Source organism: Dendrobates tinctorius, unplaced genomic scaffold (genome assembly GCF_039654945.1).
Source record: "Dendrobates tinctorius isolate UK_male_01 unplaced genomic scaffold, ASM3965494v1 ptg000115l, whole genome shotgun sequence".
NCBI lineage: Eukaryota > Metazoa > Chordata > Amphibia > Anura > Dendrobatidae > Dendrobates > Dendrobates tinctorius.
This window is the reverse complement of record NW_027361783.1, coordinates 22,633,864-22,922,221: the sequence shown is the minus strand read 5'-3', so window position 1 is coordinate 22,922,221 and position 288,358 is coordinate 22,633,864. Positions and strand designations below refer to the sequence as shown.

The 288,358-nt window shown below is 44.3% G+C and overlaps 3 protein-coding genes across 14 annotated transcripts in view; 2 read left to right on the top strand and 1 right to left on the bottom strand.

The window, feature by feature from the left end:
- LDLRAD4 (low density lipoprotein receptor class A domain containing 4) overlaps positions 1-17,671 on the top strand; it is a 333,357-nt gene extending 315,686 nt beyond the window's left edge. For all 8 annotated transcript variants that reach the window (XM_073590035.1, XM_073590041.1, XM_073590037.1 and 5 more), the window contains one exon: positions 11,794-17,671. In XM_073590035.1, the coding sequence (XP_073446136.1) occupies positions 11,794-12,330 (537 nt within the window). In that variant the 3' untranslated portion in view covers positions 12,331-17,671. The remainder of the gene's footprint in view (positions 1-11,793) is intronic.
- Positions 17,672-75,149: 57,478 nt separating this feature from the next.
- FAM210A (family with sequence similarity 210 member A) lies at positions 75,150-115,092 on the bottom strand. 3 transcript variants are annotated; one of them, XM_073590033.1, is made up of 5 exons: positions 114,974-115,092; positions 106,199-106,309; positions 103,582-104,016; positions 89,247-89,358; positions 75,150-76,915 (listed from the first exon to the last, which is right to left on the bottom strand). In XM_073590033.1, the coding sequence occupies exons 3-5, from the start codon at positions 104,001-104,003 to the stop codon at positions 76,649-76,651; spliced, it is 801 nt and encodes a 266-aa protein (XP_073446134.1). In that variant the 5' UTR covers positions 104,004-104,016; positions 106,199-106,309; positions 114,974-115,092; the 3' UTR covers positions 75,150-76,648. The 3 variants fall into 3 exon arrangements, with proteins under 3 accessions (XP_073446134.1, XP_073446132.1, XP_073446133.1); XM_073590031.1 differs by lacking the exon at positions 114,974-115,092 and adding an exon at positions 114,732-114,885; XM_073590032.1 differs by lacking the exon at positions 114,974-115,092 and adding an exon at positions 114,671-114,859.
- On the top strand, positions 115,025-188,570 carry RNMT (RNA guanine-7 methyltransferase). 3 transcript variants are annotated; one of them, XM_073590029.1, is made up of 11 exons: positions 115,025-115,157; positions 125,314-125,411; positions 129,538-129,673; positions 146,734-146,859; positions 154,252-154,364; positions 157,075-157,256; positions 168,010-168,174; positions 169,871-169,988; positions 183,278-183,379; positions 183,461-183,494; positions 188,012-188,570. In XM_073590029.1, the coding sequence occupies exons 2-11, from the start codon at positions 125,337-125,339 to the stop codon at positions 188,047-188,049; spliced, it is 1,089 nt and encodes a 362-aa protein (XP_073446130.1). In that variant the 5' UTR covers positions 115,025-115,157; positions 125,314-125,336; the 3' UTR covers positions 188,050-188,570. The 3 variants fall into 3 exon arrangements, with proteins under 3 accessions (XP_073446130.1, XP_073446129.1, XP_073446131.1); XM_073590028.1 differs by having other exon boundaries at positions 115,109-115,233; XM_073590030.1 differs by lacking the exon at positions 115,025-115,157 and adding an exon at positions 115,341-115,468.
- Positions 188,571-288,358: the final 99,788 nt, after the last annotated feature.

The following is a 288,358-nucleotide window of genomic DNA, read 5'->3' as shown; positions in this document are numbered from 1 at the left end:
TAGGGTCAGGCTTGTGGTTTAGGGTCAGGCTTGTGGTTAGGGTCAGGCTTGTGGTTAGGGTCAGGCTTGTGGTTAGGGTCAGGCTTGTGGTTAGGGTCAGGCTTGTGGTTAGGGTCAGGCTTGTGGTTAGGGTCAGGCTTGTGGTTAGGGTCAGGCATGTGGTTAGGGTTGGGATTAGGGTTAGGGATGTGGTTAGGGTTGGGATTAGGGTTAGGGATGTGGTTAGAATTGAGGGGTTTCCACTGTTTAGGCACATCAGGGGGTCTCCAAACGCGACATGGTGCAACCATTGATTCCAGCCAATTTTGCATTCAAAAAGTCAAACGGTGCTCCCTCCCTTCCAAGCCCCGACGTGTGCACAAACAGTGGTTTACCCCAACATATTGAGTATCAGCGTACTCAGGAAAAATTGCACAACAACTCTGGGGGTCCAATTTCTCCTGTTACCCTTGGGAAAATAAAAAATTGGGGGCTAAATTATTTTTGTGGAAAAAAAAATGATTTAGGCTGGTTTCACATTTGCGTTTTTTTCGCGGTATTTTAGCGCTAAATAGCGCATGCGTTTTTTTTCCTATACTTTGCATTGGATGCGCTTATGTGCGCATACACATTCGTTTGTACGCGTTTTTCCGCGCATGCGTTTTTTTGCGGTATGCGCTCGGGCGCACAAAATGCAACCTGTTGCATTTTTTGTGCGTCCGACTTGCCTCAAAAAAACGCATGCGCGCGCAATGCGTTTTTTTACAGCAAGACACCCATTATAAGTCTATGGTGAGCATATGTGCGCATTGGCATGCTTATGTATGCGTTTTTTTGCACATGCGTTTTTTTTTTTACCATTAGTTTAGACAATGGAATTTAGGGGTTTGGGTTAAAGTTAGGGTTAGTTAAGGGGGGTTAGGGTCAGGATCAGGGTATGGTTTGGTTAAGGGTCAGGGTTAGGATCAGGGTATGGTTTGGTTAAGGGTCAGGGTTAGGATCAGGGTATGGTTTAGTTAAGGGTTAGGGTCAGGGTTAGGGTATGGTTTGGTTAAGGGTCAGGGTATGGTTTGGTTAAGGGTTAGGGTCAGGGTCAAGGTTAGGGTTAGGATCAGGGTATGGTTTGGTTAAGGGTTAGGGTCAGGGTTAGGGTATGGTTTGGTTAAGGGTCAGGGTTAGGGTATGGTTTGGTTAAGGGTTAGGGTTAGTAAAGTCATGGTTTGGGTTAGTGTGAGGGGCCACCTAATGTTTGGAAAAACGCAAACGCGGTAAAAACGCACTAAAAACGCATACAAACGCATAAAAACGCTGCGTTTTTTTCATGCATGCTCATAAAAATGCTTGAAAAAAACGCAGCAGTTGTATGCTTTTGTACGCGTTTTTTTGCGGGAAAAACGCGCTGCAAAAAAAAGCAAGTGTGAAACTAGCCTTATTTTCACGTCTCTGCGTTAAACTTCTGTGAAGCACTTGGGGGTTCAAAGTGCTCACCAGACATCTAGATAAGTCCTTGGAAGGTCTAGTTTCCAAAATGGGGTCACTTGTGGGGGGTTTCTACTGTTTAGGCACATCAGGGGCTCTGCAAACGTAACGAAGACCGCAGACCATTCCATCAAAGTCTGCATTTCAAAACGTCACTACTTCCATTCCGAGCCCTTACGTATGCCCAAACAATGGTCCCCCCCCCCCATATAAGGGGTAGCAGCGTACTCAGGGCAAACTGTACAACAACTTTTGGGGTCCAATTTCTCCTGTTACCCTTGTGATAATAAAAATTTGCGAGCTAAAAAAATCATTTTTTGAGGAAAAGATTTGTTTTCACAGCTTTGCGTTAAAACTTCTGTGAAGCACTTGGGGGTTCAAAATGCTCACCACACATCTAGATAAGTTCCTTGGGGGGGGTCTAGTTTCCAAATGGGGTCACTTGTGGGGGGGGGGGGGTTCCACAGTTTAGGTACATCAGGGGCTCTGCAAATGTAACATGATGCCCGCAGACCATTCCATCAAAGTCAGCATTTCATAATGTTACTACTTTCCTTCCGAGCCCCGTCGTGTACCCAGACAGTGGTCCCCCCCACATATGGGGTAACGGCGTACTCAGGACAAACTGGACAACAACTTTTGGCGTCCGATTTATCCTGTTACCCTTGTGAAAAAAAAATTGCTGGCTAAAAATCATTTTTATTTTTTTTTGAGGGGGAAAAAAAAATATTTATTTTCACGGCTCTGCGTTATAAACGTGTGTGAAGCACTTTGGGGTTCAAAGTGCTCACTATGCATCTTGTTAAGTTCCTTAGGGGGTCTAGTTTCCAAAATGGGGTCATTTGTGGGGGAGCTCCAATGTTTAGGCACACAGGGGCTCTCCAAACACGACATGGTGTCCGCTAACGATTAGAGGTAATTTCTCTAGTCACCTTCCACGACAGCTACATCGGAGGATGTCTTCCCTGCCCTAATAGGGGACAGGAACAGGAAGAGGTTAAATATCCCTCCCCTTCCTGCAACCACCAGTGTTTTCCTGTCCCCTATGGGGCATGAAGAGGTCTACGATGGTGCTGCCGTGGCCGACGATCGGGAGCACCCCACGCCCAGTATCAGCTGGGATACCTGTCAGATGCCGGGCAGCCGAGGTCGGGGGCCTTGCTCTCCTCCTCCGATGGCTGCTCCCGTCTCTGCCTGCATGGTGGGACTCGGGACTCTCCCGCCTCTCCTGCGCCTCCGTTGGGGGTAAATCGAGGCGGTGATGTGCACGCCGGGTTCCTCCAGATAGCTCCCCGACTTCCTCCTCCTCCTTGCTGCCAGTTCCCGGGGGTTCACGCTGGCCAGGGGTGGCGTTCCTCCACTTTGGGCGATACTGGGCTTTCCACTGAGGCGCACGTCGCTTAGGGGCGCGTGTCACTTCCGGTCTGTCCCTATGTGTTCCACGGTGGAGCGTATGTGCGCGCCGGGGGGTGCGTTACTCCTGGGACCGGCGGTCACATTCTGGGGCGTCCTCATGTGGTTCCCCCCCATTGGGCCAAAGGGAGGAGGAGGTGCACAAACAACGCTGGACCCTCGATCTTTCAAGGTCTGGGTGAGGAGATCACCAGGTAAGACCTGTCTGGCACTGACTGTAGACGGCATGTACGGTGACAAGCCCTCTCTCTCTGTTTCTGCAGAGCCCAGCATACCCCCTCCTACTGTAAGTAGCAGGCGTCGGCCCTAGCTATCCAGCATTTTTTACTAAAATGGCGTAGCATACCTCTCTCTAATATGGGGAGAAAAGGTCTCTGACCCTATGACAACCAGCCACAAGTGTAAAATGTGTGCTGCCTGACTCCCTCGACAGACAGGTGAAACTCTGCCCGTCCTGTACAGAGAGGTCTGAGCAGCCCTCTCTCCTGGATAGCATCAAATCCCTCATAATACAGGAGGTTCACTCATCCATGGCTCCCTTCTGCCAGACCGCCTCCCTCTAGGAGGAGGAAGAAAGCTCTGATAGAATCAGACTCAGACGAAATTCCGTCCTCGGATTCAGAGGACGCTCGGGAGATTGAGGGTTCCTCTTCCACGTCCACCCCTAAAACCAGGGAACAAGAAATATCACTTGGTTCCGGGAATGTGGGTGAGCTAATCAGTATGGTTAAGAGCACCATAGGGGTGGAGGAGGAAGAAGTTAAATACACGGTACAGGACGAGATGTTGGGCTGAAGCCCAAAGGAGGTGTCCTGTACATGAGAACGTACAGAATCTGATCCTCCATAAAAGGAGGTCTCCATATATAAAAATGAGGGCTCCTCCCAGCTCAAAGATCCAATGGATCGAGGGGAAAAAAAAAAAAATATATATATATAATATAAATTTGAGCTCTTATCAAGGAAGTCCTGGGACACCTCTACAAATCTGCTAGAAAGCGAATATGGCTTTCACATGCCCTGTCAGTGTGATTACGCACAGACTCAGGACACCTTAGGGGGAAGGATACCTGACGCCCTACCCATACTTCAGAAAGCAACGAGGTTCCTAGCCGATGCTTCCGCTGGCGGTCGCTAACAACTTGGGACCAGGCCGGGACCAGGAAGACCAGCCTATAATTCGCAGGTCTCGGGTAATTCTTTAATGCACCAGCTCTTCTAGGCTGAGCATGACTGCTCTCACCAGGTTCGGGTAGCCGCAAAAGCGGCCGTCCTTTCTAGCTCCTCTAGAGGAGTGCCCTGGTTAAAATCCTAAGGGAGGCCACTTATCTCCAAATGGTGCGACATCCTGGACACAGCTTCGGACAAAAGCATCTCTTCCGAAACATAGAAATCCTAGGAGACAGATTTTTCGTCCCTCCCGTGACCAACCTCTGTCAGCAGCTAATCTAAGCTGAATTTGCATGCCCTCATCAGATCACAGCCGCTAAGCAGCTTGAGGCTGAGCCAGTACCGGCATGAGAGACTGGCTGAGATTCCCTGGTCCTGTTGACATACTCAGGAAGAGTATAGGGAGACAAGGGCAGGAGCATCCTTGTCCCTAACCATCAACAGACCCCAGTTAAGCAGTGACGCCCGGTTGGGGGTCGTCTCTCGCTCTTTTTTTTTTTTTTTTTTTTTTTTTTACCCGCTGGCAGTCCATCTCCACAAATCAGTGGGTCCATTGTACCATATGAGATGGACTAAAAAAAAAAAAAAAAAAAAATTGGATTCAAGAGTCCTTAGGGGTAATGCTTAGGGGTAACCTCCCTACAGCCTCCACTCCTTCAGGGCTCCTTACCAAAGATCTGCTCCGGTAGAACGTGAGTGTGCCAAAGCGGGAGAAGGACACGGCCATTATGCACGTCCCTTCCTGGTGAGGAAGCCATCAGAGAAGAACCGAATCATCATAAACCTGAAGCCATTAAACGAATCGGTCCGATACAGGCAATTCAAAATGGAGTCAATCAGGGGCAGTCCAGCTCATCGGACTGAGCTCGGTAATGGCAACGGTAGAGCTGAAGGGTGCATATTACCATGTGCCAATCCATCCGACCATGTATCTCTCCAAGATCATGGCGGAAGCAGTGATTTTCATCCGGCGCCAGGGGATAGGCATTATCCCATATCTGGACGACTTCCTCTTCTCTCTACCATCTATCTCATGTCAGAAGATGGACGTAGGAAAGACCCGGGGATATTAAGATCCCTGGGTTGGATACCGAACCTGGTCTATCCCTCCACGAGAGGGAAGCTTCTGGGAGTTTTCTGACTCAAGGGGAAAGACATCCATCCTACCTAAGGTTTGTCAGGTCGACCTTGTCCACCAAGGACCTAGTTCAGGATTAGTAGCAGGCACTGACCCTCAGGGTCAATGTATGTTCTAGGATCTCAGACCACATGCACCCAGGTGGTTTCTTGGGGCTCAGGCCCACAAAGCCACGTGCTTTTATATTCCAGGATCCGCCTGGCCTACGTGGCTACAAAGTCCATTGTCCTGAAGGATTCCCCCTCCCTGGTCAGGTTAAACCGGCCCTGAGGTGGTGGTTGAACTACCGAAATCTTCAGAAGGGAGTCAGCCGGATTCAGCTTCCCCTGAAAACACTCCGCTCAGATGCCAGCCAACAAGGCGGGGGCGCAGTAGTAGAGAGATCCGATTTTCAGGGGCGATGGCTGCCGAGCATCAGCACCAGTTCCTCAAATCTGAGAGAACTGAGGGCGGTAGGAAAAGCGCTAAAAGACGTCATCACTAATCCAAAATCATCACGTCTGCACCTACTCGGACAACATGACCACAGTGGCCTATCTCCAGCCAAGGGGGTACGAAGTACGCCAGCCTGAAAGTAATAGCAACAAGGATCTTCTCCTGGTCAGTGCGTCTGAAGGGATCAGACAACACCCAGGCAGATTTCCTCAGTCGAGAAGACGTTCAACCGGAGGAGTGGCGCCTGGACCATGCGGTATTCGTGTCCCTAGCTTCCAGATGGGGTGGAGGTGGACCTAGCCGCCAACAGGCAAAATGCGAAGACTGGTATTTGTCTCCCTCAACCACATGGACGGAGTGCAAGGAATAGGTGCCCTTCACCCAATGGTGGGATTCCAACCTCGCATATACCTGCCCACCCACACCGATGCGGGCAAAAAACATCTCAGGAAATCCAGACGGACAGAGTTCCCACAATACTAATCGCCCCGCGGTGACTCGGAAGAAGTGGTACAGTGCCCTACCTACCATGGCCCAGGAAGGTCCTGGCTTCTGCCCAAAAAAGGGCGACCTCCTTCACCAAGGTCCTCTGCTACACCCAGACGTAGGCAAAGGGAACCTGGCAGCATGGTTGAGGCCGAATTCCTAAGAGCCAAATAGTTCTCGGATAGGGTAATCCAAACCCTTCAGGAAAGCCAAAAACCAATAACCAAGGCCATCTATGCCAAGGTCTGGGAAAGGTTTACGCCCTGGTGCTCTCCAGGCACCCCTGATCCCTTCCATCTCAGTGCAGCACAGACCCTAGATTTTTACAAAAGGTCTGGAACAGAGTCTTATCCCCAGCACTAAAGGTATAAATATCAGCTCTTAGCACATTTTTTTGATCTTGACCTGGCCAGCCACCGCTGGAACCTATGGTTTATGGCTTCGGCAGCCGGGATTCATCCTATACTCCGCAGTCAGGGGCCTCCATGGGAACTCAACAACGTGCTCAAACCTAAGATCCATTTGAGCCTCTAGATTCCTTGACCATGGAAACCTAACCCTTTAACCGTCCTGTTAGTCGCAATTACTGAGGCTAGACGTATAGAAGAATTTCAGGCCCTGTCAATTCAAGAAGCTTACCTTGCAATCATTACAGATATTATCTTGAGATTAGATCATGCCTGTCTTCTCAAAATTCCTTCTCAAAAGGAATCAGGGCATTGTACTGTCCTCATTCGGCCCAAGCTCTTCCAACCCTAAGGAAGAGACCTTCCACACTCTCTCGACATTTGCAGAGTGGTCCTGTCTACTGACAATAGAGTGAAGCCCAGCGGATTCACCAGAATTTATTCATCCAGTTCTCAGGACGAAATAAGGCAAGAAGAGTCAAAGAACACGATCACGAATTGGATCACACAATCTATCTGCCTGACTTACGCATCACAGAAGCTGGCTCCACCCGCCTCACTGAGGCACATTCTACCCATGCAATAGCAACGTCATGAGCAAAAAAAATGGGAATGCTTCGTCAGAGCAGATATGCAGAACCTCCCCTGGTCGTCCATCCACACGTTCACCAGGCGTTACAGGCTAAATTTCAATGGGGATTTAACATTTGGCAGACGAGTGCTGCAGGCCGTGATTCCCCCCCTAAAGAAATTGGCTGTTGGTATTACTCCGATGTAGCTGTCGTGGAAGGTGACTAGAGAAAATAGAATTAGACTTACCGGTAATTCGGTTTCTAGGAACCTTCCACGACAGCACTAATTTCCCTCCCTATCTGATATTCTTATTGGATGATTCCTGCACTTTGGTGGTAACTATTCATACTGGTGTCCAGGAAAACACTGGTGGTTGCAGGAAGGGGAGGGATATTTAACCTGTTCCTGTCCCCTATTAGGGCGGGGTAGACATCCTCCGATGTAGCTGTCGTGGAAGGTTCCTATAAACCGAATTACCGGTAAGTCTAATTCTATTTTTCATTTCAAAAAGTCAAATGGCGCTCCTTCCCTTCTGAGCCCTGCCGTGCGCCCAAACAGTGGTTCCCACCACATATGGGGTAGCAGCATACTCAGGACAAACTGGACAACAACTTTTGTGGTCCAATTTCTCCTGTTAGCCATGTGAAAATAAAAAATAGCGTGCTAAAAAATCATTTTTGAGGAAAAAAATATATTTATTTTCACTGCTCTATTTTATAAACTTTTGTGAAGCACTTGGGGGTTCAAAGTGCTCACTACACATCTAGATAAGTTCCATAAGGGGTCTAGTTTCCAAAATCGTGTCACTTGTGCGGGTTTTTCACTGTTTAGGCACTCGGGGGCTCTCCAAATGCGACATGGTGTCCGATAACGATTGGAGCTAAACAGTAGTTTATGACCACATATAAGGTATTGGTGTACTCAGGAGAAATTGCCCAACAATTTTAGGATGCATTTTATCCTGTTGTCCATGTGAAAATGAAAAAACTGAGGCTAAAAGGAAATTTTTGTGAAAAAAAAGTACTTTACTTTTTTTACGGATCAATTTGTGAAGCACCTGGGGGTTCAAAGAGATCATTATGCATCTAGATAAGTTCCTTAGGGGGTCTAGTTTCCAAAATGGGGTCATTTGTGGGGGAGCTCCATTGTTTAGGCACACAGGGGCTCTCCAAACGCGACATGGCAACCGCTAATATTCCAGCATATTTTCCATTCAAAAAGTCAAATGGTGCTTCTTCCCTTCTGAGCCCTGCCGTGCACCCAAACAGTGGTTTATGACCACATATGAGGAATCGGTGTAGTCAGCAGAAATTGCCCAACAAATTTTAGGATCCATTTTATCCTGTTGCCCATGTAAAAAATGAAAAAATTGATGCTAAAAGAAAATTTTTTTGGGAAAAATTAAAATGTCCTTTTTTTCTTTCCACGTTGCTCTAGTTGCTGTGAAACACCTGAAGGGTTAATAATCTTCTTGAATGTCGTTTTGAGTAGCTTGAGGAGTGCAGTTTTTAGAATGGTGTCACTTTTGGGTATTTTCTGCCATATAGACCCCTCAAAGTGACTTCAAATGTGAGGTGGTCCCTAAAAAAAAATGGTTTTGTAAGTTTTGTTGTAAAAATGAGAAATCACTGGTCAACTTTTAACCGTTATAACTTCCTAATAAAAAAAAATTTGTGTCAAATTTTGCTGATGTAGACATGTGGGAAATGTTGGTTATTAACTATTTTGTGTCACATAACTCTCTAGTTTAACAGAATAAAAATTAAAAATGTGAAAATTGCGAAATTTTGTAAATTTTCGCCAAATTTCTGATTTTTTTTTCACAAATAAACGCAAAAATTATCGACCTAAATTTGCCGCTAACATGAAGCCCAATATGTCACGAAAAAACATTCTCACAATCGCTAGGATCCGTTGAAGCATTCCTGAATTATTACCTTATAAAGGGACACTGGTCAGAATTGCAAAAAATGGCCAGGTCATTAAGGTCAAAATAGGCTTGGTCATGAAGGGGTTAATATCTTGTAGATGGTCAACCTTTATTATTTTTTACTGACCCTGCTATGACCGTAATAGCCTTAGAAATGCAATGTGTAAACTAAATCTTATACATGCGCTCATAAAGTATGTGCCCACGACCAGGAATTGATGCCGTTTTGACGCTGCTTATTTATGCAAAGTAAAAAAAATGCAGCAGCCAGATGTTGTAGCATAGTGGATGGCATTTCTAGAAATCCCATGTCCACTATGAGTGTAAGTGCACCCGCGAAGAGTGACATGCGGTGCAGGTTTAGGAGCTGCAGCATGTCCATTTATGTTGTGGAGGTGTTAGTCTCCGCAACAGAAGTTTCCACAATAGAATGCATTGGATGCGGTAAATCTGCACGTTCGGTGAACACATGCGGATCTACCTGCGTGATTAGAACGCAGTGAAAATACGCTGCATCCAGAGTGCTGCTACTTCCTGATCTTGGGAACAGCAATACAGAAAACTCAGCTGCTCATGTCACACAGGAATAATCAGTGTGTGAGCTACCAGTCTTGTCAGGAAGGTTGTGCCGTCACCATTGCCGCTGATCTTTACATACACCTCTCAACATTGAAATTGCAACAAGAGGGTAAAGTCATGAAATTAGTAAAATCTCAGGATGGATAGTTGTGTTCATATGCAAATGATAAAAAAAGAAACGCCATTTTAGGAACATCTGAAATAATTTAGTATCATGTTTGAGCACACAACATGGCTAATATCAGTGAGGTCATTAATGGTTGTTAGAGGAATGTTCTTTCGTGCTGAATGCACCAGTGATACTCGAGATGAGCGTGATGAGAGTAGTTGGATGACTCTGCAGGCTGTGGTAGCGCGTTTGGGCCCTGCAGTCTGCTCACAGTTGTACGAGCAACATGCGTCCCAGTGATTTTGTGTGCTCCTTGCACACTCCCTTTCCATTGTGAAGGCCTCTTCGTGAGATTATCCACGTGATTTCCAGACTAATCTTTGGCCATCATTGCACTGAAAACAAATGCAGGACTTATCACTGAAGGGAATTGATGTCTATTCCAGCCTCCATTGCTATCTAGCTTTTGCTGCACGATATTCTGTGAGAGCAGTGGCTTGGGGTTGCTGGAACACCTGTAGCTGGACATCTGGGCCATAGTTTGATGTTGTGCAGATGCCTTTGGTTAGTTTGTGTACACACTGAGACTTGATATTTGAAGTCTAATTTCACTTGCAGTACAGAATTGTTCACTACGTGCCATTCTTCAAATCTGACAAGACCACATGGTCCGTTCCATGAAGAGTCCTTCACAAGGAAACATCACACCAGTCCTACACCTGGGATTATACTGTGGGGTGGCTTCATGTTGGTAGTATTTCTGGGATCTACCTCCATGGCCCAAATGTGCCTTGTTGGTCTGCAACTCTTCCAGACTTCTCCCTTTGAGCACTTTGAAAGATGCCATGTGTTACAAAGGAGATGCCAGCAGAAGATCTTAATCGATTATCTGCATGCCCAAGTGCATTCAGCATGGCAGAACATTTCTGTCTGTAATGCTTTTAAATGAATGGTGCTGAATTTATTATTATTTATTTATATAGCACCATTAATTCCATGGTGCTGTACATAAGAAGGGGGGTTAGGCCTCTTTCACACTTCAGTTTTTTACAATCAGTCACAATCCACCAGGTTTTGAAAAAAACGGATCCTCAATTTTCTTTGGAGGATCCGTTTTTTCCCCATTGACTTGCATTAATGGCGGATTGTGACGGATTGCTGTCCGTTGCATCCGTTTTTTTTGAGGATCCGCCAAAAGTTGCTGTCCATCACCATCCTCAAAGATTTCAAAACGGAGCTTGCAACGTTTTTTCCTCTGGCGGATCCTCCAGACACTTTTTTAACCCAAAATTCTTTCTGGGTGCTGGACAAAAGGAAAAAAAAATTCTCTCTGTCTGTCTCTCTGTCTGTCTCTCTGTCTGTCTCTCTGTCTGTCTCTCTGTCTGTCTCTCTGTCTGTCTCTCTGTCTGTCTCTCTGTCTGTCTCTCTGTCTGTCTCTCTGTCTGTCTCTCTGTCTGTCTCTCTCCTTCCCGGCCAGCAGTTCCTTTATATTTCCTCATTTTCAGGATCCGTCTGAAAACGGATCCTGTGCCATCCGTTCACATCAGTTGAGAACGGATCCGCTTGTCTGACTTTTTGGCGGATTTGAACTGATGCAAAAAAAAACTGAAGTGTGAAAGAGGCCTTGCATACAAAGTTATAGATATCGTTAACAGTAAACAAATTTACAATGACAGACTGGTACAGAGGGGAGAGGACCCTGCCCTTGCGGACTTACATTCTACAGGATAGTGGGGAAGAGACAGAAGGTCGGGGGTGCAGCAGCTCTGGTGGTTTTGAGGCGGCGGCTCGGGCGGTGGTGAGGCGTTGGAGATGTTTTGAAAACGGTTTCCATTTTTTCATCATTTGCACATAATTAACATGTCTGTCCATGCTGTGATTACCATAATTCCACAACTTTTTCTTCATATTGCTATTTTAATGTGTGAATAAATGTCTCAAAGATGGGGCCATTGCTTACAGAAGTAAAACTTTGGGCTGTTGCCATTTTTATATTCGCACCAGATTTTCCCCTCCTTAGTTTGTATTCGACTGCAGAGAGATCTGAAATTCTTAATCAATAAATCATTGAATGTTATTTGTAATCTCCTTTCTAGATCATGTATGCAGCAAGGTCAAGAGACAGATTCACTGCTCCTTCCTTTATGCAGCGAGATCGTTTCAGCCGCTTCCAGCCGACATATCCTTACATCCAGCATGAGATTGACCTTCCACCTACGATTTCCCTTTCTGATGGCGAGGAGCCTCCACCTTACCAAGGTCCATGCACTCTCCAGCTGCGGGACCCAGAGCAGCAGATGGAACTGAACAGAGAATCTGTCAGGGCGCCTCCAAACAGGACCATTTTTGATAGTGACTTAATAGATATATCCATGTACAATGGGGGCCCGTGCCCACCTAGCAGCAACTCTGGCATCAGTGCAACCAACTATAGCAGCAGCGGAAGAATGGAAGGACCACCCCCAACCTACAGTGAAGTTATGGGACATTACCCAGGCTCAACATATTTCCAACACCAGCAAAATAACTCCTCTGCCCAGTCTCAGACAGGTCGTAGACTTCAACAGTCTGATCAAGAGAGCACAATAGTCCCAGTCAGCGGAAAAGACAGGCAGGCAGGGAACCTTGTCTGAAGGACGTAGCCAGGCGCTGTCCGGGGGACGTCCAGAGCTCCAGTGCAAGGGGCTGTTCAAGTGGTTCACTCAAGTTAAGCCAAATGCACATATTTAATGTATGCATATTCTGATAGTCAGAGGATGGCATGCAATCTTATACTATTACACATGTTCTTTCTGTTTTCCCCATAACATTATCTTCAGGAAACCTTTTTTTTTATCATATTTCAGTTTATTTAAACCTTGCAGAAAGGTGGCACAGAACTCAAGCTTCACCGAGCCTTTTGTATACTGACATAGAACCAAGTAAGTGTTTATCAAGAAATGCTCTGGTTATTCGGCAGATGGCCAGTGCTTATAATGTGTAGGGGCAGCGCTAATTCTTGTATGTAAATCAATAACCCCTTTGTGCGTGCCAATGTGTACAGTGAACTGACAGAGTGAATGAGACGGATGCTGAGTTTTGTTTTTAAGAGAAAAAGTTGCACTAATTGTTCAGATTATTTTATGAGGGAAACGCATTGACATTTTTTGTCATACAGTATTTTTTTACTTGTGAGGACTCCCAGCAGCAGAGACCAGCCAGGGTTTCATACTCAATAGTTTGCTAGATGCACGGTTCTTCTCTAGTAAACTCGGAATGAGCAACTTTCTAATCCGTTCACTGACCGTTTTTACTGTCCGTAGTGTCAGTGTGCAGATTTTTGGGTTATGACATTCCTACACATTTCTGTGTTTTACCACAATTATGCTACTCATGACCACTGCTGGTGACGAGGATCAATATACGATGTCTTGTTCCGACTCTAAAAGGGATTTTATGACTAGGTGTATATGCATCATTTTTACAACCAGTAGACTAATGCAGGAGAGCCTGGGAAGGTCCTGAACGATATACATATGGCAGATATAGCTAGATGCTGTGCCAAAGCCACCCAGATAATCAGCCAGGTTGTTGGATTTTAACATCTGTTTTTAAATGAATTTTTAACTTTGTGAGAATCTTAAGTCTCTTCTGCCAGGTAACATTCAGCAGCTATTCATTTGTACACTGTGGAGGCCACAAACTAGGCAAAAAAAATGTGGCTGTGTACCCTGTAAAAGTGTGTGGTACAATAGAGACCCTGCCAAGACAGACTTAATGTGTCCATATTAGAATAACTATATTCAAACCTGATAATTTTGGCAATACCGGCCAACTATCTGTGTATAAGGATGTCCTGTTTTTACTCCCGATGTCAGATGCTTGTGGAAAAAAGGATTTGGCATGTTGGCGCTCAACAGGTCTGATCCTTTATCACAAGAGATGATCTGCCACCAGAGCTGTATGGAGCGATTTTTATTCCACTTTATCCTGTTGAAAACACATCCACTTGGCCAAGTGTGTACTTGTGGTTAAAAGTAATGACTGTCCTAACAGCTGTCTAGAGTATAGCCCTCTTCACAAAAAACTAGATTAGCCTCTTGGTGTATGGAAATGGATCATATCTACACCATGTACAGAACAAAACTCTTTTAAAGAGTGATAATATCCACGACATTGTGAAAGAATATTACCAGGAAAGTGAGTGGAAATTCTAAAGCATTTTCCTTCCTAACATTTGTATGTTCACAACAGTTTTGTGTTGGGTGGAGATCCATTCTGCAGAACTGGTAGAAATGTAGTGGGAAAGCTGATTAATCTGTGTAGGAAAACCGCGAATCTGCAGAGTCTGAAGTCGCTATAATGACATATTTCCTACTGTATGGAACAAAACTCAAAAAATTAGAAAACCATAAGGCCTAAGGGGTGGATCACGACACAATTATCCTTCGTCCTTCATAGGAAGGCCTTTGTATAGAAAATTGGATGGTGGCCATTCTGTATTTAGTTGATGCCCATGTTCAGTGTTGATTTTACTACTTTATCTATGGACACGGCTTGTTAATATGTAGCTAGAGATTGGTATGAGTCATGTGTCTAGCATAAAGGACATTACATGGCACGGAAACTAACAGCTGGGTGCCGTGCTGACAGGTTTGTTGCTGAGCTCTAGGAGCATGACGCCCATTCAGATGTATGGAAGTGATCTTCGGTCTGCAGGTGAATATCAGTTGTATGTGTTCTTGTACGATGGGACATGTCACATTAATGAATAGATCAAGCACACTTTTAGGTCTACAATGCTCCCAATTCTAAATGACCACTGATCCAAAACCTTATTGATTTGGGGGATTTAATGACAAGAAATTACTTGATGTGTCAGAAGCGCTGTTACTTAAATTACTCTCTTCAACATGGCTTCTAGAGAAGAATAAGAAAAAATGGACCAGCTGACCCCTGCTCCTGGTGTCCTGAGGCACGGAACTGCGAGGGACCACTTGTGAGTGAAGAAAGGAAGGAAAGGTTCCAGCTTAAGGAATTACAAAATCTATTGAATTTAAATTATTCCTTCATGAGGGTAGACACAGCATAGCTTTGCCTGCCCTCATGATGGAATCCAAAGGGAATTTGTCACCTCATTTTTGGCCTATAAGCTGCGGCCACCGCCATCAGGGGCTTATCTACAGCATTCTGTAATGCTGTAGATAAGCCCCCGATGTAATCTGAAAGACAAGAAAAACAAGTAAATTATACTCACCGGGGGTCAGGTGCAGTGGGTGTCGAGGTCTGGTCCGGTGCCTCCCATCTTCTAGAGATGACGTGCTCCTCCTTACTTCTGCCACGGCTCCTCCGCAGGTGTACTTTCTCTGCCCTGTTGAAGGCAGAGTTAAGTACTGCAGTACTCAACAGGGCAGAGAAAGTACGCCTGCGCAGGAGCCGCGGCAGAAGTAAGGAAGAGGACGTCATTGTATGAAGATGGGAGGCGCAGGACCGCACCGCCACATCCATCGGACCGGATCCCCGGGTGAGTAATAATCTAACTTGTTTTTCTTCTCTTTCAGGTTACATCGGGGGCTTATCTACAGCATTACAGAATACTGTAGATAAGCCCCTGATGGCTGTGGCCGCATCTTCTAGGCCAAAAATGGGGTGACAGATTCCCTTTAAGTAAATTTTGCAACTCCTGAAGCTAAAACTTTTCCTTCCTTTCCTTGTGCACATGTTGGAGAGCCCTATAACATTGCCTACTGCTTTTATATAGAATAGCTGGTTGGGAAAGATTCCTGTATACCACATGGACGTGAGGGCATTAGTGATACATGAATAATGCTCATATTGAATGGAATTGTCCCTGCGTTACTACTTAAGGGTTATGAAATCCTGTTATCTGTATCATATAGGTTTCCTCACATGAGAACAATGGCTAATAGATGTACATGGGCAATCCTGACACCTAAGGCTTTGTGTACTAGTATAGCTATAGTAGACTTTCAGAAACTGCAACCAAATGTATATTATTCCCAACGATGCTCCCAGTAATCCTGATAATCTCCACAGCACTGCAACATGACCATCAAGCACATAATGCCTGTGCGATACATACAAAGTAACTATAGAGGTGTCTGATGCGGCCCCTTCTCTTCAGGTCTTAAGGTTATAAAATATTCAGATATAACTTGACTAGCTACAGATGGGAGACACCAAATGCCTGTACTGGAGATGGAGATTTGTTGAATTTTCCATTATATGTGAGGACATATACATCCTAAATGCATACCGTTAAAATAAATCACGGACGCTGCGGCTGCCTGAAGGTAGGTTACCATAAGCAGCAGTCTGCATTCTGATGTATTAAATTCTCCTACCCACACTTTAAACTATTTTCTGTCCATCTCAATAGGCAATTCTTCACTCTTGTAGACTAAACGCTGCTCTTAGTACATTTTAATAATGAAGTCTGGTTTACCAGCACATCCAGGCTAAAATCAGAAAATCAAGACAGCATGGTGAAACGAGATGTAATTACTCTGCCTATGACTCTTAAAATCAAAGTTACTTATACAGTGTTATGACAGATGTGCAGTAAGATCTATTGTACGTTTCTATTTCATTAAATACATTATCCCAAGAAAAAGATCCCCCCTTATTAAAAAAAAAAAAAAAAAAGCTGATCTCCTTGCCATCTACCACTGGAGGGGTGGATATTCCTGTGCTGACACACTACCTTTTTAAAATGAGGCGGTGTAACAAAAACCCTATATATATATATATATATATATATATATATATATATATATATATATATATATATATATATATATATATATATATATATATTCCAGTAGATCTGAAATATACGCAGGACTGTGGTCCGGGGGCCACATTGGTAGCCCGCCAACCAGAGCACTGCAGACTTCCTGCTCGTGACCTCGCCACTGCCTCTTGTGGTTAGTAGGCAGTCACGACATTCAGGCGCATTGATGCTGCGGCAGGCTACTAATTATAGAATATAGAATCCAGCATATTTTAAGTTGTTTTTTTTTTTTTCATTCATTTCTATTCTAATAACCATTTCACTGTGACAAGCCGATCAGCCCTGCATAAAACAATGAATGGAGGGACTGCAATATATACAAACCGCTATGCTACAACAGTTCACCACGTGTCATTGCTGTGTTTGCTAAGCAGGAAAAAAAAAAACCCTGATTGCTGAATTCGATATATAGCAATGTAAAAAAAATGAAACAAAGTGTAAATGTGTGGTCATCATGTTGGCTCCAATGTTTGCTCCATGTTACTGCTGCTGTATTACCTGCCATTGTTAGCGTTCATATGAGTGTGTGACCTAAACACCAGATTGCAGCCAGCGTCGTGTATCGCTCGCCGCTTTCTGGTCACCTCCGCTTTTGCTGTGCCTCAATTGTAACGGTGCTTATTTCCACTTCATCTTTTCGTAAGTCTTATATTTTTTTTTTTTTTTACTTTTCAACTGTATATAACTTGAATATTATGCACATATCCTACCCAATGGGTAGAACAGAAAACAAATATTCATTGTTAATACTGTAATATAATGTATAGTTGATATGGAATTTAACAAAAATGGCATAGAATTTGTGAATGCCTAACATGTCTAGTCCTTTTTTGTAAGAAGATTTGCAAATGAATGCAGAATACAGATGACAGAAATCTATGTATTTTATTTTCCTATGAAATATCAATATATCACATATGGAGAAAAAAAGAACAAATCTACGTTTTTAAGTAACCTGTTTCTATTGTTGGTGTGAATGTTTTTTGTCTGAGTGTCCCCTTCCACTTTTAAGGTCGTTGCTTGTTACGCTCTTGTTGTGTTGGACCAGTATTATTCTTGCACCATGTTCAAGAAATACTTTTTAATTTATCTTTTGCCGGCCTAGTATTCATGAGAAAACCAGATGACCTGATATATGTCGCATATGAATAAAGCACTGTATCACTGCAGTATTTTCCATGCTTTCTGTAGCTTTATTGCATTGTATTTTCTCTTCATGCCACTTCTGTGCTGATGGGTGTTTGAGCGCATGGAGCGCGGAATATCAGCTCAGCTCCTGATGCTACATAACTTTCTCTGTGGTTCTCTCGACTAGACTAGTCTGAATTTTTATCTAAGTAATTAAATATTTCTGGGTCAAAAGCCATTAACACTTAAAAACTACCACTTATTTTTTGGTTATGGTTTTTGGAATGAGAACAGGTTCTCATCCTGCAGAGTCCTCGTTTTCCCAGTTAGAGGGTTTTGCCTCCAGTGCCAAGGATTAAAGTGATAAAAATGATCATTTCAGCTAATGGTGGGTTCTGATGGACAATAATGTACAGATTATCAATATAATCGTATACCCCAGTATTTAGAGACTCTCAGCTTAAGCCCTTTATGGACACCATCCTGTATTCTTTCTACAAAATACATCTAAATCTGAAACATCATTTCCAATAACTAGAATCAGTCTAAAATATGAGCTTCTACTTCAGAGTCCACGTACAGCTGTATTGGAGGTCTGCTTTTTTTAATTTAAGTTTCCTCATCATAAGGGTCACAAAAATGTCTAATTGACTTCTGAACCTTAGTCCTTTGTTTTTGTAGAGGTGGATTCAGGCGCTCTAATATTGTGATACAGTAAGCGAGTGACCACTAAACTCAACTGCTATGTCAGGCACACTGCCCAATGCTTAGGAATCAGATGAAATAAAAGGGAATTTGGCCAATATCTACTGTTGGAACTGGATTATGTGGATTGTGTAATAAACCAGGAGTGCCAGAATCTGCCTTCAAAGAAATACAGATTTCACAAAGTCCAGACCATTAGTAATTACCCAAAACAGACAATCCATCGCTATAATCAGTCACTTTAGGGCTACAGATTTGACAATCTTATTATTCTTGGGGATTGAAGCCACAGATACTACTCTAATGGTGTCTTGAGTGCAATATGGAGAACATTACCTAGCAATTAATCAGTTTATAAAACTTTTAGATAAACAGGTGCATTTGTGAAATTGTCTCAAAGTTTCTATAAAGCCTCATGCACACGGTTGTCTTCTGGATCCTTCTCACATGGATCACAAATATGGCACTCAGTCTGTAGGCCCTTACTGTACCTAATTGTGCCTCCTAATTCACTGTCTTCACAGAATCATAAGGAAAATATTTCTATGCCAGACCTTATTTAGGCTTCTGTTGGAGTAGTAGGGCATACGCATCATAAACCTATTGTCGAGACCCTATGGGCATATCTCAGACAGACTACTGACATTAATAATCTGTATGCTTCAACTACCAAAGAGGTTTCTTAGATCTTGCCGCCACTGAGTAGTGCATTAATTTCCCATAACTGATAATGGACAGGAATTTAGTCCCACAATTTTCCAACATTCCTCTTTTGAGTTACTAACGGAACATAATAGTAATAGGGTCAGTTTTTTTTGCACATCCTATGTTTAGCTTTATCCATAGATCAAACGGTGTATGGGTCAGCATAACATTACAACATCTATGCTCTATTGCTTTCAGACCTACATCTAGGAATCACTGCTGAGTGCTGACCACGCCATTTACTGTATCCTGAAAACAATTGTACATTAGCCATAAGATTAGATCTAGGCCGTATGGCATTTAAGGAAATAATGATCTTAAAGGGAATCTGTCACTGTTTCTTTGGTCTATCAGCTGCCAGCATAGACATCAGGGGCTTATCTACAGCATTCTGTAATGCTGTAGATAAGCCCCCGATGTAACCTGAAAGATAAGAAAAACACGTTAGATTATACTCACCGGGGGGGCGGTCCGGTCCGGCGCCTCCCCATCTTCATGCGATGCCTTCCTCGTCTTCGCTTCCTGTAGTGACTCTGGCGCAGGTGCATTGCTCTGCCCTGTTGAGGGCAGAGCATAATACTGCAGTGCGCAGGTGCCAGACCTCTCCCGATGCCTGCGCACTGCAGGACTCTGCTCTCAACAGGGCAGAGCAGTGCGCCGGAGCCACTATGGGAAGGGAAGAAGAGGACGTCATCGCATGAAGATGGGAGGGACCGGACTGCAACACCCATCGGACTGGACCGCCCCCTCCAATGAGTGTAATCTAACGTGTTTTTCTTATTTTTCAGGTTTCATCGGGGGCTTATCTACAGCATTACAGAATGCTGTAGATAAGCCACTGATGACAATGCCGGCAGCTGATAGACAGATTCCCTTTAAGTGGTCCATGTAGACAACTGTATAGGCGAGGTCCAAGCAGGGCTGTGGAGTCGGTAAGCCAAACCTGCGACTCCGACTCCTCAGTTTCCCTTACTCCGACTCCACGACTCCGACTCCCACACATATTGCTTATATTTAAGTGAAAAATTTATTGTAGTACAATGTGAACCTCAGACATTTTAATCATTTTTATGATCCAATAATCAAGATATTTAGACAGAACAGAATATATATTGGTGTACTACCCGGTTTTCATTCTTTTTGGTACAGATACGATATGGATAGACAGATATGGATAAATGGATAGAGCAGATTTCTAATCTGCTTTTGCTATTGAAAACATTATCTATGAGCTCAAAAATCTTTCAGGTGATGCAGTTTTTTAAAAAGATGATCAGCTTTTGCAGCTGAAAAACGTATCCTCAAAAAACACAGGAAAAACGCTGTGTGTGAATGTAGCCTTAGATCAGGAATAGAACAGCCATTTATAGGACATTTCATAACTTTCCCAAACTCCTATGAAAAAATATTCAGCACATCCTGCATTGAATTACTGTACCCAATTTATTATATATTTTAGGAGTCGGAGTCGGTCCATTTTATACCGACTCCAACTCCGACTCCACCAAAATGAGCACCGACTCCACAGCCCTGGGTCCAAGACTTAATTTTAAGGAAGTTATGTTGCAGTAGCAGGTAGCCCGCCATTGTCCATCTGCATATTTATTGGAAAGCGTGTACAAGCCCAGTGTAATTAGAGTGAATGCGAGAGTAGACGAGTTGCACCATATTCAATAGTACCTTTCCGTAGCACTTACTAGAAGCACTTGACATTATATATGTGGCACTTGAGATTCTATCTCCAGTTAGCAATTTCCATACATTAATATTAATCTCTAGTCCTTTATCGCTGATTTAGGATTAAAAAAAAATTCCTCCCTTTAGACATCATCATGCTACCGATATTACCTAGTGATTGAAATCTTTGCCAGGTAATCTGGTTGTAATCATCGTCCGATTGGTTTAATTACTACAGATACATCTGATAGAACAGATATCAGCTGTAGGTTTCATTTGCCAAATGTTAATCCCATGCCTTGTATAAAAGCTGATAAATTCCTTGAAGTGGCTATAAAATAAGGAAGCAAACAAGGTAATGACTTCCATTAGTGATGTGGAAGCTCCTACGGGTTTAGACCTGTAATAAAACTTCATCTTCCTTGTACAATGTTTTTCCTCAGGGATCGGCTTTTGGTATCATTAATTGCCTTCATTACAGTTATGTCTATTTGATATTAATTAACACAATCTCTTCCTCCTGTTAATGAAGCTCTGTCTTTGCAGACAAAATGGCTTCTAGCTTATCTTTGAGTCAGTATAGTGTGTTTTAGGATGTGACTCAAAGGGGCTATGTTCAAACCAAGTACAGGCTCCATGGCATGGCCAGGTTTTTCCCCATATAACCTTCGGTCTCCACCTTTCAGCCCTGTTACAGTATTCTGGAATGCTGTATCTAAGTTTCTAAGCCGCCCTGCAAAAAAAATAAATAAATAAATCTTATACTTCCCTACGGGGACGGTCCAGTCCTATGGGTGTTGCTGGTCTAGGTTAGGTGCAGCCTCTTTTCTCGCTATCGCTGTCCTCCTCTGCATCTTGCGCTGCTGGGATTCGTGGCTTCTGACCCGGGACTGGATGGTAAGTTTGAGTTATACAGTGGGAGCCACCTTGCTCTCCGTACACTTGCATGGAGCGAGGCTATGCACACTGGCTAGGGGTATGTATAACTCGATGTGTGGATGATGATGGAGGAGTCATCCATGAAGCAGAGTAGGCCTGTGATCGCAAGAGAAAAGGCACCAGACTTAGACCAGCGACTCCCATTGGATCAGACTGCCACGTAGGTGAGTATTTTATAAAAGATCTGTTTATTTTATAGAGAGGCCTGGAGACTTGTATATAGCATTCCAGAACACTGTAAAAGTTTGGGCACCACTGGTTATTGTGAACAGTATAGCCCTTTGAGAGATCATTTCATCTTCAACTTGCTTAAATTAAAGATGACGCCGTTCCTTTGTACACCTCATCAGAGAATGTTCATTCATCACTAATCCTTATCCATTTATAGAAGCCATCCTCTTCACACCAATTTGATGAAATTTAATTGAATGATTGATCCACCCCCATGCTTAATGATTGGGGAGATGTTCTTTCCTGAAATTCTGTGCCCCCTTTTTCTCCACACAACTTTTTGCCAACTTTTTGCCTCCAATTATCAAAGGTTTATTTTAACCTCACCTGTCCACAGGACTTGTTTCCAAAACACATGCTTGTTTAGATGGTCTTTTGCATGCTTCTAATGCTGAATTATGGTGAGGATGCAGGATAGGTTTTCTTCTGATGACTTTTCCATGAAGGCCATAGTTATGCAGGTGTCTCTGTACAGTAGAATGATGTACCACAACTCCAGAGTCTGCTAAATCTTTCTGATGGTCTTTTGCAGTCAAGCGGGAGAGTTCTTATTTGCCTCTCTAGCAATCCTACGAGCAGCTTTTGCTGAAATTTTGCTTTGTCTTCCAGACTTTATCTCGACTTCCTCTGTTCCTGTTAACTGCCGTTTCTTCATTTCAAACTGAGGAAAGGGCAACTTGAAAATGCTTTGCTATCTTCCTACAGTCTTCTGCTTTGTCGGTCTCCGCCATTTTTAGAGTGCTAGGCAGCTGTTTAGAAGAACCCATGGCTGCTGTTTTTTGGCGCAAGGTTAGCGGAGGCTGAGATTGTATAAAGCTGGGAAATTTGCTTCATCTGGCCTTCCCTAACGATGGTAAGCAAGCAATAACCCTTACAGGCTAAGGGCTGAAACCTTGTCAATCATCTGAGCACATTACTCTCCAAGGGTGTCCAAAATTTTGTGTTGACCCATTTTCCTTTTTGTAACTTTTAAAATGTAAAACATTTTTATATATTTTTGCCTAAAATGCAAGGAAATGTCATCTTTAACTTTAGGCCTTTTTGAAATCCATTCATCTACTTGCTTCACTGTTCACAATTTACGTGCCTCACTGTATGGGGAAAAACCTGGTGACAGAGGGAAAATAAGCAGGTGGGAATGGATCCCATCTCCTCCCTTCTTTGGCACTATGAAGGCTGGGCTGCGCAGACTGTCCCTTTCTTATATGCATTCTTGACATTTATGGTTTAAGTGGACAAAAAAACCCAAATTAAAAAATTAATATTGCATTTTACTGAATTGTTTAATATAGGACCCACTTTTTAACCTTGGTTTTCCGTGTTTCCTGAAGTGACTAGAGGGGGAAAAAAATGACATCTTTATCTTCCACGCCCCAATCTGCTACAGGCAGAATAAACTTTAAACTGTTACTGGAAGCGTTGGAGCTGTAAGAATAAAACCTAATTTTCTCCTTGTAGCCATGCTTCTTTCTAGTAGCACAGCAAAACGTGGGAAAAATGCTATTTACTGCCAGATTACCACTACATCAGGTAGGTAAAAACCTCCAAAAACATCATTTAAGTCAAATCTATTTACAGCTCTACATGTACATGACACTATTCCCCATAATTGTATGTAACCGCTCCTGAAAAGGGAATGATGCCACTGAAAACCCCTTACTGGATAGTACGTCCAATGGCAGTATCCCCGCTTTGATGTGGGCTCCGTCGGTGAGCCCGCATCACAGCCGGGACATGTCAGCTGTTTTGAACAGCTGACGTGCCCGCAATTAACTATTTAAAAGTCGCTGTCAAACTCTGACAGCAGCATTTAACTCACGCTTCCAGCCATTGGACTGGAAATACGCTCACCGCCGACCCCTGTCACTTGATCGGGGGGTCATCGGTTCGTCGGCATAACAACCAGAGGTCTCCTTGAGGCCTCTATGGTTGATGCCGGATTGCTATGAGCGCCCCCCTGTGGTCGGCGCTCATAGCAATGCAGTAATTCTGCTAAATAGAGGCGATCGGAGTATTGCCTCTATGTAGCAGAGCCGATCAAGTTGTGGCAGCTTCTAGCCTCCCAGGGAGGCTATTGAAGCATGCCAAAACTTACGAAAAATTGTTATACATTTTTTTTTTTTTTTTTTACTTTTTTTTATTTTTAAAAATTTAAATCACCCCCCCTTTTGCCCCATTCAAAATAAAACCATAAAAAAATCACATAGATCGGGCGATACCAAATATGTATCAGTAAAACAAGGATTTAACCTGATCGCTAAACAACGTAGCGAGAAAAATCGTAGCGCCAGAATTTTTTTTTTTTTTTTGGTCGCTGCGGCATTGCATTAAAATGCAGTAGCGGGCAATCAAAAGAACTTATTTGCACAAAAGGGGTATCATTAAAAATGTCAGCTCGGCACACAAAAAATAAGCCCTCACCCAACCCGAGAGCATGAAAAATGGAGACGCTACGGGTATCGGAAAATGGCGCAATTTTTTTTTTTTTTAGCAAACTAAGTAATTTTTTTTCAACACTTAGATAAAAAAAAGAACCTAGATATGTTTGTCTATGAACTCACGATGACCTGGAGATTCATAATGGCAGGTCAGTTTTAGCATTTAGTGACCAAAACAAAAAAACAAGTGTGGGATTGCACTTTTTTTTTTTTTTTTGGCAATTTCACTGCACTTGGAATTTTTTTCCCGTTTTCGAGTACATGACATGCTAATGTCGTTCAAAAGTACAACTCGTCCCGCAAAAAATAAGCCCTCACATGGCCATATTGACGTTATGGCTGTGGAAAGAGGGGGAGCAAAGAACGCAAAACCGAAAAAAGCTCTGGTCACGAAGGGGTTAAAAAGATTGGCTTGAATAGTGTAAATAACATTCTAACCAGTATCCTACTGGATCAAGACTAACCTTTCATGCAGGTTGATTTATCTGATGGCCAGTGACACAGATATCTTTAATATTTACCAGATGAATTATACTCCATGAATTAGTGAAGTGTTGAAAAGTTGATTTCCTTTGTTCCCTCTTCTGGGATGTGGTTTTGGTAAGAAAACCGATCCATTGAATCTGAAACCAGTCTTGCCTACAGCTTTTATGATCACAAGATACAGAATCTTTATTACCTGGGTTCTGTTAATTAACATTAGTGTGTTTCCATCAAACGTCCTGGTATTTTTGTGACAAATATCAGAATCTTTACAGACTGCCATCAGAGTCAATAGGATTTACAAAATAGCTGGCATAGAAATCATGGCTCTGTTAATAATGGATCTGTTTACAGTCGCAACCTGGTTTCCAACACTTAACATGGAGACCACCTTTCATCTGTCATTGGTGATACCTTGCATGGTTGGTGGCACAAACTGTTGGTATCAAATTTTCCCTGTCTACTGCCATGACGGACTTAGTTATTAAATGTAGTAATTTGTTTCCGTATATTCAATTATCGCTTAATAGAAAAATGTAATTTTTATTTTTCAATGAAATCTGGTCCAAGTGCCATTTTGAAATAAAGGTTTTATGATCGTTCCTCATTCCATTGTGGTCATACTACAGTGATAAAACAATAAAATATTAAAATTGTCTCCAGTGTGTTTTTACATTTTAAAGCAAATCATTTGATAAAATCTGGGGTCACAATGACATCTGTATTTCTTATGCCAACCGTCCCAATATTCATAAGACAATCCTGCAAACTGGATCGTGAAAGGTGTGGGTCTTTAGCAAGCACTGTCCCAAAGTATTGGTCTTTGTCTTCTTACAGTGGATCTTAAATTTTATAATTTTTGCAATTTGAAATATTGGTAAGAAGTTTCTTTTTAAAGGTGGACAAAATTAAGTGAAAATAGAGCTTAAAAGTATAAAGTTTAAAGGTTACTAAAAATACACTGCGCAACAAATTTCAGGGAAATTCTTGTCCCCTGAGAAAATTGTGTTGTATCTTATAGATTTTGATATGCTGAACATGAATGTGCTCCAAAAGTCTGTATCACGTAAGGTTTTTAAGAAACTGTTTATAGTCTACATTATGACATCGGAGATACTACATACATGTGCCTCGATGTCAGTAGCAAAAGCAATTCAAAAGAGTTTTGCAGACTACTTTCATTTATAATCCGTGTCAGATGCTTCTTGAATAAGATTCCAGCAATAGTCAGCCAACATTGACTCCTCTTTCCAGCGTATTACGGTGGAGTGAAGAGGCAGAGGAAAATGGGGACAGGCGCAGAGATCCTCACTGTGCAGGCGCCAGATTCCCAGCCCCGCAGTGTGAATACATCATAACACACTGCAAGCCTGCATCTGGGGCCTCCGCTACACGCAGGTGTGATATCCTTACATCATCACGTGATGTAAGTTCCCGGGCAGCGCGCACAGCGCATGCCCGAGAGATGCTTGCAGAGCGTAGGCGCTGGTCACGTAACGAGGAACAAAGGCGGTGCACTTAGGCAAGAGGAGGATGATAAACAGCTGCGAGGCGGTTGAGATGGGGAGAAAATATACCTTCATGATGCAATAGAGGTATGGTGGGCAATTTATAATAGTATTTCAGCGTTCCTAGGGATAATAAACATAAGGCTAGTTTCACACTAGCGTATGGAGGAACTGCAGTGGGCTGCGGACTTCCTCCTCGAAGCTCCATCCACGGCTGCACCTCCTCAGTCAGCTCCGGCATGCGGCCTGTGTACCCTATCTTTAGCATTAGGTACACAGGCTGTGCCGATGTATGCAGATGCCTCCGCATGCATCGTTTTGACAGTGCGGCGACCAGCACCGATCGCAGCGTGTTGCATTTTGGTGCGGTGGCCGCACTGTCGAAACGACGCATGCGGAGTCATCCGCATACATCAGAATGGCCTGCATACCTAATGCTAAAGATAGGGTACGCAGGCCGCATGGAGGCGGAGATGACCGGAGGAGGTGCAGCCGTGGGCGGAGCTTCACGGAGGAAGTCTGCATCCCTCCGCAGCTCCTCCATATGCAAGTGTGAAACTAGCCTAAGAGCCACCTTCACAGAATGCAGCCTTAGTGCTGCTGAACGTGGCTCTTTTACTTTAATAGGCCATGGGGGGGGGGGGGGGTGACAGGTTCCCTTTAACATTCTTCTGTCCAGCAACTAGGTTTTCATAGTGGCCAGTCCATTATAAAATAGTGCATTTCTCGTGCACGACTGTCCCACTCGCAAATAAAATAATACTTTGTATATCCAAGCTGCAGTTCAAGAAGAAGTGCAACAACTTTTAGATCACCACATATGTTCCAGTTATAATTTCTATTAATGTGGGTCAACAGTAACTCCATATTATCATACGTACAGCATGTCCTATATGCATAGAAGGATAGATATTTCTGTTGTGTAGTAAAACAGCCTTCAGACAACTTAAAACTGACGAGTCAATGAACAGTCACTATTCCTTCGGGTCATGATCGCATCCAAGAGCACCAAACAATTCCAAGACATCGTTGCAAAGGGTTAAACTGTCGGCATGGTTGAAAAATTGATTGTCTTCTTGACTGCGAAAAACAGCAACTCTTGTTCCTGGTAATAAGAGATTATGTTCTTGTAGCCTTGATCCCAATAATTCTGCCTGCCTCTTTGACCATTTCAAATCTCTGACCAAGTCACTCAGATCAGCTTGACTGAACAGATGTGGATTAGATGTAGAAGGGCTCATACTTGCGAGAGACTCTCATGATTCTCGTTCAAGTCTCTCGTATGAAGACCCGGCACTGCCGCCGGCACTCGGACCGGAGCGTGCAGCTACATATATTTCTATGTAGCCGCATGCTCCGGTCCAAGTGCTGGGTTTTCATACGAGAGACTTGCACGAGAATCATGCGAGTCTCTCGCAAGTGAGTATGAGCCCAAAGGCTCAAAGTTTGGGTCCTCAGCAGTTTCATTTTCCACTGTCATTGATAGTTCATCTTTGTCGTCCTCCATTGTCCATACTTTGGGCAGCTTTGGAACACGAAGACTTTCATCGTGTGGCACTGGTCTTATGGTTGAAGGACGATTAAGATATTCTATTGATTTCTTGTTCTTTTCTGAATATCCTGTTACATTTGTAAGGCAGAAGTAGAAATCTGTTAGATGATCTCTGCTCTCTCTATATCATTTGGGGCAGCAAACTGCATTGAAGTTCGTGATCCATTCAGCCATGCTCTAAGTATGTCAGTATTGTCTTTTGATTCCTCCCCTGCTCTGGAGATGTGGTAAGCTCCGTACACGATCAGCCAAATGATTCACTGCTCTTGCGCGGAATTCGCATAATAAGTGCTTGCATATATGTAGATCAGCAATTTATTTCAGTGGAAAATTCAGAGTATACTGTTTCAGAAAAAGTTCATATGAGTTTTTAGAATTATAACAGAATATTATGTTTCATATCATTTCTCAAAAACATTACGTGATAGGAAAAATCTGAAGTCATTTCTGAAATCGGCATGAAAAAAACTGAACACTCAAAATTGTCCAAGGGACAAAACCTTGATAACACAGTGATATCAAAGTAGAATGAAGGGTTATTCCTAAAGCCATAAGTTATTTATTATAGCGCCATTTTTTTTTCCATGTCACCTTAAATGTAAGTTACCCACCATCTTTTAGGGATAGGCACAACTTACTGCTTGCAGGAACCTTCAGTGATGAATATCCATGCTCTCCTTTCCCTTATTGTGTTATGGGAGAAGATGTTGAGCATGTGCACCTTGCCTACCTAGCCTAGTACAGTGCTTGGATTTCTCTGGAAGTTCCATTGACAGTTATAGGAGTAGAGGCTAAGTGAACGCACCACCAACACTCCAAGACTGGCAGCAAGGCTATGCTAGAGAGAACACTGTATGCTCCAGTGCCCAGACCTCCAGTCATAAGCAAGACATGGATAGGGGATAAATTGTAACTTGGGGAAAAGCCCTTCAATGTAACTGTTTTGTCCCTCAGGGTTGATAAAAGCATGTATTAGGCTACGTGCACACGCTGCGGTTCTGCAGCGGTTTTGGCCGCTGCGGACCCGCAGCAGTTTTAGCTGCGGTGTACAGTACCATTCAAATGAATGGTAACCAAAAACCGCTGTGTAGACGGTGCGGATTTACCTGCGCGGTTTTCCTGCGGTTTTGAAACCGCAGAAAGAATTGACATGTCAATTCTTTCTGCGGAATCCGCAGCGGTTTCCTATCTCCACCATTGTGGAGATGGTGAAACCGCAGGTCTTTTGACCTGCGGTTTTATCTGCGTTTTTTGCAAAATCCACGCTGATGAATCCGCAGCGGATTCCGCAACGTCTGCACACACCCTAAGGGGCACATTTTTCCTGTATCCTCCAGTGAAAAACATGATTAGTGTTGAAAACGCTAAGGCTATATGCACACGGTGCGGATTCTGCTGCGGATCTGCAGCGTTTCAGGCTCTGCGGGTCTGCAGCAGATTTAGGTGCGTTGTACAGTACCATTGTTTTCAATGGTAAACTGGAAAACGCTGGGCACATGCTGCAGATTTTTCCGCGGGTTAAAATCCGCAGCATGTCATTTCTTTGTGCGGATTCCGCTGCGGTTTCACACCTTGTCCATTGTAGAGGTGTGAAACCGCAGGGCTAAAGCGCAGGCTAATCAGCAGGCAAACCGCAGGACTTTTGACCTGAGAATTTACCTGCGGATTTTTCCAAATCTGCGTGGAAAATTCCACAGGACAAAAATCTACATGTGCACATAGCCTAAGGTTGTTTCATGTCAACCTGGGAGACAGCTTGCTGCTGGAGAAGATACCTGATCAGGCTCTTGTCTACCAGTTGAAACCTTCTTTTGCTGGTGGGTCTGAGCTTTGAGCAAAAGGAGGCTTTTCAGGCCCTTGCAAAAAAATGGAGCAGGATTATTTTATCCATAGCTAGTTCCAGTGTGGTTCTTGGTGTAAAACCTAGAACACAAAAAAGCCACCGATCTGTCACACATGGTGTCAGCATGCATAGACTGTTATAAATAACGTGTGTGGGGGTAACTAAGGTTAGTTAAGTAATTGGTAATGGTTTTCTGAACTTTGTAGTTCAATGGATTCATTTAAAGTAGATCGGATCAGCTCTCCAAATGCTTAGGCCACGTTCACACCTTCAGTATTTGAAATTTTTACCTCAGTACCTTTAAGCCAAAACCAGGAGTAGGTGATAAATACAGAAGTGGTGACGGGCTTCTATTAGACTTTTCCTCTGATTGTTCCACTCCTGGTTTTGGCTTACAGATACTGAGATAAAAACCTCACCAAATATTCAATGTGCGGACATGTCTGAAGACGAACAGTTTTACTTGTCGTCATTCCACAGGGCTTTACAGACATCATCAATTTCCTCCACGGGGCTCACAATCTAAATTTGCTGTCAGTGTGACTGTTAATCTGATAGTATATAAAATATTCCACCATATTTCCAGTGTACACTACAGACTGATCAGTGAACGGGACTAGATTTCTGTTCTCATTGGTTTTTTTTCCTGTATGTAGTTGCCTAGCAACAATAACTGGGCTTCTAATGGACCAAGAGACCCCACTGGTGGTAATAGAAGATTAGTCACTCGGAAACTTCCACCTCAGTTGTTTTTCTCCATGTGCCGTTAACCGTGTAACTACTGAGATGACTAATATACTATTGCTGAATAAATGTGTTTATTCTAGAATCCCAGAGAGAAGATGGGTTAGGTTTATTGAATGTGGACTCCCATATCCCGCTGCATTTTTAAGTATTTGACACTTTGGACCTAATACTTAAGAGAACACTGCTTTAGTGGAAAGGTGCCTTGTTTTTGGGGAGGTTTACTTCCGGACAGGTAATGTGCATCACATGGGAAGCCGAAGAATGGATCGGCCCACTCAACATACAGCAGGTGTCGGCTGCATAGTACAGCTGGCATCTCCCTCCAACATGAGCAGTCAGGGCTAGCTCTAATGGCTGCTATTTAACCCCTTATATGCTATTGACAATAGTATTTGAGGCGTGCAGTCCAGCTACAGTGCTATTTTGGGCGCCAATCATGACCCACGATAAAATATCTGTGCTTATGGGATGCCATGGCCTTACTGAATCTTTCTAGTATCATAGTTGTCTTGTAGTATGTTTAAAAAAAAAAAAAAAAAAGCGATAAAATTATCATTTTAGTTCCCTTAGGGGAGCTGAACCTAAGAAAAAGGTTTTAAACATTGGTCACTCCTTTTCTGATATTAATACTTTCGTATATCTGCATCTCTAAAAGTAGCTTCTGTCAAAATAAAAGTAATTTAATCTGTAAACACTAAGGCTACTTTCACACATCAGGTTTTCGGCGTCAGGCGCGATCCGGCGTCGTGCCGGAATGCCGGATCCGGCAAATGTTTTGTAAAACCTGATGTGCCGGATCCAGTTTTCTGCCGGATCCGTCTTGTTCTTGACAGACAAAACCGGATCCGTCTCATCCGGTTCATCCGTTTTTTTATCCGTTTTTCGACGGATTACGCCGGATCCGGTTTTTAAAATTGACCCTTGTGGCCTTCCGAACGGGATTGGCTACTGGAAAACTATATATAGCGTGTTCCTACAGCCCTTCTTTGACAGGTTGGAGAGGAGCAAGTTACTGGCGAAGATGGATGTTGTGATTGGAAATATTTTGAAGAATTTGGCGGATTTTACAGCGGAGGCGAATCGTTTGAGGGTGATTGTTCTGGAGAAGGAGAGAGCGAGACAGCAGCGCATCAGGCATCGTAGCCGACGTTTGTGGATCCACCCCATCACAGCCAAGAGAATGACGCGTGTGGTCTATTCTACACTCTGCATGGACCTTCGACGAAACCCGGAGAAATTTTTTGGATATGTTAGGATGAAAATGGAGAATTTTGATTACTTGGTGGAGTGCATTGCACACCTCATAAGAAAAGCGGACACCTATTGCCGCTTCTCTGTTTCACCCGCAGAGCGTCTGATGGTGACTTTAAGGTAAGCCACATTTATTGGATATGCTCGCATCAGAGCACACTTTCACTGCAATCTTGTTGGTGGTAGTTTGTATCTCCAAGTGTTATAGCTGAGTTTTGGTATGTAATGCTGTGATTTTACACTAATTGATTGTTTTTTAATTCCCCACAGATTTCTTGCAACTGGAGAATCCCTTTCGTCACTGCATTTCCAGTACAGACTCGGGATTTCCACCATATCTGGAATAGTGAAGTACACATGCCGTGCACTGTGGGACTCCTTAGCTGAAGAGTTTTTACCAGAGCCCACAACAGAGAGGTGGATTGAAATTTCTGAAAAGTTTCAACAAATATGTCAGTTTCCCAACTGCTTGGGCGCTGTGGACGGGAAACATATCCGCATTGTAAAGCCAGCCGGATCGGGATCGGAATATTTCAATTACAAGAAATATTTTTCAATTGTCCTCATGGCCATCGCTGACGCGGAATACAAATTTATTGCTGTGGATATTGGGGCCTATGGCCGCTCCAATGACTCTCAAGTTTTCAAACTGTCTGCCATGGGGCGTAAACTGTATGGAAACACCTTCCAGTTCCCACCCCCTAGACCGCTGCCGCAAACATCTGGTCCACCTATGCCATTTGTCTGTGTAGGGGATGAAGCCTTCCAGCTGTCAGAACACCTTTTGAAACCGTACGGTAGCAGAGGATTGTCAAGAACAAAACGCATTTTTAATTACCGCCTCACAAGAGCAAGAAGAATGGTTGAATGTACCTTTGGTATTCTGACAGCCAAATGGCGGGTCCTATTGACTGCGATCAACCTCAAGACAGAAACTGTGGACGAGGTGATCAAAGCTTGCGTGGTCCTGCACAATTTTGTTATCTGCAAGGAACCCATTTCCATTGAGGACACCTCTGAAGAAACCACCTTGCAAGATTACCATGACATTACCACTAGAAGTTCTGTGACGGTTTCAGTAATGAGGGACAATTTTGCTATATACTTTGTCACCTCAAGGCAGAGTACACTGGCAGGATGACAGAGTGTGAAAGATTTGTGCCCTTAACCAAAATTGTGTACCAACAGTATATACCTTTGCCAACCAAAGTTGGCTATCTTGTCATGGTCTTACTATTTTTAGCTTTAGGCCACAGGTGTGTACCTGGTTGTGTTTTATGCAAAGTATTTCACCTTTTAACAAAAGTTGTGTACATTGTTAGGAAATCACCAACAATAAACACAACTTTTTAGGTGAAATACTTTGCTTCAAACACAACCAGGAACACAACTGTGGCAAAAAGCTAAAATTTACCCACAGTTATATACCTAGTTTTGAATACCATTTTACCTTTTAAATACCCTGTATTTAACCTTTTTCGCCGCAGAAAGAAATGACAGACAACCAGTGTAAAATAATTTAACTTTTATTGAAAAATGTTTTTTTTAGTAAACTTTTTTTAAATTTTAATAAACTTTTTTAATAAAGCTTTGAAACCATAAAACTGGTCATTTTTATTTAAATACACACATTATAAATCTGTGTAGTGTGGGGTGGAAATACTGCTGGAGGGGCTGCGGGACACTTCGACACTGGGAGTGTGGAGAGAGGACTGGTATCGTGGTGGGGAAGGAACAGTTAGAGGTGAAGGTGTGGAAAAAACTACAGAATGGGTGGACATGTGGGAGGCAGAAGAGGTGGTGGGTGGTGGAGTGGAGGGTTGGGCAGGGACTGTAGGAGCAGATGATGTTGATGGCAAGTTGTATGGGGAAGGAGTTTGGTACGGGGCAGGTTGCTGGAAGTGGGGAGTTGTCTGGTACTGGGGAGGTTGCTGGTACTGGGGAGGTTGCTGGTGCTGGGGAGGTTGCTGGTACTGGGGAGGTGGATGGTATGTAATAGGAGGGGGAGGATGGAAAGTGGCTGGAGGGGGTGTAGATGTAATAGGAGGGGGAGGATGGAAAGTGGCTGGAGGGGGTGCAGGTGGAGGAACTACTGTGGTGGGAGGAGGAGGTTGGGGAGGTAACTTGCTGGAGAGCAGCGTGGCATGAATGCATTACATGCATCTGCTGGGCAGGAGAGAGCGTTTCCATGCGCTCCACAACAGACCTGAAAAAGGTGTGGTTTGGCGAAGATCTTGCTTCTGAATGCATGGTTTGCAGAAGTGTCTTCACCTCCAGAATGCTGGAGTTGATCTGCTGATAGCCTGCGGAGATTTGCTCTGACAAGACTTTTAGACAGTTCTGGAAAGATGCATTCAGATGCAAGAACTCTGGCGCATAAGTCTTTTCCTGACCCCTCTGCCGCTGCCGCCCAGTACCCGCAGGTGTACTAGAGGTGGCAGGGGCAGAAGGGTGGGGTAAAGGGAAAGCGATCTCCTCACCAGCAGCTTCATGTAATGTAGTCGGCCACGATGCTCCTGTGCTGGTGGATGGGACAGATGGGTCGAATGTGTGGGAAGGCTGGGAAGGTGCACATGTACCGGGGCGGTCGAAGTGTCCCTCGGTGCCGGTCTCCTCTGGGATCGCCTCAGAAGGGTTCAATCGTGCAGGCTCCCGAGTGCTGCTCACCGTACTGTGGAATAAAGAGAAAAAAAAACAATTAAAATAGTGACATGGTATGGCCCTGGCTGAAAAAAAAAATTTACATCTAAACATTTTTTTGTCACATGTGGTGAGTAATATTTACCTTCTGGTGACCATTGTATCGCGGAGGAACGACAGGGCTTGGGCGTACTTGTACTTGCTCCTGCGTCCTCCAGATCCACTCGGGGCCCGCATCTCTTTATTGAACTCCTTCTTGAAACGATCCCTCACAGACCGCCACCGCTTCACAATTCTCTCCCCTGAAACGAGAAAGGACAAAGTGGTTAGTATACAACATCAGTGTTTCCCAAACTCCAGTCCTCATGGTCCCCAGGGGTCATGTTTTCAGGATTTCCATAGTAAAATCAGCGTTGCTGTAGCCGACGACCCTGGGAGGCACTGCGAGGACCTCTTGGCCGACCACCAGATTGGGAAGACTAGAGAAGAAAACAAAAAATGTTAGGTCTTTGGATGTTGGCATTTGTTTGCTGTGTGTGGTCTGCAGAACATTGATTTCTATGTGTTGTGTGTAGTGTGATGTTGTGTTTCTGCGTTTGATGCCAAAAACTTACCAATTGTGAGCCCACTCCAGGTGTCTGTCCACCCCTTCCTTCTTCTTCTGGGAGCTCCTCTTCATCTTGTGATTCCTGTTTTGAAATAAAAGGCAATGAATAGACATATATTACAGAGATGATGGATTTTGGAAATAAAAACTTACCGTCACTGACGATGCGAGGGAGGGCTCCCAGAAGAAGATGTGCTGTCCTGTTCATGGCCAGACTCCATGGCTGTGGGTATTGCTGCTGCTGTTGCTGCTGCCAGTGCTGCCATTTCTGCTGCTGCATCTCTTGGGCGGCTGTTGAATAAAGAGAAACAAAGGGCCAATCAATATCTTGATATTCCATGGCCCTAGTTTGGAGGAATGGGGGATTTGATAATTACCGTCTCTCATCTGCTGCTGGCCTCCCCTCCTCAGCATGTTCCATTTGCTGCTCCATTTGGGGTGGTGGTGGTGCTGATGGTGCTGCAGTGGTCTCCTGCCTTCTCCTGCGCTTGGTTGCTTTCTTGGGTGGCATGTTGGGTGTGGCTGTGGGTCCCACTGTCTTGCTTTTATATATGTCTTGTGGGCAGAGCTACTGAGCATGCTCAGACCAAAAAAAACGGATCCGGCCACCGGATCCGGCTTTCGCCGGATCAGGCGCATCGCGGCGCTCATAGGCTTTCATTGTATGAAAAAGCCGGACACGCCGGATCCGGCGTGTCCGGCTTTTTCGCCGGAGACAAAAAACGGTACAGTAGCCGTTTTTTCCAGACGCCGGATCGCGTCACATTGCCGGATCCGGCGAAAATCGGATGAAACGCATGGCCATCCGGCTCGATCCGGCTCTAATGCAAGTCAATGGGGGGGAAACCGGATCCGGCATTGCATTTCGCCGGATCCGGTTTCTGTCAAAAGCGCACGGATCGCGCCTGACGGCGAAAACCTGATGTGTGAAAGAGGCCTAAAGCAAAAAAAAAAAAAAAATCTGAATGCCAGCATTGCTGTTTTTAGAAGTACCACACAAAAAAAAACAAAACAAAAAAACAATGAAATGTGATTAATTGTTTTACCGCTAAATGTTTAGAATAAAAACTACAGCTTGTACCCTGGGGAAAATAAGATTCAAACATACAATGCCTTCAACAACAAAAAAAAATGTATGGTTTTTGGAATATGATGACACAGGTGTGTGTGTGTACAAGCTTTATAAAATGGCTAATCTTAGGCTGCATTAATAAATTTACACCAGTTTGATAAACATGAGGCCACTTCATTAAACTGGCATTTCATATGCCAATCTTAATTAAATGCATCTTACTCCTGCACACCCACCATTTAAGCCTGGCATACACCACTTAATGAATTAGGTGCATCTTATCAATTATGGGCTCTAAAGTGGCATAATGTTTGAAGAATTTGCCGGTCAGGTATTGCCACGTCCAATCCTTTCCATGCTTCAGCTATGTTGCAGGTTTGCAAGAGACTGGCGTGAAAACCCCACAAATCTACTGAAAACACTTTAATGAATCTAGGCCATAGTGAACTGCTGGTGTTATATAAAGTAGGTAAGAAGTACATAGCGTTCTTTTAAACCTTTTTTGGCTACTAACCTGAAGCTATTAATTATTTTATGCTAATGATGATAATCCACATTCCTCTGCCTCTAATAGTCTCTGTGTTCCCTTTTTGAGTCTTCAAGGGGTTGGCTATCTGACTAATTTTAGAAATACACTACTCACAAACGTATAGATTTGGCTTTCGCATGAAATTTATGGGAAACACAAGTTCACGCTACAGTGAGATTTTATTATTATTATGCATTTATATAGCGCCATTTATTCCATGGCGCTTTACATGTGAAAAGGGGAAATATAGACAAGTATGATAAACATGTGTAAGACAAGGGACACACAAGTACATAAGGAGAGGGGACCCTGCCCGCGAGGGCTCACAGTCTACAGGAATGGGTGAGGATGCAGTAGGAGAGGGTAGAGCAGGTCGTGCGGTGGTTCAGTAGACTGAGGATCATTGCAGGCTGTAGGCTTGTCGGAACAGGTGGGTCTTCAGATTCTTCTTGAAGGTTTCCGTTGATGGTGAGAGTCTGATGTGTTGTGGCAGAGAGATTTATCATGAAAGTAGGGTATTTCACCCCTTTCCGACATTGGGCGTATATTTACGCCGATGTCGGACTCCCTCCCTTTGATGTGGGCTCCGGCGGTGAGCCCACATCTTTCCCGGGACATGTCAGCTGTTTTGAACAGCTGACATGTTGTCACGATCCATTTCTTGGATCTGTGTCTGATCTGGATTTCCTCATATAAACTTTTTCCCTTTCTGGTGGCCATCGGGGGTTAATGTCAGTTTTTTCCCCCGGTGGCCACTGGTGTTACTACAACTTTAGTTAGTCTGCTGCTCAGTTCCCCCCCCAGTGGCCGTTGGTGTTACTGCATTGTGATTACCTATGCAGATGGGTGCCACTCCCACTTCCCTTTATAAGGCCACCTGGTGCTGCAGATCACTGTTGGTGATACACTTGCTTTTGGGAGACCAACCAAGCTGGAGTTCAGGAGCTGGCAGAGTTCTGTGGTGATTCAGTTGTATGCTGTTTTCAAGTGGCTAACTCTGTTGTCCAGGAGCATTGCAGCAGAGCAAGCTAAGTTTCGTTTTTGATTTTACCCTGTCTGTTGGAGCTTTTCTTTGGTTTTGGGTGCAGTACACTTTGTTCCCTGTCTCACCTCCTGGGGAGGGGGTTGGGGGTTTAGCTCAGGGCTAAACAGGAGATAGGGAGAGGTCGGGGACTTGGGCCTCACTACCATTAAGTGTACCCCCAAGTTAAGGAGAGTCAGGACTCCCTCTTAGCCTTAAGGGCAGTTCAGGGGCCCTGCTATGCCCTCAATAGCGTGATCCACCCGCGGCTATTAGCCAGTTAAATGCCGCTGCCAAACGCTGACAGCAGCATTTAACAACTGTTTCGGGCAATCGCACCGGAAATACACCAGTGACCCGCGTCATGTGATCGCGGGTCACCTGTGTGTCGGCATGACAACAGGAGGTCTCCTCCTCTATGGTTGTCAGTGCCGAATTGCTGTGAGCGCCACCCGGTGGTCGTTGCTCATAGCAAGTCAGCAATTCTTCTACATAGAGGCGATCTGACCATCGCCTCTATGTAGCAGAGCCGATCGGGTTGTGCCAGCATCTAGTCTCCTATGGAGACTATTGAAGCATGGCAAAAGTAAAAAAAAAAAATGTTAAAAATATTTTAAAAATTAGTTCAAATTACCCCCCCTTTCATCCATTCAAAATAAAACAACAAAAATAAAATCAAACATACACAGATTTGGTATCGCCGCGTTCAGAATCGCCTGATCTATCAATGCAAAAAAAAAGGATTAACCTGATCGCTGAACAGCGTTTTGAGAAAAAAAGTCAAAAGGCCAGAATCACGTTTTTTTTTTTGTCACCTCGACATTGCATTAAAATGCAATAACGGGTGATCAAAAGAACTTATCTGCACAAAAGGGGTATCATTAGAATGCCAGCTCGGCACGCAAAAAATAAGCTCTCACCCAACCCGAGAGCACAAAAAATAGAGACGCTACGAGTATCAGAAAATGGCGCAATTTTTTTTTTAGCCAACTTTGGAATTTTTTTTCACCACTTACATAAAAAAGAACCTAGACATGTTTGGTGTCTATGAACTCGTAATGACCTGGAGAATCATAATGGCAGGTCAGTTTAAACATTTAATGAACCTAGTAAAAAAAAAAGAAAAGCCAAACAAAAAACAAGAGTGGGATTGCACTTTTTTTTTGCAATTTCACCGCACTTGGAATTTTTTTCCCTATTTTCTAGTACATGACATGGTAAAACCAATGGTGTTTTTCAAGAGTACAACTCATCCCGCAAAAAACAAGCCTTCACTTGGTCATATTGCCAGAAAAAATAAAGTTATGGCTCTGAGAAGGAGGGGAGCAAAAAATGAAAATGCAAAACCGAAAAAAAGCTCCGGGGGTTAAAGGGATTCTGTCACCCTTTTTTTTTGGCTTGCAGCTGCCGGTATAGACATCAGGAGCCTTATCTACAGCATTCTGTAATGCTGTAGATAAGCCTCCGTTGTAACCTGAAAGATAAGAAAAACGAGTTAGATTATACTCACCGGAGTGGGCAGTCCGGTCTGGTGGGTGTTGTGGTCTGGTCCGATGCCTCCCTTCTTCATGCGATGACGTCCTCTTCTCCCATCCTGTAATGTCTGCGGCGCAAGCACACTGCTCTGCCCTGTTGAGGGCAGAGCAGAATTCTGCAGTGCACAGGCGCCGGACCTCTCCCGACGCCTGCGCACTGCAGGACTCTGCTCTGCCCTCAACAGGGCAGAGCAGTGCGCTTGTGCCACACCCATTACAGGATGGGAGAAGAGGATGTCATTGCGTGAAGAAGGGAGGCGTCGGACCGGACTGCAACACCCACCAGACCGGACCACCCACCACGGTGAGTATAATATAACGTGTTTTTCTTATCTTTCAGGTTACATCGGAGGCTTATCTACAACATTACAGAATGCTGTAGATAAGCCCCTAGTGTCTATGCCGGCAGCTGCAAGCCAAAAAAAAAGGGTGACAGATTCCCTTTAAGTAGAGGCATGCAATGATTTCCTCATCTCAAACAATTTATTGAAACAAAAGCCTACGGTCGTGGATATACCCCAACAAAATATGTCAGTGTCAATAACTTGTCACATGGCCTTGAGCGTCAATTGCAGCTTGACAATGATGTCTCATGCTTTTCACAAGTTGAGTGCTAATGCTTGGCATCCCACTCTTCTTCAAGGGCGGCCCTCAGGTCATTGAGTCTGTCGTACAGAGTTACGAGTCTCTAAACGGCGACTCAGCTCATCTCATAGGTTTTCTATGGGACTCAGGTTTGGAGAAAGTGCAGGCCACTTCATTTGAGGTACCCCAGTCTCCAGCAGCCGTTCCCTAATGATGCGACATCCATGAGCTAGAACATGTTAATCCATAAAGATTAAATTGGGCCTGTGTTGTTCGTGTAGAGGCACAATGACTAGATTAATGTTATTCAAGAAGTTGGGTTCTTGTTACTGTACAGTAGTTTTGAAAATAATAGCAGTGTGTTCAAAAACGTAAGAGAATCACAAAATCTTTATACTAGTTATTTCCATGCATTGGGAACATTGCACACTGTTTTCTAATTCAAAACATGAAGAGAAATGTATATAATTTCAAATTACTTTACAGAAAATAACAGAAAATTAGCATTGGGCTGTTCTAAAAAAAAAATAGCGTTCACATTCGTCTTTACAAAATCAAAATATGTACTTTTTTTGTGGAATTAGTATTCCTGTGAATTAATATCTAGTTGTATACCCATAGGTTTTTAGAACTGCTTCACATCTATGTTGAATAGGTGCCAGAAGTTGGTTGACTATCAACTGTAATTCCAGCACAGGTGCTTGGACTACATCCCACAATTTTTTGGCATTTGTTGGCTTTGCCTCAGAAACGGCACCCCATAAGTGTTCTATTAGATTAAGGTCCAGAGATAGGACTCGCCACTCCATAACCTCAATTTTGTTGGACTGGAACCAAGAGTTTGCTTGTTTACTGGTGTGTTTAGGGTCATTGTCTTGTTAAAACACCCATTTCAAGGGCATATCCTCAAGTATTATATATGCAAACTGGTTCATGATCCCTGGTATGCCCATCTAATGATGCTCGCACCACCATGCTTCACTGTTTTCAGAGTGTACTGTGGCTTGAAGACAGTCACAGGTAACTTGAGACTGTCTTTCATCATCCTGGATCTGATCATTGTCTGAGCCTTTGCCATTCTGGCTATTCTTCCATTCATTCTTATGGTAGCCTTCCATTTTCTCCCACATCTCTCTGGTTTGGCTTTCCAGATAAAAGCATGGGAGATAATTTTAGCTGAACAGCCTATCATTGTCTGCACTTCTTTATAAGTTTTACCCTCTTCAATCAACTTTTTAATCAAAGTACGCGGTTCTTCTAAACAATATCTCAAACGGCCCCTATTTCTCAAGCTCTCAAGGAGAAATGCATGTACAACATGTCCTGGTTTCACCCTTAAATAAGGGCCACCTGACTTACACCTGTTTCCTCACAGAATGATTGACCGCACTAATTGAACTCCACATTGCTATGATTTTGAACCCCCCCCCTTTGAATTAATTATTCTAATACACAGACTCAGAAACAAGCAGGTCATGAATGTGGAATCTGGTGGTTTTCTTAGAATCTACTGCACCAACTGTTAAATTGTTTGACATGTGGTAATATAATTTATACCAAAAACAGTGATTTGGTTAGTTGTATTGGACTGCTATTTTGAACATTACTTTAGCATTCACAGAGTGTAGGGCAGTTCTGTGTTAGGTAGACACACCTGCCCACACTGTAAGACCACCACCAAAGGCTCGTCTGGTGACAACAGTGCTGATGCATAGTGCTCTCCTTAACGTATCAAACATCATTGGTATTCATAATTTTTGCTCAGCATGAATCAACTTTCATCAGGGAACAGCACTGGGGCCCACTGGCCCTCGTCTAGCACAAATGCTCTCTGGCCCATGCAAAACAATGGTGGTATGATCAGGTGCCCTTGCATGTCGTTTAGCATGCAGTCCACTCTGATGTAAACGGTTGTAAATGGTCTGACGTGACACTGGGGTGCCTCTCACCTCCCTTACATGTGCCTGAAGTTGTGTGGCATTAATCACCACATCAGTGTGGGATGTGGCCAAATTGCATCCATTTCTACCTTTCTGTGACTCTTCCAGTCTATCTGTACCTCTGTCGCAACTTGCTGATGACACTCGGTGGCCACTTCAGTCTGAGAACATCCTGCTTGAAGCCTTTGCAATTGTGAGATACTGTTGATCAATTGTTAGATGTTGTCTTGTTCTCATGATGTCAAAATGTGAACAGCATGATGAGGACTGTTTAATACCAATTCTAATTGAACGCTGAAACTTATTTGTGCAATTCATGGATCAAATACCTGTTGCGAATATTGCCTCCTTATTAGAAAACAGCAATTTGTGCAAAATGTACTGAAACATTGATCAATTGGACGTGTGCATTCAAAAGTTTACAGACGGTCACATGAAATTCTCCTGAAAAGGTAAGAGTGCATTTTAGGATCATCCTCAAGTTTCACCTGAAAGCCAGATATCCATAACTTTTTGTGAGTAGTGTATGCAGTCAGATCGCACAAAAATAGCGAAGATAATATTATAACCAGATCTGCACTGATTGTTCTCCATTGTAAAGTGCAATCCTCTGGTTTACTATTTACTGGTCTAATTCAATTTATGGGATATGTGCCTGACCACTAAGTGGGAATGTCCTCTGCAAATGCTTAAAGTAAAAGCGTGGTCTATCACTAGACAATATATTACAGATCTAATTTACCGACCGCATATTCAGGATCTTCCTTTCCGCATCTAAGAGAGCACTAAAGTAATTGGAGTCTGACAAGCAACATGTGTTAGACTATAAATTGTGCAGTAAAAAATTATGTCCAACATAATAAATTACAATTTTCAATTTATTGTCCATTTAATCTAAACTTTTTAAATCAGCGGTGAATTACAGCTACCATGGGCCCTGGGTGTTGTTCAGACCATAGACACCCACTCCACATACTTGTTTCAAGCCCAATCACTGTCCTGGAAACTATTGTTTAACGTCCATTCAGGATCACTTATGATACAAAGCGGGAATCGTACACAAAGTAATTGCACTAAAACAGCCAGAACGTGCCACTATATGAGAATATACTGGAAAGAGCTCACTTTATCTCTTGTCAAGGTCATAATTGTACCATTAAGACTAAATACCTCCTCGCAGGCCTCTTTGCATCTTCAGACCTAATACTAAAGACACCATTAGCATTCTTCACCTATTGTTTCGTGTTTTAAGTAAATGTTTTATGATTATATAATTTCATTTTTTTATTGTAATAGTAAAATGATTAAGAAAATGTAAAGAAAATGGACCAAATTGAAAGTATCTTGAAACTACCTTGAGTTCTCACAAAAAAAATCTCTTTAAGAAGACCATACTTATCTAGACCAGAATTCCTGTAACAGATATTCAATTCCATCGTGTTCTTTGAGAAGACCACTTCTGTAGTATTTTTTTTTTTTTTTTTACAGTGAACTAACAATCTGCTTCAAAATAAAAAAAAAAGCTTCAAATACTCAAAGTATGCATCCTACTCATTTCAATGGAAAACATACCGACACGGCACATGGTGAGGCTTCTTTACATTTACCAATTGCAAGTCATCTGCTCTTTCATGCCTCGGCTGCCTGACAAAAATTTACCCAATGCTGTGGCTAATGGACCGAAGATTATGGAGATAATCTTTCCACCTACCTGCAGATTCACGCGGCCATTGGTTTTGGCCTTGTAGCTTCAGCATGAAAATTCGATGTACACATCAGTGTTTCGCGGTGCATATTTGGACCATGTTGCATGGACCAGCCGTGTATCTCCCTACCGAAGCTCAAAAGCCTGTCTGATTCGGGTCAGGAGACACCCCCACCCCCCCAAGCCAATCCGACGTCACAGGGCTACTGCAGATAATGAAAACTGGATGTCTGAATCCAGCGATGGCCTCCTCCAGCCACATTAACTCTTTATCTTTTTGCTTTACATAAACTAGAGAGATGCCACATGGAAGCGTATAGAGGCGCGGATTCTATCCATGATCCACTATTTAGGCAACTAGTAGGGAAAAATAAAAGATGCCACCTTTCCCTGAGCCTAACCTTATTAAGCAATGTGAAGGCATCTTGTATGTGTTAACCTAGAACTGTCATGGGTTGGTTATTGCTTACTTTTTGGCATATTTCACCATTCGTTAAAAGAAAAATGCATATTAATGTACTGAGCCTGGTGAGTTGTTCTGAAGAGTTCCCAAGGTCAAGCCATAAATCACATTGCCTTTGTCAACCTGTATCTTTTGCCTCCATGTCTAAAAAAAATAATAATGATTATGAGCTCTGAAGAGAGAAGAAATCTGTCTGGCCCCAGCTCATGAGTCCCGATAGCTCCAGCTCTTATTAGGAGCTCCACATCCCCAGCTCTCCCAAGACTCGTGCTTCATGTGTTTCTAATGAGACTTTGTTCTGCTAAAATTCATTACACATCTCTCATTATCGTTATGTCTGAGCGCACCATTTTACATTTTAATTAAAATGCACATTTTAAAACAGCCAAGTTGAATGTATTCCAGTCTTTTTCATAGTGTTTGCTTCCGCAGCATGATTTTATTAACAAAAGATTTTGCTGTTCCTCAGCTCCCACATGGCTTGAATGATAAATAATAGAATTTATGGGGAATTTCCAAGAATTGCTCTCTGATTACTAACCTGTTGCTTCTACTTGCAGCCTAACTAGAGGCTAATAATGTCTTGCCTCTATGGAGATGCAGTGTAGGCAGGTCAGAGCAATTATTTCCAGAGTCCAGATTACATAATGGGATATTTAACATTTATTAGAAACCTCACTGAAATCGTTTCTTATCTCGGAGCAATGGTTTACAATGCTAGATACGTGGCCTTCTTATAAAATCTGGACCAAGAAAGCAACAGTATACAGAGCTTTTACTATATAATGGTAAGACTAATATAACGAGTGACGTCTTCTATAAGAGTTTTGTCATTGAGAATGCAATGGGCGTCAGGCATCAAAACTGACCTATCAAAAAAAGTGGCACAAGGCTGAATAATAATTTTACTTATATAGCGCCAACATATTCTGCAGCACTGTACAATTAATCGGGGAGAAGTACAGAAAATAAAGACATCACGTGGTAACACGTGGTTCACCAGTTACAGGAGGAGTGTAGGTCCGGCTTACAATCTATAAGGAAATAGGGGGGACACAGTAGGTAGATAGTGCTGTCATGTACGGTCCAGCGCTCATTATAAATAAATAAGGGTTTTTATATTAACCTGCATGATCTGGTCATCGGCCAGTATCTAAGTGTAGTTACTAAGTACTATTCGGTGGATGGAGGATGTGGACACAGATGAATAGGATGGACCTGATCCTGAGGAAAATTTAGAAATCTGAAACATGAGAGAGTTCATTAGTGAAGTGAGGCAATAGGCTTGTCTAAATAGATGTGTTTTTAAAACATGCTTAGAAAGATGGGGGCTAGGGATTAATTGGATTTTCCGGGGTAATGCATTCCAGAAAATTGGTGCAGCACGAGAGACTTGGAGACGGAGGTGGGAGGTTCAGATAAGGAGCAGGCGCCCTAGGGGTCCTCACCACCCACTTTTAAGATGATTCCCTGCTACATAAATATTGGTAGACTTGGAAACTTAGGACATTAGGAGTGTAGTGGTCCTATTAATTAAGGAATTAAAACTTGCAGAAAATAATTACTCCCGACAACGAATATATATTTTTTTATGATGGGAACCACAATAGTTATTAGACTGCCCATTCACATGAATGGGCTAGTTGCATAAATTTCTGTAACAAATCTGCCGCTTGTGATTATACCTGTAATTGGACAGTGTATAGTGGGGTTGTTTAGTCTTAAGGTCCCGTCACACCTAGCGACGCTATAACGATCCCGACAGCGATACGACACGACAGGGATCGTTGCCGCATCGCTATGTGGTCGCTATTGAGATGTCAGACAGCCCAATCTACCCAACGACGGAGCAACGATCTAGCGTGTCATAGCGACCTTTGTAACGCTGTCGGTGGTCGTTGGGACCCTGTCACATTGCATGTTCCATTGACGGTTCACACCTCGATGAGGGATGTACTGTGTGACGCTGTATTTACACAGGCGTGGATTGCGCTGCCTTTCTCACGCCCTCTCAGCTCTGAATGGTGGACGCTACCGCGTCCTGATTGGCCGTGCATTTAAAAGAAGGTGACATACTAGCGCTCCATTTCATTAAAAAAAATACCTACCATTAACTGGCTAGAGAAGCAACGAAGATGGAAAAGCAGATGATCCAAAATGGAGTCGCAGCCGTTGGACAAAAACAGGATCTCAACTTGGACACACCCGGGTCAGGAACAAAGAACTGAAGCGCTACTTTGTTAGCTTCTTTTAAAAGGAAGCCCGCCAATCAGGACGCTGTAGTGACCACCAATCGGAGCCGAGGTAGGCGTGGAAACGGGAACGCTAATCCCCGCCTTGCTTCTGAGTCGCTAACGAGGTCGTTAGGCTAGGTGTCAAACGTGACGATACAAGCGACTCAGCGGGACATGAGCTACCAAAGAAATGTCCAGACATTTCAGGCACGATCAGCGATACCCGGCAGGGGGGCTGGTCGCTGGTCACTGTCACACACAGCGATCTCGCTGGTAAGATCACTATAACGTCACAGTCCTAGTGACTCAGCAGCGATCTCGCTTAGTGTGACAGGGCCTTTAGATCTGGCAGTGCATAGCAGTATTATAGGATATTATGCAGCTCTATAGTATGGTTAGTTAGGTGTTTGGTATTCATTGTGATGGCTTGCACTATTCATTTAGTATTGTATGGTTGTAATAGGAAATCTATTACCGTATATACTCGAATATAAGTCGAGATTTTCAGCCAAAAAAATTGGGCTGAAAGTCCCCCTCTCGTCTTATATTCGAGTCATATACACCGGGGGGTCAGAGGGGGAGCGGGGGTGTCAGGTCATACTTACCCGTCCTGACGCTGTGTCTTGAGCCCCCAGCTTCTCCGCGCTCTCTCTTCCTGCCTTCAGCCGTCACGTGGTGCCGCTCATTAAAACTCATGAATATGCGCATAGTCATGAGTTTTAATGAGCGGCAGCACGTGACCGCTGACGGCAGGGAGAGAGAGCGCGGAGAAGCTGGGGGCTCAAGACACAGCATCAGGACGGGTAAGTATAGCGATACTCACCTGTCCTGCGTCCATGGCTGCTTGCTGCTGTCTGTCATCGGTCAGTGACTTCAGACAGCAGAGGGCGCGGTGACGTGGTTAGTGCGCGCCGCGCCCCCTGCAGTCTGAACATCACTGACTGATGACGTGGCAGATATCAGTGAGCAGCCATGGACGCAGGACACGTGAGTATCTGACACCTAGCGACGGAGAGGTGAGTATGTCATTTTTTTATTTTTACATGCAGCAGCAGCGGCAGCACATGGGGGAATAATCTATGGAGCTTCTTATGGGGGCAGCATATGGGGGGCATAATCTAAGGAGCTTCTTATGGGGGCAGCATATGGGGGCATAATCTAAGGAGCTTCTTATGGGGGCAGCATATGGGGGAATAATCTATGGAGCATTTCCCACCCTAGACTTATACTCGAGTCAATAAGTTCTCCCAGTTTTTTGTGGCAAAATTAGGGGGGTCGACTTATACTCGGATCGACTTATACTCGAGTATATACGGTATTTATAGTTTTTGTTGGATAATAATTTTTTTCCAATGTACCTTCCCCGTGGCAGGACTGTGAATGATGCTGGGTGATGCATGCACAGGTCGCAGGCCGGTCTGAATTCAAGATATATCTAAAGAAGATCTATCACCAGAATTTATGACGCAAATTGCATACATTATTAAATAGATCTCTCAGATCTGATTAGGGTCATATGCTTATCTTGAAACTTCATGTCAGAATAGCTGTATAATCATTTTCCTGCCCGACTTTAAAATTAGCATTTTATGAGTCGAGATTTATCTGGACTCATACAAAGCAAAACTTAATCAAATTGTACAACCATTCTAATACTGATTTTAGTTCAAAACAAGTACACTGGCCTCATCAGGTCTAAGAGATCTGTTATTAATGTACACAGTTTGTATCATAAAATCTGGTGCCACAACTAATTTTAAACAGCAACACAATGGACGCAGTGAAAGTTATAGGTGTTAAATAGGATCTGCCACTAGATTTCACAAAGCAATGTGCATTAATTATTAAATACACTCCTAAACATTGAAATTGCAACGGCAAAATAATAAAGTGGCGGAATTCTGAAAATCACAAGATCAATACATAGTAACATAGTTATTAAGGTTGAAGGGAGACTTTAAGTCCATCTAGTTCAACCCATATCCTGTCCTAACTTGCCCTAACATGTTGATCCAGAGGAAGGCAAAAAAAACCCATGTGGCAAACAGTAAGCTTCACATTGGGGAAAAAAATTCCTTCCCGACTCCACATACGGCAATCAGACTAGCTCCCTGGATCAACGCAATATTAAGGAAACTAGTGTATATACCCTGTAATATTATACTTTTCAAGAAAGGCATCCAGTCCCTTCTTAAATTTTAGTAGGGAATCACTCATTACAGCATCATATGGCAGAGAGTTCCATAGTCTCACTGCTCTTACAGTAAAGAATCCGCGTCTGTGAGTATGCTTAAACCTTCTTTCCTCCAGACGTAGAGGATGCCCCCTTGTCCCCGTCACAGGTCTAAGAGTAAAAAGATCATTAGAAAGCTCTTGGTATTGTCCCCGAATATATTTATACATTGTAATAAGATCACCCTTAAGCCTTCGATTCTCCAAACTAAATAACCCCAAGTGTAATAACCTGTCTTGGTATTGCAGACCCCCTAGTTCCCTAATAACCTTGGTCGCTCTTCTCTGCACCCGCTCCAGTTCAACTATGTCTTTCTTATACACCGGAGACCAGAACTGTACACAGTATTCTAAGTGTGGTCGCACTAGTGACTTATATAGAGGTAAAATTATGTTCTCCTCATGAGCATCTATGCCTCTTTAAAAGCATCCCATTATTTTATTTGCCTTTGCAGCAGCTGCCTGACACTGGCCGCTAAATGTGAGTTTGTTGTCCAACCATACACCCAGGTCTTTTTCAGTGACTGTTTTGCCCAGTGTTTTACAATTAAGCACATAATTATACATCTTGTTCGTTCTACCCAAGTGCATGACCTTACATTTATCCCCATTAAAGCTCATTTGCCATTTATCAGCCCAAGCTTCTAGATTACATAAATCCTCCTGTAATATAAAATTGTCCTCCTCTGTATTGATTACCCTGCAGAGTTTAGTGTCATCTGCAAATATTGAAATTCTACTCTCTATGCCCCCTACAAGGTCATTAATAAATATGTTAAAAAGAAGCGGGCCCAAAACTGACCCCTGTGGTACCCCACTACTAACCATGACCCAGTCCGAGTGTGCTCCATTAATAGCCACCCTTTGTTTCCTATCCCTGAGCCAGCTCTTAACCCACCTACACATATTTTCCCCTATCCCCATTGTTCTCATTTTATGTATCAACCTTTTGTGTGGCACCGTATCAAAAGCTTTTGAAAAGTCCATGTACACCACGTCCACTGCATTCCCTTGGTCCAGTCCGGAACTTACCTCTTCATAAAAGCTTATCAGATTAGTCTGACAGGAACGGTCCCTTGTAAACCCATGTTGATATTGGGTCATGAGGTTATTTTTCTCCAGATTCTCCAGTACAGTATCTCTTAGAAAACCCTCCAGGATTTTACCCACAGTTGAGGTTAAACTCACTTGCCTATAATTTCCAAGTTCAGTTTTTGTCCCCTTTTTGAATATTGGCACCACATTTGCTATACGCCAGTCCTGTGGTACAGACCCTGTTATTATGGAATCTTTAAAGATTAAAAATAATGGTCTATCTAGGACTGTGCTTAATTCCTGCAGTACTCGGGGGTGTATCCCATCCGGGCCCGGGGATTTGTCAATTTTAGTGATTTTTAGACGCCGCCGTACTTCCTGCTGGGTTAAGCAGGTGACATTTAACGGAGAATTTTTATCCCTGATCACATTATCCGTCATGGGATTTTCTTGTGTAAATACTGTTGAAAAAAAGTCATTTAGCATATTGGCTTTTTCCTCATCCTCATCCACCATTTCACCCAGACTATTTTTAAGGGGGCCAACACTATCATTTTTTAGTTTCTTACTATTTATGTAGTTAAAGAATATTTTGGGATTATTTTTACTTTCTCTGGCAATGAGTCTCTCTGTCTTTGCTGTCTTGATTTGCTTTTTACAGAATTTATTTAATCTTCTGTATTTAGTTAATGCCTCATCACTACCTACTTGCTTTAATTCTCTAAATGCTTTATTTTTATTTCTTATTGCGCCCCTTACAGCTCTATTTAGCCATAGTGGTCTCCTCCTATTTCTAGCATGTTTATTCCCATACGGTATATATTGTGCACAGGTCCTATTCAGGATGCTAATAAACGTCTCCCATTTTCTTTGTGTATTTTTATGTCTCAGGATATCGTCCCAGTTAATTGCACCAAGATCATCTCTCATCCGTTGGAAATTTGCCTTCCTGAAGTTTAGTGTCCTTGTAACCCCTCTACTACACTTCTTATTAAAGGATATATGAAAACTTATTAATTTGTGGTCACTATTACCCAAGTGACCCCCAACCCTTACATTTGATATGCGGTCTGGCCTGTGGGTTATTATTAGGTCTAGCAGTGCCCCCCCTCTTGTTGGGTCCTGAACCAGTTGTGAAAGGTAATTGTCTCTCATAGTAGTCAAAAACCTATTACCTTTGCTGGAACTGCAGGTTTCGGTTCCCCAATGTATTTCAGGGTAGTTGAAGTCCCCCATAATAATGACTTCTCCTTGAGTCGCAGCTTCATCTATTTGCTTTATGAGGATATTCTCTGTTGCTGCCATTATTTTTGGAGACTTATAACAAACCCCTATCAGTAATTTATTATTTTTCCCCCCTCCCCTTATCTCTACGCACAGGGACTCTACATTTTCCTTAGATTCATATATATTATCACGAAGGATGGGTTTTAAGGATGATTTTACATATAAACACACACCTCCCCCTCGCTTATTTGTTCGGTCATTTCTGAACAGACTATAGCCCTGTAAATTAACCGCCCAGTCGTGGCTCTCGTCCAGCCATGTCTCAGATATCCCCACCATGTCATAATTATGTTCCAACAACATTAACTCCAATTTCTCCATTTTGTTGGCAAGGCTTCTGTCATTAGTATACATGCACTTTATGTATCTCTCTGTACCTCTATTCTTTCTTAAATTATTAACTGTTCTAACCCCACCCCCCATGCCACGACCACCCCCAATGTCATTATTTGTGCCCAGGTCTCTATCTGCACTGTTTTCCCCTCCTATAAAAGGAATACCCCCCCCCCCCCGTCCCTAGTTTAAACACTCCTCCAACCTTCTAGCCATTTTCTCCCCCAGCACAGCTGCACCCTCCCCATTGAGGTGCAGCCCATCCCTAGCGTAGAACCTGTAGCCAACTGAGAAGTCGGCCCAGTTCTGCAGGAACCCAAACCCCTCCTTCCTACATCAATTCCTGAGCCACTTATTAACCTCCCTAATCTCCCGTTGCCTCTCTGGCGCAGCACGTGGTACAGGAAGTATTTCCGAAAATACCACCTTGGAGGTCCTTGCTTTAAGCTTACAGCCTAATTCCCTGAAATCATCTTTAAGGACTTTCCACCTACCTCTAACTTTGTCATTTGTGCCAATGTGCACCATGACTGCTGGATCCTCACCAGCCCCTCCCAGTAATCTGTCAACCCGATCAGCGATGTGTCGGACTCGAGCGCCAGGTAGGCAGCACGCCGTTCAACGATCCCTGTCTTTGTGACAGATTGCCCTATCTGTTCCCCTAATAATTGAGTCTCCCACTACAAGAACCTGTCTGGCCTGCCCTGCTCTCCTATTTCCCCCCTTACTGGAGCAGACACTCCTCCGGCTTTCAGAGGACGTGCCTTGCTGCAGCAGTGCTACTCCTGCACTAACACTCCCCTCATCTGCCAACTTAGCAAACTTATTGGGGTGTGCCAGATCAGGACTAGCCTCCCTGGTGCTCTTCCCTGTACCCTGCCTTCTAACTGTCACACAGCTAGCTGCTTCATTGTCCTGCTGCTCCAACCTAGCATCCCCCCCCTCATCTATCCCATTGAGCGTCTGCTCAGTGAGCAGAAGACTCCGTTCCATATTGTCTATGGATCTCAGTGTTGCCAGCTGCACATTTAGATCCAGTATCTGGGCTTCCAAATGCACAACGTGCTCACACCTTGCACAGCAGTATGCACCCTCGACCAGCTGTTCAAGGATTTCATAGACATGTAAGATATGCAAAGTGATGAAAAAAACTGAGCATGTTGATTTCTTCTGTATTCAGTACAAATGCCAGGTGCAGAAATACATAAACTTACACACCTAGTCTGCTATTAAAGAGGTCATAAATGGGTGTCTGAGGAATATCTGCCATACTTAGTGTACTTGGTCAAATCATCAAGATCCACACCTGGCAGCTCCTTTTCCAATTACCAACCAATGACTTCCCAAATATGCCCCCTGTTGACACTTTGGACTCACACCAGTCAACGTACAAAAAAATATTGATCTTCACCAAGAATGAGGATCATGGTAAAAAAATTGCTATTGCACAGTAATCATGGAAAGCTATGAATTTTTTACATTGCTGAAATCTGATATTTATGATTGTCATGTTGACGTGGAGCCATCCAATGTGACATTTGATACAAAGTTCTGCTCTGTTGTTGTTAGTGAGATGTCCATTGATGCGGATAGGGAGGAGGTGCGCAAGTGTTGCCTAGTGAGAAGTTGTAACCTAAGAACACTGGGCCTGCTTGCCGTTGTGCAACGCTGCCATTCGAAACATTGTAAGAAAGACTGTGTGCACTACCTGAGAGGGTGCCCTAGTAGGATCCCACACCATATATTATATAATGAAAAACTAGGCACTCAACTTAGAGAGATGCTTTTGGTGATTTTTAATGCAGCCCAAAATAAAACGTTTCGGCCATATCTGGCCTTTGTCAATTACTACATAAAGAGAAAATAAATTCAAATAAATATGACACCATTATTACAGTCATAATGGATATAACAAAATGAAGCATATACAAACAATGAGTATCCAAGTAGGTCATATGAATATTTTTGGACAATATAATATCCGCTGGAGGGTCAACATACAATGCTCAATATACATGGTGACATGGTAGCCACCATAGAAAAATAAATTCATAATAAAATATGTTCAAAGAATAAAGAGAAAACTTATTAAAGACATACCAGACAGTTTTAAAAGTGTTGTGGATTCATGGGAATCCTGTTTATTTAAGGCAAGACAAGTCTCTATAAAGGATAGACAAGTCTGATTAACCTAATGTTAAGGCAGTGAATAGATTAAGAGGTGAAAAAAGACAGGTGCCTACCGGTTTATGTCAATTTGTAGTCTTGGTGGTACTGTTGCATAAACCCCACGGATTAGTAGTCCTAGTAGGGTAAATATACAATAAAGCCAATTAGCTTCCAAGCGTCTAATAGTGAAACTAAAAGATATTGGTGGGCAGTGGAACTTACCGAGTGCTTCAGTGTGTCAGCATGCCTGTGTCAGACGTGGTATACCACCGCTTGTCTATTTCTAAAGAGGGCAGTGGGAGGCACGTAAGAAGCCAGGGGGCGGGAGTAACTGCCAACGTATAGCCTATCAGTGGTGTGAGGAAGAGGAAGTCCAGGCAGGGCGTGCTGTGTAATGTGTGCCGAGCCTCGCATCTCCTGCGTTCCAGTGGCTGTGAAGGAGGAGGTGATGTAACCGGAAGTGCGCGTCTGTTTGCGTTCCAGCGGCCATATTTATTGCGTTCCACTGAGAATCTAGCCAAAGACCAATTCAAGGAGCTTAATGAGTACCAAACTATTGTTTATAAAAAATGACATAGTGAAGGTGAGGTTCTGTGAGGAACTAGAGCAGGGGTGGGGAACCTCAGGCCCCAGGGCCATTTACGGCCCTCGATGACCTTTTATCAGGCCCCCGAGCAGATTCTCAGGGACCGCATTCTTGGGCAGGGAGCTGTATTTTGATTGTCACAATCTCATTAATTTCTTCTTCCTCTGTTAGCACACACACGCAGTGTTCACTACTGATCACCGAAGGGCATGCAATGAAACACTAAGTCATGAAACCAGTGCCAGAGTCAATATGTACTTTGTGGGCGGAGTTTGTACGGCCCCTGAAGGATGGTATAAATATCCAAATGGCCCTTGGCAGAAAAAAGATTCCCCACCCCTGAACTAGTGAGAGGTAGGAGGCGATCAGAATCAATATAGCCAGCTCTAAAAGTAAAGGATAAGAAAATTAGTGATGATAATAAAATCACATAGCATATTATATTACAGTAATTTGGTATTAATAAACTGGAGCCTAAATTATGGAAATTGGAAAAATAGTAATAGTTGTCAGCAAAATTATGATCATAGTATACAAGCTAAACCAATTAGATAAATGAGCCCAAGTCATAGTCATAGTAAAATACTTGTCCTCTGGCAACATAGAAAAAAATTAACACACATGAGATGCCTGCAAACAGGGCTCACCACAACAACCATAGTCAATGCAGCATCACCAGCTGACTGCAGAAGAAGCAGATCTATTTCAGAAGTTCTTTTTAGCTCTGCTCTTGATCACAAAAAAACAGCACACTCTTCCTTTGATGATATCACCTCCCCATCACCTCAATCCGGTTTCTATGTCTTGTCCACTACGCAGACAACATCCTCATCCTCCTCTCTGAGTTGGCTGACAGTGTGGTAAAAGTCTTGGTCTCTTTGCCCCCTCCAGATTTCCACCTCTAGAATCAATTTGAAGTTGTGAAATTTCTTCCTTCGCTTCCAGAGTGCTGTGGTTTAGGGAATTAAGAGTCAGAACAGATAAAGGTGTAACTGAAAGAATGAAAAGTCCACAATGTATAAGATAACTGTTATGGTGGCAGAGAAGGACAATGCAGAACACTGACTCAAACTGACAGTGTCACCATTGGTGCTAACATCACATCATCCTGCTAAGATTGACACAAGTGATGCGCCAAATATTTCAGAATGTCCTGTGCTTTTTCTCCACTAATACAATTGCCAGAGGTGAAGGAGTACATTTGTGATGTGCAATGGCTGGTGCCAATTATAGTGCTGTTTGCGGCTCCAACACTCTTCACTATTGTATGATATTTTTTTCTCTTACATTTGCCTGTCCATTGCCATTACTATCTTTTCTTTTATCATGATTTTTTTTTTAACCAAACTATAACTTTTTCCACTATTTTCAACACCAGATGGTTTCAGTTTCCCAAGACGGACTAATAAAAAATGCTAGAGACAAACTCAAAAAGCTAGCAAAGGCAGCAGGCCACAGTGTTGGTGTCACATATGCAGGTGTCAAATTTGAACAGTCATTCTTTCCTTCCAAACAAGGGCTAAGCAAGAAATGGTAGGTAGGTAGACATCTGAAGAACGAGACATGGCAGCAGGCTGCAGTACTGGTTTGGTGTGTACAGGTTGTAAGGAGGTGGCGGGTACCTTCCACTGCCTCCCCTCTCTCCTTTGCCTCGTGTGGTTTGTCATCTATGTACTAATGGGTGTTGTCTTGCAATGCTTTCTATGTGTATTAATGCAATGTGTGATGTCCCTTTTATTCTGTGTCCTTGTATTGTGTAAACTGCACTGAATGTGTTATTCTGAGCTTAGGGACAGAAGATAGTTAAGTTAAATAAGAGGGGTGGGTCAGCAGCCTCCAAAGGGACAGGAAGTCCCTGTTCTCAGTCAGTGCATGGGCAGGCTTGCCCATGGCAGGACGTTCTCCTCTGCTAGGAGCATGCCATAGCCCTGGAAGAGAACAAATCTAAAGGACTGCCGGGCAACAGTAACGGGCATTAAAGACTTTGTAGGTGCCCACCTATGGACTTTTGGCTCCGGAGAGCCGAGTGGGAGCTGCTGTCTCTGGTGCAGCCGTTGTTAAAGGAAGAGCATCCTTGAATAGGGACAGCTCGGGAATTATTACCGTCTGTACTTCTTCTTTATTAAACAAGTTGCCACTGTTGGGCTCTAAAAACTGTGACTTAGGACTGGGACTAGAACTGTCTTCATGCACAAGGGGGCCGGGGTGCTCACCGACTGTGACCTAGTGAATTTGCCCATGACTACCACCCCGTGCCACCTTGTTACACAGGCATCAAATTTAACTACCAAACAGATTTGCAATACACACAGTCACAATTAAATGTTTGGATTTGTCTTGCTATTTTTTTAAACAATTTTGCATGCCTTCCCAAAAAATACTGAACAAGAAATGCAAGGTAGATGTTAAAAAAGCCACAAACTAGGTGCAAAAAAAATATTTACATACACATACTTTCTGAGCTAAATAGTTGCACTTTATGGTCTGAATTTTCATTAATTCTCTCTTAAATTGTTTTTTAACACAATTATTTCCCACTTCACAGACATGGTTGTACAAGAAATGCAAAAGCTGAGCAAAATTCCTTGTAAACAGCACAATTTCTCTGACAGATAGATACTGAGTTTAGTTTTTTTTTTATCTTTAAAGAGAATCAATCTGCAGATTTTTGCTATGCAATCTGCAGAGTGAGGTAGGGCTAGAAATACTAATTTCGATCATTTTTTTGATTGAAAATATAATTTATTGCAATCATTCCTCAAGAAGTAGCAATGTACTTTGTCACAACACAGTACATAAACTATTCTACATTAATCGTACAAAGCATAAGAATATAATGTACCGTATAGGTAAACCTACATTGCACTCCTACGCTATACAAACACTCTGAAAAGAAAAGCAAAGTCCAACAACAAAATATAAAAAGCCGCTAAAGGGAAATGGGTGATGGGAAGGAGGGGATAGGAAGGTAGAAATACCAGGCCTGAAGCTTTATTGAAAGACAACAAACATGGAGGGTTTAATTCTCATCGTAGACATTCAGGCCATCCAATATGAAATAATCTCTGAGCAGGCTGGTGATCAACCTGGAGAAGTCCTGGATAGACATGTTCATCTCATATCTGATTTAAAGCTGTGGGTATTGTTGTTTTATTAACCCCTGTAATGTTGCAAGAATGACTCTGTCTAGTGATAGCGGCTCCCTGAATATATATCTGCGGCAACACACTGTCCAATAGAGCACACTAGAGAATTTCAGGGACATGCGTCCCCTGGGATGCCGACCTCCGCTGACAGTCAGAGTTGCAGCACAGGATTGATATAGGGTCTATCGGGTACATATATGCTATATCCTAATGATATGTTTACACGGTTGCAAATTTTGTATTTTATTTGTTGTTTGTCAGTGTATGTCTTTTTAATGTGATTTAATGAAGTTTCCATATGTTTCCCTACTGATTGAGTCCTTACAACACAAATTTTCTTCAATTAATAAGATTTTAACCTTGCAGCCAATCAGTGGCCTCTTCACTCTCCCTTCCTTCGGACAAATACAGTTGTGTGAAAAAGTGTTTGCGCCCTTCCTGATTTCCTTTTTTTTTTGCATGTTTGTCACACTTACCGTAAATGTTTGAAATGACCAAACATATTTAAATATTACACAAAGATAACACCAGTAAACACAAAATAATGCACTTTTTAAATGAAGGTCTTTATTATTAAAGGGAACCTGTCACCCCCTCCAGGCGTTTTTAAGTAAAAGAGCCACCTTGTGCAGCTCTAATGCTGCATTCTGTCAATGTGGCTCTTTTATTTAGCGTCCCTTCCACTGCCGAAATAATCATTTTTAAAATTGGTCAGACATATCTGAAGTTTGTCAGGGGGCAGGTCTTTCCCCCTCTGACAGAGACACCTCACATACGTCAGTCATGTCCTGCTTTTGAATTTGGCGCCGCCTCCTCAGGGTTAATTTCTTTAAATAAAAGAGCCACCTTGACAGAATGCAGTATTAGTGCTGCACAAGGTGGCTCTTTTACTTAAAAACGCCTGGAGGGGATGACAGGTTCCCTTTAAGGGAAAAAGAAATCCAAACTGACAAAGTGATTTCCCCACAAAGCTAATAACTGGTTGGGCCACCCTTACCAGCAACAGCTTTAATCAAGCATTTACGATAACTGGCAATGAATCTTTTACAACACACAACAAGAATTTGGGCTCACTAATCTTCGCAGAATTGTTGTAATTCAGTCCCATTGAAAGGTTTCTAATCATTAACCGTTTTTTAAGGTCATGCCACAGCATCTCAATCGGATTAAGGTCAGGACTTTGACTAGGCCACCAAAGTCTTATAGGGCACTCCAAAGTCATAATTTTCTTTTTCTTAAGCCATTGAGATGAGGACTTGCTTGTATGTTTTGGATCATTATCCTGCTGCGCAACCTAAGTGCGCTTCAGCTTGAGGTCACAAACATATGGCCAGACATTCTTCTTCAGGAGTTTTTGGTAGATAGCAGAATTCATAGTTCCATTTACCACAGCAAATCTTCCAGGTCCTGAAGCAGCCCCAGACCATCACACTATCACCACCATATTTTACTGTTGGTATAATGTTCCTTTTCTGAAATGTTGTGTTACTTCTAGGCCAGTTGTGACATACACCATACAAAAACTTCAACTTTTGTCTCATTAGTCCATGGAGTATTCTCCCAACAGTCTTGGGGATCATTAAAATGTTCTCTGGCAAAACTGAGACTAGCCTTTAGGTTTGTATTGCTCAGCAGTTGTTTTCGTCTTGGAACTCTAGCATGCAGCCATTTTTGCCCAGTCTTTTTCTTATCGTGTAGTCAAAAACACTGACCTTAACTGAGGCAAATGAGGCCTGCAGTTCTTTGAATGTTGCGGTGTGGTCTTTTGTGACCTCTTGGATGAGTTGTCGCTGTACTCTTGAGGTCATTTTGGTAATCTGGTCACTCCTGGGAAGGTTCACCACTGTTCCATATTTTCACCATTTGTGAATAATGTCTCTCGCTGTGATTCGCTGTAGTCGCAAAGCTTTAGAAGTGGCTTTATAATTTTTTCCTGACTGATAGATCTCAATTACTTTGTTTCTTGTTTGTTCCAGAATTTGTTTGGATTGTGGCATGATGTCTAGCTTTTGAGGAGCTTTTTGTCTTCTTCACTTTATCAGGCAGGTCCTATTTAAATGATTTCTTGATTGAGAACAGGTGTGACAGAAATTAGGCCTGTATGTAGCTAGGAAATTTTAACTCAGCTTCCCAAAGATGTGATAAACCACAGATAATTTTATGTTTTAAGTGGGGTTGGGGGGTAATCACTTTTTCACACAGGGCCCTGTAGGTTTGAATTTCTTTCTCCCTTTAATAATAAATACCTTCATTTAAAAACTGCATTTTGTGTTTACCTGTGTTATCTTTGTCTAATATTTAAATATGTTTTGTGATATGAAACATTTAAGTGTGACAAACATGTAAAAGAATAGGAAATCAGGAAGGGGGCAAACACTTTTTCACACAACTGTGTGACACCCGGAATAGTTGAGTGCTGCTGCTGCTCTCTAGCTTCCTCTGTATGTCAGTTAGATGTAAATAAAAGAGTTGATGGCAAGTTATAGAGCATGAGAGTCACAACATTCTTTTAACTGTTAGACTGATATGTGTATCAAACGTCGTTTTAAAATTGTTTTACACATCCATAGTAATAATAAGGACAGGAGGCAATGGATATGAGTAAAGAAAGAAAGAAAGAAAGAAAGAACCAAAACGTGAAAACAGCTTAAATGCACAGAGAGGAAATAAATACTTGTGGTAAGTCTGCTTCTGGGGTGGGTGCCAGAATACTTTTTTATCTATACATTTCCCCCTTTAATACAGTATTGGCAAAAATTTAAGAGGTAGTCAGAAACTAAAACTAATTTTACTCCTACATGCCTATTTAATGTCATAAGCTAATCTCTTTTGTAATATACTTTAATTAAAAATTCCCTACCGTTCCCTCACTGCTCTTCTTACAACGCGCACTGAAAGTGCACTCACTTGCCAGCTCTTTACTTCAGATCAGAGCCGGTGTGCAAGCACACTGTCACTGCGCATATTGGACACTGACAAGAATCTACTGAGCATACTTCGGAATTGATAATTGACTCATGCTCAGTAGAGCAGGTACTAGCCCAGCCTTTGAATCGGAGGTCATTGATGATGCTTCTGCCTCCTTCCTGAAACAAAGTGTCATCAGTGACGTGTTTCAGGAGCTTGGCTATTCCCTGTGCTACTGAGCATGTCAGTTGTAATTTCTGACAAATGTTCAGTAGTGATGAGCGAGCGTGCTTGGATAAGGTGTTATCCAATCACGCTTGTGTCCTAATTGAGTATTTTTCGTATGATCGAAAAAAAAATGCTCGAGCCACCGCAACTCCAGGTCTCGCATCTGTTCAGCAGCCGCTGTTAGGGATTGCCTAACAAATTTGTGTTGCGGTTGTTGGACAAGACATGCAGCATTGGCAACTCAAGCATTTTTTTCCAGCATGCCCAAGACACTCGATTAGGGCACAAGCATGCTCGGATATCACTGTAACCGAGCATGCTCGCTAATCACTAATGCTCAGCAGATTCTTGTCACTATGCAATATGCACAGTGACAATGCGCTCACTCTCTTCCACCTATACTGCCTCATCCACCTCTTCCTCCACTTGGACCTACACCTCAGGGTTCTTGATAGCTTGTTTGTTTTGATAAATCTAGGTTGTTTTAAGTCATTTCTATAAAAATAAATAAAATAATTTGCGCTGATTACCGTTCATGTGCTGGATATAAATTGGAAGATGCTAGAGGTACCAAAGATATATACAATGCTTACATGAAAATAATTATATGAAAATATTATTAGCGTCTATGCATCATTAAAAATTGGAGTGAGAGAAGCAGGGCTTTTACCTGAAGATGCTTGTTGAAGTTCTGGTCTGTAAAGTGATATAGTGCGTATGCTGTAGATAGTCCTATAAAGCTGTTCCAAAAAACGTGAGCCAAGTACAATAATTATTGATATAGGCAGCCGTGGCTTCAGCTGTTTTCTTGAGAGAGGTAGAAGCGCTGTCCCGGCCAGTGACAGGTGCTTGGAAGCAGTGTCCGGCGGTACTCGTGCAGGCGTGTGAATGCTTGCAGGACTTTCAGGACCAGCGTAACGTCTTCAGTCACAAGACACTAGTAGTCATGTGGCATAATCCGGCTGAATGCGGCAAGCATACAGTTCCATAAAAAATCTAAAAAGAAATAAATACATTTTGCATTACTCCTCCCTTACCTCTTCTACCCATACCACCACATCCACCTCTTCCGCCACTTGGACTTCCTGGTTATAGATTACTAGTAGTGATGAGCTCAAGCGCTAATTGAGCATCTTTGGCGTGCTCTAAAACTATATTTGAGTCCCTGCGACTGCATGTCTCATGGCTGCTTGACAGCCGCAAATCATGCAGGGATTACCTAACAAACAGGCAATCCCTGCATGTGTTTGGTTGTCGAAAAGCAACAAGCCATGCAACGTAGTTTTAGAGCATGCCAAAGATGCTCTATTAGCACTCGAGCAAGTTGGGATAACACCTTATCTGAGCACGCTCGCTCATCACTAATTGCTAGTTTTAGTTTTATAAATTCAAGGTTGTTTTAAGTTAGTTCCACAAAAAAAAAAAGCATCGATGAAAAATAAAAAATCAGAAAAAAATACCAAAAAAACAGTGTTGGATTACTCTATTTTATTTATTTATTTTACTCTCTTATATACAGACATTAATTCCACAGCGCTTTACAGAATTATCGGCAATACAAAACCCTTGCAGATGTTGTCCTTGGTTGGATTTAAGCCTAGGACCCCAATGCTGTAAAGCTTCTTATTTATTTCTGCTCTGCTTTGCCTAGGGACAGAACTCAGCTGTAGTGAGGGACAGTATTAGGTTTTGTGGGTGCACAGTTTTCCAAAAACTGTCTCTATGTGCACTCTGCACCCGTGTCTGTAATAGTACCGTGCATCAGGGCCGGCGTCAGCACCGAATGGGCCCTGGCGAGACGGGGGGGGCCCACTTGGCACCTGAGTAAGGCTTTTTTTTTTTCATAAGTCTGGGGTCGGCCCCCCAATTTGGCGTCACGAACAGGATTACGGAGCCCGGTACCCCCGGGTCCTGTGTGCCATAGACTGTGTTTGTGTAGAAGACTGTGTGTGAAATTGGCGCCAATTGCCGCCATTGCTGCGCTGCTTGGCGCGCACGGGAAGAAAAAGGGGCAGGCCTTCATGGGCGGAGCCTGCCACAGAGCGTGAAGAAGTGAAGTGCCGCACGAGAAGAGGAGGAGCTGAGGCCTACAGCCCGGAGCATCGGCCATGACTAACGTTAACTAGGGGGAGGAAGAGAATGTCCGCGCTGCACGACAATGCAGCGGCGGACGCCGTTGCCAACCCCGCAGCGCCGCAAGGAGGTGCGCCCACCGCAGCGGTCCCCCTAATGCCGCTGTCTATGCCCTATATACCAGGAGCGGCCTGGCTACCACAGTACTCGGGTGAGTCACATACCCTGAGTGAATTTAAAGAGAGAATGTGCAGTTTGTTTAAAGTCTACCCTCTGTCTGAGAGCCAGAAAGTGAATATCCTGATTGGACAGCTAACAGGTGCAGCGCAGAGAGAAGTGAAAGCCTGGCAGGACACTGATAAAGAGACTGTTGCAAAGATCCTGGCCAAGCTGAGAGGCACCTTTGACACTAGCACTGCAGCTGAAATCAAGATGAGGATCTTTGGCTGTAAACAGAAGGCGCAGGACAGTATAAGGGACTATGCTCTCAACCTGCAGGAGGCGCTGCGAGCAGTTAAGCAAGTTGATCCTGACAGTGTGAAGGAGGAAGATAAACTGTTAAAGGAGCAGTTCATTGAAGGACTTCTATCCAGTATGCACAGAGGGCAGTTGCGCATCATAACCCTGCAAAACCCTGACCTGGACTTTGCTGATTTTAAGGGCAGGGCGATTCGAGTCCTGCAGGAATCAACTGACAGCCGTCCAGTGCCCCCTAGACGCCCAGCGATCACCTACCATCAGGAAGCAACATCTTTTCTTTCCATCCCTGTAGAGGCTGATGCACAGACTCTGGATAAAGATCCAACTGAGGAGCTGCGTCTTCAGTTCCAGGAGTTGACCAAAGGGATGGCTGCACTTACCAAAACCGTGCAGTCCCTGCAGGTGTCCTCCAAGGAAAAGATCCAGTTTGCTTCCAGTCCAGAGGATGTCCCGTGGCTCCGGAGGAGGAGAGCCCTGCCACTTCGAGGGATGAACAACGATCGCTATGACCAGGACGGACGTCCCATCTGTCGTTGCTGCTACAAGGCCGGTCATCTTGCAAGATTTTGTCCTTTAAACGAGCAACCCCTGGGGCAGAGGGCCAACCCCCAGGAGTAGGACCACAAGGCCCAAGGAACTGGGGAGCCAAGTATGTGGGAGGGAGACCGATCCTTCCTGTGGTGATTGAAGGCATCCCCATGAACGCTTTGCCGTACATTCTTTACAAGAGGTATTGGGCTGATTCAGAATTTAACCGTGGCCCAACTGATGAACTGACAGTAGTTGCCAGTAATGGTCAGTCTTTGCCGCAGATAGGATGTAAAGAGATTACTGTTAAAGTGGGTCGGGTAGAGCTAAAGTCTCAAGGTCTGATAGTTGTTGATATTGATCTACGTGAATGTAATCCCATGATGACTCTTGGTACAAATGTAATTGAAAACTGTCTGTCCGAGATTATTGTCTTGTTGCAACAGGTGGCTGAGACTGCTGGTTACAGTGAACAACGAGTCCCGCAGAAGGAGATCAGAGCCCTGATGCAAAGACAACAGGTAGAACTCTCTGGCGGAGAAATTGGCAGTGTCAGAGTGAGTGATCCCTTCCCCATTGCAATACCCCCCAGATGTGAAATGTTGGTTTGGTGTCGGGCAGCTTTAGGTCTTAGAGGGAGAGATTACCAGGCATTGGTAGAACCAGTATACTCCGATAGCAGGCCCACTGTCCTGACAGCCAGAGGGGTGGTTGATGTACGAAAGGGGAGAGTACCTGTACGCCTTTTGAATTGTGGGGAGGAGGAGGCCACGATACCTCGGTACGCCACAGTTGCTAAGCTGCTCACTGTCAGTAACAACTCTTTGCAGGCAGCAGAGCCCTTGGTCTCATCCGATCAGGTGGAGGACAATGGCTCTGTGAAGCAGATGGAGGAGTGGTGCCAGCAACTGCAGGTGGGAACTGACTCTACGCCCTCCTACCAGAAAAATGGGGTTTACAGAGTGACACGAGTATGAGCAGGTATTCAGCAAACACCCACTAGATTTTGGGCAGGCAAAAGGGGTTCAACATCATATCCTCACTGGAGACCATCCACCCATAAATGAGAGGTACCGACCTATACCCCCAACACAATACCAATGTGCTAAGAGTATGTTGAGGGAGATGAAGGAAGCAGGCGTTATCAGAGACAGTTGTAGCCCATGGGCAGCTCTCATAGTTTTTGTAAAGAAAAAGGATGGTACCATGAGAATGAGTGTTGATTACAGGAAAATTAACAGCATTACACATAAAGACGCCTACCCACTACCTAGAACTGAGGAATCATTAGCTGCACTTAAAACTGCTAACTACTTTTCCACCTTAGATCTCACTAGTGGGTATTGGCAGGTTCCTGTGGCAGAGGCAGACAAGGAGAAAACAGCATTTACCACTCCAATGGGTCTCTGTGAGTTCAATTATATGCCATTCGGGCTCTGCACAGCCCCAGGAACATTTCAACGGCTGATGGAGTGCTGCCTGGGACACAATAACTTTGAGACGGTCCTGTTGTACCTGGGTGATGTCATTGTTTTCTCCAAAACCTATGAAGATCATCTGGAACACCTGGCTGAAGTGTTTGAAGCTTTGTCCAATTTTGGCCTGAAGGTGAAGCCCTCCAAGTGCCACCTCCTGAAGCCCAAGGTGCAGTACCTCGGTCATGTGGTCAGTGCAGAAGGTGTGGCATCAGATCCTGATAAGGTCACAGTCATCCGGGACTGGCCGAAGCCCAGCAACCTTCATGAAGTACGCCAATTCCTTGGACTGGTAGGCTACTACCGAAAATTCATGAAAGGCTTTACTGAAATAGCCACCCCTATGCAAAATCTTCTGGTGGGGCAGTCCAAGAAGACCAAACAGAAAAATTCCACCTTTGAATGGACTGAAGAGTTGGAAAGGTCCTTCACCAGATTGAAGATGGCTCTCACAGGAGATGAAGTTCTGGCCTACCCAGATTATGACAAACCCTTTGTGCTGTACACTGATGCCAGCAACGTGGGACTAGGAGCAGTACTGTCGCAGGTACAGAATGGGAAAGAAAGAGTGATCTCCTACGCCAGCAGGAAGCTGCGCCCCACTGAAAGTAACCCTGACATCTACAGTTCTTTCAAGCTGGAATTCCTTGCCATAGTCTGAGCTGTCACCGAAAGGTTCAAACATTACCTAACCTCCGCCAAGTTCACTATCTTCACAGACAACAACCCGTTGACGCACTTGGACACTGCAAAACTAGGTGCACTGGAACAGCGATGGATGGCTCGGCTATCTAACTATGAGTTTACCATCAAGTACCGGGCAGGGCACAAGAATGCCAATGCTGATGCGCTGTCCAGAATGCCTAACCTACCAGATGCAGGAGAAGACCCTGAGGCTCTTGAAGAAATAGTTACCTCCCTTCCACCGGCCACTTGCGGCCCAGCGTGCTCAAGGAGTGAGAAACAGACGGTCTGGCTTGAAGGAGGTCACCCTGAATCCATTGCCCCATCATGACTGGGCAGAAACGCAAGATAGTGACCCTGCAGTCCGCCTGGTGAAGGAGCTACTGTCACAAGCTGACTCACGCCCAGAGTCGGATGCTCCTGAAGAATCCCAGCAGTTGTGGAAGGAGAGAGGCCGGCTGTTCATCTATGAAGGAAAACTGTGTCGGAGGAGTATCAATGCCCGTACTCATGAGCTGGTCTGGCAGGTGGTAGTCCCAAAGAGAGAGGCATCAATGGTCCTAGAGGCATACCACAATGGAGCTGGACACTTCGGATGGAAGAAGTTGGAAGCATTGCTCCGGGAGAGGTTCTACTGGGCTGGTATGAGGAAAGCCATTGAGAGGTGGTGCCGGGAATGTGAACAATGTAACCTGTGCAGAAAGGATCGAAACAGCCAGAGAGCTCCTCTACAGCCAATCTTCACCAAACAGCCCCTTGAGTTGGTAGCCCTGGACCATGTGAAGCTGGTTCCAAGCCGGTCAGGCTACATTTATGCTCTTACCATTGTGTACCACTACTCAAGATTCCTGGTAGTTGTGCCTGTCAAAGATCAGACAGCCAGGACAGCAGCCAGAGCATTCCAACAGCACTTTTGTAGACCACATGGATATCCTGAAAGAGTGCTTACAGATCAAGGTCCAGCTTTCGAGGCAGAAGTGTTCCAGGAATTCTGTAACTTGTATGATTGTAAGAAGATCCGGACAACACCACCCACAGACCAATGGCATGTGTGAGAAGATGAACCAGGTAGTGATTGACCTACTGAAGACTTTGCCCTTGGAGGAGAGGAATCTGTGGCCAGAGAAGTTGCCAGATCTGGTGGACCTCTACAACCATATTCCAGTGAATTCCACCAACTGTACCCCAGCCTTCTTAATGAGAGCAAGACCTGGTAAACTGCCTATTGATTTGGACATGGGAGTCCTTACGCCCGAAGTAACGTCACCAGATGCTGACTGGGATACAGAAAGACAACAACAGTACAGAAGAGTTCAAGAATGCATGAAAAAGTCTAGCCCAGGAAAGACAAAAGCAGGAAAAGCTTTACAACCAAAATGCACCTGCCGTTCCTTTGTCGCCAGGAGAACAAGTCTTAAAAAGGACACAAATTGGATGATCAATGGGAAGCTGAACCTTATACCATTCTGCCCTCAAACTTTGATAATACCAAGGTATGCCTTATTAGCAAAGATGGAGGAGAAACCTCAGCAACAATATCAAGAGATCACCTGAAACTATGTCCTGACCTGCTGAAGGAAAGAGTGGAAGAACCGGATAACATCCAACCCATAGAGGAAGAGGAGAAGGTCAGCACAATATTTGGGGAATTTCCTGCAAATTGGACTAAAGTAAATGATGCTATAGTGGTGCCGGTGTTGACATTTCCCCAATTGGTAGCACAGGAAGACGTGACTCAAGGAAATCCTGAGGATCAGGAAAATCAGGCAGCAGATGCCACACCAGCAGTGGAGCCAGAGAACCCTCGCCATGCCAGTGGTGAACCTGTTATGCCCCTGGTGAGTCTAAGAGTTCACAGACAATCTAGGATCCCTGTGCCATGCAGAACCCCCAGTAGTGTATCCAGTACATTAGTCACTACACCAGTATTACGCAGGTCTACCCGCATTACACAAGGGATACCACCCATCAGATATCGTATATAGATAAATGTAAATGTTGAAATTGTATGTGTATATATGTAACTGTTTTTCAAATTTTGTGCCTACAGGTAACCTGTAAGAGTTTCCTTTGGATTTGCCAGTTTTGTTTTATGGACATTGTACCACAGGACTTGTGTGGTCAAAAACTTTCCTGTATATAGTTCACCATTTGCCCAGGAATGGACCATGGACTTTGATGCTTGGACTTATCATCATAGGACCATTTTTGAAGCTCTTGGTTTTTGTAACTTTTTCATTTTTTTAACTCGTGTACAATTATTATTGTTTAACTGTTTATATGTTTCATGTTTCTGTTCATCCCAGGAGTGCTGACTTGCACTAGGGGGAGTGTGGCACCCCAGGGGTATGGTCGACACAGTGGCTTTGCCTTCCTCCAGGGGAGGGTAATGCCAGGCTTGGAGGCAATGATGGGTCTCTCTCGCAGTCAATCTATGCATGCAACACAGTTCCACTCCAGGCCAGCAGGGGGAACTCTGAACCGGGATTAAGGGGAGGAGTGTTCTTTGAGGGTCAAGAGGAAGGGGTGGTTAGTTAGTTAGTCTGCGGAGGGTGAAGTGTGCAGACGTGTGGAAGGAGCGCTGAGATAGAGCGGAGAGGACGAGCTCATCTCTGGAGAGAGCGCTTGAACTGGAGCCTGGTCTCCACGGTTGTATGGATACTAACGGTCCTGCAACAGACACCAGAGGAGTAGGAGGCTGTAAATGCCCTACTCCCATCTAAGACTTGAGGGCACAACAGCAGCTTGATAGTGAACTGGGACTCAGGAGAGAGGAGTCCCCGAGATAGGCTACAGCTGTCTGCCGTGCAAGTGAGGTTCTTGGGAACATCTGTCCGGAGGAACTCCAGTGTAATTCAGTACTGGGAGTACTTCATTCGAATAAGCGCTAGTAAGGAGACTGCACAACCCATCTGCTGAGAGAGAATCCCTGAATTGCTTCCAGGCTAGCCTGCTCCAGTACCATCTGCAATCAGGACCCTGGACTGCAGTTACCAAGTAAAGGTACAGAAATTGCACCCCGCTGTGTCTTGTCTGCTTCCTACCTTTCCGGCACCGCTACATCCCCGTGCCAACCACATCTACACTGCCCTGGGACTACAGCTTCACCTGTGGGGAGCTTTTACATCTTTGCTGTGCCATACCACCAGTCCCAGCGGATCTGCATGCAGCGTCGGCTTAACACCTCCCTTGTCGAGCACCACAGGTGGCGTCACGAAGTATTCATTCTAACTACATTTCACATTCACAACTTCCCCTATTACTTGGGCGCCCAGGGCCACGGTCCGGGTCACCGCTGCTGTGACACATCCCACTGATACCGGCCCGGTACCGAGTACCCCACAGCCCTGGGAGGGCGACCCATAAGCACCCTGCACACCCGGTCAAGTGCCACAGCCCTGAGCAGGTAGGGGGGTCCACTGGCCGTCAGGGACACCGGCATGCTATGGGCGCCTGGTGCCTGTGCCAATGTCGGAGCCCACGAAAGGGCCCCCTGCTTGCTCAGGGACTCGGCACTTGCGATACTTACCTCTCCTCGCTCTACCTCAGCGGCATCTTCCACATCTCCTGACTGCAACGTTCAGGTCAGAGGGCGCAATAACGTCAAGTTTGTACACCCTCTGCCTGAACACTCACAGTGCAGACAGCTGGAAGATGGAGTCCAGACCAGAGCAGGGGAAAGCGAGAAGAGATGGGGACCATCATATATGTGGCCCACTATACACTGGAGCATCATATATGAGGCCCATTATACATTGTATGGAGAAATATATGGGACTCATTATACTCTAAGGGGCCCATCCTATACTGTATGGCATATTATATTGGGCCTATTATATATGGGGCAATATATGGGGCTCATTATTTATGGAGCATTATATAGGGACCATTATACAGTTTGGAGCAATATATGGGGCTCATTATACTGCATGGAGCATTATATGGGGTCCATTATTCTTTATGTTCATTATTATATTAAAAGGAATCTGTCACCTATTTTTAGCTCTTTCAGCTGCTGGCACCGACATCAGGGGCTTATCCACAGCATTCTGTAATGCTGTAGGTAAGCCCCCAATGTAACCTGAAAGAGAAGAAAAATTAGTAATATTATACTCACCCGGGGGCGGTCCAGGTCCGGTCTTGGTCCGATGGGTGTCGCGGTCCGGTCCGGCGTCTGATGATGGCAGAGCAGAGTCCTGCAGTGCGCAGGCACCGGACTTCTCTGACCTTTCCCGATGCCTGCGCACTGCAGAACTCTGCCCTCAACAGGGCACAGCAGTGCGCCTGCGCCAGAGCCGCGATGGGAAGCACAAAGAAGAGGATGTCACCACTAGAAGATAAGAGGCGCTGGACCCCAACACCCATCGGACCAAAACCGGACCCGGACCACCCCTGGGTGAGTATAATATAATTTGTTTTTCTTCTCTTTCAGGTTACATCTGGGGCTTATCTACAGCATTACAGAATTTAATGGTTGTCCGTTGCATCCGTTTCTTGACAGATCCGTCATCATTTTGGCGTCTGCTGTCTGTAAAGGACATTGTAATGTTTTTTGTCTGCGTTGAAAAGGCGGATCGCGACGGATCCATCGCTGTCCGCCATGTGCTATAATGGACGCCTATGGGCGGCGGATCCGTTGCAAACTGTCAAATGATGGAATCCGCCAACGGTTTCCGCTTTTTTAAACTGAGTATGCCTGAAAGAACTTCCATTCATTTAACCCCAAAAGCCGTTCTGGCACCAAAAAAAATCTATTTCTCTCTCTTCTGTTCCTTTAAATTTCCAAACACCAGCTGATGCGACGGATCCATCAGAAAACGGATCTGGTGCATCAGTTGTTTGCAATCTGCAACGGATCCGTTTTTTTCACACTTTAACGGATTTTGACTGACGTCAAAATACTGAAGTGTGAAAGAGGCCTACTCCAACCATTTTATAGCCATTTTATAGCACTGAAGTTCGACTTTTTAAAAAGTCCGTCCAAACCTGGTGAACCCGAAAATCCACAGGTTCGCTCATCACGATTTATAGGTGAAGAAATCCTTTAAATTACAGTCAGACAATTTTTAACTTCATAATATTTAAATTGTGGATGATACAAAAGTATCTGCTGAATAGGGTTCAGGGACCTATAATCAATAGATTGTTTTCTGTGAATTTTCCCTGCGATTTAGTGATTTACACAGAAGAAAGAACTGCTTAATATTCGGATGGATCCGTTACAAATCCAGATGAGGAATGATCCTATAAATATTATTTGTACATGCCACACCAGGATCAATGGGGTTCCATCATAATAATGGAAATCAGTACTTTTTCTGTCTATATTTAGATTTGCTGAATTGAATGGTTACTAACAGGCTTATTAGTTGTCTTATTACCATTAGTTTATAGCAGAGCGGAGTTTAGATCAATGGCAAAAAAACAAAAGTTTAAATTAATCAAATTAACAAAAGGTAGGATTTTGAAAAGACTAGCAAATGTAGTCTCATCAGCCTAGAGAACCGTCATCCCAGCTATTGCCACATAAAATGATTAAGTTCGTACCCAGTAGGTCCCATCCATTCCATTTTGGAATGAGTCATTCCAGCACGTCTAGTCTTTGGCTTGGGTCCAACCTATTTTGATACATGTCTTGAACTAGTCAACCCCAGGTTCAAATGCAACTGTTCAGATAAATTCCTTCTTCAACTGAATGAGCTCTGCTATTGGAAGTGAAGTGGGATGTGGGCTAGAAACACGCCGAAGGGTATTATTCACTGTCTTCAATCTATGAAAGCTGGAGACAATTCATCCCTCAGGGGGGATACCAGTGTGGAGGTCCAAGAATGCGGAGAAATGAATGATGTCACTCCATGTAATGACACTTGGTATTTGTACCTCGGCTCTGTGTCGTTGTGGCCATTGCTTCCCTTGCAGGGTTGTCTGGATGATAATTGGAGTAAGATGTTGCTTTTACTTACAAGTCCCTATTTTAATGTGGGTTGGATAATTTTAGAAAGGTTTGTAAGGAGATGAGCAGAAAACTACAGAAGGTATCATACAGTGAGGCATCATCACTACTTACAGCTTCCCTTATGGCCTGTACTGTTAACTGTTGTATTTTATGTGTGTGTACATTCTGTGCATATAACTTCTAATTATCGTGGACAGGATAACAAAAAACCAGGAGAAACCGGCCAATATAGCTGTCATAGATGTACAGGTCAGCAACGAGGAAGCCGGGGACATGCAATGGTGGAGGAATGGTGTGCTGAGCTTCTTGGCCACAAGAATTGTGCACCGAGCGCCGTGATTATCGTGTTTGATTAAAGGGGTTGTCCACTACTCAAACAACACATTCTGAATCCGTATGTTTGCCCCTTATAAAATAACCCATATACTCACCTCTGGTGCCGGTACTGTTTCAGTGCCGTCGGCTCTGGCTGTCCCAGGGATCGCGTTACATTATATATCACGCAGTGCCTTAAGTCAATAAGCACTGACTTCACCCTCCTTGCCTTCAGACAGCTCTCACTTCCTCCGGACGCACGTGATACATCCGAAGGCGGGAGGGTGAAGCCAGCACTTATTGGCTACAGGGATCATGTGATATAAAATGCCAAGTGATTCCCGGGAGAGCCAGTGCCGATGGCACTGAAACGGCGCTAGCACGGAGGTGAGTATAAGTGTTAATATTTTACTGGAGACAAACATACAGATTGTCAAGGAGTTGTCCAAGGAGTGGGCAACCCCTTGAAACTTCAGTTTCTGCAGAACCGTGGCAGAGCAATTATTATAGGGGCAGATTCATCGTAGCTCACACAATACCAGTCTTGTTGGAGTAGAAGGTGCACCCTACCTAATGAATTTGGTGCCTCTTCTGAGTGGCGTGTGCTCCATCATAAATCCTATTCCAGTCAGGGACTAGAGTAGCATTTCTGGTGTACAAAATGCCAGCATTGATTAATTTGACAAGTGGGCATAACCATGCTCCAGTCCCACATTAGCACCTTCCATTTCTGCAGAACTAATTCAAACTTGTGTGAAAATTCTAAAAATGTTGCTCATCCAGGAGTTACCCAGTAATTTTGCAAATTTTCAACGATTTTTCAATTTTCTGGCGTAGGGGCTAATTCATCAAAGCTTCTATGTGCTTAGTTTATACGGTCAGTTTGGGCTGACAGACTCCCTAAAATACACCTCCAGCTTTTCACTAACATAGCTGGTCCAGGTATAGAACTGGTTAATAAATAATCAATGGCCACTTGGCTAGACTGATGATGGGGAGAGCTCTAAAGTTTATGCAGTCTTCTGTTGAACATTAAATTCAGCCATGTCAGAGAAAACTGGTAAACCAGTCTAGTTATGCAGCAAAAGGTTACAGAAGATAGATGATAGCATTAATAGGCAGATTCATCTGGGTTGGTGGCTGCTAGCATTATAATGGTGACCAATTTGGTTGTCATCTGAGTAAATTCAGCCATTTTTAGATATATCTGTTCAAGAGGCTGTCCCACCTACAAAGTACATTGTAATCAATAGATTTTGGAATATTAATAATTTCCACAATTGGATTTGTTCACATTTTTCTTGTGCTGAGAATCTTATGTGTACTGTGTAATGGCTGTGTCTGACCGTACAGGAACATGGTCTGATTATACCACAGCTTCAGTTGAAGATGTAAAAAAAAAAAAGTATACAGACAGGACAGTATGGGATTGCAGCTGATTTTTTAATTTTCACAAGCTTAACAGGAGAAATTGCACCAATTTGTTGTGCAATTTCTCCTGAGTACGCAGATACCCCATAAGTGGTGGAAAACTACTGTTTGTGTGCACAGCGGGGCTCAGAAAGGAAGGAGTGACGTTTAGGAATACTATGTTTGGAAAGCTCTTGGTGTGCTTAACCCCTTAATGACCGTCAATACATCTTTTAACTGACCTGAGATATTAGAATAGCATCCCTACAGAGGCGACAATCCAGCAGCTGTCGGCTGTCCACTATAGCTGACAACTTGCTGCATCAGCCATGATCAGTGTTGTCACCGTCCATATCCGTTTAAAACATTAGATGCTGCAGTCAATAGTGACTACATCATATAAATGGTTAAAAGAGTGTGGCTTCGCCCTCTTTATCCCCATCGGCATCCTGAGATCATGATTGTATGGTCCTGATGTTTGCCATGGCAATTCATTAGCAAATAGCGGCCTTAGAGTCTGCTGACTACAATGACCTGTTCAGAAGTCAGCGACATTTAGGTGGCAAAAATCAACTTTTTCATTCCTATCATGCCACTTTGTATTATTTCTTGAAAAGCACCTGAAGGGTTATTAAACTACCCGACAGCAAAGTTCAGTACGTCAGGAGATGCGGTTTTTAAAATTGTATCACTTTTGGGGCTTTTCCAATATATAGGACCCCTAAAGTCACTTCAAACCTGGATTGGTCCCTAAAAAAATAATTTTGCAAGTTTCCATGAAAAAATGAAAAATTGCTGCTACATTTTTAAACCTCCTAAAATGCTAACAAAAAAAAATACGATTTTACAAAAGGTGCTGATGTAGAACAGACATGTGGGAATTATTATTTACTAAGGTTTTGCTATGGTATGACTATCTGACTTAAAGGAATAAATTATTCAAAGTTTGAAAATTGCTATTTTTTTACATTTGTCAAATTTCTGATTTTTTTTTTATAAATAAACACAAAGCATATCAACTTAAATTTACCATTATCATAAAGTATAATGTGTCACAAAAAAAAAAAATCTCAAAATCACTGGAATTTATTGAAGCAATCCAGAGTTATTATCACAAAGTGACACTGGTCAGATTTTTAAAATTTGGCTGTGTTACTAAGGGGTTAAACAGTGGACTTCCCCCCACAAGTGACCCCATTTTGGAAATTAGACCCCTCAAGTAATTTATCTGTGTGGCGAGCACCTTGAATCCCCAGGTGCTTCACATAGTTTTACAATGTTTATTTGTGAAACTGGTAAAAAAGGAAAAAAAAATCCCACATAACTTTTGTTTTACCTCCAATTTTATTAATTTTCACAAGGATAGCAGGAGGAAATGGGGAACGGATTAAAGTGCCTGGAACGGTGCAGGCACTGCTCCTGGACTGAGTGCCGGGAATCAGCTGGCGATCGCAAAATCACCTGGAAATACAGAGTATGTCCAAGGTTGGTAAGGGGTTAAGTGACATATCACTGGAATCAGTGTCTCTGCCCTTCCGTCATGTTACTCTCAAATGAGATAGCAAAATACCTGGTGACACATTCCTTCTTAAAGGACACCTCTCCTCCCACCAGCCTCCTACTCTTATTTACCAATTAATATAAAGAAGTCTGTACAGAGAAAGTTCAACCTACATCTTACAGCTGTTAGATGTCTGTGGTTAGGGAAAGCGCATTGCTGCTGGAGGGGGATATAGGAAGAGAGACACAGAGATAACGTTGCTGCTTTCTAGTTAGAATCTGTCCTCACTGTAGTGCTGGATTCACAACTACATTGCTTAGTACTGAACTATCCTCTGTGTGCGGTGTATAGGAAACATGAATAGTAGCTTGTCTTTACCCATACTGGAGCTAAGATCAGGAAAAAAAATACTTAGAAATGGACCATGCAGAACGGAAAAGTTCTAAAATTGCAGGATACAAAGCATGGTGGTTAGAAATATCATACAAATTGTTCTGAAAAGTTTTTCAAAAGTTTAGTTATTGTAAAAATCTATATAATAAATTGGTGTGTGTGTGTGTGTGTGGGGGGGGGTCATTATAAACTAAATATAGTCCAAAAAGCAATGGCAAAATATTATATTATTTTGCCCATCAAGAGTAACAACTGTGTGCAAAATAAATGCTTCTTTGTGGTCACAAGGTACAAGTAGTCAGCAGAAAATCTGGAGAAAAGAGACTTCATCATGATTGACAAGATTCTGCTAGAAACCAACAGAAGACGAGGACACGGAGGAAGACTTGTTAGTGCTATAGAAATTTAATTAACAAAATGATGGTAAATAATAAGAATTTCTTAGAATCAGATCCAGCATTACAGACTGAAAACTAAGAGGACATGTAAACACCACATTCCTGAGGGTAAATGCACACTCCGCATATTTCCTGCATATGTTCAGCATACTATGTACCGTTATTAGCCAATTAAATGATATTTACAAAATTTGGAAATCTTCAGCCTGGAAATTGTCATATAATGAGTTTTCATTCTTTTGGCTGTTTTCATCGTGGATTTCAACCTTTCCAAAACAAACCCACATCACAATTCACATGTTACACAAAGCTTTATATCCTGTGGCAAGATTCATAGCAGATATCCAGATGAAAAATTCACCCCGTGTGCAAGTACCAAGTGAAATTACATAGGGTCATTACTCCCTGGGGGGAAGAATATGTGATGATTTTACCAAGCACCTGATTTACTGAATGGAGAAAAGCCAGAGAGCTGGTTATATGGCCATATTAACCATATTGCTTCATACAACCGGCTCGCGGGCACTTCTTATCATTAGTTTCCAATATTGCATCACAATAAGGATGCAATAACCTATAAAAGTTATGACCATATACTTCATAATACAAATAACTTTCTGGTCCAGTTTATTGGGCCACAAGTCTTTCTTATCGTCATATTCCCAGAATGGATAACATGACAAAAAGTGGGTAAATGAGACATCTTATACTGTATCCTACTAGTAGACCTGTCTGGGCCAGGATCAGTTACTGCAACCACGTAGTATAAATAATCCTATAGAGTAATCCTAATCCCATCCTTTTTGTCGTTCTATGGAACATTAATTGTGAATCACTGGCTGCCACCCAGCAGATCTTGTTTTCAGACGGAGAGGCCCGTGGCATTCATCGGGTCGGTGGGTGATGCTGTGTTGCATGATTCCAAAAAACACCGATATGGGGAGAGTCTGATGCACGACAGGTCATTTGCCTACGATTACTTCTGAGAGCTGTGTGCTCTCTCGCGGCACTGATGAGTCCTAGTTGAACCCCAAAATATTAGACAGAGTACAGAAAGTCAAGATCCACATTCCTCGTGGGGATTGACAAAGAATCTCTTAGCAGTTTCTAAATAGCAAGTGATCCACTTGCCAGAATTGAATAGACTAACAGGAAGCTTGCTGTTAGTCTAGTCTCTAAGCAGTTTCACCTGCGGAGTTATTACAACTTGCTGCAGAATGAGACATTAAACATTTCTATTGGATTTCAGTGACAAGCTTCTAGTATGACACCTAACTGTACACATATCTAAGGATGCGACGATAATGGGAAAAGCTGGAGACACGTGTAATGTGTACGATTTCTGCGTCTAAGTGCTCAAAACTAAACAAGTGCAACAATGGACAGAGGACGACAACGTCCGACAGCAAAACGGCTAAAAACAATTGCCGTATTCTGTGCACAACAACAAGAAGAGTCCGCCACGCTGACGATATGAAATCATCTCATTCATTCTTCTTCCGAAAAGTGAGGGAATCTTTGGTTTCTTGTAGCTTTTCAGAGATCCTGTCTTTTGTTTCCTCCATCTTTTCGCTGATCATGTCTCTGGTTTCTTCCATTTTCCCACTAAGACGTTCCTTTGTCTCCTCCATTTTGTCCTGTATATAGTCCTTTACCAATGGTGGCGTGGACAAGTAGCCATATCTCCGCAGATATTTAACACTAATGGAAGTCCCGCCTAATGTTACAGTATATCGGACTGGAGTCGCAATCTGAAGAAATCAAAAAGAAAGAATATATCAGTGTTGTTTCTGCACTTCCACCCACATCGGTAATGATCGCACAACCCAACCAATACAGTATTCCTCTCACACTGAGCAGAAAACTATTCAAAGGAATGAATGGAAAAAAAGGCAGAAAGAGCAACACAAGTCGCCATACTGCAGAAAGTGGAGATGTGAATGGTGCGCTAGAATGACTCCGCACCCATGTCATGCTCATTGTCTCCTTACATTCTGGAATGAAAACAAAACAGAAAATAAAAGACATTGATTTCTATGGAGTCATTCAGGGGAAAAAAGAAAAAAGATGATAAGAATGCCGTGTGTGCGATTAACACAACGCTCAATGCCAATCTTCCTACTAATGTCGCACAACACTTATCTATTAGGATGAGGTTGAAACATACAGTGGTATTGACTGAATAATAGCAGATAGATGGGCCATGTATGGAACAAGAGCACGCTCAGATGGCCATGCCTACTGGTCAATGCCGGGCTGCTCTATATGGGGGTTAAAGGCTTAAAAGACACCTCCAATGAAAGTGATGTGAAATGTATAGTTTTCTATTTCAGACCATAAACAATTGTTGGTCTTTTCCTCAAAAAGGTCAGAAAAAATACATACTGATCCCTTAAAAGGGTTTTCACCCTTCCAACCTTTTTTTTCCTTTTATTAAGTTTGTAATGACAGTGCTAAAAATGCCGCAATAAAATCTCATTACTTCCCCCAGATCCAGCGCTGTATCTCCTACACAGGCAGCAGTGACATCGTTTCAACAGTGCTGCTGCCAATCACCTGCCCAGCGGCTCATGCTGCCTACAATGTCAGCGCCCCCCAGTGGTTGCCACAACGAATCCTCGCAGAGCACAATACACGCGGCGGAAGGATTCACAAGTCTGCAGTCACACACCGACTGCAGACTTCTCATTTTGGACCATCCAACCCCTTTTGATGTATTTTTTTTTCTATTTTAGTGGTAGAAAAAAAAATCTGAACTTCATAAAAAAAAAAAAAAAAAAAAAGGTTTATGCAACCAACTTGTGAATCGCATATTTTTTTTTAAATTTTTTCCATCAACGCTGATAACTTTTTTTGCATTCTTATAGGAGTGGTGCTTGAGACTGAAATACAGCAATTTTGCTGTTTTTTTTTTTCTTTTCCGTGTTTAACGTATGGCTTACATAAATTTTATGTTTGGACAGACTGGACATTTATGGATATGATGATAAACATGCCTCTTGTTTTGTTTTTTTTTTTTAAACTGGGAAAAGGTAGTGGGGGGCGATTTAAAACATTTGTTTCTTTCGTTTGTTTAACTTTTTGTATCCACTTAGGGACCCCCATTGGATTGCCTTTATTGCGGGATATACAGTGGTGCTGGAAATTTTGTGAACCCTTCAGAACTGTCCATATTTCTGCACAAATTTGACCTAATACTATATCAGATTTTCACACACAAGTGCTAGGAGTAGATTTGCGGTGTAGTGTACCCAGAAACATCACAGGGGAAATCTTTTACCAGCTTCTTACACCACGGCTCTGTTCTTGTACATACGGATCCATTTTTTATATACTAGGCAGGGTACAGCAGGAATAGGTCATGGCTAGATCTAATAGTGATCTTACTGCAGCGGACATGTCAGTCACAAAGATTGCCTGTGAAATGCAGACAAGAATCCTATATTGCTTTCATGACAGTAAAACCAACTCTATGGCAAGGATGAAGTTGACATATTCCATTCATTAAGGATTCTGGAGCTTCATTTGACATATACATGCTTCTAGTCCCTTTGCCACAATGGTCTAATTATCAAGATATCCGAGTATCTAGTGGGAAGCCAAGGGAAAAATAATCACATCCTCTGTCAGAAAACTCAAAGCAGGATGTTAGTCAGAGGAAGCTTAACAGATACGTATTGTGACAGATTAAATGTGATGTATTCAGTGGCAAGATAACCATCATTAACACACAATAGCACATGTAATAAAGAAATAATATTCTAGTACAGTGGTTTCCAACATTTTCAGCCCCATGAGCCATAAAAACAGCCTGAAGAACACTTACATGTCCAATGGCATAATGACGTGAGTACGCTTTTATTTCATAGGCACTGCATATATACATTGACAAGGCAGACTGCATTGGGCTGCCAATGTCACTTACCAGGAGCAACATAACTAGGGAAGAAGAAAAGCGCAACAGGGTGTCATCCAAAATAACTAGGTGTTCAAATTGCAGGAAAAAAATACAGATTGTTAATTTACTGTCAGGTGACTGACAGGTGTGGGCCTGAAACAGCTGGTTAAAAGAGGGGAAGGGTACATCCAACATGAGTGGGAAAAAGTGAGGTTGTGGTGGAAGGGGTAATAGACTTGGTGTTTGAGGCGTATGTGGGGTAGGTGGTAATATAACTGAAAGCTATACTTAAGAAACACTAGCTCGTCCTATCCAAAGACAACTTGTGTTACTGGACAGGCTACTGGACTACATTTGGCAGCCGCACAGCGGTACGCCTTGTAGATGAGGGCCAGAGAGAGTTTGTGCTCCAGTGCAAACGTTGCATCAAGTGGCCTCTCCTCCTCTTCCACCACCTTAACATCACACACTGTACAAATCCTTAGAAGTATTACCCCATTTACCCTAGTTTCCCCATGCGCCACAACTCCAACTGCCCAACTGACCCAGAGTACAAATAGTATAATTGCGTACCACGAATGCATGGGACAGGGCTTGAATCAGCATCTTTAGCTTAAACATTAATCAGTAACAGGTGGATGAGTGAAAGGTGTAGGCCTGGTGCTCTGAGAGCCCTGTCAAATTCAGGTAACACAGATGAAGGAGACCCAATTTGAAGTTCAAACATTTCCAAAAATTAGGGGCAGACACTACTAAAGTGGCATAAATTTCTCCTCTATGAGCACCAGGCCTACACCTGTCACTCATTCACCTGTTACTGATCAATGTTTAAGCTAGAAATGCTGGTCCAAGCCCTGCCCCGTGCTGCACAATTATACTATTTGTACTCTGGGTCAATTGATGCCACATTTCCTGGTGTCTGCCCTTATTTTGAGCTGTTTTGGTACGTCCCCCCCCAAAGGTGTTGTGTACGCATTTGGTTTTGCCTCCCAATGAATTCGACGCGGTTCAGGTGTTCGATGATCCGTTTGGCGAACATCTGGCCGTTCGCTTAACCGTGAAAGGTTTGCTCATCTGTAGTCAACAATTAAAAAAATGGAGTGCTGAGTAACTGTATGATGGCCCCACAGGCCTCCCACACACAGTAAGATGGCCCCACAGGCCTCCCACACACAGTAAGATGGCCCCACAGGCCTCCCACACACAGTAAGATGGCCCCACAGGCCTCCCACACACAGTAAGATGGCCCCACAGGCCTCCCACACACAGTAAGATGGCCCCACAGGCCTCCCACACACAGTAAGATGGCCCCACAGGCCTCCCACACACAGTAAAATGGCCCCACAGGCCTCCCACACACAGTAAGATGGCCCCACAGGCCTCCCACACACAGTAAGATGGCCCCACAGGCCTCCCACACACAGTAAGATGGCCCCACAGGCCTCCCACACACAGTAAGATGGCCCCACAGGCCTCCCACACACAGTAAGATGGCCCCACAGGCCTCCCACACACAGTAAGATGGCCCCACAGGCCTCCCACACACAGTAAGATGGCCCCACAGGCCTCCCACACACAGTAAGATGGCCCCACAGGCCTCCCACACACAGTAAGATGGCCCCACAGGCCTCCCACACACAGTAAGATGGCCCCACAGGCCTCCCACACACAGTAAGATGGCCCCACAGGCCTCCCACACACAGTAAGATGGCCCCACAGGCCTCCCACACACAGTAAGATGGCCCCACAGGCCTCCCACACACAGTAAGATGGCCCCACAGGCTTCCCACACACAGTAAGATGGCCCCACAGGCCTCCCACACACAGTAAGATGGCCCCACAGGCTTCCCACACACAGTAAGATGGCCCCACAGGCCTCCCACACACAGTAAGATGGCCCCACAGGCCTCCCACACACAGTAAGATGGCCCCACAGGCCTCCCACACACAGTAAGATGGCCCCACAGGCTTCCCACACACAGTAAGATGGCCCCACAGGCCTCCCACACACAGTAAGATGGCCCCACAGGCCTCCCACACACAGTAAGATGGCCCCACAGGCCTCCCACACACAGTAAGATGGCCCCACAGGCCTCCCACACACAGTAAGATGGCCCCACAGGCCTCCCACACACAGTAAGATGGCCCCACAGGCCTCCCACACACAGTAAGATGGCCCCACAGGCTTCCCACACACAGTAAGATGGCCCCACAGGCTTCCCACACACAGTAAGATGGCCCCACAGGCCTCCCACACACAGTAAGATGGCCCCACAGGCTTCCCACACACAGTAAGATGGCCCCACAGGCCTCCCACACACGCACAATAGGATACCCCCACAAGTACAGACCAACAATGAAAAAAAGAGATACGTCATCGGGATTGCTGTGCCGAGACTCGAACAAAGGTCAAAGGCTGTCCGTTCCACCACTTTTGAGGTTGAGACACTGGGCAGGAGGGTTGTCAGGCTCTTCTGACTCATGGGTGACACACAGTCTTTTGGTTGTCCTAGTCTGTTGGCAAATTTTCCCATGTTGCAATAGGGCAACAATATTTCAAGAAAGTGGCGCTTCAACTGAAAAGTAAGTCAATCTCGTGAACATATTAAAATCATGTCCAATTTTTTTTTTTTTTTTTTTTTACAGTTTTGTGAGGGGAAATGGTTGCTTTAGCATGCCTTGTATATATTTGCATTCCTCTGTGTGGTCTTTGATCTGTGGGCAGCAGCTTAAGGCAAGTGCTTAGTTGGCAAGTGCAGGCTAGTATTGACAACTTGATGTTGGCAATCAGGTAGCAGAGAACATGTCTTCTGCAAGAAGCAGAGAAAGCCCTCTGTCCAACATCCACTTACACATGAGGCAGGAGATTTCCACTATTACTGAAAAGAAGCTCAGCTAACCCAGCGTCGATGATGGAACCTAGCATGGGAAGGACTGACTTTGGTATAAATTAAGGCTTAAAAGGTTGTCTGGTTAAAGGGTATTCATTTTAGGATTATCACCTACCACATAATTGGTAATTGAGTAAAGTAAAGTAGGAAGAACCAATTCTATTAGTCGCTGCCCATTGTTCAAGCTTATCTAGATCCTTCTGAGTCTTTTCACGGTCTTCTCTGGTGTTAGCTACCATATTTCCCTGATCCACCCAGTCAGTGATTCCATCATAGAAGGAAATTAGATTAGTCTGGCATGACTTGTTTGCTATAAACCCATGATGGCTATGCTTAATTACTGTATTCTTATCCAAGTACTTACATACATGCTGTTTAATAATTTGTTCAAAGATCTTGCCTAGTATAGAAGTAAGGCTCACTGGCCTGTAATTTACTAGCTCCATCTTTCTTTTTTTGAAGATAGGGACACCATTTGCCCTTCTCCAATCTTCTGGGACTTCTGCTGTTCTTCAGGATTTTTCAAAAACTCTGGCTAGTCCTGCAATTTCGACTTCAACAGTGGGTACGGAAAGTATTCAGACCCCTTTAAGTTTTTCACTCTGTTTCATTGCAGCCATTTGGTAAAATCAAAAAAGTTCATTTTTTTCTCACCGTACACGCTGCACCACATCTTAACTGAATAAAACAGAAATGTATACCTGCCACAATTCTGTCTCTGAGCTCCTTGGCCAGTTCCTTTGACCTTATGATTCTCATTTGGTCTGACATGCACTGTGAGGTCTTATATAGAGAGGTGTGTGCCTTTGCAAATTAAGTCCTATCAGTTTAATTAAACACTGCTGAACTCCAATGAAGGAGTAGAACCATCTCAAGGATGATCACAAGGAAATGGACAGCATGTGACTTAAATATGAGTATGAACAAAGGGTCTGAATATTTATGACCATGTGATATTTCAGTTTTTCTTTTTTAATACATTTGCAAAAAAAAAAAAAAAATCTACATTTCTGTTTTTTTTTTCCAGTCAAGATGGGGTGCAGAGTGTATATTAATGAGACAAAAATGAACTTTTTTTGAATTTACCAAATGGCTGCAATGAAACAAAGAGTGAAAAATTTAAAGGGATCTGAATACTTTCCGTACCCACTGTAACTCTTTCAGTACCCTAGGATATAATACATCTATAGGCCAGGAGATTTTAACTCATGTAAATTAGCTAAGTGTTGTCTTAACATCTCCCTGTTTACGGATGGAGTGGATTCTTTTAATCTTTCGATGGCACCATGAAGATCTGTTGATGTTACAATTGCTTTCTTAAGGCCCTTTTACATTTAGCGATGCACCAGCGATCCAACCAGCGATCCGACCCGGTCAGGATCGCTGTTGCATCGCTAAATGATCGCTAGTGAGCTTTCATACAGAAAGATCTCACAGCGATGCAGCAGCGACGCAGCGCACGATACTTACCATTCACACACAGCGATCCTGCGTCCTCCCGCCCGCCTCCACGCGTCGCTGGACGTCACAGCAGGAAGCCCAGCAGGAAGCGCCCGACGAGAAATGGAGCCGGACATTCTCGCGCGATCAGCGATGGACAGCGGGGGAGCCGGTCGTTGGTAAGTATCACACATAGCGATATCACTAGCAATATCGCTATAACGTCACAAAACCAGTGACGTTTTAGCGATATTGCTAGCGATATCGCTTAGTGTAAAACCCCCTTTAGAGAACACAGATACAAAGTAGGAATGTAAAAAAGTTCAGCTTTTTCAACAACATTTTTGACCACTTCACTGTTTTCATCCCGTAAAAATCCTATAGCATCTTTGACTTTTCTTTTGACATACCTCCAAAATCCTTTTTTACTGGTTTTGGTCTTCCTTGCAAGTCATCAGACCCCAGCCAGTCCCCATACTTGGCTCCTCACTATATAGACCCTATACCTGTGGCCTCCAGAGAAAGGTGGACATTCCAGCAGCATCTCGCTGTACTCCCTATTTCATGCCAGAATCCTCCACTGCTCTCTGGTAATAAGTCTAGCCAGGGCTGTGGAGTCAAAGTCAAGTCAATTTTGGTGGAGATGGTATAAAATGGACCGACTTGGGCTCCTAGAATCTAATATATAAAGCTGAATGTGTGTGTGTAGGTTTGTATGTATGTATGTATGTATGTATGTATGTGTGTATGTCCGGGATTGGTATCTGCACCGTCGCAGCTACAGCCACAAAATTTGGCACAGTCACACGTCTGGACCCCGAGAGCTTCATAGGCTATGCTGTGGGGCGAAATTTTAACCCCGTGCGTTCCAATTCACCAAACAATTTGGCCTATTATTCTTATCATTTCTATGGTGTTATCCTTCTGTAAAGCTGGAAATAACACAATTTATTACCGTGCCAACACAGACCACCCTCTGACACAGACTGCAGGGGGAGCCCAGTATCACACAGGATAGGATTAGATACACGGCTCAGCAGTCAATATCACACAGGAGAGGATTAGACACATGGCTCAGCAGTCACTATCACACAGGATAGGATTAGATACACAGCTCAGCAGTCAGTATCACACAGGATAGGAATAGATACACGGCTCAGCAGACAATATCACACAGAATAGTATTAGATACATGGCTCAGCAGACAGTATCACAGAATAGGATTAGATACACGGCTCAGCAGTCAGTATCACACAGGATAGGATTAGATACACGGCTGAGCAGTCAGTAACACAGGATAGGATTAGATAAACGGCTGAGCAGTCAGTAACACACAGGATAGGATTAGGTACAAGGCTCAGCAGTCAGTATCACACAGGATAGGGTTAGATACACGGCTCAGCAGACGGTATCACACAGGATAGGATTAGATACACAGCTCAGTAGTCAGTATCACACAGGATAGGAATAGATACACGGCTGAGCAGTCAGTAACACGATAGGATTAGATACACAGCTCAGCAGAATGTATCACACAGGAGAGGATTAGGTACACGGCTCAGCAGTCAGTATCACACAGGATAGGATTAGATACATGGCTCAGCAGTCAGTAACACATGATAGGATTAGATACACAGCTCAGCAGAAAGTATCACACAGGAGAGGATTAGGTACACAGCTCAGCAGACATTATCACACAGGATAGGGTTAGATACACAGCTCAGAAACAGGATGTGCCAAAGGAGAGGACATTTTCATTCCAAGAATTCCACTCATTCCATCTGAATTGTTTTTTTGATTTTAAACGCCTCCAGTTTCCAGTTCAACAGCTATTTGCAATGTCCATTAACAATGCTCAGGGACAGTCCTTGAAAGTAGTAGGGATTGATTTGCAATCTCCATGCTTTTCTCATGGTCAACTTTACGTGGTCTGTTCAAGAGTTGGAACTGCCAAAAATCTGTTCATCTTTGCACCAAAAGGAAAAACCAAAAGTCTTGAATGAGTTGAAAATAAAATACTATCAATACTTGGGTAATCGTTTAGTTAATTTGTGTTGCAAATCTGTAGTGTTGAATATATGATGTGAAATGTTTTTATGTGCAATGTAATCATTATAATTTGCTATAACTAACCACAGTTGGTTACTATGCCCAGACAACGCCGGGCTCTTCAGCTAGTATATAATAAATTGGATACTGTAGTACAATGCTGGATGTGCTGCAAATGTTTTCAGAAGAATTTGGGAAAGTTATGAAATGTCCTATGCATGCCTGTTTAGTTCCTGATCTAAGGATCTCGGCTTTTAGTGGAGATGAATCTGTGCTGCACTTTATGTACATGCTCAGTAGTGAGGCAAAGCTGTGGGGTCGGGAGTCAGGGAAATTGAGGAATCGGAGGTTTGGCTTACCAACTCCATGGCCCTGGTGCTAGTGTTACTACCCTGATTGCTTGTATAAGCTCAAGATTTTCCTGCACTGACTCCTTCGCAGCATATTTCCCAAACAGGGAACAGCCTTCCCTTGGACTAATAATACTGCAAATTTCTTCATATATGTATGTATATATAAATATAAAATAAACACTCTTTTGGGCCATAAAACTGATGCTCGTTCATTGATAAATTCCTCTCTAGGCATTTTACTCAAACTATGCAGCATTTTATTGAAAATGTACTGTAGTCTCACTCTGCCATCTTCCCGCCTTGCCTTGATTGACATATCTCTCACTGTATCCAAATAGAGAGAAGCCTGACTTTCAAACTGAATTGCTGGGGAAAAATATAGTTATCTGTAAGAGGGGAGCCTTTTGGAATTTTATGCTGCCCATGCTTTTGAAATGTTCCCCATTGTCTCAAAGTAATGTCAGTAAGTTTAAAAAAATAGTCAATTTTTTAATCAACAGTACACATAAGTAACTTTTCAATATATCTTATAAATCAGCTTTTTTTCTCCACCATGACTAAACTTTCATTCTCAAAATTTTGAATTCACAAGTAAAATGTGTCTTCAGCGAGCACAGAATTTCCCATTACTTAGATAGGAGATGGCAGTTGGTGACCATAAAGTTCTATGGAGGACTATAATGGTCATGTTCGTAGAACCTGCAGTGGAATGTCTGTCTGCCTCTAGTTCCTCTCTCTTTATAGAACTTTATGAGAACTAACTCTCTCAACAATAGGAAAATTTGAATTGAGAGTTAAACAGGAGTCAAGGAAGGGAAAGAAGCAGATTGCTCTGAAAAAGATTACAACGTTGCTTATTTTCATTTGTACTATAAATTTCAGAAATCAAAACAATGATTATACTTTGAAATTAGCCCCTAGTCTTACTGTGTTTCAGCAATGTGCCTGAGGCTTCCATCTGTATTCCCCTAAAAACAAGATTCAGATGAGCCTGTGATGGGGCCATAGAATACAATGACACCGAGTTCACTTGAACTCTTTGTTTTCTCTTTGAACATGTCCGTTTGTTCGGACAGGCACAGAAACATAGCAGACTACCTTTCTGTGCCCTTCTGAACAAACAGACAAGTTCAGATTAAAATCAAAAGTAGTCTATGGCACAGTTGGCAATTCGTCCAAATCCTGCTTTTAGGAGAATTCCGATAACCCTGGGCTTACTGCAGAAGCACAGTGTGAACCAGACCGCAGACACATACCACTGATTAACCAGACAGGCCAGTACATGGCACTTCTGTATGCTACGGCCCATAATTAATAACTAATCTTCATTTTCAGCACTTTTACTTTTGCACAGGACACACGGTGGATGTACCAACATTAAGCACTGCAGGGTAAGCAGCTTTGATCAAGCTGAAAAGCCTGCTTAACAGTCTAGACATGAGGGAAAGCATGCTGGAACCCGCAGATCGCGGAGCTGCGAGCAGATACAGAAATTACTCAGTTCCAGACTAGTCCCGTGTCCCAGATTAGAATCACACCTGCAAGCCGAACTCAGGGATCTGGCAAAAGTGTGAGAGGAAATCCTTATTCCCTGCCAGATGGAAAGTAAGTGTCTCGTAAGAAGTGAACACAGGGTCTCTCTCTACAGCGAGACAGCAGCAAGCTGAAAGCATTGCCACCCCAATATGCAGGCTGGGTACTGACTATATAGGACATCACGGGGACTAATGGGACTCTTTTGGTGATGTCCTGCTCATACAACTGGAGTCTACGTAGGAAATGAAAAGCCATGACTAATATTAGAGAAGACTGCAGTCAGTGGCACCTCCATTGTGGATGTTTATTGGGAAACTGATAAACTGTAAATGTTCATTAGAGGGGTTGGCCATTACTTGGACACCCCTTATCAATCTGAAGGTTTCCCTCTTATAAAATAACACCACCTTTGGATGTATCACATACATTCGAAGGACATTAGAGCTGCAGCCGCTCTCACCTGCTCCGGTTGGATACGATTTGTCCCAAGGCGGGGAGAGGAATGGCCACAGGGATGTCATGACGTAACAATATCGCGCCATTCCCAGGAGACGCAGTGCTGACACAGCTGGAACAGCACCGGCGGGGACTATAGGTGTTACTACCTTATAAGGAGGAAACATACGGATTGAGAAGGGGTGTCCAAGTAATGGACAACCCCTTTAATGTTAGCTTGGCACTACAGTAACCGGCTGTAATAAGAAAGCCCCCACAGAAAGTGGTCAATTCTTTAGCGCCACTGAACGGAAAATGAAGCATTAACAAATTCATTAAAAAGGAGTTTTCTAGGAACGATTTTTTTTTTTAAATTCATAAGCTCCCACTGAATCAAAATAATTAGGAGATTACTGCCCATCCTCTGCTCCGGTGCTTGCTCTTTACCGCCTCCTCCGGTCTTTGGAGACAGGCTGCTGCAGTGGTGCCATGACAACAGCGCTGCTGAGCACAGTGATTAGCTGCAGCGCTGTTGTCATGGAATCATTGCTGGCGTTGATCAACAAAGACCTGAATCGGTGGTAAAGACCGAGCACTGGAGCAGGTAAGGGTCAGTAAATCTCACTTTATTTCTACTGCACAGTGGGAACCTAAAAAGTAAAAAGTTTCATTCTTGGAAAACCCCTGTAAAGCAGAATTGTGTTGTCTGTGTAAGGTGATGATATTCCGACAGCCAATCACAGGCGAGAGTGATAGATTTGAATGCATCCCCTGCTTTGTGCTCAGTTTGAAAATGTCTTGGATAACCCCTTTAAGGATGTGCTATAAACAAGTTTCCAAATCAGACATCTTGTTTACGCCCAATGATAAAGCCTCTACATCCATTTCTAGCTGGTGTACAATGTTTAGGTTGGTCCCTACATGCCACTCTGCTTCCCAATGATGCAACCAGAGGGAATTTTCTCTAAAAGCATGCGTCAACGTCAAAGATTTGTGAGAATCAAAAAAAAAAAAAAAAAAAAAAAAAAAGACAATGAAGACAGACCCCTTACTACACCCCCACCAGCCCCGACTCATCACCATGACTCCTCTACCACCGGGCTGTCAAACTTGCCAGTGTTATAATGAGCAGGCAATAATGTGGCTTTGTTATAGAAATATAGCCCGACAAAAAGGGGATTTAGTATGTACTGGCCACGGCGCAGAATGACTGAGGGGCATACTGAGATAATTGATGGCAAGTTAGCATTAATCCGAACTTTGATTGTGGAGGGGAATGAATACGGGTCACAGACAAGCAAGCCAGTGACTGAAGGTGGTCTGTGCGTCCAGAGGTCCCAGGCATTGCTACACATTCCTCCATATGACGGCTTTATTAGTTTGTCATGTCAGGTAATGGGGCAGAGTCTAATGCTGGAAACTGACCACCCGAGCATGCAACAGAACTCGCTGACCACCCCGTGTACCCGGAAATCCCTACCTTATACAAGGCGTACGCTGTCAGGACATTTCCGCTCTCAGAATTCTTAAGAATGTTCACTATACTTTCAGGCAATCCAACCCACTCCAGGAAAGGAACCACATTGATTCCCCTATTCGGAAAAAAAAAAAAAATAATAAAAAATATTAAGCCAAATAATAATAGTAAAATAAATAAATGAATGACCTTAATCTTGTACAATGTATGGCAATACACATCAGTTGTGTGGTTCTGCACATCAGAACTATACTACAGTCAGATGGAGTCCTGCAGACGGAAGCTGAACCGGGTAGAAGAGCGTTACTTATGGGCAAAGATCTCCCTCTGCTGGCTCTTAGGATTCATGGCTGGTGAGGACATTAAGCCGCAAGGAAATTCCAAGTCTATGACTGTATATCATAATCCCACAATACAATTACTGTGCATGGAAAAAAATGCTAAATATTGGTTAGTAAAAGTCAGTACTGTAAGCCCTATCCTATGTATCCGCAGAATTACAGTAGACTGGAATTACACAGTGCTCCGCTACCCACAGATAGATGGGAGTTTACTCCTGTTTAAAAAACAAAAAAAGTTGTATCTAAAGTTACACACAGTGACATGACTTTATAAAGGACTGATGACATGCTATAAATGTCATTTTTACCTCTTGAATCTGGAGAGATTTTTACTTTGTTCTTGTAAGTCTCAATTACTGTATCTGCCCCCTCTTTCCTATATTAAGTCTAGGTTGACAACTAGATGTAGTCATCAAGAAAACATCAATAAAGTTAAAGAACACGCCCACTTGGCTAAGAAGAGGGATCCATATATTAGCAATGGAGATATGCAGGAAGAAAAGCAAAACATGGCCAAATTCAGGAGAACTGCGGTATCTACACAAAAAAAATGGCAACAACAAGTGTGGTTACAAAGAAATAAGAATTAAAGCACAATTCCAGATTCGGGCCAGGTCCACACGAGCACTTCTGACGGTCTGGATACATACCGCCACGCTCAGACTGTCCTGCAATTACAACTGCACGTGTTTACGACTTTGTAAGATGGGTCGGAAATCCGCGGTCAGTAGGGGCATTGTGGGTCTATTGCAGGCTATAAAATACACTTCTGTGTACTCGGCCTAAAAGGTCAGCACAAAACAAGCCCTAAAGGAGCGTGAACATTAAGAACAGGCTAAGGATAAAACAAATTACCAGAAAAAAATAGATAATTTGCACGAACAAGAAAACGTTAATCTGAAGCCCAACTCCTATAAATGGTAAAGGAGGCATTCTGGACAGTCTGTAGAAGTGATGGTCACTTGGGAAAATTTACATTTTCCTCCTTAAGCATGTCATGTAGTTTTGACTCAGGTTTGTACCCCCTCCCATCTCAGTTCTCCTGAACCATCTTGAAAGCTTCAGTTTTCATGAATCAGCTAAGAAGATTGTATCCCGGTAAGGAGAAATAAGGCGACCGAGAGTGCAGCGAGACCCGGAGAGTGTGAAGAGCGGTGATGTCACTGAACACTGGATCCTGGAGAAGACAGCGGTAGGTGAGTGGGTGTGAGTAACATACACTGATTTAGGGAAATACAAGGATCATAGGAGGGCTTCCTTAAGAGTCTATGGATAAAAAATTGAGTTACCTGCTTTAATGAAAAAGGTGGTGCGAAAAAAGAAAATGGGACGCAACCAAGATGACACGCGAGAAGAAAACCTATTGAAAAGACATGTATGATCAGCTGATGTTCATGGTGAAATCAGAAGAAATAATTGACGGGAAGCTTTGCAAGTGTACATGAAAATTAGATCTAGTGAGGTCCTTTCACGTGTGCTTAAAGGGTCTTCTGACTTTTAGGATTGCTACTTCCATTAGGTGGCACTAGAGTTCTAGTCCTCTTCCTCTCTGAAGAGACGATTTGCATAATTTGCTTAAAGGGTTGTTACACTACTTTGCTATGGATCACCTATCAGATCTACCACCAATCGGCTGTTCACAGTGCTGCATGTAAGCAATTGAGAAACTGAACAGCACAGTTCCATCAACTCTATAGTGCCCGCTACTCGGTACTGCACATCCATCCCTATGCATTTATTTTAAGAAGGATTTTAGTAATAGTTTCTTTTAAAAATTGCAAACATTTTGAAGAAAAGAAGAGAAGCTTCTTCTGGCTCTCAACAGTGAATATGCAGTTGATAGCGCTGGCCGGATACAAGCATTTGTGGAGCTGAACAGCACAGTGTCATTATATTCAGCAGCCAGAGCCGGGTACTGCAGGTCCACCTCCAATTCAGCTGGATCTGAGTAGCTATGGAGCTGATCAGCACAGTGTCATTATATTCAGCAGCCGAAGCCAAGTACTGCAGGTCCGCTCTAATTCAGCTGGATCTAAATAGTTATGGAGCTGATCAGCACAGTGCCATTATAGTCAGCAGCCGAAGCCAAGTACTGCAGGTCCGCTCTAATTCAGCTGGATCTAAATAGTTATGGAGCTGATCAGCACAGTGCCATTATATTCCGCAGCCGGAGCCAAGTACTGCAGGTCCGCTCTAATTCAGCTGGATCTAAATAGTTATGGAGCTGATCAGCACAGTGCCATTATAGTCAGCAGCCGAAGCCAAGTACTGCAGGTCCGCTCTAATTCAGCTGGATCTAAATAGTTATGGAGCTGATCAGCACAGTGCCATTATAGTCAGCAGCCGAAGCCAAGTATTGCAGGTCCGCTCTAATTCAGCTGGATCTAAATAGTTATGGAGCTGATCAGCACAGTGCCATTATATTCCGCAGCCGGAGCCGGGTACTGCAGGTCCGCTCTAATTCAGCTGGATCTAAATAGTTATGGAGCTGATCAGCACAGTGCCATTATATTCCGCAGCCGGAGCTGGGTACTGCAGGTCCGCTCCAGTTCAGCTGGATGTAAGTAGTTGCGGAGCTGATCAGCACAGTGCCATTATAGTCAGCAGCCGGAGCTGGGTACTGCAGGTCCGCACCAATTCAGCTGGATGTAAGAAGTTGTGGAGCTGAATAGCACAGCTCTGTTAACTGTTTGGTGGCCACTAAACCAGTGACAGAGCCATGCTATTCAGCTCCGCAAACACATCAAACTACCACCAGCGCTGGGTGTCACCTCACCCCTCAAACTAGCACTGATGCTTTTTCTCAAGGATCGATCACTAATATCAGAGCATTGGAACAACGCTTTAACAGTAGATTCTCCAACAAATTACTAAATTTGTTGACCACGTTGCTCCTTCAATCTGCTGAAGCCACGTGACCAAACACCATATCTGGAAGTTGCGGCAGTTTGTGGTGAAATGTAAGCGGTTTTACTAAACAGTAATTGGCTGCACAGAAAAAAATAAAATAAAAAAAGTAATGCAATTCGGGTACTTTCACACATCACTTTAGATGCAGTTTTTGACACCAATGTCTGGAGTGGATTGTAAAAGGGAGTGGAAATAGCAAAAGATTTACTATTTGAAAAAAATCAAGTAAAGCGGCAAAGGTAAAAGCGAAATAAAACTCCCCAAACCCGGCGAGTGGAAACAAAGCGAGATCCACATTGTCAGGACACAACACAATCCGCTGTCTGAGGAAAAGACCTGATATTTTAATAGCTGGGATATATAATGCAAAGGAGGACGCTAAGTTTAGACTGACATTTGCGATCAGTAGCAGCTAGAAAGGGCAATAATGCCAGCTGGTTGAGGGGTAACGAAAACAAACACTAGCACTATAATATGCGCTGATGTCAAGCACTCGGCTCTCCAGCTGCAGACGGGCTATGTGGAGGCAGCGGATGAGGGGCGCACACACGAAACTGGAGTCTAAAGCAGAAACAGATGTGGGAACAGACACAAACTGTCTCCAACATGGTACATTAAGTCATTTTCAGTGCAGAAACATAAGTGAAGAGTATAAGCAGCTACACATGGGCTAAAGCTCAGCACAGTGTTTGACCGCAGGATCTCCAGGCCCCTGTACTCCCCTCTCCCCTATGAAACACACACGGCCCACAGCCTGCAGTGAGCTGTCGGCACAGGACAGGGATCTGCATTGTTGATATGCTTAGCTCACAGAAGATTAGTCTTGTCTAGACTGGTTACATTGTAGCAAATCCTCACCCGTCTGAACTATAAGTTATGTACAAGCTTTCCGCCTCTGGGTGTAAGCAAACGGAAGAGAAAGAAATGGTGAAGAATGAAAACTGTTCACCTTATTTATCAAAAATGTGTAACATGGACCACAGGTACGTGAATGCTCATCTGCCCAACGACAGCATGCACGCTCAGCAAAGCCTCCATGTTTATGTCAAAGGGAAGACAGGAATAAGAGGGGAGTGCATTGATTTCATTATTGTTTCCGACAAATTATTGGACTTGTTGAAATCCAACATGCCTAACCCCCTTTTCCACTGCATCGCCATGCACTGCGCTTGGTCACAGCTTATATTTTACGACAGTTCACGGCAGTGTAAACATAAAAAAATGTTATGGGATTAAAAGTGGAAAAAAAAATAGCTTTTTGTGGATTATCCTCCATGAAATAAGCTGCATTTACACTAAAAGATAATTGCGAACAAGTGATCTTAAAAACGCTCATTTTATTATTGGAAACAAGCTGCCAATCACCAGATGAACAAGCAAAACGCTCATTCATCTGGTGAAATAATCTTTTGAGCAGAGCAAATGATCATCATTCTCAGCAGTGCATGATCCTGTGTAATCAGGAATCACACTGTAGATAAATATGGCAGCCTATAGGCACTGAGCAATCTACTGTGCATCGTTTACTGCAGTCTGCCCATGTGAAGCTTTACCCAACGGTAGTTGTTTAGTGCCACTGCTCAGTCTGTGTAAACAGGCCCATAGAAAGGATTGGCAAGTCCTATGTGGCTATGCATGGAGCGGGCTCAGGAGCTGAGCAAACACCATACCCACCTTCTGCCTTTAACAGCAGAGATCAGTTCTCCAATTGCGGCTTTTACATCATTGACAGAGGAATACATTAGCCACCGTTCAAGGGATATTGGAGTCACATCCATCATCACCCCTGTCAACACAATTGCAAGGTGACAATGCTTTACCATGCAGAAGGCCTCCACTGCTACACTCTTTGTACTCCTGTGAAGACCAGGCAAAGGCTGCGCTTCATAGGAGACATTGATTTTAGCCATATACTGCAATATATGGAAATACCATCAGACAGTCACAGGTTCAAGTCCCCTAAGGCCGGTTTCACATTAGCGCATTTTCAGCGCGCGCACGGCCGGGGGTAGCTCCGCCCCCGAGCCGGCTCTCTGCCCGGCGTGCCCGCCCCTTGCTTGTAGCGCCGCCTACTAGCGGACAGCGGCGCCTGCGATCGGCGCACCCTATCTTTAGCATAGGGTGCGCAGATCGTGCGCAGGCCGTGCGCTAGTTGCGCTTTGACCTGCGCTGCGCACTTTTGACGGTGCGCCGTGCGCGCCAAAATCCGAAAAGTTTGATTTTGGCGCGCACGGCGCACCGTCAAAAGTGCGCAGCGCAGGTCAAAGCGCAACTAGCGCACGGCCTGCGCACGATCTGCGCACCCTATGCTAAAGATAGGGTGCGCCGATCGCAGGCGCCGCTGTCCGCTAGTAGGCGGCGCTACAAGCAAGGGGCGGGCACGCCGGGCAGAGAGCCGGCTCGGGGGCGGAGCTACCCCCGGCCGTGCGCGCGCTGAAAAAGCGCTAATGTGAAACCGGCCTAACACAACTAAAAAAACAAAAAACAGTTTCTAGAAATATAAATAGGATATAAAAAAAACAAAAAAACAATTAGAACCCACACATTTTCCTCTTTTAAAGTGAGAGAATTATGATTTTTCTCATCAATGCAAACCCCCTCCCCCTAAAAAAACCCAAAACAAAGTCATATGTACCCCAACATAGTAACACTAAAACTCCTAGCTCAATAAGGAGAATTCAAGCCCTTACACAGCTCTATGATAGATCAAAAATGTTATGGGATACAAAGTTTTTTTTCTGCAGCATTTCTTTTAAGGTGTTCTAATGTGAAACTATAGATCAGAGTACAGCAATTAATTTTTCCAAGGGGACACATATACAGTACTGTGAGGGTTGGGCAGGATACACTTAATTCTGCTCATTATGTTAATTTTGTTCATTATTAATGGATAAAAATTAAGTCTATTGACTAGCTGTTACTGTTAATACAAGTAGGGCTTACTGTAACATTCTGTACCTGTAACAGCTAATCAAAACCATATAATTTTCTGATTTTTATAACGTTTGTAAATTATACTCCTCAACCATTGTACTTTGACCAATGGCTCCTCCACAGTGGTCACACACAGTATGAAGTCCCCACACAGCTCCTCAAACAGTATTGTCTCTTCATATAGTATGTCACCAGACCCCTCTACACTGTATAATGTTCCCACCAAGTCCTCCTACACAGTATAATATCCCCACAATATCCCTACACAGTATGATGTCCTGACAACTCCCCACGCAGAATGATGTCCTAACACAGCCCCCTTGCATAGTATGACGTCCCCACACAGACCTCTACATAATATGATGTCCCCACAAAGCCCCTATACAGTATTATATCCCCACAAAGCATAATGTCCCCACACAGCATGATGCCCCAAAAAAGCCCCTTTCGCCATCATGATGTCCCCACACAGAATAACATCCTCCTCACACAGCCCGCCTACAAGAGAGGACGTCCCCACAGAGTCATGTCCCCACCTAGGCCCCTTGCACAGCACCATGTCCCCACCCAGGCCCCTTGTTCAGCACCATGTCCCCACCCAGGCCCCTTGCGCAGCATCATGTCCCCACCCAGGCCCCTTGTGCAGCACCAAGTCCCCACACAACCCCCTGGACAGTTTCCCTAAGTGTACTATCAATAAAAAAATAAAAATAAAGCTACTCACCATTCCCTGGCTGCTCTGGCCCCGTAGTGCTGGACGCCACTGTATCCAAATGAACAGCCAAAAATCTGCATATGGTCTGACCCACACTTTGTCCAGATCTGAGTTGGAAGAGGTAGGACCCATTCCTATCATATACTCATGGCATATACTGAACATATGTAACATGGGTATATCACTTTAAGAAGATAGTAGAAACTGTCCTTGAATAATTTTAGTGACTAGACAATAAGGACCTTTGCAGGACTCCGTACCACATACCGTATATACTCGTGTATAAGCCGACCCCCTAATTTTGCCACAAAAAACTGGGAAAACTTATTGACTCTAGTATAAGCCTAGGGTAGAAAATGCAGCAGCTACTGGTAAATTTAAAAAATAAAAATAGATACCAATAAAAGTAAAATTAATTGAGACATTAGTAGGTTAAATGTTTTTGAATATCTATATTGAATCAGGAGCCATACAGCCATAATGTTCCATACAGTTCATGATAGCCCCATAAGATGTTCCATACAAAATACACCCTATATAATGCTGCACAAAGGTTAATAATGGCCCCATAAGATGCTCCATAGAATAATATGCCCCATATGCTGCTCCATAAAGGTAAAGGCCCCATAAGATGTTCCATAGATTATGCCCCCATAAGATGCTCCATAGATTATTCCCCCATATGCTGCCCCCGTAAGATGCTCCATAGATTATTTCCCCATAAGATGCTCCATAGATTATTCCCCCATATGCTGCCCCCATAAGATGCTCCATAGATTATTCCCCTATATGCTGCCCGCATAAGTATCACGCTTACCCTTATCTGCAGGATGGTAGCGTGACCGGTTAGCGGTCCCGGCGTAGGAACACGGACCACGGGGCTGTCAGCAGCATAGGCTGGAATATCGCAGGACCTGTGGAGGGGGCAGAGCGCTTGCAGAAGCACTCAGAAGCTGTAGGACCTAGCACCACGTGACCTGTGACGTCAGAGGGGGTGGAGCTTATCGCAGGGACGCTGAAGTGACAGGCAGAGGGCTCAGAAAGCCAGGAGTTTACACAGTAGCGATGGTCGGGCAAGCCAGAAGTCATACACAGGAGAATCAATGCGGTACAGAGTCAGGCAGAACAAGAATGGTCAGGGAAGCAGGAGGTCAGGCACGGGTCAGGCTGCACGGTACAAAATCAGAAAGTCAGAGAGTAGTCTTGGGAAGCCAAAGATCAGAAACACGGGTCGGGCTGCACGGTACAAAATCAGAAAGCCAAGAGACAGAAACCAAAATCCAGACCAGGTCATACACACAACAAACACAGAAAACAGGCGAGAGGCACTTAGCAAAGGCAGGGTCGGACACACTCAGGTATGAAGTATAAACGACAGGGAAGGTTGCTCGCCTGTGGCCATAAATACCCTCCCTGAGACCGAAGAGAGGCTCCAAGCATTAACCCTTCGCTTGTCAGACCAAAATTCCAGATACCATGACATTTAACCCTTTGCTTGTCAGACCAAAATTCCAGATACCATGACAGTACCCCCCCCTCAACGGGGGGCCTCCGGACCCCCAGGTCTTCCTGGGTATCGAGCATGATATGCCCTGACCAGACGATCTGCGTGTACTGATCTGGCCGGTACCCAGGACCGATCCTCCGGGCCATACCCTTTCCAATGGACGGGGTACTGCAAAGAGCCACGAACCCATCGAGATTGCACAATTTTTTGCACCTCGAACTCCATGTGGCCGTCCACCGATATCGGCGGTGGTAGAGGAGTACGTTCCTCTCTTACTGAACCTACAGGCTTAAGCAAAGACCTATGAAAAACGTTGTGAACCATCAGGGAGGATGGGAGACGTAGCCGATAAGTTAACGGATTAATCACCTCCGTTATGACGTAGGGACCAATAAATTTGGGACCCAACTTTGCTGATGGCAATTTTAACGTTATATTCCGTGTTGAGAGCCACACCTTGTCCCCACACTGCAAGTCCTGACCCGGACCCCTCTTTCTATCAGCAAAACGTTTGTACCTTCCCTGAGCCTTTTCAATACTTGCGCGAACCCTTGACCATAACCCACTGATCTGCCTAACCGAATCCTCTACCCCTGGACAATTTGAGTCCAACCGCGAAAACTCACCAAAATGAGGGTTCAATCCAAGATTAACAAAAAAAGGTGACCTACTGGTGGACTGGTTAATTCGGTTATTAAAGGCGAACTCCGCCAATGGTAATGCATCACACCAGTCGTCTTGCAGTGTTGAAGTCAAACATCGAAGGATTTGTTCCAAAGACTGGTTGGTGCGCTCCGTTTGGCCATGACTCTCCGGGTGGTAGGCTGAGGAAAAAGACAAACATATCCCCAACTTCCTACAGAACGCTCGCCAAAATTTCGCCCCCTATCCGAAACGATATTGATAGGTACCCCATGGAGACGAATGATTTGGGAAAGGAAGTGTTTAGAAAGGACCTCGGCAGACGGTGGTTTCGACATGGGTATGAAATGTGCCATTTTTGAAAACCTATCTACTACTACCCAAATGACGGGATTACCCTTGGAGGGGGGGGGGGGGGGGGGGGGGGGAGGTTGGTAATGAAATCCATGGACAAATGGGTCCATGGTCTTTCTGGAATTGGCAGCGGTACCAATTCCCCGGCTGGCCGGCAATGAGAGCTCTTAGAACGGGCGCACACCCCACAGGCCATGACATATCCCTTAATTTCTGAACACATTGATGGCCACCAAAACATTCTCTTTACTGCCTCACAAGTGGCCGTAATACCTGGGTGGGCCCCCAACTTAGAATCGTGAAACTCTCATAAGAGCTTGGACCGTAAGACCTGTGGTACAAACAATTTATTAGGCGGCTTGGCCCTTGGAGCTAAAGATTGAGCCCCCACAATCTCCCGCTCCAACTTTGACGAAAGCTCGGCTATCACCACACCGGGTCGAAGAATGGACGAGGGAGGATCGGGGGCAGAAAGAGGTTCGAAACTTCGTGACAATGCATCCACCTTCACGTTCTTAGAACCAGGCCGGAAAGTTATGGAGAACTGGAACCGGGAAAAAAAAAAAAAAGAGTGACCACCGAGCCTGTCTGGGAGTCAACCTCTTTGCTGTGTTAATGTACTCCAAATTTTTATGGTCAGTGATAACCGTAATTGGATGTTCTGCCCCCTCCAAAAAATGCCTCCATTCTTCAAACGCTAGTTTTATAGCCAAGAGCTCTCTGTTCCCCACATCATAATTTCTCTCTGCCGGAGAGAACTTCTTGGAAAAAAAAAGCACAGGGTCTGAGATTAGTTAATGTAGCCGAACCTTGAGACAAAACAGCCCCCACCCCCACTTCGGACGCATCCACCTCTACCACAAACAGCTGTGACGGATTAGGCTGCACCAGAACTGGCGCGGACATAAAGCAATTCTTCAGACTCACAAAAGCTTGTTTGGCCGGAAGGGACCAATTTTTTGTATCGGCCCCCTTACATGTGAGATCGGTAATAGGTTTCACTATCTGAGAAAAACCCTTGATAAACCTCCGATAATAATTTGCAAACCCTAGAAAACGCTGCAGGCCCTTCAGGTCCTGGGGTTGGACCCAATCCGCAATGGCCTGCACCTTTTTGGGATCCATACGAAACCCCTGTGGGGAAATGATCAGCCCTAGAAAAGTTAACTCCTGCACAAAAAAGGTACACTTTTCTAATTTAACAAACAATTGGTTCTCTGAGTCTCTGGAGAACAATCTTAACATGAGATAGGTGAGACTGCTCGTCTGTGGAGAAAACCAAGATATCATCTAAATAAATGACAACAAAGCGGCCAATCAGGTCCGCAAAAATCACATTAATAAAATTCTGAAAAACGGCTGGTGCGTTGGCGAGACCGAACGGCATCACCAGATTCTCAAACAACCCTTCAGTAGTTAGAAATGCCGTTTTCCATTCATCCCCCTCTTTAATCCTGATAAGATTATAAGCCCCCCTAAGGTCTAGTTTGGAGAACCATTTTGCTCCCGAGAGCTGATTGCACAGATCGGGAATCAGCGGTAAGGGATAAGCATTTTTAACAGTGATTTTATTGAGTTCCCGGAAGTCGAGGCAGGGACGCAGGCCACCATCTTTCTTTTTAACAAAAAAGAACCCCGCTGCTATTGGAGAGACCGACGGTCTGATATGCCCTTTACGGAGACTTTCCTTTATATACTCTTTCATTGCCAAGCGTTCAGGCCCAGACAAATTAAACAGACGGGCTTTGGGTAATTTGGCCCCTGGGACTAAATCAATGTTACAATCAAAAGGCCTATGTGGGGGTAATGCCTCGGCCTCGCTTTCGAAGAACACATCCTCGAAGTCTTTCAGGCACTCCGGAATGCCCTCCAGACACACAGAAGATTCCAAGACAGTATTTGCAGGGGAAACACAACACACAGCTTTATAGGAACAGTCATCACATTTCAGACCCCATTTAACAATTACCCCCCTTTCCCAGTCAATTACCGGGTTGTGCCGCTGAAGCCACGGCATACCCAACACCAGCCCTTCAGGTAGATTATCCATAATGAAACATTTCATCTCCTCCGCATGAGAGGAGCCAACTTGTAACACAAAGGTATTGGTGGCATAACGAATCCCCGAACGGGTGAGAGGGGAGGAGTCAATTGCCACAATTTTCAACGGGGTCTCTAACCTGACTGTCCCTATCTTGGCCCTGGAGACGGTGCTGGCACTGACCAGGTTTAGAGAGGATCCGCAGTCAACCAAAGCTGTGGAAAAAAAACGACATTTGTCTACCAGCAGTTCAACATCAAGCAACAGCTTGGGGCATGAGGAAAAAGGTACCTGCGGGTCTGGGCAGCCTCCTCGATCACTACCCAGACCTAGTAGTTTCCCGACGGCTGGGAAGACGAGGGACAGGATGGACAGTCTCTCCTCCAATGTCCTGCTTCTCCACAATAAAAGCACAGCTGTTTATCGCGCCGGCGTCTCCTCTCTTTCTCTCTGATGGATGTGGCACCAATCTCCATGGGGATTGCACTGGCCCCAACTTCCTTGCTCCCAGTGAATAGAGGGGACTCAGATTGCATCACCCCTCTGGCCCTTAGCCGTCGATCCATCCGAACTGCCTGTGTCATGGCATCTTCCAGGGTATCAGGAGGCGGATGCAGAGCTAGGGTGTCCTGGAGGCGTTCTGCTAAGCCCCTACGGAATAGACCGCGGAGAGCCGCATCGTCCCAGGTGACTTCTGCTGCCCACCGCCGAAACTCAGAACAATACCACTCTGCAGAGTGCCAACCCTGACGTGCGCTCATCACCATGTCTTCCGCCAGGCGTACTCTATCAGGCTCATCATAGATACGGCCCAAGGCCTCAAAAAACGCATCCACAGTCATACGTTCTGGTGCTGTGGTTGCTAGCGAAAATGCCCAGGCTTGTGGGGCACCTCGCAACAGGGAGATAACTACCCCCACCCTCTGAAATTCTCCCCCGGATGAGCGAGGTCTCAGGGAGAAAAATAATTTACACCCCTCCCGGAACGCTCTGAACTCCTTTTTGTCTCCAGAAAAGGAGTCAGGCAGTTTAACCGGGGATTCAGGGGACGTAAGGGATACATCCCTACTCTCCGAAGACATAGCCCCTTGCATAGTATTAACCAGCTGCTGCTGGGTATGAGCCATACTGCGCTGTTCAACACTCATCTTTTGGAACATTTGAGAGAGCTGCTTCACTTGCTCTGACAATGCCTGCATCGGGTCCATGACTGCAGCAGACCCACCACACACTCACACACAGGTAGTAACAGAAGGATGAGTGGGGGGGGGGGGGAGAAAAGTAATAAGGTCGTTTATAATATCACGCTTACCCTTATCTGCAGGAGGGTAGCGTGACCGGTCAGCGGTCCCGGCGTAGGACCTGTGGAGGGGGCGGAGCGCTTGCAGAAGCACTCAGAAGCTGTAGGACCTAGCACCACGTGAACTGTGACGTCAGAGGGGGCGGAGCTTATCGCAGGGACGCTGAAGTGACAGGCAGAAGGCTCAGAAAGCCAGGAGTTTACACAGTAGCGATGGTCGGGCAAGCCAGAAGTCATACACAGGAGAATCAATGCGGTACAGAGTCAGGCAGAACAAGAATGGTCAGGGAAGCAGGAGGTCAGGCACGGGTCAGGCTGCACGGTACAAAATCAGAGAGTCAGAGAGTAGTCTTGGGAAGCCAAAGATCAGAAACACAGGTCGGGCTGCACGGTACAAAATCAGAAAGCCAAGAGACAGAAACCAAAATCCAGACCAGGTCATACACACAACAAACACAGAAAACAGGCGAGAGGCACTTAGCAAAGGCAGGGTCGGACACACTCAGGTATGAAGTATAAACGACAGAGAAGGTTGCTCGCCTGTGGCCATAAATACCCTCCCTGAGACCGAAGAGAGGCTCCAAGCATTAACCCTTCGCTTGTCAGACCAAAATTCCAGATACCATGACATTTAACCCTTTGCTTGTTAGACCAAAATTCCAGATACCATGACAATAAGATGCTCCATAGATCATTCCCCCATATGCTGCCCCCAAAAGATGCTCCATACATTATTCCCCTATATGCTGCCCCCATAAGATGCTCCATACATTATGCCCCCATGTGCTGCCGCTGCATTTAAAAATGAAAAAAATGACATACTCACCTCTCCGTTACTGCTGGCACCTGAGATATTCACCTGTCCCCCAGTCCATCGCTGCTTGCTGCTATCGGGCACGTCATCTGTCAGTGACGTTCAGACTGCAGGGGGCGCGCCGCGCACTAACCGCGTCACCGTGCCCTCTGCTGTCTGAACGTCACTAACAGATGACGTGCCAGACAGCAGCAAGCAGCGATGGACCCGGACAGGTGAGTATCGCTATACTCACCAGTCCTGGCGCTGTCTTTTCAGCCCCCAGCTTCTCCGTGATCTCCCTTCCTGCCTTCAGCGGTCACGTGGTACCGCTCATTAAGACCCATGAATATGCGCATATTCATGAGTTTAATGAGCGGTACCATGTAACCGCTGAAGGAAGGAAGGGAGATTGCGGAGAAGCTGGGGGCTGAAGAGACAGTGCCAGGACGGGTAAGTATCACCTGACACCCCCGCCCGGGCCGCCCCCCTGGTGTTTATGACTCGAATATAAGCCAAGAGGGGGACTTTCAGCCCAAAAAAATGGGCTGAAAATCTTGGCTTATATTCGAGTATATAATGAAATACTGAATGTAAACAAATTAAAAAAAAACAAAAAAAAAAACCATCTTTGGGCATGCCTACAAGAACCGGCTGAAATGTGCAAGCAATCCTGCAGAAAACCACCCTGTTATAAAACATATTACTGTGGTTTTCAAATTGACGGTCAGTGCTGCAGAATTTTGCAGATAACTGGCAGTTGTACCCATACAGCCGTACCCTTTCCCTGTAGATACTTACTTCACGGCAGCATAGTAAAATGTTCCCAGCCACACACTGGATGTCAGCACATGGACCGTCACCATCACTTTCCCATACTGCTTGAAAGTCTTTTTAAACCTCTGTACTAGGCCAATGGACTTGTCTTGTAAAGGATCGGTGTCCTCTATAGGGACCGGAGCATCGGCTGCAGAGCTTGTCTCTTTAATCTTCTCGGAGTTACTGGTATGAAGAGAAGGGATCTGGTGGTCTCCTTTGTCTTGTGATGAATTGTGTCTAGGGGCTGAATGAAACCATTGGTTTTGTCCATGAAACATTAAGACCTGGCCTCCCATCCTGGGAGAGAAGAGGCATGTTTGTGGTCTATGTGCTCTTAATGTTATAGTGGAAATGGAAATTATCCTGGAATTGCATCTCAAATACAAAGTCCTCAGTAGATGCATGATGACATCAAGCCTATGAGCAAAGGAGAAAAAAAGTCACCATAATGTACAAATATTAGCAGGCATGTGCGGCTTCCATAGAAAAGAGGTGTAGAAAGTAGTATTTACCACCCATGACTAAACACTGAGAATGTCACCCACCTAAAAACTCCTGTGCAACAGGTGTTATAACAAGCAGGTCATGTGTCAGCTAAATAAAAGTAACATTCATATTACATAGGGTTTAAATCCTACCTGGCTGCCTTACTGGAGCAGCAGCTACTGAGAGAAAATGAACGCATATCCTCCATGTAGCTGATCGCTTCCAATCATTGGGGCAGAGCAGGGAGCAGTTACAGTCACTGCTCACTATAGTGAGTGCAACTCTAATGTTCTGTGCACATGCACGAGAGCGCACTGCAGATCAAGTGGTCAAAGAGGGGGAGTGGTTACAAGGTGCTTACTGTGTAATGAAGGGTACTGTACCTTTTTCCTGCACAGCACTGATGGCAGGAAGGGAGCGGCTACAGGGAGGATATATGGTCATTTTCTCCTTGTAGCCGCTGCTCCAGTAAAGCAGGATTTTAACACTATTTACCTGTAGATTAAACCTATAACTGCAGAGAAGTAGCATTTCTGCACATGACAAGTTCCGTTTAAATACCACAGTCTAGTGTTTTTCTTTTAGTGGATCCAAACTATATATAAAAAAATACCATGAAACCATTTCTTGTTCTTCTCTTTCTTGAACATGTTTTTGATCTTGGCTTCAGAGGGCCAGATCGTTAGGTACTTCCACTGCTGATGAATGATTGCCCTTCCTTCAGTTACTCTATTGCTCCGCCATGATTGTGCTTGTCGATGCCGTACAATGGAAAGTCTCTTCCAGTAAAAGCACGATTGTGGTCTAATGTCAGAGTGCAATAAGTACATGATTGTGCTGCTAAAAATCCTTCAGCCCATGAATGGTGGCACAAATCACAGTAAGGGCTTAAGCACGCCTATTAGAAAGCACTTACAGATATAGACCCATGCGGTACCTCTACGTGCATCCAATATCATACAGTAGAAACGGACATTTTTTTCTCACTAACTATAGACACCATGGAGAGGCCTATGCTGCAGAACAGGCTCCGTGCATATAGCCCTAGTGCTGTATACATCAGGGCTTAAATATTACATCCTACCCAGATCTGCACAGTAACTACCATATTGTATTACACCTGTGCAGACCCATTACAAATAATTATCCTTAATTATGAAGTTACAAATGGAGACAAGGTGTATAAATGATTGGCTCTGCAGTGAGTGGCAGCACTTAGTTTGAATAGTCAGTCATCCTGTGTTGATAGAGTCCCTTTAAAAGAAGTTCCGAATGGCTGAACATATGCAAAATAAGTCATTATTACATTTCAATGCATATGTGCATACTTTTTGGTGCTTCCTTGCAGAATCCACCTGAAAAAGCTGTTGTGTGCACATACCCTAAGGCTTCCCTCACATACGTGAAGGATTTACCGTATATACTCGCGTATAAGCTGAGATTTTCAGCCCATTTTTTTGGGCTGAAAGTCTCCCCCCCCCCCTCGGCTTATACGCGAGTCATATACTGGGGGTCGGTGGGTGTCAGATCATACCGAACCCCCCCTGGCATGGTCTCTGCAGCCTCCCCACTTCTCCCACGGTCTCAGGCACCCTCCTTCAGCGGTCACGTGGTACCGCTCATTAAAGTCATGAATATGGTCATATTCATGACTTTAATGAGCGGTACCACGTGACCGCTGAAGGAAGGAATAGCTGCTGGAGACCACGCCAGTAGGGGCTGCAGAGACCGCACCAGGAGGGGGTAAGTATATGCGATATTCACCTGTCCCCGGTCCAACGCTGCGGCCGCTCTGTCCGTGTCCTCTGGCTGTGATGTTCAGGTCACAGTTTCCATTGTGCCAGACATAACGTTTGTGCACCCATAGTCATTGGCTCACAATTCAGCATGTTCAGCTGAAAGTAACCTACCCAGGATCTGAAATTGGGTAATGGTGCCGAAAAATCTCTCTTTAACTCTGCTCATGGTACAACAGTTTGTCAAGCAGTTAAGAAAACGCTGCCACTACTCAAAACACTCCCATATCATGGAACGAGGAAACGGTAGCATTGCTTTATGAAACATTGTATTCGGTTAGGATACAAGCAATTGGTGCGTGGACAGCAATTCTTACCTTATCTGACGATATATAAAAAATAGCCAGTAAAGGGAAATAGAGACCACAATGTGCTGTCATAAACTTGCTGAACATGTGACCATCATACTGTGCAATCAAGAACGATTTCTGCAAAAAAAACATAAAACCAAATAAGCTTAGTATAAAAAATGTTAATAAAAACTTTTACTACATTTTGAGTATTAAAATGATAACACGGTTCAAGCCTTAAAGAGATGGAGAAATGAAGACAGGCTGTGTTTGTCTCACTCTTCTGCAAAAAAACTAAAAAAAAAAACAAAAACAAAAAAAACAAAACCTAAAAAACAAAGACCATACACGCACAGCAATAGGACCAATGTTATTCAATGGGGCAGAGGAGACTAGCAATTTTTTTTCACGTGTAAAAAAAAAAAAAAAAAAAAAAAAAAAAAAAAAATATATAGATTTGCAGCATTCACTAGTTTCTGCTGTAAATCAGATGCAAGTGGCCTATTCAAGTCAATGGGAGCCATGCAGAGACAGCGTAGCATACATTTTTTACATACACATTGCAATTCTGTTACATAGCAAACTGTAGAGTGATTAATAGCTTCTGGTGGAAAAAAAGGGTTGTATAGGCACTGCACATGGATAATAAGTGAACAAACAAAATCGTTAGTTTTCTGGAAGAAACGTTCAATTCTTTATATGCTTGTGTGAAAGTGGTCTTAAGAGCAGCTCCCTCTGGTGGCCGCAGCCAGTACGTGCATTGCATAGCAGACATTTTTTTTTAATGGCTGCTGCTTCGCTCAATGATATCAGCAAATCTCTCAGGGTGTGAGAGATCTGAATTGATCAGCTCATCAATAACCCAGTTTCCATATAGAAAACAGTTGTCTTCATGAGACAATCCTATAAAAGAGAAATTCCGCACTAAAGATAGAAAAGGCTATACTCACACGTTGCAGGTTTTTGGTACAGTAATGAATATTTACCTCCCCCTCACCCAATTTCAGTGCTATAACAGTTAAATAAGTGCCCTGGGAACAAGGCTTACAATAGACACTGGGAAAGAACTGAAATACAAAAAAGACACACGACCCCAAGATCAAAGGCAGCCACGTGTTGTAGGATTTCTGTATTTTATTAGAAACTTAATGACCAGTCCAGCAGATTAAATCCAGGATCTATACTGGTACAAGGCCCACTCTGAGATGTAGGTGATTCACGTCTGATCTTTTCAGTTTCCCTCTACAATGGTCCAAACTCCCTGAACACGCGAACAGAAAATCCCTTAAAAAACTAGTTTTTTTCAATATACGGAAAAACAAAACACACCAATGCCCGTGTATAAATTTAAACAGAATAAAAAAAAAAAAAAAAATGCATATATATCTTTTTACGTCATTTATTTCCCTTCGTATGATCGGTGCTTTTCACAATTTCAGCTCCCTGGACACCATCTATTATATAAAGCTCAATGTGGGTATGTCTGTCTGTCTGTCCGGGATTGGCATCCGCACCGTCGCAGCTACAGCCACAAAATTTAGCACAGTCACACGTCTGGACCCCGAGAGTGTCCTAGGCTATGTTGTGAGGCGAAATTTTAACCCCGCGCGTTCCAATTCACCAAACAATTTTGCCACTATCTACATAATGGGGTTAAAAAAGTGTGTGTATCAAGCCCCGCCCCTCATTATGATATCATAATGGTTGCCATGGCGACGCTGATGTCATCGTAGGTTACAAGCCCCGCCGCTCATTATGATGTCATAATGGTTGACTATGGGATGGAGGATGTGTGATGGGTATATGGGCATGGGACTATGGGATGGAGGATGTGTGATGGGTATATGGGCATGGGACTATGGGATGGAGGATGTGTGATGGGTATATGGGCCCTCGACTATGGGATGGAGGATATGTGTGATGGGTATATGGGCACGGGCCTATGGGATCGTAGATATGTATGATGGGTATATGGGCATGGGACTATGGGATGGCGGATATGTATGATGGGTATATGGGCATGGGACTATGAGATGAAGGATGTGTGATGGGTATATGGTCACTCGACTATGGGATGGCGAATATGTATGATGGGTATATGGGCATGGGACTATGGGATGGAGAATATGTATGATGGGTATATATATATGGGCATGGGACTATGGGATGGAGGATGTGTGATGGGTATATGGGCATGGGACTATGGGATGGAGGATGTGTGATGGGTATATGGGCATGGGACTATGGGATGGAGGATGTGTGATGGGTATATGGGCCCTCGACTATGGGATGGAGGATATGTGTGATGGGTATATGGGCACAGGCCTATGGGATCGTAGATATGTATGATGGGTATATGGGCATGGGACTATGGGATGGAGGATAATTATAATTTGTTATAACTAACCACAGTTAGTTACTATGCCCAGGCAGTGCCGGGCTCTTCAGCTAGTACAGAATAAATGGTGGAGCAATGTCACACGTCTGCCATGGAGGGAATAAAGGTCCCGACACTCAGTGGTGACACAGACTTATTCCATTGCCAGTAGGAACACACTGAGCTCCAGGAACTGCGGGTCTGCACTGTGTTACTATAGAGCAGGTTGGATGAGAATCAGTGTCGGGTGGAGATGTCAACGGCAACATTGCCTCTGGGGTCCACTGTTCAGCCGCATGCAAATATTCCCAACACAAGTTTACCGCTACTTCTGTAGAAGAATATTCTGGCTAGTTTGATGAATAAATGACTGCTTATTTCAAGTAATTACAATTCTCTTCGGGTGTTTTTGTTACATCTGTAAATATGTTGTGTGCAAACATAGGAAGTTTGGCTCCGGAGCGGCAAGATCCCATACTGCACCTACGGCAATATACGCCAGCCAGCACGCCTCTGACGTCTTATGGGGGCACTGCGAGGTCTGTCACATTCATACTTGTTAGAAAACATGTGGCATGGTCCTTGGTACGCAGATGACAGAACAGTGCTTCTAGGGAAGATCTCTGATATGGTGACACCTGGTGGTCCTATGCATTCAGTGCACAGAGCCTCGGCTCCGCTATGTTATCACTGTACAGAAAGGGCCTCACTGTGTAACTAAGCAGATGTGTGATCCTATAGTGCAGTCACACTCGTGGCCTTCAGCTTCACAATCTGATGGGGAATGTTCTCTTTACAACCAGGACAACATAGGATGGATTCACAGATTGCAGATATGGGGCGTATTTCCCGAAAGCTGCACCAGTAAGGATCCTGTTTCACTTAGCAATGCACCAGCGATCCCGACAATGATACGACCTGGTCAGGATCGCTGGTGCATCGCTAAATGGTCGCTAGTGAGCTGTCAAACAGATCTACTCAGCATCGATCCAGCGATCCTCGGCGGTCGTTGGTACCTTGTCACACAGCGGCTATTCAGACGACTCCCGTCTGTGTCCCTGAGTTCTGCGTCGCCGGCGAGGTCGCTCGTCGGGTCAGACACAGCGATGCGTGCTGGCCAGCGGGACACCGACGACGAAAAAATGGCCCAGGACATTCCAGCACAATCAGCGATATCCAGCGGGAGGGCCAGTCGCTGCTGCGTGTCACATGTAGCGAGGTCGCTGTTGCATCACAAAATCGGTGACGCTTCAGCGATCTCGCTATGTGAGAAGGGGGCTTAAGGTGAGGAAGACTCTAAAAATCTGATCTAGACATTGCAGGTATTTAACACCAATCAACGGCCCCGCAGTGTAGATTATAAAGTCTGCCCCACGTTAATTCTGGGTGTGAAAATCATTCATCCTCAGTAGCTCCAAGGTGACATTTTCAAACACAATTCACAATAAAATCCCTGTGTACCATGTGCAGATTTGGCTGCGGAAATGCTGCACACAGTGGAGCGCCACATGAAGGCCACAACGTGTGCACTGACCATTAGGCTAAGTTCGCACGTGGCGTTTTTGCAGCTTTTCTTATGCAAATTTTCAGCTGCTATTCACAGTACCAGCAGTCTGAGATTTCAGAAATCTTATGCACACAGCTTGGCTTTTGTATCATCAAGATTTTGTGCTTTGTTTTTTTTTTTTTTCTGCACACTGGATCATGCCACTTCTTTCAGCGTTTTTCACCCATTGAAATTAATGTACGATGAAAAAAAAACGCAGTTATCAGGTTTTACTGCGTTTTTTGTGCCAAAACCTGATTCTATACAAAAAGGATTTGGTTTTCAACACTAAACTTTATCAGCATGCACAAGAAAAATCAATCTAGCATGCCAAAACCGAAGCAAAAAGATGCAAGTAACACAAGGGAAAACATGCTTTTTCTCTGCAGCTTCTTTCAAGAGATCAGGTTTTTCTGCAGAAAAGAAAAAAAAAAAAAAAGCCAACTAGTGTGAACCTACCCTAAAGTGTACGGAAATCCAGGAAGATCGTGTAGTAGAATTTCAGTTTTTGTTGCAATTTCCACTGCAGAAATGCAGCAGATTTTGGTTAGGTTCACAAGTTGCGTTTTTTTCCCTGCAGGCAAAACCTGCTCTCCTGGCAGTAAAGAAGCAGCTTACGAAAAACAGGTTTTGTTCCATTTTATTCAGGATCCCAAAGTTCAGCTTTGTTTCCACCACAAAAGCATGAACACAGGTCACCAATGCAAGACGTACAGCTCTGTCAAAAATTAAGAGACCACTACTAACAACGTGTCTTCAAATTTCCAAGCACTAAATTTTGTATTTATTTTCAGAAAATGAGAAATGGTCAAAATAACAAAAAAATGCAGTGCTTGTAGACCTCAAATAATGCTAAGAAAACAAGTTCATAATCATTTAGAAACAACAATACTAATGTTTTAACTCAGGAAGAGTTCAGAAATCAATATTTTGTGGAATAACCATGATTTTTAATCACAGCTTTCACGTGTCTTGGCATGCTTTCCACAAGCCTTTCACACTGCTTTTGGGTGACCTTATGCCACTCCTGGTACAGAAATGTAAGCAATTCTTCTTTGTTTGATGGCTTGTGACTATCCATCATCCTCTTGATTACATTCCAGAGGTTTTTAATGGGGTTCAGATCTGGAAATTGGGCTGGCCATGACAGGGAATTTGATGTGGTGGTCCTTCATCCACACATTGGTTGACCTAGCTGTATGGAATGGTGCATTGTCCTGCTGGAAATAAACAGAGTTGGGGAACATTTCCTGCGCAGAAGGAATCAACCGTTTTTCCAGGATAACCTTGTATGCAGCTTGATTCATACGTCCTTCGCAAAGAATAACTTGCCTAATTCCAGCCTTGCTGAAGAATCCCTAGATCATCACCGATCCTCCACCAAATTTCACAGTGGGTGCAAGACATTGTGGCTTGTACGCCTCTCCAGGTCTCTGTCTAACCATTAGACGACCATGTTTTGGGCAAAGCTGAAAATTAGACTCATCAGAGAAGATGACCTTACTCCAGTCCTTTATGGTCCAATCCTTATGGTCTTTGGCAAACTTCAGCCTGGCTCTCCTTTGCTTCTCATTGATGAAAGGTTTTTTTCTAGCTTTAGATGACTTGAGCCCTGCCTCTAGGAACCTCTTACGAACTGATCTTGCAGCGCACTTCTCCCCAGCTACCATTTGCCGTTCATTTCGTAGGTCACTTGATGTCATCCTGCGGTTCCTGAGTGACATTCGAATAAGATGACGGTCATCCTGGTCAGTGGTGAGTCGCCCTCTGCCGGTCTGTAGCTTTGTTGTTCCCAATATCTGCTGCTTGACCTTGTTGTAATGGACTGCCGTCTTAGAAATTTTAAAGGATGGAAGCAACATGACGCTCACTGTAACGCCTCTGCTAGTAAAGTCAAAATTGAGCCCATCTTTTCCTCATTCAAAACTTTTCAACTCCTTTGGCATGGTTAAAAGTTACTTTTTCATTCCTATTACTTTTGGGAAATTACTTGCACTTGTTTTTCCATCCAGCTTGTCCTATTGCAAGAGGATTGTGACACCACAGCAGGGTTTTTTATACTTTCCTTCATTAAATAAGATTTGGTTCAGGTGATCACCTAATCAGAAGCACAGTAAGTAGAATGATGTGTACTCTGGTTGGAATTCAACTGACAATGGAATGGAATGGCTGTCAGACGTGTAGAGAAGCTGATTTTTATAAAACTAGGCAGTTTTCTTCAGCACATTTTAAAAAGAAACGAGCACGCAGGTTTCTAAGGCAGGGTTTCCCAACTCCAGTCCTCAAGGCACACCAACAGATCATGTTTTCAGGATTTCCTTAGTATTGCTCAGGTGATAATTGCTTCACCTGTGCAATACAAAGGAAATCCTGAAAACATGATCTGTTGGTGTGCCTTGAGGACTGGAGTTGGGAAACCCTGTTCTAAGGTACACATCGGGTAACTAAGTGACGCACGCCGCTTAGTAACCCGATATTTACCTTAGAGACCAGCGTCCTTACTGGTGCTGATCGCTGGTGAAGCTGCCTGTTTGGCAGCTCACCAGCGATCATGTAGCGATGCACCAGCGATCCTGACAAGGTCGTATCGTTGTCGGGATCGCTGGTCCATCTTTATGTGTGACGGGGCCTTAAGACATGGACAGAGCATTGAGTTTGTAGGATACTGATTACTTTCACACTTTGGTCAGCCCTTGAGTTGATCAGGTATCGTTCAGTATCACACCTTGGTCAGACAATGTTTACTTTACACAAATCACTAATTTAATTAAACTGCACTAATCCTAACTGCCATATTCTCAGGTGATGACACAAGACATTATGGTTTACACTTGGGAAAAATCACTAAACTAAATGGGTTTCACATACTGCTGTACTTTTTTTTTTTTTAACTAAAAATGCAGCATTTTTTATACAATTCACCATACAGTGCGAGAGATATGAGAGTCTTAATTTAGTACTTATTTTCATGATCTTTACAAGGGGGCAGTGATCGCAGGGTAATTATGCAGAGCAGTCTAAAGACATACCCCACAAAACCATGAGAGCAACACCCCATAGTAAAAAAACAAAGGCTCACATCTCTGGAACACATTCAGGTGAAATGGATGGTGGCGCAGAGACCCGCCGGATCGCTGCACTGCAATAAAAGCCGTCAGCCAATCAGTGGCCAGCTGCAGATGTTGGCTTACCAATGAAGTCATGCAATGCCCGTTCCAACTACAGAAGAGGACGCCATGCAGTGTGAAAGCGGAGGAAGATCAGTAGAATAATTTGTTTTTTTTAAAATGTGCTGAAGAAAACAGAAGGGGTCCAGGATGGGGACATAATACCAGAAAGGTTTCCAGTATGGGGACGTAATACCAGAAAGGGGTCCAGGATGGGGGAGATTATTACAAGGAGCCAGGAGGGGGCTACATGGGGGGGTGAACACGTCCTTATAGAATCTAGAACGCTACAACGGCACATATATCTGACCAACATGCAGGCGGGGGACCCAGGTCCAAGTTTTGCACAGGGGCCCATCGTACTCTAGTTACAACACTGCAAATGGCGGATTAAAAAAAAACAAAAAAACCCACGGAATATTCAGGGGAGCAGCAGGAATAAAATAAGAGCAGGGCAGTGACACTTTTGACCAGGTGACAGGTCCTCTGTCAGTACATTTCTACAATACAAACTTTGCACAAGGGCGATGAGTGCGATCTGTGCCAGGTGGCCATCCCAGGTCTGGCATCACTCTCACCACATACTTCCTATGTAAGAAGGAACAAATGCCTTCATACTTCTGATTTATGGGGATGTAGCTGGGTGTGTGACGGAAAAAAAGGGCAATGACACATTCTTCAGAGCCAAAGGTCCTCCATACAAGGCCGGGCACTGAGGAGCCATGCACAGGATTTCATTCAGCCTTGTCAGCTGAGCTCCCTGCATTACTCATAATCATAGGCCAGAGGAGCTACTGCCGGAGGGTCTACTTCCAGGGGCCACAAGGGCTACTACTGGAGGGGCTACTGCTAGGGGCAGGAGGGGCTAGTGGCAGAGGGGCCACTGCCAGAAGGGCCACTGCCAGGAGCCAGAGGGGCTAGTGGCAGAGAGGCTACTGCCAGAGGAGCTGTCAGAGGGTCTACTGCTAGGGGCAGGAGGGGCTAGTGGCAGAGGGGCTACTGCTAGGGGCAGGAGGGGCTAGTGGCAGAGGGGCTACTGCTAGGGGCAGGAGGGGCTAGTGGCAGAGGGGCTACTGCTAGGGGCAGGAGGGGCTAGTGGCAGAGGGGCTACTGCTAGGGGCAGGAGGGGCTAGTGGCAGAGGGGCTACTGCTAGGGGCAGGAGGGGCTACTGGCAGAGGGGCTACTGCTAGGGGCAGGAGGGGCTACTGGCAGAGGGGCTACTGGCAGAGGGGCTACTGGCAGAGGGGCTACTGGCAGAGGGGCTACTGGCAGAGGTGCTACTCTGCCAGAGACTGGAAGTAATCATATGTAGGAAACTTTTCCAAGTCTGACACTGCCAGTGATAGGAGCACGCCATGCAATGCGCCTGACCCCTGGCATGTCGCTATGTACTGCCCCCACATGTCACCTCAAGGGTATGAAGGAGGGCCGGCCCAGGGCCCTGCCAGTGAACGGAGCTCTGCCGGTACCTGCACCCGTCCTCGGCTGCTCTACTGCTCTCATTCAGCGGCTGCAAATGACAAGAATGTCCCCAGTTTCCAGGTTGAGCCCGTGCACCGCGCTCGATCCAGACCCGCCCACTCAGCCACTGCCAGCAGAGGAAGGTCTGCGCATGCGCGAGCAGGGGAGATTGCTAGCTATTGCGTTGGTTGAAGATTCATTGTTGTGAGATGTCACGCTAAAGCCAACCCTTTACCAGTAGTAACGTTACCAGAGAATGGAGCCCAAGAAATCATGTTGGTTATTCGGGTTTTGATGTAGAATTTGGAACTTGAAATGTTACAGGGTGTAATGTCTCCTCCGAGCCGCTGGTGGCGCTGTCGTTCTCTCTCTGTCTCAGGATATCCCGGATACTTTGCGCCGCGGGCAGGAGTTGTTCACAGCAGTGACTTCCGGTGAGCGCTGTGTGTCTGTGTTGTTGATGTAGCGGCATTGTCTGCAGCTTTTCCCCGTAGCTGCTGCTAGTCTCAGGTGAGTGAGTGGAGCGGTGTGCTGGCGGCTTATATAGGCCGGTGTCCACAGCTGGAGGGCACAAGAGCGGGCACAGCCAGAAGAGGCGCCTGTGGGGTCCAATAACAGTACCGCCCGCTCGGGATGTACATGTGGCCCCTTTACCTCATGGGCCCCAGTGTGGCTGCGCAGGTTACACCAGTGGTCTGCCCGCCTCTATCAGGGGAGCTGTAGGTGCTGCAGGCGCCCTCCACAGGTAATAACTACAAAATCCGAGAAATCATTTGCATCCGCAGAGATGGTGAATCAGCAGTGGTCAAGCATCTGCCCTCCGCTCCGGCCGGTGGTGGGGGTCCCAGCAGTCAGACCCCAGCAATCAGCACGTGATCCCTTTGGCATTCATAGAGTTAAAACTATAAATGATTTCTCAGATCCGCATGTCCGATCGCACGTTATGTGAGATACTGCCCCCGCACAGAGGTCTGGCAGCAGCTTCTCCCCTATGGAGGTCCAGAGACAGGCCAGTCTGGTGTGGCTCCAGCTGGTTTCTTCATGACCCAGGTGATCGTCAGGTCTCCGGTGTACATGGGGGAGAGACCTGTCCGTCATCTCTAGTGCTGGTAGAAGCGCCCAGGACATAAATGGATTAGCCTGGTGTCTCCCTATGGTCCCCAACTGAATCTTAAAGGTACTGTCACACTTAGCGATGTACCAGCGATCCCGACCAGCGATGTGACGCTGTCAGGATCGCTGGTGCATTGCTAGGTGGTCACTAGTGAGCTGCCACACAGGCAGATCTCACCAGCGACATCGCTGGGGACGGGGGTCGCTACTTAAGGCCCTTTTACATTTAGCGATGCACCAGCGATCCGACCCGGTCAGGATCTCTGGAGCATCGCTAAATGATCGCTAGTGAGCTTTCACAAAGAAAGATCTCGCAGCGATGCAGCAGCGACGCAGCGCATGATACTCACCTTTCACACACAGCGATCCTGACGTCCTCCCGCCCGCCTCCACACGTCGCTCGTCGGCGCCAGCAGGAAGCCCAGCAGGAAGCTGACGACGAGAAATGGAGCCGCCCGATCGGCGACGGACAGCGGGGGAGCGGTCCGAGGTAAGTATCACACATAGCGATATTGCTAGTGATATCGCTATAATGTCACAAAATCGGTGACGTTATAGCGATATCACTATGTGTAAAACCCCCTTTACTGTCACACCAGGCGATCCTGCGTCCTGCCGCCCGGCTCCACGCGTCGCTCGTCGTCACAGCAGGAACCTGACGACGAGAAACAGTCCTGGATGTTCTCGCGCGATCAGCGATAAGCAGCGGGTTGTAGGTAAGTATCACACACAGCGATATCGCTAGCAATATCGCTATAACGTCACAAGTTATAGCGATATTGCTAGCGATATCGCTTAGTGTGACAGTACCTTAAAGCTCTATTTTCTCTGAAGATGTACTGGACTGTAAGCACGCAGCCAGGCTCTGATTCATGCTGCTTGTGGTTCAGGCTGCATGCATCTTGACAGATTCCCATTTAAAGCTCAGCCAAACATACACATATGTGAGGATCAAAACAATTGTGGGGGGAATGTGCTAAGGTGTCTGACCACCTCTAGTCAAATGCTATTGAAAAAGAGGAATTCATATTCTCAGATTTGTGGTCCCGTTTTTCACTACATGAGATATATATTCACACTTGTTATTTCACTGTCGATGTATCAAGTTCATTTTCAGTATAAATATTGTGATTGATGACAATCACTGTAAGGATCAGTTCACACCTGCATTTAGAATTCCCTTTGTCGCTTCTATTGTAATAGCAGTTAAACACAATTCATGTGGAAAACTGTTCCATATCACAGTGGATCAAGGCTGAAGCTGACGAGCCCCCCTGACTATAAGTGGGCCGCCCTGTTTCTGTTTTCTCTATTTTTGAACTGAAAGTTCTGCACACTGCACATTTCCTTACTTTAAAAAAAAAATATTACTGTCAGTTTGTCCTTCTGCTTTCCAGGAAAAAGAAATGCTAAAACATCAGTTAATGTCGCAGCTTTGTCTTCCTCCACACAAGGGTCCTCTGCAGTAGCAAAAACAGAGTTTTTAGTAGCAAACTTCGTTCCGAAAATGTAATGGATTTATAGCTAATTTCAACCTGAAATTAGCTGCAGCATAAATCGCCATGCGATCCACATTGTCAGTTGGAATATGCAGCCATTAGATTGACGACAACCAGTCCATAATGCTGCTTCTGTAATACGCTGCATAAAATGTGATGGAAAATCGGCAGCTCATTCACGGTGTGGTGGCCATAAAAGGGAGGGGCAATTTCCCTGAGAATTTGCCATTAGTGCAATAGATGGTGTAGACCATCGAGTCGAATCACAGCTTTTAGAAAAGGATTTCCATGCATTCCAGCATTGGTTTTTACATTACTACTTTTTGTCCACTATAAAGTGGTCAGAAAATCTTTGTCGTATCGTAACAGCATCCAAATACTGGTGGGCAGCTCAGTCGCTGTTCACATCTGGACAATGGTTTCCATTATTGCCAGAAACCACAATAATGTGTGAATCTACCTCATGGTGAACAATAGAAGAATATGGACCACTTTAGCTTCAGCCTCCAAACAAGATCTGCACAGCATGTATCTGGGAGCCATGGGCTAAGTTCCGTGTCCGCAGTGATCAGCACACACCCCAGTGTTATCCTATGTGCTTTTTTTAACATAGACTACTTTCCACACAGACATTGGATCCAAGTGTTAAAATATCTCACCTTGTCTGCACTTAGCCTTATGCTGTATTTGGATTGAATCCCAATTAAATGGGTGTTTCATAGAATCATAGAATCGTAGAGTTGGAAGGGACCTCCTGGGCCATCTGGTCCAACCCCCTGCTCAAAGCAGGATTCGCTAAATCATCCCAGTCAGATGTCTGTCCAGCCTCTGTTTGAAGACTTCCATTGAAGGAGAACTCACCACTTCTCGTGGCAGCCTGTTCCACTCATTGATCACTCTAACTGTCAAAAAGTTTTTTCTAATATCTAATCTGTGTCTCCTCCCATTCAGTTTCATCCCATTGCTTCTAGTCTTTCCTTGTGCAAATGAGAATAAAGTTGATCCTTCTACAATGTGACAGCCCTTTAGATATTTGTAGACAGCAATTAAGTCTCCTCTCAGTCTTCTCTTTTGCAAACTAAACATTCCCAAATCCTGCAACCTTTCCTCATAAGACAGGGTTTGCAGACCGGTCACCATTCTGGTCGCTCTTTTCTGAACTTGCTCCAGTTTGTTGATGTCTTTTTTAAAATGTGGTGCCCAAAACTGGACACAATATTCCAGATGAGGTCTGACCAAAGAGGAGTAGAGGGAAATAATGACTTCACGTGATCTAGACTGTATGCTTCTGTTAATACATCCTAGAACTGCATTTGCCTTTTTTGCTGCTGCATCACACTGTTGACTCATATTCAGTCTGTGATCTATTAGTATACCCAAGTCTTTTTCACATGTGCTGTCACTTAGCCCTATTCCTCCCATTCTATATATGCTTTTTTCATTTTTATTGCCCAGATGTAGTACTTTGCATTTCTCCCTGTTAAAAACCATTCTGTTAGTTACTGCCCACTTCTCCAGTTTATTTAAATCTTTTTGAATCCTCTCTCTCTCTTCTCTAGTATTAGCTATCCCTCCTAGCTTTGTGTCATCAGCAAATTTAATCAGTTTACCCTCAATTCCTTCATCTAAATCGTTGATAAAGATGTTGAACAATACAGGGCCCAGGACAGAGCCCTGTGGTACCCCACTTGAGACATTCTTCCAACTGGATGTGCAGCCATTTACGACCACTCTTTGGGTCCGATCACTAAGCCAGCTATGAATCCACCTAACAGTTGCCTTGTCCATTCCATACTTAGTCATTTTTTCAATAAGGATTGTATGAGAGACTTTGTCAAATGCTTTGCTGAAGTCAAGATATACTATATCTACAGCATTTCCTTGATCCACCCAATCAGTGATACCGTCATAGAAGGAAATTAAGTTAGTCTGACATGACTTATTAGTTACAAACCCATGCTGACTCTGTTTGATCACTTCATTCTTATCCAGGTATTGACTTAAATGTTGTTTAATAATTTGTTCAAAGATCTTTCCTGGTATAGAAGTCAGACTCACCGGCCTATAGTTGCCTGGGTCCACCTTCTTCCCCTTTTTGAAGATAGGAACAACATTTGCTCTTCTCCAGTCTTCTGGCACTTCTCCTGTTCTCCAAGAATTTTCAAAGATTATGGAGAGTGGTTCAGAAATTTCTTCTGCTATCTCCTTCAGTACTCTGGGGTGTAATTCATCTGGACCTGGAGACTTGAATTCATTTAGGTTAGCTAAGTGTTTCCTCACTATATTTCTGTTTATAGATATCCTGGATTCTTCTATTCCCTTAATAGGACAGTGAATAACAGTTGGTGTTACATTTCCTTTCTGAGAGAAAACAGATGCAAAATAGGAATTTAAAAGTTCAGCCTTCTCAACATCCTGTCTTACCATTTCATCATTTTCATCCTGTAAAAATCCTATAGCATCTTTGACTTTTCTTTTACTTTTGACATATCCCCAAAATCCTTTATTATTGCTTTTGACATCTCTTGCAAGCCTCAATTCATTTTCAGCTTTAGCTAATCTGATTTGTGCCCTGCAGATTCTGCAGACAGCATTATATTCTTCTTTAGATATGCCTCCCTCTTTCCATTTTATAAACATTTTTTTCTTCCTTTTTAGCATGTGCTTAAGTTCTGTGTTCACCCATCCTGGTTTCCTTAAATGCTTCCTATTCTTCCCTCTTTTCGTAATTGTTAACAACTGTGCTTTGAGAATTTCATTTTTCAAGATTTCCCATCCTTCCTGGACATTTTTGTCTTTAAGGATATCCAGCCATTGGATCCCTCCAATTCTCTTTCTGAATCCCTTAAAATCTGCCTTTCTGAAATCTAACCTTGACGTCTGAGTCTTCACAGGTCTTCCGCCTCTAGTTATCCAAAATTCTAAAATAGCATGGTCGCTACCTCCTAGGGTTCCAGCCACTTTTACCTCCTCAACCATTTCCTCCCTGTTTATAAGGATTAGATCCAAGGTAGCAGTTCCCCTTGTTTTCTCCCCTACCTTTTGGAAGATAAAGTTGTCAGCAAGAGAGGATAAGAATTTCCTTGACCTGTTAGTTTTGCCTGAGAGAGATTCCCAACAAATGTCTGGATAGTTGAAATCTCCCATGACAACTATGTCATATTTTTTGGAGAACTTGGCCATTTGATGCATAAAGAGTTCATCCATATCTTCAGCTTGCACAGGCGGCCTGTAGTAAATGCCTACAATGGTGTCCTTTCCATTGTTCTGTCCTTGTATTCTTACCCAAACAGTTTCCACAGAACTCCCAGTCTCTGAAGCTTCAATCTCTGTGCAGATATACGCGTTTCTAACATACAATGCAACACCCCCTCCTCGTTTATCAAGTCTGTTTCTTGCAAATAAGTTGTATCCTTCTAGTCTTGTATTCCAATCATGTGTATTGTCCCACCAAGTTTCAGTGATTCCAATGACATCATATTTCTTTTCCTGTGTTAGTAGTTCCAATTCTCCTTGTTTGTTGCCCATGCTTTGTGCATTAGTATAGAAACATTTTAGTTTGTGATTGGTTTCTCTTTCTCCAATATTTTTATTAATTAGATTCTTTCGTCTTTGTTCTTCCTTTCCACTTCTATTAGCAGAGTTCTCAATAGCATTTGTCAGGTGTATGGCTTTTTCTGGTCTTTTGCTTCCCTTCCCATGTTGTTCTAGTTTAAAGCTCTCCTTACAAGTGTAGCAAGGCGACTTCCAAATACTTGCTTTCCAGTCTTCGTAAGGTGCACCCCATCTCTAGCAAGTAGTCCATCGTATAAGTAGTTCACTCCGTGATCCAGAAATCCAAATCGTTGCTGACGGCACCATCGACGTAGCCAGTTGTTCACCTGCAGAATCTTATTCCACCTCCTTGTTCCATGGCCATCCACTGGGAGGATGGAAGAGAAGACCACCTGCGCTCCCAGTTCTTTCACTTTCTTGCCTAAGTCTTCAAAGTCTCTGCAGATGGTTTCCAGGTCATTTCTTGCGGTGTCATTTGTCCCCACATGTAGTAGCAGGAATGGGTAGTCATCTGTAGGTCTGAAGAGTCCTGATATCCTGTCAGACACATCTTTAATTTTTGCACCTGGAAGACAGCACATTTCTCTTGAAGTTATATCCGGTCTGCAGATAGCGGCCTCTGTTCCTCTCAACAGGGAATCCCCCATGACCACCACTCTCCGTTTCTTCTTCACAACATTTTTCTTTCTCCATCCAGGAGGACTCTGAAGGCGTACAAGGTTGCTGTTTGTTGGCAAAGTCTTATCCTGATGTATTTCTTCATCATTTTCCTGCGTGAGAGCCTGGTACTGGTTTCTGAGCAGTATGGGTGCTGACTGCCTCCTGATCCTCCTGCTTCTCTGGGTCACATGTCTCCATTCCTCTGTTTCTTCAGGTGCACTTCGAATTTCTTCTCTTTCTGTAACATGAAGAGATAATTCTGCTCTGTCCAAGAACTCTTCACCTTCCTTAATGATCTTCAACGTAGCCAACCTCTCTTCGAGATTTTGCAACTTTTCCTCCAACAGGGACACAAGCTTGCATTTGTGGCATGTGAAGTTTGGCTTTTCCACTGGTAAGTCTGTGAACATGTAGCAAGAAATGCAGCTCACCAAATGGCTCCTGGCCTCCTGGTTTCTTTCCTCTTTTTGTAAAAAAAAAAAAAAAAAAAGTTGTAAACTGTGAGTAATGAATTGGTTAGACCACAAGTCTCATTCACATGCGGATTTTAACAGTGGATTTCTTTTGCAAATAATTGTACCACCTCTAAGGATTATAGGAGAAAATTGTTCATCTTGGAATGCTTATTTCCAGCTGTGCGGAGTAAAGCCTCTGTTCTATAAGGCTTCAGTCACACTATCAATATTTGTAAGCCAAAATCAGTAGTGGGTGATAAATACAAAAGTGGTGACGTGTTTCTATTAGATTTTTCCTCTGGTTGTTCCTCTCCTGGTTTTGGCTTATAAATACTGACCAAATACTGAACGTGTGCACGTGGCCTAACCCAGCCTTCATAGCTTAGAAATACTTATTTCTTAGTTTTCCATATTTATACAAATAGTGTTATTAGTGTATATTGAAAAGTTGAAGGGCTTTCTCAGGGCTTTGGGAGTTTTCCTGACATATGGTTAGAAACATAAGATGGAGCATCTTAGCTGGAGTTGCATGGGATCTGAAAGGTAAGGTATGGTCGTATCTCGTTGCTTTCTTTGAAATCTCAGGCCACAAGGCTGTTATCCCTCTTCAGCATTCCCCAGGCCATCAGCATGGCTGTAATAAAAATAATGGAAACAGCTGGTACTCACCCTCCTCAGTGCCCGTGCGTCCCCACCACTTCCAAGTGATTGCTTGCTGACAGTCTCCGGGGCAGCGGCACAGATGCAGTTCTGGACCTTGGGAGTGTGAGGGCCAGCTGTTTCTGTTTAACAGAGGCCCGTCGATGGGAGAGCCCCCTTCAGGAATCTTCTAACCTCTCTGCTTGCTGATTTGAATGGGGGATGTATATCCAAAGACTGTGTGTCATTACTACAATAATTGCCAGTAAAAGTAAATTAGACAATAAATTGATATGCAAAAACACACAGTGCTCAAATGATTAAACATAAAATGAAGCATCTTGACAATGGTCTAAATTGAAGGGAAATTGTCTTTAGGATTTTTTGCCTCAATCTAATGACATGTATGTACCGGTGCTTTCATGGTGGTAAATTCCGTATCTTGATTGTAGAAAGCAGTTTTTGCCGTTTTTGAGAAATCCAGTATTGAAATTGTATGCAAATGAGCTCAAAGTGGCTCAGGGTGGGAAATTGCACTTGCAGCTCTCTTGTCCTCCCTACATATTCCACATCTACCGCATCCCTCCTGTGTCTGACTGACAGGTTAGGGGAAACACTTCACTGAAACAAGAGGGATCTGTCAGTTAGAGGCAGGTGGTGGATGGAGAGTAGTTGGGGAGGACAGGAGAGCTGCTAGTGCAGTTTGCCACCCAGAAGCACTTGCAGCTCATTTGCAAATAACTAAACCCTGGATTTCTCAGTAACAGCAAAACGGATTTCTGCAATTAAGATGTGTAATAAATCAGCATGAATGCGCCTGTACATACATGTCACATCAGTTTGAGGTATAAAATTCTCATGACAGGTTCCCTTTTAGTCTCCTTCCGTTTTATGTACTTTACCTATGCAGATCTATGTGCCTCCATGGTTAGGCTGAGTTCACACGTGGCGTTTTTTTCGCGTTTCCGCGGCGGTTTTAACCGCGCGATTTTGCCACGAAAACGCAAAAAATAAGCATCCCATGCATTCCTATGGGATTCCGCAATGCTGTGCTAATGCTGCGGTTTTTACCGCGGCGGAATCGCTTCGCGGTAAAAACCGCAGCATGCTCATTAATTTGCGGAATCGCGGCGATCCCGCACCCATAGGAATGCATTGTTCCGCTTATTTCCCGCATGTGGCTGTGCACACCATGCGGAAAGTAAGTAGAACAATTGCGGATGGTACCCATGGTCTGGAGGAGAGAAGACTGTCCTCCGGGCTTTGGGTACCATATCCCTGTAAAAAATAGAATTTAAAATAAAAAATATTGTTATTCTCACCCTCCGACGTCCCGCGCAGCCTTCCCGCTTCTCTTCACGCTCTCGTTCCCAGTAGTCCTTTGCGAAAATGCTCGCGATGACGTCCCTTCTCGCGGGATCGCGAAGTCTCGCGGTCATTCGCGCGACGTCATCGCGAATTACCGCGAGACGTCGTGATCCCGCGAGAACTGACGTCATCGCGGGCATTTTCGCAAAGGATTACTGGGAACGGATGCGCGGGACGTCGGAGGGTGAGAATAACACCGTTTTTTTTTTTTTTTTTTTTTACATTCTATCTTTTACTACTGAGGCCGCATAGGCGGCCTCAGTAGTAAAAAGTTGGTCACACTCGTCAAACACTATGTTTGACAAGTCTGACCAATCTGTCAATCAGTTTTCCAAGCGATGCTACTGATCGCTTGGAGAACGCTAGCATTTTGCAAGCTAATTACGCTTGCAAAATGCTAGTTTTTCCGCGGGAAAATCGCGGGAATTTAAAATGCGATTTTCCCGCGGACTGGAATTCCGGAATTCTCGCGGTAATTTCTGCGAGAGTTCCGGTACGTGTGCACTTAGCCTTACTGACTACAATTCTGTAGGAATTCGGTTTCTATATTGTCTCCCTTCTGTCCAGTATTTCCTTCTTAGTTACATTTAATTGGTTAGCATGTTTGACTTTAGGGTCAGGTTATATTGGTGTTGTCAGTTCAGTAGTATGTTACTATAGTAGTACATCGGTCTGTTTACAAGCTGTACACATGAAATTGTACGATCCAAACCATTTCCAAAGTTATATTTTTGAACAAAGAAAAATGTTTCCAAAATTTCACTTGTCTATTTCACATATACGTGTACGCTTAGGCCTCAATTCACCATTTGTGCTTTTCTTGAAGGCACATTTTTTGTGGCGTTTGCTGCTTTTTGCTCAAAATTCTTCAAAATTTCTACGCGGTTCACAAATTTTGTGCAAGTCAAAAATGGTTTCTGCATGTCCCAAAAAAACTAGCACAAAAACTTCTGATGCATAAAACAATCACTCCAGAGTGGGACTGGAGTACTTTTGGGCGAAGAAGTTGCTGCTATTTAAAAGCTGTATTTGATGAATCAGTGTAAAAAATCTGGAAAAGCCACATTGATGTAAAAATCTGAACATTAATTAAAGGACAAAGGATAACTATAAAAAAAATTGCAAATCATAGTCATTATCTGAGAGTTATTCATGCCAATCTGGCCCTTAGTGTTGACAGGTATAGATCAAATCCGTTCTGTAGCTTTTCCCAGGTTGAAATTCTGTGAGATGACTATAGATTCCTTACATCATGTTTTACCTGCAGAATAAAATTAGTGTGTTTCTTGTTTGTTTTTCAGCTGTGAGGGTCCAGTCACGTGAAATGGATTCTGAAAGTGTACCAGTGTCCTCGCAGAAGAGGAAGTCTGATGCTTTGGATCAGCCGTCAAAGAGAATTGTATGCATCTACTTTTATCTGTGAGAAAAGGTTATTGATATTGGACAATCCCTTTAATTTAACATCTTCATACCCCGAGAAGCAATCTGATTGCCTCTGATCCTGCGGTTGCTAATAGCGGACGTATATACACTCATGTTGCATTATACAATATGCATCTTTTTATGTGCATTTTGGATAGCTTTTTTGCTTGCGTTTATCACTTATTCACTGGGATGGATGAAAAGTGCTGTAAAAATGCTGAAAGAATTAACATGCTGCCTTTTGGCAAAATTGCTGCAGAGCTCCAACTCCATATGTGAAACATGCCGCTTGTGCATGAGATTTTGTAAATCTCATTGGTTATGCTGGTACTGTAAAATACTGCATACTTTATGCTCCAAATGTGCTGCGTTAAAGAGAATGTGTCACCAGGTTTTTCCCATCTCATCTAAGAGCAGCATAATATAGGAAAAGAGACTCTGATTCCAACTATGTATCTTTTAGTTTGCTGGGTGCAGTTGTGACACAACATCAGGTTTTTAGATTTTGTAGCATTCTGACAGCTTCCCCCGCCCACACCACAGCTCTCTATGTCCATGGTCTATTGACAGTGAGCTGCTTATCACTTGATGGGGTGGTGTCGGACCACTTGGGATGAGGCAACTAGTCTGGGCAGTGATAATCTGGTTATTAAAACATTCATTGTAAGGAAAGAACAGCACACAGCATAATAAATGATATGTCCATGAAATCTGTGCCTCATCCCCACCTCGTGCTGTCCTCAGATTACTTTGCAAAAACCTGCTGACAGATTCCCTTCAAATAAGCATGAAAAATGCATTGTCTGAACATATCCCAAGGGAATCTTGACATGCAGCATTTTTGCTGCAGATTTTTCTGCACAAAAAAATTAGTGTGGGTCGGAAAAGTGCAGTGTACAATACATGCGTATTTACATGTTTTTTATTGTTTTTTTTTTTTGCCCCATCCATTTGAATGGGTGAAAAACTGTAAAAAAAAAAAAACATGCACTGGAATTTAAAGAAAACACCTATCAGCTGAAAGGATGCAAGAAAAGAGAGCCCTATAAACTACATATACTCTGCTGGCCTGGTACTATAAAATGCAGCATGTTTTACGCACAAAAAATGCATGGACAAACCACTACAAAAATGCTTTGTGTTAACATACCCTTACTTGTGGAAGTGGATTCTCTGTGATATACATTAACCCCTTACCGACCGCTGACAGGATAGTACGTCACCGGTCGGTATCCCCTGCTTTGATGTGGGCTCCGGCGGTGATCCCACCTCAAAGCCACAATATGTCAGCTGTTATAAACAGCTGACGTGCCCGCAATAGGCGCGGGCAGAATCTCAATTTGCCCGTGCCTATTAACCAGTTATATCCCACAGTCAAATGCTGACAGCGGGCATTTAACTAGTATTTCCGGTGTCTGGCCGGAAATGAGCACATCGCTGAGGGTGGTTTCACATTAGCGCTTTTTAAGCGCACGCACGGCCGGGGGTAGCTCCGCCCCCTAGCCGGCTCTCTGCCCGGCGTGCCCGCCCCTTGCTTGTAGCGCCGCCTCCTAGCGCACAGCGGCGCCTGCGATCGGCGCACCCTATCTTTAGCATAGGGTGCGCAGATCGTGCGCAGGCCGTGCGCTAGTTGCGCTTTGACCTGCGCTGCGCACTTTTGACGGTGCGCCGTGCGCGCCAAAATCAAACTTTTCGGATTTTGGCGCGCACGGCGCACCGTCAAAAGTGCGCAGCGCAGGTCAAAGCGCAACTAGCGCACGGCCTGCGCACGATCTGCGCACCCTATGCTAAAGATAGGGTGCGCCGATCGCAGGCGCCGCTGTGCGCTAGGAGGCGGCGCTACAAGCAAGGGGCGGGCACGCCGGGCAGAGAGCCGGCTCGGAGGCGGAGCTACCCCCGGCCGTGCGTGCGCTTAAAAAGCGCTAATGTGAAACCACCCTAACTCCCGTCACGTGATCGGTGGTCAGCGACGCGTTGCCTTGACAACCAGAGGTCTCATAGAGACCTCCATGGTTGTTGCCGGCAGAATGCTATGAGCGCCAGCCGGTGGTCGGCGCTCATAGCGATGCTCTATTTCTGCTACATATAGGTGATCTGAGCATCGCCTATATGTAGCAGGGCCGATCAAGTACGGCATGCTTCTAGCCTCCTATGGAGGCTATTGAAGCGTGCCAAGAGTTTTAAAAAAAAAAAAAAAGTGTTTAAAAATAAAAAAAACATAAGTTTAAATCACCCCCCCTTTCACCCCAATCAAAATAAAACAATAACAAAAATCACACCTACACATATTTGGTATCTCCACGTTCAGAATCACCCGATCTATCAATTAAAAAAAAGGATTAACCCGATCGCTAAACGGCGTAGCGAGATAATGATTAAAAGCGGCAGAATTACGGTTTTTTTCTTGTTCTCCCCGACATTGCATTAAAGTGCAATAACGGGTGATCAAAAGAACGTATCTGCACAAAAGTGGTATCATTGAAAACATCAGCGCGGCACGCAAAAAATAAGCACTCACCCAGCCCAAGATCACGAAAATTGGAGACTCTAGGGATCTTGGAATATTGCGCATTTTTTTTTTTTCTTAAGCAAACTTTGGAATTTTTTTCACCACTTACATAAAAAAGAACCTAGACATGTTTGGTGTCTGTGAGCTCGTAATGATATGGAGAATCATAATGGGAGGCCAGTTTTAGCATTTAGTGAACCTAGCAGAAATGCCAAACAAAAAACAAGTGTGAGATTGCACTTTTTTTTGCAATTTCACTGCACTTGGAATTTTTTTTTCCTGTTTTCGAGTACACAACATGGTAAAACCAGTGTGTCGTTCAAAAGTACAACTTTTTTTGTCCCGCAAAAAATAAGCCCTCACATGGCCATATTGATGAAAAAATAAAAAAGTTATGGGTCTGGAAAGAAGGGGAGCAAAAATGAAAAATTGAAAAAAGCTCCAGTCATTAAGGGGTTAAACATCATGGTTCCACGTGTCAGCAGATAGGCCGGCATTTACAGAATTGGTGCCAACCTGTGGTTGGTGCTTATGTACATCTGTGTATATACCCGATCAATCTGGGCTACTGTGTGGATGTACTTGTAGTTTGGTGGGTTTTTGAATGTTTTTTTTTCTGTAAAACTTAGTTACCATGTTAAGTAAAATAAAATCTTTCTGATTATTCTTTAGTCTCTTCCTGCAAAAGGATTTATAATGACCTCTAGCCACATAATAGTACATCCAGTGCTGTTAGAAATTTAGCCGTCTGCAACAGCTATGATTAACATTGGATGATCTCAGCCTTTTAAGCGCTATTTTGCTGTGGCTTATGTCTACCAAGTTATTTAAGGTATTTGGCCAATGGAGGGGGCTCCTTCTGTCCGCCTATGATGCTATCACAGAGTGCCCATGGGTTCCCCCACTAACTAGAATCCTGATTAAATAGATTGTAACCTTGACAGTAAATAATGTTTTGAACTGCTTCAAGTCCTCTATTCAGGCGAGATGTAAAAATATGATCAATAAAAAATGTGGGTTTCCAGGATTAAGATTTTTTCATTCACCTGTTGGTGAGGTGGGAGTGTGAAACTCAGCACTGTTCTTGCTCTAGCCGTGGCCAGAAGTAAGTAGTCAACTAGACCGAAACATCACAGCTCTATTATTTGTGTAGTGGCTGTTCACCCTAATAGAAGGTGGTCCTGAGCTGGCAGATGAGGTCCTGTTGGCCGGCAAGAGTAAAATGTCAAAAGTTTGGCTAAAGAAAAGTCGTCTTCTTGATTATTTTGATCTCTGCAGTGGTTATCATTCTTACATTGTAGAAAACACTGTATGGTCCAAAATAGCATATATAATCAGTAGGGACCTATTAGTGTAAAAAACTGTATGGTAGTGGTCCGATATCCTGCTGCTATGTTTGAAAATACACTAAGGTATACCGCTGTTAAAAGTGCCACATTTTATTTTTTTTCTTTTTCCCATGATGGCAGACTTGATAAAGCCTTAGTAATATAATTATGTAAACTGTTTTGGTATGATTTTAGCTTTATATTTATCTCGTTACCGTTTTTTTTTTCTTCTTTTTTTTTTTTTTTTTTTTCTCTTCTGTGCACAGCGAACATCAGAAGGTCACAGCTCAGCAGTAGCTGCACACTACAATGAACTCCAGGAGTGTGGATTAAAGCAGCGCAACCAGTCCCGAATCGTTCATCTAAGGAACTTCAACAACTGGATGAAAAGTGCTCTGATAGGTGGTTTATATGTAGAATTTATATGTAAAATTTAGTGTCATCCGGCAGACTTTTTAACATATTTGTAATGTATCCTGAAAACTGGGCACTCATCTTTTTTTTAAATGATTTTTGCCTAGTTTAAAACCATGCATCTTTTTTTTTTCTGGTTGGCAAAGAAATCACTTAAATGGTTACTCGCACAATGTCAATATTTTTTTTTTCTTTTACAAAGCAGTGTCTGCAATGTTTAGACAAATCCCAACATATACAAGTGCTTCTCACTACATTAGAATATCATGAAAAGTTAATTTATTTCAGTTATTCAATACAAAAAGTGAAACTCATATATTATAGAGTCATTACAAACAGAGTGGTTTATTTCTTTTATTGTTGATGATTATGGCTTACAGCCAATGAAAACCCAAAAGTCATTATCTCAGTAAATTAGAAAACTTTAGAACACCAACTTGAAAAATGATTTTTAAAATCCGAAATGATGGCCTACTGAAATGTATGTTCAGTAAATGCAGTCAATACTTGGTTTTGGCTCCTTTTGCATCAATTACTGCATCAGTGTGGCATGGAGGTGATCAGCCAGTGGCACTGCTGAGGTGTTATAGATTCCCAGGTTGCTTTGATAGCAGCGTTCAGCTCGTCTGCATTGTCGGTTCTGGTGTCTCGTTTTCCTCTTGACAGTACCCCATAGATTCTCTATGGGGTTAAGGTTTGGCCAGCAAACTCGCCTATCAAGCACAGTGATAACTGTTGTTTTTAAACCAGGTATTGGTACTTTTGGCAGTGTGGACAGGTGCCAGGTCCTGCTGGAGAATTAAATTTCCATCCCCAAAAAGCTTGTTGGGAGAGAAAGCAAGAAGTGCTCTAAAATTTCCTGGTAGGCGGCAGCGCTGACTTTGGTCTTGATAAAACACAGTGGACATTCACCAGAAGATGACATAGCTCCCCAAACCATCACTAATTGTGGAAACTTCACCCTAGACCTCAAGCAGCTTGGATTGTGTGCCTCTCCACTCTTCCTCCAGACTCTGGGACCTTGATTTCCAAATGAAATGCAAAGTTTACATCTGAAAGCAACACCTTGGACCACTGAGCAACAGCCCAGTTCTTTTTCTCCTTGGTCCAGGTAAGACGCTTCTTGCATTGTCTATTTGTCATGAGTGGCTTGACACAAGGAATGCGACACTTGTAGCCCATGTCCTGGATACATCTGTGTGTGGTGGCTCTTGAAGCAATGACTCCAGCAGCAGTCCACTCCTTGTGAATCTCCCCAAAAATTTTGAATGGCCTTTTCTTAACAATCCTTTCAAGGCTGAGGTTATCCTGGTTGCTTATGCACCTTTTTGTAACACACTTTTTCCTTTCACCCAACTTTCCATTAATATGCTTGGATACAGCACTCTGTGAACAGCCAGCTTCTTTAGCAATGACCTTTTGTGGCTTACCCTCCTTGTGGAGTGTGTCAATGAGTCTTCCCCATGATTGTGGAGCCTGCTGAAACAGACTAAGGGACCTTTTCAAACGCTTAGGCTGGTTTCACACTAGGGTTTTTTAGCGCTGCGCTTCGTGCGCGTCCAATCGCATGCGTCCTACGCACCTATCTTTTACATGGGTGTGCATGGTCTAACATATGCACGCGTTCGTATGTGTTTTCGTGCGCATGCGTTTTTTTTGTAGTGTGCACCTAGGCGCACCGGACGCAACCTGTTGCATTTTTGGTCCGTCCGACCTGTCTCAAAAAAACGATTGCGCATGGAATGCGCAAAAAAATGACATTACAGTCTATGGGAGCGCAGGCGTGCGCTTGGACAGGCGCACGCCTGCGTTTAAAATCTCATGTGTTTTAAGAGTTAACATGGCTAGAAACTGGTTAAAACGCATGCGCCTAAAAAAAAGCAAACGCATACAAAACGCATGATGCGTTTTTTGTATGCGATTCTATTGCGCGCGAAGCGCATCGCTAAAAAACGCTAGTGTGAAACTAGCCTTAGGAAGCCTTTGCAAGTGTTTTTTGTTAATTATTCTAATGTCTATTAGGGACAGGAAACAAAGTAGTTAAATAGCACCTCCCTACCTCCTATCCACAGTGTTTTTCCTTTCACTTGGACACTGGGATGGAAAGAATACCTGCTGAGCATTGAGGTTGATCACACTTCCTTCCTCCTCTTCATCTGATCCAGTGTCCCAAGGATCGGGACCACTATGCTTTCCTGCTCCTCTGGGCAATGCTGATTAGAGGTAGGCTGGGGTCCTCTCATATCTCCCAAGCCTCTCTCCTCCTTCCTTTTATACCAGCATCCAGAGAGCGGCATGCCGGTAATGATGTGGCGCGCCATTCCCCTTGAATTGACGTCCCTTCTGGTTGCATCACACCATGAAATACAAAGCGTTTTCCCTTTCTCTGAGCGGGATAAATAGTGGAGGATGCAAATGGCCTTCAGGGAGTCCTCCAGATTGGAATCAGATTCTTTAGGAAGGGGAGAAGTCGCATCCAAGGGATGCCTACAGCGCTTGGTCACGGTCACTTCACTGTAAGTGACCCTGACAAGATGACACCCTAAGGTAGGACCGATTCCTTATATGGAGGGGAGCTTCTTTTCTTCGGTGTACATCTGCTGTGCTCAGTGCAAACCAAGGTACAGTAAGTAATCCTGGGGTGGGTAACTCATTTTAGGGAGTAGAATATGGTTATCACCACTTTCTTCCCTTTCTTTTAGGGGGACCAGAATCCTACACCAGAAACCAGAGCCAAATCTATGGACTATAGATGTGCTATTTTGTATTCAGTAGCTCCCATCCTCCAATAGAAAACAACTATATCAGGATTGCACAGAAAAGATTGTGTGGGATGTAAAACCATCTCTAATAGAGGAGTTAAGGTGGATGGTATGTCAGGAAATTTAGACTTCCCTAGCTGCCTTCTCTCAATTGGGTTTTCTAGCACGTCCTGTGGTCCAAAAATATTTTTTTTTTCTGCTGAGGACATGAAGGAACTCCTGACAGAAGTACAATGCAAGTCAAGGAAGAAGAGACCACCCTAACAGTCCAATATGAAATGTTTGTGGAATTGAAATAAAAAAATAAAAAATAAAAAATGGTGTTCCCAGCTCATAACTATCCAGAGTTTGATTCTAGAAGAATGGGGATTTGAAGAAAGCATTTGGGTATTCCGGGCGAACTAAAAGGAAGAATTTGCTTGGAAGAAGAGATGTCTGAGGCTTGGTCTGAAATTCCCAAGATTGATTTCCAGCTTGCTAAGGTGACTAGAAAAACAACTTTTCAATTTGAGGATTCTACACAACCTAAAGACCCAATGGATCGCAAGATGGATACCTTTTTGATGAAAACTTGCAGAGCATTGGCGGCATCATTAACAACAAATGTAGCATCCACCTGCGTGGCAAGATCTAAGTTCACATGGTTGAATCAACTTGAGTCACCTGAGCAATGGGCACTTCCAGAGAAGATTTACCGTATTTTTCAGATTATAAGATGCACTTTTTCCAAGAATTTTTTCGGGGGGCGATGGGGGTGCGTCTTATAGTACAGATATACCGTTGCTGCAGGCTGGGATGAGGGGGTGTCCAGTGATGCTGCGGGTGTCTCCGATGCTGTGGGGGCTCTGCCGACATTTTATGAAAGGCTAGAGTCCCCGCCGTTCCATGGTTTCCTTTGCGGTGGACTCCAGGAAAATGGCCGCTGGGGGCACATGTTAACATGGAGATCTCGGCACCAAAATCTCGGGAGGTGAGATCTCAGCGTTGACTCTTCTTTTGGGCAGAGCAACATCTTCTGCCTGTATCAGCACTCCATTTAAGAGGTTCCTCCAACACACAAGCAGACTTCATAAGCAGGAAATATACATCTGGCCGAGTGGAGTCAGGAAATGGGACATCCAGATGTTGACTTGTGAACTGTCAAAATGCAAAACTAGATCAGTACTTCTCCCTGGATCCAAACGACACGTGTGTGGTAGTGAACGCATTCACATATCCCTGGGAATTCAAGTTGGGCTACGCTTTCCTCCTGACTCCCATACTACCAAAAATGGTACAGAAAATGAGGACGGAGGGAGTCATCCGAGTCAATACAATCCTTCTAGCAACCTTTCGGCTAAAAAGGAGCTAGTTTGGGACGTTAAACAACCTGAGGTTGGAGGACCCTCTTACAACAGCTCTGGCCCACGACAAGATCCAATTTTCATCCAGCCCGTAAAATTTGTCTGGCTGCTTAGTTTCTGAAGCCGAAATATTAAAGGCAAAAGGTCTGTCAGATAGGGTCATAGGTACCCTTCAGAAGAGCAGAAAACTGTTAACCAATACCACCGTCAGATTCCGCTTCTCTGCGTACTTCAGGCTGCTTTCAGATGAGGTAGCATAAACCTGCTGACAGATTTTGTTAAAACCTAGTATAGTCAAAGTCGAGGTGTCAACCTTATTTTTTTCTGACAGAATTTAGCAAATTATTGGTGGATAAAAAGATTAATGACCTAAATATTGTTTTCAAGGGTCTAACTACCTTTTTTCAGCCAATAGACTCTGGATTTAAACTGTCCTCCAAGGCAGCTTTCCTTGTAGCCATAATGGCAAGAAGAGTTAGTGAACTATAGTCTCTATCAATGAGAGAACCATTTCTGAGGATCCTCGAAGATAGAATAGTGTTCAGTCTACTGTAGACCCATCTTTTTGACAAAAAGTGACATCAGAATTCCACATGTTTGAGGGGATAATTCTCCTGTCTTTCTGCTAGGATCCAACAAATGACATAGAAAAGCAATTTAATTTGTTAGACGTACAGAGAACCATTCTTTATTATCCCGTACAGACAGTCCTGGAGGAAAAACCAGAATCTCTTTATCCAATATTGTGGACAATACAAAGGAAGAAAGACTTTGAAGAGTACCATAGTCAAGTGGATTAAGAATACTTTTTGTTAAAGGGAACCTGTCAGCAGGATTGTGCACTGTAACCTACAGACAGTGTCAGGTCGGCACCATTATACTGATTTCAGTTTTGAATTAATGATATTCTCATGGTCTGGGGCGGCCTGTGGGAGGTCTTCATGTGGTGCTCCGATTAGCTATTCATAATGCAGACTGGTCACTGATCCCTCACTGACATGCCCCTAGTTTGTATAATGAATATCTGTACATACTGAAGAAAAAAAAAAAACCCTTCTGAAGGCTGCTGCCAGCCTTTCGTCTGTTTCTGATAGATGCTACTGCCCAGGTGCTGGAGGTGCCATCTTGGAAGAGGGTTTTTTCTTTTCTCCAGCAAGATGGCGCAATCCTGCTGACAGGTTCCCTTTTAAGCATACAGAAGTAAGTCTTTTACCTCCGGAGAAGTTGAGAGCGTATTCTACAGGAGCCATGTCAGTCTTCTGGGCTGTAAGGGCCAGCACCTCCATCGTGTAGATCAGCAGAGCTGCCACCTTGTCCTCGTTCCATACCTTCTCTCAGCATAATAGATTAGATTTAATGTTTAATAAGGATTTTGGTTTTGGGAGTAAAGTCCTTCAGGTAATCGTCCCTCCCTGAGAATGTTTCTTTGGTATTCCTCAAGTTGTGCTGTCGTGTAGAGGGGAGAAAATGGAATTGGACTTCCGTTAATTCTTTTTCTAGGATCTCTCCTCGACAGCACGGGTAATTTCCACCCTTTTCATTATGTATGTTTTTATTCTTCGGTGTTAAATACAAGGGTTGGACAAAATAATGGAAACACCAACAAAAGTTAGTTTAATATGGTGTGGGTCCACCTTTTGCGGCGATTACTGCCTCAATTCTCTGAAGTATGGATTCATACAAGGTGTGAATTGTTTCCAAAGGAATTTTAGCCCATTCTTCAGTTAAAACACCCTCCAGTTCTTTGAGCGACGATGGCGGCGGAAATCGACGTCTAACTTGAATCTCTAAAATCGACCATAAACGCTCAATAATGAGGTCTGGGGATTGTGGGGGCCAGATGAGATGCTCAACTTCATTACAATGTTCCTCGTGCCATGCTTTAACGATTCTAGCTGTATGAATTGGTGCATTATCATCCTGAAAGATGGCGTTCCTCTCCGGGAACAGTGCTTGAACCATAGGATGCACTTGGTCGCCCAAAATGCCTAAATAATCTCTGCTGTTAATTCTTCCATGAAGGGATATCATTGGCCCGGCGGATCTCCACGAAATAGCACCCCAGATCATCACAGAACCTCCGCCATGTTTTACGGTTGGGAGAAGGCAGTCTGGATGGAATGCTTCTTTCGACTGTCTCCAAACGTACACTCGACCAGAGGTCGGAAATGGGGTAAACGATGATTCGTCTGAGAATATCACATGTTTCCACTGCTCGTGGGACCAATTCTGGAGGTTTCTACACCACTCTAAACGCTTGGAAACATTTGTCATTGAGAGCAGCGGTTTTCGAATTGCTGCTCTTCCGTGGAATCCAGATTTGTGCAGCTCCCGACGAATAGTTTTCATGGAAACTGGGTTCTGTAGGTGTTCATTGAGCTCATCAGTGATTTTCGGAGCCGTGGTCTTGCGATCCTCTCTCACAATTCGCTTTAGAGTCCGACGGTCTCTCTCAGTTAACATCGACTTTCGGCCGAACCTGTGCTTTGCTACGGACGTTTTTCCTTCTCTTTCAAACGCAGTCATTACTTTGGAGACAGTACCTCTTGACACGCCAAGCATTCGGGCACTTTCTGTTACACTAGCGCCTGCCATACGAGCACCAACAATTTTGCCTCTTTGAAAATCCGATAGGTCTGCCATTGGTATCAGGTTCTCATCAATGTTCTTGCAATTCTGCAAAACAAACAGTTAATTTACATACACATATCACATAACACAAATAATCAACTACAAAACATTACTATATGTCACGGTTTGCATGTTTATAACATGTTCGAAGATTATGATGCCAAAACGTTAGGTGTTTCCATTATTTTGTCCAACCCCTGTATTTTCAGCATTCATACAGTTGTGCTCAAAAGTTTAAACACCCAGGTAGAATTTTAGCTTTCTTGGCTTTTTGTCAAAGAAAATGGGGTATGTAAACTTTTGTTCAGGGTCATTTGGATGTTTTGGGTTGTCATTTTGATTTAAAAAGAGAAAACACATTAGTTTGACAATCAATGGCTTCACCCAACCACTAACCATGAGTGGAGAAAAAGTTTTGGTGTTATTCATATTCTTTGAAAAAAGGCCAAGAAAGCAAAAATTCTGCCGGGGTATGTAAACTTTTGAGCACAACTGTATGTGGTTCTTTAAGGGCCTGTCACACTAAGAGATATCACTAGCAATATCGCTATAACTGGTGACGTTATAGCGATATTGCTGTGTCTGATACTTACCTACGACCCGCTCCCCCGCTGGTTATCGCTGATCGCGCGAGAACGTTCAGGACTGTTTCTCGTCGTCGGCTTCCTGCGGCGCTTCCTGCTGTGACGACGAGCGACGTGTTGAGCCGGGCGGGAGGACGCAGGATCGCCTGGTGTGACAGGTAAGTAGCGACCCCCGTCCCCAGCGATGTCGCTAGTGAGATCTGCCTGTGTGGCAGCTCACTAGCGACCACTTAGCGATGCACCAGCGATCCTGACCGCGTCATATCGCTGGTCGGGATCGCTGGTACATCGCTAAGTGTGACAGTACCTTTAGAAAAACATTGAGGAGAGGAGGAGGGGCTATGTTACCTCTTTGTGGTTCCTGTCCCTATTATGGTGGGGAGGAAAACACCTGTTGTACTGTCGTGGACAGTTCCTAGAAAAAGAATTACCGGTAAGTCTAATTCCATTTTTACCAGGCGTGAACCAAAAAGTTATGGTAACCATGAGCTGTCATGAGTTACGCAAGTTTTTTTTTTTTCTATAGAAACCCCTAGGGCCTCTACCCATGCTTCCTAGTTGTTTGGATTAGTAATGTAAAGCAGTAGGAGTAATTCTTCCATTCTATTTTCATTAGATATGTGACTAATATGGGCATATAGAGTAGATGTTTGCTGTTTAGGGACTTCTCCAGTGAATCCCAGTCTTTTTGTATAGGATGTGGGCAGATTGTGAGACTAGGAAAGTGTTTACGAAGCACTTTCCCTGAAATGAATGGCTGATATAACAAACTGTGTGGCTGAGCTCAATGCCGCTTTTTCTTATCACCTCTGGCCAGGGCTGTGGAGTCGGAGTCGTGGAGTCGGAGTTAGTTTTGGTTGGAGTCGGTAGAAATGTACCGACTCCAGCTTTAAAAAAAAAAAAAAAAAAATGTATTAATATTTCATAATTGAACTTTCATATGAATTTTATAAATGTTACTCAAATATATATGTTCTATCAAACTATGAGCAACAGTGATAAGCAGTTCTGCTGGAGATAGAGACATTTCTTACTTCTTGTGTGTCACTGTTCTCCACTGCCCTTATCTAATCTTATACTTGGTTAACGTCATGCTGCCCCAACCCCCCTACTTACAATGTATGAAACTGAAAGTGAAAATGTGTTGCAAATTCTTAGTAGTAAAGCTCCTCCTCTAGACTAGATCATACTAGGTGTGCGTCTTCCAAGCATCTCACAGCTGCCTGCTACTCAGAAGAGGAAGACTGTAAGAAGTATTATCCTTTCAACAAACTTTGCATCAGTTAACTGTGAGTACATGAGGAATAATAACAGTATTACTGACCACTATATCAGTTGTACGACCTGACAATAATTTTGTACAATTGTTTTTAGGAAAAACAATTGTCATTTGGATTGTGAATGCAGAATTAAAAACCTGAGAATGTCAAAGAAGCATCACATTAAATCAGCTGTATTTGAATATTTCACCATCACTCAAGATAGAAAACATTATGTCTGTCAGTGTATGACAAATGATCCAGACGAAAACAAATGCTGTGAAGCCAAGATGAGTGCATATTCAGGCAAAGATAAAAATGCTCCTACCAGAGCTTCTAATCTAAAGAGACATTTACAGCGCTTTCATCCAGAAGTACTGAAAGCAGTGGATGAGAGAGACTGCATCCAAACCAATGAACCAGTGCCCAGCTCTTCCAGCCAAACAAAGGAGCAGAGAACTTTGCAGCCATCAGTTGCAAGATATTTTGTCAGTGACAAAGTTACTGTGACAATGACAGTAGATACATTTAAAAAACAGATCATAGAGCTTGTTGTAAAGGATAGTGTGCCTATTTCATTATTTTCACGACCAGCTTTTATGTGTCTGAATGGGGAAATGGCCCGCAAGCTTGGTGTTTCTCTGGAGAGAGAGAGTATTAGAAAATTAGTAATCGAAGAAGCTTTTAAACAAAAGGAAGAACTTAAAAAAAACTCTCAAGGGACGCTTTCTGTTTCTTAAAATGGATGCCTGCACACGTCACAGAGTGAACTTTTTTGCCATCAATGTCCGATTTGTTTGTGACAAAAATGAAATAGTTACCAAGACATTGGCAGTAAAAGACACCAAAGCTCATCACACCAGTGAGTTTCTCCAGGTCTTGGTGGAAAAGGTTCTGCAAGACTATGAACTTAAAAAAGAGCAAGTTCTTTCTGTCGTAACTGACAATGCTTCAAATATGATAAGTACTATTAAGCTAATGAATAAGAGTAATGATGGTGACCAGCAGCTAGAAGAACATTCTGGGTCCACAGACACAGAAATGTTTGAAATAGAGGAACACAGTATTGTAACTGAGGAGCAAACTGAAGTTGCTTCAGATGAACAGCAACATGATAGTTTAGATGATCTTGTTGAAACTGTGTCAATATGTTCTTTCATTCATCACATGCGCTGTGTTGTGCATACGCTACAGCTGGCTATAAGAGACAGTCTGCAAGAAGGACATGCTGCACTGATTGGCAAGGTGAGAAAATTGGCTACTGTTGCCAGAACCCCTAAAGTTGACTCAATTTTGAAGAGACGTGCTGGAAAAGGGGCAATTATTGATCAAGCCACACAATGGGGCAGTACTTACTTAATGATTCAGCGCTTGGTTGAACTGAAAACCTTTCTTGTAGACATGGCTAACCCTCAACTGACGCTAAATGAAAGTCAGTGGAATCAGGTGACTGAGCTGGAAAAATTGCTAGAGCACCCATTTACAGTGACTAAAAAATTACAAGCAGAGGACTTAACTCCAGGTATTTTCTTAAAGGAGTGGAAGAACCTGATGTTTCGCCTGTCCCAAAGAGGAGGGTTAATTGCAAGTGGCATTGCTACATCAATGAAACGGAGAGAGGAGCTACTATTACAAAATAACATTCTTTTGGCAGCTGTTTATGTAGACCCAATGCATCGGATTCTTCTAGATGATCAACAGCTAAGTAAAGGAAAAGAAGCTCTGTTTGAAATAGCAGTAAGGATGAAAGGGTTGCAGAACAGTCAGGAGGAACAAGAAGAATTTGGTCGTCCTGCCACATCTTCACCCTCATCATCAACTGATGAAGAATTTAATTTCGAAAAATATTTGGATCACAAGGACCGTGCAAAGCGTTCCCGCATAGAAGAAGAGTCATCCCCATCAAGGAACACAGCCAGTACATTTCAGCAGAATTTTTCATGTGCATTAAAAGAAATTGAGAAATTTGACCGTTCATCAAAAATAACAGTGCAACAAGCGATTCCTCTGTATCCTGACATTGTCAGAGATGTTGCCCGAGTGGTTACTGCTTTGCCACCAACACAAGTTAGTGTAGAGAGGTTGTTCTCTGCTCTCAAAATAATTAGATCAGATTTGAGGGCATCCATGAAGGAGGATCTGACAGAGGCAATACTTTTTCTGAGGACAAATTTATAGATTTCTTCTTAACTGCATAAAAGTGTTTATTGCATATTTACTTAGTTTAGAAAAGTTTATAAAAGTTATTTGCTATATTCTAATTGTATTCTAATAAATGTAGTTTTTGCTCTAAGTGGTCTGATTACTTATATGATGGTGAGAAACTGAATAAGCACGATGTTTAATATTTTACAACAGTAAATTTGTTGTTATGAATTGGCCATTTATGAAGGAGTCGGAGTCGGAGCCTGATAAAATCCAGGAGTCGGAGTCGCAACTGTGGCTTACCGACTCCACAGCCCTGCCTCTGGCTCACAGAAGACAGTATAGAAGTCCTATTGGATCTGGTATAAAGCTAAATTCAATTAAAAGTTTATCTCTTGTGGATTTTTCACTTCACTGTTGCCTGCACTTATTCAACTTTTTACTTTGCTCAGTTACTAACATAAGTAAGCCCATTCTAATATCTTGGAAATGGTTGAATGATTTACCAAGTCTATAATATGAAATACTGACGTATGCAGGCCTAGAAATTAAATCGTTCTTGGTCACTGTGTTCTTTGTAAGTGAAAGATGTTGTTGGCACATACTGGTTGCTGTACTTGTAAGCTCTATTACGGTATTTATTATGCTTTGCTTATATAGTGCATTCATATTCTAGAGCGCTTTATATACATTATCATCACTGTCCCCTTTGGGGTTCACAATCCAAATTCTCTGAGTATGTCTTTGGCATGTTCGAGGAAACCGGAGAACCGGAGGAAACCCATGCAAACACGGGGAGAACATACAAACTCCTTGCAGATGTTGTCCTTGATGGGATTGGAACCCAGGACCTCAGCACTGCAAGGCAAGTTACCAAACTGCAAGGCTGCAGTGCTGACCACTGAGCCACCTTCACTTCAGACTAGGTTAACAACACATTTTTTTTGCCGTCTGCCAGACTTTGGAGAAGGGAACAGGTTACCAAACTGACTGGGGGAGGCAGCATCTGCAGGATAGAGAGGGCACTGTATTGTGGATACAAATGGGAAATGTATAGTTATATTTAGGCTTGGGATTTGAGGGTCGCATTAAACCAATTAAAGACCCATGTTTGTTAGAATCTCCTCATCTGATTTCGCTGCTACCTTCCCCTCCGATAAAGCAGGTAAGCGAAACACGCGTCAGGAGCTGCATCAGGGCGACAGCGGTCTAGGCCTACCATGGGTTATCAGGCATGATTCCTTATAGCAGCTCACATTGTTGAAGTATATTATGCATTTTATAACTAGGTGTACCTACTATTTGTGCTGCTTCTATATGTGATCTAGTGATTCTGCTTCCCCAGGTCTCATTCTGACCTCTACCTTCTCCTTGCCTACCTCCAATGTCTTTATTTTTTGTTATATAGTTTCTGTTCAGGTATGTTTTTCTATTTTGTCTTAAGGCTAAGTTCACAGTTGCGTACTGGGGCTCTGTGGATGGCTGCATACTTCCTCCCTGAAGCTCCGCTCACTTCCACACTTCTTACGTTTAGGTCTGCCTACTTCTGCATGCGTCCTGCGTACCTATCTTTAACATTGGGTACGCAGGACATGCGGATGTATTTTTGACGCGCTCGCCGACCTCACGTGAACAAAACTTGTTTACGTTACCTTTTGGTGGTTTATAGCTTACTCCGCTTTCCTCTTAGTATTGTACGGTTCTTACTAGTAGATAGGTTTTATGTTTTATTATTGAGGTTGTGTATGAGGCTCAGGTAGGTTTCATGCCAAACTAGTCTGAATTTGTGAATGCTCTTCTGAAAATACGGGGGGGGGGGTTAGAGCGGTCTTATCTCAGGAGTGTCAAGTGCGACTACATGTGGACAGTATTAGAGAAAATGGGATTTAGATCCGGATTTCTGTTTTACATTAAATTGCCCGATTTGCTGCCATTTGCCAGATTCTGGGCTAATGGAGCTACCTGTTTGCGCTGAGAAGGGGCACACTACAAGGGTGCTCCCTGTCTCCCCTCTGTTTCACATTAGCGATTGGGCCACTTGCATGGTTATTTAATTTCCTGAGGTTATTGGATTTAATTAGTGTAATATGGAAGTTCACGTGTTTCTGTACTAGACGACGTGCCTCTCTATTTGCGAGATGTAACTGTGTCTATTAGTCCAGTTGTAAGAACAAATATGGCCGCAGCACACTTTCCCAAACATCACAACAATTCATTAGTCCAGGGAATACTGCTTGGAGCCCATTAAAGAAGGGTAACACCGCTCCTAGAGTTCCAAAATAGAAATCACACTTTTATTCTTGCGTCATCAAAATGAAGAAAAAGAACATGCATAGAAAAGAAATGTATAGAAAAAATATTGTAAAAAGATAAAAGAAACCATGGACATTGTAGGCATGGAAAATGGCATATGACATAAGGCTGTAATCAATAGTGACATATATTTGATGAATAAAAATAGTTACAAACAGATTTCTCCTATAAGGCACTACCACACATGCATATGTTAATAGTAAACATTGTGTGATGCTAAGGGTTGGACCTTTTGTGCTCAGATAAATTTTGATCAAGGTTTGAGACCTTAATTAGGCTGTTAGGGTTATGGCTGGTTCACTATCATTGTTAGGAAAGGCCAGGTGATGCAAATTTCCCAGCTTTATAAAATCCTAGCCTCCTCTAACCTTTTGCCAAGAAACAGCAGCCATGGGTTTTTCTAAGTAGCTGTCTAGCACTCTGAAAATGGTGGAATCCCACAAAGCAGGGGAAGCCTATAAGAAGATAGCAAAGCGTTTTCCAGTTACCCTATCCTAGTTCGAAATGTAATTAAGATATGGTAGTCAACAGGAACAGTGGAGGAGGACAAGATAAGGTCTGTCCAGAAAACAGCAATATTTCAGTGAGCTGGTCGTAGGATTGTTAATGAGACAAGTCAGAACCCTTGCTTGGCTGCAAAAGACCTACAGAAAGATTTAGCAAACTCTGGAAATGTGGTGCATTGTTCTACTGTTCAGAGACACCTGCACAAATATAGCCTTCATGGAAGAATCGTCAGAAGAAAACCTCTCCTGCGTCCTCACCATAAAATTCAGCATCAGATGTATGCAAAAGAACATCTAAACAAGCATGATGCATTTTGGAAACAAATCTTGTGGACCGATGAGGTTAAAATAGAACTCTTAGGCCACAATGATCAAACGTATGTGTGGAGAAAAGAGGGCACAGAACTTCGGAAAAAGAACATCTCGCCAACCATTAAGCACGGGGGTGGGATCAATCATGCTTTAGGGTATTTCAGCCAATGGCACAGGGAATATTTTATGGGTAGAGGAAATAATGGATTCAAGAGGATTTTCCCATGAACAAAGTACATTTTAATTACTAGATCTTGGAAGAAAAATAAAATAAGTTCTACAATTGGATGTGTTAACAAAAAATGTTCTGTGCTGAGATAATCTTATACATGTGCCCCTGCTGTGTACTATGTAATGGCCGTGTCTGACCATGCAGGAACATGTTCTGATCATACCACAGCTCCTGGGCAGGGGAGGAAGCAAAAGAGAGTATAAAGACATTACATCATAGGATTGTAAATTATTATTATTTTTTTTTTTTTTTTTTTTGAGGAAAGACATTTCATTGCCTGTTTATAAGAAATGCTTTACCTCAAAGAAAGTACAACATTAGATCGCAGATTATTCTATCTGTATCCTCTCTGTTGCTTCCTCCCTGCCCAGGAGCTGTGGTATGATCAGACCATGTTCCTGTATGGTCAGACACAGCCATTACACAGTACACAGCAGGGGCACTTGTATAAGATTTTCTCAGTACAGGAAAAAATATTTTTAAACACCTCCAATATTTTTATTCGAAGATCTATTTATTAAAATTACCTTTATTTATGGGAAACCCCGTTTAAGAGGTATGTCCAGGCGAAAAGAAAAGTTCCCCAGTCTATTGGATCAGATTTCACGCTGCTCAAGTCACCGGCCACTGCAGTCACTTACAGGGCGCAGCAGTCCTACCTCTGTTGGAGCAATGACCCTTTATCCTGATCAGACCACAGATGTGTTTTTTTTTTTTTTTTTTTTTAATGTTGCTTAGATGGAAAAATTAAGACTTAGTAATAGCTATTTGGTTTATAAATGACAGTTCCCTGTCCGTATCTACCCCTAAGTTGTGTACCTTGTCTGTACTGACTTCTAACCATTAGGGTATGTGCACACGTTGCGGATTTGGGTGCGGATGTTTCTGCAGAGAATCCACATGTCCTGGCAGAAAACGCAGGGTAAAACGCATGCTGTTTTCCAGTGGATTCTAGTTTGGTTTGGCTGTGCGTATTTGTTCAAAACTTTTTGCTTCTAGAGAGAAAGCAAGAGATCCGCAACAATTGACATGCTGCAGTAAATAAACCGCAGCAATTCTGCGCAGAATTATCCGCATCATGTGCACAGCGGATTTGGTTTTCCATAGGTTTACATGGTATTGTAAACCATGGAAAACTGCTGTGGATGCGTAGGGCCAAATCTGCAACGTGTGCACACACCCTTAGGCTGTGTGCACACACCCTTAGGCTATGTGCACACGCTGCGGGTTCTGCTGCGGTTTTGGCCTCTGCGGATCCGCAGCAGTTCTGCAGACAGTGTACAGTACCATGTAAGTCTATGGGATTTACAATCTGCTGTGTACATGCTGCGGTTTTTTCACTGCGGAAAAGCTGCGGTTTTGAATCCGTAGAAAGAATTGACATGTCAATTCTTTCTGTGAGTTCCGCTGTGGTTTGCCACCTATTCCCTCGTCCAGGTGTCAAACCGCAGGGGAAAGCCGCTGGCCAATCCGCAGGTAAAACCGCAGGTCATTTTAGCTGCGGTTTTACCTGCGGATCCGCAGATAAAAATCCGTGGGTGAATGCGCAGCGTGTGCACATAGCCTAAGAACTTCAGTTTTACCTGAGTTCAGTTTCAGCTAGCTGACATTTATCCAGTTTTGTAGTTTGGCTGGGTGAGAATTTATAGCTTGAGTTGAGTCACTTGCTCCTATCTTCAGTGTCAGGTATAATTGTGTATCATTCGCATTAGGATGGATCTGAGCCTTTAGTTACTCCATATTATGATGGGACGCATGGAGTATGAGGAGCCAATAGATACTTTGTGGCCTTCCACCCAGGAAGGAAATGAACCAATGAGAAACTATACCATCAATTCCATAGAATTATTTAAAGGGGTATTCCAATCTGCAAGATCCTATTTCAATTGTACTGGATGTAATAATAGTATTAGTAATTGCCTCCAATTGGATGTTCTGTATCGTATGTTTTTAGGTATATTGCTTACCTCTTGTGCAGGGTATTGGTCACGCAGGTATCCATGGTTATGGCCACTATGGCGTTCTTGACCATGCTTGCGCAGTTAGTAAGGAAGGAGTTTATTGTGATTAGTGGCCAGGATCTCTGGAACGCACATAGTTAGTCCGCGCATTAGCTCTCTGCCCCATCACCTCATTCCTGCACTGCACATTAGCAATGGCCGAGTTCTATGCCAGTTCTCTCCTCATATAGAGCGTCCTCCGGAGAGGATGGCTATGCAGGCAACGTTTCATACATACATTTGTCAGTGCATTGTGATCAGTTTCCATCATAGGCAAGTTGGAAGAAAATATCGAGCCTTTCTCAAAGGAAGAGTGAAGAATCAATCTTGGCAGACAGTGTGAAGGCTGGAGAGGCACGCAGTTATTTCTCATACATAGAGTTGTTACATGATATGGGGGTACGCCATGATACCGCATTAATTAATAGTACAAATCTGTTTAATACAATGCCATGATGTGACACTTGACGAGTTGACCATTTTAATTAATTATTTGGCTATAATTTTACCATACTTCTTATTTTGCATTTATTTAAATAATATTGCATCCTGTAATATGGTCACTACTAATGGTGTCTGACTAACTTGGATAATTCTCCATACGTTCGCTAACTTGGATAATGCTCCATACGTTCCCTTCCATTAGCATTGATGATATTGGACAGATCCAGCTTTTTAAGTCCCCAGAAACGTTAGACTAAAGTCTGCACAATACGCCAACATCGACTGGTCGTCTAATGTGTATTGCACCCTCCCAACTCTCCCCCCAATAGATGATATCTGGGAAAAGAAGGGTCCATCCTGTGCATTTTAGACTCGGGAGAGGAACCACATTGCAAGAGTGGACCCCCACTGATCTAATATCATCTGACCTTTGTTAGAAAACCTAGCTAGCTATTTATGAATATATCTGTAAGAAAGCAAAAATGACAATGTTTTTTCTGTATCTTTTGTTCATAAGGTGAGTTTTTGGATAGAGTACGGCGGAAGAGCCATCAAAATATTACAGTGCTGGATCTGGGTTGTGGAAAAGGTGGCGATCTCCTGAAGTGGAAGAAAGGAAGAATTGATAAACTTGTATGTACAGGTATGATCTGGTGAAAGCCGATTTTATCTTCTCTAACAATTACATTACAGTACTCTTCTCTATTGACTTTGTTTTTAAACTACTAAGCTACCATGGATATCTTTTAAATCCGTGTTTCACTATTTTTCCTATTTTCGGGACTGAAAAATAAAAAGATTTAAAGGGAATTTTCCACCATGTTTTTGCTATATTATCTAAGAGCAACGTAGTTTAGGGACAGAGACCCTAAATCCAGCGATGTATCATTTATTGGGCTGCTTGCTGCAGTTTTTATAAAATCCCTGTTTATCTGCTGCAGATCTACCAGTTCTTTGAATGCCGAGTTTCGTGTAACTCCGCCCATACCACTGATTGGCAGCTTTCTGAGTACTCTGTGCACAGGCAGAAAGCTGCCAATCACTAGTGGGGGCGGGGTTATATGGAGGTCACGAATATAGAGGACTACAAAAACATTAATTTTATCAAACATACATCTGTCTATACAATATATATATATATATATATATATATATATATATATATATATATATATATATACTCTCAAGTTGGTGATAGAAAGCTAGTGACAGATTCCCCTTAAGCTACTGGGTCTCACTAAATCTCCTTGTAGATTTGTCTCTTAATTGTTAATTAGATCTTTGACCTGATGGCTAGTGTACTTACTTTGAAAGTAAGTTTTCGAATCCTGGTGTTATAATAAACTAAAAAGCGAGAGAGTTGATAAGTTGAAATATTATTTGTCTCCTCCCTATCCCAGCCAAGCTACAGTTGTAGCTTGTAGTGAACAATTAAATCTCAGCAATAGGAGGAGAGACATAAAAGACCGGTCAGTAAGGCTAAGTGGGAAGCAACTAATTTTTAACTGAACCGGTCCTGTGAAAAAAAAAAAAAAAAAGCCTTTATTCTGTAAGTTGATAGCGTTCATGAGCTGTGCGGCCGGAAGAAAATTAACTTTATTCCTCCCAGCAGACTCGGGTTTTCAGTCATGGAGGCGCAGCTGCAGTCACCGCTCAGTATACAGTGAGGGCTGTAATCATGCCTTGACACTGACTGACAGCTGGATCAGCAATGCAGTACAGAGCCAGCTGTCAGTCAGTGCATGGATACAGCTGTCGCTCACTATGTGTGGTGATTGATGCCGCACCTTTGAGTGAAATCCTGAGGCTGCCGGGAGGATTAAAGGTAATTTCCTCACGGCAGCTGGGTTTTCAGTGCGGCAACTGCACAACTTTAGAACTCTTTTAACCTCCAGATTAAGTATTTTTTCACAGGACAGGTTACCTTTAACCCCTTTCCAATGTTGGGCATAATAGTACACCCTAGGTTAAATAGCAATGCTAGCAGCTGACAGTAATGTGTTACTATTAAGGTAATGACACTATACCACAACCCCATTATTATAATGTGTAATATATAAATATACCATCATGGATTGACAATCCTAAGCGCTGTTTGATTTTATCTGGTAAACTCAATAGAACAATAAATACAAAGGGACAATTACCTCATGTAAACAGGCGCCTGTGACAGTGCGTGGCGTGACCTCCTTCACCCCAACGCGCGTTTCGCAATCGCTTCTTCCGGAAGCCGAAAAGCCTTACTGTGCCTGTGCTGGTTAACTAGGCCCCGAAACACAGCAAAATACTTTCGGGGCTTAGTTAACCGGCGCATGCGCAGTAAGGCTTTTCGGCTTTGCCCGCAGTTGGGCAAAACATACTGCGCATGCGCGAGCTAAGAATGCTTAGCACATGCGCGATAGATGGCGGACACTTACTCCTAGTCATGAAAAAACTGCGGACAGCGGCCAAGGATGTTGAGGCGGCAAAGATTGGAAACACCGCCCATCGGACCGGACAGACCTCATTTAAATAGCCCGCCAAAACCAGGTGACAGATTCCCTTTAAATCACTAGGGGCCTAGGAAGGCTAGTGCCAAAAGGAAGAATAAGGAATGTGCCCTTTTGTAAAACGCCGCTGGCAGTTCACTGGCAAAAAGATCTCTGCTCTGACTGCATACAAAAAATGATATGGGATGAGACCCCCCAACTTCTCCATGAGCCTTAGGGCCATAATCAGGGAGGAGGTGCAAGGTTCCCTAAAAACAGTGTTAAAAAAGGGAAACAAAAGATCTCGGAAGGATGTCACGGAATCAGAGGCCTCACCACAATCCAGTGGGTAATTTCATAATGAATCCCCGTCCTCCTCTTCCTCGTCCTCAGACAGTGATGTAGGTGGCGACATTGCTTTCCGGCTGAGGACACGGATAGACTGGTTAAGGCAGTTAGGTCGACAATGGGCCTAAAGGAGGAAGGAGCACCTAAATCCCTAGAGGATCTTATGTTTGGGGGCCTGGAAGAAAGGAGGAAGCGCACCTTTCCGGTTAATTCTAGGATAAAGGCGCTCATAAAGAATGGAAGAAGCCGGAGAGATCTGGTAGCTTGCTCTCATCTTCTAAAAGAAGATATCCCTTTGAGGAGAAGGACTCGGAGGGTTGGGATAAAATCCCTAAAATCGACAGGGCAATAGCGGAATCCTCTAAAAAGTTGTCCCTGCCTTTGAAAGATTCCGGCACACTTAAGCTGGAGTCACACATAGCGACTTACCAGCAATCCCGACAACGATATCAACGTGTCAGGATCGCTGGTAAGTCGCTATGTGATCGCTGGTGAGCTGTTAAACAGACAGCTTCACCAGCGATTAGCACAGCGATGCCGTGCGCGCAGCATCGCTGTGTTCGTTAGCGCTGATGCCATGGATCCATGTAAAAAATAGAATTAAAATAAAAAATATTGTTATTCTCACCTTCCGACGTCCCGCGCAGCATTCCCGCCTCTCTCCACGCTCCGGTCCCAGTAATCTTTTGCGAGAATTACCGCGATGGCGTCCGTTCTCGAGGGATCGCGAAGTCTCGCGGTCATTCTTGCAAAGTATTACTGGGACCGGAGCGTGGAGAGAGGCGGGAATGCTGCGTGGGACGCCGGAAGGTGAGAATAGCAATATTTTTTTTTTTTATTTTATTATTTTACATCTGATCGCTGGTCTCCCGCCTGTCACACGCAGGGATGCGTGCTGGCCAGCGGGAGATCAGCGACGAAAAAAATGTCCAGAGGTTTCTTGTAGCGATCAGCGATACCGGCAGGGGGGCCGGTCGCTGATCGCTATCACACACAGCGATCTCGCTGGTGAGATCGCTGTTGTGTCACAAAACTTGTGACTCAGCAGCGATCTCACTAGCGAGATCACTATGTGTGACTAGGCCTTTAGAGACCTGTTAGATAGCAAAGCTAATGGGATCTCGAGGCACACCTGGGAGGCAGCCGCAGGGGGTCTGAAGCCAGCGATAGCTGGGACTTGTACTGTCCACTCCCTGATGGTCTGGCTGCAACAGATAGAGGAACAACTTAGGAGCAAGGTTCCGAGAGATGAAATCTTGTCCAATATGACTCTGTTGCAGGGAGCAGCGGCCTTTCTAGCAGACTCCTCAGAAACCCTGTGAAGTTAGCGGCTAGGTCGGCGCGCCTCTCCAACGCGGTTAGACGGGCCTTATGGCTGAAGGGGTGTCCGGGAGACCTGCCTTCAAAAAATAGACTCTGCTCAATCTCATGTGATGGCCAGCTTCTATTCGGGCAAAAATTAGAAGACATCTTGGAGAAGGCAGGTGACAAGAAGAAGGGATTCCCCCGTTTCTTGGTGGAAGTTAGGAAGCCTTCTTTTTTGAGGAGGAAATTTAATAGGGGACGTCCTCTGGTAGAAAGGAAGAGCTGAGACTTCAAGGATAGGAAGGGGTCCAGATATATGTTCTACATTTTCAAAAATGCCCCCCAATGATGTCAGGTCAGAGGAAGGGGGGAAGCTCTCCCTCTATCTCACTGCATTGGTGAACATCTCCCCCAGACACTGGATCTTGAGTGTCATCAAGGACGGTCCGAAAATAGACTTTCTGTCCACGTCGCCAGTCCTTTATATTAACACCCCACAGGAAATCACCAGGAGAACCGCTGGCCCTGGAGACGGAAATCTTGGGACTATTACAAAAACGAGTTCTGTGTGAAGTCCCGGTGGAAGAAATAGGAAGGGGATTTTATTCCCCCCCTTTCTTTGATAATGAAGCCGGATGGTTCTCTAAGGACTATCGTCAACCTGAGGAAGCTCTACCGATGGATTATAAATTATTCCTTCAAGATGGAGTCAGTGAACATAGCTAAAATGCTGTTGTTCCAGGATTGTTTCATGGCGGTCATCGACTTAAAGGATACCTATTACCACATCCCAATCCATTGAGACCATCAGAAATTCCTCAGGGTGGCTCTGTATGTCCAAGGACATGTCAGAGCAGGTGAGGGAGGTGACAGTGGTCCTGGAGAAGCTGGGCTGGATGGTAAATACTCTCAAGTCAAAGCTAAAACCGGAAAGGATACAATCCTTCCTGGGGTTGATTCTGGACTCCGAGCGCCAGATCTGTCTCCTACCAGAGGACAAAATATCCAAAATATTAGCCTTGGCACTGTCAGCAATACATCAGCCAATAATGGCACTAAGGTGATGTCCTTGCTAGGATTCCTAACATCTTGTATACCGGCAGTAAGATAGACCCAATTTCACCTGAGGTAGCTACAGTGGGACGTCCTGTCGGCACAGAGGTTGTTAAAAGGCATTTAGAGGGAAAGTTACATCTTTGGCAATAAGAGACTCCCTGTCCTGGTGGACAGTAAGAGAACATTTATTGTCAGGGGTCCAGTGGTTAAGGCCAGTGGAGTACATTATCACGACGGATACAAGCAATACCGGATGGAGGGCACATCTGAGGTCTTACTCAGTGCAGGGGACCTGGTCTCCTCTAGAAAAAGATCAGGGTTCGAACTTGAAAGAGCCTTGAGACACTTTCTCCCCTTCCTCCTGGGTCACCATGCCCGAGTCATGTCGCACAATCGAGCAGTCGTGACTTATATCAACCACCAGGGGGATCGAGGACCCATACCCTTATGAGGGCAGCAACCATCCTACTCCAGCTAGCAGAGCAACATCTACTGTCCTTACGGCACTTCACATAGGGGGAAGAGACAACACAAAAGCAGACTTCCTGAGTCACAAGAAATGGAGACAGGGAGAATGGTCTCTACATCCCCAAACTTTCCAGCAGATAGTGCGGACATGGGGGCGGCCGGAGATAGATCTGTTTCATAGAATCATAGAATGGTAGAGTTGGAAGGGACCTCCTGGGTCATCTGGTCCAACCCCCTGCTCAAAGCAGGATTCACCAAATCATCCCAGACAGATGTCTGTCCAGCCTCTGTTTGAAGACTTCCATGGAAGAGAGAACTCACCACCTCTCGTGGCAGCCTGTTCCACTCATTGATCACCTAACTGTTAAAAAAGTTTACACAAGAAAATGAGGAACTTCTATTCGTTAAACCCAAGGGAGAATCCATTCGCAGTAGATACCCTTCATCTACCTTGGAAGTTCAGGATGGCCTATGTATTTCCCCCAATAGCGATGATTCTATCCGTCATGAGGAAGATCAGGGAGGATCAAGCGAGGGTGATTCTCATTGCTCCATTCTGGCCGAAGAGACCGTGTTTCTCTCTTCTAAGGCTAATGTCCGTTAGGCCTGTTTCACACATACGTTTTTTGATGTCAGTTGCAATCCGTGAAAATGGCGGAAAACGGATCCGTCACCGTTTTCACACCGTGTGCCACCGAACCTTTGTTTTGACGGATCCGGCGAAGGCTGAACTTTAAAGGAACCGCTGCCGAGAAGGAGCGAGAGATACACGGCGGATTTTGACTGATGCCAAGAAACGGAAGTGTGAAACAGGCCTTACCGATCCATGGATTCTACCAGAGTTCCTGGAACTTCTTACCCATGGACCAGCATGCCACTCTCAGGTGAGGGGCTTCCACCTGACAGCATGGCATTTGAGAGGGCGAAGCTCCGGTAGGAGCCACTCTAGAGTTTCAGCAGTCGGGATTGCAACTAATGTTTGCAACTAATACTCTCAAGGTACAGGTGTTGGCTCTGGGTGCCTTGTATAATTGCACCCTAGCATCAAATAGATGGTTGTCCCGATTTATAAGATCCCGTAGTAAAGACCGTTTATAGTTCCAAAAATTCCTAAATGGAACCTGAAATAAGTTTTAGAGGCGCTAACTAGGGAACCATTTAAGCCCAAATGGGAGTTATCTGCGAGATTTCTCACGCTTAAAACTGTGTTGCTTGTGGCCCTAACATCAGTCCATATGGTAAGTGATATACAAGTTCTGTCTATATGTCCCCCCCTACACGCAGGTATATGATGACAAGATTGTTCTAAGGCCAGACTCGGCATATCTCCCCAAGGTGGTTCTTAAATTCCATAGGAGCCAGGAGATCACTTTTCCATCCTTTTTGTAATAACCCTAAAAATCCAGGGTAAGAAAAATTCCATACCTTAGACATGGAGGTCCATGTTAGAATATATGTCCATGACCTGTCAGTGGAGAATGGATCAGTCCCTATTCCTAGCCTTCCAGGGTAGCAGAATGGGGTACGGGGTGTCTAAAAGTACCATTGCCAGATGGATCAGGGAGGCCTTTAGCTTATCCTACTCTGCGAGTGGCGCTCCGGTTCCTGATGGCATCAAGGCTCACTCCACCAGAGCCGTGGCTACCTCCTGGGCCGAAAAGGCGGTGGTATCAATTGATCAGATCTGTAAAGCTGCTACCTAGTCCTCACCATCTACTTTCTTTAAGCACTACAGACTGAATCTGTCCTCCTCTGCTGACTTGACCTTTGGTAGAAGGGTGCTGCAACTGGTGATCCCTCCCTCCGGTGTTTCATTTCTCCAAAAATCTCTCAGGTATGCTGTCATGGGTGAAGGGAAAACACCAAGGTTACTTACCGGTAACCGTTTTTTCCGGAACTCATGACAGCACCCTTATATTCTCCGCCTTCTCACCTTTTGGGAGTGCACTATAGTTAGGGTGTCTCTTGTTTATATAATGTGGTGTTGGTTATCTGTGTAAATTAACCTCTCATGCTCTGTAACCCAACTGAGGCTGGGGAGAGGTACCGCCCTTTTATTTCAGTAGGTTTCCTGTCCTGACTGGGTGGACCCCTCATTCAGGTGTGCTATCATGGGTTCCGGAATTAAACGGTAGCAATGATGAGGCACTTTTTGGAGCACTTTCTTTTTATAAGAAAAGGCCTCATTGTGTATGGTAGCCCACAGAGTATATTAATTATGTACGGATTGGTTTTCACATCAGTGTGCACCAGGCGGCCGTCATTGTTCTGAGACCTAATTACTTCTACCACTAATTAACTGAAGTCGTAGACCAGCTTTGGATTATACTTAAACACATGTAGCTGTTGCTTTTGCTAAGGTTCATTGTATTTTTTAATCATTTTTACAGATATAGCAGAAGTTTCTGTCCAGCAGTGTGAGCAGCGGTACTCCGATATGAAAGCACGCAACCACCGGGACTATATTTTTGAAGCGGAGTTTGTAACTGCAGATTCTACAAAGGTGCATTTTACGTTCATTGTTTGGGGACTTAAGAATGGAGAAAGAACTTGGCGTTCAGTTTCATAATTTCTTAAGGTATCTTCGTATTATAGAGTCTGGTGACAGCTCAACTGCTTTCTTACCTCGCCTTTTGATGCCCACGAGCCACCAATTATGAAGGGAGTCCATGGGAAGCATTGCAAGAACACATATACTACAAGGAACCCACCTTCTGGAGAATTGTTCCCTCTATGCCTATGAAATCGCTACAAATTCTGATTGTGTTGCATTATTTTAGATGTGGATTTCAGTGCAGCACAAAAGATTGTGAGGGATGAAATCCATGGGGAAAATTTGTAAAACAAATGACTCACTTGTGGGACCTAGACAGCATTTCACAGCCCTAGCTCACCTCACATCCCCTCCTGTATTTCCAAGATATTCACTGCAAAAACAGCTTCTTATCACAGCTTTCCATACACAGTTCGCTCTGATGTTTGAGCTGCTTCTGCAATGCTCCCTCCACCAATGATAAGAAACGGCATTGCTGGGAGAAAGCACAGCAGAGCTAAAATCAATTCCTTGTTCACTGGGGGGACACAGGAAACTTGGGTTAATATTCTGCCACCTAAAGGCTGACACTAAAAATACATTTTAGAAACAAAAAACCCCCAAACAACTGAATCGTCCCCATCAGGTTACACCTGGGCAGCCGACACCCATTTATACAGTTTAGTTTACTGTCATTCAACGGCAGACATGGGTCTGAGTGGCCTTAGGAACTAACCTTTTTCTCTTTCTCCCTTCTGCAGTACTCCATGATTCCTAGATCTCCCAATGAAGTGACTGAGAAAGATTTTTGGCACTCATTGTCAAATCTCTTTCGTTGCCATCATTACGTGACCCACCACCCTCCCTTGTGTTGAGGAGTGGTTTTACTCTTCCTACTACTTTTGCACTAACTGCATAGCTGGTTGTTGGCTGTCCAGATGTCTTCAGATGGAGAGGAGTCAGCTTTTTTTTTTTTCTAAGGCTGCGTGCACACGCTGCGGATTTTTCCAGGCGGATTTTCAGGTAAAACCGCAGGTAAAGTGACCTGCGGTTTATCTGCGGATTTGCCTGCGGTTTTCCCCTGCGGTTTGACACCTGGACAATGGAACAGGTGTCAAACCGCTGTGGAATCCGCAGAAAGAATTGACATGCTGCGGATTTAAATCCGCGCAGAAAAATCCGCAGCATCTGCACTGTGGTTTTGAAAACCCATTGGATAACATTGTTTTGTACACTGCGGAACTGCTGCGGATCCGCAGGGCCAAATCCTCTGCGGATCCGCAGCAGAATCTGCAGCGTGTGCACATACCCTAACATGTATTCTTGGTGTTAGCATCCAGGTTGCATCAAGTTAACCCATGGCTCATGTGTCCCCTAGTGAAGGCTACAAGAAAGAGATTTTACGCTGAGTACCAAAAACCTTTATTTTTTGATTTTATCAAAAATCAGAATTGTACCATCCTCTACTGATCATATTAATTAAATTCAGTATCCTGTCCTGTAGGAACGTGTAATAAAAACTCCGTCAGGCCAGTACTGCTGATCGCGTTAGCAGGTATTGGCCGCTGACAGCGCACTCCCCTCACTATCGGCTGCAGTCAGCTGCTGACATATATTATTTTACTGCCCTTTCTGGCAGCGATGTTGGCAACTACGTCCAAGCACGTCTGACTTTGAACGGTTGGTGAGTGAATTGAGTATTTTAGATGGATAAGTCTACTCTTACACCATGTTTAGCTGTCGGTTGTGGATGGGAATTCTGTCACACTGGTAACCAGAAGTTGTGTTTACTGTATAGATGAAATTGATCTACAATTTCAAACAATAATGGCCATTTTTAAGGAAGCTCTCCCATTGAAGTTTGTATCCTATTTATATATTGTAATCATCATATTATATAGCACTGTATACTTACATTTGCTCATTTCGTGTTCCACAACGGCTGAAAAGCGCAGGATACCTACAGTGACGCATCCAGACACAAGGCTAAACCTTGTGGAAAGGGGGGTCTAGTTTTGCAGTAATGCCTGACTGGGTTAATGCACCCTTTACTGACCCATCGGTAAGAATGGGTGCTAATCCTCATGTAATGTAGAAAGCTCGCAGCAAACCTGTCTTCCTTATTTTTCCTTCTTTTGTTACCTGTCTATTCAGCTGACTGATTACGCTCTTCTTTTCCAGTTCCTTTTGATTTCTTCTACAGATGATCATGCTACATTATCTTCATATGAGGGCTCCTTTATTGGAGTAATTGCTGGGGGGGGATATCAATTTCTATGGTTGTAATGTAGCATGTACACAGCGGTTCATGTGGGGGATGCTTGTTGTTGGGATGTGTTGTGATGATTCAGTTTCTCCTATGTGTTTAGCTTTATAGAGATCTGGGCGATTATGGACCTTCTTGACGGAGACGGTCGGGGCTGTAATCATATGTAATTAGACTCCTGTGTGTAGCGTAAAGCTTATCCGGCCCACATGCCGTCACTGGGCCAAATGTTGATTTTTCTATTGTTTGTTCGTCCATCTTCCTTTGGTGGCAGCATGGAGCCCAGGGCTATGTGCAAAGTCCTCTCAGAATATTGAATAAACTATATTGAATATACTTGGCTTTTCTGCAAAGGATTAACCATTACGCTAAGGTAACGGAACAAGTTCCTAATTTCCATGTTCTGTATTTTAGGAGCTTTTATCTGAGAAGTTGAGGAGTGCAGACACCACCTTTGACATTTGCAGCTGTCAGTTTGTGTACCATTACTCATTTGAGACATACGAGCAGGCTGACATGATGCTAAGAAATGCTTGCGAACGACTTTGTCCCGGCGGCTATTTCATCGGCACAACTCCAGATGGCTTTGAGCTGGTGTAAGTGTTCTTGATCCTTTTTATTGCTGCTTAAACTGCCCAGGAAAATGAGCTGTCTGTTTCTTTATGCTGTCAAGCCCTGGTAAACAGGCATCCTGGTGACAGTTCTAGCAAGGAGTGTTGATGGCAAATAATAAGTTTTGATTAGCACTTGGCAAGTAAAGAATGGGGAAAGATGACGGCACTAATGAGATCAGAAATAATGAACTGCTCTTAATGACTGTCATAATAAAAATGATTAGAACATAACTGCACTATGCTCCTGCTTCTTCAGCTGTACCCTTGGATGCTTTCAGTACTTACATGTTAGTGGGATCACCCTGCGGATAGGTAGTTAAAGGGTTATACTCAGAAAATCATCATCACTTCTCCATTGCTGATGGCTGAGGATCTGATCGCTGGAAACCCCATCAATTTTGGGATAGGGGCTTTGCTGCCTTGTCCTGAATGTAAAAGAGCTGTACATGCTCAGCCTCCACTCTATTCATTGTCAATGGGTTGCTGGAAATAGCTGAGCACTATGCTTTCTCCATCAGTTCCTTTGGAAAGCGAATCACTTTTTTGAGCGATGAATAACCCTTTAATGTTTTATTTTTTGGAAACTATTTGCTTGAACCTCTTTTGTCCTCCATGTGTATGTCTAACTACTGCTCTGTGAGCGGTGGTCACTAGATACAGATCATAGAAGGGAGCAGAGTATTGGTCATGCATACGCCGTTCAAGTGCTGTCTGTATTTTACGGTGTATTGGGTAGGAGAAGGGAAGTTAGTTCTTCAAAAATGGTTTAGTGAAGTGACTGATTTTCACATATGAGGGAAAACAATTGACATGTAAACCTGCAAGGTTTTTATGCTCTTTAAAGCTTGGCTGTGGAGTTGGTATAAAATGGACCAACTTCAACTCCTAAAATATATAATAAAATTGCGTTCAGTAGTTCAGTGCAGGATTTGCAGTACATTTACTCATATAAGTATTTGGGAAGGTTCTGAAATGTCCTATGAATGTCTGTTCTGTTCCTGATCTAAGGATCTCTGCTTTTAGTGGAGAGGAGTCCGTGCTGCACTTTATGTACATGCTCCGTAGTGAGGCAGTGCTGTGGGGTCGGAGTCAGGTGTTGGTGTTTGGATTAACAACTCCACAGCCGTGCTTTAATGGAAGTCTGTCACCACCTTAGTGCATATTAAGCTGGCTGTGTAATAATATATGGGTTCTCAGGACCTTCTAAGAGTCATACCAGCACTGCATTTTCTTGGTGCAATGCTTGAGAAAACTTACATATATATATACAGTACAGACCAAAAGTTTGGGCACACCTCATTCAAAGAGTTTTCTTTATTTTCATGACTATGAAAATTGTAGATTCACTCTGAAGGCATCAAAACTATGAATTAATACATGTGGAACTATATAATTAACAAAAAAGTGTGAAGCAACTGAAAATATGTCCTATATACTAGGTTCTTCAAAGTAGCCAACTTTTGCTTTGATTACTGCTGGGCACACTCTTGGCATTCTCTTGATGAGCTTCAAGAGGTAGTCACCGGAAATGGTCTTCCAACAGTCTTGAAGGAGTTCCCAGAGACGCTTAGCACTTGTTGGCCCTTTTGCCTTCACTCTGCGATCCAGCTCACCCCAAACCATCTCGATTGGGTTCAAGTCTGGTGACTGTGGAGGCTAGGTCATCTGGCGTAGTACCCCATCACTCCCCTTCTTGGTCAAATAGCCCTTACACAGCCTGGAGGTGTGTTTGGGGTCATTGACCTGTTGAAAAATAAATGATGGTCCAACTAAACAAAAACCGGATGAAATAGCATGCAGCTGCAAGATGCTGTGGTAGCCATGCTGGTTCAGTATGCCTTCAATTTTGAATAAATCCCCAACAGCGTCACCAGCAAAGCACCATCTCACCTCCTCCTCCATGCTTCACGGTGGGAACCAGGCATGTAGAGTCCATCCGTTAACCTTTTCTGCTTCGCACACAGACATGGTGGTTGGAACCAAAGATCTCAAATTTGGACTCATCAGACCAAAGCACAGAATTCCACTGGTCTAATGTCCATTCCTTGTGTTCTTTAGCCCAAACAAGTCTCTTCTGCTTGTTGCCTGTCCTTAGTGGTTTCCTAGCAGCTATTTTACGATGAAGGCCTGCTGCACAAAGTCTCCTCTTAACAGTTGTTGTAGAGATGTGTCTGCTGCTAGAACTCTGTGTGGCATTGACCTGGTCTCTAATCTGAGCTGCTGTTAACCTGCGATTTCTGAGGCTGGTGACTCGGATGAACTTATCCTCTGCAGAAGAGGTGACTCTTGGTCTTCCTTTCCTGGGGCGGTCCTCATGTGAGCCAGTTTCTTTGTAGCGCTTGATGGTTTTTGCCACTGCACTTGGGGACACTTTCATAGTTTTCCCAATTTTTCGGACTGACTGACCATTTCTTAAAGTAATGATGGCCACTCGTTTTTCTTTACTGAGCTGCTTTTTTCTTGCCATAATACAAATTCTAACAGTCTATTCAGTAGGACTATCACCTGTGTATCCACCAGACTTCTGCACAACACAACTGATCGTCCCCACCCCATTTATAAGGCAAGAAATCCCACTTATTAAACCAGACAGGGCACACCTGTGAAGTGAAAACCATTTCCGGTGACTACCTCTTGAAGCTCATCAAGAGAATGCCAAGAGTGTGCAAAGCAGCAATCAAAGCAAAAGGTGGCTACTTTGAAGAACCTAGAATATAAGACCTACAGTATTTCCAGTTGTTTCATGCTTTTTTAATTATATAATTCCACATGTGTTAATTCATAGTTTTGATGCCTTCAGAGTGAATCTACAATTTTCATAGTAATGAAAATAAAGAAAACTCTATGAATAAGAAGGTGTGTCCAAACCTTGGGTGTGTGTGTGTATATGTATGTATATATATATATATATATATATATATATATATATATATATATATATAAAATTCGGTGTAGTAAAGGGCTCAGTGCACTGTTACACCCCCTAAATTTACAGTTTGGTACTTGCCCACTCCTCCCGCTCTTAAAGGGAACCTGTCAGCAGGATTGTGCCCAGTAACCTACGGACAGTGTCAGGACGGCGCCGTTATACTGATTGCAATGATACCTTGGGTGATGAAATCCGTCTTGTGGTTTTGTTTAATCCTTATTTCTTGTTCGCCTTATTGGGGGACACAGAGACCATGGGTGTATGCTGCTGCCACTAGGAGGCTGACACTATGCACAAAAAAAGGTTAGCTCCTCCTCCGCAGTGTACACCCCACCGACCGGCAGGAAGTTCCTCAGTTTAGCTTAGTGTCAGTAGGAGGTGGACACGGGTCTTTCATTAGACCCATATCTACCTCGATGTGCGTCGTTCCTTTTCAGGTTCCAGGAGGGATACAGTGTGAAGAGTCACAACTGTACTCCCACAAAGAGGCTATGAGTACGGCGTGTACTGCCACCCCGTATCCTCTTAGTTCTCCGGGCGGACCACAGGCTGAGCACAGGTGTCGTGCCAGCGAAAACGGATGGTCCTTGCCCCCCGCCTCCCACCCACTCGCCCACCAGAGCCTGTCGGTTGGACGAGGCGCGAATATGTAGAAGATGAGCAGACAGCGTGGGATACAGAAGGTACCTTTATTGGAGCACCGGAACATAAAGCCACAAGATGACCCGGGAGCGGCGCCAAAGTAGCGCCGCAGATTCTCGCACTGCTCGCGCCGTCCGACGGTCGTTGCATCCCTTTTTGGCCCCGGTGGCGGTGCGGGCCTTCTTCACCCCACCGCCGGTACTCTTGTGAGGGTTGCGTCTGGGAGCAGGGCTATGGCGGCGTCTCCTTTAGGGGCGGACGCGGCTGCGTCGCAATTCTTCCGCGCCGCCCTGTGCTGACAGGCGGCCGCCGTTTCAAATTTAGTCCCCGGCTTCAGTTTGGGCCTTCGCGCCCGTCGCGGGCACGCCCCCGTTCATTATCATAGGACGGCTGCGCTCCCGCCCGTTCCTAAGCCCTCCCACCGCCTCTCTAGTCTTGTGGCTGGGAAGGGGGAGGAGGCGGTTCTTCCCTCTGGTGCAGGCGGCTAGCTCCGCCTTTCTTCTTACACAGAGACCGCGCTTTTTGATTCCTCACATCAGGCTGCCGCCATCTTTGCAGCCTGACAGCCGGAGACTACAGCAGATGCCATCTTTCGGGGACACCGGACCGTGAGTAGTTCTGCAACTGCAGACTGACACCCTACCCTGCCTTGCTGTCCCCCAACCCTCCAGCACTTCCGCAGGTTTTTTTTCGCATGCTCCTCTTGCAATTGCAAATTCCCCTCTGCCAGGACTGCAGCAATCCCGTTCAGCAGGATGCCGTCCAGGAGCCATCTACTGCGCCACGTGAAATCGAACCCCCCATTCCTGGCTGGGCCTCGTCCCTTTCAAAATCTGTGGCAGACCTCACCAGGGTGTCTCAGTCCCTAGTTGGCCGTTCTTGATAAGTTGCCCCTGGACACTTCTGCAGGGTCCAGCAGGTCGCAAGACATTCCATCTGAGCCAGCTAGCAGATGCCGTGAAAGGCCCAGGCAGGATCCACGGCTGGAATCCTCTCCTGGTCTCTCATCAGCACCTAGTCCTTCCCAGCAGTCGCCCTCCCGTGCCTCCTCACCCGAGTCAGGTGTAGCGTTCTCGGATATGTCCTCTGAAGGGATTTTAGAGCTGGATTCTGACCAGGACGCGGACATGAAGGTTACAGTACAGAACCTCATTGCTGCGATTAACCACACCTTCGAAATATCTGACTCCCCTGCGAAATCCTCAGATCAGGAGGTTTCGTTCAGACGGGCACAAACACTATCCACGGTATTCGCCTTCCACTTTGAGTTTGGCAAGATCCTTGCCAGGGAAAGAGAAAATCCGTCCAGGCGATTTCAAAGAGGGAATCGTCTCGGCGTGCTGTATCTGTTGGCTAAAGAGCTCTCTGACAACTGGTCTGCTTCCCTGTCGGTGGACGCACCCGTGTCCAGACTTTCTAATAACACGTTTCTCCCGCTTTCAGGTGTAGCGTCACTAAAGGATTCTAATGATAGAATTATAGAATCCTTGGCAAAGTCAGCATTCGCTGCAGCTGCGCTATGTCCAGTCTTTGCCTCATCTTGGGTGGCAAAGGCCATAGCCACTTGGGCAGAGGATCTCCGTAAGGGCATCCTAGATAAGGCCCAACCAGAGCAATTGACCGATCTGGCCAACCAGATTTCCCATGCAGGGGATTATCTGCTTTCTGCTTCCTTGGATGCCGCGTCTCGCGCTGTTCAGGCGTCAAGCAACGTTGTGGCAAACCGACGTACAATTTTGCTCAAGGCTTGGCAGGCGGACTTGTCTTCTAAAAAGTTTCTTACCAATCTGCCTTTTCATGGAGCGCGTCTCTTTGGGTCCCAGCTGGACCAGATTATTAAGGACGCCACTGGAGGCACGAGTTCTCTCCTCCCTCAGTCCAAACCTCGCAGACCCCCGCCAAGGCGTCAGTTTCGGCCCTTTCGGGCTTACCGCCGCTTCAATACGGCAGAGAACTTCTCTAACCAACAAAGACCACAGGTACGCCAGGATAGAAAGACGGTGTCCTTCAGACCCTCTCCCTCCTGGCGAACTCACTCCTCCCAGGGCAGACCCTCCAGGTCTAGATCTGGACGGTCCACGTCAGCATGACTGTCAACGAACTCCCGAGGGTCCCTCCCAATTGGGAGGTCGACTCCGTTTCTTCAGGGATACCTGGCTGGCCTCAGTAGAGGACGCTTGGGTCAGGGAGCTTGTATCTTCAGGGTACAAGATAGAGTTCATTTCTCGTCCACGGGATCGCTTCTTCGAGTCCCGTCCTCCAAAAGATCCAGCCTTAGTTCCGGGGTTCTTGCATCCATCCCCTCTCTCCTCAGTTCCGGGGTGATTGTGCCCGTTCCCGAATCAGAACTTTTCACAGGGTTTTCTTCAAACCTGTTCGTGGTGCCGAACAAAGGCGGGACAGTTCGCCCCATCTTGGACCTCAAATTACTCAACAGGAGAGCCCGACTGCGTCATTTCCGAATGGAGTTTCTTCAGTTATTCGCTTCCATGGAGACGCAGGAGTTCATGTGTTCAATAGACATTCAAGATGCCTATCTACATGTTCCCATATTCTCCGGGCATCAGAAATTCCTGCGATTCGCCAGGAACATTATCAATTTTGTGCACTGCCGTTCGGTCTTGCCACCGCACCCAGAGCATTTACAGAGATCATGGCGGCGTTGATGGCCTGGTGGAGAATCAGAGGTCTCGTTCTTTTTCCGTACCTCGACGACATTCTGATCAAAGCTCCATCCTTTCGTCAAGCTCGCCAAAGTCTTACCTGACCAATTTCGGGTGGCTCATCAACGAAAAGAAGTCCTGTCTTGTCCCGACACAACGTCTTGTGTTTCTGGGTCTATTGTTCGACACTCGTCGATCGAGGGTTTTTCTACCTCAAGAGAAAATTGGCTCCCTGCAACGGGATGTACGATCGCGGCAGCTCATGAGACTTCCATCTCTCCGGACGACCATCAAAGTCCTGGGAAAGATGGTGGCGGCAACAGAGGCGGTCCCCTTTGCCCAATTTCACTCCAGACCTCTCCAACTCGCCATCCTATCCCGGTGGAACAGGTCTGTCCTTTCCCTGGATCGCCCATTTCGTCTTTCAAACCATGTCAAGCAGTCCCTCAATTGGTGGCTGACGTCTCCTCTCATCTCCCTAGGACGGTCATTCCTCCCCTTTCACTGGCAGATTGTGACAACGGATGCCACCCTCCTCGGCTGGGGGGGCAGTGTTCCGCAATCACACTGTTCAGGGTCGTTGGTCAACTCAGGAGTCAGCCCTGCCATTCAACGTCCTCGAGATACAAGCGATTTATCTGTCTCTCGTTCACTGGGAGAGACTTCTCAGGGGACTGCCTATCCGGATTCAGACAGACAATGCCATGGTGGTGGCATATGTCACACGCCAGGGAGGGACGCGGAGTGTCTCAGCCCTGGCAGAAATGTCCAAGATTCTTCATTGGGCGGAGGCTTCAGTCCCGGCAATATCCGCGGTACACATTCCCGGCGTGGACAATTGGGCCGCCGATTTCTCAGCCGCGAGGATCTCGCGGCGGGAGAGTCGTCCCTACATCCGGAAGTATTTCTTCAACTTGCCGTCGTGGGGAACCCCGGACGTAGATCTGCTAGCTTCTCGCCTCAACAGAAAAGTTCCACAGTTTGTATCCAGGGCTCGAGATCCTCTCGCGGTGGGCGCCGACGCTCTGGCCATTCCTTGGTCACAGTTCGAGCTCCCCTACCGGTTTCCTCCCCTGCCTCTTCTTCCCAGGCAGCTGAAGAAAATCAAGGCGGAAGGAATTTCAGTCCTCCTCTTCGTCCCGAATTGGCCCAGTAGGGATTGGTTCGCGGACATCGCCAACCTTCTCGCGGACGCCCTCTGGAAGCTTCCAGACTGAGCAGATCTGCTGTCTCAAGGTCCGTTTTGCCACCCCAATTCTTGGCCACTCAATTTAACGGCGTGGCTGTTGAGGCCGAGGTTTTGCAACGATCAGGATTTTCCGATCGAGTTATTCATACCATCATCCGAGCCAGGAAGCCATCGTCTTCCAAGATTTATTGCCGTTCTTGGAAGAACTATTTCACTTGGTGCGAGATCAATTACATTCCGCCCATGTGTTTTTTCGCTCCCTTCTTTCCTGGCGTTCCTTCAAGCGGGGCTGGATGCGGGTCTTGCCCTCGGCTCTTTAAAGGGTCAAGTGTCGGCGCTGTCCATTTTATTTCGGAAGACGTTGGCTCCCGTCCTCAGGTTAAAACCTTCCGTCAAGGTGTGGCTCACATGGTTCCTCCGTACTGAGCGCCCGTAGATCCATGGGATCTTAATCTGCTTCTCGAGGTTCTACAAGGTCCTTCCTTTAAACCTCTCTGGGATGTTTCCCTTTCTCTCCTTTCGTGGAAAGTAGCCTTTCTGGCAGCCATCACCTCCATCCGGCGCGCGTCGGAATTGGCGGCCCTCTCTTGCCGCTCTCTTGGTACTCTACCAGGACAAGGTAGTTCTGCGGCCTCCGCCCTCTTTCCTTCCTAAGATTGTGTCCACTTTCCACCTGAATGAGGACATTGTTCTCCCGTCCTTTTGTCCGGGTCCAGCTCACCCTCGGGAGCGGTCCTTGAACAAGCTGGACTTGGTCAGGGCGATGAATGTCTACCTAACTAGGATGACTTCTTGCGGAAGACAGATTCTTTCTTCATCATTCCAGATGGGACGCGGAAAGGTCACCCGGCCTCCAAAGCTACTATTGCTCGCTGGATCAGATCGGCAATTTTGGAGGCCTACCGGGTCAAACAACGAGTGGTCCCTCCGGGAATTAGAGCGCACTCTACCCGGGCAGTGGGTGCCTCCTAGGTGGTACGTCACAGAGCTTCCGCGCTGCAGCTTTACGAAGCTGCAACCTGGTCATCGGTTCACACGTTTGTAAAATTCTACAAGGTCCATACCTACGCTTCGGCAGATGCCAGCCTAGGTAGAAGGATCCTGCAGGCTGCGGTAGTGAGTCCGCTGGCCTGATGGAAGTTTGTTTTTCCCACCCCAGGGACTGCTTTGGGACGTCCCATGGTCTCTGTGTCCCCCAATAAGGCGAACGAGAAAACAGGATTTTTGGGTTGCTTACCGTAAAATCTGTTTCTCGGAGCCTTCATTGGGGGACACAGCACCCTCCCATGTTCTACAACTCTTGTTATTATGTTGGTTGGTTTGAGTTGTCTGTTCTGTTTTCAATCTATTCTGTTACTTCTCCTACTGCTTTCTCACTAACTGAGGAACTTCCTGCCGGTCGGTGGGGTGTACACTGCGGAGGAGGAGCTAACCTTTTTTTGTGCATAGTGTCAGCATCCTAGTGGCAGCAGCATACACCCATGGTCTCTAGTGTCCCCCAATGAAGGCTCCGAGAAACAGATTTTACGGTAAGCAACCCAAAAATCCTGTTTTTCAGTTTTTAGTTAATGATATGCTCGTGCTCCCGGGGCCACATCTTCATGTGGTGCTCTGATTATATATTCATAATGCAGCCTTCTGACAGGTCACTGATCCTTCACTGACCTGCCCCCTAGTTTAGATAATGAATTCTATATATACATACTGGCAAAAACCTTTCTGCAGGCATGTGCCAGTGGTGACACCTGCGCTGCAGCATAATCACATGTGTACTGTATATATAATTAATATAGTTGAGGTTATCCTGATATTTAAAAAAAAAAAAAATCCATTTGAAAATGGTGCCCATCGCTCCTGTGCAGTAGCAGTTATCGATGTATATAGAGGTGATCCGATAGCTGCTACTGCGCCGGCGGTGCCATCTTGGAGGACGATATTTTTTTCCTTTAGCAAAATGACGCTGCCAGTGACTGTTCAGTAGCAGCTATCGGATCACCTCTACATACATACAATGAGTGCTGCTACTGCGCAGGCACCGTTTTCAAATGGATTTTTTTTCAATATCAGGATAACCTCAACCATATTAAATCTATACACAGTGCACATGCGATTATGCTGCAGCACAGGTATGTATATGTAATATTCATTACAGGGCTGTGGAGTCGGTAAGCCAAACCTGCAACTCCGACTCCTCAATTTCCCTTACACCGACTCCAACTCCGACTCCATGACTCCGACTCCCTGACTCCGACTCCCACACATATTGCTTATATTTAAGTGAAAAATTTATTGTAGTACAATGTGAACCTCAGACATTTAATCATTTTTATGATCCAATAATCAAGATATTTAGATAGAACAGAATATATATTGGTGTACTACCCGGTTTTCATTCTTTTTGGTACAGATAAGATATGGATAGACAGATATGGATAAATGGATATATAGAGCAGATTTCTAATCTGCTTTTGCTATTGAGAACATTATCTATGAGCTCAAAATCCTTTCAGGTGATGCAGTTTTTTAAAAAGATGATCAACTTTTGCAGCTGAAAAACGTATCCTCAAAAAACACAGGAAAAACGCTGTGTGTGAATGTAGCCTTAGATCAGGAATAGAACAGCCATTTATAGGACATTTCATAACTTTCCCAAACTCCTATGAAAAAATATTCAGCACATCCTGCATTGAATTACTGTACCCAATTTATTATATATTTTAGGAGTCGGAGTCGGTCCATTTTATACCGACTCCAACTCCGACTCCACCAAAATGAGCACCGACTCCGACTCCACAGCCCTGATTCATTATGTAAACTAGGGGGCAGGTCAGTGAGGGATCAGTGACCTGTCAGCAGGCTGCATTATGAATAGCTTGTACACATGAAGTATAGCTTTCCAGTGGCTTCAGGGTAGTGAATGGGCCTATTACACTGTGTGAGTGTGTGCTCACGTGTGTGTCGGGGTCAGGCAGTGTTAGTGCAGATGCGCAGACATGCAGGCTGAGTTCAAGCAATGCTTGCTTTAAGCAAGCCACTGCTGTTAATCAGTAGCAGGGTAAGTCCCCAAAATGTAAAGGGCCCTGAGCCCTTTACCATGCTAAGGCTGCACCGACGCCTCTCAGCGCTGTACCACTAAAATCTACCATGCTTGTGTGATTTTTCTACAAACTAAGTTCAGTAGATTATGTACAACTAAACGTAATATGCCTTTGGGGAGTTTGGGTAAGGGACACGCTCCCTTTAAAGATTTTGGTTTTTGCATATTGTAGTTACAACATTAAGTAAATGCTTTTTTGCCTTCTTTTTTTTCAGGAAACGCCTCGAAGCTTCTGATACAAATTCATTTGGGAACGATGTGTACAGTGTAACGTTTCAAGACAAGGGGAATTACCCATTATTTGGGTGCAAATATGACTTTAAGTTAGAAGGTGTGGTTAATGTCCCCGAATTTCTGGTATACTTTCCAGTGCTTGTAGAGTAAGTGTGGGTTTATCGTTTTCCTTCATACATTTATTGTGAAGTGGTGTTTTGTCTCAATATATAGTCACGAGAACAACTAAGTACAGTGTTGAATAATATTTCTCATTGTACAAATATGGACTCCAAATTGAAAATGGCATAACTAGTGATGAGCGCGCGTGTTAATAGAGTATCTTCGAGTACGGTGTTGAGTCACTGCGGCTGCATATCTCGCGGGCTGTTCAGCAGCCGCAACATATGCAGGGATTGCATGACACACAGGCAATCATCTTGTGTTGCAGCTGTTGAACAGCCTTGAGGCATGCAGGCATGGCAACTTGAGCATGGTATTTGAGCACGCCGAAGATACTCTACTAGCTCTCAAGCGTGCTCATAAAACCGTATAACACCTTGTCACTCGTCAGTAGTAGGGATGAACTAGGTACGGCTTCTGATGAGCTTGAGGGGAGACTAACATGAACTTGTATGGTTCACCCCCTTCCTTATTATTCAGAAGGGGTGGAGAGGGCTATTTCTTACCAAGTGAGGGAAGAGAATATTAGCATTTGCTTATCTAATAACTCTACGTCAGTCCATTTTGTCCTTTATTGACTCCATGATTCGGCTGTTTTTCATTTCTTATTATTTTGGGAAAAACCTTTGACTATGATTTAAAGAAAACCTTCTCCCACACAATGGGAATAAAATAAAAACCCACACATTATTTTTTACACCTCATCCAAATTTTAATATAACTGTTTAGAGCTTGTTCATACACTGCATTTTTGCCATTATTTTTTTTAATATATATTTTTCAAGGGTGAAGAACGCTGCACTTAATGATTTAATTCATCAGTGTTTTTTTTTTTTTTTCAAATTTGCAGTGTGTCAGTTCTGTGTTTTGCAGTGTTATTGACCCATTCAAATAAATGGGAAAAACACAAGTAAAAGCTGATTAAAAACGCACAAAAAATGCTTTGAAAAATCTTATTTTAAGCAATGTTTTTCCTGCTCACACGATTTTTTTTTTTTTTTTGTGCAGAAAAATCCGCTGCAAATATTCAAAGGAGTACACATACACTTAGTGGGTTAGGCTAGTTTCACACTACCGTTTCACTGACCTGCGTCGGTCTGCGGATGGCCGCCGCTAAGCTCCGCCCTCTGCCGCGCCTCCTCCTGTCAGCTCTGACTATGGGCGCTAAAGATAGGGTATGCAGGTCGCATGTAGCGTCATGCGCCCATAGGCGGAGCTGACAGGAGGAGGCGCTGCAGGGGGCAGAGCTTAGCGGCGGCCGTGCGCAGACCGACGCAGGTCAGTGAATTTTCACCCATAATTTAAATTTATCCAGATTTTTGTAAATCTGATACAAAAGATGCAGCCAGAGCTTATTCATTTACAAAAAAACTTGTCCTTTTCATATTCATATGTTTTTAACCTTTTTAGAAAAGGGACTTTCTATAAAAGTGCAATATATATTATTTTTGGAAGAAACCTCGTTAAAAACTCTTTGGTTCACTGTATTAGTTTTTTTTTTTTTATAAAAATTGACATTGGCTTGAAAATATAAATTGTAGTTTTGTGTGTGTCCATAAGGTGTCGCTGTGCTTATTCCAAAGGTTTGTCTTTGTTTAGGGCAGTAAATTGAGAACAGGGTCATCATGGATTTGAAGCTAGAGAGCGTGGGAGGAAATAACACGTCTACTTATTTTGCAGAATGGCCAAGAAATATAAAATGAAATTAATTTACAAGAGAACTTTTAAAGAATTTTTTGAAGAGAAGGTCAAAAATGATGAACAGAAAATGTTGCTGAGAAAAATGCTGGCTTTGGAGGTGATTTGTTGTCTGTCACATTCTGTGTCATTAGATTGGTAAGCTAAAATGTGAAAAACTCAGGGATACATTGACATGAAAGCCACAGGAATATTCACTGACGAAGAAAATCTTCGTCATTAATTTTCACTTTTCTGCTTGTCAAGGAAAAGCAAGCACTGGCCATAATCTGCATGTTTGCTGCAGACAATTAATTATGAAGGCAATGGCTTTACCCACATAGAAGATATTTAGTAACTTTAGTCGTCTTATAATTACATAGATTCTTACGGATGCAAATATACACATTGCATCAATTTTAATTTTATTTATTTTTTTTATAAACTATTTGAACCCTTATGCATATTCTCCCCAGGTGTTCATTAATATTCCTCTGTGTGCACAGTCATTTACTTGAACAGCAGTTTGTTCCCCTTAACCCCATCACGACATATGACGTACACTTATGTCATATGTTGCGTCCCTGACTTTGATACAGGCTCACATGCTGAGCCTGCATCTTTCCAGGCACAGGATTTAATCAGCCATCATGTACCTTTAACAGCTGTGGGTTGCAGCGCTGCTCTGCCCATTGGTGTTAGCCAGTTGAATCCCGCTGTACATTTCTGACATCTGCATTTAACACGCGCCAGCAGGAGGGTTGCGTTCCACGCTCCCATCAAATGCGTCCATGACATGGCCACAGGGTGCAGAAGGGTAGTCATGAGAGCTGTGGGTCATGACTACCATCATGACAGCTGTGGGGGTGGCGTTCAAGGGAGATCTTGATTTTCCCTGTTTCACTTCTATGTATAGCACAAACGATCGGATGATTGCAGCTTCATGTCTCCTTAGGGGACTAACAAATTACAATAAAAAGTGGGGGAAAAAAAGTTTTTTTTTAAATGCGTAAACAAAAAAACACAAGATCAAATCCCCCTCCTTTTGCCCACTTAAAAATTAAACTATTAAAAAAAATTGAAAAATGTACATATTTGGTATCCCTGTGTTTGTAAAAGTCTGATCTAGCAAGTTTAAAATAAATTAATCCCATCAGTAAATAGTGTAACGAGAACATGAATCGAAATGGCAGAATTACATGTTTTTGGCCACCACAACATTTCAATAAAAGGCAATCAAGATTTATTGTCAACCCCAAAGCGATATCAGTAAAAACGTCAGCTCAGGAGGTAAAAAATAAACCCTCGCATCGCTCCAGATCCCGAAAAATGAAAACGTTACTTGTCTCCGTAAAGGGATGAAAACGTGTTTTGTTTTTGTTTTTTTTTTTCAAATTTCTGTGGTTTTTTTTTTTGCCACTCAATGACAATAATAAAAAAATAAATGTTTAACTGCGTACTCGTACTGGCCTGGAGAATCATATTGCCAGGTCAGATTTGATATATTTAACACGGTAAATAAAAGCCCAAAAATCAAGTGAAGAATTGCACTTGTTTTGCAATTTCAGCATGCTTCGTTTTCCAGTGCGCTATGTGGTAGATTAAATGGTGTCATTCAGGAGAATGTCGTCCGCCAATAAAATCCCTCATACTTATGACTCTTGGAGGAAGGGAAGAAAAAATGAAAACAAAAAAGAATCAGAATCGCCATGTCATGAAGGGATTAAAGGGAATCTGTCTCCAGATTTTTGGTGCTCCGTTTGAGAGCAGCATGATGTAGAGGCAGAGACCCACATTCTAGTTATGTCACTTTCTGGGCTTCTTTCTGTAGTGACACCCCACTTCACCAAATCAACAATAAAGGGCCTAGCTGCACCCTGCAAAAGATGAAAAATGTGCAACAATGAAAGAGGAAAAGGATGTATAGAATGCAGGAGTTATTAGTTGATATTTTGGCTAAAATATGCAAGCTCGCATCTCACTTCAATGGTCCTCATTGTCTTGCGAGTCCCTATGCTAAAATTTATAGCAACTAACCAAAAAGGACATAAAATTAAACAAAAAAGTCACAGAAAAAGGAAAGGCAGCTGTGTATTCCAAGACATGATATGAAATGCACATCAGGGTACTGCCGGCCTCCATGATATAGGCAGGGGCGGCACAAGTGCAAATGACTGATGGGACAAACGCTCACAAATACATTCTTTTTTATTAGTTGCAGCTTTGCCGCTCCGCTCACTGATAAAGCCCAATCCACAGCACTGATTGACAGCTTTCTGTCTACACACTGCATAGGCATAAAGCTGGGGGAGGGGGATTGGAAAGACAGAACTCATGAATATTAAGGATTTCATTGCTGTAGGTTTGTTAGTACTCATAGTGATAAAACTGTTTTACCAGCAGGAGATTATCAAAACTATAGCAAGCAGCTAAGTGAGTGACACAGCAGGAGAATCAAGGTCTCTTCCCCCACATTATGCTTCTCTTGGAAGAGGTAGCAAAAACCTTGTGACAGACTCGCCTTGTAAAGCGGGATTACTGTCATTTTGCTTCCTTTCTAGGCTAGAACCACAGTTTGAGACTTGTTTTAATAGCATTGTATTATTACAGGAGGTGCTGTAAATAGTGAGCGGTTACTCTGCAGGTTTTTATCATTTATTGATTATGCATTGCTTATATAGCGACATCATATTCCACTGCGCTTTACATACATTATAATTTTGGCATAAAATTTTATTTAGTTCTTCACAATGCAAAACCAAAAGTAATCTTAATGGAAGGGTTAGCCACACTGGTCTAAGATTTTTACCTTTTTATGAAGTGGTAAAAAAAAATTCTGTCTTCAGCATGTTTTAGGATATGGTCACACGGGACTCGTATTCTGTGGATTGGAAATTTAAGGGGTGAAACTGTTGGTTCATATCACGTCCACCATTAAGGGGGGGTGCCAGCTCCACATGTGCCCACCAGACATCTGCACATACGGTAGATGTCAGATAGGGTTTGTGCACATTGTTTTCATGCATGGCTGAAATCTGCTGTATTTAGTGTTATTCCTTTCCACCAATTGCAAGCGTAGTTGGGAATTGAATACGCCTCTCCCGAACTATGCGAAGGAGCTCTCCTAGCACAAAAGAATCTATCTTCCAAGTACCCACTGGGAGAGATGGTGACCCTGTAAGTCAGGGTCCGACCTGGTAACAAGCCTCGTATAATGACAATTGCGAAAATGGATTTTGAATTGATGAGTTTGTGACTTTGCGTTTATTTATGTGGTGTTGTAATGCATTGATTTATAGGGTATATATCTTTTCTAGGTGATGCTTGCCAGATAAATTCTTTTTCTCTATCGCTTCATTGGGGGACACAGAACCCATGGGTTGTATGCTGCTGCCACTAGGAGGCTGACACTATGCATAGAAAAATTTTTAGCTCCTCCTCCGCAGTATACACCCCACCGACCGGCAGTAATTTCCTCAGTTTAGCTTACTGTCAGTAGGAGGTGGACACGGGTCTTTCTTTAGACCCATATCTACCTTGATGTGCGTCGTTTCTTTTCAGGTTATCCAGAGGGATACAGAGTGAAAAGTCACATCTGTACTCCCACAAAGAGACTGTGAATACGGCGTGTACTGCCACCCCGTATCCTCACAGCTCTCCGCAGCAGGACCAGCAGCTCTTCCGGGCAGCCGCCAACACGAATACGTGTCAGCGATGCAGAGGGTCCATGCCTTTAGTCTCCCATCCACTCGCCTAACAGAGCCTGTCGGTTGGATGAGGCGCAGACATACTCAGGACAAGCAAGGTACCTTTATTCAACTCGGGTCCGGGATAGGGTGAGTATTGGGCCCCCATTCTCCTCAGGCGGCATGGTCGCAGCTTCAGCGTCTTCTTTGGGGCGGGTGGCTGCGGCAGCGCTGCGGGCTTCCGCGGCCGTCCCGCGCCTCCAGGCAGCCTCCGCATTTGCCCTCCAGCCCGCTCCCTTCACCCCGGCCAGGTTTCTCTCAGCAGCGTTCAGGCTGTGTCACCTCTGCGCCGCCCCGTGCTGACAGGCGGTCGCCGCTATTTATTTAGGCCCCGGCTTCACTTTGGGCCTACTACAGCGTGGCGGGCTTCCCTCCCGCCCGTCATAGGCCCGTCCACCGCCTCTCCTCATGCTCCTGTCGCACTGTCACAGCGCTCAGCCCACCTTTTATAGCGGGCGGTACCTTTTTCTCAGAGCGGCGGTAAGCTCCGCCCTTCATCGTCTCAGAGCGCGTTTTTCCCTCAGTCTCTTCTGGCGGCCGCCATTTTCTATGATCTGGCAGCTGGACACCGTCAGCCGGACTCCGCACTCTCCTGCGACCCTGCAAGTACACGAGCTGCGCAGCATCGCTTACTGGGGTTATCCACAGGACAACGGACCGTGAGTAGCTCTGCTTCTGCAGACTGACACCCTCCTTCCTGTCCCCCAACCTTCCGGCACGCCTTCAGTGACTGTCCCATTATGTCTACCTCTAAGCCTGACCATTCTCGCCCCCCTGCTCCCATGGGCACTTTAATCAAGTTCTTTGCATGTTCTTCTTGCAAACGCAAACTTCCCTCAGGTCAGCCCACTCCCCTCTGCCTCGACTGCAGCAATCCCATTCAACCCACCGCCCAGGAGCTCCCTATGGCTACCTGTGAGAGTGAATCCCCCATTCCTGGCTGGGTTTCTTCTCTATCACAATCAGTGGCGGATCTTACTAAGGTGTCTCAGTCCCTAGTGGCCGTTCTTGATAAGCTGCCCCTGGACACTTCTACAGTATCCAGCAGGGCACAAGAGGTTCCATCTGAGCCAGCCAGCATGAGCCGCAAAAGGCCCAGGCAGGATTTCTGGCCGGAATCCTCCCCTCGCCCCATCTCACCGCATAGTCCTTCCCAGCAGTCTCCTTCCCGTGCATCCTCACACGAGTACAGAACCTCATTGCTGCGATTAACCACACTTTCGAAATCACAGACTCCCCTGCTAAACCCTCAGATCAGGAGGTTTCGTTCAGACGGGCAGAAACACCTTCCAGAGTCTTCGCCCCGCACTCGGAGTTTGACAAGCTCCTTACCAGGGAGAGAGAAAATCCGACCAGGCTCTTTCAAAGAGGGAAGCGCCTCAGCGTGCTGTATCCATTTTCGAAAGAGCTCACCGACAATTGGTCGGCCTCTCCCTCTGTAGACGCTCCCGTGTCCAGACTATCTAACAACACGGTCCTCCCGATTTCAGGTGTGGTGTCTCTGAAGGATTCTAACGATAGGATCATAGAATCCTTAGCAAAGTCAGCGTTCGATGCGGCTGCAACGGCGCTGAGCCCTGCCTTCGCTTCAACTTGGGTAGCTAAGGCCATAGCTACTTGGGCAGAGGATCTCCGCCAGGGCATTTTAGATAAAGCCCAACCAGAGCGTTTGGCGGAGCTAGCCAACCAGATCTCCCATACAGGGGATTATCTGGTCTCGGCCTCCTTGGATGCTGCATCTTGCGCAGCTCAAAAGTCCAGCAACGTGGTAGCAATCCGGCGTACAATTTGTCTCAAGGCTTGGCAGGCGGATTTGTCTTCAAAAAATGTCTCTTACCAATCTACCTTTTCAGGGAGCGCGTCTTTTCGGATCCCAGCTGGACCAGATTATTAAAGACGCCACTGGAGGCACAAGCTCTCTTCTTCCTCAGTCCAAGCCTCGTAGACCTCCTCCAAGACGTCAGTTTCGGCCCTTTCGGTCTTTCCGCCGCTTCGCGACGGCAGAATCCTTTTCCAACCAACAAAGGCCGCAAGCACGCCAGGATAGGAAGAAAGTCTCCTTTAGGCCCACTCCCTCCTGGCGATCTCATTCTTCCCATGGAAGATCCTCCAGGTTCAGAACTGGACGTTCCACTTCATCATGACTATCAACGGAACCCCCAGGCGCCTTCCCAACTGGGCGGTCGACTCCTTTTCTTCAGCGACGTCTGTCTTGCTTCAGTAGAAGATGCTTGGGTCAGGGAAGTTGTAGCCTCAGGATACAAGATAGAGTTCACCTCTCAGCCCCGGGATCGTTTCTTCGTGTCCCGACCTCCAAAGGACCCTGCCTTGGTTCCGGGTTTCTTTGCATCCATCGCCTCTCTCCTCAGTTCCGGGGTTATTGTGCCCATTCCCGAGTCAGAACGTTTCACAGGGTTTTACTCAAACCTGTTTGTTGTACCGAGAAAAGGCGGCGAGGTCCGGCCCATCCTGGACCTCAAGTTACTGAACAAAAGAGTCCGCCTATGACATTTCAGAATGGAGTCTCTTCGTTCAGTAATCACTTCCATGGAAGCGCAGGAATTCATGTGCTCAATAGACATTCAAGACGCCTATCTGCATGTTCCCATCTTTTCCGGGCATCAGAAATTCCTGCGTTTCGCGATTCACCAGGACCACTACCGGTTTGTCGCCCTGCCGTTCGGTCTCGCCACCGCTCCCAGAGTATTTACAAAGATCATGGCTGCGTTGATGGCCTCGTTGAGGAGCAGAGGTCTCGTCCTCGTACCTCGACGACATTCTAATCAAAGCTCCGTCTTTTCACCAGACTCGCCAAAGTCTTACCATCCTTCTCGACACCCTGTCCAATTTCGGGTGGCTCGTCAACAAAAAGAAGTCCTGCCTTGTTCCGCCTCAACGCCTTGTGTTTCTAGGCCTATTGTTCGACACCCGTCGAGCGAGGGTTTTTCTTCCACAAGAGAAGATGTTCTCTCTGCGGCGAGACATACGATCACTGCAGAGCACTTGGCTTCCATCTCTCCGGTCAGCTATGAAGGTTTTGGGAAAGATGGTGGCGACGGCCGAAGCGGTCCCCTTTGCCCAATTTCATTCAAGACCGCTTCAACAGGCCATCCTGTCTCGGTGGAACAGGTCTGTCCTTTCCCTGGATCGTCCAATTCGCCTTTCGCCCCGAGTCAAACAATCCCTCAATTGGTGGCTGACGTCGCCCCTCATTTCCCTAGGCCGGTCATTCCTCCCGATTCACTGGCAGATTGTGACAACGGACGTCAGCCTTCTCGGCTGGGGTGCAGTGTTTCGCAATCACACTGTTCAGGGTCGGTGGTCGACTCGAGACAAGTCTGCCTATCAACGTCCTCGAGATACGGGCGATTTATCTGTCTCTCATTCACTGGGAAAGACTTCTCGGGGGTCTGCCAATCCGGATTCAGACGGACAATGCTACAGCAGTGGCATATTGTCAACCACCAAGGGGGAACACGGAGTTCCTCTGCTCTAGCGGAAGTGTCCAAGATTCTTCACTGGGCAGAGATATCAGTCCCAGCGATTTCCGCGGTGCACATTCCTGGCGTGGGCAACTGGGCCGCCGATTTTCTCAGCCGCGAGTGTCTCGCGGCGGGAGAGTGGTCCTTACATCCGGACATCTTCCATCAGCTTTGTCGTCATTGGGGGACTCCGGACGTAGATCTACTGGCATCTCGCATGAACAGGAAGGTGTTCGTATCCAGAGCCCGAGATCCTCTCGCAGTGGGTGCCGATGCTCTGACCGTTCCCTGGTCTCAGTTCAAGTTCCCCTACCTGTTCCCGCCCCTTCCTCTTCTTCCCAAGCTGTTGAGGAAAATCAAGGAGGAAGGAGTTCCGGTCATCCTCATCGCTCCAGATTGGCCCAGAAGAGCTTGGTTCTCGGACATCGTCAACCTGCTCGCGGACACCCCCTGGAAGCTTCCAGACAGAGCAGATTTGCTGTCTCAGGGTCCGATTTGCCACCCCAATTCTCGGCCGCTCAATTTAACGGCGTGGCTGTTGAGACCGCGGTTCTGAAATGTTCAGGTTTTTCAGATTGGGTTATTCACACCATGATCCGGGCTAGAAAGCCTTCGTCTTCCAAGATTTATTATCGTACATGGAAGGCCTATTTCGCTTGGTGTGAGGCCAATGACATTCCGTCCATGGCCTTTTCTCTCCCTTCTGTCCTAGCGTTCCTCTAGTCAGGCCTTGATGCGGGCCTTGCCCTCAGCTCCTTAGAATGGAAAGTGCCAAGACTTGACCCTTTTTTTCAGAAGACGTTGGCCTTGCGTCCGCAGGTCAAGACCTTTCTTCAAGGAGTGGCTCATGCGGCACCTCCGTACCGCGCGCCTGTGGATCCATAGGATCTTAATCTTGTTCTCGAGGTTCTACAAGGTCCTCTCAGGGAAGTTTTCCTTTCCCTTCTTTCCTGGAAAGCTGCCTTCCTGGTGGCCATCACCTCCATCCGGCGCGTGTCAGAGTTGGCGGCCCTTTCTTGTCGCTCTCCTTTCTTGTCGCTCTCCTTTCTTGGTGCTCCACCAGGATAAGGTGGTCCTGCGGCCCCCGCCCTCTTTCCTTCCTAAGGTGGTATCCACTTTCCACCTGAATGAGGATATTGTTCTCCCGTCCTTTTGTCCGGGTCCAACTCGGCAGCACTCCTTGAACAAGCTAGACCTGGTCAGGGCGATGAAGGTCTACCTGGCTAGGACGACTCCTTTTGCGGAAGACATACTCTCTTCATCATTCAAGATGGGGCGTGGAAAGGTCAGCCGGCCTCCAAAGCTACTATTGCTCGCTGGATCAGATCGGCAATTTTGGAAGCCTACCGGGTCAAACATCGAGTGGCCCCTCCTGGAATTAGAGCTCACTCTACCCAGGCAGTGGGTGCCTCCTGGGCGGTGCACCACAGAGCTTCCCCACTGCAGCTTTGCAAAGCTGCAACCTGGTCATCTGTTCACACGTTTGTGAAATTCTACATGGTGCACACCTACGCTTCAGCGGATGCCAGCCTATGAAGAAGGATCCTGCAGGCAGCGGTGGTGAGTCCGCTAGCCTGATGGAAGTTTGCTTTCCCTCCCTAGGGACTGCTTTGGGACGTCCCATGGTTTCTGTGTCCCCCAATGAAGCGATAGAGAAAACAGGATTTTTGGGTCGCTTACCGTAAAATCTGTTTCTCGGAGCCTTCATTGGGGGACACAGCACCCTCCCATGTTCTGCAACTCCTGTTTTCATGTTGTTTGTTCTTACAGTTGAGTTGTCCTGTTTCAATCTATTCTGTTACTTCTCCTACTGCTTTCTCACTAACGGAGGAAATTACTGCCGGTCGGTGGGGTGTATACTGCGGAGGAGGAGCTAACTTTTTTCTATGCATAGTGTCAGCCTCCTAGTGGCAGCAGCATACAACCCATGGTTTCTGTGTCCCCCAATGAAGGCTCTGAGAAACAGATTTTACGGTAAGCAACCCAAAAATCCTGTTATGTGAGAGCTAATTTGCATAGTTTTCTCCCATGGAGTATTGCCAGTAAGACGTCATACTTTCCTGGTCTCCACGCGTAGAACCAGTACGATCTGTAAACTATACATACAGGGAGTCATTTATGCAGCTTTGTCTTGGAAAAAGGGCACATGAAAGAGAAATTCTAAAATGTGCCGAGGTTAGTTAACCCCTTACCTACAATGGACGTAATATTCCGTCCATGTGACACTGGATCTAATTCCCATGGATGGAATATTACGTCATAGCGATCAGCGGCGCCCACGTTAACCCCTTGCACACCGCGATCAAACACGATCGCGGTGTACCGGGGGGTAAAGGGAAGCATCGACAGGGAGGGGGCTCCCTCAGTGCTTCCCTGAGCCCCCCACAGCAGCGCAATGTGCAGCCTTGTGCAGTGCCTGTGACAGATCGCTGATCTGTCACATGACAGTTATGTCCCCCCTGGGACAATGTAAAAAAGTGTGGGAAAAAAAGTGTAAAAATAATTTTTTAAAAATCGCTAAATGAATTAAAAAAGAAAAAATATTCCCAAATAAATTCATATTTTGGAAATAAAAAAAATAAAACAATAAAAGTACACATATTTGGTATCGCCGCGTCCGTAACGACCCGCCCTATAAAACTGTCCCATTAGTTAACCCCTTTAGCGAACCCCTTAAAAAATAAAAAACGAAGCAAAAAATGATTTATCATACCGCGGAACAAAAAGTGCCATAACGCGCGATCAAAAAGGCACATATAAATATCCATGGTACCGCTGAAAACTTCTTGTCCCGCAAAAAACGAGCCGCCAAACAGCGTCATCAGTGAAAAAATAAAAAAATTATAGCTCGCAGAATAAAACGATGCAAAAATAATTATTTTTTATATAAAATTGTTTTCATTGCATAAAAGCGCCAAAACATAAAAAAAGACCTAAATGAGGTATCGTTGTAACCGTACTGACCCGAAGAATAAAAGGGCTTTATCAATTTTACCGCAGGCAGAACGGTGTATACGCACCCCCCAAAAGAAATTCATGAAACGCTGGGTTTTTTTTTATTCTGCGTCCCAAAAATCGGAATAAAAAGCGATCAAAAGATGTCACGTGCCCGAAAATGATACCAATAAAAACGTCAACTCGTCCCGCAAAAAATAAGACCTCACATGACTCGGTGGGTCAAAATATGAAAAAATTATAGCTCTCAATATGTGGTGATGCAAAAACTATTTTTTACAATAAAAAGCGTCTTTTAGGCTATGGGCCCACGTAGCGTTTTAATATGCACAATGAAAACCGGACTCCTTCCCAGAAATCGCGCGTTTTTTTTCTGCGCTTTTTCACCGTGATTTTACCGCGATTCTGCCTTGATTTTCTCAAGCACTTTCCAAGCGATTTGAAGCATCGCTTGCAAAGTGATTGACAGGTTGGTCACACTCGTCAAACATAGTGTTTGACAAGTGTGACCAGCTTTTTACTATTGAGGCCGCCTATGCGGCATCAATAGTAAAAGATAAAATGTTAAAAATGATAAAAAAATAAAAAATCGGGGTATATTTTCCTTCCGACGTCCCGCGCTGCCATCCCGGGCCTCAGCGTTCCCGGTAATGCCTTGCGAGACCTGTGATGACGTTGGTCTCGCGTTACTATAGCGATCTCGCGAGACCGCTAGAGTCACGCGAGACTACATCATCACAGGACCTTGCCGCAAGGCATTACTGGGAACGCTGAGGCCCGGGAATGCAGCTCGGGACGTCGGAAGGTAAATATACCCCGATTTTTTTTTTTTTTTTTTTTTTTTTTACAGGGGTATGGTACCCAGGGCCTGGAGGACAGTCTCCTCTCCTCCCCACCATGGGTACCAACCGCACATGAGACGCTTAACTTCCCGCATGGTGGGCATAGCCACATGTGGGAAGTAAGCGATTCTCATGCATTCCTATGGGTGCGGAATCGCAGCAATTCTTTGCGATTCCGCACAAAAGAATGATCATGCTGCGATTTCTTTCCTTCCGCGATGCGATTCCGCCGCGGGAAAAAAGTGCAGCATTAACACAGCATGTGCGGAATGCCATAGGAATGTATGGGGTGCGTCATGTACAAGATTTTTAAACATTTTCGCTCCGAAAATCGCAGTAAAAACGCTTAAAAATCGCATCGTGGGCACACAGCCTTAGCGTGTGACAGCTGCCAAACATAAAAACCACCATAAATAGTAAATCAAGCCCCCCGTTATCACCCCCTTAGTTAGGGAAAAATAATAAAATTAAAAGAAAATGTATTTATTTCCATTTTCCCATTAGGGCTAGAGTTAGGGCTGAGATTAGGGTTAGGGGTGTGTTGGGGTTAGGGTTGGAGTTATAATTGGGGGTTTTCCACTGTTTGGGCACATCAGGTGCTCTCCAAATGCAGCATGGCGTCTGATCTCAATTCCAGTCAATTCTGCGTTGAAAAAGTCAAATGGTGCTCCTTCCCTTCCAAGCTCTGCCATGCGCCCAAACAGTGCTTTACCCCCACCTATGGGGTATCAGCGTACTCAGGACAAATTGCAAAACAAATTTTGGGGTCCAATTTCTCCTGTTACCCTTAGGAAAATAAAAAATTGGGGGCAAAAATATCATTTTTGTGGAAAAAAATGATTTTTTTATTTTCACTCCTGGGCGTTATAAACTTCTGTGAAGCACTGGGGGGTTCAAAGTGCTCACCACACATCTAGATAAGTTCCTTGGGGGGTCTTGTTTCCAAAATGGGGTCACTTGTGGGGGGTTTCCACTGTTTAGGTACATCAGGGGCTCTCCAATCGCGACATGGTGTCCGATCTCAATTCCTGCCAAAAAAGTCAAATGGCGCTGCTTCCCTTCTGAGCTCTGCCCTGCGCCCAAATAGTAGTTTACACCCTCATATGGGGTATCAGCGTACTCAGGACAAATTGTACAATAACTTTTAGGGTCCTGTTACCCTTGGGAAAATAAAAATTAGGGGTTAAAATATCATTTTTGTGGAAAAAATATGATTTTTTTAATTGTAACGCTGTATGTTATAAACTTCTGTGAAGCCCTTGTGGGTTCAAAGTTCTCACCACACATCTAGATAAGTTCCTTGGGGGGTCTAGTTTTCAAAATGGGGTCACTTGTAGGGGGTTTCCACTGTTTAGGTACATCAGGGGCTCTCCAAACGTGACATGGCGTCCGATCTGAATTCCAGCCAATTTTTGCATTGAAAAAGTCAAACAGCGCTCCATCCCTTCTGAGCTCTGCCATGCGGCGAAACAGTGGTTCCCCCCCACATATCAGGTAACAGCGTACTCAGGACAAACTGCACAATATCTTTTGCAGTCCAATTTATCCTGTTACCCTTGGTAAAATAAAAAAAAATTGGACCTGAAGTATTTTTTTTTTTTTTGTGAAAAAAAGTTAAATGTTCATTTTCTTTTTTTATTTTTTTTTTTTTTAAATATTCAAAAAAATTCCTGTGATGCACCTGAAGGGTTAATAACCTTCTTGAATGTGGTTTTGAGCACCTTAAGGGGTGCAGTTTTTAGAATGGTGTCACTTTTGGGTATTTTATATCATATAGACCCCTCAAAGTGGCTTCAAATGTGATGTGGGCCGTAAAAATAAAATGGTGTTGGAAAAATGAGAAATCGCTGGTCAACTTTTAACCCTTATAACATCCTAACAAAAAAAAATTTTTGTTCCAAAATTGTGCTGATGTAAAGTAAACATGTTGGAAATGTTATTTATTAAGTTTTTTGTGTGCCACATCTCTGTGATTTAAGGGCATAAAAATTCAAAGTTGGAAAATTGCGAAATTTTAAAAATTTTCGCCAAATTTCTGTTTTTTTCACAAATAAACGAAAGTTATTTGAATGAAATTTTACCACTAACATGAAGTACAATATGTCACGAGAAAACAATGTCAGAATCACCGGGATCCATGGAAGCGTTTCAGAGTTATTACCTCACAAAGGGACAGTGGTCAGAATTGTAAAAATTGGCCCGGGAGTTAACGTGCAAACCACCCTTGGTAGTGACGGGGTTAAGCAATGCAACCAAAATCAGATGTGTCTAGTATATTATACTTAATTTCTTATGCTTTTATTAGAATTGTCAGCATCCTTATGTGATAGATACCAGCATCTAGGATTAGGAATAACAAAATGGCATGTCTCCTTCTATTTTCAGCAATATCCTCCTGCTCCTAATTCCAGTTTAGCTTCAAATGCTGAAGAGGATTATGAACATGCTAGAATTGTAAAGGAAAGTGGCAATGCCAAGCTGCCGCTGGTAAGTATTTCTTAGTCTCCTGAAGGATAGGGAGACCCCCACCATAGCTGTATCTATAACATGTTTTTTTTCTTTTTTAAGGGTACACTAAGCAAATCTGAATGGGATGCTACAAGTAAGTTGTTTTCTAAATTCTGTTGTATTCTTAAAATGAGTGCCGCTAGTGGAGTTACAGTATTCATTTTCTTTTCAGCAATGTGTAGCTGTGACTTGGACAGTATGGGTCATGAGAATAACATTGCATACCACTTAACCTGCGATGTACATTTTTGTCGTAGGTCACTGCGGCATGTGTAGTAGGCGCAGCAGCTGAGCGCACTTCGTTGTCTGTAGATGTTGGCTCTGCTCTCATGGAGAGCTGATGAGTTATCCTGCTATCTGGGGTCTTACTGAAGACCCCCATGGCTGCGACACTAGTCCTTCTGTTATGCTAAGCCAGAGGCTTCATAGAAGACTCTGTAGTGCTTTATATGGTTGTTTTTTTTTTTTTCTTACAAAATTTACACCACTTAGATACCTTTCCATTTCCAGTACTTTTTTGACATAGTAAAATGAATGATGTGTCTCGACACTATACCGTATATACTTGTGTATAAGCCGAGATTTTCAGCCCATCTTTTTGGGCTGAAAGTCCCCCCTCTCGTCTTATACACGAGTCATATACCTGGGGGTCAGAGGGGGGCGGGGGGTGTCACAGATCATACTCACCCGTCCTGACACTCTCTGCAGCCCCCTCGCTTCTCCGCTGTCTCCTTTCCTGCCTTCAGCGGTCACGTGGTACCGCTCATTAAACTCATGAATATGCGCATATTCATGAGTGGTAATGAGCGGTGTCATGACCGCTGAAGGCAGGAAGGGAGACAGTGGAGAAGCGAGGCTGCAGAGACGTTCCAGGACGGGTGAGTATAGCGATATTCACCTGTCCTCGTTCCCACGCTGCTCACCGCTGTCTGCTTCTTCCTGCGTCCGTGATGTTTAGCCAGCAGGGGGCGTGGTGACGTGGTTAGTGCACGTCGCGCCCTCTGCTGGCTGAACAGTCACTGACAGAGGATGCGCAGACAGTAGTGAGCAGCGATGGACCCCGGACAGGTGAATATCACAGGTGCCGGGTCCTGAGCAGGAGAAGTGAGTATGGCGTTTTTTGTTTTTTTTTTTTGCAGCAGCAGCATATGGGGGCATAATATATGGGGGGCATAGTCTATGGAGCAGCATATGGGGGCATATCCTATGGAGCAGCATATGGGGGCATATCCTATGGAGCAGCATATGGGGGCATATTCTATGGGGCAGCAAATGGGGGCATAATCTATGGAGCATCTTATGGGGCCATAACCTTTATGGAGCATTATATGGGGCATATTATTCTATGGAGCATCTTATGGGGCCATTATTAACCTTTGTGCAGCATTATATGGGGTGTATTTTGTATGGACCATTATATGGGGCTCCTGATTCAATATGGATATTCAAAAACATTTAACCTACTGATGTCGCAATTAATTTTACTTTTATTGGTATCTATTTTTATTTTTGAAATTTACCAGTAGCTGCTGCATTTTCCACCCTAGGCTTATACACGAGTCAATAAGCTTTCCCAGTTTTTTGTGGCAAAATTAGGGGGGTCGGCATATACACGGGTCGGCTTATACATGAGTATATACGGTAACTTGTCCCACAAAAAAATCAAGTCCTGTCATGACCATGTCGATGGAAAAATAAAAAAGTTATTGCTCTTGGAAGAACAGCAGGATAAAAACAAAAGAATGAAAACAAAAAATATGCGGGTCCTTAAAGGGTTAGTCTGGTATAAATAGTATTTTACAGGTTCCACATTACCAGGCATTATAGATTACTGAGGTTTCACAGTGAAATAATAAATAGATGGAGCCTGTAATTTCAACAAACTGTCATAAATGAAGAATTTAAGTGGAAGTTGAGATACAGTATTTTTCAGACTTTAAGACACACCTAACCATAAGACGGACCTAGGTTTTAGAGGGGAAATTGGGAAAAAAAATGTGGTCATGTCTGTATTTAATGTCCCCTATTCTGGTATATATGGTCCCCTCATCCCCATCCTGATATACATGGCCCCCTCATCCCTATCCTGGTATGCATGGCCCCCTCATCCCTGTCCTGGTATGCATGGATCCCTCATCCCTATCCTGGCAGGAATGATCGCCCTCATCCCTATACTAGTATGCATGGCCCCATCCCAATCCTGGTATACAGGGCCCTCCATCTCGTCCTAGTATGCATAGCCCCATCCCCATCCTGGTATACAGGGCCCTCCATCTCGTCCTGGTATGCAGGGCCCCCGATCTCGCCCTAGTATGCATTGCCCCATCCCCATCCTGGTATGCATGGCCCCATCCCCATCATGGTATACAGGGCCCTTCATCTCGTCCTGGTATGCATGGCCCCGTCCCTATCCTGGTATGCATGGCCCCGTCCCTATCCTGGTATGCATGGCCCCGTCCCTATCCTGGTATGCATGGCCCCGTCCCTATCCTGGTATGCATGGCCCCCGTCCCTATCCTGGTATGCAGGGCCCCCATCTCGTCCTAGTATGCATAGCCCAATCCCTATTCTGGTATGATTGACCCCCCCCATCCCGGTCCTAGTATGCATGGCCCCATCCTTATAATTGGCTCCCACCCCCATCCCCATCTCGGTATGCATGGCCCATCCGAAAACATAAAAAAAAAACCAAAAAACCCATTACACTTACCTACCAGGCGCTCCCTCGCAGTGTACTGCTCCGGTGCCAGCCAGTGCTTTATGCTTGTAAGCAGCGCATGGCAGGGACGTCATGCGCTGCTCACAAGCAGAGCACAACTGCCGGAATACTCATCGGGAATGTGCTCGCAGAGAGCAGTGAGTATTTATTGCTCTTCAGTAGCGTGCAGTGTCAGCCGCCTGCCGTCACGTGTGCCGCCACTTAAGAGAAATGAATATATAATAGTAATCTTTTTATATAGCGCTAACATGTTCCGCAGCGCTTTACAGTTTGCACACATTATCATCACTGTCCTCGATGGGGCTCCCAATCTAAATTCCCTATCAGTATGTCTTTGGAATGTGGGAGGAAACCCACGCAAACACGGGGAGAACATACAAACTCCTTGCAGATGTTGTCCTTGGTGGGATTCGTACCCAGGACTCCAGGGCTGCAGCGCTAACCACTGGGCCACCGTGCTCTTAAGTAGCGGCACATGTGACCACCAGCAGCAGCAGGAAGGCTCTGGCTGACTCTGCGTGCTACTGAAGAGCAATCAGTACTCGCTGCTCTATGCGCGCACAGTCCTAGCGAGTATAGGAGACACCTGTCCATCCTGGGCATTGGATGGGGAGAAGCCACTGGGGACCTGCCTGTCTGTCTAGCTTACCTAGCCGCTCTGTCCCCAGCGGCCTCTAAAGTGTCCTAAATGTCTTAGTGTTTCAGAATCAAACATGTCTGGCTGAGATCATACAGCCAATATCTGAAACATGACAGAGCAGCATGTATTAGCTGTCAGGTCCCTTTAATGCTGAAAACCAGTTTAAAGACGTTGACCACTTTTGTTAGTGCAGCTTTTCTCACATACTGCCCATCATTTCTGTCCATGCAATGACTGCTGGTGGAGCAGCCTGTGCGCGCATAGACTGTGACCAGATCAGTCCATCTGCCTCTTCTGATAGAAAAGCAGCTTTCCACTGTGTGGTATTTTACAGTTGTATTGCTGTACATAGATAAAATGGCGTTCTCTTATGAAGCCCACCCACAGGCTGGGCTTCACAGGAGGACAAAGTTGGCAGCTATGGAAGCCTTCAGCATGCCTCTGGCTGCCTTGACAACCCATTAGACTCCTGCAGTTGAGTCACGGGAGGCTGTTGGGAGCTGGCACACCAGCGATCATGCTATTTAATTCCTACTATCAGTGATTGAAAGGGGCATTTAATTGGTTATACAGCTGAGATTGGAGCGCACCTCGAGAATGGCTATTACAAAAAGAATGTCAGTTGTGTATCACAGTAAGTCTCTGCTGGGTATGATGCAGGCTCACCTCCTGAGCCCACACCATACATATGAGACCGATATGTACTGTACCTTTATGTCGTGTGGCAGGAAAGGTGTTACACATACATCTGTGGCTGTCCAGTATCCTATTAGAGCCTTGTAGATGTAACCTAGTGTGAATCTATAAGTTTGTTAGCACAAGGAATATTTGTCATAGAATTTAAGATAATCAACAACATTTTTAATGGTCTTGAGGAGCAAATCTAGACTGCTTAACACTTATAAAAAAAAAAAAAAGTCTCTGCCAACTTTAAGCATATATTTGTTTACATGCTGTGGTATGGAAGGGAAAGCCAGCAGGTAATGTACATTCAGTAGTTGTGCCTTCATGCAGATCTGCATTTCGTAATTGCTACCCATGCTTAACTCAAAACTCTTATGTTAAGAGGTTACTTAAATGACGCTCTAGTATCTGCTGCACCTGCAGGTGTCATCAGAGGGATTCATTTATATTTTAGATGTGAATATTTGTGACCTATGTTGTAGAAAACATTTGCTTATATTCGTGTTTTTCTTGATCAGATTTTTTCTTTCTCTGTTATGTTTCCTAATGTGCCTTTTTTATCTTACAGGTCTATATTTATTATTTGCTTTTGAAAAAGAGACTTGAATGAATATACTTCCAAGAATTCAGTTGGATTTTTTTTTTATTTTTTAATGTTTGTAAATGTTATTCATTTTGGTACAGTTTCTGCGCATGTATGTCATGTTTGACGCATATATCTGTTCACAGCACAAACTTGTCTGTGGCAGGCTGGAGTGTAAATATGAAAATATGACAATAGGATTTTTTTCTTCTTCCAGGGGGTACTCCTTTCTATTTGGGGGGTGGATGAGAAAGGTCTTACATGCACAGAGTGTATTATTTTTTTTTTTTTTTTTTTTTTTTTTTTAACTTGGGTGTGCAACAATTATTCAATTTCTCCTGTTTTCTGTTGTGGTTATACATTTACAGAATGGAATAATTAAAATAGAAAGTGTATTTCTCATTTTAATCCTTTTTCTTCAGACCTCCAGTAAAAGTTACAATGAAAGACTTTTCAGTTTTGATATTCACTTCTCTGGTGCATTTCAGATTAACTCTGTTACATTATATTCAGAACTATAAACAGTTTTGTTTTGTTTACAGTCTGCAGAGTAGCGTTTTCTTCAGTACAGTGCATATTTTTCAGACACCTCTGTTATGGACATATGTCATAGCCCAAGCACCTGTTATGGACTAAAGATGGCAGGGGCAGCCCTTGGATGTTAAATGTAGAAAAATAAAAATTAGGAAGAAAGTGTTGCTGCAAATATTAAGCACTCCTAAAACCCAACTGTAGAACCTTTATGAAGAGCTTTGTGTTTTACAGTCCCCTCCCCCCTTTTTCAACTTTTTGCACAAATACTTGTTTGCCATGAAAAAAATATAAAAATCCGCTTGTACTCGCCCTTCCTGGGTGTTGCTTTGTGTCTCCGCCACTACTTTGGTGATTATGTAAACGCTGCCGTGGTGATTTCATGTCTACAGCACTGCAACCTATAGAGGACATATCACTTTTTGTAATAACCTCATGATGTAAAAGGAGATTGACATATATAAAATCTTTCAGAAATTTCCATATACAGTAGGAAAAAAACTGTGGCACGAACACTCTCTGCTCGAATACAAAACAGGCACTTGTAGACTGTCTCACTTTGAATACAGTACAGGGTGGGCCATTTATAAAGTTGGATCCAAAATGGCCAGCTTCAAAATGGCCACCATGGTCACCACCCATCTTGAAAAGTTTTTCCCCTACCATATACCTAATGTGCCACAAACAGGAAGTTTGATATCACCAACCATTCCCATTTTATTTAGGTGTATCCATATAAATGGCCCACCCAGGTGTATCGATATAAATGGCCCACCCTGTATATACCGTGCCCTGAAGTCCACATAAGCCAAAATGGATATCTTAACCTTAATTAATAGACACCATTAAACACTGGTTTCCCCAGTTGTAAACCCCCCAATAAATCCCCACTGTTGTATAGTAAGGGTGCTCTAGAAACCACCCTACACACATGGCTCCAGTACGTACACCTCGTACACATGCGGCTCCGCTTCGTACACACACAGCTCTGCTCCGTACACCTTGTACACGTGGCTCCGCTCCATACACACACTGCTCTGCTCCGTACACCTCGTACACACGTGGCTCCACTCCATACACCTTGTACACACACGGCTTCGCTCACCTCGTACACACACGCGGCTCTGCTCCGTACACCTCGTACACACACGCGGCTCTGCTCCGTACACCTCGTACACACACACGGCTCCGCTCCGTGCACCTCGTACACACACGGCTCCGCTCCATACACACGCGGCTCTGCTACATTCCCCCTGTAAACCCCTCCTGACCCCACACAGAAACTTTACCTCAACCAGCACAGTAGAGTCTTGCATACAGAGGATCCTGATCATGTGACCCCTGACTCCTCCCCTCCTGTGGCCTCATCACAGGTCCTGTGCACACAGAAAAGAACAGCCTAGGACGTCATTGCAGACTGCGGTGGGTCTATCTGGGAGGGCGAGGATGGGGTGCATGGGAGGGTGTGGCAGCTCAGTGCAGTGCAGGAACAATAGAGTCCCGGGCGGGACGCGGGGGATAAAAAAGGGACTGTCCTGCTAGAATCAGGACGGTTGGGAGATATCATGGTCTGACCTGCCGGGCCCCTGACTCCCCCAGGGCCCGGTCGCAGTGGCCACTGCTGCGACCGTGGTAGTTATGCCCTGGCTGGGGTTTCTCCAGCCCAACCCAGCAATCTGTCTATCCGATCCGCAATTTGTCGAACCCATGCACCCGGCAGACAACATACTGTTCGGCATTCACGGTCTCGGCTGCAGATGACCCTGTCTGTCCGCTTAATTATAGAGTCCCCTACCACCAACATTTTCTGGCCTTTGCTACACTCCTATTTGCCTCCTTCCTACAGGAGTCATTTTCCTGATTGTTGGATCAATGTCCTGTTGTAGTGATCCTCGTCCTTGGATTCCTAATATAAGCCAAACAGGCATATTTACTTGGTTGTGCCGGTTCAGGACTAAGCTCCCTAACACTTTTCCCTTATCCCATTCTTGTAACATTTACACAGCTGCGTACTTCTCTGTCCTGATCTTCCCCATGTCTACCCTCCTCCATATCACTGGCCCCAGCCAGCGCAAGCTCAGTGAGCTCTAAACTCCTCTCCAGGTTTGCAGTGCTCCTGAGTGTTGCCAGCTGCACATTTAGATCCATATCTGTATCGCTGACATTGAATGCAGACTTATTCACCCTCAAATGGCTGTTCAAGGCATGCATACATCTCACAAGATGCAAACCTGGTGGCGTTGTCCATGGAACACATATTCAGTGGGGATAACTGCACAGATAAAAGCCAAAAAAAAAAGGAAGCTAGTAAGGAAAAAACCAAACCATGCTCTTGTGCAGGGCCGGTTTTAGGCAAAGTGGGGCCCTAGGCAAAAGTTTAAAATGTGGCCCCAAATGCTAGCATATTGCACATCACACAGAAGCAATTCGGTTGTTTTTACGTGTGCTGAGTTAAGGCCGCTAAACGAGCGTGATCAACAATTTTGAAGTCGTTTGACGCTTGCTTCCCAGCCTCTTTCCAATTCTCATAGTATAATGCACCCCATAGTTCTTCATAGAGTATAATGTATTCTTCATAGTCGTCGATACAGTATAATGCAGCCACCCCACAGAATTTGTGAGTGACAGTTCTGGTCCAGCTTTTGCTACTTAGACACCTTACTGGCCTTTCAATGCAGGGAGATCTATCTCCATTTGTCTCTCCTACAACTGAACGCTAACTTTTGCACATTTGCATTGCCATATGTGTTAGCCATCGGATAGTCACCTCCCTCAGGAGAGTCGCTTTTTTAGCGCAAATATATTGAGCATTTATTTAAAAAAATTTGGGGGCAATCTTGTGGTTATTGTTTTATTTGCAGCTGAGGAGTGTCCTAATATACTAGCGCCACTGTTTCCAATTGGAATGCAAAAAAAGTTTGTTTTTTGGACTGTTAGCTAACACTGAAATGTAACACAGACCACATAATAGTATATAGATGAGTGCAAAACCAGGAAATGTTTTATATTATATACATAGTGAAATGCTCCAATGTATCACTCAGATACTGTATAGAATCAGCTTCCCGCTCACGGTAAGTATGTCACAGAGAGGAGGATTTTAACATGTTTTGCACCCACTACGATAAAGTGAAAGTAAAATACATGACACCCCCATATTCTTGATGGAAAGCATGTGATTCAGGAATGAAGTTTATTTGCCTTATAATTTAATCTACTTTTATTTTTTAAATGATTTAGCTATATTCCGTATAGGTCCTCATTAAATTCAGCAATCACTAGACCCGTGTGTGTACACTATAGACCCATATATTTTATGAGAAATGAACTTGTTTGCTTTTTATCATCTTAACATTGGTATGTTATGCCTATTAAAAACACTTCCACAAAATGATATACTTGATGAAAGTATGGCGTATGGTGAATGAAGACATTCATTCCTTGCGGTATCCTTGAGTCTACGTTTTCTAGATATAAAGCCCAAAGGGTTGTCATGGCTACACAATAGGGGCAAACTAATTTTAGACAGCAGGAAACCAAAAAAACATTCAACTTTACTCACACTGTCTCTATTTTCAGCAATGTCTTGATCACATAGTATGTTATTAGCTCTGCTATTAATCGAAACTTGCTGTGTTTTATTTGTAATTCTGTCTTACATGACTGATTCAGGTGTCTGGTTTGTTATCTTAGCCTTGACTCATTTCACTCAATGCTCAATTATTTGTTAAGAGCAAAATGTATTTATTATTCTGATTAGATTTTTCTGTTCGTTTTTTTGAAAAAGACGTAACACAGTGTTTAATTTTCATCGTTTTGTTTCTGAAATTACAAATGATTATTTTAGTTTTGGAATACTAACATTTTGTATTGTTAGTTTCTTTTTTTATGGTTCTTAGAAATTACAATTTTAAAGGGTTATTCTCAAGTTGTGCTTTGGGCAGCACACAACTCTGCAGTCTCCTTGCTTCCTTGTTGCTGAAGGGTGGGCACCATTTCTTGAGTGACAGTTCTGGTCCAGCTTTTGCTACTTAGACACCTTACTGGCCTTTCAATGCTTGTTCTAAAATCTGCACCGTTATCACTATATTTGCATTTAAATTTCAAAAACTGACCGTCACATCCAAGCATAAGCATAGTGTGAACAGGTGCTTAACCTAGAGTCACCAACTCATGTACATTCAAACAAAAAAGGAAGCACACTGTAGCGCCATAACATGCAAACATGAAAAATGAAAAATTAATTGCATTGCTGCATTAGAAGTTTGAAAAATTGAGAAAGTTTAGCGCATAAAATGGCCAAGTTATGTGTACCTGGAAGCCACGGTAAGGCTTTTCTCGTTTTCCAGGACCCTATCTATGCCAATCCTCACTAAGACTGAAGTCTCCATCTGAATGGGAACCTATGCTTATGCTTGGATGTAACGGTCAGTTTTTGAAATTTGTATTCATTTACCTTCTGACTGAGCACTCCACCTGTTAGTCGCAGGCATTTTTAATCAAAGCAGGGCCACTTCCCCTCCACAGAGATATAGACTTCAATCTAAACAGAGGATTTTTCATTCAGATGGAGACTTCAGTCTTAAGTGAGGATTGGCATAGATAGGGTTTGGGAAACCGAGAAATGCCTTACCGTGGCTTCCAGGTACACATAACTTGGCCATTTTATGCGCTAAACTTTCTCAATTTTTCAAACTTCTAATGCAGCAATGGAATTTTTCATTTTTCAGGTTTGCATGTTATGGCGCTACAGTGTGCTTCCTTTTTTGATGGAATATGTTTGCATTTAGAGATAACATGGCCTTTGAACTAGTACACGGAAAAGTAGACCAATGAATAAAAGCCCCGTCACACACAGTGATCTCGCTAGCGAGATCGCTGATTTTGTAACGTCACAGCGATCTCACCAGAGAGAGAGCTGTGTGTGACGGGGATCAGCGACCGGCCCCCCCACCGGGTATCGCTGATTTTGCTCGATCGGCCTGGGCCATTTTTTTGATCGCTGGTCTCCCGCTGGCCATTGCACATTGCTGCGTGAGCCAACGATCAGCGAGGCTCCCAGCGCTACAGACCAGCGTCTGAGACCAGCGTCCTCGCTGCTGCTGATCACTGGTGAAGCTGCCTGTTTGGCATCTCACCAGCGATCATGTATCGATGCACCAGCAATCCTGACAAGGTCGTATCATTGTCGGGATCGCTTGTGCATCTTTATGTGTGACGGGGCCTTACGAGAGCTGCTCTAGAAACTGCTGATGGTGGTGGAAAAATGGTTGTGATTTTGCAGGACTGAGAGGTAGGAGAATGGAAATGAGCAGATAATTATTGTGTAGAAAACAATGGGCTGGAGAGAGGTGGCAAGGATCTCAGGAGTTAATTCCTTTAATGGAATGTAACTACTGTGCACACTCTGCCAAGCACTGGTAGTCAATTTCCATGGCAACAAGCTGTACATAATGTAAGATGCAAGCTCTCATAGCAGAAGAATTACAGCAGATAGAAAAAGCAAGTAATTGTAAACTTGCTTATTGTGTTGCTGTCTAGCCAAATTTACCCATTTCATAACCTGAGAATACCCTTTTAATTCCATCGGAAGTTTTTTGTAATGTGTGCCAACTCAAATAAACATATTGGTACCAGAAAAAGTAAGTGTAAATCGAGTTGGTACTGTATAACCTACAAAAGGAGGAGCATTATATGAATTCTCTAGTCAAAGAGTCAAGTCAAGCAGTCAAAATATGAGGAAAAGGAGGATTGAGTATAGCATATCCATCCAGTAAAATGAAGACTCCTGTATTTAGAAAATCCTTAAAACAAGAAGATCTATCAAGGAAATATGGTAAAAACTGACGCATTTCTGGCTCGCAAGGCAACTCATTTTAAGCAAACAAAGACCAATCACATGATAACATAATTAATTTACAATGCAAAACTCTGCCTGTGTAAATAGATTAATATGCATACCTGAATCAAGTGGGCTGCTAATTTGATGGAAAGCAAACCATGTTTCGATGTTTGAAAAGATGTTCAGAAATTCTATTTTTAAATGTATAGGTTGTACACTCTGTATATTGCTAATCACAGTCACTGCATTGAATGCAGTATATGAAGTGGTGCGAGTCGCAATTGATAAATGAATCAATTATGCAACTCTCACCCTGTAGCAAAGAAAGTTGATGTTTTTTGTTAGCAGCAAAACTGCATACATTCATTACAATGACTGGACATTTGAAAAAGCCACTGGATGACAACCAGCTAGAGGTATTAGATTGTGTTTTAAAAAGGCTGGGGGAAAGAATATTCTCCAATAATCAACCTCTCCTAATTATATATCTTAAGTAGAGATGGGCGAACTGGAATGGTAAAGTATGAGGTTTGTACTGTACACCTAGTGTCTGTGCACAGACTTTTCCCTACACTGAGGTTAGTGTCAGAACACAGCTGCGCACTGGAGTACTTTACTCTGCCCTCAACAGGGTAGATAAGTACGTCCTGTGCAGGAGCGCGATGCCGGAGAGTGGTGAAGCAAGCAGGAGGGCGGCATCGCAAGAAGATGGGAAGCGCTGGACCCAGACCTGCGACAGTCATTGGACCAGACTGCACCGGACTGCCTCCCCCGGGTGAGTATTTTTCTTATCTTTCAGGTCAGACCGGTGGCTTATCTACAGCATTTTAGAATGCTGTAGATAAGCCCTGAAATGCAGGGGCCGCATCTTATATCATCCAAAACTGCTGACAGGTTCACTTTAATGGTCCAATACTGGGAATGATAGGGTGAAATGGAGGTGAAAAAATCTTTTTGTGTGTTTTGGGTAACCCATGTAAGATGGAAATTATGGGATAACATAAACAGAGTAGAGACAGCGCTCCACAGGTTAATGGATTTTACATCTCCCTTTTTCTGCCTTTTGTGGAAACGTTTCGATCACTCAAGATCTTTTTCAATCTTGAAAACGATCTTGTGTTATCGAAATACTGCCACAGAAGGCAGAATAAAGGAGATGTAAAATCCACCAACCTGTGAATCACTGTCTCTACTCATTTTGTGATGTTTGAACGTATTCCAAGAGGGACTCCTTGGACCTGACGTGCGCTCCTATTGTGGGTAAAGTTAACCCTATGATGCTATGAGGTGCTGTGGACTTATTTTTCTTTTTGCGGGAATTATGAGATAATCTTTCAAAAAATACTTTTGTATTTTAGATTTAATTACTCCTAATTTATCGGTCGTTCATGACAGCACCACCTGAGTGGAGAGAGTGGATCCGCCCTTCAGGAACAGGAAACCTACAGATACAAAAGGGCGGCACCTCTCCCACGCATCAGTTGGTTTCCTGTTCCTAACAAGGACAGAACTCCCTACAGATCGTCCGTCATGGATAACTGAATTCCCAGGCCAGCGGACCGACTCAGGTAGCGGGGGGTTCTCCTACCTCGGTCTCGCTGGGGGCTCTGGATGCGCCACGGTGAGTCCGGGTAGGATGTCCACGGCACTGGTAAGAGCAGGCGGAGACAGGGTCCGGTGGGCGCCTTCTCTATGGGACCAGTGAGGTAAGCGGTGCCCCCCTGTCTCTCCTTTCCCCGGAGCGGTCCGTTCGGGCGGGCGCCGCCGGCGGTGTCCCACAAAGGGAGCGGACGGTTCCGAGCCGGCGGCGCAGTGCTAGCCCCTTGCCGCGTGTCCCCACGGCCTCTCGCGCGGCGGAAGTGACGCGGCGGAGGGGGCGGGGCCTAGCGCCGAAACCGGAAGTCGGATGCCGGTCGACTTCCGGTTGTTGTGGACATGCGCCGATGCGCGCCCGCCGCCTGAAGGGCAGGCCTGAAGGGGAGGGGGAGGATCGCGAGGCGGTCCAATGGGGGGCCCGAACACCGGACGGAGTTCCTGCTGATCCGGAGGGGAAGCCTTCTTAAGACAAGGCATTGCTGCTGAGGTGCTTCTGGAGGCCCAGCGATGGACACAACAGAAGCCCCCACGGACCCACAAGAGGTGCAGCCCGTGGCAAAGCACCCCAGTGACCAGCCTAAGGGGCGGAAGGAGGGACTTTCGAGTGGACAGAGCCACAGTAGTTCCTCTAGGCCAAAGGATCCTCCTGCAGCCCCCCATGATCCGGTACCTGTCCTCAACTGCAAGGGTAAGAGATCTGCGAGAATGTACCCTGATGCAGTGTCCCCTTATGTTTTTGATTCTCAGGGGAAGAAGGCCACAGGGAAGCAGAAGCACAAGGAATGTGCCCTCTGTAGTTGCCCCTTACCAGATGGCCACCCTAAGAGATTGTGTCAGTCTTGCGTGAGACAGACGGTAGGGACGGAGATGAGAGGTAGAACGTGAGTGGAGTATCAGACTCTTACACTCTTCCCTATTTATGCAGGTAGCGGAAGAAGCTCCAAGCTTCGCTACAGACCTGAGGCAATTAATCAGGACTGAAATAAAAGCCCTATCAAAAGAAGATTCTTCTAAAAGAAGACGGGCTAGTGTTTCAGGCTCAGAATCTTCAGTCGGCCCTAGGAGGGAATATATCTCCTCAGAGTCCTCGGCCTCCTCTTCTTCTTCCGAAGCGGATTCCAGCCGGTTCTGTTTTCCCTTGGACCAAATGGATAAATTAATTAAAACCATAAGGTCAACCATGGGGGTAGAAGAAAAAAAAGACAGAACTGTCTGCTCAGGACATTATGTTCGGGGGTCTAGACCCCAGAAAGCAAAGGACTTTTCCATTAAACGAAAGAGTCCAGAGCCTGATAGACAGGGAGTGGAAAAAAACGGAAAAGAGGGGTTCTATGCCACCTGCTTTCAAGCGAAGATACCCCTTTGAGGACCCAATAGTAAGTCGATGGGATAAGGCCCCCAAACTGGATGCAGCGGTAGCTAAGGCCTCCAAAAAGTCATCTATACCCTTCGACGATATGGCCTCCCTTAAAGACCCCCTAGATAAAAAGGCAGATTCCTTTTTAAAGGGTACATGGGAGATGTCAGCAGGCGCCCTAAGGCCAGCAATAGCAGCCACGTGCGCAGCCAGATCCATGATGGTTTGGCTGGATCAATTGGACTCCCAGCTAAAGGATGGAACCTCGCGAGCTTCCATCCGTAAGTCTCTTCCAATTATCCAGAATGCTGCTGCCTTTCTGGCAGATGCCTCGGCAGACTCGGTAAGAATGGCGGCCAGGTCTGCAAGTTTGTCTAATTCGGCCCGAAGAGCCCTCTGGTTAAAATGCTGGCCGGGGGATATCCAAGACAGGTCCCGTCTCTGTTCTATCCCCTGTGAGGGTGAATACTTGTTCGGCCCCGTCCTAGACGAACTGTTAGAGAAAGCCGGGGATGAGAAAAAGAAATTTCCGAGTCTGCCGAATACATCCTGGAGACGTCCCTTTTCTAGGAAAGGGTATTCCCGCAGGAGGCAGGCCAGAGATCAGAACAGATGGGACAAGAAAACCAGAGGTACGGGCTTCATGTTCGGAGGAGGGGGGCGCCAAGAAGGTCCATCACGGGATAATAAGAAGCCGCCCCAATGACTAGTGGCTCTGGTAGGAGGAAGATTATCTGCCTTCTACCCGGCCTGGGCCAGAATCTCAAATAGCAGCTGGATACTGGGGGTGATAGCTACAGGACTGCACCTAGAGTTCTCCTGCGTTCCCCAAGATCGGTTCAGGGTAACTCCGCTCAAATCTTCCCCGCTAGAACAAGCTGCCCTGGAGACCAAGGTCCTCGAGCTACTGGACAAAAAAGTCCTGACGAGAGTTCCAGAGGAAGAAAGGGGGAAAGGCTTCTATTCCCCCCTGTTCTTGGTCCGTAAACCGGACGACTCATTTAGGGCTATATTTAACCTCAAAGCCCTCAATAAATTCCTGGTCGTACATCCGTTTAAAATGGAAACAATTAACACCGCAATAAAAATGCTGTTTCAAAACTGCTTCATGTTGGTCCTAGATCTGAAAGACGCTTACTACCATATACCCATATGTCTAGCACACCAACCTTTCCTTAGACTGGCGGTTCAGTTGGAGGGGTCAATCACTCAATCAGCACTTCCAGTACGCGGCCTTACCCTTCGGGGTGGCAGTTGCGCCCCGAGTATTCACCAAAGTGATGGCAGAGGTGATGGCCCATCTGCGCGAGCTAAACATTCTAGTCGTTCCCTATCTAGATGACCTCCTTATAATAGGCAGTTCAGCCGAGCAGTGTTTAGAACAATTACAGAAAACAACGGCGGCTCTAGAGCGGTTGGGATGGCTACTTAATATCAAAAAATCCCGTTTGCAGCCATTAAAAATTCAACAATTTTTAGGCCTAACCCTAGGTTCTAAAAAGCAGGAATGCCGTCTGCCCCCAGAGAAGCTGCTGCACCTGCATGGCCGGGTCCTGAAAGCTTCCAACAACCCCTCCATGTCCCTCAGGAAAGCCATGTCCCTGTTGGGTTCCCTCTCGTCCTGCATTCCCGCGGTCCAGTGGGCCCAAGTTCATACGAGAACTTTACAGGGCGAAGTTTTATGGTATCAGAGGATTCTTGGGGGTAACTTAGAAGGTCGACTGACCTTATCCAGAAACACAATAGAGTCCCTGGAGTGGTGGCTAGAAAGAAATAACTTGTCTAGAGGGGTCCCTTGGGAGTATAACATTACCCGCGTGGTCACCACGGATGCAAGTCCTTCCGGTTGGGGGGCGCATATGGAGGAAATTCTGGTCCAGGGCCTATGGGAATGGGATCAGATACAAATGTCTTCTAATTTGAAAGAATTGACAGCGGTAGTACACGCAGCTAAAGAGCTCCTTATGTATCTACAGGGCCATCACGTACGAGTTCTCTCGGACAATCGAGTGGCCGTGGCCTATATCAACCACCAAGGCGGAACTCGATCCAAAACTCTGATGAATGTGGCAGGACAGTTGTTCCAGCTAGCAGAGCGGCATTTTTTATCTCTCACGGCTCTTCACATAAGAGGGAAAGAAAACGTCGCGGCAGATTTCCTAAGCCGCAATCTGTTAAAACAAGGAGAGTGGGCCTTAAACACCTCCATTTTCGTTCAGATCGTGCAGAGATGGGGTCAAGCAGAGGTGGATCTATTCGCCACCAAGGAGAACTCGAAAACGAGACAATTTTGCTCCCTAAATCCCAGGGAGACTCCTCTGGCAGTAGATGCGCTACTGATAAAATGGGCCTTCAGGCTAGCCTACGCCTTTCCTCCCCTATCTCTACTTCCTCTGGTGTTGAGGAAGATCAGGAAGGACAGGGCAAGGGTCATAGTCATCGCCCCGTTCTGGCCCAGTAGGGCATGGTTCTCGAACCTCAGGATCATGTCGGTAGACGATCCTTGGGTTCTCCCGGACATCCCGGACCTTCTGTCCCAGGGCCCGGTCTTCCACCCTCAGGTGGCTGGCCTACATCTCACAGCGTGGAATTTGAGCGGTCACTGCTAAAAAGTAAAGGCTTCTCCCCAGACCTAATTGACACTCTGCTAAAAAGTAGAAAAGTGGTGACAACTAAGATTTACGTCGGAATTTGGAAAAGATTCCTCCAAAGCTCAAATATAAATACTGATGATTCCGTCCCTATAGGCCAGATCTTGGAATTTTTACAATAAGGGCTGGACCTGGGTCTCTCCACCAGTACCCTTAAAGTACAGGTATCCGCCTTAGGGGCCCTCTTTAGCGGCTAATTACTGGGTCAATAGGTTTATCAAAGCAGCGAGTAGATCCAGACCAATAGTAAAGAATAGACTCACGCCATGGGATTTGAACCTAGTCCTCACAGCTATGACAGAAGTGCCATTTGAACCCATCTCGTCAGCCTCTATTAGGAGCCTGTCCCTCAAGATAGCTTTCCTGATAGCCATAACGTCAGCCCGTAGGGTAAGCGACATTCAGGCATTGTCTAGGCGCCCACCTTTTCTTCAGGTAAAAGAGGATAGGGTAATACTTAGACCTGACCCAGCGTATTTACCAAAAGTAGCCTCCAGCTTTCATAGGTCGCAGGAAATAGTCCTTCCATCCTTCCTCCCTAAACCGACTAATGAGAAAGAGGAGAAGCTACACACTTTAGATGTTAGGAGATGCCTCTTGGAGTATCTAGCGGCTACCGATCCCTGGAAGAAGGACAATGCCCTCTTTGTCTCCTACCAAGGCCCTAGGAAAGGTCTTAGGGTGTCCAAAAGTACACTAGCCAGATGGATTAGAGAAGCAATCTCGTTAGCTTATACCTCAAAAGGTAGAGTAGCTCCGGAGAAATTGAAGGCGCATTCCACCAGAGCCGTGGCGACCTCGTGGGCCGAGAGATCGGAAGTCTCCATCGACCAGATTTGTAAGGCGGCCACTTGGTCCTCTCCGAGCACTTTTTATAGTCATTATAGGCTAGACTTGGGTGCTTCTGCAGACCTCTCCTTCGGTATCAGGGTTCTGCAGGCTGTAGTCCCCCCCTAAAGTAGTGATTACTCTCTGTAATTCTCTCAGGTGGTGCTGTCATGGACGACCGATAAAGTCTTAGTTACTCACCGGTTAACGGTGTTTTTCGGAGTCCATGACAGCACCCGTATATTCCCTCCCTTTAGTTTAAATTTGGGTGAGCACGTCTTCCTCTTGTATGTACACTGGTAAGGAATAGTTGTGTAAAAGTACTGTATATAAATTTTGCCATTAACCATTGTGGTCCTCTTGTGCTCTGTAATCCAACTGATGCGTGGGAGAGGTGCCGCCCTTTTGTATCTGTAGGTTTCCTGTTCCTGAAGGGCGGATCCCCTCTCTCCACTCAGGTGGTGCTGTCATGGACTCCGAAAAACACCGTTAACCGGTGAGTAACTAAGACTTTCACCATATCCTCCAAACATTTAGACAAGGTGTGTTTGAAAACTAATGTGGGATCTGATGTAAGGGGCTTGTATGTGGTTTTATTATCTTTATTATCATGCATAAAACCTATAAGTCCATAATAACTGCACAGCTTACTTTGAACGACTTGTACCGTACTTAGATTTCCATGCGGTAAAGATGATTAATTAAATCATTATTATTATACAGAAATTTGAGATCTTTTTCTACTAGAGCCTGAAACTGATCAAAAGCCGGTACCCTGGATTCCAAAGGATAGTATATGGGTTTACTGGGTCTAAATGTAACATCATTGTCAGATAAAGTGCATGTCAATTCATTTTCAGCTTCCAACTGTTGTATTAATGCATTTTGTACGTCGACAAGAGTTCTGAAAAATATTGTTAGAGAAATCATTAACATCAGAAGAAGATGCATCAGATACTGGCTCAATGAAAAAATGCCATTTGACCATTAATAAACTGGAAAATTTGTTAACATCACATATGATCCGAAAAAGATTGAAGTTTTGGTTAGGAACAAAATATAATCATTTGGCCAGAAATTTGAGCTGAGTGGAAGAAGGAATGGTAGGAGTAGGCATCAGTACACTTATGGCACACAAATTCAATGAGGATGCAAAGATAAACTTTTCCCTGCTGGGATAACTTTTGCAGATTTCTATTCCCTCTTCCCTTCCTCTTGTGTTTTTTGTCATCATTTGAGGATTGTCTATTTCCAACTGGTTACTGGAGTTGGAGCTGTCAGAACTGAGGTCAGCAGACTCGCATTTTGAAGAAAGGGAAACTTTTATGGATGTTATTTCCTCTTCGCATACATATGGTACCAAGACTGTGGTGTTTGAATATGGACTTTGTCCTAGAATTATCTTGATTATTGCTTTTCCAAACATACATTATACTTGGTGCCATGTGTCTGGATTCAAACCCTTGAGCCTGTGGTTTGTGGTCGTCTTCTCTGTCCACAAAGCCACAGTATCAATAGTGAGGAAAAGAAGTATTTGATACACTCCCAATTTTGCAAGTTTTCCTACCTATAAAGAATGGAGAAGTCTGTCATTTTTATTGTAGTTACACTTCAAATGTGAGAGACAGAATCTAAAAAAAATACATAAAATCACACTGTATGATTTTTACATAATTAATTTGCATTTTATTGCATGAAATAAGTATTTGATACAATAGAAAAACAACTTAATATTTGATACAGAAACCTTTGTTTGCAATTAGAGAGGTCAGATGTTTCCTGTAGTTCTTCACCAAGTTTGCAGCAGGAATTTTGGCCCACTCCTCCATACAGATCTTCCCCAGAAGTAAGGTTAACTATAACCATGTATATCACTCATCATATTAGTGGATCACAGGTATCTTGTCTACAATACTGGATATCATGCTACATTATCTATAGACATGATGGGAGGGACGTTTATGCCTCTCACACCTCGACGCGCGTTTCACCACCTAACTGCGGTTTCATCAGGAGGTCATCCAGAGATGAAATTATATATACTGTTGTGGTACTGTTCATGGTAAACAGTTTATAGTTATGTTTTGTGGTGTATGGAAGATGGAAAAAACGTCATTATTAATGGATTTTAACCTCTTCCTGACAGCTATTTTCTGTTTTCTGCTTTTGTTTTTTTCTCTCTTCTTACAACAGCCATAACTTTTTATCCTTCCATCCACATAACCGTTTGAGGGCCTGTTTTTTGCGGGACGAGTTGTACTTTTGTTTGACACCACTCATTTTACCATTTGTGTTCTAGAAAGCAGGAAAAAAATTCCAAGTGAGTTAAAATTGCTACAAAAGAGTAATTCCACAATTGTTTTTTGGGTTTTTTAGTTACCATTTTTACTACATGGAAAGCTAACCTGGCAATATGATTCACCAAGTGAGAACGAGTGCGCAGAAACCAAATGTGTAGTTTTTTTTTAAGTGGTGAAAAAAAATTCAAAAATTTGTAAAAAAAAAATTTATGTCATCATTTTCAGAGACCCATAATGTTTTTATTTTTCGAAACTGCCATTTTTACTGATACCATTTTGGGGTAGATGCGTTGTTTTGATCACCTGTTGTTGCATTTTATTGGAATGTGCTGAGGGCCAAAAAAGCGTAATTCTGGCATTTCAATTTTCTTCTCACTGTGCCGTTTACCGATCGGATTAATTTATTTTTTATTTTGATATCTCAGACATTTACAAATGCAGCAACAACAAATATGTGCATTTTTTTACTTTTATTGTTTTGTTTTCAATAGGGAAAATGGGGGAGATTTGAACTTCTGTGGGTTTTTTCTTCATATTTTTTTAAACCTTTCTTTTTTTTTTTTTTTACTGTATTAGTCCACTCAGGGGACTTTAAAGGGATTCTGTCACTCCATTTTTGCTCTATGAGCTGCCTCCCATCTAGCGATGACATCCTCCTTCTTACTTCTGCCGCGGTTCCTGTGCAGGCATACTTTATCTGCCCTATTGAGGGCAGAGTAAAGTACTGCAGTGCGCAGGTGCCAGGAAAGGTCAGAGAGGTCCGGCACCTGCGCACTGCAGTACTTTACTCTGCCCTCAATAGGGCAGATAAAGTATGCCTGCACAGGAACCGTGGCAGAAGTAAGAAGGAGGATGTCATCGCTAGAAGATGGGAGGCGCTGGACCGGGACACCCATCGGGCCGGATCCCCAGGTGAGTATAATCTAACTTGTTTTTAGTCTCTTTCAGGTTACATCAGGGAGCTTATCTACAGCATTACAGAATGCTGTAGATAAGCCCCTGATGGCAGTGGCCGCAGTTCATAGAGCAAAAATGGGGTGATAGATTCCCTTTAAGCTGCAATTGTCTGATCGCTTGTGCGATGCTATGTATAGAGAAAATAACAATGACTTTCTGGCTTTCAAAGGAGGATAGTAATGACAGGCAAGGGAGTCATCAGCAGACCCCGACTGTCATGACAACCCTTTGGTGGCATGTGACCATATTGCGAGTGTGCCGATGGGCACATGAATTTCCAGCATGTGTTAAATGCTGCTGTCAGAGATTGCTAGTGGAATTTAACAGGTTAACAGCAGTGGGCGGAGTTCCTCTCAACCTCCGACTGTTAACGGCAAATGATGGCTGATTAAATCATCTGTCATGTGTTGGGAAAGATGCAGGCTTCGCATACAAGCCTTTATCAAAGTCAGGGAGCTGGCATATGACGTACCAGTGTGTCATATGTACGTCATACGTACGTCATATGTCGGTAAGGGGATAATGGTGAAGGTGTTGCTTTTTTTTTTTTAGTCATATAAAAATAGTTACTTCATTGAGAAATTCACTGTGAAACCCTTATTTCAGAGAGACAGATATCTTCTATATTTTCCCCTGCCTCGCTCTCTCTTTACAGATTGAAGATAGATAAAAAAATCTGCTGTAGAGATGAATGAATTAAATTTTTTTTGAGATTTGTATTGGGTCTCACGATCAGCTCTTCTGTTTTTTTATCTACTGTCTTCTATCTTGAGTCTAGCTAGGTCTTCCATTTGCTGTGCCTTAAGGACGTCCGCCACTCTCTACATGACCACATATGGTGAGACATGTGATGTGGCCAGAAGCAAGATGCAAGTGCCAATTGGACCAGTGACTGGACAGATATACAAAGGCTATGTAGAGGCGGGTACCAGAATTTCGTAGGGTTTTCTTTTTAACCTTTTTTAGGACAATTTCAAGTTGCATGAAATAAATTTATTTAATAGAAATCAAATATTCTCCCAGAACAGAATTTTGGGAGGTTTGCTCAAATTTACCTGGTTGTGTTAACTCATCAAGTTAACAATTGCGATAAATTCCTTAATAGTGAATTGAGGACAATAGTTGTCTGGCTACAATACATAAAAAGATGATTACCAACAATTCGTAAATTTAAACTAGATGAAAAAAAATGACATTGCGTCTTAAGCAGGTAAGATGTATTTTCTTTAAAGTGCAGCCTGAGATTGTGCCTGCATGTTTCCCTTTCCCTTCTGTAACTTTATAACTGTACTTTTCCATGCTCCAGGTTCTCATTCATGTGGCATTTGCCCTTATCGTTTGGTTTTCTGCCCCATATTACTCTGATGTTCTTTTAGCTCTATTTTGTATTGTATTGCTGACCATTATTTTTTTCTGTGACTGGAGGGGTTTTTGGAAAATGACATAGGACCTGCAGGGGAAGCAAAGGCTGCCGGAGGCAAGGAATCAACAAACTAGTTTTCCATTTCTCCCTGAAAATATGCGATTCACAAATCTTCTCTCACTTTAGTAGAGGTCCAGATATTCAGCTAACAGAATGCAGCTTATATGTTTTAGATAACAATCGATCTTTATAATGTAGTGAAAAAGGATTGTTAAATTCCATTGCCGTCTAAGTAACCAGTCCTAGTTTGTGTCCATTCTGTGATACTAGGTTCTTTTCTTGAATGCTACGAGGGTCCATACTATGGAATCCATCTGGAAGAGGGAAAGTAATTATGACATGTGCACAGGGAGGGATTATTTGCAGTTATACTGGAAATAAAATGGAAGAGTTCTCCATTGTGTTTACTGGCCATTTTGTTTCTGGTATTTTATTTTTAATGGAAAAAGTAATCTCCATCATCTCCATCTTCTTCCTACATGTGTGAATTGTAAGGCTTACTGCCCAATAGAGTGAAGAAAAGGGCTGGCTGTGCTGCTTTATAATGAAATGCTGAATGTGAATTGATGGCTTCTTTTTTCATCATCATTATTTCACCATTTATTAATGTCTGTTTTGTTCTTAAGGCTGTGTGCACACGACGCAGATTTGCAGCGGATCCGCAGCGGATTTTCCCGCCCAGAAACGTTGCATATCCACATTGTGATGTACAGTAGCCTTAAAATCAATGAAATAAAAAACCGCTGTGCAGACGCTGCGGATTTTTCCGCGCGGTTTTCCTTCGGTACAAAATCTGCGGCATGTTACTTCTTTTGTGCGGTTTTCCATCTCCCCTGTCACCAAATCCGCAGGGGAGAATCCGCAGTGGAAAACCGCACAAAAACCGCAATAAAACCGCAGGAAAAATGGAAGAAATCCACAGGAAAAATGCAAGTCAAAAGATATAGGAGAAAATCAATACCCTAAATGAATGTATATATTTTTAATATATAGAATTCAAGTAGACACCAGAGAATCTAAAACCAAAAAAGACTACTTGAAAAGGAAATTAAAAAAAAAAAAGTTACTGAATATATTCCCATTTATTTATATTATATACACACACCAACATAAGAAAACATAAAAGAAATTACAAGAAGACATAATAAAAAGAGAAGAAAAGCATAATAAAACCAAAGGGGAGCAGGTCAGCACATACAGCAATATAAATATAAAGGGTTAAAATCCCAAGAGGTAGGGTAGCATTGATGCAGGGAAGCAGAACAATGATTTAACTCGTTATAAAGTGCAGTGCATATGTGCTATTCAATGAAATTCATTTTTAATCTGCTTTGCCTCTAACCTAGAGACCCATATAGAAGATATAACCATCAATTATAAATTATCATAATGAAGAAACATGATCAGTGAGGAAAATATCAAGTGCATAGTGCAAATTTAATTTTGAAAGTGATTTGGCCATTAGGCTACACAAATTAACCAATACTGACCACAGTTCATGCTGCAAGTGCTGGCACCGCCACCCAACACTCCAACGCGCATTTCACACGTTGCTTCGTCAGGGAGTCATGGGGTGGGCGGGCCAGGTGCTTCTTTATATAATAGCAGTAACAAGACTTAGGCCAATCATAAGTGACTTACTGTGGTGTGATTAATGCGGCACATCGCAAGCCGCCAAAGCCATAGCGCTCACGCCGCAGGCCCCGCGGCAATGTCACCAGAAGGCGCGGTCGCCGTCCATGATGTCACAGGCGAGGTCCCCGAACGAGCATGCGCATGAAGTGGACGTGAGCGATGCGCACAACACCAGTGCGGCCATTTGCACTGTGTGCAGGATTAAGGGCAAACCGCTGTGCGGATATATGAAATCAAGCCACACGTATCCTACAAGATGTAAATCAGTGCGGCTAAGGTGTAAATGAACAGGATGGAAACATAACACTGTGCAAGTAATAAATGTGAATAAAACATAATTAATATAAACCAATTAGAGAACAATTCATAGTGTATATATAAATAATGATAATGAATGGAACATCATGATTCGATGAGAATAATATATAGTGATAAAGTGATCATGATAGTGAAAATAAGAGACAAGTGAAACAATAAATTGATGTGCTGGAAAGCATATGAAACATATACGTGTATATATAATATTAATACATAAGTACATCAAAATACAGTGTATTACATAACACATATGTGTATAAATATATATAAAAAATAAGCAAAAAAAAAAAAAAATGCCGTAACTTCATCCAAGTCCATAAAGATAAACGTTCTCCTCAGAGGAATATGGAGCCACATCAGTGAAATAACAGGATACTAAATGGTAAAAAATAGAAAAAAATATGGGTAAATACATCGTGATAAATTGATAATATACGCCCCTATATTGTTCAATTACCACCTATAGTCTCAAAGATTTTATAGGCCCCCCCACTAGAATTTGAAAACAAATTAAATAAAATTACAATAAAAATAAACAAAAAATGGGGACAATAAATAATTATAAAGTCATAATAGATATGGCACACAAGCAGCTACTCTAGGATCCCTATATCAAAATTGTATCAGTATTTCTATAAAAAAAATTGAGAAGCCCCACTGGTCGTTTAAACCATATGTCTTCATTGTTCAGAGGGTAGTGATCCAGCGACAATCTTTCTTGGCTAATCTGTTCATAAGATGACCCCCAGGAATACCAAAATGTACTGTCATGATCCAGGTCGGGTTTTGCTTTCTGCTTCCCGGCCTGGTCAGGTGGGGATAACCTTCTCTGCCTGTCTGGTGTGTGGGTGACTATTTCCCTGCGCTGTGGCTGACAACTGATGTCAGTGATAGTTCATGTCTACGGCGAGAGCAGCTGACCTATCGTACCCTGATTGTGTCCTTTGCTACCTGTCTGCCTGTATTTGTATTTGCCTCATTCCCTACCTCTGACTTAGTGTTTTCTGTGTGACTCTTCCCCACAGTGTATAACCTGGCTTGACTTCTGACCTTCCCTTCCGTCTTCCGTTCCTGTTTTGAATTGTTCTGTCTGGCTCTGACCTTTGGCGTGTTTCTGGCTGTGCTTTCGTCTCGTCCTCTTCTTACTGCGCTCCTGACCGGCTTTTTGACCTCTGGCTAGTTTCAGACCTTGCTCCTGCCTTCCTCTCTGATACTGCGTTCCCGACTGTTGCTGACTTGGCTTGTACGGCCTCTCTACTGCCCCCTAGCGGTGTTTGCTCAGCTCTACAGGTCTTTGCTTGAGGTGAGCTTCTGTAACCTCCCTTCCTCGCCCTCTGGTGGTTGTCTCTGTATTGCACGACATTTACTACATCAATACCTCTAACTTGGAGGTCAATAGTTCCAAATGGATGGAATTCCCTATAATGGGCTGGTATTGTCTTTAATTTGGTAATATCTTCTTTCTGTGATCCATCCAAGCTGATAAGTCTTGCTGATGTTACGTCTTTTATGTGTTTCAATATCCGGACACGGAGTTGTCTTGATGTAAGGCCTACATATATAAGTCCACAGGGACATAATAGTTAGTAAGGCCGAAAAAAGACAATAGTCCATCCAGTTCAGCCTATAAAATTCTGTCAGAATAAATCCCCAGATCTACGTCCTTCTAAAGAACCTAACAATAACTGTAAGATACAATATTGTTACACTCCAGGAAGATATCCAGGCCTCTCTTGAACCCTTCGACTGAGTTCGCCATCACAACCTCCTCAGGCAGGGAATTCCAGATTCTCACTGCCATAACAGTAAAGAATCTCTTCTATGTTGGTGGAAAAATCTTTTCTCCTCCAGACGCAGAGAATGCCCCCTTGTGACCGTCACCTTCCTTGGTATAAACAGATCCTCGGAGAGATATTTGTATTGTCCCCTTATATACTTATACATGGTTATTAGAACGCCCCTAAGTTGTCTTTTTTCTAGACTAAATAATCCTAATTTTGCTAATCTCTCTGGGTATTGTAGTTCCCCCATCCCCTTTATTAATTTTGTTGCCCTCGTTTGTACTCGCTCTAGTTCCATTATATCCTTCCTGAGCACCGGTGCCAAAAACTCTACACAGAACTCCATGTGCGGTCTAACCAGAGATTTGTACAGAGGCAGTATAATGCTCTCATGTGCATCCAGACCTCTTTTAATGCACCCCATGATCCTGTTTGCCTTGGCAGCCACTGCCTGGCACTTGCTGCTCCAGGTAAGTTTATCATTAACTAGGATCCCCAAGTCCTTCTCCTTGTCAGATTTACCCAGTAGTTTACTGTTCAGTATGTAATGGTGATATTGATTCCTTCTTCCCATGTGTATAACCTTACATTTATCATTGTTACACTGCATCTGCCACCTTTCGGCCCAAGTTCCCAACTTATCCAGATCCATCTGTAACAGAATACTATCTTCTCTTGTATTGACTGCTTTACATAGTTTTGTATCATCTGCAAATATCGATATTTTACTGTGCAAACCTTCTACCAGATCGTTAATAAATATGTTGAAGAGAATAGGTCCCAACACCGACCCCTGCGGTACCCCACTGGTGAGATGATATATTACTGATGTAGTTTTGCAATTAATTGCATGAGCAATCTTAAAGTGTTGTGTCTTTGATGAGTTTCTGAACATCTCAGTTTTAATCATATATTTACATACACTGCAATCACCACATGGTCGGGATCCTCATTTGGGGCCTTTTGAGTTAAAAATAAAATTTGACTTAGGAGCAATATATTGGCTGTGTGTAATAGTTTCTCCTATGGATTTACTCCTTCGTGCTATAACTTGTGGTTTATCGTCAATATATTTGGTGAGTCCTGATCCTGTTATAATATTGGCCAAAAATAGGTAAAGATATTAGTCATATCCTTCCATCTACCATAATAGCTGGTAATGATCCGTAAACGTGAATCTTCTTTTTTCAACTGCTTATTCTGAAGTATTGTATTGCGGCCCATATTTCTCACTTGTTGGTATCCTTGATTAATATTAATGGATAAGAAACAGGTAATCCCCTCATGTATTCAGGATGTCAATTAGCCGGAAATCATGCGGCTGCAGCGACAGAAACTAAATGTCTGAGCACTTCCAAATACTCGGAGACCACTACTGTTAACCAGTTAAATCCCGCTGTTAATCACTGACAGCAGGATTTAACATGCCACGGTCATAAGCGCATAATTCATTCCGCCCATTGGCGCTCCTGTCATGTGATCGAGGGGGCCAATTGGTTGTCATGACAGCTAGAGGGGGCAGAGTTCATAGATCGTGATTTCTTCTATAAATAGCATTGCTGATGACATTACATCACTTTCCTTTTATTAACGCTCCTGCATTTTTTGGAGCAAAAACACTGCAAAAACGCTGAAAGGATCGACATGCAAATCTTCCAGCACATTGGGGACTTATATGCAGTATTATGCTGTATAAGAGGGCTTACATGTGCTAGCCGTACTTTTTATGGGAAAAACCTGGTGACAGGTTCCCTTTAAACTCTTGAACTTATATCAAAGCAACAATTGGTTTTCTGTATGTTTATGCTTTCACTTCTGGCAGCTGCTTTTGTATTTTTAGAGCTTATACGTCAACTCCAGCTCTGAGGTGGTCATAGCAAGCCATAATCTGAGGCTGTCTAGTGAAACATAACAGTAATAATTGCTGATGCTGTGACCCCAATTAAATTCCCTCTGTAACATTAATGAAATATTTTAAACATTCAGTTATCGATACATATGCGCTGGAAACCTTGTCCTAGGGAGACATACATCAAACACTCCAATAATACAATTACTTTTTATTTTGAACTCATTGTTTGTTTTCTATTGAAATATGCTATCTATGCAAATTTTAAGAATATTAATGAGCCAATAGCCAGTAATAAGTTCTGTGACCAAATAAGACTATGTTTGCACGTGGAGCTTTTAGTGAGCTTTTGAAGCTGCAGAATTTCTGCACCATTTCTGCATCTATTATTTAAATTACCGTACTTTTCGGATTATAAGACACACCGGACCATAAGATGCACCCCAAATTTTCAGAAGGAAAGTAGGGAAAAAAAATTAATGCGTCAAAAGGGGGTCAGTCTTACAGTCCGAATTCAGCTTTCTAGGGGGGCATCGGCAGCGCTGGTGGAGCAGGGTCACAGGGGATGTTTGGTTCCAGAGATGATACGACTTCCATCCCAGACTGGTGCTGCTGTATTCAGTGGTGCTTGGGGGCTTCGCTGACATTTTGTGAAAGCCCAGAGCTCCCGCACTTCCATTGCTGCAATGATGTGGCCTCCGGAAAATGGCCTCTGGAAGCAGTGCATGTGCAGATTGAGATCTCAGCACCGAGATCTCATCTCCCGAGATCTCAATCTGCGCATCGCCCTTCAGGATCGGACCACTGAACACCCTCTCTTCCAAGCCCAGGGCCGGCAGAATCACCCAACTCCTGCTGCCGCCACACTACTGGTAAGTACCCTTCGACTATGAGACGCACCCCCATTTTGCCCGAAATTTCGGGGGAAAAAAGTGCTCCTTATAGTTCGAAAAATAAGGTAGGTTGCTTGTTTACTTGTGTTTTTCTTATTGTGTTTTTTAACATGTGTTTTTATCCTGTTTTTGATGCTGCGGTTTTTTGTCTGTTGTTGGTGTGTAGCGCTTTAACTAAAGCTGCTTTGTTTTTTATACTTCTTTGTATTTGGCTTTCACAAAACTTTATTGACAAACTTAGGTGCGGTTTACATGCGTTTTTGATTCGTTTCTGCTGCAGAAATGCATGTAATGTACAACTAATGTAAGTCTGCTGGGAAAATCCACACAAAAACTCAGCATACTTGCAAGAGAAATTGACATACTGCAGATTTGAAATGCCCACCACAGATCAGTTTACGCAGCGTTAAAAAGAAGCACAGTGGGCATGAGATTTCTATAAATCCTGTCCTGTTTGCTGGAGCTGAAAGACATTGAGTACTTGATGCAGCAAAAATACACAAAGACAAAAATGCACCAAAAGCAGAGAAAAAAGTTTATTTCTCCACTTACCTGTTACTCCATCCCCTGTTGCCTGAACTCAGCTTATTGAAATATTAGGTTACAGCTCCTATTAAGACGTATGCAAATTGCCTTTTCAGAGATGAAGAGGACTAGAACTCGATAGCGCCATCTGTTGGAAGCAGCAATCCTACAAGTCACTATTGACCCTTTAACAAGTCTTACAATATGACTTAAAATAAAAGCCAAATCAGAATCCCAATTTGCAGACACGATGTTTCAGGGTATTGGCCCTCATCAGTGAAAAGTATGAGAACTGATTTGGCTAGGTGAGAGGCTCTGGACTGAGGTCTAGGGGTAAGGTTTCTCATTATTGAGAGTGACATACTGGCCCTGGCATGCCAATGTAAGGAGGCTTATTCGCCTTGCAATGCCACTCTAGGAAGTTAAATATGTAAATTGCCTCTTCAGAGGCAAAAGGTGGTGGTATAGAGTTCTAGTCCTCATCCTCTCTGAAGAGGTAATTTGCATATTTAATTTGTCCGTGGAGCGTTGCATGGCGAATAAGCCTCCTTACATTGGCATGTCAGGGCAGGTATGTTACTTCCCACAAGGAGAAATGTCACCCTTAAAACGTATTTAGAGAGAAGGAGTAGGATGAAAGAGCAGGGAGACTCATGGACATCAGCAGAGAAACAGATAGTTGCTGCGGCTTCTAGCTAGTAATTTTTGGAGTGCCAGCGACTGATGACCTCTTACAGCACCAACCAGTCTAACATTTGTATATGTCATCTGCAAGTAGCGAGTGCCAGTAATTAGCTGCTCACACACACATATAGCTCTCCTTTCTGTGCCATAGGTTTGCACAGTAGAGATATTTTGGTTGAATGAACGTGTTGTAGTTTTGAATGACACCATTCACATCAACATAAAATGTACTGAAAAAATGAAATAAATTCCAAGTGTGGTGAATGGTGAAAAAAAAATAAATTCGACCAGTATGTTTTGGGTTTCTTTTTTAAGGCTTTTATTGGTAAAAAAAAAAAAAAAAAAAAGACAAACAAACATGGCTTTATGATTGTCAAGGTCAGTAGGATTAAGGTGATGCCAAAAATGTACAAAGAGTTTCTTAAAAACTCTGAAGTGGAAATAAAAAATTGTGTCACAATTTTCCAAGACATAACTTTTCTATTTTTCCACTGATGGAGCTGTTTGAGAACTTTTTTTTGCATAACATACTGTAATTTTTATTGGTATTAGACTGGAATACATACAGTGTTTGGTAGGTTTATATTGCATTTTTAAGGGAGGTGCGAAAATAAACAAAAGGCAATTTTGCAGTTTTCAATATTTTTCCTTTATAATATTTACCTTATGAGTTAAATTATTTAATATTTTGATAGATAAGACTTCTTACGGTCACGGCAATACTAAATATATATATTTTTAGTTTTCTTAAATTCTCTATCTCTGGATGGGGGGAAAAGTGGTGCTTTGAAATGTTATTCTTTCAAATGTTTTTTTTCCAACTTTCATTGTATTTTTCTGTTGAATATAATGGTCTCTTATGGAGTCAACAAGAGCACCAAGCACCAAGATGACGCAAGTTAAGTCCCCCAATCTCTGCATACGTGATTTGCATGTGACTGTAAAGTAGTAGCTCCACTTCTCGCGCTTCCTCGTCTATGCAACTATTGTAATAGGCTAAAAATGAGCTAAGCGCACTCTTCAACATATCCGCACCAATGTTCTTGCAGCCATCACTTGCCTTTCTGCTTGTTAGCAAGTCACCTACTCTGGGTAACACACCAAACAAGATAAAATGAAGAGTCCTCTTACTAATTAGATGGGTGGAGGACCAGTTACTGTTGTGCTTGCAGTGATGGGGTGCTTGGGGAGCAAAAATAAAGTCTAATGTTTTTTGTGGTGAAGCGGATTTTGAGTGGCGCGATGGAAGGGGGCTGGAGGGGTCGGATCTGATGTCCACGAGGGGCGGGAGGGGCGAAATATGATGCGAGGTGGCGCAGCTGGTGGGGGTGGTTTTCCCACTGAACTGAGGCACTGCTGTATAATTTTGTTTCTTGTTTATTTGTGGAGCCATGTTGTTTGTAGGCTCAATTTATATAAGTAACTGTTTTTGAGATCTTCTCCTTTCTATTTTTTTCTTACAGAGGAAGAATTTTGCACTTTAAATAATATCTGCTTTCCATGTAACTATTTACTGGTTATATAAGATGTCATATTTTTTCTGTATTGATTCCTGGATGTTTAATAAAAAAAGATCTGATTGAATTAGATGGGTGGAGGAGTTCCCCGATCACAGGCATATCAGTAGATGGTTTTAGACATGGGTTATTACAGAGATGGCATTAAAATATTACATTTTTATTGTCCCATTCTAATATATATATAGTGTTTGCTAGAGATGGCCAGCTAACTTGTTAGCATAGGAATGGACATGTGAAGAAGACCCCCGTACAAAAACAATATATGGGCCTTTGCATTCCTATAGCTCATCATAATTCCACCTGCTTTGGAGGTAGAAACGATCCCCTTACTGCCTGGGCCCCTGTTCAGCTGCACAGGTCGCACCAATAGTATGTCTACCCATGCATCCCTTTGTTTATGAGGAAACATTATCATTAGTGCTATAGACAATACATTGCAGAAAAAACATCAAGTTTTAATTTATTTTTTTGTATACAATATTTACTATTCACGTTTGAAATTAAAAAGCCTGTACACTGAATTCTCCAGTTTATTACTGTCACGTGGATGCCTAATATGTGTAGGATTTTTTGTTCTTTTGTTACATCTATGTAATAAAATGTATTTTTTTGTAGCCCTCAATATTATTTGTTTATATATTTATAGAATACTGTGCAAATGTTTTATGGAGCTGTGAAAAAAATGCTGCATATTAAGAATGCTATCAGAAATAGGAATGTTAATACTTTTTTGTATAAATTAACAAAATGTAAAGTGAATGAAAAAAGAGAAATCTAAATCAAATCAATATTTGATGTGACCGCCCTTTGTCTTCAAACCAGCATCGACTCTTCGGCCGGAGTCACACTAGCGATTAAATCGGACGAATGCAATGCGATAAAAAATTGCATTGCAGTCGTCCCTATGTTATTCTATGGTGCTGCTCCCATCATCCGTTTTTTTTTATATGATCCGTTCCTCGGACCGAGACAATCGCAGCATGCTGCGATTGTCACCGATTTTCGGATCGGATTCGCCAATGCAAGTCTATGGATGCGATTAAAAAACGCATTGAAAACGCACCAAACGTGTGACTTGCGATAAAATCGCAAGACTTCTCCAGGTCAACAAGAAAGAGCATCAGGCATTGGCATTGGATGTCAATTTGATGCTTAGATGCAAATAAAATTGGTTCATCGCCGGAAATTCGGATGACAAACGGATCCCTGGACAAGAAATCTTTGTGCGATTTCGTACCGTAAAAATCGGACCGATTTTTTTAATGGTTGTGTGTGACTCCAGCCTTCTAGGTACACTTGCTTAATCATACATTGTTTTAATCATACATCTGTCTATAATCCTACTAAATCCTTGCACAGAGTCAAGGATTTAGTAGGATTATATACAGATGTATGATTAAACAATTAAACCAAACAGGTGATAACGATCATCATTTTCATATGTAGGTTAAAATGACCATTAACTCAAAAAGAAACAGCAGTGTTTAGAGACTAAAAACTAGGTGAGGAACATCCAAACTCTGCTATGAAGGTGGGTGTCTGGAAGAGAAATTCCTGTCACAGATCTACCACCATAGCAAGACTGAGCACAGCCACAAGACACCAGTTTTACTGTATCAGCAAGGTCTCTCCCAGGCAAGAAATTTCAAAGCAGCCAGGGCATTAAGGCTGTGTGCACACATAGTTTTTTTTTTTTTGCGTTTTCGCGGCGATTTTAAATGCGTGATTTTGTCGCGAAAACGCAAAAAAAAGCATCCCATGCATTCCTATGTGGTTCCGCACATCACGGAAAATATACAGCACGCTCATTCTTTGTGCGGAATCGCGGGAAAATCCGCACACATAGGAATGCATTGTTCTGCTTACTTTCCACATGTTGCTGTGCCCACCTGTCTTGCTAAATTTTCTCCCAAATTAGGTTATTTACCTTAACTTACGTAGCGCTCACTGGCATCCCAACCAGGCAAAGATTATTGACAATCTTTTATTTTAGCAAGCAATCATTTTGTTTTACATAGCACATGAATAGTCTCATTGATTTAAAAACGACAGTTATGACATGAAAGATTTCAGCATCAATAATAATTACCGAGTTATTGTAGCATCACCCTTCGCATCGGGGGACCTCGATCAGCGGGAAGGGGTTTCCCTCGGTCAGCATCACAGACTAAGTGCGTCCACTTGAATCGTCTGGAAAGTCCCCACCCGCTGAGGAGGTCAGTACTTTTTATAATATTAATTGGAATGATCACGCACTGACATGCGCAGTGAATCAGGTTTCACCTTGATCACGCGCTGTCATGCGTAGTAACTTGTTTTTTTTCACATTCCTCCTTTATCTCAGTTGGTTTGGTTCTCACATTCCTCCCTTCCAACTCCCACAACAATGCCTGAGCAGGTGGTTGCTTTTCACATTCCTGAGTGTGTGCTCTCCTCATGGTAGGAAAAGTTCAGATTCCGGTCACAATCCATAGTATCCAAATGGATGTCTCAATGTACTGCAATCACTATCTTATTGACTGGATGCCTATCTATACCAGTCTCTCACTCATGCATATCCCATTTGTATCACAATCGGTCCTTGATTGCAGTCTTTTAAACACCATCTTTATAGGACACCATGAGCACTTATGGTTTCTTGCAACACATTTTGTAAGCTATATATGGACCATTAAATCGAGGCATTCAATAATACAAATTTTCTGGTACCTCCAATATCAATGGGGCCACTACATATCTACACATTACATCTGATTTGGTAACATTACATACATAAATTACTCCAGTACAATATATATATCATTGCAAACCATTTTGGAGGATTGTATTGATCACGGTCCTCCATGCTTGTTCATTAAATTAAATTTGTTAGTAACATTCTGTAAATTCAGCATAATAGTGTCTATTCCAACCTGCATGCTAACTGGCTGCCATATTGTAGGCATCCGCTTATCTTGCAAAGTCAAAACACCTTCAACATCATTTATTTCAACCTTTCCAGTATTCTTGTGCACCGCATATATAGATCGGTATCTCCTTTGATTTCAGGGCTCCAGCCCAGAAAGTTCCATCAAATGCAATATTTAGAAAGTAACACCTTTGATTTGCTTCACAAATAAAATTATCTTGATTCCTGGATTTGGTCGAATTGACCCATCCCCATCCCATCATTCCTTTTCTGGTATTCGTCACCTTTTTCCCCGACGTCCGAGCGTCACTTTAAGGAACTGCCAAATTCACGATACCAAGGATTCCAAGGGTTGTCAACAGTTTTTGATTCTAAAATAAAACTAAAACAGTATTATTCCCGCAAATCACACTTCCACTCCTGGCCTCGGAACGTACTCCTTCCTGAATTTTGTAGTCAGACAGATTCCAGGAGTCCAGGCACCGATGCTGTCCAAACACGCGAGCCAAAGGATTCCACTTAACCATATTTGAAGATTTGGAATCTATAAAATCAATAATCAACATTATTCTCTCAAATAACATTTTTCTTGTGGGATATATTCCCATTTTTCTACTCCTGGCCTCATAATTAACAGGGTATGGTCTTTGCCTATTGCTATCACTTCAGCCTCTGAAGGCGGTCCTTGGGTATTTTGAACCCAGATTTTGGCTCCCACATTAGTGATGTTAGAAGAGCCAAAACCTTTTGAGCCTCTGATCGTTAATTCTGAAGGGGCTGTTCCCTCTTGCACATCTGACAAATTTATTGGAATCAAAAGCATTTGCGCAATACGCTGTCCTTTCTCCAAAAAAAAACACATCATGCTTATTACCCTGCTCAACTGGAAGATGTCTAGCAGTGTCATAAGCTCATAACTGACAGCAACCAGTGGGACCCAGCTATACCCATCTACTGTTTGAAGAAATTTGGTCAGATGTGGTTTTCAATGACAAGTTGCAGAAAATAGCCATACTTTCTTCATGGAGACAAGGCCAAGCCATGAGACTATGCACAAAAGCAAAGAAACTACATTGCAGATTATAGCAGCATGTGCTCTGGACCAATGAGTCAAAATTTGACATATTTGGCTGTAACAGAAGACATTTTTTTCATGGAAGATATGGAGAGTGGTACAAAAATTAGTTTATGTAGGTATGTAAGAAAAGTGAAGCATGGTGGAGGTTCCTTGCAATTTAACAAATGGTGTTTGGGATTTGGTCAGGACTAATAGTCTCCACAATGCTGTAAAATACAGACAGATACTTATCCGTCATGCAGTACCATCAGGAAGGCATCTGATTGGCTCCAAATTTAACATACAGCAGGACAGTGACCCCAAGCATACAGCCAATGTCATTAAGAACTATCTTCATCGTAAAGAAGAACAAGGAGTATTGGAAGTGATAAAATGGCGCCGGATCTCAATATCATTGACTCTGTCTGGGATTACATGAAGAGACAGAAGGATTTACTCCATGCTAGATCCACAGAATAACCTCTCTGCTGAGTTTCTTTAAAACACATGTGCAAGAGTAATGTGAGGTACTAGCAGGAACGCAGGATGCAGTGACGAGCAGGAGACAGAGCAAGAGTTAACAGGTACTTTATTCAGCGTAAGATCAGCAGTAAACTCTCCACGCAGGGAGTATGCAGTAATGTAACTACACAGGTACAGGGGGGGGTAAACGGTGGAGGTGAAACATAAATAACAAACTACAGACGAATGAACTTATCAGTCTATGGCTCCTGGTTGAAAGAGGTCTGAAGATCCCACGGTGACGGCGCTAGTGACGTGAGACGTCTCTGAAGAAGTCCTGGATGAAATTGAAGCACTGTCACTGTACCAAAGTGGCGTATCCTGGTCTTTCCAGACATGTTTTCCTGGTACACGGTGCTGTCCAATGGGTAGAAGATGGCACGGCAAGTGCAGCACAGAGTCTCGGAGTGGATTCCACAGCAGGGCCTACCGAATCAGCAAGGACCGCGAGGTCAGTTCTATAAAGCTTGTCAGTTTTTGTCAGGTGTGCTGACCAATCAGGGCTCTTGGGTAAGGAATTCTGCAGAGTACTCGGCTCTAACTGTGCTCGAGTGGTGCGCGCAGGGTAAGGTAAACCGCAGAGTATGCCTCCAGATTGGCTTGGTATAGCGGAGACGGAGTCAACGTTCTCCTTGCGTGTAGCCTGTCTTCCCACAAAAAGCCCCATTTTTGCAAACTCAGCTCCTTTTATGTCCACCCTACCCCTTACAGTCAAGTGCCAAAGTCTGCTCCGGTCAAAAAGTCCTTCCCCTGGCATCAATGGTGACAGCCCCGATAGTTCTGTCCCAGGCACACAAGAAGCCACTGCAGCCCACTCCAGCTTCCTACATTCCTCCACTCCTTTCGCTCGCCATTCCACAGGGGAGGCTTCTTGGGAACTGCGTAAGCATTTCTTCCTTTTTTGTATTTTCCGTTGCCAAACAAATTGATCTTGTTCATAACGATTGGGGGATTTGCAAGATGTTGTACGTTCGGAGCGCTGTAAACTGGAAAGAGTAGTGGAGTTCTCTGGAGTGGTAGAATCCATTGGCATCGTAGGAGGTTCGGGACTGCCTGTATTCTCTGAAACATCTCCCTGGGGGCCCCTGGGCCCCTGTACTGCACTTTCCTCATCCTCCTCTTCTTCTTTTATAGCTGGAACTGGCTTGAAGGTTTCTGGTATCTCTTCCACTTGTACTAGATCTTTAGACAAGCAAGGCCAAAGCATATTTCGATGAACCACTCAAGTAATGTAATTTCTTTCTCCTTCAGATTGAATCTCGTACACAAGGCCTTTGGAGCTGACCCGTCTTTTTACCCCATATGGGGCTCTCTCCCAGCGATTTTCCAGTTTGTCCCGAGGACGTTTTTCTCGCACTAGTACGTGGTCTCCAACTCAAAGATCTTTGTCTCATGATGGAGTTCCCTCAGCATGCTCTGTACTAACCGATGCAGGGTGTGTAGATGATGTCGATGTTCTCGGACCCATGAAGACATCCCTACCCGTGAGCAGTTCTCCTTTGGATCTAGCTCTACCTCGGTGATCCCTTTTCCATCCCGGCCGAACAGGAGCGAGTAGGGAATGTAACCCGTGGTACTGTGCACCCAATTGTTATAGACCCAGAATAATTCTGAAACAAATTCAGGCCACCGGGCCATTTGATCTTCCTCCAAAATTCTTACCATTTATATCAGCGTATGGTTGAAACGTTCACAGGCGCCATTACCCTGTGGATGGTATGGTGTAGTCCGGGATTTGTAAATTCAGCACAAGCGATGCAATTTCTCCATCACCTTTCCCAGGAAGCAGGCTAACTGATCTGAATTAATCCATTTTGGACATCCATAAATTTAAATAAAATTTTTACAGATGGCGTATGCAGCTGATTCTGCAGTTTGGTCCCTGGTAGGAGTCACGACAGCAAATTTTGTGAAATGATCTACCATCACTAAGCAATGTTCATATCCCTGGTGAGCCGGCCAAATAATCTATCATCAATAACTCAAAGGGAGCGGATGTCACTATGGTTTGTATCGGAGCCTTCTGCTCTGGCGGCTTCGCCAGTTCACACATCTGGCAAGCTCTGCATGTCTCTTCAACTACCGCCTTCAGCCGTGGATGATAAATGAACCGCTGCAACCATTGAAGTCTTTTCCAGGCCAAAGTGTGCTCCTTTTTCATGAACCTCAGTGGAAATCTCGGTTACCAGAGTCTCTGGAACTAGGACCTGCCAGGTGACCCCCAGCTCCATCTGAAGTTGCACTTTCCGATAAAGAAAACCATTCTTCATCTGGAGGCCTTCCCACTGTTGAAGAATCTGCAGAGTCTCCTGAGGAATAGTGTCCCTCTCTGCATGACTGGGAAGTCTCTTTGAAGTTACACACCGCGTCAATAGAGCAAGCTCTCCATCTTCTTGTTGCAACCGGACCCATTCATCCCGGGATCGCCCTAGAACGCCTCCCGGGGTCTGTGTGCGTATCTGGTCCTGCATCGCCACCACCATCCTGGTGGGCTATAGAAACCTGGGAATCTCCTCACTTTCCAGTTCTTCATCTCCATTCCGTCCAGGTTCCCAATGTCTTATCCGGGATTGAGCATCAGCTTGAATGTTCTCTGCTCCCCTCTCATACGCAATTCTGTACTGAAACGTCATCATTCTGGCCACCCACCATTGTTCCAGGGCTCCTAACTTTGCATTTTCCAGATGAGCAAGGGGATTGTTATTGGTGCATACTAAAACTTCAGACCCGGACAAATATTCCGCGAACCTCTCCGTCATGGCCCACACCAATTCGAGAAGCTCCAACTTGAAGGAACTGTGGTTGTCCGGATTACATTAGAAATTGTGAAGGGACTGGCTGGCATTAGCGATCACCCTCTCTCTCCCGCCCTGTATCTGCGACAACACAGCCCCAAACTCCCGTCAGTATGGAGATTAAACGGTAGAGAAAAGTCCGTGTAGGTCAACACAGGAGCTTCTGTCAATGCCTTCTTTAGGTCTTGAAAGGCTGCCTCCTGAGGTTTTTTCCAGCAAATATTTCAGTTCTTCGTGCCTGAGGGCGCTCCTTTCAACAGTTCCTGTAACCGTCTGGCCCGGCGAGAAAAGTTTTTCACAAAGCGGCGGTAGTACCTAGTCAATCCTAGAAACGCTTGAACATCCTTCACTGTCTCTGGAGTGGGCCAATCTTGTATCACAGCAATCTTCTCGCAAGAGGGTTTTACTCCTTCAGCAGACACCACATGACCCAGGTACTTAATCTGAGTGTGAAACAGATGACATTTTTGAGGTTTCACCTTCAATCTGTGGTTCTGCAAGCGACTCAACACTTGATCCAGACGTTGTAGGTGTTCTTCAAATGAAGCTATGATATCGTCTAAGTAAATTAGCATGGCTTAAAAGTTCACATCCCCCAGACACCTTTCCATGAGATGTTGAAACGTTCCAGGGGCATTAGCCAAGCCGAACGGCATCTGGTTGAATTCAAACAAGCCCATGGCCAGAATAAAGGCAGTCTTTGCTCGATCTGGTTCAGACATCGGAACTTGCCAACAGCCGCTGGCGAGATCTAATGTTGAAAAGAATTTGGCCTTTCCAAGCGCGGAGAGAGACTCTTCAATCCTGGGTAGTGGATATGAATCTTTCACTGTACAGGCGTTCAGTTTCTGGTAATCCACACAAAAATGCAGAGTTCCGTCTTTTTTCTGTACCAACACTATTGGAGCAGTGTCTGTTGACACCTTTTCGCAACATCTGACCCAACATACTATACTCTTCACCCCTTGATATAATTGTGGTGGAACTTGTCGATAGCGTTCTCTTATGGGTGCCGTATTTTCTGTGGGTATCTCGTGAGTGATGGCCATGGTGCAGCCAAAGTCGTCGTCATGATGAGCAAACACTTCCCTATATCTACCCAACAGGGGTTCCACCTGCTGCATTTTCTCCGGCGTGAGTTCAGCCAATTTGGCTGGCATTTTGTCTAGTATAATTCGCCCCTCTTGAACATGCTGAGGCTCCGGTGTGACCAAAGAATTTACTGTAACAGTCCAGGAGTCTTCCTGGTGTACTTTCAACTGCACCATCTGAGGTGGCATTATTTCTTCAGGCATGCCCACAACTTGGGCTACTTCACTTCGGGGGCAAACTGTGATGTCTTGGTTCTCTAGATTATCACATTGTATGGGTACTGCCCCATCCCGCACAGTGGATATCGTACGAGCTACCAAAAATCCTGAGGGCAGTTTCTCCGAGAAGGAAGGCTCAATTTGAATCTCCACCCTCTCCAGGGGGATACGAGCTCGGACGGGCAGAGTGAGTACCGTTTGTCCCTGGGGCAAGACGAGTTTGGTAGAGGCAGGCACAATCACTTTTCCTAATGTTCCTCCTTACTGGTATGACTCTTGTGCTTGAGCTACACTGACCAGCTGTTGGAATATTCTTCTCTGAGGGGTGTGGGGACTCCATTTCTTCAGGGTCTCATTAAAGGGCTCATTAATTAGAAGACTTCTAAATTCTTTCTTTCAAGACGTTCATACCCAAAGTAACTGTATGTCCGCCGTTCACTTCTCCTCGGGCTAGCACCACTCCCCATCCTCTCAGATCCTTGCCACACATGAAGATCTGCATCCACGCCATGGCTGCGACTGGAATTGGCAATTGATTAGCTGCCAACAACTTTATCACCGGGCCCCACTGAGGCCGCCCAACTTCAGTAAAATGTTGCCAAAAATGGGCCTCTGGCATCGTCGTCACCTGAGAGCCGGTATCCACTAAGCAGCGTACTGCATGGCCGTCAAATTCAGCCCAGACCAACGGGCACGGACTAAATTTGTGGGACTTCCACTACTCCCACGCTTCTGTACAGGCTCTGGGGGGCGTCCCCCTGGCTCGGAGTCCTCTCGTTTCACAGTCTTCAGGGCTGAATTCTCCCATGGACCGTGCACTCCTGCGCCATATGTCCGTTCCCGCCACAATTAAAGCAAGTGAGGGGTCTTTGTTAGCGGAACTCTCTGGAATCCCGGCGAGACTCCAGGCCTCCACTGGCCCCTGAAGGATTTGCAACGGCCTCGGTTTTCTTCTTAACCTCAGCCAACTCTCCTTTCAATTTCAAAAGTTAATTCTGCAAATCTTCCACCCATTGGGGTTCAGTGTTTGCATTCACGAGCACTTCTGTGCCCCAGACCTTGCCCACGGGACTGTCACCCCCTGCTCTTGTTCTCGTGTGTGCGCTTCGCTTCTAATCTCAGAAAACGTCAAGCGAGGGTTCATCCGCACGCGCTCTCGCAGGGCCTGCTTTGTCAGTGTGTCTCGCAAGCCTGTCCCTAAAAGGTCTCCCAACATTATGTCCGTAGGGCCTACGCCAATGCCATCTTTTCTGACAATCACAGTATGTAACGCCTGCAATGCGTTCATGTATTGCATCACAGTCTCCCCTTCCTAGCTGCATGCAGCTAAAGAGACACGTCCTCAGTCCCCCTACATCAGTGGGGTCTCTATGGATCTCTTTGAAAATCTGGAGCACCTTGTTAAAGGTATCTTGTTACCTGGGGGCCCGTAACATAACCGAGTCTCTAGCTTATCCTTCTAATGCAATAATGGCCACCTCAGCTTCTAAGGCAGGGGTCATGGGGTGCATCCTCATCATTTCCTGTATACGTTCAGGCCAGCTCCACAACATAGTGTTGTTAACCGTGAACTTTGGCAAATAATTAAACATTGCCCCTAGTGAGATACTGGAACTTGGCCAACCCCAACTGCTTGATCTGCCACCTCCATGCTAGCAGGAACGTAAATAACAGTAAAGACGACTCAACTTATCAGTCTGTGGCTCTTGGTCGAAAGAGGTTGGAAGATCCCACGATGATGGCGCAAGTGGAGTGAGATGTCTCTGAAGAGGTCCCGGGATGAAATTGAAGCACTGTCTCTGTACCGAAGTGGCATATCCTGGCCTTTCCAGACTTGTTTTCCCGGTCCTGGTACACAGTGCTGTCCAAGGTGTAGAAGATGGCATGGCAAGTGCAGCATAGAGTCCTGGAGTGGAATCCACAGCAGGGCTTGCTGAATCAGCAAGGACCGCGAGGTCAGTTCTATAAAGCTTGTCAGTTTTTGTCAGGGGTGCTGACCGATCAGGGCTCTCGGGTAAGGAATTCTGCAGAGTACTCAGCTCTAACTGTGCATGAGTGGTGCGCGCAGGGGAGGGTAAACCGCAGAGTAGGCTTGCAGATTTTGCTTGGTACAGCCGAGATGGAGTCAAAATTCTCCTTGCGTGTAGCCTGTCTTCCTGCAAAAAGCCCCGTTTTCGCGCACTCAGCTCGTTTTATGTCCACCCCGCCCCCTACAGTCAGGTGCCAAGGTCTGCTCTGGTCAGAAAGTCCTTCCCCTAGCATCAATGGTGACAGCCACGAAAGTTCCGGCACACAAGAAGCCACCCTAGCCCGGTCCATCTTCCTACAGTACCTAAAATTGTTGTTTGGAAGTCAAAGGGTGATCACACCAAATATTGATGTGATTTATATTTCTCTTTTGTTTATTCACTTTGCATTTTGTTACTTGTTAAAAATAAGCTATTAACATTTCTATTTTTGAAAGCATTCTTATCTTGCAGCACATTTTGTACACCTGCCTAAAACCTTTGCACAGTATTATAAATACATTAGCATATCTCTATATACACACCGTATATATATATTTTTATTAACAAGACAACATACAGCAAAATTTATATAAAAAAATAAATAAAAAATGATGGCTGAGTGCTGCTAGCTGAAAAAAAATATTTTGGCCAGCTGAACAAGTGCAGCAAGTGAAAGGACTAAATTACTAGTTTTGTGGTATAAAGCTGTTTCTCTCATTTTTGTGTTCATGCATGGTGGTAGAAAACAAAGAAAACATAGGTGAGATATCAGCAGGCATGTAGGATGCAGTAACGGACCATACACAGACCAAAGGTAACAGGGGTTTATTTACAGCGGATTCTCCACACAGGGAGGGAACTTAGGGATGATTTTCCCCAAAACAGCTGTTAACAAGAGACAATTAGCTAGAAGAACAGGAATGGGCTAACAGCCAATTCTACAATAATAAACTTATCACTCTGTCACCAGTCACAGTTGGAATCCTGAGTATTGCTGATGGCGCATGGACTGTGATGCAGTAAGGATCCGTCGCAGTCCTGAGGAAAACAGTGTCCTGAATCCTATGATAGTGATGTTTCCTGATAATCCTGTCGTATACGGGGATTCCTCGTGGTCCGAATGCAGGTCTTGAGCACAGAAATCGCGGAAGCGGAGAGAACAAAATCGTCCTTATCACCAGCTGTGATTGTCCCAACACAACGGAGGCGAGCAGCACAGTCAAGGCACAGTTCACCACAGGCGGCCCAATTCGTCATACCATTTTGATGTGCGCCTGCGTCCCGTTTACCGACCTTGTCACCCTCAGTCAGTGTTCTAGGTGGAGTCAGCTATGTCAGCTGTCAATCAAATTTAAAAAAACTGTCCATCACATCCAAGCATAAACTAAGTGTGAACAGGTGCTTAACCTAGAGTCACCAACTCATATACATTCAAACAAAAAAGGAAGCACACTGTAGCGCCATAGCTTGCAAACAGGAAATATGAAAAATAAATTGCATTACTGCATTAGAAATATGAAAATTTGAGAAAGCCTAGAGCATAAAATGGCCAATTTATGTCTACCTGGAAGCCATGGTAAGGCTTCTCGTATTCCAGGACCCTAACCTAATGCCAATCCTCAATTAGACTAAAGTCTTCATCTGTATGGGAACCTATGTCAGCTGTGTCAGCGGTGATTGCGATGTTAACGATGTCCGTGGTGATAGTGAGGTCTGACCAAAACTCCGTCGAGTCTCTAGTCGTCTCGCTGTGTCCTCTCCAGCCTGGACCTAAACCTTCGTGCACCCTATCAGCTCGAGCCTCTTCACAGGACTCCTGCGCGCTCGTATTTTCCTCCCAAACTGTCTGATTACTCGCGTGCTGCAGTTCCCTCAGCTTAGCCACGCCCCCCTTTCTCAAGTACAGAGTACGGTCTGAAGCCTTACTCTTCCCAGCCTGAAAGATAGGTGACAGCCCCAACGGTTCCGGACCTGTCACGGAGGAGGCACTACTGGGAAGAATAAATTTCAGCTCACCTTTAGTAAGTCCATAAGAACTGATTGAAAGCTCCGAGCATGGACACGTCTCTGCCAAGACGTATATGGAAGTCCAACAAAGAAAAGAAATGTCCAGCTCCAGGAGATAAAATCCAGAAATTTTTATTGAATCATAAATAAAAACAGATTCATGGCTGCTTGTGATCAAATATCGGCAAACAAATTGATTTACCGCATGGGGATGTTCCCAAGGTCTCTGTACGCGTTTCGAGCACAAGTGCTTTTAGACTCAGAGTAGCCACTACTCTACTCTGAGTCTAAGAGCACTTGTGCTCGAAACGCGTACAGAGACCTTGGGAACATCCCCATGCGGTAATTCAATTTGTTTGCCGGTATTTGATCACAAGCAGCCATGAATCTGTTTTTATTTATGATTCAATAAAAATTTCTGGATTTTATCTCCTGGAGCTGGACCTTTCTTTTCTTTGACGGAGGAGGCACGCCTAGCTGGGTTCTTCTCCTCACACATATCTCTAATTTAAAAAAAAAAAAACACAAACCTTACAAAAATCTAGTGACGTTATTGGTGTAGAGTGAATAGTACATGCAGTGGATGAAGTTGAGGCATGGGGAGAACCAATGGTGACTATTGCCCAACAGTCAGCAAAAACCTTACATAGGGTGTCTTATCTTCTTAAATGGGTAAAACTGCAAAGTGCTTGTAAAAGCTAACAATTTTCAAATCTCCCTCTTATTAAAAATCTTTTCTGTTCTTAAGAACAGAGGTATGTTTAATTTTTAGTTTATTGCGTGTTATGCTCTTTGGTATAGAGCTTGCAAGCACTGCTCTGAAGCTGTCCAGATCACAGGATTTAGAAGATCTAGCTTCTTTGTGTCTGCCCTCATTCCGTGCTCTAGAGGCAAAAGTGCCTCTGCTTCCAGCATTAGGAGGCCACTGTTCGGGTCAAACAGCACAGCCATGCCGCTGGTCCAAACTGGCAATCATCAGGAAAGCACCGTCCCCCCAAGAAACAGGAAGTTGGGAAGCTGGGGATCAGTTTGCCACTGGAGAAAAAAACAACAACTGACTTCGACCAATCTGCAAAGCAGACAACCCATTTAAGGGGTTAACATTGCACCTTTTGCAAATAGTAACACATTTTTGTTGGCCAATTCCATTCACTTATTAACACATCAACTCAATGAACAAAATTATTTTCCACTCCAAGACAAGTTTTAACAGTTATGTTCCTCCTTGTCTATTGATTACATTCCATATTTTTCTCCTTTGCCCACATTCTGATAAAAGCTTGAAGGAAAGGGTACTAATCCTTCGTACATTTGTGTATAGCTTACAGGCATAATAAAACCTGAACTGCATTTTGATACCTACAGGGTAGTACCATTATATCTAAGATGTGATTTCTCTCTCTAAGAAAGATAAGGATTCATAGCTTATCTACATCAAGCATAGCAATTATTTTCCCTTCTCAATACTTAATCTAATTTTTTTTCACATCTTGCTATATATGATTCCCAATTGCGGTGTCTGTAGCCTATGTCTATAGTTCTATATCATATGACTTGGTAAATTGGAATGTAATTAGCCATGATCACAAGGATGGTATATAATTAGCTCATTCAAATGGATGTGTCAGGACACTACATTATTAATTCCTAGAAAACACCTCAAAGAAATAAATGAACTAATTAGCTTGTTGTTCGCACTATGCTTTATTAAACAGCATTAATGTAGATGACAATTATGTACCTCTCATAGACATCACGGATAATTTCTGTCTACAGAAATCTTCTTATATTATTTCCCTGTTTTTTGACCATTTCAAGTTAACCCTTATAGTTTTTGTCTTAAAATAGATCTGTGATTGTTTTTTTTCAGAAGCAGTACCATCTTAGTTCATGGGTTGTCTGGAATTTCAGCTCACCTCTGTTCCCATGACCAAGGGAAAGTTGAAATTCCTGACAAAAAAAACATAAAAAGGAGAGGCACTGTTGAAAAAAACCCAGATACTTTTTTTTTTTTAGCTATGCACCTATAATATTTTCTGCTCATTTAGGGGGTCCACAATACTCACCTGTTAACTGCACATCCTATTCTGCACCTGTTTGTCTTGGGTCCCTCACTGTTCCTTGTTAATTTTCCTGATTGAATATCTTCCTATACCAGCACGTGAATGCTGTAAACAGTCCCTGAGGTCATGCGCAGATCAACAAAAGTTTGGTTTCTATTTGTTCTGGTTTTACAACTATTGTATCATGGAGCTGCCCAGGAATCACTTTGTTTCTGTGGTGGTGCTGCTAATCTCAGCCACTTTTAATTGCAGTACATACTACTCTGCCATGCCATGGAGACTACTGAGGAAATTAACTGGTGTGTACTTCCTTTTTTACTTTTAAAAAAAACATTTTTGCCTGTGTAAAGGTCGACCAGGGCCGTAGTCATGGCCGAGGACACCGGGGCACCTGAGCCCTGGCCTCCCTTCTCAGACACACTACATTTCTCTTGTAGTTCACTTGCCTCCACACTCCTGGCGCTGCTGAAGTCCACCCTCCTTTTCGTGGGGTTGCCCTTGGCCTTGGATGAATGATCAGAGACACAGCCGAAGTATAATTCAAAATACAAAACTTTACTCTTGGAACTTCGCAGTACATCCAGATCCAGTACAGCATTTACAGCAGTATTCACATCACACAACACTTATTCCTTCCCTTCCTAACTTGCTCTGTTACATGGCTCGAGATCAGGTCATACCGCTCTGTACGTTTCTCCGGTATTCTCCCTGTGCAGCCTAGCTTCCTTTGAGAGTTCCTCTGGCCATTTCACCCCGGCCCTGCCCATGCTAGGAACTGCCACATGATGAGTAAACTGCCCGTCAGTCCTGCCGTGCACTCCAATGTAGTTTCTTCTCTAGAAATGTCTGTAGCTTTACCTATGCTACTTGCACTTCAGCTGTAACTTTACTGCTCCTTGCTCTGGTTGTGGTGATGCTGCTCCCCACAATCTGGATGACTGGGCTCTCACTTCTGGATAATGTTGCGGGGTATCTACTTGCCCTGGCCAGAGGCCACCCGAACTCTATGGGCATCCTCGCCCTCACTAAACCAAACAAGAAAATACTGCTACTTTACTCCCCAGCTAACCCCTCCTATAGTTAACTCTTTCCTATCACTGATTCCTATTTCTACTATGTACATACTAGTGAACTCTCTACCCCAATCTAGTGGCTTTAACACTAACTTCACTGTCCCTATAATATACATTGTGCAGCAAGAAGATACATATATAAACATATATACATACAGCAGCATACAAATGAGTACATGTTTAAGGGGTTAGGGGTGCAACATAGCATAGAGCTTGTAACCCCTTACACCTGTCCTGACTGTCGTGACAAATTTTAACTACTTTTCAAAAGTTGCATATATTTTTTCTTCCCTGCTTGAAGATGCTTTGGCTTGAGGTGCACCATAATGGGAATAAGATGATCCTATGATTCATTGTCTACCATCTTTCCTGATTGCTTTCCGTAGAGTGTTTGATGAACTTGAACTTGTCTACTCAGCCGCTGCCTCCATACTTTGGCTTAAACAAGGTAAAATGCCATGGGATGTTATGCATTCCAGTTTTGAACCTTGCTTTCTGAATTTCCATAGAGCAATGAGACTCTCCTGAAAAACTCGGCTTATACACGAGTATATGCGATATATATATATATATATATATATATATATATATATATATGTTAGAAATGGAAGCAGAGGAACTGATGTAGTGCACATTTGTTTATTGCTTTTTTGTGGAACCACAGGACCATGGACTGGAGGGCTCCGAAGGGGACGTTACTATGCGAGCCCCAGACACCCGTAGAAAGACCCCTTGAACAGGATCAGATTGGAGTGTCCTGGGGACGCAGGTGCTACCTCCAGCTAGACCCCGGACACGTGGAAGCTGGTCCAGTAGAACAGATGAACAGACAGGGATAACAGGTAGTGTTGAACTTGACAGGCAGGAAGCAGGTGCATGGGATGGAGCTGACACAGGCAGTGCTGACGTCGTTCTGGGTAATGGAGTGACAGACAGCTCAGCAGGATGGAACTTGCGTAGGCAGCGCTGATATCGTCCCGGGTACGGAGTAGAGAGCCGCTGGTAGTTTGAGAAGACAAACAGTATTAGCTGGATGGTTTGAGAAGACAAACAGTATTAGCTGGGTGCTGGCAGGACACTAGCAGAGCACAGCAGAACACAGACACAATAGAACATGGAACCGGAAACTAGCAACAGGAAACACTTGTTGCTCCGGCACCTCCTCCATGGCAGAGGGGCCAGAAATAGTACTCACTATAACACCACTGGTCGGGAGCATATTTAATAATATATATAAAAATGCGCGCTGTCTCTTTAAAAGACCGGGAGTGCACGCTCAACCTCAGCGTTATACCCGGAGATCTGCTGGCCGCGCGCCAGGAAGCAGAAGCAGGAGAGGGACGAGGGGCTGAGGCTGAGTAGCGGGGAGCAGACTGGGAGCGGGGTCCACTTCGGGGACCCCCGTGGAGGTAGTGGAACGGATGTTACAATATCCCCCTCTTTACTCCCCCTCTTTTTCAAGCCTGCGTAAAATACCTCCAGTAGGAGAGGAGCCTGGATATTCTCTTTAGGCTCCCATGACCTCTCCCCAGGACCGAAGCCCTTCCAATCCACCAAGAAATAGGTCTTACCCCTTATCCTCTTTGTGGCCAAGATATTTTCTACCTCAAAGACATCCTCCTCACTGACGGGATCAGGAGTGGCACCTGGGACCGTAAAGAAGGAGCTCAAGTGTTATGAATGAGTCACCGAGGAGGAGAGCGCAATAGGCTATGCCACCAGAACACCAGAGAGGTTGGTCGCTCAGCGGATTGCAGACCCCTGATCTTAACAACACAACTAGCAGTAGCCGTGGAGCGTTCCTACATTGCCCTAGATGCCTCATCACAGCCGGTGGACTAACTAAGCCTAATCCCCAAAGGAATAGACAGCCCCCAAACATATATTGTCGGTGAAACAAGATGAAGCACAAACAGAGACAGAAAATAGACTGAGCAAATGATGGGGACCACACTGACTAGATAGGACAGGACAGAAAAGGCACTGTCTGCAATCATGCAAAAACCCTAATAATTCCAACACGACTGATGTACAAAAATACTGAGGTTTGAACAACCTCGCTCCCACTATATCAGCACTCAGGTGTGAACTGGCGGCTAGTAACAGGCTAATACAGCAGGGGACTGAGCAAACAAACACAAGATATAAAAATACAGGGCAGGGGCCAGCAGCCTCAGGGGGAGCAAGCTGACCCCTGACAGCAAGGCAAAAACAGATGAAAAGGGTTTAGCAAATGACACTTAGCTGAAAAAATGCAGGATCAGGCAGCAGACAGAAATCCTCAGTAAGCAAAGAAAGGAGTATCACCGGCAGTCACTGAGAGAAATCTGCTCGCTTATGTAGTCCCAGTCACTACCACCACTCCTCCAATTATCTTCTGCAGCTGTTGGGTTAACATCATGCTGACCAGCACCACTACCAGCAGTATCCACCAGAGGGAGCCTTGCCTCAAAAGTCGGATCAAGAGAGCTCACAACACTCAAGACTACAGGTTTGAGAAGGGAAACATGAATGAAGCAGGCAATTTCAATTTTGTACGAGACTGCATTAATTTGTTTCAAGACTTCAAAGGGACCAATGAAGCGGGGACCCAATTTGTAGGAGGGCATCTTCAAATGGATGTACTTGGAAGAGAGCCACACCTTGACTCCAGGCCAAAAGATTGGAGCATCCAGGCATCTTTTGTCCGCATGTATCACTCCACACTTTAGAGAATTCCTCTGCAAAGGTGTCTGCTGCAGGGACACCTGAAGGCACAGAGATGGGAAGACGGATTCCGGGTTGAAGCCCAAATACAATCTGGAAGGGAGACCTTCCAGAGGATTCACTTACTTGATTATTATAGGAAAATTCTGCCCAGGGCAGTAACTTGACCTAGTCATGATGCACATTGACGAAATGATGCAGGAAACTGGACAAGATTTGATTGGTCCTCTCCACTTGCCTATTGGATTGAGCATGATAAGCAGAAGAAAAGTCCAGTTCCACCTTCATTAGTTTACAAATCCAGAACTTCGAGGTGAACTGGACACCCCTGTTGGACACAATGTGGAGAGGAAACCCATGGAGATGGAAGATGTGCTGTATGAAGTAGTCAGCAAGCTCAGAAGCAGACAGAAGACTAGACAGAGGAATGAAGTGAGCCATCTTCGAAAAGCGATCCACCACAACCCAGAAGGGAGATGTATCGTCGTTACCGACCATATGCCGCTTTTATCGCGCTTCTCTGGTGAGTAACAGCGCAGCTGCGCTTCATCACTAATTGACCAGTCTATTAAAAGACACAATTGACTGACATTCAGTACCTCTGACGAAGCCACAACGGGTGGCGACACGCGTCGGGTCTCAGCACTCTCAGGCTCCAATCCATGATTAATTTGGTCTCTGGCACAGATAATGCAGGGTTGTGTTTGTCAGGTGACTATTTTAGCCTTCATTATACAACCCATCGTGCCTAGATAGGTTTGGCACAATGAGATATTTATAGGGAAGTGGGTATAATTCCTTTGGATTCCGTTACTGGTAATCTATTAGCTTATTTTTGAGCTTGCTAATTTTTGAATATATATGCATGTCCTCTATGGGTAATCTGCTTGTGTTGATAATGCTCTATACTCCTTTACTCATGTGCACACCATATGTTACTTTGGTGATATTTCCTGATTGTAGGGCTTTTCATTATTTGTAACATCTGCATTTATGGTGTATACATATATTGAAACCAATAAGGAAATCCTCATGCAGATTTTCCACACTTCATTAGGTGGATTTCTATATTATGGTATGCTATTTATATATGTATATGGTTTCCTTTAGAGGTATCCCATGGGTAGTGGTGTACTTTGAGGGTTTGTTTCTATTTTGAGCCATGCATGTTTGTATGTCACATGAGTGACGAATTTTAATGGTTTTAACTATTTTGTTTTTTGTGTCTAAATAAAGGATGAAGTTATTATTAATTATTATCATTCGCTAATTCTTGCCTCAGGTGATCCCCCTTGTATGGCCTATTCCTTTCCTCTTTTTTTTTTTACAATTGTTACAATTGCTGTATAGGTCTGGTTGGATCCCTGTTTATTTGTCAGTGGTGCCTCCTTGTGTGTTTTTCTGAAGTCTCGGTACTTCAGGAGCTTAAGCGAAGATTCACTTCTGCTCCGGTTCCACGGCAACCTGATGTCTCACTCCCATTTCAGGTGGAGGTAGATGCTTCTGAGGTTGGTGCAGGAGCCGTTTTGTCCCAAAGAGATCCGGTGACTTCTAAGATGAATCCCTGTGCCTTCTTTTCTCAAAAATTTTCCCTATCTGAACGTAACTATGACATGGGGAATCGGGAATTGTTGGCCATGAAATAGGTATTTGAAGAGTGGAGACATTGGTTGGAGGGAGCTAGACATCAAGTTGTGGTCCTCACCGACCACAAGAATTTGATTTATCTTGAATCAGCCAAATGCTTGAACCCTAGACAGGCTAGGTGGACCTTGTTTTTCACGTGTTTTAATTTTGTGGTCTCTTTTCTTCCGGGAACTAAGAATGTTAAGGCGGACGCCCTTTCTAGGAGTTTCTTTGCGGATTCTCTTGATGTGACCGAGCCTACTTACCATTCTAAATGAGGGTGTAGTTCTTTCCGCCATCTCACCCCATTTGAGATGTGCCCTGGAGGAATTTCAGGAGGACAAACCTGAACGCTGCCCTATGGGAAAGTTGTATGTCCTTGACCAATGGAGGAAAAGAGTAATGTCTGAAATTCATTGCTCCGCGTTGGCTGGTCATCCAGGTATTTTTGGTACCAGAGATTTGGTGAGTCGGTCTTTTTGGTGGCCTGCCTTATCTCGTGATGTCAGGAATTTTGTGCAGTCCTGTGGGACTTGTTCTTGGTCCAAGCCCTGTTCTCGTTCGAGTGGTTTGTTGATGCCCCTGCCGGTGCCCAGGAGGCCATGGATTTTATTTCTGATCTTCCTGTCTCTCAGAGAATGACTGTTATCTGGGTGATCTGTGATAGATTTTATAAGATGGTCCATCTTGTACCACTCCCAAAGTTGCCATCTTTTTCTGAGTTGGTGCCCCATGTGGTTCGTTTACACAGGATTCCTGAGAACATTGTGTCGGACAGAGGAGTCCAGTTTGTTTCCAGATTTTGGAGAGCTTTTTGTTCCAAACTGGGAATTCAGTTATCTTTCTCCTCTGCATTTCATCCTCAGACCAATGGGCAGACCGAGAGAACAAACCAGACTTTGGAATCCTATTGAGATGTTTCATATCTGCTGATCAGGATGACTGGGTCTCGTTTTTGCCCTTGGCCGAATTCGCGCTAAAAAATAGGGCTAGTTCTGCCACTTTGAAGTTGCCTTTTTTCTGTAACTTTGGGTTTCATCCTCGATTTTCTTCGGGGCAGGTGGAATCTTTGGCCTGCCCAAGTGTGGATTCTGTGGTAGAGAGAATGCAGCAGATTTGGGACCAAGTAGTGGACAAGTTGTCCCACTCTCAGGAAAGGCCCAACGGTTTTCCAACCGGCATAGGACCATTGGTCCCCGGTTTAAAGTGGGTGATATGGTTTGGTTGTCTTCAAAAAATATTCCTATGAAGGTTGCTTCTCCAAAATTCAAGCCAAGATTCATTGGACCTTATAAGATTTTGGAAATTCTTAACCCCGTTTCTTTACGTTTGGCTCTTCCAGTTACGTTTAAGATTCATAACGTTTTTCATAAATCTTTGTTGAAGAGGTTTGTGGAGCCAGTAGTTCCCATGGCGGAGCCTCTTGACCCTGTATTGGTTAAAGGTAATTTGGAGTATGAGGTAGAGAATCTATTGGATTTTCGTTTGGCTAGACGGAGACTCCAGTACTTGGTCAAGTGGAAGGGTTATGGCCAGGAGGATAATGCTTGGGTCTCGGCTTCTGACATTCATGCCAAGAGATTGGTTCGTGCTTTTCACCGGGCCCATCCTGACCGGCCTGGTGGCGTGGATGAGGGTTCGGTGACCCCTCCTCAAGGGGGGTTCTGTTGTGAATTCTCTTTCTGGGCTCCCTCTGGTGGTTACTCAAGGTAGTGGAGCTGGTCAAATTGACAGAGGTGTTGCGAGTTTTCTTTCTGGGCTCCCTCTGGTGGTTACTGGAGGTAGTGGAGCTGGTCAGACTGACAGAAGCTTGCCACCTGATAATGATAATGACGATTGGAGATCTGGGGTTTCTGACTGGAGTATTTAAGACAGCTGACTTCCTTCAATCCCTGCTGGTGATTTTCTTCCCGTGCCTACTGAGGTCTGATGTCTCCTGCTCTGTTCCTGCATGGTTCAGCTAAGTGGTTCATTTGCTAATCTTTTTGCATTTGATCTGGTTTTGTCTATCTCTGCTTTGTGCAGGTCATTTTGCTCCTGCTGGGGCTGTGCTGGATCACCGCCCATATGTTACTGCTTGTGTCAGTTTGTTCTGTCCCCTGTTATATTGGTCTCTTTTTGCTTTGCTTTCAGTATATACTAGAGTGCTGATATAGTGGGGGCGAAGTCGTGTGACTTCAGTGTTTTTTTGAGCAGCAGACGTGTTGGATTTTTCAGGGTTTTTTGAGTGATTGCAGACAGTGTATTTCCTTTCCTGTCCTGCCTAGTCAGTCTGGGCCCCATCATTTGCTCAGTCTATTTTTCTGCTGGCGTTTGTGTTTTCATCTTGTCTCACCGACAATATATGTTTGGGGGCTATCTATTCCTTTGGGGTCTGCTCCGGGGCAGTTTAGATTTCACCTTTCTTGCTTTAGGCTGAGTTAGCTCTCCGGCTGTGCTGAAGTGTCTAGGGCATCGTAGGTACGCTTCACGGCTACTGCTAGTTGTGTGGATAGGATCAGGGGTCTTCAATCCGCTTAGTTTCCAACCTCTCTGGTTTTCTGGTGGCTTAGCCTGGTCCTGCTATCCTCCTCGGTGACCCATTCATAACAGGAGTCCAATCCTTGGGGTTAACGTCTTTTCGAGTTAGAGTCGAGAGGGGTGCCACTCGAGTTGAGAAGTGTGGAATAAATTGACTGTAATAGTTGGCGAACCCCAGGAACCATTGTGTCGCTTTAAGCCTGGACGGGCATGGCCACTTAAGGATAGCGGATAACTTCTCTGGATGCATCTTTAGACCTGTGGACGAGACTATGTAACCGAGAAATGGCAGAGAGGATTGCTCGAAGACACACTTCTCAAACTTGGCGCACTGTCTTTTCTCCCTGAGCCTTTGCAAGACCTGGCAAACATGCCTCGGATGAGTGGCTAAGTCTGCAGAGTAAATCACGATGTCATCCAAGTAGACAACTACGCATGAATAGAGGAGATCTATGTTGTTTACAAACTCCTGGAAGACCGCGGGTGCATTACTGAGGCCAAATGGCATTACCAGGTATTCATAGTGTCCATCTCTAGTGTTAAAGGCTGTTTCCCATTCATCTCCCTGATGTATACGAATCAGGTTGTAGGCTCCTCTGAGATCTAGTTTGGAGAAGATCTTGCCCCTTCTGAGACAATCAAACAGTTCTGAAATAAGCGGTAACGTGTATCTATTTTTTACCGTGATCTGGTTCAACCCCCTGTAATCGATACAGGACCGTAGAGATCTGTACTTTTTCTTACCGATGAAGAGTCCTGCCCCGCTGGAGAAGATGATTTCTGGATAAATCCTGTAGTCAGGTTCTCCTGGATGTACTCTGACATTGCCTGGGTCTCTGCATAGGAAAGAGGATAGATTCTCCCCGAGGGGGAGACGTTCCGGAAAGAAGATCAATGGAAGTCATACGACTTGTGTGGAGGCAGCTTCTCTTCTTCTTTTTTCCTGAAGACATCTGAAAAGGCCCAGTAAGTGGATGGTAAACCCAGTAGGGCAGTTGGCTGGACTGGAGGATGAACAGGACGGATGGGAGCGATGCACCGATTGGAGCAGGAATCTCCACAGCGCTGGACTTCTCCAGTCCTCCAGTTTAGGACAGGCTCGTGTCCTTGGAGCCATGGTAAACCTAAAAGCAAGGGGTTAGACAAACCAGGCAAAACATAAAAACAGATTCTTTCAGAGTGCGTTAGACCTACCCAAAGTTCCACTGGTTCAGTGTGGAACCGAAAGGGCTCAGTCAAGGGTTTGCCATTCACGGAAGTCACCCTCAACAGATTTGGAAGACGCTGGACTGGAATCTTGTAACAGTCCACAACCGCTTGCTGAATGAAATTCCAGGCGGCTCCAGAATCCAGGTAGTAAAGTTCCGAAAATGTAACTGTGCCGAAGGACACGGAGACAGTCAGGGACACCATCAGGGCATTACCACCCTTACTGCAGTATGGGGCCCAGTGAACAGCAGTACAGAAGGAGGCCCGCCAGATCAGGGGCTCCGCTCCTGTGCTTCTAGTTATCAGGCCCCAAGTGTTGTGCGCTGCGGCCGTGCCTGTGGCGCACATATCAGCACAGCCATCACAGTGGCCGACATCAGAGCTACAGAAGTGGAAGAGCTGAAGGACCTATGGTGACGTCATTATTATCACAGGCCTTCACCATTGATCAGCTCTGCCCCCTGATCACATGACGATGATGTCACCACAGGTCCTTCAGCTCACACAGCAGCAGCTGCATCTTCGCTGCAGGAGCGCGGCCAGGTAAGAAGAAAGTTTTTTTAATTCTATTTAATTATTGAAAGCGGCCATTATGTTTCCCCGGCCGGATGGAGACACATGGTCCATGTGGAGACACTGGGGGCAGGATGGAGATAGGCAGGATTGGAGACACTGGGGGCAGGATGGAGACAGGGCATGATTGGATACACGGGGCAAGATTCGAGATACAGGGGGCATGATTGGAGGCACAGGGGGCAGAATGGAGACACATGGAGCATGTTTGGAGGCACAGGGGGCAGCATTGGAGACACTGGGGACATGATTGGAGGCACAGGGGGCAGAATGGAGACACGGGGGCATGATTGGAGGCACAGGGGGCAGGATTGGAGGCACAGGGGGCAGGGTTAGAGACACTGGGGGCATGAATGGAGACAGATGGGGCAGGATTGGAGATACAGGGGGCTTGATTGGAGGCACAGGGGGCAGAATGGAGACACACGGAGCATGATTGGAGGCACAGGGGGCAGGATTGGATATACTGGGGGCATGATTTGAGGTACAGGGGGCAGAATGGAGACACAGGGGGCATGATTGGAGGCACATGGGGCAGTATTGGAGGCACAGGGGCAGGGTTAGAGACACTGGGGGCAGGATTGGAGACAGATGGGGCAGGAATGGAGACAGATGGGGCATAATGAAGACACAGGGGGCATGATTGGAGACACGGGGCACGATGAAAGACATGGGGACAGGATTGCAGACACTGGGGGCATGATTGGAGACACAGGGGGCATGATTGGAGACACTGGGGGCAGGATTGGAGACACTGGGGGCAGGATTGGAGACACTGGGGGCAGAATTGGAGACAGATGGGGCAGGATATACAGAGCTCCTGTGCATAATGTCATTGATCACTGTATTACCTGTACACAGACACTGCATACTAAGTACAGATCTTACAGATCTACTGTGTATAATGGCACTTATGGTGATAGTATTGTTTTTTTATTACTGATCAGAATTGTAGTATTCATTCGCTATGTGGTGGTAATATGTGGTCTGGACATGGTGTTGCGTTATTTGTCCCTTTTATGTGCTATTATTTGGTCACTTTGTGGTGGTAATATGTGGTCTGGTCATGGTGTGGTTTTATTTGTTCCTTGTATGTGATATTATTCGGTCACTGTGGTGGTAATATGTGGTCTGGTCATGGTGTGGTGGTATTTGTTCCTTGAATGTGATATTATTCAGTCACGGTGGTGGTAATATGTGGTCTGGTCATGGTGTTGTGGTATTTGTTCCTTGTATGTGATAGTATTCGGTCACTGTGGTGGTAATATGTGGTCTGGACATAGTGTGGCGGTATTTGTTCCTTGTATGTGATATTATTGGTCATTTTAAAAATTGAAAAATAAATAAAAATATATATAAATTGTATTGCATATTTTAACAAATATTTAATAGGTTACAGTAGAGTAGAGCTCAGCCAAAAGTGTCTACCATGTTATGGTGGCGGTTTAAAAGATCTTTTGGCCAAAACAAAAGCTGCCGGCTATTTGTGTGATTTGGTGATAGGAACTGTTAATGTGTGACTGGTGAGAAGTGAAGTTTTTCCAAGAGAGAGCGGTGGGACTGTGGACAGTTCGAGGGGTGGAGGCGGGGCTGGGGTGGAGCCTGGGCGGAGTCTCAAGGGGCCCCGAAAATTTTGCCAGTATGGGGCCCTGAAATTCCTAGTGACAGCCCTGGAAACAGTCATTTACAGAGATGGAGAGAGGTGATCCTTACCCAGGGAAGCCTCTCCTACAGACCCTAGGCTCTGGAGTTTCCCGACCTCTCTGGACAGAAGCGGACCCGATGCTCAGAACTGCCGCAGTAGAAACAGCTCCCTTCCAAGCGACGTGCCTCCTGGCGCTGATTAGCTAAGCTCACTTGATCCACTTACATAGATTCAGGAAGAGAGGCTGGAGATGGGGAAGGAGACGGTTTCTGAAAACTAGGAACCAGGCGATAAGGTCTTTTCTCCCGCTTGGATTCCCTGGAACGTTCTTGAAACCGAAGATCGATCCGGGTTGCGAGGAATATCAGGTCATTCAGAGTCACAGGAGTATCTCATCCCGCCAGCTCATTCTTTATTCTCCTGGACAAACTTTCCCAGAAGGTAGCCTCCAAGGCCTCGTCATTCCAGGATAACTCCGAAGAAAGGGTCCGAAATCAATCTGCATACTGATCCACAATGAGACTATCCTGGCGTAGACGGAGAAGTGAAGAGGCTGTCGAAGCAGAATGGCCTGGCTTGTCGAAGGTCCTACGGAATGCCTCTAGGAAAGACTGGAGATTATTAACCAGAGGGTCCCCTCTCTCCCACAATGGATTCATCCAGGCGAGGGCCTCCCCAGTGAGGTGCGACATAATGAAGCCTCACCTTGGCCCATTCAGAAGCAAACATATGCCCCAGGAGTTCAAAGTGCAGTGTGCATTGATTAATGAACCCCCGAGTGGGTGCCACCAGATGAAGTCCTTTACCTGCCGTGCAACAGGGAGCCTGGAAGCCGTTGGTCGAGACAGGAGGGACCGAGGATATCACCGAGTCCATATGTGTAGACAAGTTGCACAGATTGGTCGTGCTCTTGTCCTGCTGGTGTCTCAGGCGAGTAACCTCTTGACACAACTCTGCAACTGGAGGTGCTTGGGACTCAGCGGGTTCCATGGCCGAAGCAATCTGTAACGAATGGAAGCAGAGGCACAGATGTTGTAGTGCACATTCGTTTATTAACGTTTGTCGCCACTCAGGTGGCTTCATCAGGGGCAAAGATTTGATCATCGCCTGTATGTAGCAGAGCTGATCGGATTATGGCAGCTTCTAGTCTCTCAGGGAGACTATTGAAGCATGCAAAAAGTAAAAAAAGTTTTAAAAAATATTAAATAAATAAAAAATATATAAAAGTTCAAATCCCCTCCTTTGGCCCCATTCAGAATAAAACAATAAAAAAATCAAACATACACATATTTGGTATCGTTATGTTCAGAATTGCCTGATATATTAATATAAAAAAAGAATTAACCCGATTGCTAAACGGTGTAACGAGAAAAAAAATTAAAAACACTAGAATTATGTTTTTTTGGTCGCCGCAACATTGCATTAAAATGCAATAATGGGTGATCAAAAGATTGAATCTCCACTAAAATGGTATCATTAAAAACGTCAGCTCGGCACGTTAAAAATAAGCCCTCACCCAACCTGAGATCATGAAAAATGGAGACTCTACAGGTATTGGAAAATGGTGCAATTTTTTTTAACAAACTTTGGAATTTTTTTTCATCACTTAAATGAAAAGGAACCTAGTCATCTTTGGTGTCTATGAACTTGTAATGACCTGGAGAATCATAATGTCAGGTTAGTTTTAGCAGTTAGTGAACATGGTGAGCTGTGCTGTGTATGGGAGTCACAGCAGTTCGTCTTCTCCCACTAGCTCACAGTCAATTTGAGAAATAAAGCTTACAAAAGGGAAAACTGGTAAAAATGCAGGATACAAGTCATATAATAGCTAGAAATAATGTTATTCCTCATGTAGACACACATGACAGCTTATTCTAAGAAGTTGTTCGAAAGTACGGGTTTCCTTTAAAAGAAAATCTTTGCTGTATATAGTCGACAAAATTATATTCCTTTACTTTTATGTTCTGACTGGTTCTATTGTACTAAACTCAGAGGGATGGGGTTCCATCAATGTAATTTTAAACTAAATTGATTTTTGTCAACTAAACTTGGCTGTCTGTGTAAAGAGAAAAAGTGTCATCTAAGCAGGTTTTTCTAGAAAAAAACAAACAAACAGAACCAATTAAAGCCATCTACAGAATTACCAATTTAGTTTTTACCGCAATGCTGCCAAAAAATTCTGCCTACCACAGTTAAAGTGGATGCCTCCTTCTTTATCACTATTGTCCTCTGTATGGACAAAGCATAGATTGAAAAAAAGATGCATTATCAAACTCAATTTCAAGAAAATATACTTTATGCAGGGTTCAATTACCATATTGTTGATAATATTTGGCACACTTTTTTTGCTAAAAGTCATGCAGCGAGTTGCTAGTGTTTGTAATAGCCTGAATTCAGGAAGAAGGAAGCAATAGAATTAAAAATCTGTGTGTATTTGGGGTTTGAGTATTGCAATACTCGAGATAGCATGTATCAATTTTATGATATGCGGAACGGCAAAATCCAAACATATTCCCCATAATGAGGCAGGTGGAATCACCCTGGACATTGTCAGGCCTATAACCCAATGGTGTCCATCTTTTTAGGCATGCAGAGTAACCCTGCTGCCTCATTATAGTGAAAATGTGTCATCTGAATTACTGAATTAAAGTGCTCAGTGTAGAGTGCAGGATAAATGAGGTCTCAAATGTTATGTAAAATGTTCTCAATAAAAGCTTCAACTCAATTCATAAAAAAGTCCCCACTGAGCTCCGTCATCTGTTAATGGAAATATAATTAGCTTACACATTACTGGTAGCACAAAGGCTATGGAAAAGTACTAAGGCTCCTCGGCCCCCCAAAGAAATTTAGGTAATTCTGTACTTCCAAATCCAAATGCCCCTCTCCCTTCTGAGCTCCACAGTGTGCCTAAATTACATTTAGTAACCACTTGTTTGGCATTTCTGTAGCGATGAGAGCCCTCCAAATTTATGAGAGCATGTCTCCAGCTGGGCACAACAATATATTGGTCAGTACAACATACTGAGCACTACAATGTACGGGCACTACAGTAGCAGATTTTCAATTTTCACTCAGCAACATCCACTGCGGCTTGTTTCTGGAAAACACCCATGGAGTCAAAATCATCACTACACCTGCAGATAAATTCCCAAAGGGGTAGAATTTCCAAAATGGTGTCACTTGAGGGGGGATTCTGCTCTCCCAGGACTTAGGGGCTCTGTATGTGGAGTCCACAAACTATTCTAGGAAACTGTGCTCCAGGAGGCAAATAGCATTCTGTCCCTCTTGAATCTCAGTGTGGCTAAGCACTACTATTGTACAGCCACATATAGAGTATTTCTACTTTCAGAAGAAATTGTGTGACAAATCTTGCTGCAATTTTTACCCATTTCCCTTGTGAAAATTTTTTTTGAGGTAAAAACGTAATTATTTTTTCTTCACTGCCCAATGGTATAAAATTTTGTGACATACCTGTTGTGTCAATATGATCATTGCACCCCTAGATGAATTCAATGAGAGGTGTAGTTTGTAAAATGGGGTCCCTTATGGGGGTTCTGCTGTTCTGTCAGGGGCTCCCCCATTGTGTCATGGTACCCCTCAAACCATAACATTAATATCTGCACCCTAATATGGCACTAATTCCCTTGTGAGCTTTTCTCTATACCTGAAAAGTGGTTGCCAATTATATGGATAGTATTAGCGCATTCAGGAGAAATTTCACAACAAACTGAGAGGTCAATTTTTTCCATTTAGCCCTAAGAAAAAATAAAAACTTGGGGCTAAAACAACTGTGTAGTGATAAACACATAATCTTTCTTCACTGCCAAATGGCAAAATGAGGCTCATGTATTGTCAACATGCTCTCTGCACCCCTAGATGAATTCATTGGGGGGCATATTTTGTAAAATGAGGTCACTTATGTGGGGGGTTTCTGCTGTTATGGCAACTCAGGGACTCTACCAATGTGACATGAAACCCTCAAACTATTCCAGCAAAATCTGAATTCCAATATGGCGCTTTTATCTTTCTGAGCTTTGCACTGTGCCTCAAAAGTAGTTTTTGACCACATATGGGGTATTGGTGTATTCAGGAGGAATTGCACAATACATTTTTTGGGTCTATTTTCTACTGCTATCCTTGTGAAATGAAAAACATTGGGGCTAAAACAACATTTTTGTGGGAAAAATATTTTGTTTTCATTTTCACAGTTCAACTTTCTAAAATTTAATGAAACATCTATGAATTCAAGGTGGTCACCATACATCTAGATAGATTCCTTGAGGGGTGTAGTTTACAAAATGGGGTCACTTGTAGGGGGTTTCCACTGTTTAAGCACATCAGGGGGATCTCCAAATGCGACATGACACCTGCAGACCATTCCATCAAAGTCACTCCTTTCGTTCCAAACCTTGCCATGCGCCCAAACAGTAGTTTTCCTCCACATATGGGATACCTGATTACTCAGGAGAAATTGCACATCAAATTTAGGGGAAAATTTTCTCCTGTTACCCTTGTGAAAATAAAAAATTGGGGATAAAAGAACACTTTTGTGGGAAAAATGTGATTTTTCATTTTCATGGCTCTACTTAATAAATTTCTGTGAAGGAGCTGTGGGTTCAAGGTGCTCACCACACACCTAGATAAATTCCTTACGTTGTCTAGTTTCCAAAATGGGGTGACTTGTGGGGATTTTCTTTGTTTAGGCACATCAGGGGATCTGCAAATGCGACATGGCATCCGCTAACTATTCCAGACATTTTTGCGCTCTAAAATTCAAATGATGCTCCTTCCCTTCTGAGCCTTGGCATGCGCTCAAACAGTGGTTTTCCAACACATATGGAGCATCGGCGTACTCAGGAGAAATTGCACAACAAAAGTATCGTGCATTTTCTCCTGTTACCCTTGTGAAAGTGTAAAATTTGTGACTAAAACAACATTTTTGTGGGAAAAATATGATTTTTAATTTTCTCGGCTCAATATTTTTAAATTATTTGAAGAACCTGGGGGTAAATTCCTTGTGAGGGGTTTCCACTGTTTAGGCACATCAGGGGCTCTCCAAATGCACATGGTGTTTGCGATCAATTCCATGCATTTTTGTGCTCAAAAAGTTAAACGATGCTTCTTCCCTTCCAAGCCCTGCCATACCCCCAAACAGTAGTTTTCCCCCATATATTGGGTATAGGCGTACTCAGAAGAAATTGCACAAATTTTGGAGTCCATTTTCTCCTGGTACCCTTGTGAAAATAAAAAAATAGGGCTAAAATATTTTTTTGTGAAAAAAGTAAAATGTTCATTTTTTTCTTCTATGTTCCATTAATTCCTGTGAAGCACCTGAACAGTTAATAAACTTCTTGAATGTGGTTTTGAGGACTTTGAGGTGTGCAGTTTTTTGAATGGTTTCACTTTTGGGTATGTTCTGTCATATATACCCATCAAAGTCACTTCAAATATAATGGTTTTGTAAAGTTTGCTGGAGAAATGAGAAATTGCTGATCAATTTCTAACTCTTCCAACTTCATAACAAAAAAATTGTTTAAAAAATGATGCCGATGTAAAGTAGACATGTGGTAAATGTTATTTACTTAGTGTTTTGTATGACATAACTCTGGTTTAAAAGCATAAAAATTAAAAATTTGAAAATTGCAAAATGTTCAAAATTTTCCCAAAATTTCTGATATTTTCACAAATGTGAGAGGCTCTGGACTGAGGTCTAAGGGTTAAGGTTTCTCCTTGTGGAGAGTGACATACCAGTCCTTGCTTGTCAAGGTAAGGAGGCTTATTCGCCGTGCAATGCTCCTCTGGGAAAATAATATGCAAATTGCCTCTTCAGAGAGGAAGAGGACTTGAACTCTATAGCACCACCTGTTGGTAGTAGTGATCCTGCAAGTCACAATCAACCCTTTAACGAGTTTTGTAATATGACTTAGGATAAAAGCCAAAGGATGTGTTGAAGCATTCCAGAGTTATTACTACATGTTACACTGTTCAGAATTGTAAAATTTGGCCTGGTGATGAATGTGAAAATAGGCTCGGGTGAGAAGGGGTTAAATAAAACAGGTCACCCGCCTAATACCTGCTTGTCACGTCAGTCATAGAAAAGACCAAACTAATTTCACCCTAAAGATTCACATACTTTTGACATGCACTGATGTGTGATACTGGATTATGGTACACATTAAAAAAAATCACAAAGTTTTATATGTTTGACTCATTTGTTTTATTTGATTTTCTTTATCTAATTTTCCCTTGTATGAAAATGTTATGTACCATATATACTCGGGTATAAGCCGACTCAAGTATAAGCCGAGGCCCCTAATTTTGCCACAAAAAACTGGGAAAACTTATTGACTCGAGTATAAGCCTAGGGTGGGAAATGCAGCAGCTACTGGTAAATTTCAAAAATAAAAATAGATACCAATAAAAGTAAAATTAATTGAGACATCAGTAGGTTAAATGTTTTTGAATATCCATATTTAATCAGGAGACCCATATAATGCTCCATACAGTTCATGATGGGCCTCATAAGATGCTCCATACAAAATACACCCCATATAATGCTCCATAAAGGTTAATGATGGCCCCATAAGATGCTCCATGCAAAAATATGCCCCGTATAATGCTGCACAAAGGTTAATAATGGCCCCATAAGATGCTCCATATTAAAATATGCCCCATATAATGCTGCACAAAGGTTAATAATGGCCACATATGATGCTCCATATTAAAATATGCCCCATATAATGCTGCATACATGTTAATGATGGCCCCATAAGATGCTCCATAGAAAAATATGCCCCATATAATGCTGCACAAAGGTTAATGATGGCCCCATAAGATATGCCATATTAAAATATACCCCATATAATGCTCCATAAAGGTTGATGGCCCCATAAGATGCTCCATATTAAAATATGCCCCACATAATACTCCATAAAGGTTGATGGCCTCATAAGATGCTCCATATTAAAATATGCACCATATAATGCTCCATAAAGGTTGATGGCCCCATAAAATGCTCCATATTAAAATATGCCCCATATAATGTTTTTTTTTTTTAAAAATGACATACCTCTCGTCACTGGGGGCCAGGTGCCGGTGCCCCAAGTAGGCAAGGGTACCAGCACACTATGGGGGCCAGGTGCCAGTGTCACCACTGGCTCAGGCCCCCAGCACTTGCAATATTCACCTGTCCCCATTTCACCGCCGCGCGCCGCTGTGTCTTCCGTCTCTCTGCAGTGACTGTTCAGGCAGAGGGCGCGTCACAGCCAGAGGACGCAGAAGACAGCATAGCATGGCGGTGGAACGGGGACAGGTGAATATCGCATTGCTCACCCTCCCCCAGTCCTACTCACCCTCCTGGCACTACATATCAGTCCCTCCATCTCGGGCTCCGGCATCTCTCTTCCTGTCTTCCTTCCTGTGCTGAGCGGTCAGTGATACCGCTCATTAAAGCAATGAACATGTGCTCCACACCTATGGGAGTGGAGACGCGTTCAAATTCATTACTTTAATGAGCGGTACCACGTGACCGCTCAGCACTGGAAGGAAGACAGGAAGAGAGATGCTGGCGCCCGGACTGAGATGCAGGGACTGATATGCAGCGATGATGCCACGAGGGTGAGTATGATGTCTTCTGCTCCCCCATCCCCCCTCCCCTGCCAGCAATGACTCATATATAAGCCGATAGGGGCGTTTTCAGCACAAACAAATGTGCTGAAAATCTCGGCTTATACATGAGTATATACGGTAGTTTTAATTAAAACTATTTAGAAATATGGAAAATTCTGAGGAGCTCACAAACCTCCAAGTACCACTGTATTTTACAGATATGATTTTAAAAAGACCTGTCAGCAACTCTGACATATCCAGTAAATAAACTGTATGTTTTCCCTTTGAAATAACAATTCCCTAGCATTATTGAGAAGATCTATGTTATGTTTCATTCCCATGTTATTCCTCCTTGAAATTTATGAATAAATTGACAATAGTTTATTATCATTCCAATATGTAGTCATCATTTCATTTCTTTGAAGTATGTATGTTTCCAAGTGTATAATTCAAATACTTATCAATCATTCTGTGTAGATAAATTCAAGGAGACTGAAACCGAGAAATATCACCTTTTTATTCTGTTCAGTGTCAATGTCATTATTAGTAACTATGTGATCACAAAGAATCAGAAATCATTTAACATTAGTTAGCATCCATTCATTTTGCTGAATGGAAAACAAGATACTGAATTAAACACTTCTTTCACTGTATTATTAATTTCAGCTTACCTTCATATATTTTTAACTTGGAGGAATGAGGCAATTTTTCTCATTGTCTAAAACAAAAATAGCAAATACACTTGCAATCACAATTATTCAACCTCCATTATAAATTACGTCTATTAGCAAAAGTTACTACCTTCCTGCTGTTTGCAATAAACCATTCAAGCAAGCACAATTTATATCTTAAAAGAACTAATAAAACAAGTGGTTTCTCCAAATTCATCATTAAATGTCACTTTTACTGACTACTCCTTCTCACAATGATTCATCCCTTATTAGAGATGACGAATATTTCAATGCTCGGTTTGGATTACGATTGCTGATTTTGCAACATCCACCTATTTATTCGTCGAATATTCGCCAAACACATCCGAATGTCATTGGAGTCAATGGGAGGCCAAAACAAACGCATACACAACACCTTCATACGAGCCCAAAAGCTGCCAAAAAAACATCAAATTAGGGGCACACACCAGGAAAGTGGCCTTAATTGACCGACAGTTCAAATTTTAGAATGACACAGTAGCAATCAGCCATACATGAGGTATCAGTGTCTGGGCCAGCATTCACAGCTTTGAATTAAACTTCAAATTAAGATGAGATGTTTGAGGCATCGGTGTAGGCCTGCAGTGCTGGGAACCCTGATACCACATGCAACAGCTCAAACTGCTTTGATAATAAGCCACACTCAGGTGGAACAAATATCACTTTCGTGGACTACCATTGTCAAAAAAATGTAAGGATAGTAACACGGGTAGTTGACTCAAGGGTGGTGGAGGACTGCCAGCAACACACATGAAGGAGACCCAACCAGGAGTCTACATATTTCCAAAGATTATTGGCAGACACCAACAAAGTGGCATCAATTGCAAAAGAGTAGAACTAGCATAATGGGGGACCGACACCTATTCCACTACAGCCAGCTGTGACGTATGCTGTGATAACAAAATAGGTTACGTCCGAGAGTGGACCCTCTGGATCACGGCACTGGAGCTCCCAGGGGTGAGCGCGCCAGGTGGTGCCGACCCCTATACAGGGGCCGTTAGGGGCAGACCCTCAGAAGACAGATACCGCGACTGGTAGAACCAAGAGGGGCGGCTCGAAGGACTGAGTGGAGGGTGCCGGACTGAGAACTGGAGTATAGGACTGGGCACTGGAGTACAGGATGGAGACACGGAGTGCAGGACGGAGACACGAAGCACAGGACTGGGCAGTGGAGTGTAGGACTGGGCACTGGAGCACAGGACGGAGGCACGGAGTACAGGACGGAGGCACGGAGTACAGGAGGGAGACACGGAGTACAGGACGGAGACACGAAGCACAGGACTGGGCAGTGGAGTGTAGGACTGGGCACTGGAGCACAGGACGGAGGCACGGAGTACATGACGGAGGCACGGAGTACAGGAGGGAGACACGGAGCACAGGACTGGGCAGGGGAGTGTAGGACTGGGCACTGGAGCACAGGACAGAGGCACGGAGTACAGTACTGGGCACTGGAGCACAGGACAAGGCACGGAGTACAGGACTGGGCAGAGGAGTGTAAGGAGTGAGAAGGGGAGAAACCCCTAAACACCCAGGCCAGGATACCGTACGGGAAGTCCACACGATAATCAGGCGTCTCCACCATGTTGGAGACACCTGTTATACCCTGCAGAAGTCGGCTGATTGGGCGCTCAGACCGCTGGGCGGCACTGCAGGGTTAAAGGATCTGCAGAGCGCGCGCCCGTGGCCTAAGGCTCCCGCAGGAAGCCGGCACACGCTGGACGGAGGAGAAGGAAGAGGAGGCGGGCCCAGAGCGGCGCGGCGAGCGCAGGTAAAGGCGGCGGCAGGCCCCGCTGTTGCTGGGACGGCGGCGGCTACCGCCGCCGATGTGACACCAGCTCACAAGATGGAGACCCAATAAGAAGTCCTCAAATTTGAAAAAAAATAGGGTCTGACACCTCTAAAGTGGCATCAATTTCACCAGAGTAGAAAGAGTATAATGGGGACTGACATCTCTTCCACTACAGGCAACCCAGCAGATGGAGACCCAATCAGCAATCTCCAAATTTCCAAAAATTAGTGGCAGACACCACCAAAGTGGCATCAATTTTCCCATAGTAGAAATACTATAAAGGGCCGGACACCTCTTCCACTACAACCAACCCAGCAGATGGAGATTCAACTAGGAGTGTTCACATTTCCACAAATTACTGTCAACATCTGCAGCAGCAGCAACAGCAGCAGGCACAGACGCCCCACTAAAGATATCACAGATGGCAATTATGCGAGATCAATGCACCACACTAAAAACTACAACATCACCTAGTCTGTACAGTCTGCGATTGGGGTGCAAAAGTTCTTGGACATCCATGACTTGCTCATTTGATGAAAGTTAAGTCTACACTTTCAGGGGACAGCCGGCTGTGCTTATACGTCAGGACACCACCAGCAGCGCTGAAGACATGTTCTGAGAGAATGCTTGCTGCCGGGCATGATGCAACCTCCAAGGAATGACAGGCAAGCTCAGGTCACTCATCCATTTTGAGGACCAAAATGTAAAAGGGTCCAAACCCTCTCTGATGGTATTGATACTGAGTTATAGATACTCCTGCACCATCCTCTCCAGTCGTTCACCACGTGTCAGACTTGGACATTGTTGTGCTGGTGCATGAGCTGGTCTGTTAAGGTTGTGTAAAAACGTGTTTTGATACTTCACCAGTCGTGGGTCCCTTTCCAAGGTGGGAAGCAGCTGGCAAAATTTACTCCTGTACTGTGGATTTAACAGAGTGACAACCCAGCAGTCAGCACTATTTCAAATAATAATTTTGAGTTTTGAGAAAGAACAAGCTATTGTTCGAAACGCGCAATCTATTACTTGTTACTCATGTGAACATACCATTTTTTGCTCTGTCTTGGACTTGTTTTTAACAATAAATTGGACTTGAATTTGCAAAGCTGGACCTTTTTTTTCCTTTTCCTTGGTCATTGCGTGAAGACTGCACGTGGTCCGGGCTATCCACTACACATGCCTTCAGGTGAGCTGGCTTTTTTTTCCTTTTTTGATTTAACAGAGTGACAACCCAGCAGTCAGCACTATTTCGAATAATTACTATACAGGGATCATATTGCAAATAGTGCAGCAAGATATTCCTCATATGTTGGGCTTTTCCAAGAGGTTCAAGGCCATGCTGCGTTGGTGGCTGGGTTACACTGATGCTTGTTTCCTCCATCCCCTCCCGCCAAACACGAACAACAGAGAGGGGATGATTATCCTCTTCATCTCCTGACAGTTGCTCACCCATCACCTCTTCTTCCTCCATTTGTTCCTTGGTTCTTGCACCTTCACTAACAGTTTGTCTGATATCACAAGCCCCCCTCGATTGCAGTAATCCACCCTCCCTTGGCACCCACCTGTGTAACGACAGTCTGGAACTTTGAGACATTGTTATCCCTTCCAAATCTTCCTCTGCTTCCTCCTCCACCTCCTGGACCACCACCTACTTCCCCGCAGGATATGTAAAATTTGCTCCAACATGTAGATGACCGGAATAGTGATGCTGATCATTGCATCGTCAGTGCTAACCATCTTAGTAGCCATTTTGAAATGTGCAGAAGGGTGCAGAGGTTCTTAATCTGTGCCCACTCGGTAAACTTTATATGCACCACACCCATATTGTGTTGGCCCAGGCTTTACGACATGACATGCTGTGTCAAGGCTCATTGCTGCTGCCATAGTCGCTGCATCTTGTGCAGAGTGGAATTCCACCGTGATGGCACATCACATATCAACCTATTAACTGGCATGGACAAAGACCTCTGTGTCGATGCAAGTCGATGACTTGAGGGGTGTGAATGGTGGAAGTGAGCACACAGCTTCCATGCTTTCTGCAGCACAGAAAGCATGACCAGACCAGGATAGTGGTGGAGAAATTGCTGTACCACCAGGTTGAGGATGTGAGCCATGCAAGGCACGTGTGTGAGCTTGCATAGGCATAGAGCTACCACCAGGTTATCGGACACGGCCTTCCCTGGATCCAGGTTCAGCAGACAGCCATTTCTCAAACTCGGCCTGGAGAGCTGTCCATAACTCTTCAGCTGTATGACTGACGGAGGTGGTAGGGATTCGCTCTCCACTGTTGGAATGAATGTCTCATTAAGGCAGAGGTTGAGGGTGCAGGTGGAGGAGGCAGAAGCAGTGGAGGAAGTGTGAAATATGGAGGTTTGTCCTGCAAGCCTTGGGTATTCCAAGACTTGTGGAGCAGCCCCTTACCTGCCTGCCCCAACACAGCCACCAGAGTCACCCAGTGCCCAGTCAGTGAGATGTAACGCCCTAAGCCATGCCTGCTCATCCAAGTGTACGTGGTGAAATGCACCCTGGCAGACATAGATTTGGTCAGAGAATGGGTGATAGATGATGTCTGCGAAATGCTGGGCTAGCGCAGGCACAGCTTTCTTAGAGAAGTAATGGTGACTGGGCCACTGGTACTGCGGAACTGCAACGGCCATCAGCTTTCAGAAACCGTCTGCTCTACACATGGAGCCTGGTGGGGCAAAAGGAGAGACCCGACGCATGTCGCCACCCTTGGTGGCTTTGCCCCACCAGGCTCCATGTGTGTTCCATTGGCTACTGTCATAGCTGCACCCTTACTTCATTCATGGGCAGCTTATACAGCACTTGCTGTGACTCCTGCCGTGTCCACACCTGATTTTCCATCTTAAATCTTTGTTCATCCTAATAGATTTATTTGGTGGCATAGCACTTCTTTGTCCCTTTGGCAACTGCTGGTTATCTATATGATTTCTACTTTAGGGTAAGCTGTGCTCTCATATAGGTTCTATTATTTATATTTAGAGGGTTCGTATGTCTTTTTGCAAGCTACCTGAATGCCTTTAATCTATATAAGGCATTTTTCACTTATTAGGGACACGTGTGGATTTTGCTCAGAAGTTTTCACAAACAGTGGACTGGTCATTTTTTTCTTTTGATGTCATATTCATGCCGAATTTATGCTTGGCAATCGATTTCTGAACATATTCGCTCATCTCTATCCCTTATAGGACCAGTGTTGTGAGGATTTAGAAGTATGCTTAGACTGTTAGACCACTCCACACTTTTTCTGAAACCAAATGTTGATGGTCTTTGAGTTGTGATTGGGAAATTTTGCTGTTGAAAGGTCCAATGATGACAAATCTTCAGCTTCCTTTTAGAAGGCATGATTTTATTACCCTAGAATCATAGAATGGTAGAGTTGGATGGGACCTCCTGGGTCATCTGGTCCAACCCCCTGCTCAAAGCAGAATTCCCTAAATCATCCCAGACATATGTCTGTCCAGCCTCTCTTTAAAGACTTCCATTGAAGGATAAATCACCACCTCTCGTGGCAACCTGTTCCACTCATTGCTCACCTGCACTGTCAAAAAGTTTTTTCTAATATCTAATCTGGGTCTCCTCCCATTCAGTTTCATCCCATTGCTTCTAGTCTTTCTTTGTGGAAATGAGAATAAAGATGATCCTTCTACAATGTGACAGCCTTTGAGATATTTGTAGACAGCTATTAAGTCTCCTCTCAGTTTTCTTTTTTTGCAAGCTAAACATTCCCAAATTCTGTAACCGTTCCTCATGGACATGGTTTGGAGACCTTCTAGTCGCTCTTCTCTGACCTTGCTCCAGTTTGTTGGTCTTTTTAAAAACTTGGTGTCCAAAACTGGACATAGTATTCCAGATGAGGTCTGACCAAAGAGGAGTAGAGGTGGATAATGACTTCATGTGATCTAGACTGTATGCTTCTGTTAATACATCCCAGAATTGTATTTGACTTTTTTGCTGCTGCATCACACTGTTGACTCATGTGCAGTCTGTGATTTATTAGTATACCCAAGTCTTTTTCACATTTGCTGTTGCTTAGCCCTATTCCTCCCATTCTGTATAAGCTTTTTTTTCATTTTTATTGCACAGATGTAGTACTTTGCATTTTTCCCTGTTAAAAACCATTCTGTTAGTTGCTGCCCACTGCTCCAGTTTATTTATCTCTTTTTGAATCCTCTCTCTTTCTTCTCTAGTATTATCTATCCCTCCAACTTTGTGCCATCAGCAAATTTAATCAGTGTACCCTCAATTCCTTCCTCTAAATCATTGATAAAGATGTTGATCAATACAGAACAGAGCCCTGTGGTACTCTACTTGAGACATTCTTCCAACTGGATGTGCAGCCATTTGCGACCACTCTTTGGGTCTGATCACTAAGCCAGTTATGAATCCACCTAACAGTTGCCTTGTCTATTCCATACTTAGTCATTTTTTTAAAAAGGATGGTGTGAGATACTTTGTGAAATGCTTTGCTGAAGTCAAGATAAACTATATCTACAGCATTTCCCTGATCCACCCAGTCAGTGATTCTGTCATAGAAGGAAATTAAGTTAGTCTGACATTACTTATTGGTTACAAACCCATGCTGACTCTGGTTAATCACTTCATTGTTATCCAGGTACATACACACATGTTGTTTAATAATTTGTTCAAAGATCTTTCCTGGTATAGAAGTCAGACTCACCAGCCTATAGTTCCCTGGGTCCATCTTCTTCCCCTTTTTGAAGATAGGAAAAACATTTGATCTTCTCCAGTCTTCTGGGACTTCTGATCTCCAACAATTTTCAAACATTATGGAAAGTGGTTCAAAAATTTCTTCTGCTATCTCCTTCAGTACTCTGGGGTGTAATTCAACTGGACTTGGAGACTTAAATTCATTTATGTTAGCTAGGTATTCCCTCAATAAGTTTCTGTTTATAGATAGCCTGTATTCTTCTATTCCTTTAGCAGGACAGTGAAGATCAGTTGATGTTACATTTCCTTCCTGAGAGAAAACAGATGCAAAATAGGAATTTAAAAGTTTGGCCATCTCAACATCCTTTCTTACCATTTCACCATTTTCATCTTGTAAAAATCCTATAGCATCATTGACTTTTCTTTTACTTTTGACATATCCCCAAAATCCTTTTTTATTGCTTTTGACATCTCTTGCCAGCCTTAATTTATTGTCAGCTTTACTAATCTGATGCATCCCCTGCAGATTCTGCAGACATCATTATATTCTTCTTTAGATACGCCTCCCTCTTTCCATTTGATAAACATTTCTTTCGTCCTTTTTAGCATGTGTTTATGTTCTGTGTTCATCCATCCTGGTTTCCTTAAATGCTTCCTATTCTTCCCTCTTTTCAGAATTGTTAACGATTGTGCTTTGAGAATCTCATTTTTCAAAATTTCCCATCCTTCCTGAAAATTTTTGTCCCTAAAGCATATCCAGCCATTGGATCCCTCCGATTCTCTTTCTAACTCCCTAAATCTTCCTTTCTGAAATCTAACCTTGAAGTCTGAGTCTTCACAGGTCTTCCTCCTCTAGTTATCCAAAATTCTAAAATAGCATGGTCTCAGCCTCCTAGGGTCCCAGTCACTCTTACCTTCTCAACCATCTCCTCTCTGTTTATAAGGATTAGATCCAAGGTAGCAGGGGTTTTCTCCCCTACCTTTTGGAAGATAAAATTGTCAGCAAGAGAGGATAAGAATTTGCTTGACCTGTTTGTTTTGCCTGAGAGAGAACCCCAACAAATGTCTGGATTAGTGATAAGTGAGTATACCCAGTTGCTATACAGGCTGAATATTTGTGTGGAATTCCTAACAAACAGGCAACCCCCATATATATTCAGCCTGTCTAGCAGTCACAAATCATGCAGCTGAGGCAACGAAAACTAAATCTCCGAGCACGGCAAAATACTCGGAGGACACCCGAGCAACGAGTATACTCGCTCATCACTAGTCTGGATAGTTGAAATCTCCCATTACCACTATATCATATTTTTTGGAGAACCTGGCCATTTGATGCATAAAGAGTTCATCCATATCTTCAGCGTGCACAGGCGGCCTGTAGTAAATGCCTACAATGGTGTCCTTTCCGTTGTTCTCTCCTTGTATTCTTACCCAGTTTCCACAGAAATCCCAGCCTCTGAAGCTTGGATCTCTGAGCAGATATACGCTTTTCTAACATACAATGCGACACCTCGTCCTCGTTTATCAAGTCTGTTTCTTGCAAATAAGTTATATCCCTCTAGTCTTGTATTCCAATCTTGTGTATCGTCCCACTAAGTTTCAGTGATTCCAATGACATCATATTTCTGGTCCTGCATTAGTAGTTCCAGTTCTCCTTGTTTGTTGCCCATGCTTAGTGCATTTGTATAGAAACACTTTAGTTTGTGATTGGTTTCTCTTTCTCCAATATTTTTATTATTTAGATTTTTTAGTCTTTGTTCTTCCTTTCCACTTCTAATAGCAGAGTTCTCAATAGTATTTGTCAGGTGTATGGCTTTTTCTGGCCTTTTGCTTCCCTTCCCGCATTGTTCTAATATAAAGCTCTCCTGATGAGTGTAGCAAGGCGACTTACAAATACATGTTTTCCAGTCTTCGTAAGTTGCACTCCATCTTTAGCAAGTAGTCCATCATATAGGTAATTCACTCCATGATCCAGAAATCCAAATCCTTGCTGATGGCACCATCAACGTAGTTGTTCACCTGCAGAATCTTATTGAGAAAAAAAACACAAAGAGGTAAAAAACCACAGCCAGTTCACCAACCAGATCCGTAGGTGCATGGAACTCCGTCTTGATAGGACGAGATGATTTCAATAATAGATTAAATGAATATTCCAGCTCCTTAAAAAATTATTGAAACTTTATTGGTGCATATCAAGAAATTTTCTGTGCGGTAAAAACTCCATTGACAATGTGCATTTGGGGGTGTAAGCGACACGTTTCGATCTGAGACCACATCTTTATCAACTTTGATAAAGATGTGGTCTCATATCGAAACGCGTCACTTATACCCCCAAATGCACATTATCAATGGAGTTTTTACCTCACAGAAAGTTTTTTGATATGCATCAGTAAAGTTTCAAGATTTTTTTTTAAGGAGCTTGAACATTCATTTAATCTATTATTAGAATCTTATTCCACCTCCTTGTTCCATGGCCATCCACCGGGAGGATGGATGAGAAGACCTCCTGCGCTCCCAGTTCTTTCACTTTCTTACCTAAGTTTTTAAAGTCACTACAAATTGTTTCCGGGTCCTTTCTTGCTGTGTCTTTTGTCCTCACATGTATTAGCAGGAATGGGTAGTCATCTGTAGGTCTGAAGAGTCCTATTATCCTGTCAGACACATCTTTAATTTTTGCACCTGGAAGACAGCACATTTCTCTTGAGGTTATATCCGGTCTGCAGATAGCGGCCTCTGTTCCTCTCAACAGGGAATCCCCCATGACCACAAATCTCTGTTTCTTCTTCACAACATTTTTCTTTCTCCATCCAGGAGGACTCTGAGGATGTACAAGGTTGTTCTTTGTGGGCAAAGTCTTTTCTTGATGTATTTATTGATCATTCTCCTGCGTGAGAGCCTGGTACTGATTCCTGAGCAGTATGGATGCTGACTGCCTCCCGATCCTCCTGCTTCTCTGAGTCACATGCTTCCATTCCTCTGTTTCTTCAGGTGCACTTAGAATTTCTTCTCTTTCTGTAACATGAAGAGATAATTCTGTTCTAAGAACTCTTCATCTTCCTTAATGATCCTCAATGTAGCTAACCTCTCTTGTAGATTTTGCAACTTTTCCTCCAATAGGGCCACAAGCTTGCATTTCTGGCATGTGAAGTTTGGCTTTTCCACTGGTAAGTCTGTGAACATGTAGCAAGAAATGCAGCTCACCAAATGGCTCCTGGCCTCTTCCATGTTCTTATTGTTAATGATATATGACAGCGGTAAAAACAGTGCCAAAATTCACGCACCGATAGGCGCGCGGTTTACCGATGTCCTCCTTTCAGCTGCAAGGGCCAAAATCCAGTGTTCTTTGAGCTCACGGAGACTCTTCACTTATCCCAGAATGCTCTGGGAATATGCAAATTATCTCTTCAGGACTCCTCCTCTGGTTTACCGCTGTCCCCCTAGGATATCCTGGTAGCTGATTGAATCCATCTTGCTCTCCACAAGCTACAGGTTTTCATGACCAGAGGAAGCAAAGCAGCTCCAGAGCAATACCGAACCACCACCATGCTTCACTTTATGTTTGGCATTCTTATTTGCTTATGCTTCATTCTTCCATTTCCAATACCTCAAATTTGCAGGCATCCAAAAGCTCCTGTTTTGTTTCTGTCCATAGAATAAAAACTGAAAAAAATCTTTGTAACTATTATTAAATCATTATTAAAATATTATCACCACTATTCCGGAAAACTGCAGTGATTCAACCAATGAACTAGAGTTATCTGCATGCTTGCTTAAATTAGAATGATTAGTATCAATATCTTTGCTTAAAACTAGCTTCACACAAGATTCCAAAGGATAAAAAGAAGCTTCAATGGATACAGGTAGTTTATAGTGATCCAAATCAGACAAATCGCTATATATTTGATCAAACTCTAAACTCTTCCTCCTATCTATGTCAGGGTCATAATATGGATAGACAGCCCCTTCTTTTACTGAGACAGATACTCTTAGGGTACGTGCACACGCTGCGGAATCCGCTGCGGATTAATCCGCACGGATTTTGCAAAAACCGCAGATAATCCGCAGGTCAAAAGACATGCAAAAGAATGAATTGACATGCAATTCTTTATGCGGATTCAAAGCCGCAGCAAATCCGCGCGGATTTTTCCGCAGCGTCGGCACAGCGGTTTTTTTTCCCCATTCATTTGAATGGTACTGTACACCGCAGCTAAAACTGCTGCGGGTCTGTGCACGCAGCCTAACTCTCCAAGTTTGCATTAACCTACATAGGAGGGGAGTTCAAATTTGATAAAATATATAGTAATATATACAGTCATGGCTGAAAGTTTTGGCCTGTTTGAAATTGTTCTAGAAAGTGAAGTATTTCTCATAGAAAATGTATTTATTTCCTTTATGTGAATTGGAACAACACAAAAAAAGAGAAAAAAGGCAAATTAGACATAAATTCACACAAATCCCTACAAATGGGCAAAATTGTTGGCACCTTTCCAAAATTGTGGGTAAACTACTTTGTTTCATGCATATGATGCTCATTCAAATTCACCTGTGGCAAGTAAGATGTGAGCTATACGAAAATCACACCTGAAACCAGATAAAAAGGGGAGAAATTGAATCTTGCTCTGTGTGACTGTGTGAGCCACACTAAGCATTAGAGAACAGAAAGAGAAGAGAACTGTCTGAGAACTTGAGAACCAAAATTGTTGTAAAATATCAACAATCTGAAGGTTACAAGTCCATCTCCAGAGATCTTTATGTTTGTTTGTCCACGGTGCGCAACATAATCAAGACGTTTACATAACATGGCACTGTAGCTAATCTCTCTGAATGTGGATGGCAGAGAAAAGAATTGATGAAAGGTTGCAAAGCACGATAGTCCGGATGGTGGATAAGCAGCCCCAATTAAGTTCCAAAGAAATTCAAGCTGTCCTGTCGGCTCAGGGTGCATTAATGTCAGCACAAACTATCCATCGTCATTTAAATGAAATGAAACTCTATGGCAGGAGACACAGGTGGACCCTACTGCTGACACAGAGACATAAAAGAGCTAGACTACAGTTTGCCAAAATGTATGTGAGTAAGCCAAAATCCATTTGAGGGGTCAAATGAGACAATGATAGAACGTTTTGGTAAAACACATCATTCTACTCCTTACCGAAAACAGAATAAGACCTACAAAAAAAGAACACAGTACCTACAGTCAAATATGGTGGTGGTGTGTTTGGGGTCATTGTCCTGTTGAAAAATAAATGATGGTCCAACTAAACGCAAACCGGATGGAATAGCATGCCGCGGCAAGATGCTGTGGTAGCCATGCTGGTTCAGTATGCCTTCAATTTTGAATAAATCCCCAACAGTGTCAACAGCAAAGCACCCCCACACCATCACACCTCCTCCTCCATGCTTCACGGTGGGAACCAGGCATGTAGAGTCCACCTGTTCACCTTTTCTGCGTCGCACAAAGACACAGTGGTTGGAACCAAAGATCTCAAAATTGGACTCATCAGACCAAAGCACAGATTTCCACTGGTCTAATGTCCATTCCTTGTGTTCTTTAGACCAAACAAGTCTCTTCTGCTTGTTGCCTGTCCTTAGCAGTGGTTTCCTAGCAGGTATTTTACCATGAAGGTCTGCTGCACAAAGTCTCCTCTTAACAGTTGTTGTAGAGATGTGTCTGCTGCTAGAACTCTGTGTGGCATTGACCTGGTCTCTAATCTGAGCAGCTGTTAACCTGCGATTTCTGAGGCTTGTGACTCGGATGAACTTATCCTCCTCAGCAGAGGTGACTCTTGGTCTTCCTTTCCTGGGGCAGTCCTCATGTGAGCCAATTTCTTTGTAGCGCTTGATGGTTTTTGCCACTGCACTTGGAGACACTTTCAAAGTTTTCCCAATTTTTCAGACTGACTGACCTTCATTTCTTAAAGTAATGATGGCCAATCGTTTTTCTTTAATTAGCTGCTTTTTTCTTGCCATAATACAAATTCTAACAGTCTATTCAGTAGGTCTATCAGCTGTGTATCCACCACACTTCTGCACAACACAACTGATGGTCCCCACCCCATTTATAAGGCAAGAAATCCCACTTATTAAACCTGACAGGGCACACCTGTGAAGTGAAAACCATTTCCAGTGACTACCTCTTGAAGCTCATCAACAGAATGCCAAGAGTGTGCAAAGCAGTAATCAAAGCAAAAGGTGGCTACTTTGTGTCATGATCCAGGACGGGATTTCGCTTTGACCCATCTTGGTTAGACTATGGGTTAATTGTGCTGCCTCTCTCTGGCAGCAGGAGGCTATTTAGTGCTCACTGGACCTGGGTCCGGTGTCAGTTATACTCCTGCCCTCGGCTGAGTTAAGTGACCTCTTGTATACGTGTGCCTTGTGCCTGATAACTTGCTTGCTTGTGTGGTTTTGATTTGGTTCTGTCCCTGTTACGAGTTCTGCCTGACCCCCTTGTACTGCGCTACCTCTCGTGTATGACTCTCTGCTTGTGACCCGACTCCTCTCTGCTTGTCCCCTTGGTACCGCACCGCCCTCTTGTGTATGACCTTTGGCTCTGTCTGACTACCCGTCTGTTTGTCCCTCTGTACCTCGTTTGCCCGTACTGCTGTGACCTCTGTTTTGCCTGACTCTGAGTTGTTGTGTGGTGTCCTGTCCTATCTGAATACAGGACGCTAAGCCCCGCCCCCTTGCTGTCACATGACCATAGGTCCCGTGCAGACTATTCAGTTTCAGTGTCTGCAGGTCCTATGCCTCTTTACTTTCCAGCGCTGACTGGACCCTGACACTATTAGCCTGAAGCACGCATGGTCACCTCTGCTGCCCTGCTCCACAGGTATCTTTTAGCACTGCTTCTGTACTCAGGACACACGCACTGGCTCTATGAGCCAGTGCAGTGCGGTGTCTCTGACATTATAACTGACCTATACCATTTTTTTTTCTCTACTCCCATTCACCTGTGTGTGTGATGGATCCTGTGCACGCTCTTTCTGAACAGGTTAAGCATCTGACGCAGATGTCTCAGAAACTCTTTGGAGAACAGAGAGTCCTGGCTCAGTCTCAGCAGCTGATCGCCGACACTGTGCAGGGGGTTCTTTCATGGGGGGCTCGGGATGTTACATTAGTTTCCCCTGAGTCTCCAGTGAAGTTACCAGATACCTTTTCTGGAGATAAAAATGACTTCAGAGTTTTCAAGGAGGGCTGTAAGCTTTTTTTTCCCTTAAGACCACACTCTTCTGGAGATGAAAGTCAGAGAGTGGGGGTCATTATGTCTCTGTTAAGGGGAGCCCCCCAAGCTTGGGCTTTCTCCCTTCCTACCACGGCCCCTGAGCGTATGACTGTGGATGCATTTTTTGAGGCCCTGGGGCATATTTATGATGAGCCTGATCGGGTGCGTATGGCTGAGGACAGGCTGATGAATGTTTGCCAGGGGAAACACTCAGCCGAGTGGTTTTGCTCAGAGTTCAGACGCTGGGCTGCTGAGGTCTGCTGGAACGACGCCGCTCTCCGGGGGTTGTTCAGTAGAGGCTTGTCTGAGCATCTGAAAGACGCCTTGGCTCTCCACCCCCCACCTGATGCCCTGGAGGAAGCTATGACACAGGCCGTCCGAATGGATCGCAGGTTACGGGCAGGGGGAGTGATACAAACCGAGACGTCATTATTCTCCCAAGGAAGGGGAGCCAGTTCTTCATTGAAAATCACGGAGATGGGAACCATCAACCTTAAGGAGGAAGAAAGGAGACAACGGCACGTGAGAAAATGCTGTGTTCACAGTGGCGAGTCTGGACATGGGAAAAAGGATTGCCCCTCCCGGCCACTAACCAACAAGCGACTGAGCCCGGGTGATTATCGTGGAGGTCACCCAGGCTCTCAGGTACCCTTTTCTGCATTTTCTAAAATGTCATTTCAAGTGGAACTTTGTTGTGGGGGTGTCTCCACATCCACTTCTGCCTTCGTGGATTGCGGTTCATCATTGAACTTTATTGACTCTGACTTGGTGGCCAAGTGTAAGTTAGGGACAGTTAGGTTGGAAACTCCGATTCACCTTGTTGCTATTGACAAAATACCACTGGTTAAGAATGACATTGTGTTTTGTACTGAAGAGTTTCTCCTTAAAGTGAGTTCCTTACACTAGGAACGTATTTCATGTTTTGTAATGAACAACCTGCCTGCGGGACTGGTGTTGGGGTTCCCCTGGTTACAGCTGCATAATCCTGTGATTAATTGGGAATCTCGGGATATTGTTAAATGGGGTCCCTATTGCTCTGAGAAATGTCTTGTTTCTGTGTCTGTGTCGTCCGTGGGTCTAGAAGGCATTCCGGAGTGCCTGATAGATTATACTGACGTTTTCTCCGAAAAAGAGGCTGAGGTTTTACCACCACACAGCCCATTTGATTGTGCCATTGACCTGGTTCCAGGTGCTAAATTGCCCAAAGCCCGCCTGTATAACCTCTCGGGTCCGGAACGGGCTGTGATGAAGGAATATATTTCCGAGAGCCTCTGTAAGGGACATATTCGTCCTTCTGTTTCTCCTGTGGCGGCAGGGTTCTTTTTTGTAAAAAAAAAAGACGGTGGTTTGCGCCCATGCCTCGATTTTCGTGAGTTAAATAAAATAACTGTGAGGAATACTTATCCCCTTCCACTTATTCCTGATTTATACAATCAGTTGTCCGGAGCTAAGTGGTTTTCGAAATTAGATCTACGGGGAGCGTATAACCTTATCCGAGTCCGGGACGGAGATGAATGGAAGACCGCTTTTCTCACTACTGAAGGGTTGTTTGAAAATTTGGTCATGCCCTTCGGCCTGACCAACGCTCCAGCGGTCTTCCAAAATTTCATAAATCATGTGTTCTCCGATTTGATTGGACGTTTTATGGTGGTGTATTTGGATGACATTTTAATCTACTCGCCTGATAAACAGACTCACATTGGTCATGTTCGGGCAGTTCTCCAAAGGCTCAGGGAGAACTGTCTGTTTGCTAAACTTGAAAAATGTTTATTTTTTGTTCAGGAACTGTCCTTTCTGGGGTTCATCGTGTCTGCTGAAGGGTATCGCATGGATCCTAATAAGGTGCAGGCCATTCTCGAGTGGGTTCAACCGTGTGATTTGAAGGGTCTGCAACGTTTCCTAGGGTTCGCTAATTATTATCGGAAATTTATAAGGGGGTTCTCACAGGTGGTTAAACCCCTCACAGACATGACTCAAAAGGGGGCTGATATCAAGAATTGGTCAACCGCAGCGGTAGCGGAATTTCAATTTTTGAAAAAATGTTTCATGTCGGCCCCGGTTCTTATCCAACCGGACCCCTCTGAACCATTTATTGTTGAGGTAGACGCCTCAGAGGTGGGGGTGGGGGCGGTATTGTCCCAGGGACCCGCCACTTTGACCAATTTAAGACCTTGCGCCTTTTTCTCAAAGAAGTTCTCCCCTGCGGAGAGAAACTATGATGTGGGGAATCGGGAACTTCTGGCCATAAAATTGGCTTTTGGAGAATGGAGGCATTTTTTGGAGGGGGCTGTTCATCCTATAACGGTAATCACGGACCACAAAAACCTAGCTTACATTGAGTCGGCTAAAAGGTTGACTCCCAGACAGGCTAGATGGTCACTTTTTTTTTTCCCGATTCAACTTCTCGATCACTTTTCGACCAGGATCCAAGAATATCAGAGCGGATGCATTGTCACGCAGTTTTCATCCGGTGTCCCCCCCGGAACCTCCATCCTCCATTCTTCAGCCTGGGGTGGTGGTGGCAGAGGTTTCTAATGTGTTGGAACGGGAGATTCGAGAAGCCCAGGCTCTTGCACCTCCAGCTAAGCCGTTGGATAAACTTTTTGTGCCAGCTCAGTTTCGTCTCAAGGTCCTCCAGGAGTTCCATGACTCAGTTCTGGGTGGACATCCAGGGATCTCAGCGACCCAGAAGGCCATTGCTAGAATATTCTGGTGGTCTTCTTTAGCCTCTGATGTTGGGGAGTATGTGTCTGCGTGTGAGGTTTGTGCCCGTGCGAAAACTCCCCATAACCGGCCGGCCGGGGAATTGGTACCACTGCCAATTCCTGAGAGACCATGGACTCATCTGTCCATGGATTTCATCACCAACCTTCCCCCTTCCAAGGGTAATACCGTGGTCTGGGTCGTAGTGGACAGGTTTAGTAAGCAGGTACATTTTGTACCTTTGGCAGCTCTACCTAATGCGGAAACATTGTCCAGATTGTTTGTGGAGCATGTGGTGCGGTTGCATGGGGTACCCCTGAATGTGGTGTCTGATAGGGGAGTGCAGTTTGTGTCCAGATTTTGGAGAGCTTTTTGTAGGAGGTTGGGTATTGGTCTGTCCTTTTCATCCGCCTACCATCCAGAGACTAATGGGCAGACTGAGCGGACCAATCAGTCTCTGGAGCAAATTCTGCGTTGTTTGACCTCAGCCCGACAGGATGATTGGTGTTCTGTGTTACCATTGGCTGAGTTTGCATTTAACAACCGCACTAATCAGTCTACGGGTACATCTCCTTTTTTTTGCAATTATGGGTTTCATCCTCATTTTGGAGAATTTTCCCGCTTGAATTCTGGGTGTCCTGGGGCGGACGAGACGATCCAGCGGTTGGGGGAGGTATGGCGGGAGGTCCAGAATAACATTACGAAGGCCCAGGACAAATTTAAATTTTTTGCGGACAAAAAACGTTCCGTGGGTCCAGTGTTTCAGGTCGGAGATAAGGTATGGTTATCCACCAAAAATATAAGGCTCAAGGTCCCCTCTGCGAAGCTTGGACCCAAGTTTATAGGTCCCTATGTAATTACCGAAGCAGTTAACCCGGTGGCTTTTCGGTTGAGTCTTCCGCCATCTCTAAGGATCCCTAATGTTTTCCATAAGGCCCTTTTGAAACCTGTGAGGTCCAGTGGGGAGGGATCATCATCTTCCCCGACACCGGTTCTGGTAGATGGGCAGGCTGAGTACGAGGTGGAATGAATTGTCGACTCCAGGTTGGTCCGTCGCGCCCTTCAGTATCTGATACATTGGAAGGGCTACGGTCCTGAGGAACGCTCGTGGGTTCCTGCTCGATCAGTTCATGCGGATCGGTTGATCCGAGCCTTTCACGCCAAGTACCCTGAGACCTGGGGGTCCGGTGGCCCCCCATTGAGAGGAGGGTACTGTCATGATCCAGGACGGGATTTCGCTTTGACCCGTCCTGGTTAGACTATGGGTTAATTGTGCTGCCTCTCTCTGGCAGCAGGAGGCTATTTAGTGCTCACTGGACCTGGGTCCGGTGTCAGTTATACTCCTGCCCTCGGCTGAGTTAAGTGACCTCTTGTATACGTGTGCCTTGTGCCTGATAACTTGCTTGCTTGTGTGGTTTTGATTTGGTTCTGTCCCTGTTACGAGTTCTACCTGACCCCCTTGTACTGCGCTACCTCTCGTGTATGACTCTCTGCTTGTGACCCGACTCCTCTCTGCTTGTCCCCTTGGTACCGCACCGCCCTCTTGTGTATGACCTTTGGCTCTGTCTGACTACCCGTCTGTTTGTCCCTCTGTACCTCGTTTGCCCGTACTGCTGTGACCTCTGTTTTGCCTGACTCTGAGTTGTTGTGTGGTGTCCTATCCTATCTGAATACAGGACGCTAAGCCCCGCCCCCTTGCTGTCACATGACCATAGGTCCCGTGCAGACTATTCAGTTTCAGTGTCCGCAGGTCCTATGCCTCTTTACTTTACAGCCCTGACTGGACCCTGACACTATTAGCCTGAATCACGCATGGTCACCTCTGCTGCCCTGCTCCACAGGTATCTTTTAGCACTGCTTCTGTACTCAGGACACACGCACTGGCTCTATGAGAAAGTGCAGTGCGGTGTCTCTGACACTTTGAAGAACCTAGAATATAAGACAGAGTATTTTCAGTTGTTTCACACTTTTTTGTTAATTATATAATTCCACATGTGTAAATTCATAGTTTTGATGCCTTCAGAGTGAATCTACAATTTTCATAGTCATGAAAATAAAGAAAACTCTTTGAATGAGAAGGTGTGTCCAAACTTTTGGTCTGTACTGTATATACAGTGCCTTGCGAAAGTATTCGGCCCCCTAGAACTTTTCAACCTTTTCCCACATATCATGCTTCAAACGTAAAGATACCAAATGTAAATTTTTGGTGAAGAATCAACAACAAGTGGGACACAATTGTGAAGTTGAACGATATTTATTGGTTATTTAAAATTTTTGTGTAAATTCAAAAACTGGAAAGTGAGGCGTGCAATATTATTCGGCCCCTTTAACTTAATACTTTGTTGCGCCACCTTTTGCTGCGATTACAGCTGCAAGTCGCTTGGGGTATATCTCTATCAGTTTTGTACATTGAGAGACTGAAATTCTTGCCCATTCTTCCTTGGCAAACAGCTCGAGCTCAGTGAGGTTTGATGGAGATCGTTTGTGAACAGCAGTTTTCAGCTTTTTCCACAGATTCTCGATTGGATTCAGGTCTGGACTTTGACTTGGCCATTCTAACACCTGGATACTGTCATGATCCTGGTGGGATGATGACAGATAAAAGCACATGTAACCTCTTTTTTTCTTTAAGCTGTGTGCTTAAAGATAGTTTTGCCCCCGGTGGCCATTAGGGTCATTACACTGTGGTGGTTTCAGCTCTAGTTTTGCCCCCGGTGGCCGTTAGGGTCATTGCACTCTGGTTACTTTAGTTTAGTGCACGTGATTATAAAGCAGGTGTGATTGCTCTGGCTCTGCTATAAGAGAGTGTCAGGTGTTGCAATCACGGTTGGTGATAGTGCCCATTTCCAACCAAGTCTGGTGGAGGAAGGAACAATTGAGAGGAGTTCCTTGCAGCTCAGGCAGAGCTGTGGTGTAGTAGCTTCAGGTGGAAGCTGAATTCTGGTGGTGTACTCTGTTGCTTGGAGCAATAGCAACAGAGCAAAGCTAAGTGGTGTTACCCCTGTTGTTATGAATGAGCTCATCTTTACCCCTTCAGGGATCCTAAAGGGGCCGACAATCTCTCTCCCCATGATTCCAGCCCAAAACATTACTCCACCTTCTCCTTGTTGGCGCCTTAGCCGTGTTTTCATGGGGTGTCCATCAACCAGCCATCCTCCACTCCATCCATCTGGACCATCGAGCATTGCACGGCACTCATCGGTGAACAAAACAGGTCAGAAGTCAGTCTTCATGAATTGTTTGGCCCACTGGAGCCGTTTCTGCTTGTGTGCAGTGGATAGAGGTGGTCAACAAGATGGCTTACACACAGCTGCAAACCTCTGAAGGACCCTTCATCTTGTTGTTCGGGGGACGTTGGAGGCACCAGCAGCTTCAAAAACTTGTCTGCTGCTATGACAAGGCATTTTTGCAGTTGCTCTTTTAACCTGACGCAATTGCCTGTTGGAAAGAGTCCTCAGTTTTTCCTTATCAGCATGCACACGTGTGTGCTGGGAATCAGCTACATACTTCTTGATTGTGCGATGATCACGATGAAGTGTCTTGGCAATGTTGATTGTAGTCATGCCTTGACCTAAATACTCCACAATTTGTTGCTTCTCAGCAGCCGACACATCCTTTTTCTTTCCCATTTTGGCAAAAAATGTAGGCTGCTTAATAATGTGGAACAGCCTTCTTAAGTAGTCTTGCCTTTATTTGGACACACCTGCCAAACTAATTTGCACAGGTATCTGCCATTGCTTTCAGTGATATAAAGAGCCCTGACACACATCACCATCAATGAGTTTAAATGACAAACAAAAAAATTCTAACCTTATCACTCCTAAACTCTTTTTGCATAATAATTTGGAACACAGTTTAATATGAGAGGCATCTCCACAAAAAAAACACAGCTTATTACGCCTTCTATACTCCTGATGTTGCACCCTAGACAAAACTCTATCACATTGCATAGGTTCAGACATTTGTTGAAAAGGTGGCAACACCTCTAGTGTAGTTTTACGTTCACGTAAACGCCGATCAACTTGAATGGCTAATGACATAGAATCGTCAAGACCAGAGGGAACAGGAAATGCCACCATAATGTCTTTTACGGTTTCTGATAAACCCTTGCGAAAGAGAGCTGCCAAGGCACCATCATTCCATGTAGTAAGGACCGCCCACTTTCGGAATTTTTGACAGTATAACTCTGAAGAATCCTGACCCTGGTTCAATGCCAATAGGGCTTTCTTAGCTTGATCAATAGCATTAGGTTCATCATACAACAACCTCAAGGCTTGAAAAAATGCATCCACATTAGTCAGAATAGGATTTTCAGGTGTCAAAGAAAACGCCCAATCCTGGGGATCGCCGCGCAGCAAGGAGATGACAATTTTAACCTGCTGCGCAGAGCTCCCCGATGAGTTAGGCTTCAAGGCAAGAAATAATTTACAATTATTCTTAAAATTCAAAAATTTAGACCGATCCCCAGAAAACACATCAGGAGTAGGGATTTTTGGTTCAACAGCATGTGATTGAGCGAGATAGGCGGAAATTCCCTGCACTTCAGCAGCGAGCTGCTCCACACAATCAGACAATTGCTTAATCTCCATTAAGGAAAAAATCCTCCTACGGCCCCAGAGAAAAAGAGGAAAAAATACATATAAAAAAAATTCTGACACATTTTTTTTTTACAATTTTTTTCTCCTGCTTTTGAGTACCCTAGAATCTGCGGTATGGCTGGTGATTCTGTTATGAATGAGTCACCGAGGAGGAAAAACAAAAACAAGCTAAGCCACAGAAAACCAGAGAGGTTGGTAACTAAGCGGATTGCAGACCCCTGATCCTATCCACACAACTAGCAGTAGTCGTGGAGCGTACCTATGATGATCCTAGACTCCTCGTCACAGCCGCAGAACTAAATAAGCCTAAAGCAAGAAAATCGGAAAACTAAACTGCCCCAGAGCAGACCCCAAAGCAATAGACAGCCCCCAAACATGTATTGTCGGTGAGACAAGATGAAAACACAAACACAAGCGGAAAAATAGACTGAGCAAGTGATGGGGCCCACACTAACTAGAAAGGACAGGAAAGGAAAGATGCTGTCTGCAATCATGCACAAAACCCTGCCAAAAAATGTCCAACACTTTCTGATAACAAAAACCCTGAAGTCGCTAGACTTCAATACCCTATATCAGCACTCTGGTATATTCTGAAGACAGAGCAAAAAGAGACCAATCTGATCAGGGACAAAAAGCAAACTGGCATAAACAGGGAAATAAGAATGGAAATTCAGCACAGCCCCAGCAGGGGCTTGCTGACCACAAAAACTGAGTAAACCAGACCAAATCTCATGTGAAAAAATAGCAGAGCACACTTAGCTTGAGAAGGCAGGAACAGAACTGGAAACCAGAACCTCAGGGCAGGAAAATCACCAGCACAAAATTAGGGAGTCAGCTGTCTTAAATCCAGTCAGAGACTCCTGATGTCCACTCACAGTCCTCCTCCTCAGGTGGCAGGTCTCTGCCATTTAGATCAGCTTCATTACCTACTGTCACCACTAGAGGGAGCCCAGATGGAGAACTCACGACTCCTCTGTCAACACAGCCAGCTTCACCACCCTCACCAGAAGCCAGAGGTAAACCAGAAAATGAGTTCACAACACCTGTTTTGTGACTTCCCTTATGTGTTTCAGTGCAGTGGTGGGATTAGTTTCTGCACCGTCGATTTCACTAGTAAGCGATAGGTGAAGGGCGAGCTAGGGTTCTTAGGTTCCAGCTCGGCGACAGGTGCGGAGCCTGTATAGGGACTGTTAGGAGTTTAGAGACTGGCTCAGGGGAGTGCAGGAGGTCTCCACGTCCCCGTTCCCTATCGCAGGGCCCTCCACTGTATCGGTTTCCCTGGTGTTTCCCCTTATTACTTAAATTCGCCCTGCTGGAGGCGGTGTATCCGGTTTCGCGTGTAATTTCGAAATTCGCCTGCTGGAGGCGGTGTATATGGCTGCACGTTTTATTATTTAAATTTGCCCTACTGGAGGCGGTGTATCCAGGGTCACGTGTGCCATAGAAATTCACCCTGCTGGAGGCGGTGTGTCCAGTCACATGTGACCATCACAGATACGTTTATTTGTGAACCATTCCATTGTAGATTTTGCTTTATGTTTGTCTTGTTGGAAGACAAATCTCTGTCCCAGTCTCAGGTCTTTTGCAGACTCCAACAGGTTTTCTTCAAGAATGGTCCTGTATTTGGCTCCATCAATCTTCCCATCAGTTTTAACCACCTTCCCTGTCCCTGCTGAAGTAAAGCAGGCCCAAACCATGATGCTGCCACCACCATGTTTGACAGTGGGGATGGTGTGTTCAGGGTGATGAGCTGTGCTGCCTTTACGCCAAACATATCGTTTGGCATTGTTGCCAAAAAGTTCGATTTTGGTTTCATCTGACCAGAGCACCTTCTTCCACATGTTTGGTGTGTCTCCCAGGTGGCTTGTGTTGCAAACTTTAAACAACACTTTTTATGGATATCTTTGAGAAATGGCTTTCTTCTTGCCACTCTTCCATAAAGGCCAGATTTATGCAGTGTACGACTGATTGTTGTCCTATGGACAGACTGTCCCACCTCAGCTGTAGATCTCTGCAGTTCATCCAGAGTGATCATGGGCCTCTTGGCTGCATCTCTGATCAGTCTTCTCCTTGTTTGAGATAAAAGTTTAGAGGGACGACCTGGTCTTAGTAGATTTGTAGTGGTATGATATTCCTTCCATTTTAGTGTGATCGCTTGCTCAGTGCTCACTTTTCAGTTTTTGAATTTCAACAAAAATTTAAAATAACCAATAAATTTTATTCAACTTTACAATTGTGTCCCACTTGTTGTTGATTCTTCACCAAAAATTTACATTTGGTAACTTTATGTTTGAAGCATGATATGTGGGAAAAGGTTGAAAAGTTCCAGGGAGCAGAATACTTCGCAAGGCACTGTATATACAGTATATATATGTCTGATTTTGACAGCTATAAGTGACTTGTAGCAATTGTTATAAACAGCACAGTGGTTCAGTAATTAGCACTGTAGCATTGCAGAGCTGGGGTTTTGGGTTTAAATCCCACCAAGGACAACTTTGCAAGAAGTTTGTATGTTCTCCCTAGTTTTATGTTGGTTTCCACCGGGTACTACAGTTTACTCCCACATTTCAAAGACATACTGAGAGGGAATTTAGATTGTGAGCTCCAATGGGGACGGTGATGATGATGGTGTCTGTAAAGCTCTGTGTAGTTAATTGGTAATAATAAACAAGTGAGAAAAAAAAAATTTCTTTGTATTCTGTTATTAACCAGGCTGATATATTGATAGTAATCATTCCAATTTGAACGAGGATCTGCTTTTGGCGAAACATACGTCGAGGCTGCTGAGTGGGACTCCAGTAGGGGCACCTACCTTCACCTGCTAACACCATGACTTCAGGTATACCTTTTCCCCTTTTCTAAAAGGGTTTTTTGCATTATGGCATAGGTTACCAATTATTAAATGACAGTAGGCTAATTGTTTCACATAAAATTTTTGTGGTAACCATATTACCATTTAACCTGACTATCCATCTGATTTGCTGTATTTTTCTGGCATCATAAAATTTTTTTTTGGGATAGCATTGGTGTCTGGCGGATTTGATCCGGTTGTTTTATTGTATGGAATTGTGTATTAGCAAACCAGTCATATTGCGCTGCCTTTCTATTGAACCCCAGTAGGTTCATGCTCCTATTTTGTAGTCCCAGTTGTTTCTGTTATGTTGTCTCATATTATGTATCAGCCCTCACAATTATTATAATGATCTATTATTAAATATACTGTATTTTTCTAATACATTTTGTACTATTGATTAACATCCTTTTATGGTGACCTTATTTCTATGTAGTTAATTTACTCTTCAGATTAACCCCTTAACCCCCCAAGGGTGGTTTGCATGTTAACGACCGGGCCATTTTTTTACAATTCTGACCACTGTCCCTTTATGAGGTTATAACTCTGGAACGCTTCAACGGATCTAGGCGATTCTGAGATCGTTTTCTCGTGACATATTGTACTTCATGTTAGTGGTAAAATTTCATTGATATAACTTGCGTTTAATTGTGAAAAAATGGAAATATGGAAAAAATTTTGAAAATATTGCAATTTTCAAACTTTTAATTTTTATGCCCTTAAAATAGAGAAATATGTGACACAAAATAATTACTAAATAACATTTCCCACATGTCTACTTTACATCAGCACAATTTTCGAAGCAAAATTTTTTTTTATTAGGAAGTTATAAGGGTTAAAAGTTGACCAGCAATTTCTCACTTTTACAACAAAATATACAAAACCATTTTTTTTAGGGACCACCTCTCATTCAAAGTCACTTTGAGGGGTGTATATGGCAGAAAATACCCAAAAGTGACACCATTCTAAAAACTGCACCCCTCAAGCTACTCAAAACTACATTCAAGAAGATTATCAACCCTTCACGTGTTTCACAGGAGCCGAAGCAACGTGGAAGGAAAAAATGAACATTTAACTTTTTAGTCACAAAAATGATCTTTTAGCAACAATTTTTTTATTTTCCCAAGGGTAACAGGAGAAATTGGACCACAAAAGTTGTTGTCCAATTTGTCCTGATTACGCTGATACCCCATATGTGGGGAAGAACCACTGTTTCGGCGCATGGCAGGGCTCAGAATGTAAGAGAAGCGCTGTTTGACTTTTTCAACCTAAAATTGGCTGAAATTGAGATCGGACGCCATGTTCTGTTTGCAGAGCCTAAGATGTGCCTAAACAGTGGAAACCCCCACAAGTGACCCCATTTTGGAAACTAGACCCCCAAAGGAACTTATCTAGATGTGTGGTGAGCACTTTGAACCCCAAAGGGCTTAACAGAAGTTTATAACGCCCGGGCGTAAAAATAAAAAATCATATTTTTTCCACAAACATGATGGTTTAGTCCCCAATTTGTTATTTTCCCAAGGGTATCAGGAGAAATTGGATCCCAAACGTGGTTGTCCAATTTGTCCTGCGTGCGCTGATACCCCATATGTGGGGGAGAAACACTGCTTGGGCACACAGCAGGGCTCGGAAGGGAAAGAGCACCGTTTGACATTTTCAACCTAAAATTGGCTGAAATTGAAATCGGATGCCATGTTCCATTTGGAGAACCCATGATATGCCTAAACAGTGGAAACCCCCCACAAGTGACCCCATTTTGGAAACTAGACCCCCTAAGGAACTTATCTAGATGTGTGGTGAGCACTTTGAACCCCCAAATGTTTCGCTAAAGCTTATAATGCCCGGGCGTGAAAAAAAAATAATATTTTTTTTTCCACAAAAATGATCTCTTAGTCCCCAATTTGTTATTTTCCCAAGAGTATCAGGAGAAATTGGACCCCAAAAGTTGTTATCCAATTTGTCCTGAGTGCACTGATACCCCATATGTGGGGGAGAAACACTGTTTGGGCACAAGGCAGGGTTCGAAAAGGAAGTAATGACGTTTTGGAATGCAGACTTTGATGGAATGGTTTGCGGGCATCATGTTCCGTTTGCAGAGCCCCTGATGTACCTAAACAGTGGAAACCCCCCACAAGTGACCCCATTTTGGAAACTAGACCCCCTAAGGAACTTATCTAGATGTGTGGTGAGCACTTTGAACCCCCAAATATTTTGCTAAAGCTTATAATGCCCGGGCGTGAAAATATAAAATCCTATTTTGTTTCCACATAAATGATCTTTTAGTCCCCAATTTTTAATTTTCCCAAGGGTAACAGGAGAAATTGGACCCCAAAAGACGTTGTCCAATTTGTCCTGAGTACTCTGGCACCCCACATGTGGGAAAAAAACTGTTTAGGCACATGTTGGGGCTCAAAAGGGAAGTAGAGACGTTTTGGAATGCAGACTTTGATGGGTCTGCTGGCGTCATGTTCCGTTTGCAGAGCCCCTGATGTGCCTAAACAGGAAAAAACCCACATGTGACATCATTTTGTATACTAGACCCCCAAAGAACAAATCTAGATGTGTCCCCAACTAAACTAATGTAAATTAGTAGTGCATGAATGTGTGGTACAATTTGAAGCAATCCTTCATACACAGGCTAGGTTTTTCGGGGCAGGTGTCGCACTCGTAAATGGTGTCCTTGCGTATTCCCTTTTTGTAACACACTCGGCACCTTTTTTGAGGCTTACCTTTTCTACCAGTTGGCGGGACCACCCCTGGAAAATGCTGACCTGGTACGATACGAGCACCTTCAGTTCCGGAAGTACTGGGACCCGCTCCTTCCTGAGCGCCAAACATCAGGGCCTTAACCACTACCTCCTGGAAATGAAGGTACGACGTATCGGTGTGGCATGCACATTGTGACAGCAGGAATGCGTTCAGCATTGCCATTTGTACGATGTGCACAGCCAGCTTTTTGTACCACGCCCTGGCCTTTCTGAGAGCATTGTATGGTTGAAGGTATTGATCGGAGAGATCAACGCCCCCCATGTTTTTGTTGTACCCCACTACACAGGTCGGTTTGCTGACCTGTGTGGAGGTACCCCGTAAAGTGCAGAGGGTGCTGCCATCACCATGTATGGTGGTCAAGAGATGGACATTCCTCTTGTCCTTGTACTTGACCACCAGTAGGTGGTCGTTACATTGGGCTCTGCTCTCACCTTTTCTGAGCATCTGCCCAAGTAGCGTCTTCGGAAGGCCTCTCTGATTTTTGCGGACAGTACCGCAGGCTGCGGTACCTCGCGCAGAGAGGGATTTGTAGAGTGGGATGCTGGTATAACATTTATCAGTGTAGAGGTGATAACCTTTATTCAGCAGTTGGTGAAGCAAATCCCACACAATTTTCCCACTCACTCTCAGGACAGGAGGACACTCAGGGGGTTCAATCCTGGTGTCCTTTCCTTCGTAGACTCTAAATCTGTGAGTGTACCCTGAGGTACTCTCACAAAGTTTGTAGAGTTTGATTCCGTACCTGGCCCTCTTACTGGGCAGGTATTGACGGAATCCGAGCCTTCCCTTGAAATGGACCAAGGACTCATCCACGCTGATCTCCCTTTGGGGCACGTACACGTGTTCGATGACCGGCTGAACTTTGAGCAGACGGTCAAAGTTGGGGTCATCTCGTGCGGGACACTGTGCATTATCGGTATAATACAGAATCTTGTGGATGGCCTCAAAACGCGTCCGGACCATGACCATTCGGAACACTGGACTGTTGTATAAAATATCAACACTCCAATATTGCCGAATTTCCGGCTTCTTCAGTATCCTCATGTGGAGGACCAGGCCCCAAAACTGAATCATTTCAACTGCGTCCACAGGAGACCAGTTGGAATATGATGAACGCGGGTTTTCCGCCAAAAATTGATGAGCGTACAAATTAGTTTGCTCCACCATGAGGTTAACAAAATCCTCAGAGAAAAAGACTTTGAAAAAGTCTATTTCTGTGAGGCCGGTGGTGTCAAACTTGATTCCTGATTTTGCCACAAAATCAGGAATCAGTGGCTCGTAATTTTCGGGGGGCGAAATCCATACAGGGTCTACTGAATCAGCTTCAGGCATGGTGGGCGCTGCCTCATCTTCTGTCCTGGAGCGTCTGCGTGGCGGTTCCACAGGACCCGAGGAGGAAGATGAGGAGGGGGAAGAGGAAGCGGATGAAGAATCCAAAAAATAAAGAAAAGTCGGATCCTCATCCTCGCTATCAGTGTCGCAGGCAAGGTAAGAATATGCCTCCTCCATTGAATAGCGCTGTTGGGACGAACGCGATGGGCGGGACATTTTTTGTGAAAGTGGTGCTTGGGTGTACTTTATTTATAACTATGTGTATGTGTGGGGGGCTAGTGATTGGTGCACACTATTCTGTAAAGAAAAAGCTAAAAGAAAAAAGGAAATGGGGAGAAAAATACCTGTGAAAAGAAAAGTCTAAAACAGCAGGCCCTAGCTCTGATAAGTGAACGGCGTCACTTATCAAAGTTCAGTGGCGGCTGCTGGGTGTGCGTACAGGTGTGGTGCAAGGGGGGGTGAAAAAAAGGAAATCAGCAGGCACAAGCTCTGATAAGTGAACTATGTCACTTATCACAGTTTGGCGGCTGTGGGATGCGAATAAGGAGTTGGTGCAAAGCGGGCTGCTAAATGTGCGCACAAAGGCGGCGCAAAGGGGGATGGAGGGGGTAAAAAGAGAGGGAAGGGGGATGAAGAGAGATCGGACAGGGATCAGGGATTAGCACTTACGCTTGTACTTAGGTGGCTCAAAGGGGGGGTGAAAAAAAAAGGAAATCTGCAGGCACAAGCTATGATAAGAACTATGTCACTTATCACAGTTTGGCGGCTGTGGGAAGCGAATACGGAGTTGGCGCAAAGGGGGCTGCTAAATGTGCGCACAGAGGTGGTGCAAAGGGGGATGGAGGGGGTAAAAAGTGGGGGAAGGGGTGATGAAGAGAGATCGGACAGGGATGAGGGATTAGCACTTACACTTGTAGTTAGGTGGCGCAAAGGGGGGGTGGAAAAAAAGGGAATCAGCAGGCACAAGCTATGATAAGTGAACTATGTCACTTATCACAGTTTGGCGGCTGTGGTATGCGAATACGGAGCTGGCGCAAAGGGGGCTTAGGAAAAAAAAGCAAGCACGAGTGTTGATTGGTGAACTGCGTCACCAATCAACGCTCGGCGGCTGCTAAATGTGCGCACGGAGGTGGTGCAAAGGGGGGGTGGAGGGGGATAAAAAGAGGGGGTAGGGGGAAGGGTGGATTGGGGGATGAAGCTAGATTGGGGGGGATGAAGCTAGATTGGGGGGTGAAGCTAGATTGGGCAGGGATCGGGGATCAGGCAATACTTACAGTTGTAGGGTTTTTCTTTTTTCTTTCTTTAGCAGGTATTGTGATGCTACAAGCTGCTGTGGCACCACAATACCCAGCACACCAGGAGATCCAGATGTATGACCGCTCTCTAGGAAATCCTCAGCTAGTGTGAGGACCCCCTGCAGAGCTGTCATACAGGTCGCAGAGCGGTCACATTGTGTCATGGAATGCCTAGGTTACTTTAGGCAAAAACCCCGGGACCCCTGTGATGTCCCTCAGACTAGGGGAACCCTGTCTGTCCCTCTACCCAGGGTTTACACTGAAGGTGTGCCTGCCTGAGCCTCCACCCTGTCCCTGTCTCCTGTCCAGCCCTAAGCTGAACCCACCTCCCTCCACCCAGTGAGGGGACCAGACACCAGACCCCACAAATACGTATGGACAGGGGTAAAAGAAAACACCACACAGTAAATACACAAGGGAATACAATAATGTGCAAGGGCAACCAAATATATATATAACAGATTGGAGAAAGAACCACTGAGGGATATACTGCACCAGATATCAGACGCTCCAACACCACCACTGCTGACCGGTATTGCTAGCACTAGGCTAAAGCTATAGTCGGCGACGCCCATAGTCAGGACAAACTATTTAAAGACCTAGGGCGTGGCCCAGCCCTCAGCCAGCATGACAACCTGGTTAACCCTATCCCGACTGGAACAGAATACCCAACAGGGTATTACCGCTGTCTGCCGGACACCCTGGTGTGAACAGTGTCCGACATGACACATTGCTGTTGTGACCTGTCATTGGTGGGATCGAATGATAACATCGATCCACCAATCCCTGCTCTGCCTGGTGACCATGGCAACCGCCTAGGATCGGAGCTCACAGCTCTGATTCAAAGGCAGGTCATGCCCAGGTCATCAGCAGGGCACAGAGCGGTCACAGAGTGACAGCAGCTGTGCCCTGTGGTTGGCGCGATCGCGCCAACCAGCTCCTGCAGGCCCTGCTGGGCCTGTATCATGTCCCTGCCTAGGATCAGTGTTAATACAGCACCGATCTGGACCGGTACTGGCAGGGCAGAGCGGCGCTGTAGCGCCACTGTGCCCTGCGATTGGCGCGATCGATGCGATCGGCGATCGTGCCAATCTGGGGGGGTTTTGCCAGTGCCTGGCATTGGCACCGGGTCCAGGATCGAGTACATCGGTACTCGATCCTAGCCTAGGAGATCATTGTTTCAGCCGCTCCGATTGGCTGAAACAATGATAAGCGCTGTGATTGGCTGTTTTGATTTCAACAGCCAATCACAGCGCTCGGGAGGAAGGGAGGGCGGCGACAGATCCCAGGATGCCGAAGCCATCTACCATAAGGTAAGATGGCGTCAGAATTTTAATGCGATCATCGCGACATAAGTCGCGATGTCGCATTAAATGCCATGACGTACTATCCCGTCCTTGGGAATTAAGTCCCATGGCACATGGACGGGATAGTACGTCACATGGCAGAAAGGGTTAAGTGTTCACATCTTGGTTGCTCGACTAACACTCCTGTAGTGTCCTTGAAGCTATAGCTTCAGATTTAGAGGATTAGCTTTGTTGGTGTATTATGATGATGTCATAAAGGTTGCCATGGTGAAGATGATGTCATAATGGTCTCCATGGCGATGATGATAATGCTGACATTTATGTCATAATGGTTGCCATGGCGATGATGATGTCATAATGGGATGCCATGTCGACAATGATGCCATAATGGGTTGACATGGTGACAATGATATCATAATGGTTGCCGCGGTGATGATTTCATAATGGTTGCCATGGCGACAATGATGCCTTAATAGGTTGAAATGGCGATGAAGATGTCATAATGGTTGCCATGATGACAATGATGTCATAATATGTTGCCATGGCGACAATGATGCCATAATAGGTTGACATGTCAAAGATGATGTCATAATGGTTGCCATGGTGACAATGATGTCATAATAGGTTGCCATGGTGTCAAATATCCAGCTATCCAGCTGCACACACAGTGAACAGGAATTCCTGTTTTATGCTTGTTTTTTCTTAACAATATATTAATGGCAATATAACACTATTGCTGGAGGCAAAACCTCATGCACTATTAAACAGCAGTAAACAGTAGTTGATGCAATATATATATAATTATAAGCATTATTCCAATACAAACTATGATTCCAACTGTATGCCTTTGCTATCTTTTGCATCCTTTTTTATTGATTGAGCAAGGTAGCGATCCTTTCTGTTACTTTTTAGTTCATTCTATTGAAAATCCAAGAATATCAGTGAACTCACCGACATTTGCTAAGATTTCTTAGGGGAATACTGCTAGAAGCTGATGCCTTTCTTCTTGTTTGCAGCAGAATGTGACCGCCATAGTCTACTATGTACTAAAGAAACTTGTAGGTGGTTAAATAATTCTGAGTCATTAGAAGTGACATTTTGTGTTGAATTTGGAGAAACCGCGTGTTATATTAGTTGTATTGAGCTATTTAAATTGTTCTTGTTTATTGCAACCGCAGAAAGTTTGTAAATATGACCAATAAACCTAATTTGAAGGGGGGTTGAATAATTTTGTTTGTAACACTATATGTACTTAGAATATTTTTACAATATTGGTGTTTGTAGTATTTTTTTAAAATTCTGCTTATTTTTATTACAGGCAGTCTTGTTGCGTGACCTGTGTTCGGAGTGTTCTTCAGAAATAAAGGGACATTTTGCTATTATAACATAATAAGAGCTTTTGTCCAGCACTGCTCTCCTTCTCCTTGCTTTCTCTACTCTCCCCTACTCGCTATATCCAGTTGCCATGACAACCATCACAGTGGTCTATTAAAATGCTCTTTTGGACCCTGTAGACCTCACCTGAACCTCAGGCTAGGCTCCTAACTGTGACAGTAATATCCTTATTGAATACTTTTTTATTTCCTAATTTTTGACTACACATTTTTGCTACATCCTGTAATTTCTCTAGAATAATTCTGAATTAACACTTATGGTAGGCGTCCTTGCTGTTCTCCCTAATTCTGAACTGAGATCTACATTCTGGCTTTTTTCTTGTAATTCCTCCTGGCTTTGACCACCTTTACAGGGATCCTTCACTGGAAAGTTTCAGATACTTTTTTTGCTCAAAGAAGAAATATACCCATGGAGAGCAGTGAAAATTCATTCCCTTAAGTAGCGGGCACATGTGATCGCCTCGCCACTGCAAGAAGCCTGCAACTGCGACTACTGTGCCATTACAGAGAAATGAAAATTCACTGTGAGCGCATTTCTCTTTAGCAGAGGCACAGGCTTTAGCCGCAGCAGCCGGCTCCTGCCTCCTGTGACCCGCTGCTCTGCCGCTGCTGCTCCCCCTCCATCCTCTGGAACCTTCACTCCAGTAGAAGCCGAGGGGCGATGTCCTATGAATAAGGGTCCCATTACACTAAACGATGCACCAGCGATCCCGACAATGATACGACCTTGTCAGGATCGCTTGTGCCTCGCTACATGATCGCTGGTGAGCTGTCAAACAGGCAGATCTCACCAGCGATCAGGACCAGCGAGGACGCTGGTATCCAAGGTAAATATTGGGTAACTAAGGCTAGTTTCACACTAGCGTTTATTCCACGCAGCGCACGACACCGCTAAGCCCCGCCCCCTGCCGGCTCCCTGCCCGCCCCATCCGGTCATCGCCGCCTACTATCACACATGAACGCTTATCTTTAGCATAGGGTGCGCAGATCGTACGCTGGCCGTGCGCTAGTAGGATTTTAGCGTGCGCTGCGCACTTTTGAAGGTGCGCCCGTGTGCGCCGAACGCAGCATGTTGCATCTCGGCGCACCGTCAAAAGTGCGCAGCGCACACCAAAATCCTACTAGCGTACGATCTGCGCACCCTATGCTAAAGATAGGGTGCGCAGATCGCAAGCGTCCATGTGCGATAGTAGACGGTGATGACCGGTTGGGGCGGGCAGGGAGCCAGCAGGGGGCGGGGCTTAGCGGCGCCGTGCGCTGCGCGGAATAAACGCTAGTGTGAAACTAGCCTAAGCGCGCGCATGGCTTAGTTAACCGCTGTGTACCTTGGATACCTGCATGCTCGCGCTGGGAGCTGGTATCCAAGGTACACAGCGGGTAACTAAGTGACGCGCGCTTAGTTACCCGATATTTACCTTGGATACCAGCTCCCAGCATCTGCTTACAGCGCTGGGAGCTTGCTGATCGATTTTCTCCCGCTGCCACACGCAGCGATGCGCGCTGGCCAGCGAGAGACCAACGATAAAAAATGGCCCAGGACATTCCTGCACGATCAGCGATACCCGGCGGGGGGGCGGTCGCTGATGCATGTCACACACAGCGATATCGCTGGCGAGATTGCTGATGCGTCACAAAATCAGCGATCTCGCTAGCGATCTCGCTGTGTGTGACGGGGCCTTAAGGGTGTCTGTGCACACCAGAAACACATCAGGCTTCAGGGTCTTTTTAAACTTTTTTAAACTGCTTCAATAAAGAATAGTTTTATTACCGGATTGGATTGTGCAGATGGAATCTCTTTTTTTCTTCTGTATAAGCCGAGTGGGGCTTTTTCAGCACAAAAAAGTACTGAAAAACTCGACTTATACCCAAGTAAATATGGTACATAGAAATCACAGGTTCCCCATTATAGCATTTTAAGTCTAAGGGGTAAGGTTTCTCCTTGTGGAGAGTGACAAGGAGAAACCTTACCCTTTAGATCTCAGTCCAGAGCCTCTCACCTAGACAAATCAGTTCTCATACTATGCAATGACGAGGGCCAATAGCCTGAAACACTGTGTCTGCAAATTGAGATTCTGATTTGGCTTTTATCCTAAGTCATATTGCAAGACTCGCTAAAGGGTTGATTGTTACTTGTAGGATCGCTACTACTGTGGTACTAGCAGGTACGCAGGATGCAGTGATGAGTCGCGAGTTGGCTTGGTTTTTATAATAACGTTTATAGGCCTAAAGGAGACTTTTCTCAGTCTCAGCCTGTTCAACCAAAGGGGGTAACAAGGGTTGCCCTTGCAGGGGCTCAATACAGTTCACACAAACAGAGGAGAACACGACTACGTCCGGCGAGAGCCGGTCACTATAGGGCCGTGGAATGGCCGACTACGGGTCCTTAATGGGTCGCCCTCACACCCAGGGCAGCGGGGTACCCGGTACCGGGCCGGTGTCAGGTGGGATGTGTCAAAGCAGCAGTGACCCGGTCCGTGGCCCTGGGCGCAAAATATCAGTGGCGGTGATGTAGTTAATAGTGTAGTTTATATGTATAGTTCATGACGCCACCCGTGGTGTTTGGCAAGTAAGATGCTGAGCCAACACGCATGCAGATCCACTGAGACTGATGGTGTGGTGCAGCAAAGATGGTGTAGCTCCCCACAGGTGGAGCTGTAGGCTCAGGGCAGTGTAGGTGCAATGGATGAGGAGAGGCGCAGAATGGTATAGATGCTGGTACCCAGATGTAGCGGTGCTGAAGGTGTTAGTGGCGAATGAATGGAGGACACCAGGGCTTGCAGTTTTAAAGCTTTACTCACAGTTCGTGGTACCTACTGGTGCCTGCCTCCGTGCCGTGTCCTCCGGGGTAGAGACTCAATCAACCTCCTGGGCAAGTCAGGGTTCTCCTCTCCAACACTCCGCCAACATGTACCTTTCTTGAACGACTCCTCAATTGCACCTTTTAGGGTGAAGAACTCCAGTACCGTGGTTACTCTGAAGTTCCTCCTATCAGATGTTCCTAGAACCTCACTTGTATGACAGACAGCTGTAGCCTCTATCGGGGACTCCCTTCTCAGAAGTCCTGGCTCTCTATCCAGTTGCTGTTGTGTCCTAAGTCTTTGATGGGAGTGGTGCATTTACAGCCAACTACTCCACCGGTGTCTGCTGCAGAACCATACGTGTCCATACAACCTCGGGGACCGGGCCCCGGCCTTGCGCAGAGAACCTATAGGCAGGGTTCCTCTTCCAACCCACAACTCCTCTCTGTTCTCCTTCTCCTTCGTTCCGCGCTGTTCCTTCTCTCTCTTATGGAAGCTTAGGTTGCAGGTCTATGTCTTTCTCCTTCTCTTCTCTTTCCCGTGCCAGCTGGCTCAGATCACTGAGGCAGCTGCAGCACTCTTTCTAAACTGAACTCAAACTGAACTCAAACTAACTTCAGAACTGAACTCCTCTGGGACTCACCCCAGGCTGACCTTCTGTCAGACTGACCTTCAATTCTAAACTTTCCCTCTCTTTTATACTAACTCCACCCACCTCCCAGCACATCTCGTGTTACGAAGCAGGTTTCCAAGAAGGGTGCTCTGCTACCCCCAGCCTGAAGCTGCTAGGTGGACCTACTAAACTATCCTGTGTGTGGGATGCAAATGTTGGAGTGTGGAAAGGAGTTCCCAACTTACCTAGGTGGTGGGGCACTACAGCTTAGGAGAAGGTGCAGTACCTCTGGGGCGACCACATACCCCCCCGTTAAACACAGCATGTCTGCGGGCAGCAAGATAACAAAGCAGACAGCAAAGAAACATACAAAAATTTTGTAATACATAACAAACTTTTCTTATACTAATCTTCCTAGTATAGGAGGTACTCATCTTGAATGTTACAAACAATTCTATCTAAAATCCTAACTAAAATTTTTAATTCTAAGTGCAATTCTCAATTCAAAGTGCTATTCTCTGTAACACACTTTCTCTCATTTTCTTCTCTAGTGCACATTTATTTTTCTACTTTCACTGTCTCTTCTAGACGCAAGACGCTGACCGCAAATACCTGGTCCGTCACCTGTCTACTTTCAATTCTTTATTCACATCACTCAACTCTAGATCAGACATTCCTAATTCTTCTATAAAAGCCATTTCTCAGTTACTAATACTCATAAAAGACATTATCAAATACTTCACAGTAAAACATTCAACAGTTATTCTTGTAAGGTGCTGGACACCGCTCCCAGCCGGGATCTCTTGCAGTGTTCTTTGAGGTAGACATCATCTTCGAAAAGTGTCCATGCAAAAACATTATCTTCGCAAAGTGTCTCTACTTGTAAAACTTGACATTTTCTTTTCAAAGTGTCTTTATATGTAAAACCAAGAAAGGGCACCTAAAGAGGCGCAACTATTTACAATAAACGTTTTTGGATCACTCCAAGTTCATGATCGCTAGTTCAAATTGGGAAAAACGCTGCCATTGCAAAAACTTGGGCAACAAAAGTGCTACCAGAAAAACAAAAACATGATAGCAAAACAAGGCACAATTGGTACAAACAAACCCTCCTGGGTAACGAGATTTGAAAAGTATTTCTTAATGGTGGTCCCCTCCTGGGGTTCTGGAAGAACTGGAACTGTTCTCAGAGATGGTATCATCTGGATTCTGGCTTCTTGTTAAAGGGCCTTGAAGCTGTGGCAACTGGAACCCATGATGTATCTCAATGCCCATCAACTGTTCTTCCTCAATAGGTGTTTCCACTGTTCTGGTACGAGGTCTAGCTCCTAGGGCTGCTGCATCTTGGCGGCGCTGATAAGCAACTACCTGGGGACTGGGCAGTGAAAGGATCCCGAAATCACCGTCTCAAAACGATCCAAATCCCACTCTGGCCTGTAGATGTCGGATTGGGCACGCCGGCTCCAACCGTACTCTCACCAGCATGATCCTCCTCCCCATCAACCCATTAGGAAGGCCGGGGTAGATACCTGGGAGTTCCCGACGGTGCGGCCTCCGCTCCGCTTCAGGCGTGGTGGCAACAAGCGCTGTCCGGTGAGACACCGGGGATGGCGGTGGAGCCAATAGCAGCTCCGGTTCCGCGGGGGTCGCTGGCCTGGTCCGGGCAGAAACTTCTCTTCCTCTGCTTCAGCTCCCTGGGCTGCGTACAACTCCTCCGGTATCAGCGGCAAAGAGGGGACAGAGTACGCTGCTGGTGGCATGGCAGCGGCTCCAAGCTCCGCAAGGTCTGCCAGGGGAAGATCCGGTGCAGCGGAGGCGGGTACTGGTGTCGCAGGTACCGCAGGTGTAGGCCCCTCTGGGGCGCGCTGCTGACTCAGTCTCCCCAAGGCCTCCTGCCTCAGCCGCAGCAGGGTGGTCAGCGTGACTATTTCTTCTTCCAAATGCCGGCGGTTCATCTCATAGTTCGGGTTGGACCCGTCAGCCATGGCGCCAGGGAGATCCATTTCCCTGCGCTCTGCAGTCCTCCTTCCCTCACTCTCCAAAATGGCATTCTGGCATTCTTCTTCCTGCCTCGGCCCCTTTCCCGCCACTGGCTTCTTCTGCCCCTCCTTCCAGGGGCGGCGTTTTCTTCCAGCGCCTTCTTACCAAGCCAGTATATGAACCCCTCGGGGGGTGGGCCAGGTTGCTGTCACATAGTAATTTAGGCAGGGAAGGCCCAATACTCTTCGCGGTCTTTTTCTAGGACCTCCCATCTATTCACGCCCTTCTTCTCCGCGCCAGCAGCCATTTCTAATGTCCATTTTACAGTCTATTAAATTTGGTCTTCTGCACATTTTCAAAAGCACAAAGTCTCCCAAATTTCAGGCGCACTGAACCCAATGGCATCGGGTCTGATCATCCTGTTAGTGACGCCAAAATTGGGTCGCCCTCATACCCAGGGCAGCGGGGTACCCGGTACCGGGCCGATGTCAGGGGGATGTGTCACAGCAGCAGTGACCCGTTCCGTGGCCGTGGGTGCCCAATATCAATGGCAGTCATGTAGTTAATAGTATAGTTTATATGGATAGTTCATGACGCCACCCGTGGTGTTTGACAAGTAAGATGTTGAGCCAACGCTGCATGCAGATCCACTGAGACTGATGGTGTGGTGCAGCAAAGATGATGTAGCTCCCCACAGGTGGAGCTGTAGTCTCAGGGCAGTGTATTTGCAATGGATGAGGAGAGGCGCAGAATGGTATAGATGCTGGCACCCAGATGTAGCGGTGCTGAAGGTGTTAGCGGCGAATGAATGGAGGACACCAGGGCTTGCAATTTCAAAGCTTTACTCACAGTTCGTGGTACCCACTGGTGCCTGCCTCCGTGCCGTGTCCTCCGGGGTAGAGACTCAATCAACCTCCCGGGCAAGTCAGGGTTCTCCTCTCCAACACTCCGCCAACATGTACCTTTCTTGAAAGACTCCTCTATTGCGCCTTTTAGGGTGAAGAACTCCAGTACCGTGGTTACTCTGAAGTTCTTCCTATCAGATGTTCCTAGAACCTCACTTGTATGACAGACAGCTGTAGCCTCTATCGGGGACTCCCTTCTCAGAAGTCCTGGCTCTCTATCCAGTTGCTGTTGTGTCCCAAGTCTTTGATGGGAGTAGTGCATTTACAGCCAACTACTCCACCGGTGTCTGCTGCAGAACCATAAGTGTCCATACAACCTCGGGGACCGGGCCCCGGCCTTGCGCAGAGAACCTATAGGCAGGGTTCCTCTTCCAACCCACAACTCCTCTCTGTTCTCCTCCTTCGTTCCGCGCTGTTCCTTCTCTCTCTTATGGAAGCTTAGGTTGCAGGTCTATGTCTTTCTCCTTCTCTTCTCTTTCCCGTGCCAGCTGGCTCAGATCACTGAGGCAGCTGCAGCACTCTTTCTAAACTGAACTCAAACTGAACTCAAACTAACTTCAGAACTGAACTCTTCTGGGACTCACCCCAGACTGACCTTCTGTCAGACTGACCTTCAATTCTAAACTTTCCCTCTCTTTTAAAGTATACTAACTCCACCCACCTCCCAGCACATCTCGTGTTACGAAGCAGGGTTTCACGAAGGGTGCTCTGATACCCCCAGCCTGAAGCTGCTAGGTGGACTTACTGAACTATCCTGTGTGTGGGATGCAGATGTTGGAGTGTGGAAAGGAGTTCCCAACTTACCTAGGGGGTGGGGCACTACACCTTAGGAGAAGGTGCAGTACCTCTGTGGCGACTGAGCCTCAGGGGCGCCACATTAACTATATAGTCAACTTAGCCTTCCTGACTTCCCTCGGCGTTCTGGTCAGTGGTTCTTCGGTGGCGCAGCCGCTGCACCCTGCTGCTGAAGAGTTGGCGTAGTCTTCGAGCATTCCGCCGCTCCTTTGGCGCTGGGGTACCTCTGGCCCCGGAGGAGTCCTTGGACGAGTAGGC

Excerpts from the sequence above, each read along its gene's own strand:
- FAM210A (XM_073590033.1), bottom strand. The coding sequence starts at position 104,003 with ATGCATCTACTGAGGACTTTGTATTTGAGATGCAATTCCAGGATAATT. Across the intron at positions 89,359-103,581 it reads TTTTACTATGCTGCCGTGAA|GGGAATCAATGTGGTTCCTT; the intron begins GTAAGTATCTAC and ends TTTTCCGAATAG. Across the intron at positions 76,916-89,246 it reads CAGCGTACGCCTTGTATAAG|ATTGCGACTCCAGTCCGATA; the intron begins GTAGGGATTTCC and ends TGATTTCTTCAG.
- RNMT (XM_073590029.1), top strand. The coding sequence starts at position 125,337 with ATGGATTCTGAAAGTGTACCAGTGTCCTCGCAGAAGAGGAAGTCTGAT. Across the intron at positions 168,175-169,870 it reads TACTTTCCAGTGCTTGTAGA|AATGGCCAAGAAATATAAAA; the intron begins GTAAGTGTGGGT and ends CTTATTTTGCAG. Across the intron at positions 183,380-183,460 it reads GCAATGCCAAGCTGCCGCTG|GGTACACTAAGCAAATCTGA; the intron begins GTAAGTATTTCT and ends TTCTTTTTTAAG.